General features: G+C 43.0%; 1 protein-coding gene and 2 long non-coding RNA genes across 6 annotated transcripts; 1 reads left to right on the top strand and 2 right to left on the bottom strand.

Annotated features, from left to right (window-relative positions):
* Nucleotides 1-17842: 17842 nt before the first annotated feature.
* LOC143974098 (uncharacterized) lies at nt 17843-159315 on the top strand. 4 transcript variants are annotated; one of them, XR_013272162.1, is made up of 6 exons: nt 17843-18140; nt 98667-98732; nt 100214-100321; nt 100610-100650; nt 149817-149870; nt 158752-159315. It is a non-coding gene; the product is annotated as an uncharacterized LOC143974098 (long non-coding RNA). The 4 variants fall into 4 exon arrangements; XR_013272164.1 differs by lacking the exon at nt 149817-149870 and having other exon boundaries at nt 17844-18140; XR_013272161.1 differs by lacking the exon at nt 100214-100321 and having other exon boundaries at nt 17849-18140.
* Nucleotides 50140-90545, bottom strand: LOC143976012 (uncharacterized). The gene is made up of 3 exons (XR_013272448.1): nt 90369-90545; nt 67179-67292; nt 50140-50263 (listed from the first exon to the last, which is right to left on the bottom strand). It is a non-coding gene; the product is annotated as an uncharacterized LOC143976012 (long non-coding RNA).
* A 2809-nt stretch (nt 159316-162124) lies between the features above and the next one.
* Nucleotides 162125-216769, bottom strand: LOC143974097 (cyclin-dependent kinase 4 inhibitor B-like). The gene is made up of 2 exons (XM_077475159.1): nt 216321-216769; nt 162125-164512 (listed from the first exon to the last, which is right to left on the bottom strand). Exons 1-2 carry the CDS (start codon nt 216444-216446, stop codon nt 164255-164257), a joined length of 384 nt encoding a protein of 127 aa, XP_077331285.1. The 5' UTR covers nt 216447-216769; the 3' UTR covers nt 162125-164254.
* Nucleotides 216770-252921: the final 36152 nt, after the last annotated feature.

The raw sequence follows: 252921 nt of genomic DNA, 5'->3' as shown, positions 1-252921 counted from the left end.
CCACAATATGAATAATGCAATCCTATGTGAAATACTGTAAGTGATGATCTTCCTATATTTAAACACCACATGCTCCTTCCAGTCTCCCAAAACTCACATCCATTTTGGAGAAAAGCTCCTGTATTGGTATAATCCTCCCAGGTCACAACTCACAGGATTCCACCTCCATCCACAGGGGTCTCCCTGGATGGAATAGTAAAGGACTTCTCAGAGTTGCACCCAAAAACAACAAATCACAGCATTCTTAAATAGTCAAATTTTTATTTAAATACGTAATTAAAATTACATAAAGTATATAAAAAAATGACGAATAGTTGTATGATATATGCATATAGAAATAGCAAGTTGATATCTTGACGTGTTTCATGAAGCAACATTTATTTGTAGAATATCCTACATTAATAGGATATCCACCAACCATACAACATAAGTGGGATTATAAAATCCTTCTCCAGCAAAAAACATGGAAAAGTAGTATGATGAGAGGAGTCTTGATGGAGCTGTAGAAAGGGCAAGAGGCCACCAAACAGGAACCACACATTGAGAGTCACTGGCCAAGGTGTGGGTAGCTAGAAGCTGCCATTAAATCCTAGAAACAGGCCACAGACATCAACAGTGTTAACAGCCATCACCGCAGCCCCCATAAATAGTAAAATTATACAAGCATCATACAAACTGGACTTTTTTATTTGTGGTGTAATGCTGTTTGGGAGCATGTGCAGATATTTAAAGATGCAATTATTGTGTACACTGCATGTATTACTGGATACTGTTCAGGACAACCAGGTCTACCAAACCACATGAAATGAAATGGACTTTGTAATTAAAGCGGTAGTAAACTAGCAGAATTCTTTTTTAAAAATGGGCCACCTGCAGGTTTCAGTCAGCTGTATACTAGCACATTATGGTAAACTTACCTGGATACAGAGCCTTTCAGTGCAGCTTTGTCATGGCTCCCCATCGCTTCCATCTTCACACGGTCTTCTAGGTTACGGACTCTAGCTGTATAAATGGCCGGGGCCGCAATGACACCGCTCCTGTGCAGGAGCTATGGCCTGGCACAGAGCTCTGAAGGGACGGCATGGATATGCCGTCCCTTCAGAGCCCATGTATCGTTGACGTCACTGGTTGCCTGCTGTGTGACTATCTCCTAAACAGTGCAAGTTTAGGAGATATTCACTGTTCCTACACGTAAGCCTTATTATATGCTTACCTGTAGGTATGCGTTAAAAAGTGGACTCCCAGAGGCATAGAGAAACCGGAAGAGACAGTCAGGTACGAGCTCGGCGCTCGTTTTTACATTGCACTTATTTATATACGAAATGTGAGTAATCAACTATTTTTACTTAACCACCTCCCGCCGCCCTATAGCCGAATGACGGCCTTAGAGCAGGTGGGTTCCTTCGCCTGGACGGCCTTGTGTTTACTTCCCCCGGCAGCGCGCATTGCGGAAGTTTTGTATTCGCCGTGTCTCCCGGAGACAGGCAAATACAGATCGCCGTGAACGGCCAATCAAAACGGCCGTTCACAGCGCGATCGCAGCTGCCAATGGGAGATGATCTCATATGTAAACATATGAGATCATCTCCCATTGCCGTGTCTCTCCCTCCTCACACAGAGACAGCGTGTGAGGAGGGAGAGCAATCTGTAAGTCAGCCCCAGTGCCATCTGTCAGCCCCAGTGCCATCTCTCAGCCCCAGTGCCATCTGTCAGCCCCAGTGCCAGTGCCATCTGTCAGCCCAGTGCCATCTGTCAGCCCAGTGCCATCTGCCAGTAGTGCCAGTGCCACCTGCCAGTGCCTGCCGTCAGCCCCAGTGCCGTCAGCCCCAGTGCCGCCAGCGCCAGTGCCGCCAGCGCCAGTGCCACCTGCCAGCACCAGTGCCACCTGCCAGTGCCATCCGTCAGCCCCAGTGCCATCCGTCAGCCCCAGTGCCATCAGCCCCAGTGCCGCCAGTGCCGTCAGCCCCAGTGCCACCTGCCAGCGCCAGTGCCACCTGCCAGCGCCAGTGCCACCTGCCAGCGCCAGTGCCATCCGTCAGCCCCAGTGCCGTCAGCCCCAGTGCCGTCAGTGCCGCCAGTGCCAGTGCCACCTGCCAGCGCCAGTGCCCACTGCCAGCGCCAGTGCCATCCGTCAGCCCCAGTGCCGCCAGTGCCAGTGCCGCCAGTGCCACCTGCCAGTGCCACCTGCCACCACCAGTGCCGCCAGTGCCACCTGCCAGTGCCACCTGCCAGTGCCACCTGCCACCACCAGTGCCGCCAGTGCCACCTGCCAGTGCCACCTGCCAGCACCATTGCCACCTGCCAGCGCCAGTGCCATCCGTCAGCCCCAGTGCCGTCAGCCCCAGTGCCGCCAGCCCCAGTGCCGCCAGTGCCACGTGCCAGTGCCACGTGCCAATGCCACCTGCCAGTGACACCTGCCAGTGACACCTGCCAGTGCTAGTGCCATCCGTCAGCCCCAGTGCCGTCAGCCACAGTGCCGCCAGTGCCAGTGCCACCTGCCAGCGCCAGTGCCAGCGCCAGTGCCATCTGCCAGCCGCAGTGCCATCTGCCAGCCCCATTTGCCAGAGCAATTAGCCAGAGCAAATAGCCAGCACCATCTGCCAGTGCCATCTGCCAGTGCCAGTCCCAGTGCCATCTGTCAGCGACATCTGCCAGCGACATCTGCCAGCCCCATCTGTCAGCCCCATCTGTCAGCCCCATCTGCCTCCAGTGCCATCTGCCTCCAGTGCCATCTGTTAGTTCCACGTGTCGTCAGTGCCACGTGTTGTCAGTGCCACGTGGGGTCACTTTGTGGGCATTTCCATTGTCCTGGTGCTCCAGGGCCTTCAAAACTGTAATAGGTGGTTGAGAAATAAGATGTGTAATTTATGCTCCTAGAACGCCTGATGGTGCTATTTCAATATTGGGCCTCTGTATGTGGCCAGGCTGTGTAAAAGTCTCACACATTTGGTATCGTTATACTCAGGAGGAGTAGTAGAACGTATTTTGGGGTGTTATTTTTGCTATGTACATGCTATGTGTTGGAAATATCTTATAAATGGACAACTTTGCGTAAAAAAAATGCGTTTTCATTTTTTTCCACATTTTCCCAAAACTTCTGGAAAAAAAATGAACCATTCAAACGACTCATTATGCCTCATAGATTATACGTTGGGGTGTTAGCTTTCCAAAATGGGGTCACTTTGTGGGCATTTCCATTGTCCTGGTGCTCCAGGGCCTTCAAAAATGTAATAGGTGGTTGAGAAATGAAATGTGTAATTTATGCTCCTAGAACGCCTGATGGTGCTATTTCAATATTGGGCCTCTGTATGTGGCCAGGCTGTGTAAAAGTCTCACACATTTGGTATCGTAATACTCAGAAGGAGTAGCAGAACGTATTTTGGGGTGTCATTTGTGGTATACACATGCCATGTGAGAGAAATAACCTATTACATTGAAAATTTTGTGAGAAAAAAAAAAAAAAAATCTTCATTTTGCAAAGAATTGTGGGAAAAAGATGACAACATCAAAAACCTCACCATGCATCTTAGTAAATACCTTGGAATGTCTACTTTAAAAAAAGGGGTCATTTGGGGGGTATTTGTACTTTCCTGACTTGTTCGGGTCACAAGAAATGAGATAGGCCACCAGTACATCAGGTGTGATCAATTTTGTGCGATTCGCACCACACCTTGTAGACTCTCTAACTTTCACAAAGACCAAATAATATCCACTAATTTGGGTTATTTTTACCAAAGATATGTAGCAGTATAAATTGTGGCCAAAATTTATGAAAAAAAAATTATAATTTGCAAAATTTTATCACAGAAACAAAGAAATATGCGCTTTTTTTCAAAATTTTCGGTCTTTTTTCATTTATAGCGCAAAAAATAAAAACCCAGAGGTGATCAAATACCACCAAAAGAAAGCTCTATTTGTGGGGAAAAAAAGGACACAAAATTAATTTGGGTACAATGTTGCATGACTGAGTAATTGTTATTCAAAGTGTGAGAGCACCAAAAGCTGAAAATTGGTCTGGTCAGGAAGGGTGTTTAAGTGCCCAGTAAGCAAGTGGTTAATAAACTGCTATTGTGTTGAAAAATACTGCACTATGGTAGGCTCTATATTCCCTTCTTTATACCTTGGCACACTGAACATATGAGATCAATACAGCGTGAGAGAGAACGGAAGGACCGCTCAAGGACCCCCCAGGCTTTCACTGCATACCCAATAAGGGACACGCAGCAACACCACAGCGTGAAAGAGTGTTAACCCCTTCCTCCTTTTCTACATGCTGTTTACCTTACAGCAGTAAGGTAATAACCTAGCACAGCCACGAGTGTCAATTGACACTGAAGAGTGTATTTCCACACAAAAGTCACATTGTCACCTGGAAAGCATTATAACTACACCCAGTGTCTTTGGAAACACTGCCACAATTGCACTACTTAGAATCGTGGACTGCTTTAAATTTCCATGTCCCGCTTTGGGATATTCATTTATTTATTTATTTATTTATTCTGCACATTGCATATGTTGCACAATTTTGCTAGATATTTACCTGTTTGCACTTGTTTGCGTTTTTTGCACATTTATTTTATGACACTAACTAGTATTTATACACTGTGTTTATTTACCCACAATTACTGTCTATGATATATAATTCACATATATGGTTCCTTTTTATATATACAAATTTTTTTATATGTTTTTATATACCCTGCAAAAAGTTTTTTTACTTTAGATAGTACTTGATCCAGATTTCTGGATACTTTACGTCGTTTAAACTTCAAAGTATTTGACAGTGAAATTTTCCTTTAGGAGCGCAACACCACTTACTTAATTTATCCCTTCTGACATATTTGGGCTTCAGTTTGGCCCTGACGGTGTATGCAGCACCTATAAAAATGCATATAGATTCCCTTCTTCCCTTTGAGCGCAGGAGCACCTACCCTTAAAAAAGGGGACTTTACTTTCACTTTAAAATAATCCTAGTTTATTTAAGTATGTCTGATTTTTTTTTTTTTTTTTTTTGTGGAGCACGTAGGGGCCTAAACAAGAATTTATACAGTGCTTGGTCTATTATTATTATTACCATCACAAAATCAACACTGAACAAACTGTGCTTTTATATTGGTGGTGTAATCTGTTGAGCTGGGAGCTTATACAGATCTTTAGATACAGTGAGTATATACAGTTATTATGGACATATAATAGGGTCAACCATTGCTACCAGATGGCACTGTTTTAAATTAAATGGACTTTGTACATAAAAAATAATCCACATTTATTTAAAGCATTATTAAACTCAAAAACAAACATTTATTATATCTCAGTTTACAAATTTTTAGAGGCTGTGACTGCATTATTTTTCTTTTTTAGGCTTTCTTTCCTTTATTTTCACCTGGCGATCTAGGTAGCAAGTCTGTTGTTTTTCAACAGGACAGGCTGTCCTGCAGATATAGCAGTAAGAGGGTTGAGACAAACCATTTAACATCAATAGGGGTGCTTACAATGGTCAGATTTTATTTATTTATTTAATTAGGTAAAACCCTTACCGACCCCCCTCCCCCTCGCACAGCTAATCATTGGGGAGATTCGTATGCTGCTGTTTCTACTCCTCCAGCACTTATGTCTAAGGACCAGAAATTATGTGATCACTTATAATAAAATGTCAATTAATAATGTTTTACATATATATATATATATATATATATATACAAACATCTTGCCGTTCATTTCTATTTTAAAATGAATGGGTTGTTTTAAAAGGCGAGTGCTTACATATACTTTAACTAAGCTGCTGTCCAAAGGTATTGCTATTTTTCCTTCATCCAGAGTGTGTGCACTCTAATACAGAAGGTATGTTTGTAGGCAGATGCAGTCTATTTTCCAGTTAAAGTGAAAGTTAAAGCGGAGGTCCACCCTAAAGTGAACCTTCCGCTCATTGGAACCCTCCCCCCCTCCTGCGCCACAATTGGCACCTTTCAGGGGGGAGGGGGTGCAGGTACCTGTACAGTACAGGTATCTGCATCCACTTCCGGCGTAGATTCTGCAGAAGGCACGCCCCTTTCCGCAGAATCTACGCCCCTTTCCGAAAGTCCCCCGCTGCCTGCTGGGAAACACACGGATCCCAGAGACAGCGGGGACTATCCTTAGTGTGCAGCACGACTCGCGCATGCACAGTAGGGAACCGGGAAATGAAGCCGAAAGGCTCCACTTCCTGATTCCCATACCCAAGATGGCGGCGGCAGCACCCGAGAGACGATCGAGAGATCGGCTTCGGGTGCCGACATCGCAGGCGTGCTGGGCGGGTAAGTGTCACTATTTTAAAAGTCAGCAGCTGCAGTATTTGTAGCTGCTGGCTTTTAAAAAAAAAAAAACGCGGACTCCCGACGGACTCCCGCTTTAAGAGGAAGATAGTTCCTCTATGGCAGGGGTAGGCAACTTTAGAGAGATGGAGATCTACTTGAACAACAATGATGAACTCAAAGATCACCGGGCACCGTGTCCTGTTGTTAGAGTGGGTTCACAGCAGAACATGATGCCAGAAAGGCATGTACTATTTGTGTTTCCTGCATAGTGTTCAAAACGCAATGCCTTTGTGATCTACTGCAGGCGATGATATAGTGCCTTGCAAAAGTATTCACCCCCCTTGGCATTTTCTGTGTTTTGTTGCCTCACAACCTGGAATTAAAATGGATTGTTTACTGATTTGTATAATTTAATTTACAGAACATGCCCACAACTTTGAAGATGTTTTTTTTTTTATTGTGAAGCAAACAACAAATAGGACAAAATAACAGAAAAAAGTCAAGGTGCATAACTATTCACCCCCCTAAAGTGAATTCTTTGTAGAGCCACCTTTTGCGGCTACCACAGCTCTAAGTCACTGGATAAGTCTCTATGAGCTTGCCACATCTTACCACTGGGATTTTGCCCATTCCTCCTGGAAAAATTGTTCCAGCTCCTTCAAGTTGGATGGTTTGTGCTTGTGAACAGCAATCTTTAAGTCTGACCACAGATTTTCTATTGGATTGTGGTCTGGGCTTTGACTACGCTATTCCAACACATTTACATGTTTCCCCTTAAACCACTGGCAGTGTGTTTGGGGTCATTAAACCTCCGTCCTAGCCTCAAATCACACACAGATTGGCACAGGTTTTGCTCAAGAATATCCCTGTATTTAGCACCATCCATCTTTCCCTCAACTCTGACCAGTTTCCCAGTCCCAACTGCTGAAAAGCATCCCCACAAAATGATGCTGCCATCACCATGTTTTACTGTGGGGATGGTGTTCTTTGGGTGATGTGATGTGTTGGGTTTGAGACCAGACATAGTGTTTTCTTTGATAGCCAAAAAGTTAAATTTAAGTCTCATCAGACCAGAGCACCTTCCTCCATAGATTTTGGGAGTCTCCCACATGCCTTTTCACAAACTCAAAATGTGCCATTTTGTTTTTTGCTGAAAGTAATGGCTTTCTTCTGGCCACTCTGCCAGCTCAACTCTATGTAGTGTACAGCTTATTGTCATCCTATGTACAAATACTCCAGTCTCCAGTCTCTGCTGTGGAACTCTTCAGCTCCTCCAGGGTTACCTTAGGTCTCTGTGCTGCCTCTCTGATTAATGCCCTCCTTGGTGTGTGGCCATCTCTTGGCAGGTTTGCTGTTGTTCCACGTTCTTTCCATTTGGTTATGATAGATTTGATAGCGCTGCTAGGGATCATCAAAGATTTGGATATTTTTTTATACCCTAACCCTGACTTATACTTCTCAGCAACATTGTCCCTTACTTGTTTGGAGAGTTCCTTGGTTTTCATGGCAGTGGTTGGTTAGTGGTGCCTCTTGCTTAGGTGTTGCAGCCTCTGGGGCCTTCAAAAAGGTGTGTATATGTAATGACAGATCATGTGACACTTAGATTGCACACAGAGGGACATCATTTCACTAATTATGTGACTTCTGAAGGTAATTGGTTGCACCAGAGCTTTTTATGGGCTTCATAACAAAGGGGGTGAATACATACACACATGCCAATTATCATTTTTTTTATTTTTGAAAAATAGTTTTATGTATATATTTTTCTAATTTTACTTCACTAACTTAGACTATTGTGTTCTGATCCATCACATATAATTCAGATGAAAAAAAACACTGAACTAACTGCTGTAATGTAACAAAATAGGTAAAAAGCCAAGGGGGTGAATACTTTTGCAAGGTACTATACATTGTTAACACCAAAATAGAGCCCAAATGCAATGGACACGAAAAAGTATTACAAGAGTATGTCGTGTTTAAGAGTGTTTTGCAGAGAATGCAAAGTTCAGGAGTGAGTTACACTCAGAATGCAGGTTTAACCGCTTGCCGACCAGCCGCCGTTATTATGCTGCGGCAGTTTGGCACGATCCCGCGAGCCGTCGTAGCTATACGTCGGCTTGCGGGATCGGGATAGCAGGCGCCGCCACACTGTGGGAGTGCCGTTGCTCATGGCTGACGATCGCGATGACTGCCGGCCATGAGCGATTGCGGGCACAAGGCAGAACAGGGAAGTGTGTGTGTAAACACACAAATCCCTGTTCTGTTCTGTGAGGAGTGACAGATTGTGAGTTCCTAATAGCTAGGAACCACAATCTGTAATTTCCTCTAGGTCAGTCCCCTCCCCCTACAGTTAGAAACACACACAGGGGAACACAGTTAACCCCTTGATCGCCCCCTAGTGTTAACCCATTTCCTGCCATTGACATTTTTACAGTAATCAATGCATTTTTATAGCACCGATCGCTCTATAAATGCCAATGGTCCCAAAAATGTGTCAAAAGTGTCCGATGTGTCCGCCATAATGTCGCAGTCCTGATAAAAATTACAGATCCCTGCCATTACTAGTAAAAATAAAAAATAAATGCTATAAATCTAACTTTTGCTCAAACCAATAAATATACACTTATTGCATTTTTTTTTTACCAAAAATATGTAGAAGAATATATATCGGCCTAAACTGAGAAAAAAAATAGCTTTTTTTTTTAAAAAAATGGGGATATTTATTAAAACAAAAAGTACAAAATATTGTCCCCTTTTTTTTTTTGTTTATAACGCAAAAAATTAAAACAGCAGAGGCTATCAAATACCACCAAAAGAAAGCTCTATTTGTGGGGGAAAAAAGGACATCAATTTTGTTTGGGCACAGTGTTGCACGACCGTGCAATTGTCAGTTAAAGCGCTGCAGTGCCGAATCGCAAAAAATGGCCCGATCATTCAGCAGCCAAATCTTCCGGGGCTAAAGTGGTTAAGGAGCGCGTTACACTCAGAATGCAGGAAATCAAGAGTGCATTACGCTCAGAATGCAGGGATTAGGACTGCATTACACTCAGAATGCAGGGATGAGGAGTGCGTTACGTTCAGAATGCAGGGATCAGGAGTGCGTAACGCTCAGAATACAGGGATTGGGGGGGGGGGGGTGATGTGAAGTGTGGTAGAGGACACTGCTGGGGGATGGCTCTGCCCATACGTAGCAGTGTCCACTGCCCCCTTCACATCACCCCTACACAAACACAGTGGTGTCCTCTTCCCTCCCATAGCATCCTATGGGAGGGAAGGGGGAGACCGAGATGCAGCACCGTCCTATACAGGGGGCAGGAGCAGGAGCTGGCAGAGTGACTTTTAATATTAACAAGTTGGTGATTGGTTTCTTAGGACCTAGCAACCAATCACCTGCAGGTTAAACTTGAAAGGTTAACTTGGCTCCTCCCCCACCCTCCGTCCTGGGCTGTGCTGCCTCTCGCTCTTCACTGTTCACGGCGCCAGAGGAGGCGGGAACTGAGGGAGAGAGAGAGAGAAGAACTGAAGGCTCGGTGGAGGAAGCTGGGGGTGGAAAGAGAAGGGCTGGCACTAGCAGTAGCGGGGTCGGCAATGCAGGCCTGTTCCCAGTCTACCTGTCACTTACCTGCGGTCGACAACCTACGATCGACGGTTTGCTGAGCCTGGCTCTATGGTTTCCAGGGTCACTGGGGAGGCTATCAGATTGGATACTGCCACTCCAGGTGACTCTGGCAGCCATCTTGGGTTAGACAGAGCCTATTTAAGGCCTAAGCTCCCAGGTTTGGTACTCCCAGGTTTGGTACACGTGTAGGGACAGGTCCCCTGGCTGATGGGGACAGTGAATAGCAGCAGGGAGAGGTTCCAGACAAATAGGGAAAGGATGCCATCCTTCTGAACACCTCCCTGTTTGTGCATTGACTTTCCAGGCCACATTCCACCTCTCAAGACAGATGCTGTCAGCATACCTAAGACCTGCTTTGCTACACACTGCTGTTGCATTCTGGGAGTGTTCCCAGTTTGGCGAATTCCCACCAAGCTTGTTGTGTATTGCTAGACTTTAACATTAATACAAGTTCTGGTCTCTGCAACTGGACTCTGAGGTGACACCATGCTGCACCTCCCCACATGCTACTGGCCATAAAACCAATTAAAATAGAGATGAAAAAGGCTAGAAAAAGAAAACAAATGCAGCCACCACATCTTAGGATTAGTAAGCTGCAATATGTTAAAGTGGTTGTAAAATCTAAACATTTTTTTTATCTTTGTGTATTCCTTGCATTTAGGTAAAAAATGTTTAGGTGTCAGCATCCCCCCTCACCCTCACCCTTTTACTTACCTGAGCCCTCATTCAATCCCACGCTGTGCACGTCTGCAGCTCTTCTCTCCCCTCACTGCTGGGTCTCACTGGCTTTACTGGGACACCAGGAGCCATTGACTTCCAGTGCTGTCAACCAAAGTCAGTGACGAGGGAGCAGGGGATGGGGCCGGGTCCCGCTGTCCTTGTCAATGGACGCAGCAGTGGGGCTCCAGTGAGCACACATGAGTGCCCCTATGGGAAGGCACTGGACAGGGGGGAGTGGGCCAAAAGGGCAGTGGGGGGTCTCGAAAAGAGGAGATTCACGACCACTTTGTGCAATTACATTGCACAGAGCAAGTAAGAGTTGACATGTTTAGGAAAAAATGTATTTCCTTTGCAATCACAATTTTTTTTGCCTTTGAGTTTAATACCAATTTAGGTATGTGTTATTCTTTGGGGCGGAGGGGGGTCCAACATAAGTTTAAGCAGGCCTTTTTTTTTTTATCCAGAAAAAAGTTTATTGAAGTAAACATAAATACATACCGAAGCTTCAAACACATTCAAGTACATATTCAAATATTAGATACAGTAAACTCTCTGAATCTGTGCACTGCACAATTCTTGAAATCACGTGTGTCATATACTTATCTATACATTTCTTGACTATCTGGTCATTACTCATTCCTTATTCTGATTTAAGGTACTAGTGTCAGAAGAGTTGATCTATTGGTCTAACATTTAGACACATCAAATGCCCATGCCCAACAGTCTGCCCATGACCAGATCCACCGGGGCGAGTCCCGATACATTCAGCTACGGTTCCCAAAGTTTCTCAAACTTCTGGGAGCAACCTCTATGTTGGTAAATTATTTTTTATTTCCGGAGCATTTCTCACACAGTATTAATCCACTCTGAGAGCAGGAGGGTCTTCTGATATCCAGTGAGTCATTAGCTTAAGTGCCAGGAATAGAGATCTAGTAACAGCCACCCTATTACACTCCTCCTATTCTAACTCCTCTAATACATTGAGTAAGCAGTCTTTTGGATTCGTAGGCATTGAGACCTAAAACACCCTATTTATGGTGTTCACCACCCCCTTCCAGTAGGGGTGGAATTTTCGGGCACCTCCACAGTAGGTGGATCAGTTCTCCATGGTCTCTCTTGCATCTGGTACACAGTGGAGTGGGCCGAAAATCCATAACATACATTCTGTGGGGGGTATAATATACTCTTAGTAATATATATAGCTGCGGCAATCTTTGTGATACAGTCAAAGAGCATGTGGGCACTGCCTGCAGGACCTCCTCCCACTGATCTCCATCAATCAAGCCCACATCTCTCTCCCACTTGGCCAGCATTCCCAAGGGGTGTTTACATAAAAAGCTCTGTAATAGCATACTATAGCATTGTGTTATAAACCCCTTAGTGTTGATAACTCTTGTGTTCAGATTAAACAATGGGGTTGGTGAAGGGGACCATTCCGAGGATCTGCTCTGAGCCATTACAGCATGCTTTAATTGCATATAGTAAAACCACATGGATTGTGGTAATCCAAATAGTCCCTGTAGGGTTTCAAATGTATGCCGTTTCCCATTGTGAAAGCATGGAACTCTTCCATAGTGTTCCATGCTGTAGTTTGGCTAATTTGAGGTAAGTGCCATTGGACCAGATTGGGCTATAGTCTGTGTATCCTGTCACTCCCTGTAGGTATTTAGTTTTGTTCCAGATTTTTTGGATAAGTTTATAGGTCAGGTATAGTTTATTTGGCTTGACAAAGTCTAATGCCTCCAGGGCTGTTGGTATCAAGTCTTTCTTTACTGTGTGCAGCATCACAAGTTCAGAAGAACCACAGACATTTCCCTCTCTTTCTGAGTTTGTGTGTATTGTACCTATCAATTGCTGTAACTGTGTAGCTATGTAGTAGAGGTAAAAGAGAAGACTGCGCTGGAAAAAAGAATAAAAAAAAAAAAGCTGCAACACAACATGGGATACACAAAAATGCAAATGTAGAAACAAAAATAGCTGCGCTCAATAACATACACCCTTAAACTTAGTAATAGAAAAATGACCAAATGACCTGTGAAAATATATATATTTTTTTAAAACAGAGAATTTTGTGAATATTCAGTGATAAAAATATAAAAAGAAAAAAGAAAGTCCAATATAGATCAAACAAAATTTTCAATAGGACAATCTCTATCAAATTGTTACAGATCTTGGCTTGTGGTTAATTACAAAAAAAATTGACTTTTCTTGCAAACCAAGAGCACCATACTAACACCCAGCCAAGGCCCTTTTCTCAATGGCGTTCCAGTCTCGATCCAATCGCCATGTATAGGGGGATCTCCCGGACCAAACAACAGCAGACTCAAATCTCAGATGCAAGCTTGTGTGCGGCTCAGTATGCGTGGCTTGGAAAGATCAATGGACAGCCATAGGTAAAACCCACTGGGTAATTTATTTATAAATTTAAAAGTACAAGTCGCCAAAGAGGCGTAAAAACAACATAAATAAAAGTATTTTGCGGCTGGCCGGCTACAGCACACACGCCCGTGCTTACAAACAACAGGACATAGCGCGCGGTGACGTCATTATGTCGCTCCGACACAGCAATTGAGACTGTCCTATTGAAAATTTTGTTTGATCTATATTGGACTTTCTTTTTTCCTTTTTTCTTTTTATATTTTTATCACTGAATATTCACAAAATTCTCATTTTTTTTGAAAATAATATTTTCACAGGTCATTTGGTCATTTTTCTATTACTATGTTTAAGGGTGTATGGTATAGAGCGCAGCTATTTTTGTTTCTACACTAGCTATGTAGTAGAGCCAGGGATTTGGTAGGGCGAGCCCTCCCTTATCCTAATGCCGTGTACACACAACCGGACTTTTCAACAGCAAATGTCAGACGGAACAAATCCACCAGACAATTCATTCGTGTGTGGGCTTCATCGGACCTTTGCTGTCTAAAAATCAGACTTTAGATTTAGAACATGTTTCAAATCTTTCTGACGGACTCGAGTCCAGTCGAAAAATCAGTTTGTCTGTATGCTAGTTCGACGGACGAAAACCAACGCTAGGGCAGCTATTGGCTACTGGATATGAACTTCCTTATTCTAGACCGGTCATACATCATCATGTTCGAATCTGTTGGACTTTGGTGTGATTGTGTGTGGCCAAGTCCGTTTGTTCGTAAAGTCCGTCGGAAGTCCGCCGAAAGTCCGTCGGGAAGACCGTCGGACCTAGTCTGCCGGAAAGTCCGGTCGTGTGTACACGGCATTAGGGCGTTGGAAGTGTTTGAGTTAAATTTTGTGAGTGAGCGTTTTTTCCATGTGAGCATTCGAAATAGGTAATTGACAATTCTAAACATCTTCAGAGTCACCACCAGTGGTGCATTGTGGCGTATATATAGTAGTTGAGGCATAAGGATCATTTTAATCAGGTTCACTCTACTTGCTACCGACAGAGTGAATTTCATGTTTTAATCCAATCCCCGAACCTTTTTACAGTAGCAACGGGGAAATATTTAATCTTCCATGTATATTTCCATGGGTATCCTGTCCGCTCCGAGGGCTTTACCGTTAGGGAACGCTGTCAGCGCCACCTGTAGCTCTTTTAAAGTAAGAGGAGTGTCTAGGGCCCTATTTTGGTCATTCGTAAGTTGTGAGAAGTCGATGCCTTGCAAGTATTCTGTAAGTTCTTCTGGGGTGTATTGCCCCATTGGAAGATACAGGTTCTCATATAATCTGGCCAGTTCCAACAGTATTAGGTCAGGGGAGCTCACTATCCTACCCTTGGGTGTTTTAATAACTCCGATAGTGGGGGAAAGCTGTTGGGATTTAGCTATCTTGGCCGTGCTTTCTCCTTCCTCATAGAATGCTAGCTTGGAGAAAAATAGTTTCTTCTCCGCCGTGGAGGTTAGCAGCCACTCATAAGCTGATTGAGACGACTGCCATGCCTCCCTGGCTGAGTCTGTCAGGGTGTGTACATATTTCTCCTCTAGATCCTGCACCTGCTTTTCAAGTTTCTCTCTGTGCCCAGATGAGTTTTTCTTTACCTTTCCAATTTCTGAAATAAGCAGCCCCCTCATATAGGCCTTAAAGGCGTCCCACTGTGTCACTGGGGATTCAGCAAATTCCCGGCTGTCCAGAAATTCCCTCATGCTCCGCTCCATCTCATTGTGAGTCAAAAATAGTTTCAGCTAAAAGGCACTGAACTTCCATGGAGCTCTTGGAAGCTTGGATAGTGGGGATATAATCAAGCTAATCACCAAATGTGAGTGATCTGACACACTACGGGGCTTATATATCACTTCCGACATGGATGGGAGCATGGCAAGGCTATCTATAGCAAGATCAATTCTGGACAGCGTCCCGTGAGTTTTGGAAAAGCAGGAGATTTGTTTATCTACAGGATTTCTGTGTCTCCATATATCAACCCATCCGACCTCATTGAGCAGTCTTAGCAATGGAGAGTTCCTCGATGTAGCAGAGACCCCTGAACTTGGGTGTCTGTCTATGCAATTAAAATTCCCCACCACCAATAGCTGCAAATCTGGTCAGCTTTCTAGGTAAGCTAGCAATAGCCGGAGCACCGCTAATGTGAACGGCGGAGGTACATATACACAAGCACATACACATGCAAGAAAACAAACCTTCCCTCAGCATCTATACAAACATCAAGTTCTTGGAAATCCACTGGACCATGTATCATTACACTCACACCCTTTAAGTAGGAGGAGTAGGAAAGGAATAGTAGGCCTTTCCAACCCAAGCATATTTAAGACAGCATTGAGTTTCAGTATAAATGCGTTTCTTGCATACATAAAATCATAGGGTGATATTTTTTCAAACAAGTGGATATCATCATACGCTTAAGTAGGGAGCTTAAGCCCCTCACATTCCAGGAAATTATTGGTCATTCAGCCATTGGGAAAAATAATGCATAACTTTAGAGAGAGGTATGGCTCCAGTACAGTTCCCAGAGAGTTCTGTGGCAAATCTGGGCCCATAGGGCTGGTTAGGTTTGGGAGCGCCCCTCTTTGGGGGCAAAATGGGGTTAATTTCAGCCAGCACAGTCTCCGGTTGGGGCATTTGAGCTTCAGACAAAGATCTTTAATTTTGGTTGTGTCAGTTGTTGCAGAATAGCAGTTCCAGAATGCAGTATCATACATGCGCTGCTTTTGGTATGAGTGAAGTTAATATGAAGAAACAAAAAAACAGATACAAGATGGCTCATGGTTCGCGTGGTAATATCTCCCAGCAGCATAAGGCAAGGAAATTCCCCACATGTATAAACTTCCTGACATAGGAATAAGATTCAGGGGGATTGAAAAAATATATGAATGTGAAAAAGGGGGAGAGGGCAGGTGAATGTAGGATAAAGGGGGATAACAGCTCCATCCAGGGGGCAATGGGTGAGCTTCAAACAAACTTTCTGCCCTTGTGTTGGTCTTCGAGTCCTCTCAGTAGTAGGTGAATGAGGCAGATCTGTCTCCTTCTTCATCTCTGTCATGGTGGCGTAAGGCCTGTTCGTTACAGTCCAACCACATAGCTGCATCCTGAGCCGATTCAAAGAAGTCTGTCTGTTGGCTGTAACTCTTAGTTTGGTGGGGTACAGCATGGCATATGGTAGTTGCAGACTCTCAGATGCCTCTTCATATCCAAGAAGTCGGGGTAGAATGACACTCCAACCCCATTTACCTAGACATTGGCCTTCTCTCATGCATTCCTCAGTACCACTTCTCTGTCTCTGTAGTGCAAAAGCTGGGCCAAAATGGATCTGGAGGAGCTCCTGGTTGCGGTGGGCGACCTGGTGTATGGTGCGCCCGCTTGACTGTAAAGAATGGGGAAAAGGCCTCCTTCCCAAATATCTCGGTCAGCCAGGTCTCTACAAAGGTGGTGGTATCGCCCGTTTTCTCTGGCAATCCTACTATATGGATATTGTTGCATCGCAGGTGATTTTACAGGTTGTGTGCTCTATTTTTAGTGTCTTTTGGCAAGTTGATAAGCGGCATGGGCCTCCTGAGCAAGTGGCGGGAGTTTGTCTTCAATGCCGCTCACTCTGCTTTCCACTGCAGTCGTGCGTTCTCTAATCTTTTGCCTTAACAGGGAAACATCCGATCTCAGTCCACCAAATTGCTCTTTAAGAGTCTTCACATAGGCTGTGCAAGCCTGTACAGTCCTAAGTATTTTAGCCAGAGTTGGTTGTTCAAGCTCCTCACTGTCAGTGTCTGTATGGCGGGAGGGGGGTTGCTCTGATGAAGTTTCAGACTCTCCCTGCCATCCAGTGTGCAGTGTACTCTGCTCTAATGTCTCATGGGCTGCTGCCTGGGATGGCTCTGCAGACCCCCCTGCACCCTGTTCCTGGTGTCTCCCCAGTTTCTGGGAATAGTATAACATGTCCCTTGGGTAGTCTTTACCCTGATGTTTCTGTGCCCTTCTGCTGGACCCCTCTTTGGTCTTTGCACTGCCCTTCGGTGTGCGCTGTGCAAGGGCCACGGCAGCGCCATCTTGGATTTCGGAGGTCATGTTTTCTTCATTTTTCTTTGCGTTCCCATGGGTGCAGAGGGCCTGTGGGTGGACCGGGGGGGCGAATGGATCGGTAGCCAGCTGGAAAGCCATGTGTCAGCGCCGGATCACTGCTGGCAGAGGATCGGTTGTCTGTGCTGGAGTGGAGCAGTGAGACACACGTCTTCTCATGTCCTGGCCATGCCCCCTTAGGTTTAAGCAGACCTTAGTGCCTATGCTTTCAAGTACTTCACAAAATCAGCATCATGCAAACTGGACCTGTTTCTTTGTGGTGTAATGCAGTTTGGCCGGGAGCTTCTAAGGATATGTATAGATACAGTGCATTTAGTATAGTCATTGTCAGGTACAACCAGTGCTATCAGTCTGAACTGTTTAAAATTTAAATGACCGTTGTCATTTAAATAATCCTAATTTAATTAAGTGTGTCTAAATGTATTTTTATTGGTGGTCTAAACCAGGATTTCAGCAGATCTCTGCATCCATACTTATTAGCAATAATAGTCCAGGCTCTACAGTGTCCTTATTGAATGGTCTGTTGTATCATTGAAATTAGGGCAGGTTAGAACATAGCCTCATGAAATCCTGTTAAATAAATTCACACGACTCCTCCTTTCAGATTGGCTGTTGCCCATATCATGTAAACTCTGGTTTTCCTATACTCACTAGCAGAAGAATTGCTGGAAAACCATCTATTTCTTTGTCATTCACTAGTATTTAGAGTTCACTTCCACTTTCCTTAGCATCGTTTTCAAGAAAAGAGACATCCCTGACTCATCAGGGGATTTTCGGAAAATTGCAGAGGCGTATTCTTTGCATATCAATTTCTAAGAAATACTAAGAAATACTGCCTCGCTCTTACAGAACTGAAAGTAGTCTCCTAATATGAAACCACAACATACAGAAGATCATACTGAACAGAAAGCTGGGGAGCACTGCTCCTCTGGGGGTACCTTGCTTCCAGACTGTGTCTCCCTCCGCTGGTTAGCCAATGCCAAAGCTGCGAGCCCTTGTCAAAGAAGAAGGTACTGGAACAACAGGTTATATTTCAGTTGCTGTCTATGTTGCTCGTGTGTATGCTATAGAATTGCTGTGCTGCTTTTAGAAACAGATAACTGATGATGACTTGAATATACAATGCTGTGAAAAAATATTTGTCCCCTTTCAGATTTTTTTATTTTGTTGCATATTTGTCACACTTAAATGACTCAGATCATCAAACACAGTTTATTATTACACAAAGATAACATGAGGAAAAACAAAATGCAGTTTTTAAATGATGGTTTCATTTATTGAGGCAAAAAAGCTGTCCAAACCTGCCTGGCTTTATGTGAAAAAGTAATTGCCCCCTAAACCTAATAACTGGTTGTACCACCCTTGGCGGCAACAACTGCAATCAAGCATTTGTGATAACTGGCAATGAGTCTTTCACATTGCTGTAGAGCAATTTTGGACCACTCTTCTTTGCAGAATTGTTTTAACCGCTTCAGCCCCGGCAGATTTTACCCCCTTCCTGACCAGAGCACTTTTTACAATTTGGCACTACGTCGCTTTAACTGACAATTGCACGGTCGTTCAACACTGTACCCAAACTAAAAATTTTCCTCACAAATAGAGCTTTCTTTTGATGGTATTTGATAACCTCTGCCACTTTTATTTTTTGCCACATAAACAAAAAAAGAGCGACAATTTAAAAAAAATATATATATTTTTTACTTTTTGCTATAATAAATATCCCCTCAATTATTTTTTTTTTTAAATGTCTACATCAATTTAGGCCAATATATATTCTTCTACATATTTTTGGTAAAAAAATCACAATAAGCAGATATTGATTGGTTTGCACAAAAGTTATAGCATTTGCAAACTATTGTAAAGATTTATGGCATTTTTATTATTATTATTTTTTTTTACTAGTAATGGCGGTGATCTGCAATTTTTTGTGGTAATGCAACATTGCGATGGACAGATCGGAGACTTTTGACACTTTTTGGGACCATTGGCATTTACAGTATACAGCGATCAGTGCTATAAAAATGCACTGATTACTGTGTAAATGTCACTGGCAGGGAAGTGGTTAACAATAAGGGGCGATCAAGGGGTTAACTGTGTGTTCCCTCACTGTGTTCTAACTCTATGGGGATAGGATTGACTAGGAGAGGAGCCATGTTGTTTTTCCTACTTAGCAGGAACAAACAATATGGCTCCTCTTCTCTGACAGCACAGGGATTTGTGTGTTTACACACACAAATCCTTGTGCTGGTGCTCATGTACACGACCACGTGTGGCCGGCGGCGATTGTGCCCGCCGACCACTGCGCACACATGCCCTCTAGTGGGCAAAAAAGGGTATTACGTATTTGCACAGGATTTCACCCAGGAAAGCCACGAAAGCCATTGTGCCGCAGTATATCTGCATGACACAGTTGGCAAGTCGTTAACTCGGCCACATTAGAGGGTTTTCCAGCATGAACGGCCTGTGTAAGTTCATGATAGGGCATCTCAATTGAATTTAAGTCCGGGCTTTGACTAGGCCACTTCAAAACCTAGTTTGCTTTGTTTGAACAATTTTGAAGGTGGACTTGCTGTTGTGTTTCGGATCAGTGTCTTGCGCATAACCCAAGTGCACTTGAACTTGAGGTCAGAAACTGATGTCCAGACATTCTCCTTTATGATTTTCTAATAGAGCTCAGAATTCATGGTTCCATCAATTATGGTAAGTCGTCCAGGTCCTGAAGCTGCAAAGCAGCCCCAGACCATCACGCTACCACCACCATGTCTGACTGTCGGTATGATGTTCTTGTTATGAAATGCTGTATTGGTTTTATGCCAGATGTAACGGGATGCACACCTTCCAAAAAGTTATTTTTTATCTCATCAGTCCACAGAATATTTGTCTAAAAGTCTTGGGGATAATCAAGATGTTTTTTGGTAAATGTGAGATGAGCCTTTGTGTTCTTTTTGGTCAGCAGTGGCTTTGGCCTTGGAATTCTCACATGGATGCCATTTTTAGCCAGTCTCTTTCTTATTGTTTAATCATGAACACTGATCTTACCTGAGGCAAGTGAGGCCTGTAGTTCTTTAGATGTTGTTCTGTGTTCTTTTATAACCTCCTGGATGAGTCGTCGTCATGTTCCAAGTTATCTCCATTTGTGGATAATGGCTTTTACTGTGGTTCACTGGAGTTCCAAAGGCTTTGAAACCCTTCCTAGACTGATACATGTAAATTACTTTGTTTCTAATCTGTTCTTGATTTTTTTAGATTGAGGCATGCAGTGTCGGGACAAGGTCATCCAGAGCCCAGGGCAAACATGCCAAACTGCACCCCCCGCCCCCAAGGTGTATGAGCATTATGCATCATCACAACCCCCCCCCCCCCCCCAAAAAAAAACTGAGCTCTAATCTTTTTCACCCCCCCAGCATAAATCCCCCTCCTCCCAATGCAAATCTTTTCCCCTGCTGAAATCCCCCCCTCCCAGCACAAATCTTACCCCCCCTCCCCCAGATCCCCCCAATTCAAAAATCACTCCTCTTAGCACAAATGATCTACCCCTAAGATTACCCCTCCCAATAACCCCACTGGAAATCCCCCCTTCCAGCACAAAGCGCCCCAATCATCCTTCCTAACACAAATCTTCTTCCCCCATTCCTTCTCCCCCTAAATTTTAGCATACCCCCAAATTTCTCCTCCTAGAACAATACTTACGCCCTGCTGCCCCCAAATCTCCCTTTCCAAAACAAATCCCCTCCCCCGATTTCCTTGTGGTGCCCCCCCACCTCACATGATACCACAGTGCCCAGGGCAGCCGTCCCTCCTGCCCACCCCTTTTCCCGGCCCTGGAGGCATGATGTGTGGCTTTTTGTGATCTGTTAGCGTGCTTAACTTTGTCAGACAGCTTCTATTTATGCGATTTCTTGATTCAAGAGGTCTGGCAGTAATAAGGCCTGGGTGTGGCAAGTGAATATTAACTCAGCTGTCCAAAAAATTGTGGTTAATCACAGTTCATTCATTAATCAGCATGGAAGGGGGCAATTACTTTTTCACATAGGGCCAGGCAGGTTTGAACAGCTTTTTTCCCTTAATAATTGAAATAATAATTCAAATTTGTTTGATGATCTGAATCATTTAAGTGTGGGAAATATGCAAAAAAAAAAACAGGAAGGGGACAAATACTTTTTCACAGCACTGTAAAATAGTAAGGTTTTAACTTTAACTGCAAAAAAATAATAATACAGCAGCCTTATAGGGGGCTCAGAACAGTAAGGGTTAATTTACATTTGCAGTTTGGGGGGTGGTAAAATCCCATAGTTAAAATGTGTTTTTATTACCCCCCAACCACACCCCCCTTTAGCCGCAGTGGCCAGGGGTGTATAACCACTTGCCGACCGCCTCACGCCGATGTACGTCGGCAGAATGGCACGGGCAGGCATAAGCACGTAGATGTACGTGATTTGCCTCCCGCGGGTCGGGGGCCCGATCGGGCCCCCGCCCGGTGCCTGCGGCGGTCGGTTTTCGTTCGGGAGCGATCCCGGACGAGGGGACGGCCATTCATTCATGGCCACCCCCTCGCGATCGCTCCCGACGAATGGAAATCCCCGGTGACATCACTTCCTCTCCTGTAATGTAAACACAGGAGAGGAAGTGATGTATTCTCTCCTCCGTGTCGGTATTTTTCGTTCCGACACGGAGGAGAGCGGATCAGTGAGTTGCACCAACACATCCCACACACAGTAGAACATGCCAGGCACACTCACACCCCCCCTTTACCCCCCGATCACCCCCCCAATTACCCCTGCCCCCCAGTCACAGTGACACCAATGTCATTTTTTTTTTTTTTTTTTTTTTTTTTGCATTGGTGTCATTTGTGACTGTAATAACTGTTAGGGCAGTTAGGGTTAGCCCCCTTTAGTTCTAATGTACCCCCCTAACCCCCCCAATAAAGGTTTAACCCCGTGATCACCCCCCGTCGCCAGTGTCACTAAGGCTGGGTTCACATTGCAGCGGTTTATGAGAACGAATGTGATTCGCACCGCACTGCAGTGCAAATCACATCCGATCTCTGTGCGATTCGAGTTCAGCCATTCGCCGCACCCGCCGCACCCGCCACACCCGCCGCACCCGCCGCAAATTCGCACGGGACCCTTTTTTTGGCCCGCAGCAGAATCGGATCGCATGGGTGTTCACACCATGCGATCCGAGTTTGCAGATCGCACTGCGATATGCGAACTGATCTGGGGGTGTCAGTAACATTTCACTGACACTCCCAGCAGTTCGCATAGGGCAGTGTGAACTGCCGCCGGGAGGCATGCGATGCGGGAACCCGCCGCGGATTCGCGGCGTTTCCGCATCGCTCCAGTGTGAACCCAGCCTAATAAGCGATCATTTTTCTGATCGCCGTATTAGTGTCACAGGTGACGCTAGTTAGGCAGGTAGGTATTTAGGTTCGCCGCAGCTTTTTATAGCGCTAGGGACCCCCATATACTACCGCATAAAGCCCCCTGATTGCCCCCTAGTTAACCCTTTCACCAGTGATCACCATATAACTGTTACAGGTGACGCTGGTTGGTTAGTTATTTTTTTATAGTTTCAGGGCACCCGCCATTTATTACCTAATAAAGGTTTAACCCCCTGATCACCCGGCAGGTGTCATTTGTGACTAATAACTGTTAGGGCAGTTAGGGTTAGCCCCCTTTAGTTCTAAGGTACCCCCCTAACCCCCCCAATAAAGGTTTAACCCCGTGATCACCCCCCGTCGCCAGTGTCACTAAGGCTGGGTTCACATTGCAGCGGTTTATGAGAACGGATGTGATTCGCACCGCACTGCAGTGCAAATCACATCCGATCTCTGTGCGATTCGAGTTCAGCTATACAGATAGTATGGCTGAATTCGTGTCGCACCCGCCGCACCCGCCGCAAACTCGCACGGGACCCTTTTTTTGGTCCGCAGCAGAATCGGATCGCATGGGTGTTCACACCATGCGATCCAAGTTTGCAGATCGCACTGCGATATGCGAACTGATCTGGGGGTGTCATTAACATTTCACTGACACTCCCAGCAGTTCGCATAGGGCAGTGTGAACTGCCGCCGGGAGGCATGCGATGCGGGAACCCGCCGCGCATTCGTGGCGTTCCCGCATCGCTCCAGTGTGAACCCAGCCTAATAAGCGATCGTTTTTCTGATCGCTGTATTAGTGTCACAGGTGACGCTAGTTAGGCAGGTAGGTATTTAGGTTCGCCGCAGCTTTTTATAGCGCCAGGGACCCCCATATACTACCGCATAAAGCCCCCTGATTGCCCCCTAGTTAACCCTTTCACCAGTGATCACCATATAACTGTTACAGGTGACGCTGGTTGGTTAGTTATTTTTTTATAGTTTCAGGGCACCCGCCATTTATTACCTAGTCTCACTAGTGTACCCCTAAATTTAGGGGTGTCTACTTTCTAAAATGGGGTCATTTGGGGGGGGGGTTTGTGCCATCTTGGCATTTTATGGCCTTCAAAACTGTAACGCCCTTAGAAAGCCTGAAGGCGGTGCTTGGTTTTTGGGGCCCCGTACGCGGCTAGGCTCCCAAAAAGTCCCACATATGTGGTATCCCCGTACTCAGGAGAAGCAGCAGAATTTATTTTGGGGTGTCATTTCACATATGCCCATGGCATGCGTGAGCAATATATCATTTAGTGACAACTTTGTGAAAAAAAAAAAAAGTTTGTAATTTTCCCGCAACTTGTGGCAAAATATAAAATATTCCATGGACTCAACATGCCTCTCAGCAAATAGCTTGGGGTGTCTACTTTCTAAAATGGGGTCATTTGTGGGGGTTTTGTGCCATCTTGGCATTTTATGGCCTTCAAAACTGTAATAGGTAGTGAGAAGTGAACTCAAAAAATTACGCCCTTAGAAAGCCTGAAGGCGGTGCTTGGTTTTCGGGGCCCCGTACGCGGCTAGGCTCCCAAAAAGTCCCACATATGTGGTATCCCCGTACTCAGGAGAAGCAGCAGAATTTATTTTGGGGTGTCATTTCACATATGCCCATGGCATGCATGAGCAATATATCATTTAGTGACAACTTTGTGAAAAAAAAAAAAAAAAAAAAAAGTTTGTAATTTTCCCGCAACTTGTGGCAAAATATAAAATATTCCATGGACTCAACATGCCTCTCAGCAAATAGCTTGGGGTGTCTACTTTCTAAAATGGGGTCATTTGTGGGGGTTTTGTGCCATCTTGGCATTTTATGGCCTTCAAAACTGTAATAGGTAGTGAGGCGTGAAATCAAAAATTTACGCCCTTAGAAAGCCTGAAGGCGGTGCTTGGTTTTCGGGGCCCTGTACGCGGCTAGGCTCCCAAAAAGTCCCACATATGTGGTATCCCCGTACTCAGGAGAAGCAGCAGAATTTATTTTGGGGTGTCATTTCACATACGCCCATAGCATGTGTGAGCAATATATCATTTAGTGACAACTTTGTGTAAAAAAAAAAAAAAAATTTTTTTTTTGTCATTATTCAATCGCTTGAGGCAAAAAAATAAAATATTCAATGGGCTCAACATGCCTCTTATCAATTTCCTTAGGGGGTCTACTTTCCAAAATGGGGTCATTTGGGGGGGTTTTGTACTGCCCTGTCATTTTAGCACCTCAAGAAATGAGATAGACAGTCGTAAACTAAAAGCTGCGTAAATTCCAGAAAACGTACCTTAGTTTGTAGATGTGACAACTTTTGCGCAAACCAATAAATATACAATTATTGACTTTTTTTTTACCAAAGACATGTGGCTGAATACATTTTGGCCTAAATGTATGACTAAAATTGAGTTTATTGGATTTTTCTAATAACAAAAAGTAGAAAATATCATTTTTTTTCAAAATTTGCGGTCTTTTTACGTTTATATCGCAAAAAATAAAAATCGCAGAGGCAATCAAATACCATCAAAAGAAAGCTCTATTTGTGGGAAGAAAAGGACGCAAATTTTGTTTGGGTACAACATTGCATGACCGCGCAATTACCAGTTAAAGCAGCGCAGTGCCAAAGTGTAAAAAGACCTCTGGTCATTTACCAGCAAAATGGTCCGGTCTGAAAGTGGTTAAATGTCGCAGCCGCAGTAGGAGTTATACGCCCTGTCATGGTTGATGGGTGTAGCACCTGCCAAGCATGACCCATTCAAGTGAATGAGACTGCTCTGCAAGTGCCCTGCATTTACTTGAATTATCAGGCGGTAACACCCACCAAAAGCAATAGGGGATTTATTTTGTGTTGCAGTATGTGTACATCTTTGGCTGCTGTCTCAGCAGCTAAAGGAGGTAAGGATTGGGGGTGGTAAACTCAACCACCTGGTTTTACCACCTCCCCCCCAACTTTACGTGTGAATTAACCCTAAGGGTGCCGCTGTGGAATTCAACTAAGCCCTCTTTCACAAGTGCAGCAGGCACTGCTACTCCTCTGAAAAGCAATCCAAGTGTGTTTGACAGGTGGTTAGGAAGTATTATGTTGCCTCCTCACCACCTGATTTAAACCTGTGATTGCCGTGCAATGCACACTATTGCGATACAATAGTACAGCAATTAAAGGATTAACTTAGGTGTGAGGAGGCGACACTGTGCTCAGTGTTCTCTGACTTCTCTCATGTTGTTCAGGTAGATCTCCACCTCTTTAAGGTTGTCTATCCCTACATTAGGGTGTGCATACCAAATCCTGTGCACACCAGCTGCACAGGATACACTAGACCTTAGTGCTGCCAGGCAGAAGTGCTAACCACTTAACTTTTAATGGTAGATTTGATGTTAAAAATGAAGGACAGTCTGTCTGGTAGGATAGGTCCCAGCATCTTATATCTTTTCAAAATGTTCCAGTGTTTTTTTATTATACTGTATGTTGTATCTTAGATATATGAGAATTAAAAATGACCTGCTGCAGTCTTTTCTATAGTCTTCTGTATTGACTCCTAGGTACATGTATGTATTAGGTATAGCCATTTCTTCACATATAAACACTGTGCGATAATATGTAGCTATTTGTATTGTTTTCCTGTGTGGGCTAGTGTGAGTGAGTCAGTTGTAATCTAAGTAAAATAATTGACACCTATCCAGACTTCCTGACACCAAAGATGGGGTTATGTATGTTGTAACTTAAACACGGTGGTTCAACAATTTTCACACACATCCTGTTCTTGTATTATCGTCTCCTCATTCCATGGTGATGGTACTGAGGTGTCTGTGCTACCAATGGGTATAATTGCTGGGGTATCTTCCTGACAGTCTTTGAAACTGAAGAAGTGGCTTTGAAAAAGTAGCTTAACAAAATGGGCACAATACAATAAACATTCCCCAGTAACCTAATAGTTGAAATTCTTACCACCGTACTTACAGTTTACAAATGTCAATGCTGCTGGCTCCTGTTCTCTCAGCGCTGCTTCCCTGAATTTCCAGGCTTTACTGGAAACAGTAGACAATAACGTTTTGACTTTGTCTCTAAGGTATTAGTGAATTAAGGGGGAGGAGCAGAATACTGCCCTGCCACCCTAAGCCATGTGACTGAGTTGCAGGGGAGTGCCTTGCTACCCAAGGTTATAGTGTTGTGTGTTTCTATTTATGCAACCAGTACAGAGAGACACAGCTATAGTTCCTGCATACAAGTGTCCTCTATAGGACACTACAAGTGGAAGGTGCCACCCTGAAACAGGAAACCTGGGGCAGCAGTCCTGGAACCAACTTCAATTGGAAACATAGGCAAGGATTAAAATTTAATATCACTTTAAGTGGCACACTGCATTTTAGGAAACACTGGCCCAGATTAGTCTTCAAGTGGTTCTAAAGCTGTATCTCCCCAACACCCCACCCCCTTCCTTATACTTACCTAAGCCCGATCCCGATCCAGTAATGTGCATGAGAGCAGTGGCTCTCACCTCGATCTCTCTTCTTACTGGGCAGACAGCGGGAGCCATTGCCCCCCCCCACTGCTGTCAATCAAATGCTGTGTTGAGGGGGCTGGCCAAGCCGCCTGGTCTGTGTCAATGAATGCAGATAGGGTGGCTCAGGAGTGAACCCACATGAGTGCCCCCATAGATAACAGGGGGCACTCGCCGAAGAGGAGGAGCCTGGAGCGCTGGTGGGGTACGCTAGAAGAAGAGGATCAGGGCTGCATTGCACAGAGCAGGTAAGTATGCCATATTTATTAATGAAAAAAAATGAAAGTTTAATGTTACTTGTATTATACATTTTAGTACATGGCTTCTTATGTTAGTGCTTTGTCAGGATCTATCAATCCGCGTGTTAAAAATTTCTCCTGGTAAACAATTTTGCTTCAGGAAAATACTTTGTATTTACTTAATACATTTTTTACATTTTATTTATCTTTTTTATATACTGCGAGCACTTATCAAACAGTACAATCATCTGTCTTGTCCTAAAGGAGCTTGTAATCTAATACTTCAAATTAACATTCCAAAATATGTGTGCATTATGGGAGGAAATAACAGCAAAGCTATACAAATATAGCAAAAACATACAAACAACACTGATAATATCCTCATTAAAATTTGATTTAAAGACACCACTACATAGTTATGGTGCTAGCCACTAGTCATATTCAGGTTCGCTGCTCCCAAAGGTTTGTAGCAAATCCTTTGGGTCTGAGGCTCACAATACCTGTGAATTTATGGGAGAATTTGCCAGCCCAAATTTTAGAGGACCCACAATGTACTGTCTGACCTCAACTGTGGTCAGCAGCAGTGATGGGACAAGGTCATCAAGAGCCCAGGGCGAACATGCAAAATTGCGCCCCCCCCCCCAAAGATCTATGATTATGTGTCAGCAAAAATCCCTTCCCCCCAACAAATCTTTTGCCCCCCATTCCCCCCAGCTCAAACCCTCTCTCTCCCCATATGCTCCCAGCACATATCCCCCCCCCCAAAAAAAACATTCCCCTCCAAGCACAAATCCTCTACCCTTCAAATCCCCCCCTCCTCCTAGCACAAATACTCCCCAATCATCAATCATCCCTACTAGCATTACTCTCCAGTTACTAACGCGTTTCATCATCACGTCTTCCTAAGAGGGCGTGGCCATGCAACACGGCTCATTCTATTTGAAAAAGAACCTCCGGAGTATCAACCCTGGATGGTCATGTTGAAACTGCTCAAAACAGACATCACCACAGCCAGTAATATACCAATACAGAGCCCTCACATATGCAATGAAAAGCACCGATCTGCATCAGAAGGCACAGATCAAATAATACTTTTTTACATATTAATCACATTGAAGTCAGATTTCTCCGTTCCTTTTTTCCAACATATCTCCTACCCATGGGCATAGATCTGCACATTAGTAGCATTATACTACTGCTCATACTAATGAGAGTACTCCAAATAAAAAGTGTTATTAAGAACACATTTTAGAAAACTGATAAACACAAAAGAAAAAAATTAAGACATTTTGTAAGGATTTAGGTGATTTTACATAACACAGACCCACAGTCTACAATGACTCAGGGAAAAGTAGAAGTAATTCCCTCTTTAATAAATAACTAAACAGGTAATACTGGGAAAAGGCCAAATGTACCAGCACCTCAAATGAACACACCTAAGAGAGATTTAAGACCTATATCCCCTGTTCAGACTAATAGGGGAAGAGATAATAATCATTACTTGAGAGGTAATATTCAAATGTTACATCATCAAAGAAATGATCAAAATAACACAGGTCATTGGGAACCCTATAAATACTTACAATAGGTAAGGCCCTTTGGAGAATCTTAGGAGTTAGTCCACCCCACATTCCCCACGACCTTCTTTTTTAGGGAGAGGTATGAGAGGTTATCTAATAGGATGTGAGAGCTGACCCTGGAGGGGACATCCACCACAATCCTCCTATCCACCAAGAGGACAGGAATGGTGAAATCCTCCCATTTGGGAGAAGCCCTTCAATCCATCAGGACCTCCAATGATAAGAGATGGAGAGGGTGTAGAGCTGGACCAAGGGTCCAGCAAAAAAAGGAGAAGGGAGATAGAATGAATGGGATATACAATTTAACTAATGTTGAATTAACAAAAAAATTGTTAAAAGGTGTTTTCATATATATATATGAACAAAACAAATTTCACTCCTGTGACCCAGAGTAGAAGCCCAGCCTAAAAAGCTCAGGCTGGACTTCTCTATGTGTATTATTTACAAAAGCATATTAGAAAACTAAATATGAATAAATACTTTCTAGGTAGTAAAATTATAGTAAATAGGAATTTTGGGAGTTGATAGCGGATTGAAGAACAAGTCTCTATTCAACCAACCACAACTTTGAATCATTATGTCGAAGTATTTAAACAACTTGTTCTAAAAGTTTTGGAAGAGGTAGTTCCCAAAAATAATGTCAGTCTTAGATATATTCAGGAAGGCATAGAGGCATTGGAGAACAAGGAAGATGTTGTGATAGTGATAATCCATCCTGCTGATAAGGGAGGGGTGGTAATTTTAGAGATTTTTTTTACCACTCCCAATTGTTGAATATGCTTTCAGACAATGAAACTTATGCCCAATTAGATACTACTAATAGGTATAGGAGGGTTCTTAATAATCTAATAAAATATGGTTAGTATACATGAGTTTTAACCAAGAAGGAAAAAAGACATTTGTTACCCAGCTTTAGTCGAATTCCCACGATATACACATTACCAAATATACACAAAGATCCTCTGAATCCTCCAGTCAGACCGATTGCCAATGGCATTGGCTCAGTCACATCAAGAGTAGATCAATATTTAGACCATTTTTTGCATAAATACAAAAGCTTACTTGAAAGACACTAGAAACTTTTTGCAAATGTTAAAAGAGGTAATATTGCCTGAACATACTGAGATCTTCTTGGTAACAACTGATGTCTCATAGTTTTATACGGTTATTCAACATGACGATGCATTGCTGGCCCTAAATTGGGCCTTTGGTTGGAGGAATGATCTACCTTTTGCAAAAAAAAGGTTTCTGAGGATGGCATTAGAATTTTGTCTATCACATAACTATTTTTGGTGTGATGGCAAATTCTATACACAGAAGAGAGGTGTTGTGATGGGCGCGAAATTTGCACCCAGCCTTGCTAATCTCTTCATGAGTGAATGGGACGACAAATATATTTATTTTTGGAAAAAGTAGAAGTGAGCTTTTATTCTACAAATGCTTTATAGATGATATGTTTTTCATTTGGTCTGGTACAGAAGCTTCTTTGATTGAGTTCTCCTATGAGTTGAACACCAAAAACAACAACATCAAATTAGAGTACCATTGCAGTGATGAACAAGTCAACTATGTAACCATTATGAAACAAAAGAATCAATTGTATACAAATGTTTTTTCAAATCCACTGATCGCAATAGTTAACTCCCCATGAGCAGTGGCCACCATCCATTGTGGTTGAGGAATATTCCAAGGGGCAGTTCATGCATATCAGGAGGAATTACTCCTCATACGTGGACTTTTGGGCTCAACCACAATTACATAGAGGTTCCTTGAAAAAAGGATATAACCCCTAGCAGCTAGATAAGGTGATTCATGAAGTAAGTTCAGTAACACAGGAATCATGTTTAGTAGAGAGAAAAAACCTAAGGATGATTATTATCTTTAAGAAATATATTCTGAATTAAGGTATTCTGAAAATGCATAGGATTCTTAACAAGGCCCTCACAGGTGACCTACCTTTTATTTATAGGAAAACCTCTTCTTTTGGTGATAGTGTGGTTAAAAAAGTTCTGGATCCACTGAGTAGACCTCAAATGTTCTGGGATAGAAAGGCTACTATGCATGTAGAAAATGTAGGGTTTGCCAGCAAGGCAATACACATATTAGAGGTCTAACTCGATTTAGATCGACTGCTAATGACAGAGAGTTAGAGATAAAGGAATTTATCTCCTGTATGTCCACTCATATATTGCATGCACTGGAGTGCCCATGTGGGCTAATGTATATTGGCAGGACCAAAAGAACTTTCGGTATACGCATTTCAGAGCATATACATAATATCTTCTTAGGCTTCAAGAATCATAGCATCTCCTTACATTTTAGACAACAAAGATAATAGAAACCCCGCAGGACTCATATTTTAAATGATTTTTAATTCATTTTATTTGTGTTCATTTTTATTGTAATAGTTCATCTACCTCTGATTCATTGTCAAAACTTATTTGAATTTTTGTTCGCTGATGGTCTGTTCAGTAACTATTTATTGCATTATTATTAATTATTATTAATTATTGCTATTTATTGCATATGATGTTTTACTCTGAATGATTAAGCTTGTGAAACATGCTAGTGATATTTTAATTTTAAATCTAATTCTAATTTTATGTTGCTAATCTCTGTATTCCACCATTCTCGTGTCTTGCACTTTTGATATGAATGAGGCAGACCACATGTAGTGAGCTCTAATGTAACGTTTTTATTTGGAGTACTCTCATTAATATGAGCAGTAATATAATGCTACTAATGTGCAAATCTATGCCCACAGGTAGGAGATGTATTGGGAAAGGAGAACGGAGAAATCTGACTCCAATGTGATTAATATGTAATCTTAAGGATAATTCGATCTGCGTCTTCTGACGAGATCTGTGCTTTTCATTGCGTGTGTGAGGGCTTAGTATTTGTATATCACTGGCTGTGGTGATGTCCGAGTTGAGCGGTTTCGATATGACCATCCAGGGTTAATACCCTGAAGGTTCTCTTATAAATAGAATGAGCTGTGCTGCGTGGCCACACCCTGTGACAAAGATGTGATGACAAAACACATTAATGGTGACCACATGGCCTTACTACACTGTCGGCGGCTTGTGACTCGTCCCGGGAATCACCGCGATCAGGTTATCCAGGAAGCAGTGAGAGTACACAGGCTGGCTGGACAGCACTACTCTATTATTCAATGAGATTTTGTCTTTATAAGCACCATTTTAATCACGGGGGGGGGGGAGTTTGAATAAAATTTCAAAACAGGATTACCCTATGTGGTTTGTCCCCACTCTTTTCATGTTACATGGATAATTACGATCTGAGGAAGACCCTTCATTAGGAGTGACACATGCCAACAAAAGAAATACAAGGCTTATTGAATTTGCAGTTGTGGTGAGTTCATTACCATAGGGGAGTGACGCTCACATGGTGTGGTGGTGATAGAATTTAAAGATCCTATCTGTCCTATAAACACTTTCTAGTGGATGCATGCTGCATTATCCATCTCTAAGAACTTTTACAAAGAGTGATATACACTGAACTGTTCAAGCATACAGTGCGCTTAGCACTAGGAGAGCTTTGCTAATGCTGAAACGATCATTAGTGTCTTTTTTTGCATAAGTTATATGGTTTTATTTGTTTTATAGCAGCAGCTTATTCTGCATAGTTAATTCAATTTAGTTTGTTCATCTACACATGAGCGCTGGGATCAGAAGAGCACATTTTTTGCCAAGTTTTGGGAAAATAAAGAAAGAAAAAAAACTGAATTTTTATATTTTTTTGAAACAGCTGTCAATTAATACAATTTTCATACACACAGCATGATTTACACCCAAAACACTCTCTGCTACTCCTGACGGCCATCTGCTGCATGTATAGCTGCTGTAGCATTGACAATGTCGAGTTACACCTGGTGGGCAGGTCACAAATCAGGCGGTTTACTTGCATTTCAGCCAACCAAGCACTCGCTGTGAATGACTGCCTGAAATGGCTACAGACTCTTCTGGCCAGCTTTAGCACATCTTGCAACCCTGGGTACGTATTTAGTAAACACTGCACCACCAAATTGAGGACATATGCCAGGCATGGTACATGTGTCAACTTTCCCTGTCTAAGGGCGGACAGAAGGTTTGAGCCATTATCACACACCACCATTCCTGGCTCCAGCTGGCATGGTGTGAACCACTTCTGGGCCTGTGCCTGCAGTGCGTCAAGAATCTCTGCTCCGGTGTGGTTCCTGTCCCCTAAACACACCAGCTGAAGCACTGCATGGCACTTTTTGACATGACTTTGGGAATAGCCCTTTGAATGCTTAGGGGGTTCCTGATGTTCATAGGACAATTCTACAGAGGAGAGCATGGAGGTGGTGGGGGAGGAGGAGGGGGTAATGCTCACAGGTCTGGTATCATCACCACCAGCTCTATGGAGATGTGGGGGGCACAACAAGCTGCAGCACCGAGCCCTGTCCTGCATCCTTTTGAGTTGCAAGCAGCGTTACACAGTGTGCTGTGAAAAAAATATATTGTCCGTGCCCATACTTGCTGGACTACATGTCAGCAGTAAGGTGGATTTTATAGATGACTGCCTTGCCCAACAAAGCCAGAACATTTCCTTCCATGTGATGGTAGAGAGATGGAATGGCCTGCTAGGATCGGAGACACCCTGTACTATACCATCATCCCTGTCAGTGGAGGCTGCTGAGAGCCATTACTCGGTATAGCAGGGGCAGACTGAAGTGGGTAAGGAGGAGGAGGAGGGACAGATTTGTGCCCCTTTTGTGTGGCTTTTAGGTGCTCTTGCCAACAGGCTGAGTGGTTGGACGTTAAATGCCTTGTTAAGCATATGGTACCCAAATGGTTGGTGTTTTGCCACATTTGATGTGCCTGAAACACAGTTTGCAGATAGCAACAGTGCGATCTGCTGCAGATGTGCTGAAAAAGGCACCCACAGTTGAGCTTTGGCGAGTGAGCTGGGAGATAACAGCTGCAGAATGTGATGGAATAGGATGGCTGCTCTCTACTCTTTCTTGATGTCGGGCTCCTTGGGGTTGTGCCACCTCACCTTCAGTTTCTTCCTCTGCTCTATCTGGCACCCAAGTTGCATCAGTGATCTCATCATCTCCATCTCCTCCATCTTCATCATTACCACTACTACCACTACAAACTCACTAAACCGAGGAAATTATGCCCTGCCTGAGGACTGACCACCATGTCCACCTTTGCCTGTGGACACATTTGTTGCTGGCCCCTTTACAGTGCCAAGGGAACATCTGCCTCTCCTTTTTGTCCTCCCAGACATTATTGGGAGGGAGGGGTCGGTGCTTATAAGCAAATGTAAAGAAGAAGTTTAAATCTGTACGTAGATGCACTTTAATCAATGTAAAGTGGTGTATGGTGCACTTTAATTTAAGTACTCACGCTACACAGACCTACTGCACGTATACACTATAATATACTGCAATATAATGCGCCAAACGTAGAGTGATGCACAGAACTATATGACGTTAAACTGGCAGTAACACACACAGAACTATATGGCGTTAAACTGGCAGTAACACACACAAAACTATATGCGTTAATCTGGCAGTAACACACAAAAAATTATATGGCGTTAAACTGGCAGTATGGCAGACAAAACTATATGGCGTTAAACTGGCAGTAACGCACACATAACTATATGGCGTTAAACTGGCAGTAACGCACACAAAAGTAAATGGCGTTAAACTGGCAGTAATGCACACAGAAGTAAATAGTGTTAAACTGGCAGTAACACACAAAACTATATGGCGTTAAACTGGCAGTAATGCAAATAGAACTATATGGCATTAAATTGGCAGTAATGCACACAAAACTATATGGTGTTAAACTGGCAGTAACGCACACAGAACTATATGGTGTTAAACTGGCAGTAACGCACACAAAACGATATGGCGTTAAATACATGAAAAAAAGGAAAACTGTGGGACTTTATAGATGTCGAAGAAAAAAATTTAGTATTTTGTAATTCTAAAAAATATACTTTATTGATGTCAATAAAAACATTATCATAAAAAATCCCTTGTTGCATATCAAATTCATTTCATATACATATACAGACACTACCACTCTACATGTTTCGCTTCGAGTGAGCTTCTTCAGGAATATCTAGAGTGCTGTATGAAATGATTACTGAGGAAAGTAAAACAACAACAAAGATGGGATTAATTACTACAGAATTATAATTAATTACGATTTAATCAAAAACAGGGGTGCATAAAGATACACTTATGTATATATTGAATATCGCCAAAAACAAATTTTACAAAGAAAATAATATTGTTGAAGCATGGAAGGACTTACCAAGTATGAAAACTTTGCAAAATGCGACGCCTGAGCTTTTAATTTCTAGTATTTCAAGCAGACAACTCCATATATTGCAGGGGGCGAAGTAGATATAAACGAACTGAATGCTGAAAAGGAAGCATATACAGTATGTTTATATATAGTATATGTATGGAAGGTATACCGGGGACATATCCCCTTTGCCCACATATAATTGTACATCTATATAACTCTATATTTAAACCCAGATTGTCCTAAAAAGGAGATAAAAGGTAGTGGTAAAAAATTACCTGGATTGATGCTGGTAGTATCAAAAGGAAAGGGAAAATATCATTCAGGCTGAGTGTTTAAGCCTGTGAGGAAAGAAAAATTGCCCATGTAAATCTGGGGTAGTAGAACCCAAGGCTGTTTGAATGTCACTCCACCAAAAGAAACCCAGTATTTGGTTCCCCTGGATGGAATTTGCATCGGAAATTACTTGCCTGAAAAACAAGCCAGATGAAAAGTGGTATTTTTTGAGAAGATAAGGGTTTGTGCATAATAGAAGAGTTTACCATAAAATAAATAGTTCAAAGAGAGCGAGTGAACAGCAATCAGACAGCATAGCATGTTCAGCTTACCTATCAGTAAAGGATGTAGCTGGTGTGGAGGGAGAGGAGAGATATACACTCTCTCTATTGTGTGGGCCCTCTGATAGATGATGGCGTTGAGAGCTGCGTTCATAACCCCCCGTTCTGGAAGCATCTGAAATCAATTCCAGAACGCGGACGTCAACAAGGATGCTAGTGCACAAGCGCAATACAAGATGCGGTAACGATGTATCAAGCATGCACGATCATCAGATCTGCCATCTTGGAAATTGCCAGCACATCACGAACGCTGCTGGGTATAGGGACCCAAAGCAGCACAGCAATTGTAACAACTTGCCCAGGAGGGAGACAGGGCTGGAGGCCTAGCTGCAAAGGAGCTCAACCTAAAAAGGGCAACATTAGACTTAAATGGGCTCCGATCAGAATTTCCTACTTGAAATAAGAAAAGACTGGTGCCCGGGGCGTCCTTTTGGTTACCAGCTTTCCAAATAATCGAAGCCGCTCTGCTGGGTTACCTTCAGAGAAATTGTTCGAAAAATAGAATTTTTTTATTTTTTAATAATGAATTAAATAGAAAAATATATACCGGTATTTAGGTCCATCTTAATGCTTCAGTACAGAACTGCATACATTAATTGTGATAAAAAGTATACGTAGTCACATATTAAGAAAACTTCTTTTTAATGCGGATAAACACGCAAAAAAGATATATAAAGGCAAGCAGTTATAGAAATAAGGAAAACATTATTTTTCAAGAATGTAGTTTTTCCCTAGAGGGTACACACAAGTGTTGACAGTGGCAGTGACCCACCTGGCTATTTATGTAAAAGTACAGTATATTAAAGATAAATCACCAGCTAAGCCCACAGAATCTGACACTTTAGGAGAATAAATTCCCCTGTTCCCCACCACTTGCTGTGGTTCCTCCTGCCAGCCATGTCACTACAGGACACAATTTATCTTTGACTAAGGAAGGGTGAGATCCTCTGGCAATTTTATTAGTGTCTTTGTCTTCATTTTAGGAATTTTCCCCTCATTTCTATCTGGAGACAGGATCTTAATAGGAAATCTCTTCAATAAAAACATGTCAGAGGTTCTAGCCCCTCATCACTTCTAAAATGTATAGCTCAGTTATATGTTCAAATGTTAAAACTTCTGTTAATTTATATTGCAATGTGTGCCCTTCCTGTCTCCTCCAGTCACCTCTAAATTCAAAATAGTAATATAAATTTGGTTAGATTTGGGCTTTAAAATGCATACAGTATACTTCATATACTAAATATTCAAATAATTATTGTATTTACAGGGTGTTAATATCAGGTTTCACTTGGATCACACTACTTATCTATCAAAACATGTTTCCCAGTGCTAAAGCTTCCATCCGATTTTCAAATGGCTGCATTTGTAGATTCCAAAAACCAATATAAGAGAATAATAGTGATTTTTTGAAGTGACATTAAAGGGGAGTTAAGGCTAAATAGAAGTCTTGTTAAAAAAGTTGCCTATACCCTTGTAGCACACCCGGCGTTGGAGCTGCAGATGAACAGGGATCCCTCATTCCTGCACAGCCAAGCACACAGACTCTTCACAATAGTCAGAAAACAGTCCTCAGCTATGTTTTTGCTGTTGCTTTATTAGAGGGTTAACAACTTGGATGGGGATAGGGGGGTTATGGGATGCCTACGTGACTGTAATGCCGTGTACACACGTAGCCGACTATCCGACGGTCTTAGTCTGGCGGACTTTCCGAACGGGCTACTTGCCCACACAAGGCACTTTTTCAGCGGACTAACACGGCGCACTAAGTCCGCCGTACTATCCGCCCTACTTTTGAAATGAACGGACTCGCCCACGCACGCGGAGGAAAGTCCGCTCATTTCGAGCGCGTCTCCAGGTAGGCGGGGCCCGCGAAGGAGACATCGCTGGCCCCAACACCTGGTATGGACTTAAAGGGGAACCTCAACGCCGAAAAAAATCGGCCAGGGTTGTCGGGAAGAGGCCCTTGTCCTCATCAACATTGGGACAAGGTGCTTTGGGGTGGGGGTGCCGCGCGCCCCCCCTTCCCCAAGGCGCCCCCCATGTTGAGGGCATGCGGCCTGGTATGGCTCAGGAGGGGGCGCTCGCTCGTCCCCCCCTTTCCTGGCCGGCCGGGTAGCGTGCTCGGGCAAGGGTCTGATGTGGACCTGGGGGGACCCCCACGCCGATTTTTTTCAGCATTGGGGTTCCCCTTTAAGTCCATACCAGGTGGCGGGGCCAGCGATGTCTCCTTCCCAGGCCCCGCCTACCTGGAGATCTGCTCGAAATGAGCGGACTTCTCCGGTCGGGAAAAGTCCGCTCATTTCAAAAGTACGACTGACTGGCACACACACGGCCGGATTGTCCGCCAAAATGCGAGTCCGGTGGGAAGATTGGAGTGCAAAACTACTTTCTAAGTCCGCCGTACTTACGGGTCAAAAAAGTATGCCGGAGGCTACACACGGGGGGATCGTCCGGCGGACTTCAGTTTGCCAGACTTTTCTACCCTATTGTTTGATCGTGTGTACGCGCCATTACGAGAAATTCAAGGACGAACTTTAATTGTACAACTTCTTCAACTTCTTCCTCCGCCACACACTTGCTCTACTTCATACAGCTTCTGCTGGTTCACTCCTGAGGGAACTTGACAGACGCCTTGTCAGTTCAGTTTTGACCAGGCAGGAACTCACAGTCCCTTAACAGCAGCACATATGGAGTGATACAGAATGTGATCTTTCCTTCTGCCTCCCCTTTTGGTTGCTGGTCCCAGCTCCACCCCTTCAGGCAATGTCAGCCCACCTGGTTGCTTCTCTACACCAGTCTGCCCGATTGACTCTTCACCAGCCCACCTGGCTGACTTTCTCTGGAGATCTCTCAGGAAAAAAATGTAGAAGACTTAAGCCCTCCGCTGTCTTCAAGGGAGACTAGCTACATGTGGCAGTCTCCCCTCTTTGTTAGTCCCCACAGTGTTTCTCTACTCGCTCTGTCCTCTCTTTTCTCCTGTGCCTCCAGAAAAAAATCCCAGCCCAAGGCAGGACACCCCCCCCCCCTCAGACTAGGGGGTACCCTTTAGATTATATTTTACCTACTCTACCAATATTAGTAGCACACACACTAGAGCAGGGGTGTCCAAACTTTTTTCAAAGAGGGCCAGATTTGATGAAGTCAACATGCCTGAGGGCCGACCATTTTGCCTGACATTCTTTGAACCATTAAAATTCGGGCTAAATGTTTTCGTCCGTGCACTAATACACTGCCCAACAAGAATTCTCTTGCCTTTGTGGCTGTGTGTGGTAAAGAGATGAGCTCAGGTGAGTTATTTGGATATACTGTATTTATTGGCGTATAACACGCGCCTTCACTTTAACCACTTCCCGACTGCCACACGACGATGTACGTCGACAGCATGGCACGGGCAGGCATATGGGCGTACATGTACGTCCCTGCCTTGCCGCGGGTCGGGGGCCCGATCGGGCCCCCGCCCGGTGCCTGCGGCGGTCGGTATCCGTGCAGGAGCGATCGGTGATGAGGAGGCGGCCATTCATTCATGGCCACCCCCTCGCGATCGCTCCTGACGAATGGGAGTGAAGCATTGCATCACTTTCTCTCCTGTAATGTAAACACAGGAGAGGAAGTGATGTAATCTCTCCTCCGTGTCGGTATTTTTCGTTCCGGCACCGAGGAGAGAGCATCGGTGAGTTGCACAAGCACTACACTACACAGTAGAACATGCCTGTAATAACTGTTAGGGCAGTTAGGGTTAGCCCCCTTTAGTTCTAATGTACCCCCCTAACCCCCCCAATAAAGGTTTAACCCCGTGATCACCCCCCGTCGCCAGTGTCACTAAGGCTGGGTTCACATTGCAGCGGTTTATGAGAACGGATGTGATTCACACCGCACTGCAGTGCAAATCACATCCGATCTCTGCGATTCGAGTTCAGCCATTCGCCGCACCCGCCGCAAATTTGCACGGGACCCTTTTTTTGGTCCGCAGCAGAATCGGATCGCATGGGTGTTCACACCATGCGATCCGAGTTTGCAGATCGCACTGCGATATGCGAACTGATCTGGGGGTGTCATTAACATTTCACTGACACTCCTAGCAGTTCGCATATGGCAGTGTGAACTGCCGCCGGGAGGCATGCGATGCGGGAACCCGCCGCGGATTCGTGGCGTTCCCGCATCACTCCAGTGTGAACCCAGCCTAATAAGCGATCATTTTTCTGATCGCTGTATTAGTGTCACAGGTGACGCTAGTTAGGCAGGTAGGTATTTAGGTTCGCTGCAGCTTTTTATAGCGCCAGGGACCCCCATATACTACCGCATAAAGCCCCCTGATTGCCCCCTAGTTAACCCTTTCACCAGTGATCACCATATAACTGTTACAGGTGACGCTGGTTGGTTAGTTATTTTTTTATAGTTTCAGGGCACCCGCCATTTATTACCTAATAAAGGTTTAACCCCCTGATCACACGGCGGGTGTCATTTGTGACTGTAATAACTGTTAGGGCAGTTAGGGTTAGCCCCCTTTAGTTCTAAGGTACCCCCCTAACCCCCCAATAAAGGTTTAACCCCGTGATCACCCCCCGTCGCCAGTGTCACTAAGGCTGGGTTCACATTGCAGCGGTTTATGAGAACGGATGTGATTCGCACCGCACTGCAGTGCAAATCACATCCGATCTCTGTGCGATTTGAGTTCAGCCATACAGATAGTATGGCTGAATTTGCGTTGCACCCACCGCACCCGCCGCAAACTCGCACGGGACCCTTTTTTTGGTCCGCAGCAGAATCGGATCACATGGGTGTTCACACCATGCGATCCGAGTTTGCAGATCGCACTGCGATATGCGAACTGATCTGGGGGTGTCATTAACATTTCACTGACACTCCCAGCAGTTCGCATAGGGCAGTGTGAACTGCCGCTGGGAGGCATGCGATGCGGGAACCCGCCGCGGATTCATGGCGTTCCCGCATCGCTCCAGTGTGAACCCAGCCTAATAAGCGATCGTTTTTCTGATCGCTGTATTAGTGTCACAGGTGACGCTAGTTAGGCAGGTAGGTATTTAGGTTCGCCGCAGCTTTTTATAGCGCCAGGGACCCCCATATACTACCGCATAAAGCCCCCTGATTGCCCTCTAGTTAACCCTTTCACCAGTGATCACCATATAACTGTTACAGGTGACGCTGGTTGGTTAGTTATTTTTTTATAGTTTCAGGGCACCCGCCATTTATTACCTAGTCTCACTAGTGTACCCGTAAATTTAGGGGTGTCTACTTTCCAAAATGGGGTCATTTGGGGGGGGTTTGTGCCATCTTGGCATTTTATGGCCTTCAAAACTGTAACGCCCTTAGAAAGCCTGAAGGCGGTGCTTGGTTCTCGGGGCCCCGTACGCGGCTAGGCTCCCAAAAAGTCCCACATATGTGGTATCCCCATACTCAGGAGAAGCAGCAGAATTTATTTTGGGGTGTCATTTCACATATGCCCATGGCATGCGTGAGCAATATATCATTTAGTGACAACTTTGTGTAAAAAAAAAAAAAAGTTTGTAATTTTCCCGCAACTTGTGGCAAAATATAAAATATTCCATGGACTCAACATGCCTCTCAGCAAATAGCTTGGGGTGTCTACTTTCTAAAATGGGGTCATTTGTGGGGGTTTTGTGCCATCTTGGCATTTTATGGCCTTCAAAACTGTAATAGGTAGTGAGAAGTGAAATAAAAAAATTACGCCCTTAGAAAGCCTGATGGCGGTGCTTGGTTTTCGGGGCCCCGTACGCAGCTAGGCTCCCAAAAAGTCCCACATATGTGGTATCCCCGTACTCAGGAGAAGCAGCAGAATTTATTTTGGGGTGTCATTTCACATATGCCCATAGCATGTGTGAGCAATATATCATTTAATGACAACTTTATGTAAAAAAAAAAAAAAAAAAATTTGTTGTCATTATTCAATCGCTTAAGGCAAAAAAATAAAATATTCAATGGGCTCAACATGCCACTTATCAATTTCCTTAGGGGGTCTACTTTCCAAAATGGGGTCATTTGGGGGGGTTTTGTACTGTCCTGCCATTTTAGCACCTCAAGAAATGAGATAGGCAGTCGTAAACTAAAAGCTGCGTAAATTCCAGAAAACGTACCTTAGTTTGTAGATGTGACAACTTTTGCGCAAACCAATAAATATACAGTTATTGACTTTTTTTTTACCAAAGACATGTGGCTGAATCCATTTTGGCCTAAATGTATGACTAAAATTGAGTTTATTGGATTTTTCTAATAACAAAAAGTAGAAAATACCATTTTTTTTCAAAATTTGCGGTCTTTTTACGTTTATATCACAAAAAATAAAAATCGCAGAGTCAGTCAAATACCTTTAAAAGAAAGCTCTATTTGTGAGAAGAAAAGGACGCAAATTTCGTTGGGGTACAACATTGCATGACCGCGCAATTACCAGTTAAAGCAGCGCAGTGCCAAAGTGTAAAAAGACCTCTGGTCATTTACCAGCAAAATGGTCCGGTCTGAAAGTGGTTAAGAGGGAAGTTTTGGGGAAAAAAAATTAATTTTAAATAAAGAACTGCGAAGCAAAATAATGGTCAGTGCCCATCAATGCAGCCTAATCAGTGCCCATTTGCAGCCTCACAAGTGCCCATCTGCAGACCCACCATTGCCATGAATGTAGCCTCACCATTGCCAGGAATGCAGAACCCACCATTGCCAGGAACGCACTCACCATTGCCAGGAACACACTCACCATTGCCAGGAAGGCAGTACCATAGCCAGGAATGCAGTCACCATAGCCATGAATGCCCCACCATTGCCAGGAATGCCCCCACCATAGCCAGGAATACACCACCATAGCCAGGAATGCACTACCATAGCCATGAATGTACTCACCATTGCCAGGAATGCACCTACCATTGCCATGAATGCTCCACCAGTGTCAGGAATGCACTTACCATTGCCAAGGATGCACTTACCATTGCCAGGAATGCCCCCACCATTGCCAGAAATTCCCCCACCATAGCCAAGAATGCTCCCACCATAGCCAGGAATGCACCACCACAAAAAGGAATGCACCACCATTGCCAGAAATGCCCCCACTATTGCCAGGAATGCCCCCACCATAGCCAGGAATGCCCCCACCATAGCCAGGAATGCACCACCATAGCCAGGAATGCCCCCACCATTGCCAGGAATGCACCACCATAGCTAGGAATGCACCACCATAGCCAGGAATGCAACACCATAGCCAGGAATGCAACACCATAGCCAGGAATGCACCACCACAGCCAGGAATGCACCACCATTGCCAGGAATGCCCCCACCATTGCCAGGAATGCTTCCACCATAGCTAGGAATGCACCACCATTGCCAGAAATGCCCCCACTATTGCCAGGAATGCCCCCACCATAGCCAAGAATGCACCACCATAGCCAGGAATGCCCCCACCATAGCCAGGAATGCACCACCATAGCCAGGAATCCACCAGCATTGCCAGGAATGCCCCACCATTGCCAGGAATGCACTTACCATTGCCAGGAACACAGCACCATTGCCAGGAATGCACTCACAAGCGCCAAAGGTTACCTACAGGAGAATCTCCTGCTTACATGGCGGCCTCTTTAATAGAAAGTCCCGACTCCTTTGATGGACAGAACAGTCGTCCAATGGCAGCGTTGGAGACGGGACTTCCTATTACAGAGGCCGCCCGTAAACAGGAAATTCTCCTGTATGTGTACGGCGCCTCCCTGTCGGGAGGCCCCGCCTCCTCCCTGTCCCTTCCAAGGCATATACATCTTTTGTGGCCCTGGCGCTGGGAGATTAGTCGGGGGCCACAAAAGATATATATATGTCCAAATAACCAGACGGGCCGTTCAAAACCAGACTTTGGACATGCCTGCACTAGAGGGTGCTACACCCTCCTCCTACACTGCATACTTTTTGTAAAAGAGATCAATGTTTATACCTTCCTCATCCACTTTGGTGCAGAAATGTGATCCAGAAGCAGTGGCTCTCCTGTGTCCCTGAGCACTCAACAAATGAATTCCTGGAGCCACAATGTTACCATCCGACTTCTGCCACTCCTACGTTGTTGGCTCTCCTTCGCTGACTCAGAGCAGCCTCTGCTTCTGGATCAAGTGACCACACAGAAGTGGATTAAATAAAAAAAATATTTACCCTGCTCTCTTTTATAAACAGTATGCAGCATAGGTCAGAGCAGGGGGAAGGAAATATTTTTAATAAGACCTCCCACTCATTCATGTGGGGGGAGGGCAGTATCTGGGGACCTTCTTATTAATATTCTTATTAAGCTTGCTCCATGATGGTGACTTGCATGTGGATTTTGTGAACACAAGTGGATTTTTGAACTAAAGTGGAGAGTTAATAACCAGGAGTTGAAAACAGGAGTTAAGACAGGAGTCTCTAACCTCTATCCTACCTCCATCCTCCCCTCCATTTTAAAGATCCCACTGCAAGGGGAAACCAGACAGCTCTCCAGAAACGTCAGGCTGACAGCAAGCCAGATTCACCAGAACCAGAGTGTGTAACGGGGACCACCGCAGCCAGGTAAGCTCCCACCTCCACTCCCCCCCCCCCCAGTGATTGTTCCAGGGGGTCAGGAAGGAATTTTTGCCCCACTGGTGCGTTTGGCTGCTACTGCCAGGGTTTTTTTTCGCCTTCCTCTGGAACAATCAGGAACAACCGTAGGTTAGCATACCCCTGCCTCCATTCCATTTTTCACGCTATCCTAGGATGACTACTCCAGATTACAGCCAGACTTTTTTTCTGAGCGGAGACCTTCACCTCAAGTAAAGGTAGCCGTAACAGCCAGCAACCGAATACAACAACTCCTTCCGCATCCATATAGGCATCCCCTGATCAACTTGCGCGCTAAGCCTCAAGCACGGCGGCAAGTCTGATACCTAGCCCCTCCTCAGGATCAATACCCTGATCAGGATCATCATCTTAGGCCCATAGTACCATCAACAGCTTACACAAACCATGTGCTACTTCAAATACTCAGCTGAAGTTCTGCACAAAGGAACATCAACACCACATTGCCAAAATACTTCAAAGAGAACAACTATTAAAAACCAGATGACAAGCAGCTCCCAACCACAGGAAGACATCTACTTGACCAATACAATTAGATTGCACCTTGATTAACGCCAGGTCTGCAGTCAAACATAGACTGGAAGTACACGACTTGATCATCGTGAACAATGTAGACTGCCTCTTCATTACCAAAAGCTGGTTAACCTCTGACTCCAACACCATCCTCACCGAATTGGTGCCGGAAAACTACAGGATCCTAACTGAACACCGGATAGGGAAAAAAGGAGGAGGCCTAGCAGTGATCTTTAAAGGTCACCTGGATCTCACTAAAGCATCATCTCAGAACCCAGTGCCTTTTATGGAAACCCTGACGCTACATCTTCAACCAACACCCCATGACACCACTCATATTCTACTGTGCTACAGACCACCGGGACCAAAGTCCAATCTTCTTTCACCTCTCATGGAATCCTTTGCAATGCACACCCTAAAATTAAAAAATTTCCTGGCACTCTGAGATTTCAACCTTTGGGCAAACGAGCCCAAACACCCCATTGTGACTGCCTGCATCAATCAACTAGAAGAACTGGGTCTCCAGCAACTGATAAAGACTCCCACGCATGGGTCAGGACACACCCTGGACCTCATTTTCAAACAGAACATTGACATCAACATACTCGACAACATAACATTGCCATGGACGGATCACCACGCCATCAAATTCAAAATAGCTATCAACATCACCAACGAAAAACGAAATCCTGTAACAACAACGCACTGGACCAGATCGGATAAAAAAAACTGTACTCTGAATCCTTCAAATCCACTCTGTCCAACAAGATAACTACAATAACCTTAAACCACTCTATGGAGGAAACACTCAACTCCCTGAACAGGGCATTGCTGCAATCAGCAGACTCGGTAGCACCAAAACGCAGGGCTCCCATCAGGAAGAAAAACTCTGGATGGTTTAATAGCTCCCTCGCCGTACTAAAGCAAGAACGCAGAAGAGCAGAAAGAACATGGAGAAGAAATACCACCGAGGAAAACCACTTTAACTACAAAGGTCTCACAGAGAATTATCGGAAAGCAATCTTCAAAGCCAAAAAGGACCACTTCTCATATACAATCTCAACGGCCGCAAACCAACCACGGGAACTGTTTAAACTGGTTAATCAATCAATGAATCCGGTGTGCCTAGAACCCCCAGAAAGTGAATCCCAGGATTACTGTGCCAAACTGTCGGATTTTTTCATTGATAAAGTCAAAACCATCAGGGAAACAATTTGTCAGAAGAAAACATCCGACCTCAGCCAGCAAATACATAAAGAGAATGTCTGCACCAACATACTGCAACCGCCGAAATTTTCACTATCCCCAATTACCTTAGACACCACAAAAAACATCATTAATAAACTGCGTGACAGTACCTCACTTATTGACATCATCCCCACAAAACTACTGAAAGAATGCTCCGACATCGTGGCTCCAACCATAACCCACCTCATAAACAGATCATTCCACAAAGGGATTGTTCCCAGCATCCTCAAACAAGGCATTGTCAAACCTCTACTCAAGAAACCAAACCTGTACCCTTAGGACCCAAACAACCGTAGGCCAATTACAAGCCTCAACACCATTTCTAAGATCATGGAGAAAGCTGTAGTACATCAGCTACAACTTCACCTGGATACTCACAAACTCCTGAACCCGCTGCAATCAGGCTTCCGCCCGGGTCATGGAACAGAAACAGCTCCCCTCAAGATTTGGGATGACACCCTCGAAGCAGCAGATGACGGAGAGCTGTGTCTCCTCGTACTGCTAGACCTAAGTGCAGCATTTTATTACAGTAGATCACAATACTCTACTCGTCCGCCTCACAGAAGTAGCCGGAGTCCAAGACATAGATCTCCAATGGTTCGCGTCCTTCCTAGGAAATCTGTCACAGACAGTGAAACTAGGAAAATTCCTCTCCGAAACTCGGGCAGTCACCTGCGGAGTCCCTCAAGGCTCTCCTTTGTCACCCGTCCTCTTTACATTCGCCCACTCCTTCAAATCATCAGATGCTCAGATCTCTGCTTCCACTCTTACACTGACGACACGCAACTTTATTTCCGGATCAATGGAAAAAAAGATCACCAACAACAACATGAAAACTGCCTCAAATCATCACTGGATGACCACTAACTCCCTCCAGCTGAACGAATCAAAGACAGAGCTTCTTATCTTACACCCAAATCATAATTCCATAACCAAAACCTCCTGGTCTCCACCAACCGTCTTTGGGCAGACTATTTCCCCAAAGACCAAAGCGAAGAGTCTCGGGGTTATTTAAGATGCACAAATGTCAATGGATGCACAAATAGGATCTGTAGTCAGTGGATCTCACCATTTGCTACGCATGCTTCGCAGACTCATCCCTTTTATCCCAAAGAATGACAAAGCAGTGGTAGTTGGAGCAATCATTAATTCACGACTGGACTACGCAAATTCGCTGTACATAGGATTACCACAATATCAACTTGCGCGATTACAACTGATCCAAAACACGGCGGCAAGGCTGATAACAGGAAAAAAAACCTGGGAATCCATCTCTTCTTCGCTGAGGAGCTTACATTGGCTAACCGTAAAAAATCGGATCACATTCAAGACCCTTTGCCTCACCCACAAATGCATGCATAGAGAAGCTCCGCAATACCTAATGGAGAAAATAAATCATTACACACCAAACCGCAGTCTTTGATCAGCTAACAAAAACCTCCTCCTCGTGCCCAAAGCCCGGTATAAATCCAAGGGGGATCGAAGATTCTCTGTTCAAGGGCCTCGGCTATGGAATGCTCTACCACTCAAAATCCGCCTGGAAGAAAATCACCTGGCTTTTAGGAAAAAACTCAAGACCTTCCTCTTTTAGCAGATGATTGAAGCTCGCCACAGCGCCTAGAGGGGATTCAGTTCGCATTGTGTGCTATACAAGTATTTAATTCATTCATTCAATATCATAGATTCTGAGAAGCCCCCTGCCCACAGACCTTCACAACCATTGGCCAGGCATGTTGAGGGCAAATGGTCTGGTACAGCTGTACCTTCCCCTATTCTAGTGCCCAGGCTGCATGCTTAGATGGGTCTGGTAAGGATGTTAAAGATTTCCTGACAGACCTCACATATTCTTTTTTATTTGGGTAAAGGTACCCCCTTAAAGAGGAGCTCCAGTTATTTTTGTGTTTTCTTAAAAGTCAGCAGGTACAAAAACTGTAGCTGCTGACTTTTAATAAACACAAACCCACCTATCCCAGGTTCCAGCAAAGTGCTCACCCAAGCCGTCCCTTCCTACTGGCTTCTCGGCCCGACGCTGGCATCTCAACTGTGGACACCTGGCTGTGATGGCTTGTGGCTTCACAGCCGGGTGCCCACTGCAATGTGCGATGCACATTGTGAATGGTCCTACAGTGTTCTGGAACCTGTGACGTGTCCCAGAAGACTGTGGGGAGGGAGAGGAGAACTTCTGGTGGAAGTGGAAGCGGGTACCCGATTTTTAACACCCCCCCTCCCCCGCAATAAAAGTACAATTTATTGAATTAGAGGGGGGAGGGAGCCTTAAAGCAGCTCTCCCCCTTTTGGGAGGAGCACTGCTTTAAAACTCATACCAGAATCAAAGGATTTGGAATATATTTGGGGCTGGGGGGGCGGGTACTCTATGCAAATTGTTTTTATTTTTCATTCATGCCTCCATTGCACTTTGGCTACAATGCAGTGTACCCAAGGTTTTTGTGTGGGTTAGCTGCTCTTTCCTATAGAGCTCATGTATATGTATATATTATATGGTTTTGGTGCACTTTCTGAAATCAAAAAGTCCTGCATGCTTTTATGAGCTTACATGTTGTGGTTGCAGGTTGAAATGTCATGGATGATTGAGTCTCTATTGCCCATGTGTTGCTTTAGCTAGCTGGTCCCTATCTGCCAAGGGGACAGGACAACTTCTTGTTCAGGGTCACACAGAATTCCTTGCTACCCCCTCTGTGTTGCAAATGTGGAAGTGCTGAGAAGAATGTCATTTACACGGGTGTACCAATCTGTACATCCATGCAAAGGGCAGTCTTCACCTCTGTGGGATGCACTGGTGTTCTGTGCAACCACATGCAGGCAGCCTGTTCAGATCAAAGACGGGCAATCGGCTACACGCACTTCCGAATGCATTGCAGAGTGTACATCCGTGCGGATCCAATACACAAATCAGAATACACACAGACCGCAGGCCGCACACAGAGATCTGGCGACTGGGAGCACACAACAAATACTGTGAGTATATTACTTGATTGTTCATAATAGTGTGCTTGTGTTTGGACACATCCTGTGGTAAAAGAGTTGCAGTATATGGCTATTGCCGCAAAATATCAAAGTGGAACAAAGGTTCTCACTACAGCTGCAGCCAGCTGACTTCAGTAGCCAAAAGGACAAGGTAATAGGGTCACTATTAAAAACAAAAGCATCAGGAACACATGGGCAGGTCTGGACCTAGGGCTTAATGGCTTTTAGGGTTGAGCCTTGAAACCCAGATTTTTTTTATCCTAGTCATTTGTTTATAGGTTTCCCAAAAACTAGACAACACATAAATAAAATACTATATTCCACCATTGCTGGGGATCCATTTGCAATCTTGGAACATCAGCTTTGGGCTCAGTTCCCACTGGAAACGGCCGCGGATCGCACAGGAATGCTGTTCATTCCTGTTCTCAGTTTTAAGAACGAATCAGGGCCAAATCTTTGCCTGAATTCAGCCCTGAAATGGAGCCAAAGGCGCAGCTCCGCAGCCACCCCAGAGATATGTGAACCAGCTCCATAGAGAGTAAGTCACATTCTCCTGCTAACCTTCTATGTCACAAGATCCCCACCTCACCCCCCATATACTTACCTAAGTCTGATCAAAAGTTGCAGACAGGGAGCTCTTGCTTAAGAGGGGGAGCTCTGGTGGCGTATCCCAGGAGAGGAGGATGGGGCTTCTCTGTGCAAAAACCATTGTACAGGGCACGTAAGTATGACATGTTTGTTATTTTTATTTTTTTTAATCAATTAAAGCTTTTTTTTAATTTTTTATTTTATTTTTTATTTTTTTATTTTTTATTTTGAAATGGGGGAAAATCCCAGACACAGAAGGAATGAAGATTTGAAGGTTTATATCCACAGTAACTCATGTTTGCATTGTCTCTTGCATTATATGTTGTTTTCTGTCAGACAGAATTCCGATTAACTGTAGATTAGCCACCACTTCATTAGAGGCCAAGTCCATAGGTAGATGGCCCCATATGTCTGATAGATGAATATGGGCTCCTCCATCGAGTAGTGCAATTAGGGTTTCCACGGAACCATTTCTTGCTGCTCGGTGAGCTGGGGTTCTTCCAGTGCTGGAATCTGAGGTGTTTGGGTTTGAGCCATAATCCAAAAGAAGTTGGGTTATCTCTGGAAAATCCAAGTTCACCACCTTAATTTTAGAAAAAAAAATATTTAGATTGTGTATTAGACATTCAGCTTGCTGCAACATTTTATTTTTATTGTTTTATGTGGAGTGCATGAAGTGATATAGCAGGACTCAATTTTCTGACTAAAGTTCCACGTAAAATAAAGAATTTGTAAAGATTTAGCTTTTTTTTTTTTTTTTTTTTTTTTATAATAAACATGTCATACTTACTTGCTCTGTGTAATAGTTTTGCACAGAGCAGCCCAGATCCTCCTCTTCTCGGGTCCCCCTTTGGAGCTCCTGACTCCTTTTCCCTGCTAAGTGCCCCTATAGCAAGTTGCTTGCTTTGGGGGCACTCGTACATGTTCACCTCACCCTCCTCACTGGCTGTGATTGACAGTAGTAGAAGAGAGCCCGGGAGCACTTCTGCTCTTGTGCACATCACTGAATCAGACTCAGGTGAGTATAAGGAGGGGGTGGGTGGCTGAGGGGGAAGCTGCACACTGAAGCTTTTTTATCTTCATGCATAGAGTACATGAAGGTAAAGAACCTTCAGCCTTTAGAACTACTTTAATCAATTAACAGTTTTATGGCAATAATAAGAATATACTGGGGGAATTCATAAAAAGTCATAGACACTCTTTAGAATTCCCTTGCACCTCTGCACTCAAATTGTCAGTGATTGTGCAGTTACTGAGCTTTCTCTCTGCCACTGTACACACCACGTCAGTTCTCCATCAGCATCCGTCCTCCTAGCAGGTGACGAGGCCTTGGAGACTTGTTCCTCATCAGGTCTGCCCACTGTGTGACTCATATTTTCCTAAATAAGGGTAATGACGTTGCCAATAACCCTGGCCTGTTGGTGACCTTCAGCTTTCAGCCAGGGAATCTCCCAGCTGACAGCTAAATGGGGCTGCTGGAAGGAGCCCTGTGCAAGAAGTTTTCACATTTCTCAAAGCTTCCCAGCATGGGCATCTTCCACTATGAGTGATGATACTTTCGTCCTCAAAAGGGCAGAGCCAACTTTGTTCAGACATTTTTCTCATTCAGCATCTACTTCCTAGACTGAAATTCTGGTACAGATATGATACAATCACCCAAATGCTGATGCATGTGCTTTTTCTTGGCAGTGTCTGATATTACAGATATGTTCCTGCTTTAACCAATCTCCTTGTGACTTTCTACAAAGTTCCAATGTTGCAATCTGATTAAAGGGGAAAAAGAGACTCAAGAAATGATACCTCCTGCCTGCAGAAGACTGATGGCATCGTCTCAGACTAGGGAAAGTCACTGATTGGATCTCAAGGACTGCTATTTAATAAAAATTTAAAAATCACAGTTTTTTTTCTAAAATTATTATTATTATTCAGGTTTTATATAGCGGCAACAGTTTGCACAGCGCTTTACAACATGAGGGCAGACATTACAGTTACATTACATTTGGTACAAGAGGAATCAGAGGGCCCTGCTCATTAGAGCTTACAATCTAAAAAGGAAAGGTCAATTGATACAAAAGGTAATAGCTGTGGGGAGATGAGCCGATGGAGGAAGTAAAACAGTGTTAGTTAGAAGCAGGATAGGCTTCTTTGAAGAGAAGGGTTTTCAGGGATCGTCTAAAGATGGATAGATTAGGGGACAGTCGGACAGATTGGGGTAGGGACTTCCAAAGGATGGGAGAAGCTCTAGAGAAATCCTGGAGGCGAGCATGAGAGGAGGTGACAAGGGAGCTAGAGAGCAGGAGGTCTTGGGATGAACGAAAAGAGCGGCTTGGTTGGTATTTTGGGACTAGGTGATGTAGCTGAGGGCAGTGTTATGGATGGCTTTGTAAATTATTGTTAGTACTTTGAATTTTATTTGTTGGGTGAGTGGAAGCCAGTGCAGGGATTGGAAGAGAGGGGTGGAGGACACTGAATGGCTGGTAAGGTGGATGAGTCTGGCAGCGGCATTCATTATGTACTGAAGGGGGGATAGTGTATGTAAAGGTAATCCAATAAGAAGGGAGTTGCAGTAGTCGAGGCGAGAGATGACCAGGGAGTGAATTAGAAGCTTGGTGGTGTCATTAGTTAAAAAGTGGTGTATTCTGGAAATGTTGCGGAGGCTAAGGCGGCATGATGATAACATGTTTTTGTTGCTATAAATTAAATATTATATATTTTTTAAATGTCCATTTTTAATGAAATCCACCATTACAATATATTACCAATATATGTTACATTTTAACCCTTTCATGACTAAAGCCTATTTTTGACATTTGGTGTTTACACATTAAAAATCTGTATTTTTTGCTCGAAAATTACTTGGAACCCCCAAAAATTATATATATATATATATATATATATATATATATATATATATATATATATATATTTTTAGCAGAGAATCTAGAGAATAAAATGGCGACTGTTGCAATACTTTATGTCACACAGTATTTTTAAAGCGGTGTTTTAAATGCAACTTTTTGGGAAAAGGGACACTTTCATGAATTAAAAAAAAATGAAACAGTAAAGTTAGTCCAATTTTTTTGTATAATTTGAAAGATGATGTTACGTCGAGTAAATAGATACCAAACATGTCACGCTTTATAATTGCATGCACTCGTGGAATGACGACAAACTACGGTACCTAAAAATCTCCGAGGCGACAATTTAAAAAATGTTTCCGGTTACCAGGTTAGAGTTACAGAGGAGGTCTAGTGCTAGAATTATTGCTCTTACTCTGATGATCGCGGCAATACCTCACATGTGTGATTTGAACACAGTTTACATATGCGGGCGTGACTTCCGTAAGCTTTTTTTTTGCTGCGCAAGCTCACGGCGATGGGGGCGCTTTAAAAAAAAAAAAATTCTTATTTATTTTAAAATTAATAAATTAATAGGTGGTGACAAGTACCCTTTATGGCGGGATCGGGGGGTCTAAAAGACCCCAAATCCCTCCTGTGCACTTCAAAGTATTCAGATCGCCATTTTTGGCGATTCTGAATACTGTATTTTTTTTTTAAACCGGCACCATTGGCAGCCAATAAACAAGAAGTGTGACGACACTTCCGTGTTTACAATTAGGTGGCTGGAATGAAGCTGCTTACGGCTTTATTCCAGTCTGTCCCTAGCCGCCAAAAGCGGAACGGGAGCCCCGGTAAGAGCGGCGGGAGGCGGCAGGAGGGGGGGCATCCCCTTCCACTCCTCCGGCATAACAGCTTTTAGCTGCATTGGTTGTTATGGCTGGAAAGCCGATCACTGGCTCTAAAAAACAGTACTGGGATGATGCCTGCAACTGCGGGCATCATCCCGGTATAACTCCCGGAATCCGAGTACGCACATCTGCATATGCTCGGCAGCAAGGGGTTAATGTGGTTCAAAAGTGGTGTGCACAATAGCAGCAATATTCCCTGCTCTCTCCCTCCTCACTGGGAAGATTGATGCCATTGGCTTCTGTTGCTGTCAATCAAATTCCGTGACAAGGGAGCGAGGTCAAGCTGCGCTGTGTGTGTCTATAGGTACAGGCAGCTGGGCTTGGGATCTAGCCCACGAGTGCATCCATAGAAAGTGGCTTTCTATGGGGGCACTGACTGAAGAGGAGGAACAAGGAGGGAGACCCCAGAAAAAGCGGATAGGGACTCCTCCGTGCAAAACTATTGATCACGTGATCACATGGTTAACAAAGCTGTTATGAATGAATTAATTCCTAATAGCTGTGTTTCCTATGCTGTGATTGGCCCACTAACATTACATGGTATCTGGGCCAGCAACCATCACAGCAACCTGTACCATGTGATTATCTGTACCCAATCACAGATCACTTGTATTCACAACTGATATGAATCATTAGTGCATTTTAGTGCATTCCAGTGTGTTTTTGATGCATTTTACCACATTCCAGTACAATTTAGTGCAGAAAAATGCAGCATGTTCTACTCTTTTTTCTGGAACTGGAACGCACTGGAAATTATCGCACTGGTGTGAATTATGCCATTGGAAACCATATAACCTACTTTCCATGTGTTTCTGATGCATTAAAAAAAATGCACTAGACAGCATGTGGTGTGAACAGTCCAATGTCCCTCGTCAGCATTGACATCATCTACCTGAGCTTGTGTAGCCCAGTATACATTCTAAAGAAGACAGTGAGCAGGCAATAAGGAGCCTGCCTGCTCACAGTCTTTACATTTGGGACTTTAGTTCCGCTATAAAGATTATGTGAAGTCATATAAAAAAAAGCACAATATCACTATCACATTCAAAAATCTCTCTCTCTCTATTTTTTTTTTTCCATAAAAAGTTTATATGAGGAGTAAAGAAGAGTGTGCATACAAATCACAACATATGTAAAATGAAAACATTGAACAGTTACGATACAGGTGTACAAATCTAGGATGCATCCTTCAATAACAACATGGACTATAATAACCAGGAACAGACCAGTTAATCAAGTTATGGCATATGCAAGGCAGAGGATTGCTTTTTCATTTCCCCCCCACAACATCAGTCATTCAACCAAGGAGAGACCGTAGCAAGAGGGTTTGTTCCAGGTCAGGGCATTGAATACAGTGTATCCTTATGTGTAGGTTGAGAGGTGTATTAGAGTTACATTCGTTTGTGTCAAAGGTCATGTAAGCAGCAATTAAGGGGGGGGGGGGTGAGAAGAACAGGAAAAGAGGGGTGAGACAGAAGAGGGAGGAATAGGGGGAAATAGGGGAGAGGAAGAGAGAGGAAAGGAGGAGAAGAAAAAAAGGGGGGGGGGCGAGGTCCAGGGATATAAGGGCTAAAGGAGGGAGAGGGTGGTTGGGTGTTACTATGGGGCTTTTGACACCTACAAGTGGACCCACTCCCCGGCACCCCCCGCTCCTCACCGAGTGATGACTTTATAACAGTTTTCTTGGATGGCAACATTAAAGGAGCATTTATGAGCGTATTCATAAATGGTATCCCAACTCTCTGTAGAGAGGGATTGTTGTAAATCCCTGTCCCAAGAGGCTTGTGAAGGAGCAGGAGTAGGAGTAATAGTATCTGAAAGGAGGGTGTATAAGTAGGAGATCAAATGCCTTTGCGGTGTGTTACGGTTGAATAGGGACTCAAAAGGTGTAAGTTGTCTTGTCCAATTGGTTAGATGTGCGTTGGTCGAGAGGAAATGTCAGATTTGTCTAAATGTCCAAAAAGAGAAGGAGACATTCTTGGAAATGGCTACTAGATTTTCCAAGGAGAGAGGGGATCCCCTTTAAAGAAATTGATGTACCAGCACATCATCAAAGTGCTATTCGTGGCTTAAGGAGGAAAAAGATTTGGAGGGAACGCTGGGTTACCTTGTAGTGTAGTCAAGGGTCCCGGGATTGAAGCGAACATTATAGATTTTGTTGTCCTTCTAAAGGCCTGTAGGGAGAGGTAAATAAGCAGGTGTGTTACAAGGATCTTTGGCCAATGTATAGGGGTAACCAGGGAAGCAAGTTTAAGGATCCAGGTGTGAGGGAGTTTTCTAGTGAAACTCATAGCTTCCTAAATTAATGTATGTTCCAATCAGCAATCCTCGTAAGGTGACAAGCTAGATAATACTTGTGTAGGTCCAGCAATGCTATACCCCCTTTGGTTTGTGAAGTGTAAGACGACAATATTTTTATACAGGGAGGAGAGTTTCTCCAAATGAAGGCAGAGCAGGCCTTCTGATAGAGCGAAAAGAATGATGGGGGAAGGTGGATCAGGATAATTTGTATTAGGTAGAGTAATCATGGTAGAACGATAAATAAGGTACTACTGCGCACAACCCCAAAATGAAACCTAAATCAAACTACACTAATACCAAAAAATAAATATTAAAGGAAGCTGCTAACATAAATAATGCTCTCCACACTACCTAGTCAAATATATAAAAAAAGGTATGTAGCGCTGCCCTTTAAAATACAAAGGGACCCTTTAAAAAAGTCACGTGTCTTTGACGCAACGCATCAGGGAGGAGCCAGGTGTCACGATCGTCATTTCCGGTCGCGGCCGAGACCGGAAGTTCTATTGTTTACAAGCGCAAGACTCAGTTTTTAATGTGAGTGGATATTTTATGATATTTCAATAAATGTTACATTTCTACACATGAGAGTCCCCTTTTTTTCCCCCATGTTCGTTGGTATTGGAATGTTAATGTGAGGCTGAATGAACTATCTAGAAGGAGCCAAATCAGCAATTTCCCCTACAAGTGTGTTTGACCCTGAGGGGTCTTCTATTGAGGTGAGAGGCTGGGGGAAACGGGGGGTGCACGGGTGGAGCACTGAAGGTGGATAGTCTCCCTCACTTTTTGTGAAGCACGTCTGCATCAGTGACAACACTGCATGACTAATAGACACACTGCCACGTTTGGATATCGAGCTACTGAATAGCACTGGAACATTTGTTTGAACACTTGTATTTGCATATGGACTTTTTATTTTTCTTTTTCTCTTTTTTAGTTATTTTTGTATTGTGATTCAGTCACATATTGTTTGCGATATTTGCACTTTTCATGTCATTTGGATATATCACTTTTGATATATGTGATTTTGCACCTTTTAGATATTGTACACTACTGTGTTTTGCACATGTATGGATGCACAGTATTTTTCTATATCTGCACATTTATGTACGTATTGATTACAGTTATCAATTTATGCCACTTATTAGGTGTTGTATTTTAAAGGGCAGCGCTACATACCTTTTTTTATATACATGGTAGAACGATCATTTTGACCAGTGGCGGCACATCCGAACCACGAGACATTCAGGCCCATCCAGTCTTTGAAGTGATTTTGAACCTTAGTTAGGGCTATGTGATAGTACTGTGTGTAGAGGTCTGTCAGCCGGCTTGTGATTTGGATACCAAGGTATGTAATTGCCACTCTCTTCCATCGAAAGGAGAAAGATTCCTGGCAATGAGTCATCTCCTGTGGAGGAAGAGTGAAGTTCATGGCATGGAATTTTGAATGATTAATTTTGAGGTTTGATAAGCTGCCAAAGAATTTGATGTCTTTTAAGCAGGTTGGGCAAGGTGATCCAAGGTGATTTCAAAGAAAGTAGGATGTTGTTCGCGAAAGACTCTACCTTAAATTCCCTATCTCCTATGATCAAACCCTGGATGTCAGGGTTGGATCTCAATCTATTGAGGAAGGGTTCTAGAGTCAAGATATAGATTAGAGGGGACAAGGGGCAGCCTTGGCGCATTCCATTGCTTATGGTGAAGGCGCCCGACAGGGGACCGTTGACTCTCACACTCGCAGAGGGATTGGAGTATAGAGCCATTATGTGTGCCATCATGCGAGGTTCGAGGCTGATGGCCACCCTTTCGAGCTCCTTCTCCAAATCAAAGGAGAGAAAAAAATCCCTGGGATCTGAAGGATGTGAGCCGGTGATGGAGATTCAACGTGTGGATGGTATTATCCCTGGCTTCCCTGCCAGGGACAAAGCCCACTTGGTCTAAAGAGATAAGGTCAGGTACAAAGGAGAGTAATCTGGTAGCGAGGACCTTTGCGTAAATGTTTATGTCCACATTTAATAAGGATATTGGTCTATAGCTTGAGACGTGAGCGGGGTCTTTACCCTCTTTTGGTATGATGGTTATATGTGCTTTCAGCATTCTGCCTGGCCTTACTTGAGGGTCGGAGAGGGCATTATAGGTGGATAGTAGCTTAGGGGATAGGATGCCTACAAATGATTTGTAATACTGGAGGGTGAAGCTGGGCTTTTGCCCGTTTTCATTTGTTTGATTGCTATCTCTAATTCTCCTATAGTAAAGGGATCTCCATGTCCTTGGCTTGTTGGGAGGTAATCGGTTTTGGGCTGTATTCAGCTAAAAAGTCTCCAATGCGCTGGGTACGGGTTTCTATTGGGGTCGGATCCGGGTGGCTGAACTGCAAACTATAGCATTTCGAAAAGAAGTGTTTGAATTCTTTCGCTATATCCTCATTCTTGGATAAGAGCTTTCCCTGAGCATTGCGTAAGTGGTGAATTGTAGAGGAACTTTTGGTTGATTGAACCGTATGGGCTAAAAGGCGCCCGCTCTTATTGCCATGCTCATAGAAGAATCTTTGGCCAAGAATATAGAGTCTCCTGGTGCGTCTCCAGAAGGAGAGATCGTGTAAGAATTAATTCCTGTAGAGTGGACTGTGCATGTGCTTGTTTGTGGGATATTTCTAAGGTTTTGATCTTACTGAACATCTTTTATAAAAATAAAAAAAAGTTTGTATTTGTTATTTTCATACTTTTAATAAGTAGTCCTATGACTACACATCCACGCTTCCTCTTCTGGAGACAGTAAAGAAAGCCTCTGTCAATCAAACAAGAGCAGGGGGAGTGGCAGCATCAGAGCTGGAACTTGATTCACATGTACAGTATCTCACGAAAGTGAGTACACCCCTCACATTTTTGTAAATATTTTATTATATCTTTTCATGCGACAACACTGAAGAAATTACACTTTGCTACAATGTAAAGTAGTGAGTGTACAGATTGTATAACAGTGTTAATTTGCTGTCCCTCAAAATAACTCAATACACAGCCATTAATGTCTAAACCTCTGACAACAAAAGCGAGTACACCACTAAGTGAAAATGTCCAAATTGGGCCCAAAGTGTCAATATTTTGTGTTGCCACCATTATTTTTCAGCACTGCCTTAACCCTCTTGGGCATGGAGTTCACCAGAGCTGCACAGGTTGACACTGGAGTCCTCTTCCACTCCTCCATGACGACATCACAGACCTGGTGGATGTTAGAGACCTTGTGCTCCTCCACCTTTCATTTGAGGATTCCCCACAGATGCTCAATAGGGTTTAGGTCTAGAATCATGCTTGGCCAGTCCATCAATTTTACCTTCAGCCTCTTTAGCAAGGCAGTGGTCACCTTGGGGGTGTGTTTGGGGTTGTTATCATGTTGGAATACTGCTCTGCAGCCCAGTCTCTGAAGGGAGGGGATCATGCTCTTCTTCAGTATTTCACGGTACATGTTGGCATTCATGGTTCCCTCAATGAACTGTAGCTCCCCAGGGACGGCAGCACTCATGCAGCCCCAGACCATGACACTCCCACCACCATGCTTGATTGTAGGCAAGACACACTTGTCTTTGTGCTCCTCACCTGGTTGATGCGACACATGCAGTTTATTTTGGTCTCATCAGACCACAGGAAATGGTTCCAGTAATCCATGTCCTTAGTCTGCTTGTCTTCAGTAAACAGTTTTTGGTCTTTCTTGTGCATGATCTTTAGAAGATCTGGGATAACAGCCATGCAGACCAATTTGATGCAGCGTGCGCGTATGGTCTGAGCACTGACAGGCTGACCCCCTACCCCTTCAACCTCTGCAGCAATTCTGGCAGCACTCATATGTCTATTTCCCAAAGACAACCTCTGGATATGATGCTGAGCATGTGCACTCAACTTCTTTGGTCGATCATGGCGAGACATGTTCTGAGTAGAACCTGTTTTGTTAAACCAATGTATGGTCTTGGCCACCGTGCTGCAGCTCCATTTCACAGTCTTGGCAATCTTCTTATAGCCTAGGCCATCTTTATGTAGAGCAATAATTTTATTTTTCAGATCCTCAGAGTGTTTTTTGCCATGAGGTGTGATGTTGAACTTCCAGTGACCAGTAGGAGTGAGAGTGATAACACCAAATTGAACACCTGCTCCCCATTCACACCTGAGACCTTGTAACACTAATGAGTCACATGACACCAGGAAGGGAAAATGGCTAATTGGGCCCAATTTGGACATTTTCACTAAGGGGTGTACTCACTTTTGTTGCCAGTGGTTTAGAAATTAATGGCTGTGTGTTGAGTTATTTTGAGGGGACAGCAAATTTACACTGTTATACAAGCTGTACACTCACTAATTTACATTGTAGCAAAGTGTAATTTCTTCAGTGTTGTCACATGAAAAGATATCACAAAATATTTACAAAAATGTGAGGAGTGTACTCACTTTTGTGAGATACTGTAATTCTACTGTACTATTCATTATTCACTTAAACTAAGGTCTGGTTCATACCTATGCATTTTAGTGCATTTTAAGTCTTGCAGGTCTTGAAACATGGTTTCCTATGGATGCAGTTCACATCTGTGCATTTTATGGACAGGGTTGGGGACTTTTTTCTGGTTTTTGGTTCCATTGATTTCAATGGATCAAAAGCTTGTATTGAAAAACGCAAAATGCACCTGCAATATGCAAACTGCAACCTACATAGGTGTGAATCAGGCCTATGCATTTCTAGTGCTTTTTGCAGTTTTCAGATTTGCACTACAGAACGTGTTCTATAAGAAACAAGAGGGCAATCTGTGACAAAGACCTGAAGCGCTGAACTGTATGCTGTCTACCGGGCTCTCGGGTTCGGCACATCATGGATCTGGTGGACAGATTACTGGGAGGGGCTGGGGAAGACCCAGCTGTTTTGGTGCATGTTGGCACCAATGACAAAGTCAGAGGAAGATGGCATGTCCTAAAGAACGATTTTATGGACTTAGGAGCTAAATTGAGGAAAAGGACCTCCAAGGTAGTATTCTCAGGAATACTACGGTTACCTCGAGCCAGACCAGAAAGGCAGAGGGAGATTAGGGAAGTAAACAAGTGGCTTAAGAGCTGGTGTAGTAAGGAGGGGTTTGGGTTCCTGGAGAACTGGGCAGACTTCTCAGTCTGAACTTATTCTCTCTGGAGAAGAGGTGCTTGAGAGGGAACATGATTTCAATTTACAAATACCATACTGGTGACCCCACAATAGGTATAAAACTTTTTCGTGGAAGGGAGTTTAATAAGACAGGTGGCCACTCACTAAAATTTGAAGAAAAAAGGTTTAACCTTAAACTGCATAGAGGGTTCTTTACTGTAAGAGTGGCAAGGATGTGGAATTCCCTTCCACAGGCGGTGGTTTCAGTGGGGGGGGGGGCATCGATAGTTTAACAAAAAATTATTAGTTAAGCACCCGAATGACCTCAACATGCAGAGATATACAATGTAATACTGACATAATCACACACATAGGCTGGACTTGATGGACTTGTGTCTTTTTTCAACCTCACCTACTATGTATCTATGTAACTATGTTAAAGTTGTTGTAAACCCTTTACAACCACTTTAAACTACAGACAAGCCTATAATTAGGCTTACCTGTAGCTGCACTGGATATCTCCTAAACCTGTATGGTTTCGGAGATATCCCTGTATTTGCATGTGCCAACGTCATGCGGCACATGCGCACTTAAGCCAACTGAAGCAAAAGCACGTACATGCCGTTGCTTCAGTTGTACTGTGCCGTTCCCGGCAGCAGGAGTGACGTTATCGCAGCTCTGGCCAATCACAGATATCCGGAAGTAACCTCCGGGATAGATGTTGCTGGTCTGAGGGGGAGACGAGGATGGCTGCGGGGGCTTCGTTCTCGGGTAAGTAATTCATAATGAGCTAGTATGCTATGCATAGTAGCTCATTATACCTTTATGTTGCAAGGTGTTTATTTATTTTTTTCAGGAGAGTTTAAAACCACTTTAAATGAACTGTAGTGCAAATCTGCAAAATACAAAAAGCACTAAAAATGCATAGGTGAGAATCAGGCCTTAAAGTGTATGTAGTGCCCTCCTCTAGTTAGACTGCTAGGCTAAAATTCGTTTTTGATTTCACTGTAGTCAATGAAGAAGTAATGTATTGTTTGTTTTTTCTGATCAGGGTTTCCAAGCTAAGTGTTTGATTTCTCTTCTAGGAGAAGCTTTCAGAATATAGAGCAGGTAGCGTCAAATGCCCAGTATGAATATTATTTATCATACCAATCCCTGAGGAGGCATTCAGAAGGTGGCCAGGGAGGTGATACATGTTTGAGAGGCATTTCCAGAGGGTTCTTTTCTCAACAGGGAGGGTTTCAGTACTCTTGGGACTGATGCCCCTGGGGGATATCTAGTGAGACAAGAAATTGAAGTGTGGACCTCAGCAAGTGCTGAGCTGAAAGCCTTGAGACGATTGCTAAAGGATTATTTGCTGAAGGGCACTGTCCTGAATTCCTGGTCTGGAGAAGGATCTTTTGTCTTCCTCATCGATGAAATACCTGTGGATGCTGGGTGACAGACAGCTCCTGGGACACTGTAGACCTTACTGTGGACTCTTAAGTGTGAATATGCTATAGTCCTAGATGTACTGGCCATCCCTGTTACCTTCTGGAAAGGCTGCTTAGAGAAGATTAGCGATAAGCTGTCCTGTTATTTCTGTTATTGCTTGGATACTGATCCCTGAACCCATCTCCTGTTCAAGTTATTCAGCAATAAATTCCAAAAAGATATACTTTAGACTGAGCATGTGTTGTTGATGTACACTAGGGGTAGGCAACCTTGGCCCTCCAGCTGTGGTGAAACTAAAAGTCCCATGAGACATTGTAAGACCCTGACAATCACAGGCATGACTCCTAGAGGCAGAGGCATTACGGGATTTCTAAATTTGTAGCCCTTTGTTAGAACAATTTTCAACTCTAGTTTACAGCTGATAATGAAGAACTGTAAGAACAGTACAGACAGGGTTAAATATGGCACCCTCTTAAATTATATAAAACAGGGAGAGTATGTAAGGATTTGTAGGCAAGTAAAAAGTAGTTATAAAGGTCACAACAATTACATTTTTTTTAAGCTAGGTGATGTTATTGGGAACATATAACAAATATAAAGTAGTTGTTTTCCCAATTTGGCTGCAAAAGTGGAAATACACTTTAAAGTGGAATTTTAATCGGGCACCAGGAGCTTTAAGCCATAATATGCTAGTATGCACAGCATACTAGCACATTATGGCAGACTTATCTGGCAAGCAATCCCCTTCAGCTCTGCGCAGTCAGCCCTCCTGTCAGTCATGGACATTGCCGTCTACTCCTTGTCTTCTATCTGGGTTCTGACTCTTTGGTGCCCTAGTTGGCAGGGTCAAGATGACATCACATAAGAAAAAAAAAAGGTTATGACAAAACCAACAAGATTCATACAGCTACCACATCATATGAGACCAAGCGGTATGCAATATATTAATATATCCAAATAATCTTTATTAATTACAAAAATTGCTCAAAATGAAACCCTCCATCTTTGCCAATAAAAGCAAGACAACATAATTTTTTAATCTGCACAAGTAAGGTCCGGTGCTTTGTATACTCAGCTTGTGACCCATTGAAGTTGTGACTCTGCCGCTCATCTCACATCTCTGCCTCGATACAGCTCCACTTACCGGCACTCGGATCTTTTATTGGCAGGATGTGTCATGATGAAACTAGTTAGGACCGGTTCACACTACAGAAACAGTCTGTAAGCGTTTCTGCATGCATGCTTTTGATGCATTTTCAATGCATTCCAGTGTGTTTTTCCCCTTTTGTTTGTTTCTTCTCCAAAGTTTCCTATTTGTTTTTTTGTAACTCATTCTGTATTTAAATACCTTCCGGTGCATTCTTAATGCATTTTGACACATTCCAGTGCAGTTCTTTGCAGAAAAATGTCAGCATTTTCTATTTTTGTTGACTGTACTGGAATGCCCTGTACTGGTATGAACTTTGTCATCCATAGAGATCTTGAAGCGGCCAACTTACCATGATGGCGATTCGCAGTATAACTGTGGCGGCTGGTCCTTAAGTGGTTAAAATTTGTTTGATGATCTGAATCATTTAAGTGTAACAAATATGAAAAAAAAATAATAATAATAAAAATCAGGAAGGGGGAAAAAACTTTTTCGAAGCTATATGCTTTAAGACGTCTGGACCTTACTTGTGTACATTAAAGTGGAGGGCCACCATAAAATAAAAAATGGCATTAAAATTCTTTTTTTTTTTTTTTTTATCTGTTGCTAGGCAGTCTTCTTAATCTGCCTCTTCCTATTCTGCGGCGCTTCCTCCTCTTCGACGAGTGGCCCTGTTGCCTTCTGTGACATGTGTGTGTCCCAGAAAACAACAGGGCCGTTCACAAAGTGCTGCGCGACTCGCGCAAGAGCAGTAGGAAACGGGCAGTGAAGCCCGTTTCGTTAAGATGGAGGCGCATCGGCCTCGGGCGGCTGACACCGCGGGCTCACTGGACAGGTAAGTGTCCTTATTAAAAGTCAGCAGCTACAGTGTTTGTAGCTGCTAACTTTTTTTAAAAATAGCGGCCGGAACCCCCCTTTATAGACAACTTTGTCTTTTTTTATTGGCAAGGATGGAGAGTGTAATTTTTGATAATTGGTTGTATTTTTAGTAATCATGTAAGCAATTTGTGCAATTAATAAAGATTAATTTGATTTATTAATATATTGTATGCCACTTGGTCTCTTATGATGTGGTAGCTGTTGTGGCAGAGCAAGACCCTGCCTATGTGAAAACATTGTGTGAGAAATTGACAAGGGATTATTGAGATTAATCTTTGAATAGCTCCAGAATATGAGTTTTGAGTGGAGAACGGTGGGTTTTTATCTTTCTTCCAGGTTTGTAATTCCAGGATCAGGTACTGGAGCTCCAATCCTATGTCCAGATTTTACCAGGAATCAGCAGGCTGAGTATGCAGGTGTTCACACCTGTTATAATCTAGGATTGTGTTCTCTGAACACCCAAATTTTCTGTGACCACTGAACGCACAGTTCATAAAATGTTAAGAAATGGGACTGGGAAGCCAGAAAGACCAGGTCATCAGCTGTCAGCGGGCTTCCGTGTTTATTTATTTTTGACAGTTTTTTTGGTGAAACCTCATACTTATTCACATGGGGGGTCTGAGGGGCCCCCCTTGTTAAAGGAGGCTTCCAGACTCCGTTAAGCCCCCTGCCTGCAGACCCCCACAACCATGCTCACATAAGGGTCTGGTATAGATTTGGGGGGGGGGGGCACACTGTTTTTTTTTTTTTTTGGAGCAAAGGTTCTCTTTAAAATCCATACTAGACCCGAAGGGCCTGGTATAGACTGGGGGGGGGGGGGGAAGCACACTGTTTTTTATTTTTTATATTGCCAGCCAGCAATTGCAACCAATATAATTGACTCATTTAATTTTCTTTAAAAATTCAATTTTTGCTGCAGCAGGTTCCATACATGCTACAGATGCGCCACTTTGCAGGAAGACTAAGGGGACCCCCAGGCACTATATTTCATTTTTATTGTTTCACTTTAAGCATCATTAAAATCACTGCTCCTTTAAAAACTATCTTTTAAAAAAAAAATGCATCATTGATACATGTCCCCCCCGGGTAGTAGCCAGGCCCCCATACCCTTTTTATGGCCAATAACTTGCATATAAGCCTTCAAAATGGGCACTTTTGACTTTTCACATTTGGGTCCCATAGACTTCAATGAGTTTTGATGTTCGGGTTCAAACTTTTGCTATGTTCAGGAGTTCTGGTGTGAACTGAACCGAAGGGTGTTGTGCCCATCTTTGGACCTGACAGTAGTTGGGGACCCCACCTAACAGACAGGAGGTCTGTGTATAGGAGTCAGGAGGACTCCAATCCCTCTACAGGAGTGAGAGAGGCTGCATGGGGCATCCAGAGTGTGCATGTCTGCATAAGGCAGATTATGTCAGTGACAGAGGAGCAAGGAGCCAATCAAGTGTAAGCTATCAGAAAGCTTGCGTTTAAGAAACTGTAAGGCCCCTTTCACACTTGTGCAACTTGTCCTGCAAGTTGGGACTGCAAAGTCACATGATAAGTCATACCTCATGATTTCCAATGAGTACCATTCATATCTGTGTGATTTCAAGTCTCTGTACTACTTTGGTTTGATTATGATGCAAGTTGAGGTCCATAGGCGTCAAGTTTACACAGGCATTCCCTAATATTGAGGCAAAATCGCAGCCACAAAATCAACGTAAAATCGTGGCAAAATCCTGCAACTTTCAAGTTGCGGCAGTTTGAAAGGGCCTGAGGGAGATATACTAAAACTGGAGAGTGCAAAATCTGGTGCAGCTTTACTTGCCTAGAAAACTATCAGCTTATTGTCAAAGCTTAACTGAACAAGCTGAAGTTAAAAGCTAATTGCTTGGCTACCATGCAAAGCTGCACCAGATTCTGAGTGCTCAAGCTTTAGTAAGGCTCCTTTCTCACTTGTGCGACTTGTCCTGCAACTTTAGACTGCAAAGTCGCATTACAAGCCGTACCCCATAATTTTCAATGCGTACCATTCAAATTGCACTGACTTCAAAGTAGTCCCTGTACTGCTTTGGTCCGACTCTGATACGCATTACACAGGCATTCCCTGGAATCAAAATTTTAATGCGATTTTGCTGCAATTTCAGGGAATGCCTGTATAAACTTGAGGTCGATGGACCTCAACTTGCATCAAAGTCAAACCAAAGTAGTGCAGGGACTACTTTTAAGTCGCACTGATCTGAATGGTTATTATTGGAAATCATAGGGTATGATTCCCAAGTTGCAGGGCAAGTTGCACAAGTGGGAAAGGCCTTAATCTACCCCATAGTATATGTCTCTTCTGCAATACAGATCCTGCCTGCTCACAATCCCCCTGTATGTGTTGATCTGAAGACCAGCTCTAAGGCCTAGGCTTGATGTCTTAAGGCAGCTGCGTGGCAAGAGAGTGACCCAAGGCAGGTGGCTGAAGTATTCTGTTGCGCAAATTACAGTAATATTGGAACCCCCTGCGTCTTTTGTGAAGTTTTCCATTCATTTTAATAAAAGTGGGCCACCAAACCCTTAAACTGAGTTGAAGTGCACTGACCCTAATGCCCCGTACACAGTTAGCCATTAGCCATACAATAACCTTTTTGTATGTATGGAATGTTTTGAGCCACAGGGCACACTTGATTATAGTGAGTTGCTCTACAATTATGTAGATTACATGTTTGTTTGTTTTATATTTTTTATTACCGTGACATCATCCCCATGCATTTTCATGGGAGTCACATCATCGCAGCACACAGGCATACCATAAATGCACGTTGAGCTATGCATGCAAGGCTCTGTATACATAAACACTGACAGGCAGGGAGCAGGATTTATGACCGAAGAGACCAATAAAAATCTTACCCGTAAGCGCTGTTATTTTTTTCTTTTCTTTTTTTTCTGTAATCCACTTCAATGGGAGAATTTGTAAAACTTGGGAATACAGGAGCCTAGATTTGTGCTTAAAGTGGCACTAAACTTAAAAAAAATAAAGAAAATTACATTCAAGTACATATTTGTAACTATTGCTTCCAGCCTCCTCCAAGTCTCCAAAATGCTTTTTTACTACTGTGATGTGATTGCAGTTAAGAGGGGGCTACATTTATTCTCCATGGTCCCACTGTATGTAGGAATGCAGCCACCTTCTCCTGCTCACTTCGCAGACAGACTGTGGGATGTGTATTGTACACATGACCGCAATTAACGTGCAGTGCTTCTTCCAAAGAAACAGAAGAAGGGGGCGGAAAAGGAGAAGTTTGGTGTTTATGAAAAACTGATTACAGGGCCGTTACGTAGGTAGGATCATGCATATGAATTATTTTTGGAGAACAATGATATTGTTTAATGGGACTTTGATGAAAGAAAGATGTGTCTGTATATATGCATACGTTCTTTCTTCACTAAACTAACTAATGGAGTTGACCTGATGCAAATTGCAATGCTGCTTTTCCTCTTACTGGAGATCACGTGTATTCCTCTATGAAACCTCTATGATCATGTAATAACCTGAATCCTTTCCTACACTCACAGCTTGTCATGTGTGTATGAAGCTCCTGTGCTCTCAGCTAAGAAAGAGGACAGGCTGCCAGATGTCCCAGACAAGTACAGCAACAAATCAGTCAGTAGACCTGCATGGCATCTAACAAGAGGCTTCTGGGGATTGATTTTACTTGTTCTGCCCGATTAACTGCTGCTGAGTATGCAGAAGAGGGCAGCAGAGAGCCCAGCAGCCAGTGTCTCTTAGGCCGCGTACACACGGGCGGACTGTTCGCCCAACCTTGTCCGCTGAACAGTGTTTGGGCGGACAGTCCGCTCGTGTGTGGGCTTTCAGCGGACAGTTTCAGCGGACAGTTGGACGGACAAAGTCTTTCGGAAATTCCGAAAAACTGTCCGCTGAAACTGTGTTTGAGCGAACAGTCCGCCCGTGTGTGGGCCTGTCCGCTGTACTTTCGAAATGAGCGGACTGTTCCCGCTCGGAAAGTCCGCCCATTTCGAGCGCGTGTACAGGTAGGCGGGGCCCGCGAAGGAGACGTCGCGGGCTCCGCCGCCTGGAATGGGCTTAAAGGGGAACCCCAACGCCGAAAAAAATCGGCGTGGGGGTTCCCCCAAAGTCCACACCAGACCCTTGTCCGAGCACGCTACCCGGCCGGCCAGGAAAGGGGGGCGAGCGAGCGCGCCCCCCCTCCTGAGCCGTACCAGGCCGCGTGCCCTCAACATGGGGGGGTGCCTTGGGGAAGGGGGGGCCGCGCGGCCCCCCCCACCCCAAAGCACCTTGTCCCCATGTTGATGAGGACAAGGGCCTCTTCCCGACAACCCTGGCCGTTGGTTGTCGGGGTCTGCGGGCGGGGGGCTTATCGGAATCCGGGAGCCCCCTTTAAGAAGGGGGCCCCCGGATACCGGCCCCCCACCCTATGTGAATGAGTATGGGGTACAATGTACCCCTACCCATTCACCTGTGAAATAAAGTACAAAAAAAAACACAACACAGGGGAAAAAATATTTTATTGCACAGCTCCGGGGGTCTTCCGTCTTCGGGGGTCTTCTCGCCGGACTCCTCCGCTATGTGTGTGTAGCTCTTTTACTAGCGGAGGAGTCCGGCTTTCTTCCTCCCCGCCGCCGGCCTCTTCTCCCGACTTCGGGGGTCTTGTCCCCCTCTTCGGTTCTTCTGCCGGGCCACCGCGCCTTCTTGTAGCTCTTTTACAGGCGGTGGCCCGGTCTTCTGTCGCCGCTGCCTTCCGTTCTTCTGTCGCCGCCTTCGGTTCTTCTGCCGGGCCACCGCGCCTTCTTGTAGCTCTTTTACAGGCGGTGGCCCGGTCTTCTGTCGCCGCTGTCGCTGTCGCCGCCTTCCGTTCTTGTTCTTCTTCTTGTTCTTCTTCTTCTTCTCCAGGCGATGTTGACACGTCGCTCCCTCCGGCCGGAATGCCAGGGACACGCTCCGCTGCCACTTATATAGTGACAATGGGGCGGTGTCACATGGTATATGTCACAGGGGTTGGTCACATGGTGACCCCGCCCCCTTACGATGTCATAGTCCCCATGTGTTATCAACCCATGTGACCAACCCATGTGACATATACCATGTGACCCCGCCCCATTGTCACTATATAAGTGACCGCACAGCGCGGCTCTGGCATTCCGGCCGGAGGGAGCGACGTGTCAACATCGCCTGGAGAAGAAGAAGAAGAACAAGAAGAAGAACAAGAACGGAAGGCGGCGACAGCGACAGCGGCGACAGAAGACCGGGCCACCGCCTGTAAAAGAGCTACAAGAAGGCGCGGTGGCCCGGCAGAAGAACCGAAGGCGGCGACAGAAGAACGGAAGGCAGCGGCGACAGAAGACCGGGCCACCGCCTGTAAAAGAGCTACAAGAAGGCGCGGTGGCCCGGCAGAAGAACCGAAGAGGGGGACAAGACCCCCGAAGTCGGGAGAAGAGGCCGGCGGCGGGGAGGAAGAAAGCCGGACTCCTCCGCTAGTAAAAGAGCTACACACACATAGCGGAGGAGTCCGGCGAGAAGACCCCCGAAGACGGAAGACCCCCGGAGCTGTGCAATAAAATATTTTTTCCCCTGTGTTGTGTTTTTTTTTTGTACTTTATTTCACAGGTGAATGGGTAGGGGTACATTGTACCCCATACTCATTCACATAGGGTGGGGGGGCCGGTATCCGGGGGCCCCCTTCTTAAAGGGGGCTCCCGGATTCCGATAAGCCCCCCGCCCGCAGACCCCGACAACCAACGGCCAGGGTTGTCGGGAAGAGGCCCTTGTCCTCATCAACATGGGGACAAGGTGCTTTGGGGTGGGGGGGGCCGCGCGGCCCCCCCTTCCCCAAGGCACCCCCCATGTTGAGGGCACGCGGCCTGGTACGGCTCAGGAGGGGGGGCGCGCTCGCTCGCCCCCCTTTCCTGGCCGGCCGGGTAGCGTGCTCGGACAAGGGTCTGGTGTGGACTTTGGGGGAACCCCCACGCCGATTTTTTTCGGCGTTGGGGTTCCCCTTTTAGCCAATTCCAGGCGGCGGAGCCCGCGACGTCTCCTTCGCGGGCCCCGCCTACCTGTACACGCGCTCGAAATGGGCGGATTTGCCTCCGCCTTACGTGGGCGAGTCCGTTCATTTCAAAAGTTGAGCGGACTGTTTGGCAAACAGTTCGTTGAAACAGTCCGCTCGTGTGTGGGCAAGTCCGCTCATGCAAATTTTGAGCGGACTGTTTGCCGAAACTGTTTGACGAACAAGGTTGGGCAAACAGTCCGCGCGTGTGTACGCGGCCTTAGGGAAACCTGAATGTAAAGCTTCGTACTAACAATGAGAATTTCAGATAAATGATTGTCCTTTTTTTTTCTTTACATGCTAATCTCATATCGAAAATGAAGAGGTAACGGAAATGTAACCACTTAAGGACCAAGCTTCTTTCTGAGATTTGTTGTTTACAAGTTAAAAACATTTTTTATTTGCTAGAAAATTACTTAGAACCCTCACACATTATACATTTTTTTCTAACACCCTAGAGAATAAAATGGTGGTCGTTTCAATACTTTCTGTCACACCGTATTTGCGCAGCGGTCTTACAAGCGCACTTTTTTTTGGAAAAAATAAAAAATTTTGAATTAAAAAATAAGACAACAGTAAAGCCCATTTTTTTATATTGTGAAAGATAATGTTACGCCGAGTAAATTGATACCCAACATGTGATGCTTCAAAATTGCACCTGCTCATGGAATGGTGACAAACTTTTAGCCTTAAAAATCTCCATAGGCGACGTTTAAAAAATTATACAGGTTGCAGAGGAGGTCTAGAGCTAGCATTATTGCTCTCACTCTACCAATCGCGGTGATACCTCACATGTGTGGTTTCAACACCGTTTTCATATGCGGGTGCTACTCACATATGCGTTTGCTTTTGTGCGCAAGCTCAGCGGGAAAAGGTGCATTTTAAAAATATATATTTTTTCTTATTTATTTTACCTTTTATTTTTTATTTTTACACAGTTTTTTTTTTTTTTTTTTTTTTTTTTTAATGTTGTCACTTTTATTCCTATTACAAGGATTCTAAAGACCTCAGATCTCATATTTACACTAAAATTCAATTTAAAAAAAATTGGTAATTTAACAAAAAAAATTAAAAAAATTGCCCTTTAAGAGCTGTGGGTGGAAGTGATGTTCTGACGTCAATTCCGCCCTGCATTGTTATGGAGATGGGTGGGCCATCTTCCCCTTACTTGTCTCCATGCAAAGCAAGGGTGAAGATTCGATCGCCTCCACCGCTGTCGACTGTTCCGGTAAGCGACGGAGGGTACCAGAGTGTGGCGGGAGGGGGGGCCCTCTCCCACCACCGATAAAACTGATATCACTGCGAATCTGCCACAGAGACCACTTTTATCTTAAACTGCACCGCTCACTGAAGAAGAGGATACCGGGGTTATGGCAGGTTGCTGCTGTCATAACAATGAAATTCCTCTTTAAACAGCCGATGTATAACGATGGTGGGCGGTCCGAAAGTGGTTACAATTCTTATCTGAATGCCCAGTTTGATAGCCATGATGGTTCCACATCCTGGTAAGTAGATACAGAAATAAGGTTTATAGAAGGCACTTTTGGAAAGGCACCACTATGACAAATATATAAAAAATACAAATATTGTTTTATTAAATACAATCTTAAGACAATAATAAAATACATGCAACAGTGAATACAATTTTTTCACAGAATAGGACTTTCTCCATAACAAGAAATGGCTCTAGATCCCAAAAGGAATCGTGGGTAACCCTAAGCGTTTCGACTTAAGGGTCTTCGTCTGGGGGTTCTCAAGAGCAACAGATTGGACAACTGTCTAAAAATATAAACAGTAATAAGTGTCATAAACACATAAATGCACATAACGTGTATATAGGAAAACATATCAAGTAAGGCACCACCCTATATATGGCACAGAACTCATGCATGCAAGAGCACCAGGAACCCTCAAAAGAATTGTTTTCTACCTGTGGAGGCTTTAGAGGGGTCCTGGTGCTCTTGCATACATCCATTCTGTGCCATATATAGTAAGGTGCCTTACTTGATATGTTTTCCTATATACATGTTATGTACATTTATGTGTTTATGACTTATTACTGTTTATATTTTTAGACAGAGTCCAATCTGTTGCTCTTGAGAACTTCAGAGAAAGACCCTTGAGTCGAAACGCATAGGGGTACCCACAATTCTTTTTGGGATCTAGAGCCATTTCTTGTTATGAAGAAAGTCCTATTCTGTGAAAAATTAGTATTCACTGTTGCATGTATTTTTTTATTGTATTTAACCGCTTCAATATCCGGCCATAGTCATATGATGGCCATAGATGGGATTTTGTTGTCGGAATGTACGACCGTGTGTACAAGGGCTTAGAATGGGGGTTGGAGCAGACTTAAGTATAGTTATTATAACGTCTAGTTTAAAGTGGTAGTAAACTCTGTTACACCACTTGTACCTATAGGTAATTCAATTCTAATATAATTTAAGCCTATAGTAAGGCTTACCTGTAGGTACTGTGAATATCTGCTAGACTTACACAGTTTAGGAGATATTCAGAGTGAATGCAGCCGGTGACCTTGTTGGACCTTATAATGCTGGACCTTCAGAGCCCGTGCCAGAAATGGCGGTGACTTCATTGTGCCCCTGACCACTCATATAGCCTGTGAACCCTGAAGGAAGACGGGGAAGATGTCAGCCCTCTCAGTGGTGACATTGTGGCTCTGGAGAATGTCGTTCTAAGGTAAAGCATGTGATGCATACTAGCACATTATGCCATTGCCTTGCAGGGAATTTTTTTTGTGCCAGCAGCTACGAGTTTATTATCGCTTTAAGGTAAGGTGTCTGATTTGGCCAATGAATATTAATTATACTTTTCTGCCTTTGAAAGATCTTGGGTTGTTTTTGAAGCTTCTTGTTTTTTTTTGTGTGACCATTCTCCATTTTAATCTTTATGTGTATGGGGAGGACAAGTTGTTACCTTTGTTAAGAATTTTTCTAATAAAGTTAAAACCTTTGTTTAGTTACATTTTTTTTTTTTTTTTAAAGAACCAGAGACAGTATTTACATTTAATGCAAAGCGTCACTGCACCAACTGCTCTTTTAGTTGAAATTTGCACTGCCTCCCATTCCATCGCAACTGTAATCTTCTGTAGTATCGTTCAGGAATGAATATGATCAGCTAGACCTGCCACGTGTACCCATCATGAGCTGACTATTCTCCACCCTTTTCTTGTACCTCCCAACTTTTTGAGATGGGAATGAGGGATACCTATCAGCAAAAGTATGCAGGCTTAGGACACACCCCTGACCACGCCCCTTAAAGGAGAATTATACAAAAATACAAGAAACCCACAAGTGCTTTTTTTTTTTACCACTACTATTCCTTTATATTGGCTTTTGGAATTTATAAATGCAGCAATTTAGAAATCAGATGAAAGGTTTAGCGCTGGAAAACACTTTTTGACAGATAAAAAGTGCAATTTATATACATCTATATAGATCAGACCAAAATGAGGGACGAATGAGGAGGAAAGAGGGACAGAGGGACATTACTCCAAATCAGGGACAGTTGGGAGCTATGCTTTCTTCCCACACTCCTCAATTCATAAAAGCTGTACTGTTGATTCCATAAATGAAAAGCACTCTATAAATGGAAGGATCTAACCTTTCATTCATCTGCTTGTTCTCCATTCATAGAGTGCTTTACTATAATGTAAGCTATAGTCTAACTTATATGAACAGTGGAGGGGGGTGGAAAGGGCAAGCAGAGTTGGCACTTCTGATGAGAGCCTGTAAGAGGTGCAGTGCTCATATTAACCCCGACAGCACTGGAGGATTATGACTGTGACGGTATGAGGGGCAGAAGACTCTGGATTTCAACTAAAAGAGCAGGCAGCAGGACAAGGGGGCTGATTTTTATTTATTTTTTATTGTTTTACTTTCCTAAACTTTGGCTTCAAAAGTAATCAGGTAATGATTTATAATTCTGTTTAAATTAAAGTAAAAATTACTCTTATTACTTAATTACTTATCTTAATTACTCTTAAAACTCTCATTCTGCACTTTAAGCCCACATTCATTATATAACGCCAATATTTTATATTAAAATTAAATGCAATCAGTTAAAAACATACAAGCTAAAAAAAACTAAAAACTGACCTTTCTCTGCTGAAAATATATATTCAGTTATCAAATATTCTCATAAATAAATATGGTTAATTTGCAATTTTCAGTATTCATGGCTTGTATTTTTTATTTTTATTTTCATTGCACAAAACCTTTATTTATAATTTCTCCACATATGTGTGCAACCAAAGCTGTCCAGCAAAGGTAACAGAGGTTAGGACAAGCTATAAACTCCTCCAGAATGTTATAGCTCAAGGATATTTTTCATTTATATCCTTTGTCTCAACCCCAGTCACTTTAGCCAAGTGATGGTGAACCTTGGCACCCCAGATGTTTTGGAACTACATTTCCCATGATGCCCATGCACTCTGCAGAGTAGGTGAGCATCATGGGAAATGTAGTTCCAAAACATCTGGGGTGACAAGGTTCGCCATCACTGCTTTAGCCAAACTGAACCTAAATGTGGGGAAAGTATACATCAATTAAAGACATTGAAATAAACAAAATGATATACTAAATACCACCATTCCATATATTATCTGCAATAAATTAACAGAATACAGTGTTTTCACAACAGTGGTCATTTAACTAAAATAAAATATAAACAATACACTGTAATATTAGTTAAAGGATAACCCAAGAACAAAAATGTTATATATTGCAGTTTCCAATCCTAAGATGTGGTGACTGCATTTGTTTTCTTTTTCTTTTCTTTTTTCAGGCTAGTAACATGTTCAGCAAATACAACAAATTACATGTTGAGCTTGCCAGATATGCATTGCTCTTGTCACATCCTGTGAGGTTTAGCAAAAATGTCTTCCTTCCTAGCTATCTTCTGTAAAGTAGAAATTGCCCTGCCTCTCCTTGTAATGGAGATGAAGAGATATGAGCATGTTTCTTGTCCATACCAGAAGAGAAGTCTGTGACTCCTTCCATAGATACTTGCCCTGCCCCTCCTTGTAATGGAGATGAAGAGATATGAGCATGTTTCTTGTCCATACCAGAAGAGAAGTCTGTGACTCCTTCCATAGATACAGTGGGTGAGTGACATAGCCACCAGGTGAAAAAAAGGCAAAAAGTAGCCTTAAAAAAATGCTAATGCAGCCACCACACCAAGGACTAGTAAGCCGCAGTATATATATATATATATATATATATATATATATATATATATATATATATATATATAATATTACATTTTTACATTTTTGGTTTTAGATACATGGCCAGTATTTATTTTGTGTAGAGTGGTGAAAAAATTCAACCCTGTTGGGCTTTAGTACCATCCCTTAAATTACTGTCATGTTGACAATAGTTTCAAAAGACAGGACAGACAGGGAGGTATAATTTGCAACAGGGGCATAGACAGCAAAAAAAAGATGATGATTCCCTGCTAATTTATTTTTCTGTCTTTATCCCTGTAGCAAGTTCTGCCCACTTTCTCTTTGTTGAAACTGTTGTCTCAAACACAGAATATACTGTACATGGAAATCTCTTACACAGAATCAAAGGCAATAAAAACAGGTTCTAATCCTTTCTCACTCTATCCATGGAAAAAAAATTGATTAGGCTGGTCATACGCTTAAAATGATTGTAAAGTTCCGTTTGTTTTTTGTTTTTTTAATGGCAAACATGTTATACTTACCTGCTCTGTGCAGTCGATTTGCACAGAGCAGCCCAGATCCTCTTTTTCTCAGGTCCCTCTTTGCTGCTTCTGGCCCCTCCCTCCTATAGAGTGCCCCCTCAGCCAGCAGCTCTCTATGGGGGCACCTGAGCTGAGTCAGAGCTCCGTGTATCCATTCAGACACGGAGCTCGACTCTGCCCTATGAGTAATGTCACCACACAGGCTCTACAGCCATTGTTGGCAATCTCTCCTTTCCACTGAAGCCAGCCGCTGTGTCCGGAGCTCCCTCAGAATAGGTAAGTATAGGCATCTTTCATTTACAGAGTAGTTAGAATAGGGCTTAGCATGAAGATGGAAGCAGGTTTAAGTATAGTTGAATGTATGAATGTAAGACATGCCATTATTCCTCCTTTTCTTTCTTGTTTCTACTTTAAAGTGGATGTAAACCCTTACATATACCCAGTTCTTTTGGTGGTATTTGATCACCTCTGTGGTTTTTATTTTTTGTGCTATATTTAAAAAAATAAAGCAATATTTTTTACTTTTTGCTATAACAAATATCCCCAAAAAATATATAAAAAAAATGTCTTTCTCAGTTTAGGCTAATATGTATTCTTCTATATATTTTTTGTAAAAAAAAAAAAAAAAAAATGCAATAAACGTATATTGATTGGTTTGCACAAAAGTTATAGCGTTGACAAAATAGGGGATAGATTTTTTTTATTAGTAATGGTGGTGAATTGCAATTTTTATGGTTACTGCAACATTATAGCAGACATATTGGACACTTTTGACACCATTTTGGGACCATTGTCATTTATACAGAGATCAGTGCTATAAAATCGCACTGATTACTGTGTAAATGACACTGGTAGGGAAGGGGTTAACCACTAGGGGGCGATCACGGGGTTAAGGGTGTCCTAGGGAGTGATTCTAACTGTGGGGGGGGGGCCACCACTGACATTATTACCGATTACAGGGAGCAGTAGATTCCTGTCATGTCACTAGGCAGAACAGGGAAATGCCTTGTATACAAAGGCATCTCCCCGTTCTTCCACTCCGTGACACGATCGTGGGCCCCCCCCCCCCACGGACATCGAGTCTGCGGGAACCACAGGCATGGTCATTAAGTATGCGGGGGGCACGTGCGCCCACAATGCCGCAATTTAAAGAGGGCGTACCTGTATGCCCATTTGCCCAACTATGCCATTTGTGCCCAATGTACATCGTCGTGTGCTGGTCGGCATGTGGATAAACATAGATTTCCTTGCAGGAGTTCTTCGACATAAAAAAAAAACATGAAATGATTAAAACATTAACCCACCTGGCTACACTTACACAGCACCGCTGCTAGGCATACAGGTCCCTGAGACCACTCGCTCAGCCTCATAACATGCAGCACCTCACTTCCCAGACCCCCTCCTGGCCTCCAAATAGGGTTCTCCAGTCCCCCAGACTTGCTCACTTTTCCAGAGACTTCTGGACACCCTCTAGCCCGTGGACTTACTACCTACCTCAGCTTTCTCAGCCCCACAGACCCTTCTTTGGTCTCCCAGACCCATATAGCTGTCCCGATTTTCACAGTTCAGTGACAAGGAGGTGTGGTCTTTATGGTGTACCACCATGAGGTGTAGTCTTCTTCAGGAACACACAGCTCTCCTTTAGGCTGGGTTCACACTGCTGCGGGGGGAGATCCAGATGTGATTCGCACCACACTGCAGTGCAAATCACATCCGATCTCCATAGCGATGCGAGTTCAGCCATACAGATAGTATGGCTGAATTTGCATCGCTCCCGCCGCAAACTCGCACGGGACCCTTTTTTTGGTCCGCAGCAGAATAGGATCGCATGGGTGTTCACACCATGCGATCCGATTCCTGTGCGAGTCTGCAGATCGCACTGCGATATGCGGACGGATCTGGGGGTGTCATTAACATTTCATTGACACTCCCAGCCGTTCGCATAGGGCAGTGTAAACTGCCGGCGGGAGTCATGCGATGCGGGAAAACGCTGCGGATTCGCGGCGTTCCCGCATCGCTGTGGTGTGAACCCGGCCTAAAGGCCTTTTCACACAAATAGCAGCAACTGCCCAGAGCTCTTATCAGGCCTGGCTTAGAATTGGGACTGTGCACCTGGACACACACAGGCTTCTAGGAAGAACTGAACACAGGATCGAAGGTTCTGTCCCACACAAGAGACTTTGGAACCTTCAAACTCCAGGCTCCAATCTGGGGCTACAAAACCCAGAGAAAGCCTAAAGCCCCATACACACTATCAGATTTTCTGCTGATTTTTTGTCTTCAGATTTACCAAAACCATGTAGTAGAAGGGCCTGCCTGATTGCATACAAATTTAAACTCCTAAGGTTTGACCTCATATTATATGGTTTTGGTAAATCTGAAGGAAAAAGTCAGCAGAAAATCTGATAGTGTGTATGGGGCTTTAAACATATCTTACTACATTCAGAAACAACTTCCTGGAGCTTAACATTCTAGTGTGAACCCTTTGTCAGTTTATCCTCAATTCTCCCAGTGGCAGGATTTCACACTGTCATAGTGTATAAAGTAATGCCGCGTACACACGATCGGAATTCTCGTCGGAAAAAGCTCTGATGGTTTTCCCGAAGGAATTCCGATGGAATTCGGCTCAAGCTGTCTTGCCTACAAACGGTCACGTCAAATTCTGACCGTTTATAACGCGGTGACGTACAACACGTACGACGTGACTAGAAAAAGGAAGTTCAATAGCCAGTAGCCAATAGCTTCTGTCTCGTAGATGAATCTGAGCATGCGTGATTTTTGGCATGTCGGAATTGCATACACACGATCGGAATTACCGATAGAAAGTTTTTCCGTCGGGAAAATTGAGAACATGCTATCAATTTTTGGCTGGCGGAAATTCAGACAGCTAAATTCCGATGGAGCATACATACGGTCCCTTTTTCCGAAAAAAAGCTCTCATCTGTCTTTTTGTGGCTGGAATTCTGGTCGTGTGTACGCGGCATAAGTGTGTCTTTGCTGTTTTGCATAAAGAGGTGAATGTCATATCGAGAGTGTAGACAGCGAGTATTCAACCCCCGGGCATTTAAGTGGTTTTAAAGGCTGATTTTATTTGTTTATTTATTTTTTTACACTATTAGAATTTTTAGCAACAATTTGTTCAATAATTGTCAGGATAATTTGTGCAAAAATTTGTATAAAAATTCTCAAAACATTCAAATGTCATTCAAAAGTAATTCAAGAATTTGTTTTCTTTTAATAGTCAATTTTGAAATGAATGGACTTTATGAAAACCACATACACTGTTAGAAATGTGTACATTTGCAGAAAAATCTCTTCCACTTCTTTGAATTTTCTCATCACTGTGGTCTAAAACAAATGCTGGTTCAACCCCACTAATGATTATAAATATAAATGTACACTAAAACCTTGGTTTAAGAGTAACTTGGTTTGAGAAAGTTTTGCAAGACGAGCAAAATTCTAAAATAAATTTTGACTTGATATACAATCAATGTCTTGATATACAAGTAGCGTCATGTCACAGTTGAGTATAGAAGAGAAAAGAGGAGCCTCTAAGTGTAGTAATATGATTACATTTAATAAAGATACAACATTTAGAAACTCACATGGTTGATGATTAAAAGAGGCACATCTAAGTATGCAGGCATCCGGGGTAAAGCTGTCCACATAGACCATCCTCCTCGCCGTCATAAATGTCGTTCCTTCTACATTGCGCTCCATGAGTGCTTCGAGCCACACTTTCAGATCGCTCTACTGCAGGGTAGTCTTCCCGGTCATGATTGCAGACGGACATCGGTGAGAGCCGACGGTGCGGAGGACGGTCTATGTGGACGGCTTTACCCTGGATGCCTGCATACTTAATCATCAACCATGTGAGTTGCTAAATGTTATACATTCATTAAATGTAACCATATTATTACACTTAGAGGTGCCTCTCTTCTCTTTTATACTCTGTAGCTCCTGATGGATTTTACTTCTAATCCCCTTGTGGAAGCTTCCATTTGTGGATGGACATTTTATGGTTACACAACCTATCACATTGCTATAATCTTTTTATATGGACTATAAACTGAATGACTTATGAATAAATGGTTGTGGAACAAATCATTTGAGTTTCCATTATTTCTTATGGGGAAATTTGCTTTGATATACAAGTGCTTTGGATTACAAGCATGTTTCCGGAACGAATTATGCTCACAATTAAAAAAAATTCTTGTACATTATTATCATTATACAAGATTTATATAGCACCAACAGTTTGCGTATCGTTTACAGCATTCTTACAATGTTCTAACACCGAAAAAATGGAGAACAAAATCCTGATAGCATATAACCAGCTTTAGGTTCAAATGAGGGTGTTTTTATTTTTTTCGTTTTCAGAAGCATATAAAAATGAATATAGTTAAAAACAATTTTTATTGATTTTAAATGTTTTTTTTTTTTTTTGTTTTTTTTCATGCATTTAAGTGCATTTAGTTTGTGCCACCAATCTAAAAATAGCATCAGTTCCTTTTTAGGTAAATGCAACAGAAAAGCATATTTAATTGGGTTGATTTTCTAAACGAGTCTAAGCCCTTGTACACACGGTCGGAGATTCCGACAGAATGTGTCCGATCGGACCGTTTTGTTGGATATTCCAACTGTGTGTGGTCTGCATCATGTGTAGAGAATTCCGATCGGACAAAGTGCCACGCATGCTCAGATCAAATTCCTACACCAAAGCTATTGGCTACTATTCTGAACGTAGTCCTGTCGTAACGAAATAACGTCATCACGTCGGATTTTCCAACAACTTTGTCCGACCCTGTGTATGCAACAGTTTCGGACAAAATCCGTCGGACAAAATCCGACGGACAATATCCAACGGATTTGGTTGTCGGTATCTCCACCGTGTGTAGAAGGGCTAAGAGCCCTTTCACACCGAGGGTGTTTTGCAGGCGCTAGAAATAGCTCCTGCAATCCACCCTCAAACTGATGCACCATTCATTCCAGTGTGAAAGCCCCAATGAGTGGTGCGCTGGCAGGACGTCAGGAAAAGTCCTGCCAGCAGCTTCTTTGGAGTGGTGTGTTTACCGCTCCTCCACCGCTGCTCCCCATTGAAATCAATGGGGCAGCGCTGTATTACCGCTGGCAAAACGCAGCTATTGCGGCGTATTGCGGGCAGTTTTAACCCTTTCTCAGCCACTAGTGGGGGGTAAAAGTGCCCCGCTAGTGCCCGAAAGGCTCTGCAAATCCGAAGGTAAAACGCCGCTAAAAATAGCGGCGTTTTACCGCCAACGCTATGGGTTCGGCAGTGTGAAAGGGGTCTTAAGGTTGTTTACATAGCAAAGATAATGCTCTTTGTTGTTGATTTACTACTGGAGAGTGCAAAATCTGGTGCAGCTGTGCATGGCAGCCGATCGGCTTCTAACTTCAGCTTGTTTAATTTTGACAAACAAAAAAAAACCTGAATTGGTTGGTTTCTATGCACAGTTGCACCACATTTCGCACTCTCCAGTTTTAGTGAATCAACCCCACTGGGCCTGGTTAAAAAAAAAAAAAATAAATAAGTTAAAGCAGTATTAACCTCAAAACTAAAAATGGTATTTATTGCAGCTTACCAATCCTTAGACCTGTTGACTGCCAGTAAGTGGTATTTGTTATTTCCTTTAACACACCAAAGGAGTTTAACTTCCTTTAACAGACCAAACATTGCACCCGTGGGTGGAGACACATTATTTAACACTACAGGGGTGACTACAATGGGCAGGGTTTTTATACTTGGTATAAAATCTTTTATCTCTAAAGAAAAAAAAAAAAAGCAACTCACTGTAACTGCTAAAAATGGCGATATTCGCATTCAAATAACATATGTTAATAGGGAAATATGTGTTGTGTAAATAATTGTCTTTTTGTTAAAAACTATTTATAAATAAAAAGTTTAAAGAAAAAAAAAAATGTCTGTCTGTTAGTTCTCCCTGATAGGGAGTCACTGGGATTGATTTACTAAAACTAGTGCACTCAGAATCTGGTGCCGCTGTGCATGGTAGCCAATCAGCTTCTAACTTCAGATTGTTCAATTAAGCTTTGACAATAAAACCTGGAAGCTGATTGGTTTTCGCTTTACTAAAGTTTGCACTCTCCAGTTTTAGCAAATCAACTACACTTGGCTGTGATGCAAACGTTTTAAAACAAAGGATAAAAAAATAATTCTATCTGGAGTCCACCTGCTAGTCCAACACTGCCCTCTCCCAGACTGAGCACTGCTGTTCAAGGATGGCTCTGTTGTTCCTCCAATAATAGTGGGGTGACCCTGGGACAGAAGTGTGTTAAGCTGGCTGCACACTTAAGGCATACCCCACTTTTAAGTACACAATGGGGTTTATTTATTAAAGCTGGAAACTGCAAAATCAGGCTCACTTCTGTATATAAACCAATGATCTTCCAGGTTTTATTACCAAAGCTTAATTGGACAAGCTGGGGTTAGAAGCTCATTGGTTTATATACAGAAGTGAGCCTGATTTTGCACTTTCCAGCTTTAGTAAATAAATCCCATTGTGTACTTAAATGTGGGGTATGCCTGTAGTAGATTTTCAAAAGAAATATTTCTATGAAGATTCTGAGGACATTCAATGAATGGACAAATGTCATTCATAAGTAGTTCAAAATTGAATTTGCTTTTAACATTAAATTTTGGAATGAATGTAATTTAGTGAACAAAAAACACATCACTGTTAGAAATTTGTTTGTGGAAAGGATATTTACCACCCTATGTTCTCATAACAGTGAGGTTGATTTACTAAGATTAGATAATGCAAAATCTGGTGCAGCTCTGCATAGAAACCAATCAGCGTGCATGTTTTTTTGTAAAAGCTTTATTGAAGAAGCTGAAGTGAGAAGCTGATTGGTTTTTTATGAAGAGCTGCACCAGATTATGCACTCTCCAATTTTAGTTAATCAACCCTAATGATTGAAAACAAACGATTTCTCCCCACTAAAAAATAGAAAATCAAACAAATGTTGTTATAATGAACATTTTCACCCCAAAATCTACTAGTATATATTATAGCCAGCTATACTGGCAGGATCTCCAGGTGAAAATAAAAGAATAAAGCCTAAGGCTCCATGCACACTGAAGCTCAAAAAGCTTTTTCTGGACACCAGATTGCTGGCAGAAAACGCTGGTTGAAAAACGTGCTTTTATCAGCGTTTTGTACTAGCATTTAACCTTTAGTAAATCAACTCCTATACAACTGAAAAAAGTGCAGCAGTGCCTATCATTATTTAGAATAGGGCTGATTTACTAAAGGAGTAGAGACCGTTCACTGTTCACTTGGCAAAGATAATATTAATAAAAAAAAAAGTGATAGTAATAGTGCAATGCTTGTGTGAATGCTGCCTTAAAAAAAAAAAATACATAAAAAAAATTAGGATATTTAATAGTTAACACACAAAAAAGTTTGATCTGGTGAAAACTAAAAGCCAGAAAAACTACCTACCATTTAGTTCACAGAGCTACAACATGGGCTCCAAACATGTTACAATCTGCCTGTACAATCAACTTTAGATTTTCCAGAATTATGTGTATTATGAAGTCTATTTCAGCAATCCAATCCAGGCCCTATCACTACATACTTGGTAAAGATCTAAAGCTCACCACACACATTACAATCACACTGTACAATATCTATTAGATTGTAAGCTCGCAGGAGCAGGGTCCTCCCAACCCTCTTTTATTGAATGGTAGTGTTGCTGTATTGTCTTGCTCAAATGGTTATTGATATAAATCCTGAATAATAATAATAATAATAATAAAAATAGTCCTTTAGAAAATCTGCTAACAATTAGGCCTGCCCAATTGGATCCAAAAGAACTGTGCAGATTAAGGTAGGTCCTTAAAAAAAAAATAGTTTGGGCAACTCTAAAGCTGATTGTAGAAAGGTTGTGGAGTCAGATTAGATAAAAAGGGGGAATCTGCGCTAACCCTTAATTATGTGCACATATATAATTAAAAATTTAAAACAAGTGCAACAATGAATAGGGGAGGGGAGGTGGCGCATCAAACAAAAAACAGAATATCCAGCTCATAGAAATGTGTAAGAAAAAGAAAAATGCGCAACCAAAAATATGTGAGTAAAAATGTGACAATATGCTATTCGGGCCAGTTCACACCGTAGAAACGCAGTCCGTATGCGTTCCCGGTGCTTTTCTGCATGCGCTTTTTTGGTGCGTTTTTTTGTGAGTTTTTGATACAGTCCAGTGCCCCCCCCCCTCTTTTTTCTTAACCTTAAATAAGGACAAGTGTGTTGCAGTGCGTTTTTGGTGCATTTAGGTGCGTCCCGGTGCATTTTTGATGCGTTTTACAGCATTCCAGTATAGTCCAGTGCAGAAAAAATGCAGCATGTCCTACTTTTTTTTCTGGAACTGGAACGCACTGGAACTCCAAGCACTGGTGTGAACTATGCCATTGAAAACCATATAATCTACTTTCCATGCGTTTTTAATGCAGAAAAAAATGCACTGGACTGAATGTGTTGTGAACTGGCCCTTAACAGTATGACTGTGATGAAACACTTAATAAAAGAAATGCAATAAAAAAACTCTTATATTTTGTAATCCAAAGACTACTACGATGATAGTGTCCAAAAAGATGGACAATTGTTACCAAAAATGTAGCAATATAACAATGTAACAACATAACTGTGTTTTTAAAACACTTAGTGGGAAAAATCGTTTCCTATATGATATCGTCCACAAGCTGCTGTAAAATGTTATATCCAGAACTTCATGAGGCCTCAGGAAAACATAGTGCCAGTTCACACCAGACGCAGTTCCCTTCAGTTCCGTGCGCTTTTTTTATGCACTAAAATGCATGCACAGTGTTTTCCATGTATTCCAATGGCTCTGGTTCACACCATGCAGTCAGTTTTGGGTGCAGAAACTGACCGGAAACTGACTGCATGGTGTGAGCTAGAGCCATTGGAATACATGAAAAACACTGTGCATGCATTTTAGTGCAGAAAAAAAGCGCACAAAACTGCACAGAACTGCATTTTGATGCTTTTTGGTGTGTTTTTGATGCAGTCCAGTGCTTTTTTCTCCCCTCTTTTTTCTTAAGGCCAGTTCACACCATAGAAACGCAGTCCGGATGTGTTCCAGGTGCTTTTCTGCATGCTCGTTTTTGATGCGTTCCAGTGCATTTTTGATGCGTTTTAGTGCATTTTTTATGCAGTCCAGTGCTTACCCCCTCTTTTTTTCTTAACCTTAAATAAGGACAATTGTGTTGCAGTGCATTTTTGGTGCATTTAGGTGCGTTCCAGTGCATTTTTGATGCGTTTTACAGCGTTCCAGTACAGCCCAGTGCAGAAAAAATGCAGCATGTTCTACTTTTTTTAATTTTTTTGTAATGCACTGGAACCTACCGCACTGATGTAAACTATGCCATTGAAAACCATATAGCCTACTTTCCATGCATTTTGATACAGAAAAAAATGCACTGGACTGCATGTGGTGTGAACTGGCCCTAAACTATTAAATTGATTATGGTCTGTTCCTCAAATAATCAAAGCAAACAGCGCCGCTTACCAGATCAGGTGGATCTCAAATTATAGAGATCATACTGGCATACACAGGGAGGATGGGATCGCCAGCAGATGGAAATAATCAGCAATGACATAAATCTTCCTCCTTCTCTCACTCCATGCTGTTGCAGTATAGATTTCCTGGTACTTCCAAAGGTAAAGTGCTCCCAGCATGATGTCACGATCTAAAGCTCCACCCGACGCGTTTCCCCGTAGAAGGCATCAACTGGGAAAGGAGCCTCCTTTCCCAGTTGATGCCTTCTACGGGGAAAACGCGTTGGGTGGAGCTTTAGATCATGACATCATCACGCATCAGCTGGCTGGCTTTAGTCTTGGCTGTGTTTGAAGTGTTTGCATGCCGCTTCTGTTGGATGTCAGTGCTGATGAGAAACTTTTGTGAATAAAGATGTTTTAAAAGTACTGAACCATGAAGCCTCTCTCTTCTATCTTATGATACATACCCTTGTTGGGAGCACTTTACCTTTGGAAGGTCCAGGAAATCTATACTGCAACAGCGTGGAGCCGGTGTCCTATCATATTGTGTCCCCCATCGGATAGTGTCCGCTGTGTACTGTGCATGCGAAGTACACAGCACACAGATTCCGAAAATAGCCGAAGATGAACGGCCCCTGCGCTGTGAGTCCACTATCATTGTAGTCTTTGGACTACAAAATATACGTTTTTTTTATTGCACTTCTTTTATTAAGTGTTTCATCACGGTCATACTGTTAATATCATACAGGCATACCCCACTTTTAAGTACACAATTAAGTTTATTTAATAAAGCTGGAAAGTGCAAAATCAGCATAGAAACCAATGAGCTTCCAGGTTTTATTACCAAAGCTTAATTGAACAAGCTGGGGTTAGAAGCTCATTGGTTTCTATGGAGAAGTGAGCCTGATTTTGCACTTTCCAGCTTTAGTAAATAAACCCCATTGTGTACTTAAACGTGGGTTGTGCCTGTACTTACCAATTCTTAGAAGTGGTGGCTGCTTTCATTTTCTTTTTAGTCTTTTTCCCTTTATTTTTCACCTGGAGATCCTGCCAGTAAAGATGGCTATAATATATACTGGTAGATTTTTGGGTGCAAATGTTCATTATAACAACATTTGTTCGATTTTCTATTTTTTAGTGGGGAGAAATCAGGTATGCCTGTATTGTCACATTTTTACTAACATATTTTTGGTTGCGCATTTTTCTTTTTCTTACACTGTACAATCCGATTGTAATGTGTATGGTGAACCTCAGTCCAAGGATAATTGAAAATTACATTTACATGGTTATTATACTGGGATTGATTTACTAAAACTGGAGTGTTCAGAATCTGGTGCAGCAGGAGCCAATCAGCTTCTAACTTCAGATTGTTCAATTAAGCTTTGACAATAAAACCTGGAAGCTGATTGGTTTCTATGCAGATCTGCACCAGATTTTACATTCTCCCGTTTTAGTAAATCAACCTCACAGATCCTTATCCTTGTGTAAAACTCTCTGATTTGAGTCTTGATGACCTCCACATTGGACTGCTGCACCAGATATTTGGGTGATCCAGGCAGAGGCTATCCAATCTGTGAAGGGATAAGTGTAGAGAGTTGTCAGCCAACATGTAAAGGATTATCAACCCTTCTCTGCCTGGTATACAAGTCGGTGATCAGTGTCATGGGTTGCATACACAGAACATTTGTATATATGATCATATTGTTGATATAGATTTACTGTCCAATCAAAAGTAGGATCAGAAGAACGAAATGATCAATGGATGTACCACAAACTAAAAAGTGGCCATACTTTGATAAATGATCGATTTATTTTCCAATCCAATATCTATCATATTGGAAATGATTGATTTATTTTCCAATACAATATTTATCATATTGGAAATGATTTATTTATTTTCCAATCCAATATTTATCATATTGGAAATGATTGATTTATTTTCCAATCCAATATCTATCATATTTGAAATTATATATATATTTTTTTCAATCCAATATCTATCATATTGTTGATAGATTTACTGTCCAATCAAAAATAGGATCAGAAGAGCAAAATGATCAATCGATGTATCACACACTTAAAAGTGGCCATACTTTGATAACTGATTGATTTATTTTCCAATCCAATATCTATCATATTGGAAATGATCGATTTATTTTCCAATCCAATATCTATCATATTGTGAATGATTGATTTAGTTTCCAATCCAATATCTATCATATTTGAAATTATTATTTTTTCCAATCCAATATCTATCATATTGTAAATGATTGATTTATTTTCCAATACAATATTTATCATATTGGAAATTATTTATTTATTTTCCAATCCAATATCTATCATATTGGAAATGATCGATTTATTTTCCAATACAATATCTATCATATTGTGAATGATTGATTTAGTTTCCAATCCAATATCTATCATATTTGAAATTATTTTTTTTTTCCAATCCAATATCTATCATATTGTAAATGATTGATTTATTTTCCAATCCAATATTTATCATATTGGAAATGATTGATTTATTTTCCAATCCAATATTTATCATATTGGAAATGATATATTCATTTTCCAATCCAATATTTATCATATTGGAAATGATTGATTTATTTTCCAATCCAATATCTATCATATTTGAAATTATATATATATATTTTCCAATCCAATATCTATCATATTTGAAATTTTTTTTTCCAATCCAATATCTATCATATTGTAAATGATTGATTTATTTTCCAATCCAATATTTATCATATTGAAAATGATTGATTTCTTTTCCAATACAATATCTATCATATTGTTGATAGATTTACTGTCCAATCAAAAATAGGATCAGAAGAGTGAAATGATCAATCGATGTATCACACACTTAAAAGTGGCCATACTTTGATAAATTATTGATTTCTTTTCCAATCTGTCCCAATAGACATACATTGTTGTTGATAACACAATCAATGAACATGCCACACACAGGGCAAGTAAAATTTGATGGATTGTTGAAAGATATGATCATACGTTTTTGATTACATCTCAACAATAATCTGCATTGATGAAAATACAAATGAAATAATGATCAGAGCATCTTGCTGCTGCCGATTGAGGCAACACTATCAATCATTTTGCCCCAGGGCCGATCAACTCGGTTTGATCGAATCCATTGAAAAACATGTCTTGATCAATAAGGAAGTTATGCTTGTTTGACAGTTCACCGGGTCGATTGTTTTGATCAAATCACACTCTGATCAGATCGTAGCGTGTATAGCCACCATAATAATCATATCAAGTTATCTACTTTCTCATGATCAGATTTTTTTTGCTGAGGCAGATCAGAGTAATTTCAATCACATCGATCTATATAGCTGGAAACTAAACGAAAATTGAATGATTGTGCCTGGTATGGAACTTTTTTTCAGATTTTTCTTTTAAGCCCCATACACTTGATCAGATTTTCTGCTGTTTTTTTTCCTTCAGATTTACCAAAACCATATAATATGAGGTCAAACCTTAGGAGTTTCAATGTGTATGCAATCAGGCAGGCCCTTCTACTACATGGTTTTGGTAAATCTGAAGGGGAAAACCAGCAGAAAATCTGATGTGTGTATGGGGCTAAAAGGTGTGTAGGGAGGAAAAAGTCAGATTTTGAGCAATCTGATTGATGAAAATACAGCCATGCTCATAATCAAATGATCTCAGTGCTGCTGATAAATGCAAAACAATTGCTAATTTTCTGGTTCCTGTTTGATCAACTGTTTTCTCAAATCCAATCAGAATTGAATCTATAGCTGGATACATATTATACATTTTTTTTGTTGTTCAATAACCTTTTGATTTACCTTCAATTTAAAAGAATTTACGTTTGACCTCAATTGTATTTGGTTTTTGGTAAATCTAAAAGAAGGTTGTACGAGACAAGTATATAAAAACTGTTTAGCTTTAATGGATTAGAAGGGAGGTTATTTGTAAACGGTAAAAATTCCAATAAAAATGGATTAAAAAAAAAAGAAAAAAGAAGGGAGGTTATGGCTATTTGATTGTTTGTAGATGTGATTGCTTCGATCAAATCACACACTGATTGGATGAAAAAAAATGAAGCATATATAGCCACAATACGATTTTTATAAATTTTGGGGGAATTGAAATACAATACAGTAAAGTGAGATAGTGGGGTTGATTTACTAAAACCGAAGAGTGCAAAATGGTGCAGCTGTGCATAGTAGCCAATCAGCTTCTAGCTTCAGCTTGTTCTATTAAGCATTTTTCTTTTTCTTACACTGTACAATCCGATTGTAATGTGTATGGTGAACCTCAGTCTGAGGACATTTGAATATTACATTTACATGGCTATTATACTGGGATTGATTTACTAAAACTGGAGCGTTCAGAATCGTGTGCAGCTGTGCATAGGAGCCAATCAGCTTCTAACTTCAGATTGTTCAATGAAGCTTTGACAATAAAACATGGAAGCTGATTGGTTTCTGTGCACAGCTGCACCCGATTTTGCACTAGTTTTAGTAAATCAACTCCAATAGTTTTGTAATTATTACCCGATTCTGTGCCACCATACCACCATAGCGCCATGGAGGGCCCTGCCCATGTGCTGCCATTCTCAATGTATTTTCTTTGAGTTCTGAATTACTTTATTTTTGCATCATGTAAACTTTATTTATAGTCACAACAAACACTACCCACGGTCATATTGAGTATCACTGACAAGGATGCCCACCTACCTGAATGGCCGTGTACCCGGAGGAGTTGGTGCCATTGGGGTTTACCCCCATGTCTAGGAGAGCCATGACGAGGTGCACATGTCCCTGCGATGCCGCACTTGTCAGCAGATCATACAATCTCTGCATGGTGGGAGAAGAGGATCGGCCTGTGCACAATGCACGATGCCAACAGTGGAGTCTAGAAGAGGGAGGGGGGGGGGGGGGGCGGGCCGGATACTGACAGTGACACTGTCAGGGAAGAGCCAATCCGGGGAGAGGAGGGAGGAGCATGCTTCCTATCCTCATACTGGAAATAAAAGCGCTTCTATTTTTAGACTATAATGCTATAAAAAAGTGAATTGTGTTAGGCGAAATGTTAGTAAAGTCTGAGCCACTGTGCACATAAGGTGACATCTTCTAGACTCTGTCTGTGACACCAAAACATTCTAAGTACGCGTTCTCTCTTTCTCTCTGTGAGCAGACAGGCTGTTTATTGCAGAAGAGAGATCTGATATCCTTTCTGCAATAGAATAAAAACCTGTCTGATCGCAGTCTTCTGTACACTGATCTGGGCATGAGCAGCCGGTGCCTGTGTGCCAGGATGACTAAACACCAGTGCATTCAGGAGTGGCAACATCTCAGGTTATGCAGGAGGGACACCATCCCAGGTCATTCAGGAGTGACACCATCTCAGGTCATTCAGGGGTGACACCATCCCAGGTCATTCAGGAGTGACACCATCCCAGGTCATTCAGGAGTGACACCATCCCAGGTCATTCAGGGGTGACACCATCTCAGGTCATTCAGGAGTGACACCATCCCAGGTCATTCAGGAGTGACACCATCCCAGGTCATTCAGGAGTGACACCATCCCAGGTCATTCAGGGGTGACACCATCCCAGGTCATTCAGGAGTGACACCATCTCAGGTCATTCAGGAGTGACACCATCCCAGGTCATTCAGGAGTGACACCATCTCAGGTCATTCAGGAGTGACACCATCCCAGGTCATTCAGGAGTGACACCATCTCAGGTCATTCAGGAGTGACACCATCCCAGGTCATTCAGGAGTGACACCATCTCAGGTCATTCAGGAGTGACACCATCCCAGGTCATTCAGGAGTGACACCATCTCAGGTCATTCAGGAGTGACACCATCCCAGGTCATTCAGGAGTGACACCATCTCAGGTCATTCAGGAGTGACACCATCTCAGGTCATTCAGGGGTGACACCATCTCAGGTCATTCAGGAGTGACACCATCTCAGGTCATTCAGGAGTGACACCATCCCAGGTCATTCAGGAGTGACACCATCTCAGGTCATTCAGGAGTGACACCATCTCAGGTCATTCAGGGGTGACACCATCTCAGGTCATTCAGGAGTGTCACCATCCCAGGCTGGATTTGTGGACAGGTAAGTGTCCTAATATTAAAAGACAGCAGTAACAATATTTGTAGCTACTGACTTTTATTTGTTTCTGAAAGAGTCTTGAGCTCTGCTTTAAGAGGGATTGTAGACATTGGGAGTAAGTAAAAGGTCCCAACAACAGTGGGAATAAATAATGCCCCATCAGTGGTGTCATTGGGTGGAATTGTGTCCCACTGTTGGTGTCATTGGGAAGATGTGTGCTCTATCTTTGATGTAATTGGGGGAAATTATGCCCTATTGTTGGTATTAGTGGATGAAAATAGTACCCCAAGGACCAGATAAGAGCAAGTAAGGGGCAATGAGATGTGTAGTGTAACAAGTAAGGCCCCTTTCACACATGCGGACAGTATGTCCGTATTTCATCCATCCGTTTGCGGATGAAATATGGACATACATGCATCCCTATGGGATAGCGGGTGTCTGCGGATAAACATCCGCAGACACCCGCTATTGTCCGCCTCCGCAACTGTCCGATTCTGCAGACGGAGGAAAATCCTATTTTTCTATCCATCTGCAGAGCGGATCGGATGAACACGGACAGATCCCCATAGAGGAGAGTGGAGAGCTGACAGGGCGGTCCCTGCACAGTGTGCAGAGACCGCCCTGTCCGCCGTCGGCTCAGCGGGGACAACGGAGCGATCCCCGCTGAGCGAGCGGATCATCACGGGGCGGATCATTACTGATCCATCCTGTGTGAAAGGGGCCTATCATGCACTGCTGTTGAAAAAATAAATAAAAATGAAAGTGAGGGGGAAAGGAGAGGCCCAGCTGCTCATGGAGGTAATAAGGTGGCCAAAAAACACACAGGAGTTGATTTACTAAAACTGGAGAGTGCAAGATCTGGTGTAGCTTTGCATAGAAACCAATCAGCTTCCAGGATTTTTGTTGTTGTTGTCATAGCTGTGACATTAACCACTAGGCGTCCGCTCTATAGCTGAAAGACGGCTGCAGAGCGGACGCCAATTGCTGGGAGGCCGTCCCTGGACGGCCTCCTGTTTACTTCTGCAATGCGCGCTCCCACGAGCGTGCATCAGGGAAGTTCTGTGCTGGCCATGTCCCCCGGACACAGCCAGTCACAGATCGCTGTAAAGGGACAATCACAGCGGCCGTTTACAGTGCGATCCGTGTTCCCAATGAGAGATGATCTCATATGTAAACATATGAGATCATCTGTCAGCGCCACACTCCCTACTCACACAGACAGCACGTGAGGAGGGAGAGATGAACGGCTGCAGCAGCCGTAAGTAATGTCCCCAGTGTGTCATCTGTCCCCTGTGTGCCAGTGCCATCTGTCCCCAGTGTGCCATCTGCCCCCAGTGTGCCAGTGACATCTGTCCCCAGTGTGCCATCTGTCCCCAGTGTGCCAGTGCCATCTGTTCCCAGTGTGCCATCTGTCCCCAGTGTGCAAGTGCCATCTGTCCCCAGTGTGCCACCTGTCATTGCCATCTGTCCCCAGTGTGCCAGTGCCATCTGTCCCCAGTGTGCCAGTGCCATCTGTCCCCAGTGTGCCGCCTGTCATTGGCATCTGTCCCCAGTGTGCCACCTGTCATTGCCATCTGTCCCCAGTGTGCCACCTGTCAGTGCCATCTGTCCCCACTGCCACCTGTCAGTGCCATCTGTCCCCAGCTCCATTTGCCCCAGTGCCACCTGTCAGTGCCATTTGCCCCGATGCCACCTGTCAGTGGCATCTGTCCACAGTGCCACGTATAAGTGCCATCTGTGATCAATGCCACGTATAATGCCATCTGTGATCAGTGCCACATCAGTGCCACGTGTCATCAGTGCCACGTGTCATCAGTGCCACGTGTCATCTGACAGTGCCATATCACTGTCACATGTCATCAGTGACACATATTAGTGCCATCTGTCATCAGTGCCACGTATTAGTGCCATCTGTCAGTATCACGTATTAGTGCCACGTGTCATCAGTGCCACATATTAGTGCCATCTGTCATCAGTGCCACGTATTAGTGCCATCTGTCATTGCCATGTATTAGTGCCACGTGTCATCAGTGCCACATATTAGTGCCATCTGTCATCAGTGCCACATATTAGTGCCACATGTCATCAGTGCCACATATTAGTGCCACGTGTCATCAGTGCCACGTATTAGTGCCATCTGTCAGTGCCACGTGTCATCAGTGCCACATATTAGTGCCATCTGTGTCACGTGTCATCCGTGCCACGTATTAGAGGTATCTGTCATCAGTGCCACCTGTCATCAGTGCCACATCAGTGCCACGTATCAGTGCCACGTCAGTGTCATTGTCCTGGTGCTCCAGGGCCTTCAAAAGTGTAATAGGTAGTCAACAAGTTAGATGTGTAATTTATGCTCCTAGAACACGTGATGGCGCTCCCTGCATGTTGAGCCTCTCTATGTGGCCAGGCTGTGGAAAAGTCCCACACATGTGGTATCATAATACTCAGGAGGAGTAGCAGAATTTCTTTTTGGGCATTATTTGTGGTATACACATGCCATGTGAGAGAAATAACCCATTACAATGACAATTTTGTGAAAAAAAAAAAAAAAATCTTCATTTTGCAAAGAATTGTGGGAAAAAAATGACGACACCAAAAAGCTCACTATTCCTCTTACTAAATACCTTGGAATGTCTACTTTCAAAAAAGGGGTCACTTGGGGGGGGGGGGGTATTTGTACTTTCCTGGCTTGTTCGGGGTAACAAGAAATGAGATCGGCCACCAGTACATCAGATGTGATCAATTTTTTATGATTTGCACCACAGCTTGTAGACTCTCTAACTTTCACAAAGACCAAATAATATCCACAAATTTGGGTTATTTTTACCAAAGATATGTAGCAGTATAAATTGTGGCCAAAATTTATGAAAAAAAAATTATTTGCAAAATTTTATCACAGAAACAAAGAAAAATGCGTTTTTTTTTTTCAAAATGTTTTCATTTATAGCGCAAAAAATAAAAAAACCCAGAGGTGATCAAATAACACCAAAAGAAAGCTCTATTTGTGGGAAAAAAGGACAAAAAATTTATTTGGGTATAGTGTTACATGACTGAGTAATTGTCATTCAAACTGTGAGAACACCGAAAGCCGAAAATTGGTCTGGTCACGAGGGGTGTTTAAGTGCCCAGTTGTCAAGTGGTTAAAGGTTCATTAAAAAAATAATAACAATGATGCTATACTTTCTTGCTCTGTTGTTTTGCACAGAGCAGCCTCAATCCTCCTCTTTTCAGGTCCCCCGCCAATGCACCTTGTTTCTTCTATTTAGCCAGTGCCCCCAATAGCAAGCCGCTTGCTCTGGGGGCACAGGTGTGTGCTTGCCCCTGAGCCTTGCCTTATGCATCCATAAGATGCACAGAGCTGCAGCTCCTTCTCTCTTCATTGGTTTACTGGCTGTGATTGACAATAGCAGGAGCCAATGGCTCCAGTTGCTAGCTCAGCCAATAAGTAATGAGAGACCTGGGAGAAGCTCAGCTCTTGTGCACATCGCTGGATCCAGAGGGAGCTCAGGTGAGTATTAAGGGGGGGGGGGGGGGGTGGAGGGGCCACTGCACACAGAAGGTTTTTTTTTTACCTTCATGCATAGAATTCATGAAAGGATATTATTATTATTATTATTATTATTATAATACATGATTTATATAGTGCCAACAGTTTATGCAGCACTTTACAATGTATAGGGGGGACAACACAATTACAGTACAATACAAAAGGTACAGGAGGGCCCTGCTCATAGAGCTTACATTCTAAAGGGAGGGGGTGGTACAAAAGGTTAAAGCTGCAGAGAATGATTTCATGGGGGTGGATATGGACACTTTACAGTTTGTTTTTTTAACTGATCAACTAATGCCGGAGAATGAAGCAGTGAATAGATTTCACTGCTTCATAAAAGGACACCTAAATGTCTCCTGTATTTATCACAAATGTTATACAAAAAATGAATAACATTTTAACCCTTGCACTTTGTTGATATATTTTCTTTGCCACCTTGAAAAGTCCCATGGAGCTTTTATAGTCATATCCTCACCCCCCTGTATTTTTTCTCATCTCATGAGCTTACAACCTGCTTTTCAAACCACTATTAACTTCCTGCCACATACCATCCGGGGGATGGGTAATTACTGACATTTTAGAGCAATTTATAAAGGCTGTACACCACAGTACATAGGGATGCCTCCTTGATAAACTCACCGATCACTAGATTTAGCACTCTGTTAACTAGTAACATTTGTGAATATCAGTACTTACAGGAGTAGCAGTGAGGTGTGTACAGTGATTTAAATACAGTGTATATCACATACAAAAGAAATTATATGTTTAGCTATATCTAAAAGTGTATCTGTTGCAGACATTTATGCTTGTAAAGTAAAGTAAAAAAAAAAAAAAAAAAAAAATATATATATATATATATATATATATATATATATATTAACAAATACATATAAAAAAAAAAAAAAAAAAAATATATATATATATATATATATATATATATATATATATATATATATATATATATATATATATATATATAATTTATTTTCCTTTTCTTTACAAGCATAAATGTCTGCAACAGATACACTTTTAGATATAGCTAAACATATAATTTCTTATATATGTTTAGCTTCTTATATACAAATATATATGTTTATGTGTTATATATATATATATATATATATATATATATATATATATATATGTGTGTGTGTGTGTGTGTATGTGTATATATATGTGTATGTATATATATATATATATATTTATATCATATATAAATATATATATATATAAATAAACACACATACTGTGTATATATATATATATATATATATATATATATATATATATATATATATATATACACACGCATGCGTTTTATGACACAATACTTCACAGAGCTTTCACATATTTTCTGTTCTGATCCTTTAGAATATTTTGCTGCCAGGGTATTGTATTTGCAGGACATGTAAAGGAAAGGTTAAAAATGGAATTTCATATATATAAAATAATAATAATAATATATGTAAAAATAGTTATCTATGCACATAGCTGGGTGTGTCCCACAAAACCCTAAAACAAAATACTAGGGGTTACAGCACAGTGATCATAACTGATTGCCCCATCCAAAAAGAATCCCTTTTAATAATTACTGACCTGCAGTTGGCTTGAACGTGTATTGCAGTATATGCAACTATGGGGGTTATTTACTGAGCCATAGACTTCTGTTATTACCTGCGGGTTGGTGAGCTTTCAGAAAGTGCACCACACCTGCAGGATATAATAAAAGTCTATGGCAATCCCAGTTGGGGTGGCTTGCATGTCTCCCTTGTTCCCTCTGGAACAAAATCAGATTTTGATACTCTGCCGACCCTGCTCAATCTTATTATTCTATAGCAAATAAAGAATTTATTGTCACTAATTTGCTCTGATCAATGGTTTATCACAACCCTTCAGGGCATTAATTAGCATTGTTATGTTATAAATATGTTGTTACATTAACATCGCTGTTACCTTCCTAAATTTTGTTTTTGATAAACCCTACTGAAGGGCTATGTTGGCTCCCGGTTTGGGATATTTATTTCTCCATTGTTTTGTTATTTTGATGAAAATTTTTCAATAAAAATATTGAACAAGAAAAAAAAGTCTGTTTCCTTGGTAGATCATATAGAGTTTTTTTTGTTTGTACAATTAAACTTTAACAAAAAACTGGAAGCTGTTTGGTTTCTATACAAATTTGCTCCAGATTTTGCACTCTCCAGTTTTAGTAAATCAACCCCAATGCTACCTGTTGTTTCTATAGACACATATGATTGGTGCAATTGCATCACCTGTACATAATACAACCATTGCCTTAAAAAAAAAAAAAAACTCATTCTAGATCAGTGTTGCCAACCTCCTACTCCTAAGGCATTTTTACTGTCAAAACATGGAAAATTTACTGACCAGCACATTTTTTACTGGCAACCTGAGAAATTACAGAACTCCTATTGAAAACTAAAACAGTGAATATTTAAACCAGTGATTCTCAACCAGGGTTCCTCCCAAGGTTGCTAGGGGTTCCTTCAGCATTGGGCAATTTCTGCCTCTCAGATAAGTTCCCACTGACACCATTGATCTTTTTAGCTATCTGTAAGGAGGTAATTCTTTCCAATGACCACAAGTGTTAATACCATTCTTCTCACTGACCATCACACTAATGTATCATGAGTTGTAGATTTCTAATTTTTAGCAGGGTTTCCCTCAAGACCGGAGAACTATTTCAAGGGTTCCTCTGTGTTGAAAAGGTTGAGAAAGGCTGGTTTAAACAGTATAAACATGACATGGAAACACTGACAATACCTATAACAATGTCATTTACTTGATTTACATCTAAAAAGTCAACACAGCATGAAATTACCTATTTACTAGCAGTTGTAAAAAAAATCACTGATTGTTACAAACTGTCAGTACATTTACAGGTGGTTGGCAACCCTGTTCTAGATCTTCTCTACTGATAATCTGCTAATGTATGAACTTTACCTATATACCTGCATACATCTTCAACCGGTAGAGTGCCAGCTGGGATTGTATGTTACATACTAATGCCTTTCATGAGCAAGACATTGTGCAGGGGTCTGGGACATTCTGTGGGGACCGTCTATGGATTGTTGGGTAGACTGGACCACACACAGAGGGGAAGTCAGGGAATCATGATGTTTGATATCTGTACACGGATCATGCCCAGTGTGCTTTCCATTCACCCCTATACTGACCCTACTCATTCCATAAGAGACAACCAAAATTCCCCAACGCTATCTGTACAAGGAGGTGGATTGTGGAGCTGAGCAGGAAAAAGTCATATTCACAAAATGTATCTAACATGTATTAATGTATATACATTGATTGATTTATTCTTTCTTTATTTGTGTTATTTTTAACAGATGTGCTCTGAACACCAAAACATGAAGATTGCTACCCCCCAGTCTCTGAGACAAAGGCATATACATGTAAGTATTAATCCGAATCATTACATGGTCCCATCTCCTCCCCCACCCATTGCAGGTTTCATGGATGTGCCAGCATTTCATCACCAGACAGTAAATACCCGTTTGCCAATAGTGAAACATTGCTGAACAGCCACAAAGAGGGTAATAAAAATGTGTGTTGTCATAGACAAGAATAGAACATACACACACATGTGCAATAAGAATGCCACTGCAATTCAAACAAGTCAGATGGAGGTATGTATATGTAGCTAGGATGTCATGAGGGAGGACGTGCCATGAAAAATACTTTGTACACGTTTAATCAATAATTCCTTGTAGTGTTAATGTTAAAATAAAATAAAATAAATACAAATAAATTAATGTTTTAAAAAAATAATTCCTTGTAGTATTAATGTTAAAATAAAATAAATACAAATAAATTAATGTTAAAAAAAGAATTCCTTGTAGTATTACTGTTAAAATAAAATAAAATAAATACAAATAAATTAATGTTTAAAAAAGAATTCCGTGTAGTATTAATGTTAAAATAAAATAAAATAAATAAAAATAAGGAGACAATACAGTTATAAACACATATAATAAGTAATAAAAACATATATTGAGGGAACTGTCCATAATATCCACATCTGTAATAAGATGAAGCAAATTGGCATCAATTGGGCGATGCTGCTAATAATTCCTTTCAACCAGATAATACAAAGGAGGCTATGCAGTCGTTGAAGTGCAGAATTCCTTGTAGTATTAATGTTAAAATAAAATAAAATAAATACAAATACATTAATGTTAAAAAAAAAATTCCTTGTAGTATTACTGTTAAAATAAAATAAAATAAAAATAATGTTAAAAAAAAGAATTCCTTGTAGAATTAATGTTAAAATAAAAATAAATAAATTAATGTTTAAAAAAAAAAAAAAATTCCTTATAGTGATATAAGTGAAATTCACACAAGTCAGACAAAGCGTAATATATTAGAACTGAAAATATCTTCATTTTTACAGAGCTTAGATTGTGCATTAGAGATACTCCAACAACTATGTAATGCAGGGGTCTGCCTGGTTGGCTACAAATTGACTGCATAAATAAAAGTAGGTCCCGATATGACATCGTTTTGGTTGATTGGACAAAGAATATGCTGTCAGATTGTATGGTTTATGGTGATCCTAAGTATATTGGACTGTCATAGATAAGTGAGGTGCCCTGTCAATTGTTTAGCACTTCAAGGACTGCACAACCTCCTTTGTATTGTCTGGTTGAAAGGAATTATTAGCAGCATCGCCCAATTGATGCCAATTTGCTTCATCTTATTACAAATGTGGATATTATGGAAAGTTCTCTGAATATGTATTTTTATTACTTATTAGGTTGTGTTTTTTTTTTAACCACGTATTCAATCAAATGCAACAATCTCCTTTTTCTGTTGATTTATTGTTCATTATTGCGTAACAGCTCCCCATATAATTTTTTTTTTAACTTTTTAACAGGTAGCTTTTCCTTATTTACTAGACTCGGTGATCATACAATTCGCCAAGTAAACAGTTCCAAAAGCAATCAAACTAGCTTTAGGCATCAAAGAGAACATCATTTTACAGGTATTATTTTTTAACAGTGGTATAGGTGCACAATCAAATGGCAGATGTTAATATAATTTTCCTCCAATCATTGTAGTGACAGGGTTCATTTGCTAATGATTATTGCATATTTTATTTATTTATTTATTTATTACGTTGCATGTGATACTAAAAGAGTAAATTCATCAAAGTAAAATATATAACAAATTGGTTAATACAACAATAAATACTGCCCAAAAATTAGTTAAAAGATAAGTCATAAGTCAGTTCATTATCTGTAGGTGGTTGATTTATTTATTTTTTTATTAGGAATGTACAACGTAACCAATGGGGTACTCTTGCATTGGCCGGTAAGTTAAAAGAATACAAAGTATCAGTGTGGAAATATTATGCCCGGGCTCAGGAATGTAAATACTTTGTATCATTTCATTAGAAAGAAATCGTTCTATGAAGGCGCATTTTAGTTTGCCAGGATTTTTGAGTGACTGCTCTCACTGAGCAATTCCTTCTGGTGCAGTAAATGCTATAAAAAAAATGCAAAAAGATTTATCAAATCTATTTACTATTTTACATAAATAATAATAACATTGAAACAAATATATCTCAGTTTTTTTTCACTACTTACTATTTATATATATATATATATATATATATATATATATATATATATATATATATATATATATATATATATATATATATATATATATAGTTTATGTTTTATATATTTATATATGTAGTAAATAAATAAACTGTTTCTTTCTTAAAAAAAAAAAAAAAAATTGCAAAAAGTTATGCTAAATAATGCATACTATACATATGTATTTTTTTTTTTTTTTTTTTTTTTTTTTAGCAAGTTGACTATTTTCTAGATAAACGCCACACAAGGTATTTAAAGGCAAAAATTTATGTGGTATTTAATAAATTGACCCAATAATTAAACCACCCAAAAAGTTGAGGGTGGGTCAATGCAAAAAGCAAGGTCGCATCATCTGTGTTCTGTACAGAACTCTTACCTTCCCATAAATCCTGTGTTCTCTTTCTGGAGAAACATGAGAATTATCAAATATTTGGACCTGTGACATGCTGTTTGTGTGATTGTCGGATAGTACCAAGATCAGGCGATCTGGTAGGGAAACCAGAAGAGCGATAGGACTGAAGGAGACATCTATGACAGTAGGCTCAGTTTATAGTATTTAAAAAAAGGTGACAGTTATTTTTATTTTAATTTAATAGGATTTGAAAATTACAAGCACAAGGCTAAAGTAAAGATCCTCTGGTGTTAACCTTTTATGAATTGATCCTATACAGGCATACCCCACTTTTAAGTACACAATGGCCTTTATTTACTAAAGCTGGAAAGTGCAAAATCAGGCTCACTTCTGCATAGAAACCAATGAGCTTCTAACCTCAGCTTATTCAATTAAGCTTTGGTAATAAAACCTGGAAGCTGATTGGTTTCTATGCAGAAGTAAGCCTGATTTTGCACTTTCCAGCTTTAGTAAATAACCCCCATTGTGTACTTAAAAGTGGGGTATGCCTGTATGTGTTTATTATTATTCTTTTTTTTTTTTTTTTTTAATCTTTATTTATTTTTCCAACAGTATAACAATTATTATCCAATGGTACAATCCGTCCATTTATGTACATTTCTTACAGCTTTCTTGGTTTGTTCCTATACCGTCTGACCCTTAAATCCCTTTCCAACTTCAACCCCCCACCCTCCCACCCCCCCCTCCCCCTCCTGGCCTGTTTCTCTTGGGGTTCATGATTATTTCGTTTCAATCAGTTACTTATTTTTCGTGCTATTGAGTTATTTCTTCCATATATCGCCATGATTTTTTAAATTTTTCCCAGGGTTCCCATTTCCCCAGTCCCTCCTCTTTGGCTGTTAAATCCTCTCCCTCTTCCTCATAACATTCCAACTGTTGTATTTGGTTTACTCCGGCGATCCAATCCTGTATTTTAGGACTCTCCTTCTCTCGCCATTTTTTTGGGATTAGGCTTTTTGCGGTATCGAGTAATATGGGGATTATCGTGGCGCTATATTGTTTTATTGATTCCTCTGTCCCATGAAACAAGATGATCCACGGATCTTCTCTTACTTCTTTTTTTGTTACTACTTTTGTTATATCAATAATCTTCCTCCAAAAATCTTTAATTATGGGACAGTCCCACCATATATGACCCATATTCCCAATTTTCTTACAACCCCGCCAGCACTCCGAGGATTGGTCAGTTCCGAACTTGCTCAGTCTGTCAGGGGTGACATACCATCTTGCCAGACACTTATAATTTGTCTCTATCAATTTATTCCCCCCCCCCCCCCCTGTACTAATTTAAATATTTTCTTTCTAATTTGAGTGTTACATTGTGACCCCAAGTCGTTTTCCCATTTTTTGATGAATGCCGGGTCCTCCAGTTCGTCTCCCTCTGAAAGTATTTTGTAAATTTTACCAATGTTATTTTTTGATTTTACTCTCTGACAGAGGCGTTCAAAGGGCCTTAATGCTTCTTCGTCTCGTAAGGGTTGAGGCAATCTTGCTACGAACTGACGTAGCTGGAGTAACCGCCAGGCATCGATCCTCATCAATTCAATATCCTCCCTTAGTGCTTGAAAAGTGTTTAATTTATCTTTTACAAGTATATCTTTTAATTGTGCATTTTTTTTTTTTAAATCCAATTCCCCCCTATTTCTTGTTTTCCCGGTGGAAAATATTCGTTTTCTTTTAAATAAATCAAAGGTGAATTATACCCCCATTTATTTTGTGTGTGTGTTCGATCCCAAATTTTAAATACGTGCCGTGTTATTTCATGTGTGTTAGGTCCTACTGTCCTATATTGTGGCGGATTCCATATTACTCTCCCTAATTGTGTTTGACATAGTGTATTTTCTAAGCTAACCCATCTCTTTTCATTTGATTCTTTCGCCCACTCTACCACCCGTGAAAGAACCACTGCCAGGGGAGGGCTGGGCTGGGGGGCAGGGATGCAATTGCCCCCTGGGCTGCTCTGATATGCTGTGGCAAAAGCTGCTGTGCCATCAGCTCAAGAGCACACATGCGCAGATCTTGAGCTGGCCGAGTCCAGTAATGTGATCCAGCGATGTCTTCATTTTAGGGCTGACAGTCTGTGTTACACAGCACAGCCCCGCCCAGCCCCTCCCTCCTCCACACCATTGGCTGGCAGAGGCAGGACCTGCTTCTTTCCCCGCCCACACTCTGGGGCAGCCCATGTGCTGTCTGTGAGGAGGATGTGTGGGCGGGAAAGTTCAATCTGAGCAGTCGGCTGGAATCCAGTGAGGCTCCTGGGAGGCTGAGACCATCCAAGTAAGTGAACTCCTCCCTCCCCCACTCTGCAGCCAAAGAGTTTTTTTTCTTTTTTCCTAGCAGCCTGAGCAATACCTTCTAGGTGGTATTATGTGGGCTCACACTGGAATGCTGCGGTTTGGCTGCAGTGCTGGTGTCCTGGCAGTCTTCCTGCATGTTGTCCTTGGTCCCATAGAGGCTGCACATTTTTACTGCATGTTCTGAAAGTGCACAAAACGTCCTGCATGCTGCATCTTTGGTGCAATTCCAGAAAATGCAGCAAAAATGTGCAACCTAAAAGAAGTCTGGGGGACTGTGAAAGCCGCCAGTACACTCGCACTGCAGCACACTAAAGGCTTGTATTCACTTGCAGCAGCCACTCCTCTAAAAAGTGATCCATGCTCAGGTCACTTTTCAGAGGCATTTGACAGGCAGTGAAGAGTTGATATTACATTTCATCCCTGCTTGTTTTAACCCTCTAAATGCCAATCCCTGCAGGTAATTATACGGTTCACTTTGAACTCCACCTCATTTCCATTACTCTCTGTAGGTATTAGATGTGCTCTCACCTTATTGTTTGCACATCTAATATCCAAGGGTACTTTCACACTGGGGCGGTGTGGGCAGTAGTGGTAAAGCATTGCTCGTTTTAGCAGCGCTAGCGGGGCACTTTTGAAACCCACTAGCAGCTCAAGAAAGAGTTAAAACCGCCTGTGTTGCTCATTTCAGTGGGCAGGGCACCTCTCCCAAACTGCCCCAATAATGCTGCTTGCAGGACTTTTCAGAACGTCCTACAAGCGCACCGCCTCATTGTGAGGGCACTCGGGGCTTTCACACCAGGGTGGCATGAGAGGCAGTTTACAGGTGCTATTTTTAGCACTAAAACGCCTGTAAAGCACCTTCAGTGTGAAAGGACCCTAAAAAGAGTTCTGGAAATAAGGTGGAGTTCAAAGTGAATTTCTACACCTAAGTGGAGCGCTCCTTTCAGAAGATTTGAGGATATTATTAAACAGAGACTGGTGGACTTAGGCCACCATAGACAGATTGAAATTCTGCTGTTCAGCAGAAATTTCAATCAATCTATGTGCAGACTGGCTGCACAGAATTCGATCTATCAACTGACAATACAACCAGCTTGTCTTTATTTCTTTTTTTTTGTGATCACTGCTGGCTGCTAAGCTGCCGGCAGCGATCACTGTATTCTGTATTCTGATGGCTTGAAAACTTTCACCTCAGAGCACACACCCACACATGGCTCTTATGGATGCTTAGTAAATCAAGTGCCAGGCTTCCCTAGCATTACACCTGTGTGACTGCGACCAAGTCTGGGCACAAGCTAGCACAGGCTCCTGGAAACATGGGAAGGGTGGCCAGTAAGAGGAGAGCTGGGATATGACATTACTTGCCTCATATTCCTGCCACTCCTAAACCTGCTCCACTGCAGCACCAGGCCCACAATGCCCTTAATCTGGCTGGTGCCCCAGGGTGTGCACCTGCATGTGCTTTTCTCACTACCCGCAATTGACACAGGAGGAGCCTGCACCCTGGTGAATATGGTGGTCATGCAAGGGAGAAAGCAGGACTTGCATGTTTAGCCTGCTGAACTCGCTGTGACTCTCGGCTACTTTACTGGCTTGGCTTGCCCAGTGGTGTGGTGCTCACTCACCAGAGAAGCTCCAGACTCCACAGGTAGCACTTAGTGTGGCGGCAGTGACAGAACAGTCTTTAGTCTTCACCTTCCTGCAGTCTTATTGGTCTTTGTACTGGGTCTGGGGAAGGGGCAAGCTCTTTTTCTCAGTCTCTCTGGGGCAATCATGCAGTCTCTCTCTGGGAGACTGCTCCAAAATGATTGCCCCCACAGGGAGTGACTGCTTCACACTGCCTGCACAGAGAGTGACCGCTTCACACTGCCTGCACAGAGAGTGACCGCTTCACACTGCCTGCACAGAGAGTGACCGCTTCACACTGCCTGCACAGAGAGAGTGACCGCTTTACACTGCCTGCACAGAGAGAGTGACCGCTTCACACTGCCTGCATAGAGAGAGTGACCGCTTCACACTGCCTGCATAGAGAGAGTGACCGCTTCACACTGCCTGCACAGAGAGTGACCGCTTCACACTGCCTGCACAGAAAGTGACCAATTCACACTGCCCACACAGAGAGTGACTGCTTCACACTGCCTGCACAGAGAGTGACTGATTCACACTGCCTGCACAGAGAGAGTAACTGCTTCACACTGCCCGCACAGAGAGTGACCGCTTCACACTGCCCACACAGAGAGTGACCGGTTCACACTGCCCGCACAGAGAGTGACTGCTTCACACAGCCTGCACAGAGAGAGGGACCGCTTCACACTGCCTGCACAGAGAGAGTGACCGCTTCACACTGCCTGCACAGAGAGTGACTGCTTCACACTGCCTGCACAGAGAGTGACTGCTTCACACTGCCCGCACAGAAAGTGACCGCTTCACACTGCCCACACAGAGAGTGACTGCTTCACACTGCCTGCACAGAGAGTGACCGCTTCACACTGCCTGCACAGAGAGTGACTGCTTCACACTGCCTGCACAGAGAGTGACTGCTTCACATTGCCTGCACAGAAAGTGACCGCTTCACACTGCCCACACAGAGAGTGACTGCTTCACACTGCCTGCACAGAGAGTGACCGCTTCACACTGCCTGCACAGAGAGAGTAACTGCTTCACACTGCCCACACAGAGAGTGGCCGCTTCACACTGCCCGCACAGAGAGTGACTGCTTCACACTGCCTGCACAGAAAGTGACCGCTTCACACTGCCCACACAGAGAGTGACTGCTTCACACTGCCTGCACAGAGAGTGACCGCTTCACACTGCCTGCACAGAGAGTGACTGCTTCACACTGCCTGCACAGAGAGTGACTGCTTCACACTGCCTGCACAGAAAGTGACCGCTTCACACTGCCCACACAGAGAGTGACTGCTTCACACTGCCTGCACAGAGAGTGACCGCTTCACACTGCCTGCACAGAGAGAGTAACTGCTTCACACTGCCCACACAGAGAGTGGCCGCTTCACACTGCCCGCACAGAGAGTGACTGCTTCACACTGCCTGCACAGAGAGTGACTGCTTCACACTGCCTGCACAGAGAGTGACTGCTTCACACTGCCTGCACAGAGAGTGACTGCTTCACACTGCCTGCACAGAGAGCGACTGCTTCACACTGCCTGCACAGAGAGAGTGACTGCTTCACACTGCCTGCACAGAGAGAGTGACTGCTTCACACTGCCTGCACAGAGAGAGTGACTGCTTCACACTGCCTACACAGAGAGTGACCGCTTTACACTGCCCGCATAGAGAGTGACTGCTTCACACTGCCTGCACACAGAAAGTGACTGCTTCATACTGCCTACACAGAGAGTGACCGCTTCACACTGCCCACACAGAGAGTGACCGCTTCACACTGCCCACACAGAATGAGACCACTTCACACTGCCTGTACAGAGAGAGTGACCGCTTCACACTGCCTGTACAGAGAGAGTGACCGCTTCACACTGCCTGTACAGAGAGAGTAACCGCTTCACACTGCCTGTACAGAGAGAGTGACCGCTTCACACTGCCTGTACAGAGAGAGTGACCGCTTCACACTGCCTGCACAGAGAGTGACTACTTCACACTGCCTGCACAGAGAGTGACCGATTCACACTGCCTGCACAGAGAGAGTAACTGCTTCACACTGCCCACACAGAGAGTGGCCGCTTCACACTGCCCGCACAGAGAGTGACTGCTTCACACTGCCTGCACAGAGAGTGACTGCTTCACACTGCCTGCACAGAGAGTGACTGCTTCACACTGCCTGCACAGAGAGCGACTGCTTCACGCTGACTGCACAGAGAGAGTGACTGCTTCACACTGCCTGCACAGAGAGAGTGACTGCTTCACACTGCCTGCACAGAGAGAGTGACTGCTTCACACTGCCTACACAGAGAGTGACCGCTTTACACTGCCCGCATAGAGAGTGACTGCTTCACACTGCCTGCACACAGAAAGTGACTGCTTCATACTGCCTACACAGAGAGTGACTGCTTCACACTGCCCACACAGAGAGTGACCGCTTCACACTGCCCACACAGAATGAGACCGCTTCACACTGCCTGTACAGAGAGAGTGACCGCTTCACACTGCCTGTACAGAGAGAGTGACCGCTTCACACTGCCTACACAGAGAGTGACCGGCAGTGTCAAGCAGTCTCGCTCTCTCTCTCTGGGGCAATGTGGAGCAGTCTCCCTGCCTCTCTGTACGGGAAATGTGGTGTAGATGGATGGTCAGCTGATTCTGGGGTTCAATGGGCCACTTGACTGGACTTGCCCCCCAGGCCTAAGGCTGCCAGCCCTCCCCTGACCACTGCGTTATAATATCTTTTCAAGTCCGGAACCGCAAGTCCCCCTTGATTTTTCTCCCTCCTTAATGTCGCAAATGCAATCCTCGGCTTTTTATGTTGCCATATAAATTTCGAAATTAATTTCCTTAGTATTTCAAAAAAGGCCGCAGGGAGTGGGATAGGCATCATTTGGAACTTATATATGATCTTCGGAACCAGAATCATTTTAACCACATTTATCCGTCCTAGCCACGAGAGGGGATTAAATTATATTTTTTTAATTTCTCTCTTTATTTCCTCTAATAGTGGGATATAGTTTTTCATATATATTTTCCTGATGGTATTTGAGAGAAAAATTCACAAGTATTTAATCTCTTTACGCCAGGGAAAATGGAATTCCGCTCGCAGTCTCTCTGCTTCCTGGTTACTGATGTTAATGTTTAAGATTTCAGACTTGCCAAGGTTAATCTTCAAGTTTGAGATTTTTCCAAACGTTTCCAGAATCCCTAGCAAGTTCGGAATCGTTATTCTTGGGTTTGTAATGAAGAAGAGCACATCATCCGCATATACTGCGAGTTTGTGCTCCTCTTCTCCCACCCTAATCCCTTTTATATCTGGATTATTACGAATCGAGGCCAGCAAGGGTTCAAGAGAGATCGCAAACAGCAGTGGTGATAATGGACACCCCTGCCTAGTACCGTTTCCCATTTGTAGCTGTGTAGATGTTTCTCCATTAACCTTAACCGCTGCCTGTGGGCTCTTATATAAAACTTTAATCCAGTGGATCATCCTCGGGCCCACCCCCATCACTTCCAGGGTTTCTAACATGAGTCCCCAGTCTACCCTGTCAAAGGCTTTCTCAGCATCCATTGACAGGAATAGACCTGGGGACCCATTGTCTTTTAAGACCTGGATAAGGAGCAGTGCCCTCACCCCGTTATCCCTACCCTCTCTCTCGGGTATAAATCCGACTTGGTCTGGATGTATCAGTTCTGTCATTTTTTCTTTTAACCTGGCCGCCAATACTTTGGCATATAGCTTTATATCTGTGTTCAACAAGGCTATCGGTCTATAATTCGAGCAGAGTGCCTAGACTATTTATATATTTACAGAAATTAGGTACTAATATTTCCTTATATTTTTTATAATAAGTGATCGTAAACCCGTCCGGGCCCGGGCTTTTACCTGAGGCCGTTTCTTTTAAAGCGTTGTAGATTTCCTCTTCTGAGATCGGTCTATCCATGCTCTGCCCGTCGCTGACTGATAATCGCGGTAATTTAGCCTTATATAAAAATTCTTTAATTTTCTCAGTTTTCCCTCTACCTTGTTCCCCTTTCTGGTCTACATTATACAGAACTTCATAATATTGTTTAAATACTTCCGCTATCTCCCTAGAGGTGTGAACCATTTTCCCGTTCTTATCTTGGATTTTATCAATGAAATTGCCCACCCTTTTATTTTTCATCTGTCTCACTAAATATTTTCCTATTTTGTTTTCCCCAAAATATTTCTCTCTAGCTCTCCCCTCTAGTGTCCTTCTTGCTTCCCGATCATATATGTCTATAATTCGAGCAGAGCGTATGGTCTTTGCCCTCCTTCGGAATCAACGTTATAGCGGCTCGCAGGGCATCTCTACCCGCTCCATATTCTGTGCCTAGACTATTTATATATTTACAGAAATGAGGTACTAATATTTCCTTATATTTTTTATAATAAGTGATCGTAAACCCGTCCGGGCCCGGGCTTTTACCTGAGGCCGTTTCTTTTAAAGCGTTGTAGATTTCCTCTTCTGAGATCGGTCTATCCATGCTCTGCCCGTCACTGACTGATAATCGCGGTAATTTAGCCTTATATAAAAATTCTTTAATTTTCTCAGTTTTCCCTCTACCTTGTTCCCCTTTCTGGTCTACATTATACAGAACTTCATAATATTGTTTAAATACTTCCGCTATGTCCCTAGAGGTGTGAACCATTTTTCCGTTCTTATCTTGGATTTTATCAATGAAAATTGCTCACCCTTTTATTTTTCACCTGTCTCACTAAATATTTTCCTATTTTGTTTTCCCCAAAATATTTCTCTCTAGCTCTCCCCTCTAGTGTCCTTCTTGCTTCCCGATCATATATGTCTTTCAATTCCTCCCTCTTAGTGATCAATTGATGAAAGAGGTCCTGTCGTTGGCCCCTTTGTTTCTTATGTTCCTGTTCCAACCTGTAGACCTATCTCGCCAATTTCTCCTTTTCCCCTGCTTTTTCCCTTTTTTTTCCTGCCCCAATGGAGACGAGGATACCTCTAACATATGCTTTATGACCCTCCCATAGGGAGACGCCAGTCACCTCTCTTGTATCGTTTGTCGAAAAATAAAATTCTATTTCATTCTGTATTATTTCCGCAGTTTTTTTATCCTGTAAAAGGTCCTCATTTAACCGCCAGGTGAATGGGTGCCTCTGTATTCCTGGTATCCTCATCTTCATTATCACCGGAGAGTGATCTGACAGGGATACTTTTCCTATCTTTGTTTCCAGAATGGTCTCCAACAGTCTATGTTCAACCAACATATAGTCCAGTCTAGAGTACGTCCCGTGCACTGGGGAGAAGAAGGTGTAGTCTTTTATTTTTTCGTGTTGTATCTTCCATACATCTATCAATTGACTTTGTCTTAGTCTGAGTTTAATCGTTTTCAGACCCCCCCCTCCTCCCCCTTGCACAGGACGTACTATCGTATACCGGGTCCATACAAAAATTAAGGTCCCCTGCCAATATTACTTCTCCTACTTTAAAATCCACAAGTCTCCTCAAGACTTGCTTCAAATATCCTATTGGATTTTTATTTGGACTATACACATTTGCTAAAGTAAACATTTTTTCCCCCAGGTACCCCTTCAGGAACAGGTATCTACCCTCCGGATTGGTCAGCCTGTCAATTACCTTAAATTTTATCCCTTTCTCGAACCCAATTGCCACTCCCTTAGCCCTCCTTATTGGCGAATCTCCGTAAAACCAATTCGGGTAGTTATCGGAGTACAGTTTAACATTCGTGTCTTGTGTTAAGTGGGTCTCTTGAAGAAACACTACTTCAGCTTTATATTGCTGTAATTCTTTTAAGAGCTTAAATCTCTTATCAAGAGAATTCAAACCCTTTATGTTATATGACACAAACCTTATCTCTGTCATCCGAGGCTACTTGAAAGAAACATTAATCTACACCTTCTATAACTTATTTGCACCCCCCTCTTCTCTTTTTTTTATTTTCAACTGCCAGAAATAAATTTTCCCCTTTTTTCTTCCCGGATCCCCCCTCCCCTCCCCCCTCACCCTCTCCCCCCCTCCGGCCCATTCCTGGCCTTTGCTTTGCATTGTGAGATTTACCCCTTCTGCAAGCCCTTTCTCCCAGGGTTTGACCCCGACTGCGGCATCCCCCTGCTGGGCCCCCCTCTCCCCTTCCCCCCCAGAGAGCAGGAATGCCCTCTGCTGGCAAGGAGCATTAGAGCCCAGCTCCCCCCTAATCTCTTCAGCAATCCATCCCCTCCTTCACCCCCCTCCCCCCGCTCCCCCCCCTCAATCAAGAAAACACCATATCATAGAGTAAACTTCTTACCCCCCCCCCCCCCCCCCACCAATAAAATTACATTTCCCATGGATCTAAAGGAATCGTGGGGGTTGGAACTCCTATTTCTATTTTGTTGCAAAAGTCCTCCAGTTCGTCTAAAAACTTAAGCCTAACAGTTCTTCCCTCCCTCTGAACCACGAGTGCTGCCGGGTATCCCCAGCTATATCTTATGTTTGCTCTTCTCAATTGTTCCAGTAGAGGTTTTAATCTTCTTCTCCGTGCCAAAGTCCCTGAAGATAAATCCATGAAAACCTGTAGCGTTTCCCCTTCGAATTGAACTGATGGTAGTCCTCTAAGTTTACTCCAGATCTTAGCTTTATCTTCGTAGAGATGGAATTTTATAATCACGTCTCTCGGTACCTCTTCATTTAACCCTGGGGGTTTCCGAACTCTGTGCACCCGATCTATTTTTAACTCTGCACCTTCTGCTCTTCCCAAAATTGGGTTGAATATCTTTCCCATTTTCACACTCAGGTTTTCTCCCTGTTGTTCTGGTAAGGATCTAATCCTCAGGTTTTGGCGTCAGTTTTGATTTTCCTGTTCCTCCATCTTGTATATTATCTCCCTGTGTGCCTCCTGCATTTTCAAAGCTTGCATTTTTAAATCTGATATTTCTTTGGACTGTCTTCCTGTTTGTTCCTCCACTTCTTCCACTCGCCTCAGTAAATGTCCCAAATCCGTCCTTACTGTTAAGATCTCCGCTTTAATAGTGTTTTCTAATTTCGCAAACATATCTAACATTTCACTTTTTGTAGGTATTTGCGAGAAAACCCTTAACTCCCTCCTTCTGCTCTCCAGATCCGAATCAGTCTCCTCTCCGGAGGTGTCTCCCCATGCCCCTTCTGATTTTCCCGTGTCTTTCTTCCTCTCTCTTACTCCTTTTTGATTTCTCTCTAGGCCAGGGCTTTTTTGAGTTGTTTCCTTTAGATATTTCTGAATTGTACTTGTATTTAAACTCTCCCTCTGGGCTTTCGGGTCATTCATTTTGGGGTTTCTTCCCCTCATGTTGTCTTTTATTTTTCTCTTCCCCAGGATTCCCCCTTTTGCTTTTGGAAATAAAGGGGGCGGGGCGAAAGTGGAGTAACTACTCCTGCCAGATATCTTCCCGATGAGGCGTATGATAGTGACTTTAGGGATCCACTCCTACAGTTCACTCCACCAGCATATATTCATACGTATAAGTTTTCCACTGTTTTCTTGGAGTTTATCTCCTGCAGTCAACACTCGGTACACGGCACGCCACTCATTTATTTCCTAGGCTGTTACACTTATATCCACTTACATGCTGCTACCATACGGTTTGCTATTGATATATTGTCTGTAAATGAATAAATCACTTACATTGCACCATCCTCTATACAGCGTTTTTTGTAATTATAGTGAATATGCAAGTATTAAGTACTGTCCCTTTTAATCATTACTTATTTGTGGAATTTTAATGTCCTTTGATCAGCCAAACTGGTTGTCCGTGCTGAACGCTGGCAAGGAGGGGAGCGTCTGCAAACAAAATGAAAATAAAGACACCAACACTTTAAACTGTTTCTACCTGGGTCCAACTCCAGGTTCCTAACTGTACACCTGCTGATAGTATATTATTTGCGAGTAATTATATCACTCCACGTTGCACAATTGTCCATACAGCTTACTGTTCGATCCTCCCAGTATTTTTTTACCATAAACAGATCAAGGGAGGGGGGAAGGGGGGAGTTTTTTTTTTTCTTCAGCTCTTTCCTCCACTGCTATTCCTGCTTCTCCCCGTTTTAAGCCACAGGTCTAAACGACAATGTTTTCCCCCTTTTTTCTACTTATGTTAATTAAGATGTCTTCTCTTTTGAACATCACTTTCACTGAGGTAATATTGAGGTTCTGAGATAATATTATCCCCTTAGTTTACCACGCTGTCTATCCAGGCAAAACACTGGGGGAAATGGAGACAACCAGAAGATAAGGGGGACAGCAAAAATAATAAGGAACAAGGAGGGTGGTCTGGAATAGTCAGCACTCGTTATATTTATTATGTTTTTACTCAGCTTCTTCCTGGAACCTCCAGCTTCCGAACTGTGCACAATATTCCTCTCCTATCTCTCAGTTAGATTGAATCTCTTATTCCAACAGTCCATCATTCTATTACTTTTTGATCAAAATAACAGAGATACAGCACAACAATGATCTGACCTTATTTCCAGCTCTTCCTGTTCCATTTGGGATCCGACCTTTTCAGGGAGATCATCCCTTGAGAGAGCAGAAGGGGGAGAGAGCAGAAGGGGAGCCGGGGGGGATCCAGGAGGGGTTCCTCCGTCTCCAGTGAACCTCCTCTCTTCTACCCGCCGCCAGGTGGAGTTCTCCTAGTCACGCTGGCACCTCTGTTTAAGCTTGCCTTGCATGTAACTTTCGTGCACCCCAGCGGCTGGACAGGCAAGCGAGCAGGCAGGCGGACCGGCGGGGGGGGGGGTACCATCAACAGGGGAGGACTGCTTTCGTTCTCCCGGAGCCGAGCGCTCTCTCACCGCGCTCAACACCCGCTGGTATAGCGGATCTCCTCCGTCCGCTCATGAGGGCGCCGCAGTCAAGCCCCTCCCCTCACCTCTCCTCGCTCACGTACGCCGCATCACGCTGTGACGCTGTGGGTCCGTTTATTATTATTCTAATGTACTGTTATTTTTTCTGGGAACATACTATCTAACCACAACCAGTATAATGAAAAGTCCCATGAATGGAGGCAACCAAGCATCTATCCTTTTTATACAAGGAATGCTGCATTTGAAAAAGATTAATCACATAGCATTGTACACGCTGCCAGGTCCCATATATTGCTGAAGTCACCCTTAGTTTTCATTTTATTCTCATCTCTAACCAATATGTATACAGTCATACCCCACTTTTAAGTACACAATGGGGTTTACTTACTAAAGCTGGAAAGTGCACAATCACGCTCAATTCTGCATAGAAACCAATCAGCTTCCAGGTTTTATTACCAAAGCATAATTGGACAATCTGGGGATAGAAGCTCTTTGATTTCTATGCAGAAGTGAGCCTGATTTTACACTTTCCAGCTTTAGTAAATAAACCCCATTGTGTACTTAAAAGTGGGGTATGCCTGTAGTAATGAGAAATGAGGAAAGGTATGGAAAAAAATGAACACAATTCTAATCACAGTCTTCATTGCAGCAGTTATATATTAGGAAACATGTTTGGAACAAGAATCAAGGATAGATGACTTTAACCAAGCAATTTACAGTTACACAACTATATTCTGAAATACATCACTGTGCATTGATTGGTTGGTTATCATTTCTAAAAAGACATTATTACCATTGCTTAGTTGACACCCAAAGGCCTTTTGTTCTCTTCTAAAATATATAAATGTTACTAATATTATAATATTATACATAAATATAAATACATATAGAAAAACAGTATATATAATACATATACAGTACTGTATAGTATGCTTCATTATTAATACATGAAATAGTAACAATAATAATAATAAATAACATAATATATAGAAATAAAAAGCTGCGCCAACCCTCTAATTAATACCCAAAAATGAAATAACAAAAAATGTGAATACTTAATAAGTGAATAATTAATACAATTATAATAATAATAAAAAATGTGAATGCTTAATAAGTGAATAATTAATACAGTTAACGAAACACCTCAAGTGTATAAAAATAACGAAAGTGCCTAAAAAATGACACAAACAAAAGTCCAATCAAAGAAAAGTTCGTAGGTGAATCCAGATACTGGACGTTAGTGTTCTTAAATAGCAGCACCACAGTGGTTCAACACTTTCCAAAAGCGCATGAAGTGCCCGTCACCATATAGTGAATGCGCTTACCAGAAAATATATAAAATGAAGCGTTTATATATGGTTGGTAGATCACATCCAAGTTAACCTTCCTTCAGTGGGTCAGCACTCCATCTCATACCGGTACTTCATAGATAGTAATCTGTTCCGTGGTCTCAAATAAGGAACTCAGAGGTCCACAGAAAAGAAAGGAACTGACATAGCGTAATAACGTAGGAACAGTTTAATTAAAGTAAAAGTAATGCACTTACAAGTAAGTAGATAAAACACAGCATATAGGAACAATGTAAAAAGCCGGCCGGCAAACGGCTCTTTTGTGCATTGTGAGGCGGTGTGCGGTCCATGCACTGTTAGTTTTATACCTGCGCTACACCAACACACATATGCACCATTTTAATGTTGTTTTGATTCTGAACATTTTACACATCCGAGTGATATAGTTTTTACCTAAGATGTTTAACAAACCAAATGATAAGCGGGTCTGTTATATTTTCAATACTGGACAGACTGCGCTTGTCTTAGGGCTATTTGCCATCATCTTTAATGGCGCATGTCGACTAAGTCTTGCATCTCAGAACGAGGCTTGGTACTCACCATTAGCTTTATTAGGCGGAGCGTCACTGCGCTGCCCGTTCCCCATTGACAACGTCAGGTATGACGAAACGCATCTGGGAAGGCACGCAGTGACGCCACCACGTTGTAGGAGAGGAGGACGGGCTCCTGTTTGCCGGCCGGCTTTTTACATTGTTCCTATATGCTGTGTTTTATCTACTTACTTGTAAGTGCATTACTTTTACTTTAATTAAACTGTTCCTACGTTATTACGCTATGTCAGTTCCTTTCTTTTCTGTGGACCTCTGAGTTCCTTATTTGAGACCACGGAACAGATTACTATCTATGAAGTACCGGTATGAGATGGAGTGCTGACCCACTGAAGGAAGGTTAACTTGGATGTGATCTACCGACCATATATAAACGCTTCATTTTATATATTTTCTGGTAAGCGCATTCACTATATGGTGACGGGCACTTCATGCGCTTTTGGAAAGTGTTGAACCACTGTGGTGCTGCTATTTAAGAACACTAACGTCCAGTATCTGGATTCACCTACGAACTTTTCTTTGATTGGACTTTTGTTTGTGTCATTTTTTAGGCACTTTCGTTATTTTTATACACTTGAGGTGTTTCGTTAACTGTATTAATTATTCACTTATTAAGCATTCACATTTTTTATTATTATTATAATTGTATTAATTATTCACTTATTAAGTATTCACATTTTTTGTTATTTCATTTTTGGGTATTAATTAGAGGGTTGGCGCAGCTTTTTATTTCTGTATTGCTGCTGAGTGCTATATCGCATTTATTGCTGCTGCCTATACTGCTAGTTTGTTTGTTTTTCACTATTTTTCCCAGCGCGGTTTATATTTTCCTATTTGTGCTGTTCTGATATTTTTACTGCTGCCGGGTTCTAATTATCCTTCACTGGGTATTGTTACACATTCTCTATGGATATTTTTGATTTCAGAGCCACTAAAGTGGTTAACATTGATGGTGTGTTTGAACTCTATAGAGATGATGAGGATGATTTGGGAGGAAGTTTCATGAGATAAAAAAATCTCATGATTTCCGAAAATCACACTAAATGGGATATTGCTTATCTTGAAACTTACATCAGATATGCAATGGTCCCGAGAAGCCTGAGGTGGGAGGTAGCACCTCAGAAAGGGGACACAAATTTAGAGGAGTGGTTTAAATATTTTAATGAGGCAGGTGTCTCTTTTTTGAGATTTTTGGTCGGTAGGAAAACCTCTAAGTTATCCAAACTGGATGATGAAATAAAAGAAATCCAGACCAAGCTATCTTCGGTCAGAGGAAGCATAGAGTATCAAGAAAAATCGCAGAACCTTTTAAAAATTCTTGAAAAAGAGGATAGAGATCAAAGGGCCAAAAAAAGAAAAAATATAACAGAGATTTAGCTGATTATAACAACAATACTGTCTTCGAGTGGCAAAAAAAACTGTTGGAAGCAGTCCCTACACAAGAAGGTATGGAAGTAGGTTCTACACAGGCAGCAGGCCCCATGGTTGAGGCAGTCTCACAACCGGGGCCTCCTGTACAACCTCCCAACCAGAAGCGTTCCCAACCTACTAATAAGGTTCAGACCAACACAACAAATCATACATACCCTTCCCCTCGGAGAGGACGGGGTAGCAACAGGGGTTCAATTCCCCCTCGGGGCCAATTTAGACCTTTTGGCACCCCGAGACCATATAATGGCCATGGAAATGGGAATGCTAACTACACACTCCCTTACAATAATAATTATCCACCTCGAGGAAGGGGTTGGGTACAATATCCAAATCTAAGAGGAAGAGGTCCCCCAAACAACCATCATGATGGGTGGAACTCACATGGAAGTAGTAATTGGGACTACAATCCCTTCCCATATGACAATATGGGAGGATATTCTGAGTGGGATTATGGCATTCCCACTGGAAATTCTTTTTTCCCACTAAGTGATCTTAATGCCCCTATTGGTGATGGCCATCCACAAACCTCCTTTGCCCCAGTTCAAGAACCTTTAAGAACTAGATTCCATCGGGTTCCTACTACTGAACAACCTGCTGAAGGCCTTCTGAGCTTAAATGCACCCACTAGTGTGGGTCTGGGTTTTCCCAAACCCACACAAGGCATCAAAAGATTAGGAGAAAGAGGAGAGGAACCAGAGGGGGGAGGAGAGTCCAAACAACTAAAAAGGCCCAGAATGTAATTGGTAAGGGTGTTTTTAATTTGAGCTCAAAAGCTTTGTCAGAGTCAGAACAACTGATTCTCGACAAAGGTTTGAAATTTGTACCCCCAGCCAAATTAAATAAATTCCAAACATATATGGATGTACACAAATTCATGAGAAAAATCAATATTAAAAGATATATGATGGGATCATCCAACACGCATAATTTGAATACACTAAATAACCAAGTCCCGCAGGTTGTGCATTCGGGCCTGGCAAACGCCTCACTTTTTAACCCTCCCGGCACCCTTCCTGCCGCACTACGTGTATTCAGGGATGTTGTCTTAAGGGATTTAGACGCAATGGAAGTGAAAAAATGTAGAATGAAAAAGGATTTACAGGAGGGTTTAGATTCCCTTTGTAGGAATAAAGAGCTGGTTATTAGGCCAGCTGACAAGGGTGGCACAATTGTAGTATTGGACCGGGTCGATTATGAGACCGAGATTAGCAGAATTTTGAGCGATACCAATACTTACACCAAATTACCCTCTGATCCAAAACTTACCTATGTAAGGGAATTGGAAAAGTTGGTAAAGGTAGGACAGGAAGCGGGTCTTTTGAATCATAAGGAAAGCCTTTTTTTGATTCCTAGGGCTCCTCGTACACCGATCCTGTACTATTTGCCAAAAATACATAAGAATCCTGTCTGCCCCCCGGGAAGACCTATCATTAGTGGTATTGATTCCATCACCTCCCGGGTGGGCAGATATATAGATTCATATTTACAGCCTTTGGTCCAGAAGACCCCTTCCTATGTTAAAGACTCAAGACATGTCATTAACCTTCTAGAAAATTTGTCTGCAGGGCCTGATACATGGATGGTCACGGCAGATGTGACCTCCCTGTATACAAGTATCCCCCACAACCTAGGATTTGAGGCGGTCCATTCATATCTTGATAGAGATCCTAGGCTTTCCACCCAGCAGGTGTCTTTCCTGATGTCTCTTCTGCGGTTTGCGGCTTCCCATAACTATTTTTGGTTTGGGAGCCAGTACTACAGACAGACTATGGGAGTCGCTATGGGGGCTAAGTATGCCCCCAGCTTGGCCAATCTCTTTATGGCCAAGTGGGAGGAGGATGTCATCTATGCCCACAATATACCTCAGATTGTTTTGTGGGCTAGGTATATAGATGACATCCTCCTCCTTTGGGATGGCCAGGAGGGAGATTTGAGGAACTTTATGGAGTCCTTGAATAACAACGAAAGGGGCATACATCTCAGTTATGTGATAAGCCAGGTGAGAATTAATTTTTTAGACCTGAATATTGTTGTGGCAAAGGACCGTTTTGTCACCTCAACGTTCTTTAAAGACACTGATCGGAACTCTTTCATTCCGATCGATAGTTGCCATCATATTCCCTGGCTTAGATCAGTCCCTAAGAGCCAATACATTAGACTGAGGCGCAACTGCTCTAGAGTTGAAGAATTTTTGGTACAGGCTGAAGTTCTCACTTCTAGATTTTTAGAAAAAGGATACCAACAAGAGTTCTTGATTAAGACCCTTAATGAAGTGACTAACATCGACCGTGGTGATTTGTTGGTTGAAAGGGGCCCACGTGCAAATGACATTCAGGGAAAAGTCCCCTTCATAACCACTTACTCTCTCCAACAGAAGAGTATAAAAAAATTGATAAATAAACATTGGCACATTGTCAGCAGTGATGCCACTTTGAAAAATGTGGTAAGTGAGAGGCCTCAAGTAGTGTTTAGAGGGGCATCGTCAGTCCGTAACAGTCTAGCACCAAATGTTATAGACCCTCCGGTCAGGGGTAGGGGCTTTTTTGATCAGCTTACTGGATTTTATAAATGCGGAAAGTGTAGGGTCTGTTCCTTGAATTCCTGCCTTCAGAGACGGACCACTACCTTTCACAGTACGGCTACTGGATTAGACCATAGTATTAAACCGTGTATTACATGTGTTACCACGGGAGTGGTTTATATGTTGCAGTGCCCTTGCGGGCTGCAATATGTGGGATGCACGAAGCGCCCCCTACAGGTGAGACTCAATGAACATATAACTAATATTATCATTGGTTTTCCCAACCACTCTGTGTCTAAGCACTACTTGAGATTTCATAATAAAGACCCCTCCAAGACCCTTTTCCTGGGGATCGACAAATACAAACCTCACTGGCGGGGTAGCTCTTTAGTGAGAGAAATTTCTAAACTTGAGATGTCTTGGGTCCACCGTCTTAAAACTTATACCCCTTTTGGGCTCAATATTGACACCGATGTCAATGCTTTCATTGACAATTCCTAGTCATTTATTTTTTTCCATTTACCTTTTCATGTATCTGGGTTTGACTTTTCATTTATATATATACTTTTATTTATATACATATTTTCTGTATTTTCTGTATTTTGAAGGCCATACTAGTTTCATATATGTATTATTACCGTCTTTTGGCCCTGCCGGTTTTGAGATGCTAGACTGGTTTATATACTTCAGACATGTGTGATATTTTCACTACAAATGTATATATATGTATTTCATTACTATTTCTTTATTTTTATTTTTATTCTTATTCTTATGTTATTTTAATTTTTCATATTTTTATTTTTAGCATCCTTTCCCTTTATTAATAATTTTTTAATTGAATTTTAGGTATGGATTGTGTAGAATGGAAAGATATTTTCTATGCGATTATTGGGTTTGATCTATGCGCGTGGATTCAATTTATGCCACTCTCTGGTTGGATCTATGCGCATGGAACACTCCCTACTCCCCATATATATTTATTTATTTTTCCTCTCACCAAGAGAAATATTATATCCATGGGCTAGTGTAAAGTAATTTCCTCTAAATAATCCTTTTTCATCCATTTACACATTTTTGATGACTATTAACATACATAAGATAGACATATGACACTGAATTTGCATATGTTTTCTGCGTCAATCCCTTTAGAGGATTGGTTGTAGCCTAATTCACAATTGGGTCGCTTTGCTCTTTTGTGCATTGTGAGGCGGTGTGCGGTCCATGCACTGTTAGTTTTATACCTGCGCTACACCAACACACATATGCACCATTTTAATGTTGTTTTGATTTTGAAAATTTTACACATCCGAGTGATATAGTTTTTACCTAAGATGTTTAACAAACCAAATGATAAGCGGGTCTGTTATATTTTCAATACTGGACAGACTGCGCTTGTCTTAGGGCTATTTGCCATCATCTTTAATGGCGCATGTCGACTAAGTCTTGCATCTCAGAACGAGGCTTGGTACTCACCATTAGCTTTATTAGGCGGAGCGTCACTGCGCTGCCCGTTCCCCATTGACAACGTCAGGTATGAGAAACGCGTCTGGGAAGGCACGCAGTGACGCCACCACGTTGTAGGAGAGGAGGACGGGCTCCTGTTTGCCGGCTGGCTTTTTACATTGTTCCTATATGCTGTGTTTTATCTACTTACTTGTAAGTGCATTACTTTTACTTTAATTAAACTGTTCCTACGTTATTATGCTATGTCAGTTCCTTTCTTTTCTGTGGACCTCTGAGTTCCTTATTTGAGACCACGGAACAGATTACTATCTATGAAGTACCGGTATGAGATGGAGTGCTGACCCACTGAAGGAAGGTTAACTTGGATGTGATCTACCGACCATATATAAACGCTTCATTTTATATATTTTCTGGTAAGCGCATTCACTATATGGTGACGGGCACTTCATGCCCTTTTGGAAAGTGTTGAACCACTGTGGTGCTGCTATTTAAGAACACTAACGTCCAGTATCTGGATTCACCTACGAACTTTTCTTTGATTGGACTTTTGTTTGTGTCATTTTTTAGGCACTTTCGTTATTTTTATACACTTGAGGTGTTTCGTTAACTGTATTAATTATTCACTTATTAAGCATTCACATTTTTTATTATTATTATAATTGTATTAATTATTCACTTATTAAGTATTCACATTTTTTGTTATTTCATTTTTGGGTATTAATTAGAGGGTTGGCGCAGCTTTTTATTTCTGTATTGCTGCTGAGTGCTATATCGCATTTATTGCTGCTGCCTATACTGCTAGTTTGTTTGTTTTTCACTATTTTTCCCAGCGTGGTTTATATTTTCCTATAACATAATATATCTAAGCTATAAATAATACTACTACTACTAATAATAATAATAATAATAATAAATAATAATAAGACCATGCATTAATAATTGTGTTTTTAATAATATGAATGCATTTCTGTGACACTTCTACTGCAGTGTTTATGGCTATACAAATACACTCCAGTAAAAGTGCCACAGCAATAAATAAAAATACAATTATTTATGAATGGTCCCTCTCCAAGACGGTGTAAGGGTGGTGCACTGCATGTGTATGTGTATATATATCAGGGCTGTGGAAATTAATAATTAATTCCTTGATTATTCATTCATTTTTTTGATCGATCAAAATTCTTTTGATCGGTACTCACCTCTCTGCCGGCTTCCAGGTCTTCAGGGAGTTCCGTCGGAGATCCGGTGATGTAACGGACATTGACGTCACTGGACTCCTCCCCCCTTCCCCAAGTGCCTCTGTCTGCTAATGAATGGAAGGGGGGAGGAGTCTGGTGACGTTGAAGTTCTGATTGAACGTAACGCATACGGGGAGGAGCTACGCATGACATCACCCGCTGCTGCCCTATGGAACTAACATGATTTACATGCTGTGTTTTTATCATCTTTATGTGAGTAGTTTGTGTTTGAACACAAAAATGAAATCTTATACTTAAGTGGTGAGCACTTTTCTTTTTACCCATGACCTGGCGTCCTTGCTGAGATCTAAGCAAACGTGAGAGAGTTTATGGTCAGTGTTAACCCTTTTGATACCCGCTTGCATGACCACCTGTTTGCACAGGGGTCCATGCCATAAGGTGAGAGTGATTAGTTAGACCGTGGAGGTGGAGGGATTGTCACGCTACTGTGGAAAAAAAAAATACTTACATCAGTGCTAAAGTTTGAATTTAAAACGTATTTGTGTGAACCGTGAAGTTAAGTCATGGATTGTGGAAACTAACTAGTGTTGGGTGATTTTATATAGTGTATACCACATTTACCACTGACTAATGCAGAGTTGCAATGCAAGGAGATCAGCTAAAAGTAGTTGGATCTGTATGCGCATTGTAATTAATCGAACGCGAAAATTGTAATCAGTAACAGCCCTAATATATATATATATATATATATATATATATATATATATATATATATATTTTTTTTTACATATAGCGCCTGCTTCACATTACACATGGGACAGTGAGAGAAAAGCAGAAGACATAATTACTCTGCTCCCTCCTCACATTGAGGCCATTTCCTTCTTCTCTCCCTGTTATGGCCATGGTTAAAAGCAAAGAGGTAGATAATTCATACAAACAACCAGTCAGGTGCTTTCATTGCATAAAGTCAAAACAAGTCCTTTGTATCTTTGTATTGACTTTACTGGCAGTTTCTCATTATGCTGTGACATGGAGCAGGGAACATCATCTCCACTCCTCATTGCAGCTACATACACCTCTGCCCAGTAGAAATAAGCCATGATAGTCACTACTGCGGCTCATTTCACTTTAGAAAAGACATATAAGGGCCAGTGCAACTGGATAGATATTGATTGGATTATGTAGATTTGTCCTCATATTACATAGTTTTGTTAAATGTAAACTGATGGTACAATCAGGTTGTAATGTTTGTGGCCACTATAAGGCTGGGTGTATCTAGTGGTGGGGAAAGCTTAGGAATTTATTTCATGCAAGCTTTAAGGATCTTAAGAATGATTGTTGAGTACATTTTGTCTGTGCACATTGTAAGTCACAGCTGTTTTTATGGGAAAAAACACCTATGAAATATACACTACATTGTGCAATTATGAGTAACTTTGGGGAAACTGTACCTTTCTCTACGAATCACATCATTATGTCACAATTCTTAGTTCTGAAGAATACAACAAATATATCTACATATACTGTACTATTGACACTGGGCAGAAAGGGGTTAAGATCTAGGCCGATCAAGGGGTTAAATATGTGCCACTTGTTTATGTGTGTACTGTGTGCTGCTGTTGCTGGGGATCTAGTTGCTTTAATTCTCTGCTTAACAACTAGATCTGCGCTCACTGAACACAGCTCTGTTCTGTTTACACTCACAGAGCTGTGTTCTGTGAGACTCAGAGTCGATCACCAGCTATGAAATGCAGAATTACGTATACAGTATATACGTGATTCTGCACAGCCGGCTTGCACTGCGCAGTCAGAAAATGGTTAAGCCTATGATCTGCTAGAACCCGAAGATCCTTCTCCACCATTGATTCCCCCAGTTGTAGTCCTCCTCAGGGGCAGTGCTACCTCTAGGCAAACTAGGCAGCCGCCTAGGGTGCACTGCTGATTAGGGCGCCTGGCCACCGGTGTTCCTACTCTGTTCTCTCTGCAGCAAGCGACTAAGTCTCAGAATCAGCAGGCAGCTAGCGCTATGTTTGTCATAGTGTCAGAGGTGCAGCGGCGAGGGAGGACTGGGTCTGTGTCCTGACTCCCGCATGAATGGAAGCAAGCACACATTCATTGATGGGAGCCGGTGAGGCTGCATTTAATGGGCGTTTCATTAAAAAGGTGGGGTATACATAGGCAGGGAAAAGGGGTCGGAGCCAAGGGGGGCAGCAAAATGAGGTATCACCTAGGGTGTCAAAAATCCTTGCACCAGCCCTGGTTCTCCTAGTATGTTTGATGCATGCATATTTTTAGCAAAATTTCCAAGGATTAGGACTGCTCTCCAAGACTTATGTCACGTACACACAATCAGAATTTCGGCCAGCAAAAGACCAATGAGAGCTTTTCATCTGAAAATTCGACCGTGTGTATGCTCCATCTGTCTTTTGCTGGCAGAATTCCAGCCAGCAAAAGATTGAGAGCATGCTATCCTATCCAAAAATGCGATCATCTGTGGCAATTCTGACGTGAAAAATTCCTACGCATGCTCGGAAACAATTCAACGCATGCACGGATGCATCGAACTTCATCTTCTCGGCTCGTCATAGTGTTGTTACTGTGTTCTTGATGGTCGTAATTTCAGCAAACTTTTGCGTGACCGTGTGTATGCAAGGCAAACTTGAGAGGAATCCCATCAGAAAAGCCGTCATATCTTTTTCCGATGAGAAATCAGATCATGTGTACGCGGCATTAGACTTAGACTAGAGAACAGAAATGGGAATTCTTCAAAACGGCTTTATGTGAACTCACTGCAAAATATATTCCCATGGGCAATAATATATATATATATATATATATATATATATATATATATATATATATATATATATATATTTTTTTTTTTTTTGTTATATATCTTTTTATTACATTTCTTAATTACAAACAAAACATAAAAAGACACAACAAACCATCATACACATTGAACCAAAAATCTAATAGTACAATTTCCAAAATCTAATATAAGAATTATTAATCCAAAAGGCAAGGAAAATGGAAGAAGAGAAATAGCTTTTCTTGTGTAAAATAATTCTATATTAGCAAACACTCCTCAGACACTGTTGGGAAAATAGTCTCTACCGAACCCAATAGACAGACAGACATTGAGACCGATAAAGGCGCGGAAGTGATAGAGTTCAGTAAATCCACCACTTCCACCCAGAACATTACTATACATGGGCAAGTCCAAAAGAAATGTGTAAAATCCCCCTGAATTGCTCCACATCACCAACACTCTGAAGAGTACAGAGAATTTATCTTTTTAAGTCTGTGTGGTGTCATATACGCTCTGTGTACCAGTTTGTATTGGATCATGCAATCTCTCAAAGATATCAAGGATCCCCACACACCGCTCCAATCCTCTACATCTAAATCTGGTATATCTTCGACACACTTAGTTCTAAGAACCTCTAATAGCAGGGTAGAAATGAATATAAGATGAGAGTACAATCTTGAGATAGACTTATCCAGGCACTCAGACCTAAGCACCGATTCTAAAGATTGTCTAATCGTTAACCTATCCTGTGGAAATTGAACAAGAAAAGTACGAAGAAGCTGGAAGTATCTAAATAGATGGGAACTTGGAACATTAAAAGTCGAGGTACGTGTAGAAAAAGTAGATCGTTTCTGATCAGTAATCACTTGGGAAGGTAATTTAATATTATATTTAGTCCATGCAATAATCTCTGGTGCTTTAAAAACATGAGGAAGAGTAGGATTAAGCCATAAAGGGGCACTTAGAGAAAACGCACCCTTGGGATAATGCTCACATCTAAGGCCGGCCTCCCAGGCACAAATAGTAGTGAGCATTGAAGGAGTCAACTGGTATGGTGTCTTACGGCCCCTAAATAAAAGGGCCTTAAAGGGGTTGTAAAGGTTCATGTTTTTGACCTTAATGCATCCTATGCATTAAGGATAAAAAAAAAATCTTACGATCACTGGCCCCCCAGCTCCCCCATTTTACTTACCTGAGCCCTGGAAAGTCTTGCGAACGCGCTCTTCCTTTGCTCGGTCTTCTCGGCTCTTCATTGGATAGATTGATAGCAGCACAGCCATTGGCTCATGCTGATGTCAATCAACTCCAATGACGCAGGGGCCAGGGGGCGGGGGTGGGGCCGAGTCCTGTAGTCAGAAGCTATGGACGCCGACTATAGGAAGATATCCCCCTTGGGAGAGCACTTCCCAGAGGGGGTTATCAGAAGTGGAGAGGAGCCGAGACAGCCGCTGAGGGTCCCCAGAAGATGAGGATCGGGGCCACTCCGTGTAAAACAAACTTCACAGGGGGGGTAAGTATGACATGTTTGTTGTTTAAAAAAAAAATATTCAAACGTTTAGTGTCACTTTAAGAGCATCTATAGAGCCTACTGCTGCCACTTCCAGCCGGGTTGAGGAATTATATATATATTTGGATTCAGTCACCATGTGGCCGTAACCAACTGAGTGGCTAAAATATATTTATATAAGTCTTGAAAAGCTAGTCCTCCCCGGTCGCAAGGACGCATTAGAGTGGTTAATTTATACCTGGGGTTCTTTGATCCCCATAAAAAAGATGAGAAAAGTTGGTTTAATCTTGTAAAATAGGACATAGGTAGCCACTGGGAGAAATGTCTAAATAAGTGCATACATTTTGGTATGATTTTCATTTTTAAAATAATAATATGTCAAATTCAGGGAGATACATTCAGAAGCTTGACGGGAAATAACAACTCCTAGTTGTTTTCCACCCACTGCAATGGAATATCATTAGAAGCCATAGTACGGGCCTCCATATCTATTGGAAACAACAAAGACTTGCTCCAATTTACCTTCAACCCTGTGACCATTGAAAAAGAATCCACTATTTTCACAGCCCCTTAGAGAGGGGGTATAGCATCATTTAAAAATAATAAAAGGTCATCTGCCTACAAGGCTACCCTCTCCTCCAAGCAATCCGCAATCCCTTAATATTAGGGGAGGTGCGTAAAACCTTCACCACAGGCTTCTTAGCAATAGCAAAGACGGTTGGTGAGAGAGGGCAACCCTGCTGAGTTCCCCTAAACAATGAAAAATCAGTTGACAATCCACCCCCCATCTTCACTACAGCTGTTGGATTTCTATATAAGACCTGCAACCATTTTATAAACACAATTGGAAAGCCCATTCTGCGGAGTACTTCCCACGAAAAGGGCCACTCCAAAGTATCAAAAGCCTTCTTTATGTCTGGGGAGGCAATAACCCTAGAGCCTATATTAAGATGTGAGGCATGAATGTTGGTATATAATCTCCACAAATTCACATCAGTAGTCCTACCAGACATGAACCCCGTCTGATCTGAATCAATTAAACTGAAGATAATTTTTTAGGGACTTTAAGGGAAGACATCATCTGGTAAGGTTAATTCTTCCATCCCTTAGGACTTTGAGCGAAATTATGGCCCGGTAGGGTCATTCCTTTCCATCCCTGTCATAGTCAAGAAGGGGAGAGAACAAGGGGGTGGGACTTTGATTGAGGCACGTGGTTAGCAAAAGAGTAGATTGTTGGACATACTTGGATTTTATTGATTGCCATAGAGTACAAACAAATATATCAAGTAGATACACGTTGCAATGATAATATGGTAATACAATACATATGGTCATAAAATAGATATCACATGATATAGAAAGCAATAATTTTACAGAGTTCACCAAAAGCAAAATTTGGGTAAGACCCTAATACATAATAATGCCTGCAAGGCCTATGACCTCATTGATCCTGAGAAGGGATATTAAAAATGAACTTGAAAACGAATGTAATATTTGATGAAGACATGGCGTAAGGCAGCTCTACGCGTTTCGTGGCTGGCGGGCCACTCGTCAGGAGCCAGCACATGATGTATCTATGAATAGAAATATTGGCTTAGATAATATAATATGTACAGACATGGACAATGGTGGGGTCAAAACCCCCAAACCAAATACATGTTGACTCACTGTGGTTTGTGTGTTGGTTGTGTATAGGGATGAGCCGAACACCCCCCTGTTCGGTTCGCACCAGAACCTGCGAACAGACCTAAACTTCGTGTGAACTTTAGAACCCTATTAAAGTCTATGGGACTCGAACGTTCACAATCTAAAGTGCTCATTTTAAAGGGTAATATGCAGGTTACTGTCCTAAAAAGTGTTTGGGGACCCGGGTCCTGCCCCAGGGGACATGGATCAATGCAAAAAGAAGTTTTAAAAACGGCCGTTTTTTCAGGAGCAGTGATTTTCAATAATGATTAAAGTGAAACAATTAAAGTGTAATATTCCTTTAAATTTCGTAGCTGGGGGGTATCTATAGTATGCCTGTGAAGGGGCGCATGTTTCTGGTGCTTAGAACTGTCCCTGCACAAAGTGTCATTTGTGCAGGAAAAAAAGTCTTTTAAAATCACTTGCAGCTAAATTGTCGGCTCCCCGTAATACAGAGAACACTCAATGAGTGTTCTCTGTATTAGCCGACAATTCATTCATTCATTGATTAACAAAAAAAAAAAAAAAGAAAAAAAAAAAAGCGTGGGGGTTCCCCTAAATTCAATTACCAGGCCCTTCAGGTCTGACATGGATATTAAGGGGAACCCCGTGTCAAATTAAAAGAAAATGACATGGGGGTCCCCCTAAATATCCATACCAGACCCTTCAGGTCTGATATGGATATTAAGGGGAACCCCGCATCAAATTAAAAAAAAAATTGACATGGGGGTCCCCCTAAAAATCCATATCAGACTCTTTATCCGAGCACGCAACCTGGCAGGCTGCAGGAAAAGAGGGGGGGACGAGAGAGCGGCCCCCCCTCCCTCCTGAACTGTACCAGGCCACATACCCTCAACATTGGGAGGATGCTTTGGGGGTCTGTGACCCCTCAAAGCACCTTGTCCCCATGTTGATGAGGACAAGGGCCTCATCCTCACAACCCTGGCCGTTGGTTGTGAGGGTCTGCGGGCGGGGGGCTTATCAGAATCTGGAAGCCCCCTTTAACAAGGGGACCCCCAGATCCCGCCCCCCCCCTGTTTGAAATGGTAAGGGGGTACAAAAGTACCCCTACCATTTCACAAAGAAAGTGTCAAAATGGTTAAATAAGACAAACACACTTTTGAAAAATTCCTTTATTAAAAATGAAAAAAATAAAAAAAAGATTCCAGCGGTGCTAATCCACTCTTGCTATCCAGCGACGAATCTCCGGGGTCCAGCGATGGATGATCATATCCAGCGACGGGGGATCTCTCAGTCCAGCGCTGTCCATACATCCTTCTTCTGTCTCCACTCCGGAGACACTGCAGAGAGCCCAGCGCTGACGTTTCTTATATTAGGAGGGCGGGGCCACCCGTCACCTGACCCCGCCCCTCTGATGCTGGAGAGGGAAGCCAGGGGTTCCCCAGTGACGTGTGGGTGACCCCGCCCCCTCTGATGTAACGCAGGTTTCCGTTACATCAGAGGGGGTGGGGTCACCCACACGTCACTGGGGAACCCCTGGCTCCCTTCACCAGCGTCAGAGGGGGCGGGGTCAGGTGACGGATGGTCCCGCCCTCCTAATATAAGAAACGTTAGCGCTGGGCTCTCTGCAGTGTCTCCGGAGTGGAGACAGAAGACGGATGTATGGACAGCGCAGGTTTCCGTTACATCAGAGGGGACGGGGTCCCCCACACGTCACTGGGGAACCCCTGGCTCCCTTCACCAGCGTCAGAGGGGGCGGGGTCAGTTGACGGATGGCCCCGCCCTCCTAATATAAGAAACGTCAGCGTGGGCTCTCTGCAGTGTCTCCGGAGTGGAGACAGAAGACGGATGTATGGACAGCGCTAGACTGAGAGATCCCCCGTCGCTGGATATGATCATCCATCACTGGACCCCGGAGATCCGTCGCTGGATAGCAAGAGTGGATTAGCACCGCTGGAATCTTTTTTTAATTTTTTTCATTTTTAATAAAGGAATTTTTCAAAAGTGTGTTTGTCTTATTTAACCATTTTGACACTTTCTTCGTGAAATGGTAGGGGTACTTTTGTACCCCCTTACCATTTCAAACAGGGGGGGGCCGGGATCTGGGGGTCCCCTTGTTAAAGGGGGCTTCCAGATTCTGATAAGCCCCCCGCCCGCAGACCCTCACAACCAATGGCCAGGGTTGTGAGGATGAGGCCCTTGTCCTCATCAACATGGGGACAAGGTGCTTTGAGGGGTCACAGACCCCCAAAGCATCCTCCCAATGTTGAGGGTATGTGGCCTGGTATGGTTCAGGAGGGAGGGGGGGCCGCTCTCTCGTCCCCCCCCTCTTTTCCTGCGGCCTGCCAGGTTGCGTGCTCGGATAAAGGGTCTGATATGGATTTTTAGGGGGACCCCACGTCAATTTTTTTTTTAATTTGATGCGGGGTTCCCCTTAATATCCATATCAGACCTGAAGGGTCTGGTATGGATATTTAGGGGGACCCCACGTCAATTTTTTTTTTAAATTTGACACGGGGTTCCCCTTAATATCCATGTCAGACCTGAAGGGCCTGGTAATTGAATTTAGGGGAACCCCCACGCTTTTTTTTTTTTTTTTTTTTAAATCAATGAATGAATGAATTGTCGGCTAATACAGAGAACACTCATTGAGTGTTCTCTGTATTACGGAGACCCGACAATTTAGCCGCAAGTGATTTTAAAAGACTTTTTTTCCTGCACAAATGACACTTTGTGCAGGGACAGTTCTAAGCACCAGAAACATGCGCCCCTTCACAGGCATACTATAGATACCACCCAGCTACAAAATTTAAAGGAATATTACACTTTTATTGTTTCACTTTAATCATTATTAAAATCACTGCTCCTGAAAAAACAGCCGTTTTTAAAACTTTTTTTTGCATTGATCCATGTCCCCTGGGGCAGGACCCAGGTCCCCAAACACTTTTTAGAACAGTAACCTGCATATTACCCTTTAAAATGAGCACTTTAGATTTCTCCCATAGACTTGTATAGGGTGTTCCGGCTTTTCGAATTTGCTACGAACAGCCCAAATTGTTCACTGTTCGCTGAACAGGCGAACAGGCAATGTTCGAGTCGAACATGAGTTCGACTCGAACTCGAAGCTCATCCCTAGTTGTGTAGTTCCGGGCACCACAAACCATCCAAAAGGACTCCCAACAGGGAGCCGCATCGGGCATCTCATCTGAGGCGCCCCACAGGCATCCACCAAGGCAGGCATGGGACCACAAGGCGAACCTAAATGTGCAGTGAGAATGAGGGGTGAACCAAAATATTGACTGCAGGGGAAGAGAGAACGTGGGGAAGTGAGTGAAAAGAACCTTACTGTAGGAATGAAGTGAATAGTGAGGGCTGACAGCCAGATGTGTTGTGAACAAAAAAGGTAATGTGGAAAGAAACAGTGTGTCACCAGTGAAAACGGGGAAGTGAACACTTGTCTGCACGTTAGCTTGGGATTTTCTCCCTACTCTTGCCATCAGTTCTTTCTCACTCCAGGTAACCAGCAATCCTCACTTTTGCTCCTCTGATCTTCACTTTCAGTTCCCCGTTTTCATTGGTGACACACTGTTTCTTTCCACATTACCTTTTTTCCACAACACATTATGTCAGCCTTCTGGCTGTCAGCCCTCACTATTCACTCCATTCCTACAGTAAGGTTCTTTTCGCTCACTTCCATATGCTCTCTCTTCCCCTGCAGTCAATATTTTGGTTCACCCCCTCATTCTCACTGCACATTTAGGTTCACCTTGTGGTCCCATGCCTGCCTTGGTGGATGCCTGTAGGGCGCCCACCGTGGCTCCCGGTTGAGAGTCCTTTCGGATGGTTTGTGTTGCCCGGCACTACACCATCAGCACATGGACCACAGTAAGTCAACATGTATTTGGTTTGGGGGTTTTGACCCCACCATTATCCATGTCTGTACATATTATATTATCTAAGCCAATATTTCTATTCATCGATACATCATGTGCTGGCTCCTGACGAGTGGCCCGCCAGCCATGAAGTGTGTAGAGCTGCCTTACCCCATGTCTTCATCAAATATTACATTCATTTTCAAGTTAATTTTTAATATCCCTTCTCAGGATCAATGAGGTCATAGGCCTTGCAGGCATTATTATGTATTACGGTCTTACCCAAATTTTGCTTTTGGTGAACTATTAAAATTTGACTCTGAAGGATCCGCAGCATATTGCCATATTTTTTCATCTAATATACGTTTTAAGGCATCACTCCTTATTTGCTGAGCCTTATTAACTGCTTTAATAGCGGATATATACTGTCCCCTTGTATAAGCCTTAACCTCCCTGGCGGTATGATTATTTCTGATTTTAGGTGCTGAAAAGTGGTGCAATTATTTTGCATGGAAATTTGGCGTTTTATATTGTAGGCCTGCAATTCTTAGGAATAGCTCACTTAAATCTGTCCAAACCAGAGTCCAGTAGACATCCCAGGTATGATAAAGTTTATAATATAATAAATAACTATAAATAATTATAACAAATAATAATAAAAATGATTCAATAATGTTATCAAATCCAAAAACACAGAAATTTGCTCATTTGCAGAATTGTCGCTGTCATTAGATTTAGTGTTTGATGACGAATTTCCCCACAAATCACTATCGTTTAATTCTGCAAGTCATTCTAATTTATTATCGCTGTTTTCTAGTTGGTCTCAAATCACTTTTGACATAAAGGGACACTTTTTGGTTGCTATGGAAAACCTCTAAATTCCAAGCAGAAAAACTGTATTTAGTGCATGCAGGGCACTGGACAGACCACTAGGGACAAAGGGGATGTGTATTTTTTTATACAGTACTGTAACCTTACAGATTACAGTATACTGTATGTGTTTTGTGTTTTTACTTTTTTAAATTTTTGCGCCAATCTCCACTCCCGGGCGCCGTAACGTTGCGGGGAATGGAGCTCGGCGGCACTCGGGCACTGTGTGAATCGAGCAGAGGATGGCTCGGTCACACAGCGGGGGGGGGGGGGGACATCGCTGGATCCAGGGGACAAGGTCGCAGGAAAAGAGGGGGGGCGAGAGAGCACCCCCCTCCTGAACTGTACCAGGCCACATGCCCTCAACATTGGGAGGATGCTTTGGGGGTCTGTGACCCCTCAAAGCACCATGTACCCATGTTGATGGGGACAAGGGACTTATCCCCACAACCCTGGCCGGTGGTTGTGGGGGTCTGCAGGTGGGAGGCTTATAAGAATCTGGAAGCCCCCTTTAACAAGGGGACCCCCAGATCCTGGCCCCCCCTGTTTGAAATGGTAAGGGGGTGCAAAAGTACCCCTACCATTTCACAAAGAAAGTGTAAAAAATAGTTAAATAAGACAAACTTAACGTATGGGTGACCCCGCCCCCCTCTGATGTAACGCAGGTTTCCGTTACATCAGAGGGGGCGGGGTCACCCATACGTCATTGGGGAAGCCTGGCTTCCCTCACTAGCATCAGAGAGGGGCGGGGTCAGGTGACGGGTGGCCCTGCCCTCCTCATATAAGAAACATCAGCCGCCGGGATCCCCGCAGTGTCTCCTCCGTGGAGACAGAAGATGGATGGATGGATTCGCTGTGCTGGGCTAAGAAATCACCCGTCGCTGGATCAGATCAGCCATCCCTGGACCCTGGAGAGATGATCATCTGTCGCTGGATAACAAGAGTGGATTACCACCACTGGAATCTTTTTTTATTTTTTTTATTTTTTAAAAAGGAATTTTTCAAAAGTGTGTTTGTCTTATTTAACAATTTTTTACACTTTCTTTGTGAAATGGTAGGGGTACTTTTGTACCCCCTTACCATTGCAAACAGGGGGGGCTGGGATCTGGGGGTTCCCTTGTTAAAGGGGGCTTCCGGATTCTGATAAGCCCCCCGCCAGCAGACCCCCACAACCACCGGCCAGGGTTGTGGGGGTAAGGCCCTTGTCCCCATCAACATGGGGACATGGTGCTTTGAGGGGTCATAGACCCCCAAAGCATCCTCCCAATGTTGAGGACATGTGGCCTGGTACGGTTCAGGAGAGGGGCGCTCTCTCATTCCCCCCTCTTTTCCTGCGGCCTGCCAGGTTGCGTGCTCGGATGAAGGGTCTGGTATGGATTTTTAGGGGGACTCCCACGTCAATTGTTTTTTTAAATTTGACGCGGGGTTCCCCTTAATATCCATACCAGACCCGAAGGGCCTGGTAATTGAATTTGGGGGAACCCCACGCCTTTTTTTTTTATCAATGACTTTCAATGAGTGTTCTCTGTATTAAGGGAGCCGACAATTCATTATAGCCGCGAGTGATTTTTTTTCTGCAGAAATTACACTTTGTGCAGGGACAGTTCTAAGCACAGGAAACATGCACCCAGGTACGAAATTTAAAGGAATATTACACTTCTATTGTTTCACTTTAATAATTATTGAAATCACTGCTCCCGAAAAAACGGCAGTTTTTAAAACTTTTTTTGTATTGATCCATGTCCTGTGGGGCAGGACCCAGGTCCCCAAACACTTTTTAGGACAGTAACTTGCATATTAGCCTTTAAAATTAGCACTTTAGATTTTGAATGTTTGAGTCCCATAGACTTTAATAGGGTTCTAAAGTTCACACGAAGTTTAGGTCTGTTCGCAGGTTCTGGTGCGAACCGAACAGGGGGGTGTTCGGCTCATCCTTACAGAGGAGTTCCAGTGCTAGAATTATTGCTCTGGCTCTAATGTTTGTGGCGATACCTCACATGTGTAGTGCGAACACTGTTTACATATAGATGCATGACTTACTGTATGTATGGGGGTGGTTTACATTTTTTCCTTTTCTTATTTATTTTAATTTTACGCTTTCCCTTACATTTTTTTTCTTTCTCACTTTTATTCCTATTATAAGGAATGTAAACATCCCTTGGAATAAAATTAAGGGATGACAAGTCTTATTTATGGAGAGATCTGGGGTCAATAAGACCCCAAATCTCTCCTCTACCTTTAAAAGCAAAAGATAGAAAAAAAATGTTCTTTTGTTTAAAAAAATAAATAAAATTGTTTACTTTCACCTAGACTGTCATGACGTCGCTCCAGTCTTCAGAGATCATAGAGGCGAGCGGAGACGGTCTGATCTCTTGATTTCCTCCACTTTGCTTTACTCTGTAATGGTAGCATTTCTGAACATTAAAGTGGTTCTAAAGGCAGAAGGTTTTTTTTATCTTAATGCATTCTATACATTAAGATAAAAAATTCTGTGTGCAGAAGCCCCCTTCAGCCCCTCATACTTACCTGTGATTGGACACAGCTGATCACAAGGTAAAGAGCAGCTGATCGTATCTTTACCTCAATCTGTGATCAGCAGTGTTCTCTGGACACTGAGATCACAGAGCGTGCCACCTATGCCCCACAGCTGGCTTGTGGTGGGTACTATCGCGGTGCATCATCATATGACGGCGTTCCAAAATTATCTGGCCATGCTGTAGCTGTCATTTGGCTATATCTCTGTCGGAAAGTGATTAAAGCATATCTGTGCTCAGAAAATAAAATCATATATTCATTTCCGCATTTTATTTCAGTGCTTATATTGGATTGTCAAATATCATACTTGCCAACTGTCTCAGATTTGCCAGAGCAGTAATGCTTTTTAGTAAGCTGTCCCACCTTATCTTTGTAAATCAGAGCCACGGGTACAGCTTACTGCCATTTCTGGCATTGCTACCCTCACATGTCTGGGGTGTTTCTGTCATTGCTGCCCACAGATCTGTACATCAATGGGGATCCTCTCCCTGTACCTCCCCCAGCAGTTTTAGGAGCTCTCATGCAGGACTGCAGGAACTGGCTACTGCTGTTTGAGTGGGTGGGATGAGGCTGCCCCCAGCCTTGGAGATTGCACCTGTCTGGAAGAGGGTGGTAGTGAGCTGAGTAGAAGGGTCAAGTTTGTGCGGAGGTAAGCTCAGCTGGCGGTACATATCATGGGTTCGTTTTTTGGAGATACCTCTAATGCTGAGCTACTTCTGCTGAGTTACCCTAGCATAGCATAGAAGTGCTGTTAGCTGACAAATGAGAAGATGGTTTCTCCGTTTTTCATGTAGTACTGTGGGAAACGGGGCTCATCAAGGATGTTCTAAAGCACTCCTCAACCCGTTGGCTAAGCCAAATGAAATGTGTGGGAAATTTCTTTCAAAATGGGATGCATTACAAGCAGGGGTCAAGTCCTGGGGAAAAAAGTGTGGAAACTCCCACCCAAGATCCACTCCCCCACCAAAAAAAAAAAAAAAAATGATACGCTCATATGCACAAACGCGTCAAAAGTGGTATTTTTCATCTAATTTTCATATTGTGTGTATGAAGCTTAACTGTTAGTACATACAGAAAAAACAATCCTCAATAAACTTGTGCTTCCATGCAAATGTGAACATCATGTTCTGATTTTTATTGGGTAATGTTATTTTGTATATAGAGTGTTTATGTGGTGAGTTTACACTTTTCGTTGAACAGAGTTTGTATAACACAGGGTTAAATGGAAGGGTCATAAATGAACTGCACATTATCTGGACAAAATGCTTGGGGAGATAGTGATGTGTTCCTGCTTAGGAGATGTATGTTAGCTTGGGGGGCTGCAAACTCTACAGGGCTCCAACACACACTCGCTGCTATTCCAACCCTTCACATATTTCCACATAAACTTCCCTCCTGGCATTAAACATTGCCAGGTATTGTGCTCAGCTTACCACCCCAAACTGATGTTCCTCCCTCAGTTCACCTCTCTTCCTGCATGTCCTGTGAGCAGAATAGTTGTGATCCTCCTCTGGGTTCTCTCATCATATGGCACTGAAAATAGAGGAGGGGGGAATTCAGCGGGACACACAGAGCAAGTATGCAGGAGACTGTGGGGGGGGGGGGGGGTGAGGAGACTAGAAAATCAGGAGGGGCCGGCGGGGAGGAGCGCATCATGAGAGATCTGACTAAATAAAATCTCTTAGCAGCAGGGACCTGATCTACCCATCAGCTAGCTGTGATTGACAGGTAGATCGAAGAGGAAGCTGTCATGGGGCCCCCTACTGGCAATGCCTGAATGGTCAGTCCACCCCTGGTGTGCGGCACTTACTATTGCGAGCTGTGTCAGTGGGTGCTGGTGTAGCACCTGCCACACAGCTCGCATATTTCAAAGTCTTGCAGGACGTGGCTGCTAAACGGGAACTGAGTTCCTATTGTGGAAAAAGTACAGGAACTCCATTCCCATGCGTTCCCGCAGAATTTGAGCCGTGATTACAAGGGTACTTTATAACATATTTCAAAGATGGAGACGACAACAGTGGACGAGGTAGGGAAATGAAAAAATGCAAAAGAGGAAGTCGTTTGGTTTCAAAGTTTGAAAACAAGATTACAATGATCTACCTGTGTTTTATCCACGTGGTTTTAAATGGTGTAGACAGCTTTAAGCACCTCAATACTGGGCACCTTTGCCCCCTTCCTGCCCAGGCCAATTTTCAGCTTTCAGCACTGTCACACTTTGAATGACAATTGCATGGTTATTCAACACTTTACTCAAATTTGATTTTTGTGAGAAAAAAAGCACTTTCTTTTAGTTATATTTAATCACTACTGGGTTTTTTTGTTTTGTTTTGCTAAATAAACAAAAAAAAGATGGAAAATTATGATTTTTTTAAAAATTTGTTTCTGTAAAAATTTTTTGCAAATAAGTAATTTATCTTCTTCACTGATGTGTGCTGATGAGGTTGCACTGTTGTGCGCTGATGAGGTGGCACTGATGAGGGCTGATGAGGTTGAACTGAAGGGCACTGATGAGGCTGCACTAATAAGCACTGATGAGGCTGCACTGCTGAGGCAACACTGATGGCTACTGATGAGGTGGCACTGATAACATGCACTGATGGGCACTTTTGAGGAGGCATTGATAAGCTGCACTGATAATTAGGGCACTGATGATCAGTGCCCTGATCTATATAAGTAAATTCTGTACTCACTGTGCCCTGTCAGACTGGCTCTCCTTTCCTCACACGCTGTCTCTATGTGAGGAAAGGAGAGCCAATAACCAGCAAGACTGTTAAAATGTGACCAGGTGTTATGGGACACAGCTGGTCACATGATCAAGGGTCGCTGGGATTGGCCCTTTACCCCGATCTGTGATCTGCTGTCCAAGGGACACAGTGATCACAGACAGTTCCCTAAGCATGCTCTCAGAAGGACGTCTAGGGATGCCCTCCCAGAACTGGAGAGCCATGCTGTAGCCGTATATCTGCTATAGCATGGTTGGCAAGTGGTTAACATACTGCTGCAATCAAAGAAACCACAAATTCACATTTTACATTAAGAAATTATAATGTTATACAATCATTTTCTTTTTAAACTTGTATGACTGGACATTTTGTCAAACAAGATTAAGTTGCTAGATAATGACTTCCCTATATATAAGCTTTTTCCTTGGTTTTTCTGCTCTATGAGCACATGAGGATGACCTGAGCAACATCAGGCGCACTGGGCAGGCCGCAGATTGCGGCGATATGCCGCGAGTGTGGGCTCCCATGCGCATGCACGGGAGTGACATCATCGCGGCTCCGGCAAATCACAGCCGGAGCAGCGAGACCCGGAAGTCGCTCCGGGATACATGGCAGCGGTAAAGAGGAAGACAGAGGACCGCTTCTGGGGCTTCGTTCTCAGGTAAGTTATTCATAATGAACTAGTATGCTATGCATACTAGCTCATTATGCCTTTGCCTTACAGGGTGTGTGTGTTTTTTTTTCTGCCTTTACTTTCTCTTTAAATATATGCATCAGAAATCCCCTCTGGGAAACAATTTTTTTAAAGTTGCCAGATATCTTAATCCAAGAAATAGATCCACTGTTGGATTTTGTGAAAAAACTGATATGTTGGAGACATTTCCTGGGATTGTCCCTTATGAAGAAATGGATCAATTGCAGTCTGAATATGAATTGCACTTAATAGCTCAAAACTCAGAAATTGGATTAGGTGAAGACCAGACTGCTGACAGAATTGATCATATCTGGCAGAATATTTCTACACTGACTTGGACTTCCTCGTAATCTAAAAATATCCCATTCTCTGCAGGCTTTCAAAATACGTCCTACTCATTGCACGTTGCAATGCCTTTTGTGAAATCCCATTCAATATGATGTGAAAAGTCCAAAATGAATCACAATATCAGCTTGGAAAATAAACAAAGGAGACTTGTTCTCCCACCAGCACTTACTCGGCTTTGAAACACATTGCTAGGAATTTTGTCTTTTCGAAAATGAATTTGTTTTCCAAAGGCCGCGTACACACGCGGGGACTGTTCGCTCAACTTTGTCCGCTGAACAGTGTTTCGGTGGACAGTCCGCTCGTGTGTGGGCTTTCAGCGGACAGTTTCAGCGGACAGTCTGCTGAACAAAGTTTTTCAGCGAACAGTCCCCTCGTGTGTAGGCTTGTTCGTCAAACTAAGTTCAGCGCATGCTCAGAAAGGATTTACACGCCGAAGTTTGCATTGCAGTGTATAGGACGTCGTTTTCTAGTCCCGTCGTACGTGCCGTTCACGTCATCGTTCGTCGTGTGTGGGCAAGTCCGTCCATGCTAATTTTGAGCGGACTGTCCGCTGAAACTGTTTGACGGACAAAGTTGAGCGAACAGTCCCCGCGTGTGTACGCGGCCAAAGTGTCTTGTTATGAATGGAAGCCCCATAATGACCTTGTGAAGAAGGCAAAACACAACATTAACTTCTTCAGATCCGTGCTATAGCTGAATGATGGCCACAGCGCAGATCTACTTTGCCAGGAGGTTGGCAATAGACGTCCTACCCTTTGCACGCTCCCCGCACGCCCACTTCAGGGCGTGCACAGCGCACGCTGTGATCACTGAGTCAATGAGACTTGGGTGATCACAGATCGGAGTAAAGGGCCATTCCCGGACCCTTACCATGTGACCAGCTGTCAGCCAATGACAGCTGATCACGTGATGTAAATAGAAGATCGGTAATCATTTTTTTCTCCTCGGGCTGATCACCAGCTTCAGTGCAAGGGACATCAGTCCCGAAGAGGAAGAGGCAAAGCCGCCTCATCTGTACCCACCAGTACTGCCTACAAGTGCCCACACAGTGCCATGAATCAGTGCCCACCAGTGCATAAGTGGCAGCAATCAGTGCCACCTATCAATGCCCACCAGTGCCCCCTATCAATGCCCACCAGTGGTGGCACCCAGCAGTGCTGCCTATCAGTGTCACCTATCAGTGCCCATCACTGCCACCCATCAGTGCCCATCACTGCCAGCTATCAGTGCCCTTCAGTGCCACCTATCAATGCCCTTTAGTGCCACCCATCAATGCCACCTATCAGTGCCCACCAGTGCCGCCTATTAGCGCCCATCAGTGCCACCTATTAGCGCCCACCAGTGCCGCCTATTAGACATGTGCATTTGTTTTTGTCCGAATGCATTTTCGTCCGAATTTCAGGTATTTTCGTTTTCGTTTTGACAAACGATATCGAAAGCACAGAATCCGAAAAAATGAAAGATCCGACATAAATAAATGCTTTATTTTCGTTTTCCTTGTTACAGTTCGATATAGAATAGGAGATTCGCCGTGACTCTGACAATAACAATCTGTGTCTATAGAACCTGTGGTTGAATGTGCCTCACCTTACCTCTATTAGTCCAAGATTATATAGAGAAAATATTCGACAGAGAAAAAAGATTTGACAGAGAGAAAAGATTCTGCAAGTTACTGTTCTTAAAAGTGTTTGGGGACCTGGGTCCTGCCCTAGGGGACATGTATCAATGCAAAAAAAAGTTTTAAAAACTGCCGTTTTTTCGGAAGCAGTGATTTTAATAATGATTAAAGTGAAACAATAAAAGTGTAATATTCCTTTAAATTTCGTAGCTGGGGGGTGTGTATAGTATGCCTGTGAAGGGGCGCATGTTTCTGGTGCTTAGAACTGTCCCTGCACAAAGTGTCATTATGCAGGTAAAAAAGTCCTTTAAAATCACTCGCAGCTATTATGAATTGTCAGCTCCGTAATACAGAGAACACTCATTGAAAGTCATTGATAAAATAAATAAATAAATAAATAAATAAAAAAGTGTGGGGGTCCCCCAAATTCAATTACCAGGTCCTTCAGGTCTGGTATGGATATTAAGGGGAACCCTGCGTCAAAAAAAAATAGATGTGGGGTTCCCCCTAAATATCCATACCAGACCCTTCAGGTCTGGTATGGATATTAAGGGGAACCCCATGTCAAATAAAAAAAAAAAATTGACGTGGGGGTCCCCCTAAAAATCCATACCAGACCTTTTATTCGAGCACGCAACCTGGCAGGCCGCAGGAAAAGAGGGGGGGGGGCGAGAGAGCGGCCCCCTCTCCCTCTTGAACCGTACCAGGCCACATGCCCTCAACATTGGGAGGATGCTTTGGGGGTCTGTGACCCCTCAAAGCACCTTGTCCCCATGTTAATGTGGAGAAGGGCCTCATCCCCACAACCCTGGCCGGTGGTTGTGGGGGTCTGCGGGTGGGGGGCTTATCAGAATCTGGAAGCCCCTTTAACAAAGGGACCCCCAGATCCCGGCCCCCCCTATTTGAAATGGTAAGGGGGTACTTTTGTACCCCTACCATTTCACAAAGAAAGTGTAAAAACTAGTTAAATAAGACAAACACACTTTTGAAAAAAAATTTTTTTAAATTTGATGCAGATTTCCCCTTAATATCCATACCAGACCTGAAGGGTCTGGTATGGATATTTAGGGGGAACCCCACGTCAATTTTTTTTTCATTTGATGCAGGGTTCCCCTTAATATCCATACCAGACCTGAAGGGCCTGGTAATTGAATTTGGGGGACCCCCACGGTTTATTTATTTATTTATTTTATCTGTGTTCTCTGTATTACGGAGCCGACAATTCATAATAGCTGCGAGTGATTTTAAAGGACTTTTTTTCCTGCATAAATGACACTTTGTGCAGGGACAGTTCTAAGCACCAGAAACATGCGCCCCTTCACAGGCATACTATACACACCCCCCAGCTATGAAATTTAAAGGAATATTACACTTTTATTGTTTCACTTTAATCATTATTAAAATCACTGCTCCCGAAAAAACTGCAGTTTTTAAAACTTTTTTTTGCATTGATCCATGTCCCCTGGGGCAGGACCCGGGTCCCCAAACACTTTTTAGGACAGTAACTTGCATATTACCCTATAAAATTAGCACTTTCGATTTTGAATGTTGGAGTCCCATAGACTTTAATAGGGTTCTAAAGTTCACACGAAGTATGCTATATACTAGCTATGTCGAATCTTCTTTATACATTCGACAGACACCATAAGCCTTCAAAGACAGATTCGACCGTAATTCATGTGGATTTTCAGACGAATGCAATTTTTGAATGAAAAACTAAATAAATAAAAACGAATTTCGGGAGTACCGTATATACTCGAGTATAAGCCGAGATTTTCAGCCTCTTTTTTGAGGCTGAAAGTGCCCCCCTCGGCTTATACTCGAGTCATCGCTGTCTGCCCGCTCGATCAGCGTGTCGAGCAGACAGACAGCGGCCATTCTGATTCAAAAGCCGCGCCTCCGGCTCCGCCTTCGCCTGTGATAGGCGGAACACTGAATTTCCCAGCAGCCTGTGTTCCGCCTATCACGGGCATCCGCTCATCCTCGTACTACGGACGAGGATGATACGACGTCCGTGATAGGCGGAACACAGGCTGCTGGGAAATTCAGTGTTCCGCCTATCACAGGCGAAGGAGGAGGCGCGGCTTTTGAATTTTACAATGGCCGCCGACGAAGAGGGCACGGGACGGAGGCAAGGCAACGCACGGCACGGGACAGGACGGGACGGGACGGGACGGGACGAAGGCAAGGCACGACACGGGACGGAGGCTCGGGACAAAGGCTCGGGACAAAGGTAGGCTGGACACACACACACACACACACACACACACACACACACACACACACACACACACACACACACACACACACGGATGGAGACACACACACACGGATGGATGGATGGATGGAGACACACACACACACAGGGATGGATGGATGGATGGATACACACACACACAGGGATGGATGGATGGATGGAGACACACACACACAGGGATGGATGGATGGATGGATGGAGACACACACACACAGGGATGGATGGATGGATGGATGGAGACACACACACACAGGGATGGATGGATGGATGGACACACACACACACAGGGATGGATGGACGGACACACAGGGATGGACGGACACACAGGGATGGACGGACACACAGGGATGGACGGACACACACACAGGGATGGACAGGCATGTCTCACCCTCGGCTTATACACGAGTCAATAAGTTTGCCAGTTTTTTTGGGGGTAAATTGGGGGCCTCGGCTTATATTCGGGTCGGCCTATACTCGAGTATATACGGTAACTAAATTAATTAATTTTTCGGACGAAAATGAAATTCTGAAACAAAATATTGTACTACCGCCTATTAGTGTCCATCAGTGCAGCCTATCAATGCCCATCAGTGCAGCTTCATCAGCGTACATCAATGAAGGAGAAAAATTACCTGTTTGCAAAATGTAATAACAAAATATAAAACAGTTTTGTATTTTTTTTTTTTTTATTCGGTCTTTTTACATTTTTTTAACAAAAAATGAAAAACCCAGAGGTGATCAAATACCACCAATAGAAAGTTCTATTTGTGGGAAAAAATGATAAATTTGGGTACAGTGTTGTATGACCGCGCAATTGTCGTTCAAAGAGTGACAGCGCTAAAAGCTGAAAATTGGTCTGGGCAGGAGAGGGGTTTATGTGCCCAGTAAGCAAGTGGTTAAAGCAGTGGAGAGAGAAAGTTGTTCTGGAGACCAGGAAACAACTCTGGGATTTTTGCTTTTGACTTGGCAGTGTATCATTATACTTTTTACTGCCTTCATTTATTGACATCTGGTGCACAGGGAGTGATTATTTGTCTGTTCTAACCGCTGATTCCAATAATTTGGCAAAAATGATTGTTTTTCAAGTCTGCTGATCATAATTGGACCTACACATGTTTTATTTTGATACTTTTTGATATTATAAAATATACTTCAGATTAAAGAATGTATCAAGTAAAAATGCTATCACTCAAAGTAAAAATGAGTTTATGTGCCAAAAAAAATCAGATTTTGTATGTGATCAAGGCAATAACAACACCCCACATGTACCTAGCTTTACCTTCACTGAAAAAAAAAGGCAAGAAGAAATTGCTTGTTTAAAGTGGAGTTCCACACAAAAGTGGAACTTCCATTTATCCGTCTCCTCCCCCCCTCCGGTGCCACATTTGGCACCTTTCAGTAGATTTTTTTGAAGCAGTTGTAGGTTTACATATTTTCTATAATACTGCTTTTGAGCTTATATTTTCCAATTTTACATGTCCTAAAAACATCCTACCTACTGGATATTTTTGGGTGATTTCTCCCTCCATACTATTTTTACAACAGGAGTCTTTCTGCATGGCTCCAGCAACCTCTGCCTCCACCAGCTCCCATTTATTCTGCTAAACTTGGGTTAAACGAGCACAGAAGCAGCGGGTGGACTGCTGTGTTCGATGTGAAAACAGGACAGTTACCTTGGCTAAATTATTGGATTAAGTATGGCTAGATTTACTTGAGGGTGTATTTTAAAATGTAATAGGGATATTTGTCCTGTGAAACTGCATAAGTATTTATTTCTGATGATCATTAGCTCCATCTAGTGGTCATGATGTTGTATTTTCCTGATTTACTGTATTCTGTATGTATAAAAAACATTAAACTTGGTTAGAAAATAGCCTAATAACACTTGTTTTTTTTCCCCATTCACACAGAACAAATGCCCATGCAGTTTCACAGTACAAATAGTTCTGCCAATTTTTTGGAGGTATGCAGCAATTCATAGAGATATTAATCGCAGTGCGACAAAAAAATGGTGATGGATGTTTACATATTTTCACTTTTCGCAGGGTCTGCCAGTGCTTACTTGTGTCTGTTAGTTAACTAAAGATTTCCAGCTTTGCTCTATGCAATTCAGAATTGCAACAATGTGATACTTCCTACAGTGCCTTGAAAAAGTATTCATACCCTCTGAAATTTTCCACAAAAACGTAAATGTATTTTATTGGGATTTTATGTGATAGACAAAACACATGAACCCCCATTGGTGGGTGGGATTTTAAAAGTGACCAAGAACAATAATTTATATCAAAAATAGAAAAATGTATTACAATAAATATATATTCAAAGACTGGTAACATCAAAGACAAGAAAGTACATCGATATGGGTTGCAAAAATGCATACAGACAACAAATGCTTATGGATGAACCCAACATTTCTGGCTTGATGCCCTTCTTCAGGAGATATTAGCGTCCAGAGCCCGGTATCTATTTTTCGAAAAATAAATATGTACATATTATTAGATAAATATTCAATACACACAGTATATCTATTTTCTTTATATTTCAAAAAAGGTCAACTGAAATGATAGTGTATAGCACATATAATAAATAGCACTGATAACATACCAGGTGATATAATTTCCCCATAGTGGGAATGGAGAGGGTCCCAAAGAATAAAACAATGAAGTCAAAGAAAGCTGTCTGTGTGTAACCCCAGACCGCTCCACAGAGATCCCCCAGCGAGGGTCCGGAAAGACCCAAAAAAAAGATGACCTTTATTGAAATATAGACATACTATGTGTATTGAATATTTATCTAATGATATGTACATATGTATTTTTCTAAATAGACTCTGGATGCTCATAAAACCCTGACGAAGGGCATCAAGCCAGAAACGTTGGGTTCATCCATAAGCCTATTTTTGTCTGTATGCTTTTTTGCAACCCATATTGATGTACATTCCTGTTTTTGACGTTACCAGTCTTTGTTTGAATATATATTTATTGTAATAAATTTTTCTATTTTTGATATAAATTATTTATTGTTCTTGGTCTGGTCACATTTAAAGTTCCACCCACCAATGGGGGTTCATGTGTTTTTTCTACAATTATGGGATTGGGTGACCTCCAACAAATGACTCTACGGGTCTTGGAATTCTTTTTATTTATGTGATAGACCAACACAAAGTGGCTCACAATTGTGAGGTGGAAGGAAAATTATAAATGTTTTTCACCTAATTAGTAAATAGAGTCTGTCTGGGTGTAATTTTTGCTTAATATAAATACAGCTGTTCTGTGAAGCCCTCAGAGGTTTAGAGAACCTTAGTGAACAAACAACATCATAAAAGCCAAGGTACACACCAGACAGGTCAGGGATAACATTTTACTTTTTGATCTAAAAGCAAAACATTATACAGTATGTGGTGGGAAACTAACACTGCACATCACTCTGAACACACCATCCCCACCGTGAAACTTGATGGCGGCAGCATTATGTTGTGGGGATGCTTTTCTTCAGCAGGGACAGGAAAGCTGGTCAGAGTTGATGGGAAGATGGATGGAGCCAAATACAGGGCAATCTTAGAAGAAAACCTGTTGAAGTCTGCAAAAGATTCGAGACTGGGGTGGAGGTTCACCTTCCAGCAGGACAAGGACCATAAACATACAGCCAGAGTTCTCATGTGTTAGAGTGGCCCAGTCAAAGTCCAAATCTAAATCCAATTGGGAATTTGTGGCAAGACTTGAAAATTGCTGTTCACAGACACTCTGCATCCAATCTGACAGAGCTTGAGCTATTTTGCAGAAGAAGAATGGGCAAAAATGTCCCTCTCTAGATGTGCAAAGCTGGTAGAGACATCCCCAAAAAGACTTGCAGATATAATTGCAGAGGGAGGTGGTTCTACAAAGTATTGACTCAGGGGAGCTGAATACAAATGCACCCCACACTTTTCATATATTTATTTGTAAAAAAATTGAAAACCATTTATGAATTTTATTCCACTTCACAATTATGTACCACTTTGTGTACATTTGTAACATGACAAAATGTGGAAAATTTCAAGGTGTCTAAATACTTTTTCAAGTCACTGTAACTAGTTTTATTACACAGGATTTTTACCACCTACCAAAACCTTTAACCCATCTGCAGCAACAGCAGGAGTTGTAGTACTCAGCAAAATGGTTAGTGTCAAATGATGTTTCCAGAATGTTTGATGCAAAATGTGTTTGTACTGTAATTGGTTTTTATCACTATATTCTCTGCAAGCGTTGTTGAGTTCCTGAACTTTCTGTAAGGTGAATTTACACTGGAACCCGGCATCCCCTCCGTTTCACTGTACCTGAGGCCCTTATATTGTGAATGGATGTTTTATTCTAAAGCTGACAGGTGCTACATGCAGGCAGCCTATTCAAGTCTATTAGGATGCAGTGGATGCATGGACATGGCCACTCATCCTAATGTGGCAAGCACGTGGGAACAGGTGAGTATGCATGCTATCATGCAGTTCTGGTGCCATGAGGCAGCATTGCCTCCTTACTGCCTGCCAAACTCCCTCTGTAGAGTGATCCACCAATGATCTTTTTAGAGTGTCATCAATGATAGGTGCATATCTGAGTAAGCTCTTAGAGCCCTTTCAGCTCCCCTTCCTCCCCAGTGATCAGGGCCGGGACAAGGGGTGGGCAGGAGGAGCGGCTGCCCTGGGCACTGTGGTATCATGTGAGATGGGGGGCACCACAAGGAGGCTGGGGGAGGGGGATTTGTGTTACGAGCGGGAGTCTGGGGGGGGCGTCAGCGGGTAAGAATTGTTCTAGGAGGGCAAATTTGGGAGGTGTGCTAGGAGTGGTGATTTGAGAGGATTTGTGTTGGGAAGAAGAGGGATGGGAGAAGAGGATTTGTGCTAGAAGGGGGGATTTTGGGGGTTTATGCTATAAATGTAATGTCTCAGAGTGGCAATATTTTTTTATTTTTTGTGGGGAGGGGGCAATTTGGCAGGTTTGCCCTGGGCTTTGGGTGGCCTTGTCCCACCACTTCCAGTGATCCCTTTAGTTCCACACACCTGTCAGAGCCCACATCCACTCCTTAAGGCTTGATTCACATCTATGCATGTTGCTTTTGAGCATTTTTTTGCAGTGCTTCTTGCTGTGCTTTCCACGTGTTTTTTTAACCACATTCCCCACTGACAGCTGAATGTAAAAAAAAAGAATTGAGGGCAAAAACATTTGTGAAAAAAATGGCGTGGAGTCCCCCCACCAGATCCATACAGGCCCTTGGGGTCTGGTGTAGATTTGGAGGAGACACCCCCATGCCATCATTTAAAAAAAAAATGGTGTGGGTTCCCCCCAAAATCCATACCAGACCCTTATCCGAGCATGCAGGTCAAGGTCAGGAAAGGGAGGGGACAAGCGAGCGCCCCCCCTCCCTCCAAACAATACCAGGCTGCATGCCTCATCAATATGGGGACAAGGTGCTTTAGGGTGGGCAGAGCCCACTTGTCCTGAAGTACCCCTCCATGTTGAGGGCATGCGACCTGGTATGGTTCAGGAGGGGCCCTCCCTTGTCCCCTGCCTTTACTGACCTGCTGGTCTGCATGCTTGAATAAGGGCTTGGTATGGATTTTGGAGGGGACCCCACGCCATTAAAATAAAAATTGGCTTGGGGGTGTCCCCTCCAAATCCATACCAGACCCGTGGGTTTTTTAGCCTGCAAATCTTTTTTTTTACATTCAGGTGTAAGTGGGGAACCCCACTCACAGCTAATGACTCATCGGTTGTTAAGAATGTGGCAGTTGGCTTTCCAACCCGCTCCTTAACAACTAGCTATATACAGTGAATGTAAAACCAAACAAAAAACTAATTGCAAATCATGGCAAAATCACTGTAAAAATTGCAGTCAAAACAAAGTATTTGTGTTTTGAATGCGAGTCTTTTTAAGTCTATTACATGCAAAATGCTGCATGCTGCGGGAAAAAAAGTCCCTGACCCTTTCCAAAAATTCAGAGGCATAAAATTGCATTGATGTGAACGTGTTCCATAGATACCCATGTTAAAAATAATGTCCTGCGTTTCTGCAAAAAGCATGAAAAAACGCATTATTGTGAATGAAGCCTAATCCCACTGACATAGATGCAAATCAGTCCTTCTCATACTGGTACCAGTGACACAGGGGCATGTTTTTCCCACTAACACTGATGCAGCACCATTTTTCCTCAACTCCACCGATGCAAGGACATTTTTTGCTTCCAGGGTCACCACTAACGCAGGGACATTTTTTTTCTTCCAGAGATACTACTGATGCAGGGACATTTTTTCCTTTCAGAGATACTACTGATGCAGGGACATTTTTTCCTTTCAGGTAACACCACCAACACATGGAAATTCTTTCCTTTCATTGACACCACCAACACAGGTACATTTTTTCTATTGCCACTGTTAACCCCATATTTGTCCACCAATTGTAAGCTTTTCAGTTTGCTGTTGTATAAACTATTAGTGATATTTTCAGATCGTGCCACAAACTTTAAAAAAAATGACATACATTTTTCTGCATGTGCCACTTTTAACCACTTGCTTACTGGGCACTTATACCCCCTTCCTGCCCGGGCCAATTTTTAGCTTTCAGCTCTCTCACACTTTGAATGACAATTGCGCAGTCATGCAACACTGTACCTTTATGACATTTTTATCATTTTTTTTTTACATAAATAGATATTTCTTTTGTTGGTATTTAATCACCACTGGGCTTTTTATTTTTTGCTAAACAAACAAAAAAACAAAACAAAAACACATTTTTATTATAGCATTTTGCAAACAGATAATTTTTCACCTTCACTGATGGGCATTGATAGGCTGCACTGATGGGGACTGATAGGCTGCACTGATGGGACTGATAGGCTGCACTGATGGGCACTGATGAGGTGGCACTGATAGGATAGGACAGGAAGCGTGAGAGTGGGAGAACGTATATGGTCGCCCTCCCGGAAATTTAAGCCAGCGCTGTAGTCATCTTTTGGCTATAGTGCGGGCGGCAAGTGGTTAACCTAATATTCTACTTTAGTTGGGGGGTTCAAAGTTTGCCATTTTCACCTTGGGCACTTTATGACGTTTTCCCAGCACTGCTCCCCACCATATATCAGTACCCTACTCCATAGTCTGTGGTTCCTACTCTTTCTCCACTGCCCGGGTAACTATGGCATCCTCCTAAGCACGCTATCCTGCCACTGCACTTATCCCTCTCAGATTCTCAATGCTCTTCCAACAGATTGGAATCCTACCTTCAGTACTCCGGTGTCCAAACCTAAAAAAGAAACAAATATTTTTTCCCAACACACACAATTCTGTCACTGTCCACTCTTGTCTCAACCACTGTTGGCCAGATCCCAGAGCCTGCCACAGGTCCAGCCATCTGCCAATCTGCTCCTGTGTCAGCTTCGGCTCTGTCTGCTGCCCAGACTGATTTTGTTGATGTTTCTCCTTCTGCCCAGCCTGATTTGACTGATTCTCCGCCTGCTGCCCCTCCTGACTCTGCTAATTCTCTGCCTGCTTCCCAGCCTGAATCTGATATTAAGGTTAAGCTCCTGCCAGCTGATGTCTGGTACTTCTGAGTCTCCATTTTTGTCATGTGCCTTACATTGGTTGCCCATCTGGCACGAGATTCTTCTGGTAGTTGCCTTGTTCAAGTCCCTTTTGCAGTGTATTGCTCCTGTTGCAGCAAAGCCTTGTGGTCTGGACACTCGCTCAGTAAATGGGACTTTAACTTGCCATAACAGCCTTAAACATAACAGGGTGCCATTTGTATCTTTCCATGACACAGATGCAATTGTTGAAACTCTTGGTGCATTAGGGGACCAGTAACCAGTGCCCTGGAAAGATCTAGATGCAGTCCATGTAGAGAACACTAACGTAATAAGACAGGACACCCTAGTGTTAGGGTTCCTGACCCTGCAGTGAGAAAATATTTTCAGACTTTTTCTAGACCAAAGCCCCTCATCATGTTCTTAACCTGGGGAAGGCAGGACTCTGCAATTATCGTATGAACTTGTATGGCCAAGGCTTGTTGTAGCATCTAGAGCTTGCTAGTTTATTGGTTTGGGAATACTGTACTGTTAGGAACTGGGTTAACTACTGTCAACACTGTGGTTCGGGATCTGAAGGGTGTTGTTCCAGTGTCCAGCAGCAGATGTCTCACAGTATCCAGAAGTAGGGATGAGCTTCGTGTTCAAGTCGAACATACGTTCGACTCGAACATCGGCTGTTCGCCCGTTCAGCGAATTCCATATGTTATGGGCCATTCGTGCCAAATTCGTGTGGCACTCACGGCCCACAATGCACTGCGATGGCGCAGTGCATTGCTGGCTCATGATTGGTCAAGCATGCACTGTGACCCCGCATGCTTGGACAATCACAGCGCCGGCAGCGAGGAGAGCCATGATTGGCCACAGGCAGGATGCCTGTGGCCAATCATAGCTCAGGCTGTGTAGTACACGCCCCACACTATATAAGGCCGCCAGCGCGGCGGCCTTGTGTAGTGTGTTGGCGTCTGAAGCAGTTAGTGGGTGTTCTGTGTACCTTCAACACAGTATACACCGATCGTTATCGGCCGATTTTTCGATCTTGCTCTTCTGTAGTGGTTGTTGTCTGCGTGCCCTGACCGCAGTATACACCGCTATATTCACCTCACCTATATAGCTAGCGATATATCTATCTTTTATAATAGAGCTTGCAGTCAGTGTTAGGAGCTTGTGCGTGCTGTCTGCGTGCTCTGTACCCAGTACACACCGCTATATCCACCTACATAGCTCTTTTCTATTTGAGCCATCTGCCATCTGCAGGAGTTATTGGAAGTTGTGTGTGTCTCCAGCACAGCACAGTATACATCTGTATTTACCCTTTATTGCTGGTGTTCTATAATAAAGGCATCTGCAGGAGTTAGTGGGTGTTGTGTGCCTCCAGCACAATATACACCTGTATCTACCCTTTATTGTTGTTCTCTAATAGAGCCATCTGCAGGGCTTAGTGGGTGTTGTGTGCCTCCAGTACAGTATACCCCTTTATCTACCCTTTATTGCTGGTGTTCTATAATAAAGGCATCTGCAGGAGTTAGTGGGTGTTGTGTGCCTCCAGCACAATATACACTACCCAATTGCTGTTTTACCCAGCTCCCTTCATGTCTGGAAGGCCAGCAAGGAGAGGCAGACAGGCGCGAGCCGATAAAAGAGGGCAAGCAGGCTCTGTGTCTAGAGATAACAGTGCTGGTCGTGGACACGGTGCATTGTCATCATCAGCACGTGGCCATGGGACACGCTTGTCCTTCTTTTCGGCAGCTGGACATGTTGAGCCGCAACATGCCCATGACTTGGTAGAGTGGATGACCAAGCCCTCTTCATCCTCCTCATCCTCTCTCACCCAGGCTCAGGGTACTGGCAAAGCAGCTGCCAATGCATCGTCTTCCCTCCTCTCAATGTCATCATCAGTGACTCCTTCCCTAGACCCACCACGTCCTCCTGAGGAGTCTCCTGAACTCTTTGAGCACAGTGTTGGGTACATGCTCCAGGAGGATGCCCAGTGTTTTGTAGGCTTTGATGATGATACTCAGCTAGAGGAAGGCAGTAGCGTGAGTACAGAGAGAGGGGATGCTCAAGAAGGACAGCAATCTGGCAGTCATGTTCCACAAGCTGCAGCATACTGCCAGGTTTGCTACAGCGATGAAGAGGGAGGGGATGATGAGGGCACTGACTCCACGTGGGTGCCTGGTAGGAGAGAGGAGGAGTAGGAGGAGGAGGAGGCACATGTCCAACGAGGCAGGATGCCCTCCGGGGGCCAGCTTAGGGGCAGCACACCGACTGAATCACACCACAGAGCTCCGCCTGTGCAGGGCGCTGCCTCTGCGCGTTATTCTAAAAGTTGTTTGGTGTGGGCCTTTTTTGAGACGAGTGCATCAGATCGCACCGCTGCTATTTGCAACATATGTCTCAAGCGTATCTCGCGTGGAAAAAACATCAGCCGCTTGGGCACCACATGCTTGACCAGACATATGTTGACCTGCCATGCAGCTCGTTGGCAAGCGTACCTCAAAGACCCACACCAAAGAACAAAGCAGACCTCTCCTTGCTCCTCATCAGCTGGCATCTCCAACTCCACTAGACCTTCAGTCCTCTCTGAAACCTGCTCTGAGAGGAATGAAGGTGTAGAATTAGGTGTGTCACAGCCAAGTGCTTCCGGGCACTCTGCTAGCAGTACACCCACGTCCGATTATAGCAGGCAAATGTCCCTGCCCCAGCTGCTGGACCAGCGAAAGAAGTTCACTCCCAGCCATCCACATGCCCAGCAGTTGAATGCTAGCTTGGCTAAATTGCTAGCACTTCAACTGCTGCCTTTTCAGTTGGTAGACTCGGCTCCCTTCCGTGAGTTTGTACAATGTGCGGTTCCTCAGTGGTAGGTCCCCAAACGCCACTTTTTCTCACGGAAGGCGATTCAGGCTCTCTACCGGCATGTGGAAGGCAATGTCCCAAGAAACCCATGGACTTGCACGTGGCTGGGAGGAGGTAGCTGCAGATCATGTTGTCCTTAGTGACCCAGAGGACTCCGGACCGAATGCCTCAGCTAACCTACGCTGCATGGCCTCCCTGATCCTGCAAAGCCTGCGGAAGGATCCTCGTATTCTTCGGATCAAGGAGAGGGACCATTACTGGCTGGCCACTCTCCTTGATCCACGGTACAAGGGTAAGGTTGCCGACCTTATCTTGCCATCGCAGAGGGAGCAGAGCATGAGACATCTCCAGAAGGCCTTGCAGAAAGGTCTGTGCAACGCGTTCCCAGAGACTGGGAGGTTACAAACTCCTGGTCCTGGACAACGTGTTGCTGAGGCATCGGTCAGAAGGAGCGGTGGAGAAGGTGGCCGTCTGACTGATGCTTTCAGACAATTTTTTAGTCCGCAGCCCCAAGGTATGATCGGTTCCAGCAACCATTGCCAGCGTCTGATTTACATGGTGCAGGAATAACTAGGGGCAAGGTCAGACTTGGACACCTTTCCCACCGAAAATCCTCTGGCTTACTGGGTCTTGAGGATGGATCACTGGCCAGAGCTTGCACAGTATGCAATTGAGCTACTGGCCTGTCCTGCATCCAGCATTCTTTCGGAACGCACCTTCAGTGCTGCTGGTGGCTTTGTTACCGATCACAGGGTGCGCCTGTCCACCGAATCAGTTAATCGACTGACCTTCATCAAGATGAATCAGTCTTGGATAACCCACAGCTACCAAGCACCTGAAGCTGATGTAACCAAATAATTTTTTTTGAAATATCACATCCCTTCAAGACTGCCTATGCTGATGCTGAGTGACTGTCCTGTTATGTTGACTGTCTATCCTCTTCCTCCTCCGCTGGAAGAACATTTCTGGTTCTGGGTGATGCCATCAGCCCAATTTTTCTGCCCCTGTTTAGGGCTAATTCCTGCAATAAAACTAGAGTATATGGGAGAGGTTGCAGTGTCGTGGCACCAGCACCAGTGGCTAAGGCCCAATTTTTCTGCCCCTGTTTAACAGGGGCGTTTAATTAAAATTTTTGATGCAATGCTTTGCAACAGGGCTAATTCCTGCAATAAAACTAGAGTATATGGGAGAGGTTGCAGTGTCGTGGCACCAGCACCAGTGCCTAAGGCCCAATTTTTCTGACCCTGTTTAACAGGGACATGTAATTACAATTCTTGATATAATATTTCACAGGAGGGCCTGTTCCTGTGCCCACCCAGAGTAACTGTGAGGACTTATAGTGTTGTGGCACCAGCACCACAACCACCAATTTTTCTACCACTGTTCAACAATGGCATGTAATTACAATTCTTGATATAATCGTTCACAGCAGGGCGCTCCAGCGCCCACCAAGAGTTACTTTGAGGGCTTACAATGTTGTGGCAAAACCAACACCTTGTACCGCCATTTCTGCAGAGCATATAGGGCAGGCCCCTACTTTCAAACATCCAACTTACAAACATCTCCTACTTGCAAACGGAAGGAGACAACAGCAAGTGAGATGAAAAAAGATGGACGACAAAACAAATTATACAGGGGTGATAACCCTTCCCTATGTTTTCCAAAAAGCTTAAAAATATTTTTTTTGACTGGAGCTACATTTTAAAAATGTACCAGTTGAAAATTACAAACAGATTCAACTTAACACAACAAACCTACACAGTCCCTGTCTTGTTTGCACCGCCTGTATACTGCTGTTCTGAGTATATAGGGCCTGGGGTCCACACGCATTTCCTTTTTTTAATATGGGTACGGGGTTCCCCTTAATATGCGTACAAGACCCAAAGGGGCTGGTAATGGGCAGGGAGGGCTACCCATGCCATTTTTCTCAATGATTTTCAACCATATTGCAGGAACCAGATATAACATTAAAACCGCAAGCAGTTTTAAATGACGTTATTTCCGTTAAATGTAATTTTGTGCAGGGACTGTTCTAAACACGGGAAACACGTGGCACTTCACAGGCATACTACAGACACCCCCCAGGCACGATATTTAAAGGAATATATCACTTTTTTTTTCACTTTAATCGTCATTAAAATCAGTGCTCCCGCCAAAACGGCCATTTTTAAAAACATTTTAGGCATTGACCCATGTCCCCTGGGGCAGGAGCCAGGTCCCCAAACCCTTTTTAGGACAGCATCTTGCATATTAGCCGTTAAAATTAGCACTTTTAATTTCGAACGTTCGAGTCCCATAGACTTCAATGGGGTTCTAACGTTCGTACGAATTTGGGGTCCGTTCGAAAGTTCTGGTGCGAACCGAACCGGGGGGTGTTCGGCTCATCCCTATCCAGAAGACACCAATTTGTTTCCACTTGATGCTGGCAGCTGGTGGGTATATAGGCCCACCTGTAGGTTAGCTTCAGTGTTTTGTCCTGTGTGAGTTTAAACTACCTGCTCCTGCTGCTTTGTATCAGCTGATCCTCCTTCTGCACCTGTGGTTTTTACCTGTTATCCTCAACCAGTTTGCCTTGTATCTGTTACCCCGACGCAGCTTCCTTGTTCCTACCTCTTGTACTAGTCACCCCGATCCCACTGCCAAGTCCTGCTCCCCTTGTACCTGATCCCCATTCAAGCACTTTCCTGACCCGTCTTGCTTGCTGACCCAGCCTTACCTGATCTCTACTTACATAGTGTTTTTCATTAGATTTCAATTGTCACATATGTTCACTATTGCCTGTACTGTATACAGTATATTTGTGGTGTTGTTTGGTTTTGTCACCTGCTGTGCTCCAAACAAATCTTATTAAAATGTACTTAGCAGCTGCATAGATCTGGTCACATCTGCTTTTGCAGGATACCAGCACTTAGTACCCTAACCTTGGCTGTTGGTGTGTGTGTGTGTGTGTGTGTGTGTGTGTGTGTGTGTGTGTGTGTGTGTGTGTGTGTGTGTGTGTGTGTGTGTGTATATGTGTAGGTGTGTATTGTGTAGCCCGGGAACATCAGCCAGCTGAGTTGGTAAAGGCAAACAGTCTTTATTGGTATTTCAGAAGAAGTAAACACAAAGTGCTTTCTTCAGTCAAAAATAAAGTAATAACAGCTTGTAGTACGGGTATAAAAGGGTTCACCCCACGGGTCACTGCCAAGCTCTTGGTCCCACACTGGGGTTAGGGTTACTACCCGTACCAGTGTGCCAGACGGATGAAGAGTGCCATCACTGGACAACATCCTAAGGAAAGATGGTAAAGTGAACATGAAAATAAATATCACAAAAGTCACAAGACCACTGACATGCTGTGAAAAAAGATCCAAAATGGGTGTAAAAAACAAGACTCACCCAAACAAAAAACACTGTCTTTGCAGTTTCTGGTGGGGCCCTGCCCGGTCTCATGGGTATTCAGCCAGACCTGAGCAGCAAGGGTTGCCAACTAAAGAATCTGTGTCCTCAATTCTTTTCACAAGGTGAGATGTCAGGGGTCTGTTTAGACCCCTGATATTTCACCCAAGCCCCCCAAACAGCCTTGTAAAATAAATAAAACATTGTGAAAGATAATTTTAAAAATATAAATAAAAAACAAATTATAAAAGATTTTAAAAAATTTAGCCAAAGGTCCTAATTTGATAAGTGTGCAGGTGTGGGTGAGTGGCCCAGAATACACACTGTGTTTGAGGTCGTACACCTGCACCTACACGCCTGTCAAATTAGGACCTGTGGCTGTGTTCTTACAGCTACTGCATCCCTATAGCGTAACATAGGCTGTCTGCACACAGCAATAGCCACAAAAAACACTGATTTACACTGTACAGGCCACAGCACCCATTTACACACAAAAATGTACTTATTAACTAGACAGATGTGCATGTGTGTTTAGTTTCAGATAGATTTGTTATGTTACTAATTTTGTTTCCTTATGGAATTCAATTACTTAGGTTTCAGAATTTGTTTATTTTTATTTTGATTTGGTTAAATTTTGTTTTCTTTAACTTCATTTCATTTATTAATTATTGAACGAATTCCAACTTTTCAGAACGATTAGAATTTGGATTGGTCGAAAAATGATCGACCAATTAAAATTCTTTATAAAGAATAGATGGTTGTTAAGCAGTGTCACGGGAAGCCAGCCGCCTGTGTCCTTAACAAGCATGACTCATTAGCTCCGCGCACACCGCCCAGGGGGCTGATTTGTGCAGGGTGATACGAGCTCTCTATCAGCTGGTGCACTTCAATTAGCACCAGCTGTTCAGAGTTCTGGGTGCCTATATTTTCAGTACCGTCCTGACTGGCGTCTGCAGACTTCACTTGCAGGACGCCAGTTGGACAGGCTGTCTCTCTTTTCTAGCAATCCTGTACCTCAAAGTAAGTAACCAAAGTGCTGCTTTGCTTCTACTTAATTCTCTCGTATTTACATTATGGCAGTTTATGTCTCTTTCCTTCCATCTATACTACTAACGGGACGTCTGTATTACCAACAATGGAATACCTCTATACCTGCAATACTGAGACTAAATACTTTAATTCCCCTTATTTCACTGTATAGTGAGCAGGTTATTTTAATATATATATATTACACAGATGTATCCTTTTGGTACACTTTTGGTGCCCGATTTTTAATACTTTTAATACTGCATTATAAACCGTTACCTTTTCCTATAAACTATACAGCTATTTCTTATACTCCTTATTATTTCATTCATATTCCTTAATTGCTGCACCGTTTTCTACCCAGAACTTTAATGTCAGCCCCAGTGTTTCCCTGCTCGCACTGCTCACTTCCTGGAGGACAATTTTTATTTATGTCTTTTTTTTTTTTTTCCTTAGGAGTAGTTCTGGGTAAAGGACTATTAGAGCTTCAGTCCACATGAACTTCTCCTCCTCTTTTGGACTGCAGAATTTCCTTTAGACCACATCCGCATGATATCTATAATACTTGCTGGAACACAGACAAACTGTGGGTTGTGCCTCGAACACTGGCGGAGTCATTCATACCTGCATGGTCCTGTATAACTATCTGTTTTTATCAAACGGTACCTGTGGGTTATTATCATACCTATTAGCAGTATTGTAAGTATCTATGAACCACTCCTTATAATTACTTGTTGTTTTCCTGTCCCATTCCCTGCCTAGTTATTACCTGATTGTGACACCTTGTTCCCATTTATTTATTTGATTCTACAAAAATGTTGTATTTACACCCCTGAAGAAAGATATGCTTTGTCAAGCTCCGAAACGCGTAGGGTGGTGCTTTCCAAATGAACGATACGAAATAACCAAGTGTAGTACTAATACTGGTTGTATATATACCCGTTGGTGTACTTTTTAGATGTATACTGTATACTGAATTGCTTTTTGTCTGTTTTATGTAATAAAATAATTTGTATATCATTTTAGTTTGTACGTGCCTTAAAAATCCACCCCCAGGGGACTTCTTTTCTATTATTTTCTAGGATGTGGCACAACAAATTCACGTGGCCCTGTCATACCCTCCCTTTTGTTATGGATTTTGGGGGGCCCATGACATTTTTTTTTTTTTTTTATATTTTGGTGTGGACCCGAGCGCCTGGTATGGACTCAGGGTACCCCACACCATTTTTTCTTTACATTTTTCTATTGCCGGCCAATGTCGGCATTGTTTTCTCTACATTCATCTGTCAGTGGGGAAGCCAGCTGACAGATAATGAGTCATAGTTGTTAAGGATGTGGGAGGCCAGCTTCCCAGCCCAGTGCTTAACCACTTCAATACAGGGCACTTTCGCCCCCTTCCTTCCCAGCCCAATTTTCAGCTTTCATCGCTCTAGCGCTTTCAGTGACAATTGCGCGGTCATGCTACACTGTACCCAAATGAAATTTTTATCATTTTGTTCGCACAAATAGAGCTTTATTTTGGTGGTATTTATTCACGACTCCATTTTTTATTTTTTGCGATATAAGCGCAAAAAAGCGGAAATTTGGAAAAAAAACTATATTTTCTTTTTTCTATTTTAAAAGAAATCCAATAAAATCTGATTTTGTCATAAATTTATTCTGCTACATGTTTTTGGTAAAAAAAATTCCGTTAAGTGTATAATAATTGGTTTGTGTGATCACGGACATATGTACGCAAATGATCATGTACATATGTGTGCAGGTGATCACGTATATATGTGTGCAGATAATCATTGGAACATGTGATTTTAGTGGGACATATGTGGGGGACATGTTTTTATTATTAGGGACATGTGTTTTTATTATTTGGGGACATATGTGGGGACTGTGTTTATACTGTGTGGTGTGTTGTGTATTACACTAGACTGATGATCAGTGAGTAAAAAGCTGTAAAAACAGCTCATACTCACTGATCATCAGCCGGCTGCAGCGATCTGCTCTCCTCTCCTCAGCGATGACTTCTGTGTGAGGAGAGGAGGAGCCGATTGCCTAGCAACCGGCTGTTTGTTTACATCACATGACGGCCGTGATTGGACACGGCCGTCATGTGATCAGGAGGGCCAATCAGAGAGCCCTCCTGCCGATCTGAGATGCGCCGTGTCCGGGTGACACGGGCGCATCGGGATCGCACCGCTGCGCGGGCACGCGCGCGCGCGATCCCGCTCCTTCTGATGGACGTTCCTGAACGTCCTATCAGAAGTAGACGGCTCCCACCCGGCCGTATATGTGCATTGGCCGGGTGGGAAGTGGTTAACAACCAGCTATACTTCTGTCCAGTAATAATGGTTTTAGTGTATTTTTAGCAAAATTATGATTTTAAGATTTTCGGGTGCAGGAGGCTTTCAGGTAGGCTGTACAGGGCCCTGTGATTTCTAACAGCAGCTCTGGTGCTTTACCACAACATACTGCATTGCAAAAATGCAGCTTTGTGTCGGGCAGATGCTCAGGCTCAGGAGAAATGTGCCATGGCAAATTAATACAAAACCAACCTTGGGCAAAACTTTTTTTTTTCATTTTGGATAGATGGTTGTAACCCCTGTAAGGTTTGTTTTTTCCCTTTTTCTTTCACTTTCAATGATAATGGTAAACAGGACAAATAGAAAGGGTGAATCTCCTTAATGGGGACCAAACAGCAATAAAAACTAACAGGGGTCTAATCCCTCTCCACTATATAAAAAACGAAAAAAAAAAAAAAAAAAAGCTTTGCCTTTTAGTTATACTTTTAAGATGGTAATAAATAAAAAATGTGGATACATTGCTTCCTGATTCTAAAAGTTTATTTTTACATAGCATATATATATATATATTTTACACAGTTATCATTAATATGTGTGATCACAAATATATTAGATAGTAATCATCACCAGAGTGCAAACAATTCAAAATAAATATACAGTAGAATGATTTAGGGTCCTCTCAGACTGCTCCATATGTGTTTTTTGGTGCATTTTTATGTGTTTTTGGTGCGTTTTCTGGTTGCCTGACTCCAATATGCACCTGTGAAACATGGACATGTGACTCAAAAAGCACACCGAAAATGAAAGCTAGCTATTTTTATTTACTGACAGTATTGAGCATTTTCTTGTTTTATATGCAATTTTATATGCGATTTATGCACGTTTTTGGCAGCATTTAGCATTTTCTTGTTTTATATGCGCTTTTTTAGTAACACTGTTCACATTATATGTTCACTAATCTGCACTTTTTTGTAAGTTGCACCCAACAACTTTCTTCATATATTTTAGTGCTGCACTTTTCTACACATTTATTTTATACCTTATAGTGCTCAGCTACTGCATGCTGTTTTTTTTACCAAGCGCGGATATTACAACCTTTTTTAATGTTAGGTATCTATTTACTCTGTGTAACATCATCTTTCACATTTAACAAAAAAAATTGGGGTAGATGTTGTGTTTTGTTCTAATTCATTAAAGTGTATTCGTTTAAAAAAAATTGAGTTTGAAAAATCACTGCGCAAATACTGTGTGACATAAAAAATTGCAACACCCATCATTTTATTCTTTAGGGCATCTGCTAATATATATATATATATATATATATATATATATATATATATATATATATATATATATAAAATGTTTGGGGGTTCTAAGTAATTATCTAGCAAAACAAATAATCGATTGTTACATGTATTAGTGAAGTGTTAGAATTGGCCCAGATGCAATGTCGTTAAACACCAAAAGTGCATCAAAAACTGATCAGTATGAAAAGACCCTTATTTATCTAAAAGAAACGCTGTACTCTAGGCTTATATACAATTGCCATTTATTGGAGGTACATTTTCTTAAAAAAACAATTAAATATATTTTAATACAGCTGAGATAGTTACCTGGAATTGCCTTTGTACCAGCTGCCTGTAATCACATGTACAGCAGTACACAGGGTGGTTGGGTGTATTCCTTGATACAGCACTGGACATTAAGGTGCATTAAAGACATTCAATGAATGTCTCCTGATCTGGTCACTTTGACTGTACCTTGAACCTAATGGTTAACCACCCAGAAAGTAGAATTACTGTTTTAGTGACAACGTGGTTGGGCATGTTAGAAAACGATGCCCAATTGCTAGTGTTCCCATTGAGGTAAGGCAGTGCCAAAGCCATTCATTGAGTTCTAGGACCAGCTTTGCACAAGCTATATACTTATGGGGGAGACATAGACAAGTCCTCATCTGTGTGCTGCTGCTCTTCTGCTGTCCAATATTCTGGCTTGGGCAGGAAGGTTATACCACATTCCTAACCTAAAGTGGTGTCATCCTCCTGGTTATGATAGGGGCATGCTTATTAGGGTCAGGTTTGTCAGGTCCAACTGTTTACAGCTTTAATCCCATTCTTGATTATGTTTTCCTTCCTTGCACCCCTTCTTCACCCAATTTGCCTACTGGAGATCTGAGTGTATTCTGTGTGTAAGCTCTATGTTAGGCCTTGTTCACACAGGGTGTACTAAAGTGCATGCCTAAGGAGGGCCATGTTTACCCGCACAGGATTTCTGTGCATCTCCGTGCAGACAGCCCCATTGCTCTCAATTGGGACACAGCTAGGGTTGCCACCTTTTCTTCAAGTCAAACCTGAACACTTTAGCGGAACACAGCAATTTTTTTATTTTTTTTATATATATTTTGCTATTAAATAACATTTCTAATCATAAGAAGTTAATAACAAGTTAATAACAAGAGTTCTCTTTACATCAGAGTCCACAGAGTTCCCCTTTACATCAGAGTCCACAGAGTTCCCCTTTACATCAGAGTCCACAGAGTTCCCCTTTATCATCTGAATTTGTAGAGATCCCTTTCACTCCCAGTCCCAGGGGATTCTAACATAAGGGATGTTCTGGGAACCCGGATTTAAGGGGGAACACTGAGAACTCTGATGTACGGAGAGGACTCTGATGTAAGGAGGAATGTTGTAGCCTCTGATGTAAAGGGGAACTAAGGGGTGCTTTGAGAATCCTGAATTACCTTAGCGTACTCACTCAGAGGCAGGAGAGAGAAGGAGGGAGAGTTCAGTCACAGACAGGGATGGATGGTGAGCTCACTCACCCCTTGGCAGCCAGCACCTCTCATCCAGATGCACCTGGAAGCCATAATCTAGTCTAAATAATGTGTCCAGGTTTCAGGCAGTCTGAAACGTGGACGCATGATTCCAAACTCAAACTGTCTGTGTGAATCCTGGACAGGTGGCACCCCTAGACACAGTAACTTCAAGGACACAGATATTTCCCCCAACCTGACATCTGTGCAGGTGCGGGTGCATCTCCCTGAATGCATTGGGGTATTTGCACTATACGCCAGATAGGGAGCAGCTTCTGTGTCCATGCAGGTGCTGCATCCCAATTGACATTGATATGACTGCCTGCATGGGCATGCACAAAACACCTGTTTGAACAAGACCTTAGTGTCAAAGCAAGTGTTAATTACCTTCTCTGCTCCCCAGCAGAACAGTGCTCAGGCTTGTTGGATAGCCCTGAATGAGCATAATTCATATGTAATAGATGATACATTTGTTTAGCTTGGTGATACCTTTCTAAACCTACATAATTTACAATAGAAGAAAATTTATAGAAAATAGCAAAGGCAGTAAACTGTAAAGAGTAACGTTCTTCATTTCCAACACTGTTGCTCACCCATTCCTGAGAGCATGTCATCATAGAGAGGCTGTGATGACAGTGGCGCTTAACTTCAAGAAATGTGATCGACAGCCCAGCGGAACAGGATTTTGACATCAGCAGACAGAATGCCACCATCAAATGAATAAAATGACACATCTATTAAACAAAATTTTATCCAGACAATTTTTTTGCAGGTAATAATACACTGATTAATTTTAAAGTGACACGTTCTTCTAAGCTTGTCCAGTACAGTAAATCTGTAATCTGGATTCTCAGTGAGGTAGGATTCCGAGCTGAATCAGTTGGGCCCGAACAGAAGCTGAAGCCAGATCGATGGGACGTTGGCCAAAATTGTCCTCTGGGTTGTATAGACTTGCTCCTCCCTTTAATAGTTCGAGAAGTGTGTCCACAAATCCTTCACGAATGGCATCATGAGCTGGGCACGTGCCAGTTGAGGGGTCAGGGATTAAAGGGTCAGCTCTATGCTCAATAAGTAGCCGTGCAATTTTCGGGCATCCCATCTTCATCACCTTTATTTGTGATTCAACAATAGGTGGTGGAGGAATGGTGGAGAAAGAGGGAGAGGAAAGAAATAGAGAGATTAATTCAGTCATTTCTACTCCAAGCAAATAAACATTATTATTTATATACTTATTTGTCATCTTTTCAAAGTACAAACATCTTTACTGAAAATCAAAGTCCTCTGCAATAACCAATATAGATTCTAAAGCCCCATAAACACTATCAGTTTTCCTGCGGATTTTTGTCTTCAGATTTAACAAAACCATGTAGGGGCCTGCCTGATTGTATGCACATTGGAACTCCTAAGGTTTGACCTCATATTATATGGTTTTGGTAAATCTGAAGGAAAAAATCAGCCGAAAATCTGATAGTGTGTATGGGGCTTAAGGGGCAAAGACTGCCTTAGGAATTTAAAGTAGTTCTTTAGTTGGTGCTTTCTTTCAAAGTTGCTATTAAAGATCCAATCTGGTTGCATTTAGGTTCAAAATTTTAAAAAATTAAGACGCAACAGTTCCGGTACCATATTTTTTGGGGGCAAAGGCAGAAGAAATTGACCATATAAAGATGACTAATCAAACTCGAAAAAAAAGAAAGTATCACACCCGCTAAAAAATTTTAAAATAAAAGAATGCACTATTTTCACCTAACCTCTTTAGGCCTCATTCGAACCCCTTAAATGCTGCCCTCAAACACAACAGAACTGGTTATCCTAACTCATAATCTGACCTAATGCCTGAACCAAACCCTTAAAGTGGTATTAAAGATTAATAAAAGAAAAAAAAACAACATACATGTTATACTTACCTGCTCTGTGTAATGGTTTTGCACAGAGCAGCCCTGATCCTCCTCTTCTCAGGTTTCCTGCTGGTGCTCCTGGCTCCTCCCCTTGACCAGTGCCCCCAGTAGGAAGCTGTTTACTATGGCAACTATGGTGGCACTGGTTCATGCTCGCTCCCAAAACCAGCTCTATGCATCCATAAGACTCAGAGCCATGGCTCAGCCCCGTCTCCCGCTCTCTTCTCATTGGCTCACTGGCTCCCACTGTTGTCTCAGCCAATGAGGGGAGCAAGTCTCCTCATTGGCTCACTGGCTGTGATTGACAGCAGTGAGAGCCAGTGGCTCCCACTGTTTTCTTAGCCAATGAGGAGAGGGAGTCCCGGGACAGCGCTGGATCGAGATGGGGCTCAGGTATTGGGGAGGGGAGCAGCACAAAGAAGCTTTTTTACCTTCATGCATAGAATGCATGAACGTAAAAAAAAACTTCAACCTTTACAACCACTTTAAAGTAAGAATGCATTACTTTAGGGGGTGTGGTAGTAGGATCCACCTATCATATCTGGTGGACATGCCCTAAGGTCAGGAGATTTTGGATCAGAGTGTACAATTTCATCTACACCCTTACTAATATAAACCTGACAAAATCAGCGAGGCATGCACTTCTAGGCGGCAGGATAGTGGAGGCCTCTTATGCAGGCCATACACGGTCGAATTTCGAACGAATTTTCTTTTCAAAATCAGAAAATTCGTTTTTTTTGTGATCCGATGATGCCACCATTGATTTTCGAAATTCGGCCGACCAAGCCTTCAATTTCACCTCATGTTGCTACAGAAAAGAATTTTCTTGGCTGGGAATCTTCTTTTCTCTCCGTACATTTTCTTTTATCTCCGTACATTTTCTTTTATCTCCGTACATTTTCTTACGTTTCTCGCACGATTCTCCCATCATTGATCAGAAAATCGTTCGTTTTTCTAAAAATTTCCAACATGTCCGATTCCTCAAACTTTATTTCCGCACGAAAATCGGCTGTTGCTGCAGCCCACTAATGGTGCGAAATTCATACGAAAATTCTTAGATACGATTTTCGAAAGAAAATTCTTTCGAAATTCGAACCGTGTATGGCCGGCATAAGACCCAAAGACGACTCCTTACGTTTATATTTATTTCTTCAAAAATAACCATAGCAAGGAATTGGAGATCCACTGTCCTGCCAATCGCACAGCTTAATCATAAAATGTCATGGCTTATGATAAATGAAAGGTTAACAGCTCTAGCACAGGATAAGATGAAATTGTTTCATAAAATATGGGACCCATGGATTGAATATCTGACGAATAACCCCAGGACACTTGCAACCTAAATATAGAGAAAATCCTAGAGAAATGGGCCTCAGGGCGTGGGACCACAGCCCATAACTCTTCCCCCACCACCCTTCTTTAACTTTCCTCCTTTCTCTCCTTGTTTTACTCAGCTCTCAATTGCGAAATGATCTGTAGCACAATATTGTTATCATTCACTCCCGACAGAGCTTGGCCCACACGGGCTATGTTAGGTGATACCTGCCTGGTGGGAGGACCCAGATTCCCCTGAAAAGTAGTTGGGGGACTGGGTCGTCTCAGTGGGTGGGGATTATGTGGGAGATTTGGATAGAAAATGAGTTACGGACCATAGATGCGGTCATTACATATGAAGTTAAAAATTTATAGCAGACTATAATACATATGCCATATATAACTTAACAAGCAAAATGTAGTCAACACTGGAAGGAAATGATGGTCTAGGTATGACACGAGAGGAGTAACTCCCAAGTAAATCAGAAGACTATATGTATAGCTCTTTGTACAAGTTGTATTTTATATAATGAACAGTCAAGACCTTTGTTCAATACGTTGTAAACCTTTAATAAAAACTATTGAAACTAAAGTAAGAATGCAAAAAATATACAGTGCATTTCTGCAAAAGATACACATTTCCTGAATGTAGACAGGGCCGTTTTTAAGGCAGGGCAAAAGGGGCAGCTGCCCTGGGCCCTGTCATTGTTGTGGGGCTCAAAGCAGCTGCCTCATACTTGCCAACTATCCTGGTTTAAATTCCCTCGTCCCTTGAGGTTTTGTGCTGTGTCCCAATATCTCAGTGTGAAGTGCTGCTACTAATGCTGCCCAGATATACCTTTTTGTTGTGTACAGATGACTCACCTGCAGACCCTGTGTTTACATGTAAATTACCAGCATCCATACGTAAATAGCGGCGGCCAGTGGCATTGATATGCATATCTTGCCCCCCCTGAGGTCATATCCACAGTAATCTCTAGCAGCCAATTAACAACTAGAAATCATGTGCTGTAACCTCTAGCAACTAATCAGTGAGCCGTAATGTGTGCTGTAATCTCTAGCAACCAGTCAGTGAGCGGTAATGATATACTGTAACCTCTGGCAACCAATCGCAATAGCTGCCTCATCTGATCCAGTAAACTGATTTTGAGTCTAGATGCTATTTATTGTATGTCTCAGGTGGAGAGCGAAACTGCATGGGGGGGCCCAAGAAAAGTTTTGCCCAGGGTCCAATCAATGTTAAAGACGGCTCTGAATGTAGAACAAGCCAAGTGCCGCTCTAGGTGAACTATCAAAGCCTCCTTCATGCAAGTGTAACTCAAGGATGCTGCAGATCTCGCCTGTAAGACCATGAAAAAACAAAATGTCTGTAATTTGCTGCACTTTTCGATTATCTTTATTATAGTATCACATCACAGGCATAACAGGAACAATAAAAGGTAGCGCATTTAATGCTAACTACTGCGCTTACTCAAACCTTTTTTTCATCACACTATGTTGTATAGGCACATGACAAAAGTGAAAATAAATCAATTAATTGATTGGAAGTTGCCTCCCACTGATTCCAGTGGGAATCCAACCCTACTCATATCCTCAGATCTTATGTGTAATGCCACACATGCTACAATCATTAAAATCCCTATATCAAAAAAATCACATATAACCCACAGCTCATCCCACCAGCTTGCACATCACCACCACAAACCAACAATAATAGCGCGTAAAGCACCGTAACACAATCTGTGGGGAGATGACCTGCGGGAAAGCAGAACAACACTCCCAACAGGCTGCGTAAGCCAATGAAGGCTCTTCATATACTGTCGGTGATAAACTGAAACAATGTAACAAATCTTTAAAAACACATCAAAACAAAAGAAAAAGCGCAGTATTAGAATCTCGGACTCCCAGTGTATATTCCCTAAGAAGTTGCTGTCATAGGTAAGTCGGGATGGTCTGTATGTGCATGTAGCATACTAAACAAATCCATACCATGTTGAATTGTGTTACACTATGAAGGCACACATGACACAGATATACCATAATTCTATTCATATTATACATATCATTACATCATGTAAAAATGCCTCTGCGTCAGCCTGCATACACATCCTAGGAGTAGGCAACCTGGAACGCTCCAACTGTTGTGGAACTACATTTCCCATGAGGCATTGCAAGGCTGGCAGGTACAATTACTCCCAAGAGGCATGATGGGACTTGTAGTTCTGCAACAGCTGGAGGGCCTCTGGTTGCCTACCCCTGCTATAATACAATGATATAGGTGCAGAGACATCCCAACAAAAAAACTGAGGCAAAATAGACCTCATAATTTATTCATAAAAATGTATAAGATGCCACTTAAAAATGTAAACCCTCTGGAATTCTGGTACGTAGGGGAAATATCCATTATACCTCATGCTTACATGATAATCTGAGTAAGTCACCTCCTCTTTTAGGAGTGACAGCCTTCTCTACAGATTGGGTGCGAATCGCCATTGTATTTCCCACATGAAATTCATTAACCACTTGCTGACCAGGCCTTTTCTGGAACTTTTTCTTTACAAGTTTAAATTACTATTTTTTGCTACAAAATTACTTAGAGCCCCCAAACATAATATATATATATATATATATATATATATATATATATATATATATATATATATATAGATATACACATACATATATATATGTATATATACATATACATAGAGTGCCTTGCAAAAGTATTCACCCCCTTGGCATTTTTTGTGTTTTGTTGTCACGACCTGGAATTAACATGGATTGTTTGAGGAATTCCATCATTTAATTTACAGAACAAGCCCACAACTTTGAAGATGTTTTTTTTTTTGTGAAGCAAACACAAAATAGGACAATATGAAGTATAGAGTGCAAATGCGCTACCAAAAAGTGTTAATAACCAAGAAAAAGTGCTTAGTGTGAAGTGCTTAGTGTAAAGTGCTTAGTGTAAAGTGCTTAGTGTGAAGTGCTTAGTGTGAAGTGCTTAGTGTAAAGTGCTTAGTGTGAAGTGCTTAGTGTGAAGTGCTTAGTGTAAAGTGCTTAGTGTAAAGTGCTTAGGTGTCCGTTTATGAAGCAGTGATCAGTGGGGATCCAGAGGATCGCCGCTGATCACAGCCCATAAACAGTTTATAAACCAGAGATAATCAGGGGAGAAGTGTTTGAACTTGTTCTCCCGCCGATTATCTCCGCACACTGAGAATCCTCATTGAATGACACAGTAATGGCCACTTTATGAAGCTGGGATCTCAGCGCTTCACTGGCGATCTGTGTCAGAATTCACACTCCCCGATTCACCAGCTCAGAGGTGGAGAACCGGGGAGTGAAGAGAGAATCTGGGGGGATCTGAGGAGGAAAAAGGAATATAATTAACTTCCTTAAGCCTCGTTCAAACCCCTCAACACTGTAACCATGTCCCCCTGTCATATTTATGTGTATACATATATATACATATATATAATGTGTATATGTATATATATATAATGTGTGTGTATATACATGTATGTATAATGTCTGTGTGTGTATACATGTATATATTATGTAGGGGGACTCTTTATTTCACTAACAATAATCACACCGTGTGTCAGTGTATTGAGCTGTGATAATTTATCACTGCTTAATAAATTGACATCTCTGTGTATCGGTGAATTTCTAGTACTGTAATCTCGTAAAGTCTCACGAGATTCCAGTATTAGGGGCCGTTCTCCAGTGTTAGAAGCGTTTGTAGATCGCTTCACTCCTCCAAGGGTGAAGCGATCTACTCCGCTTCATAAAGTGGCACACAGAGGAGAAAGATTTCCTCTGTGAATGCCGGAGAATGAAGCAGTGAATAGATTTCACTGCTTCATAAAAGGACACCTTAGTGTAAAGTGCTTAGTGTAAAGTGCTTAGTGTAAAGTGCTTAGTGTGAATGCTTAGTGTAAAGTGCTTAGTGTAAAGTGCTTAGTGTGAAGTGCTTAGTGTAAAGTGCTTAGTGTAAAGTGCTTAGTGTGAAGTGCTTAGTGTAAAGTGCTTAGTGTAAAGTGCTTAGTGTAAAGTGCTTAGTGTGAATGCTTAGTGTAAAGTGCTTAGTGTAAAGTGCTTAGTGTGAAGTGCTTAGTGTAAAGTGCTTAGTGTAAAGTGCTTAGTGTGAATGCTTAGTGTAAAGTGCTTAGTGTAAAGTGCTTAGTGTGAAGTGCTTAGTGTAAAGTGCTTAGTGTAAAGTGCTTAGTGTGAAGTGCTTAGTGTGAAGTGCTTAGTGTAAAGTGCTTAGTGTAAAGTGCTTAGTGTGAAGTGCTTAGTGTAAAGTGCTTAGTGTAAAGTGCTTAGTGTGAAGTGCTTAGTGTAAAGTGCTTAGTGTAAAGTGCTTAGTGTAAAGTACTTAGTGTGAATGCTTAGTGTAACGTGCTTAGTGTGAAGTGCTTAGTGTGAAGTGCTTAGTGTGAAGTGCTTAGTGAAACAATAAAAAGCAGCTACATTTCTGTAGTGTTGCCAATGGTGAAGCAACGCTAATTAGTTGAAGATAAACGGGAATAAAGTATTAATTACTTGAAGATGCCCGGAAATAAAGTGCTAATGAACAAAGATACCAACAATATTTCCCAAAGTGTATCTTATCAAAAAGATTTCCTATAGATGTAATCATTCAAGATAATAATCAGTAAAAAATAATAATTCAGTGTGAATAATAAAGTGCATCACATCATAATAGCATTCAATATAAATCAATTCTGTGAAAAAAGGTCAATAGTAAAATGTATCCAAAAGGATATAATGATTCAAAGATAGTCTCTTGTTCGAAATTTAAATCAATAAATTCCTGTGCAGGCAAGTGGAGATGAGGGGCAGGGGGACAGGTAAGGGAGTCCAGTTTACAGATATAAATTGATGATAGAGAAAAGGTCCTTTCAGAATCCTCCCTCAGTGGTACTAGCTTCTCACCTTATGGATAGACCCCAAAGGGTCTAGTAGTGCATCAATGAACGACAAGACGGTTCCTTTACCCACCTTGGTGTAACAAAGACAGGGAATCACTGCAGCTTTTCCTGCAATCTCCACGGTCTTTTTCCTGAAAGAAAATATCTCCAGGTCCATGGGATCAAGAGCTCCCTTACCTGTCCCTCTGCCCCCCATTTCTGCTTGCCTGCACAGGAATTTATTGATTTAAATTTCCAACAAGAGACTGACTATCTTTGAATCATTAGATCCTTTTGGATGCATTTTACTATTGGACTTTTTTCACTGAATTGATTTATGGTGAATGCTATTATGATGTCATGCACTTTATTATTCAAACTGAATAATAATAAAATCGCAGCTAAACGCAGTGTGTGAATGGGGCCATAGGAAAACATTGTGTGCTTTTAGCTGCGGTAGAAACTATAAAATCCGCAGCTAAAAGCACAATTCTATCCGCCCGTGTGAAAAAAAAATAATTGAACTAAAGGCTGCAATGTAACAAAATAGGTAAAAAGCAAAGGGGGGTGAATACATTGCAAGGCACTGTGTATGTATATATATATATATATATATATATATATATATATATATATATAATTTTTTTTTTAGCAGAGACCCTAGAGGATAAAATGGTGAGCAATAATATTTTATGTCACACTGTATTTGCGCAGTGGTCTTTCAAACGCAATTTGTTTGGGAAAAAATACACGTTAACCACTTAAGGACCGCCGTATTGCCAATGTACGTCATTGCAATGGCATGTACAGGCACAAGCACGTACATGTACGTGCTTGCCTTCCAGCGGGTGGGGGGTTCGATCAGACCCCCTCCCGCTGGATACGGCGGTCCGTTTCGCTTCAGGAGCGATCCGGGATGAGGGGATGGCCGTTGGTTTCTGGCCATCCCCTCTCGATCGCTCCTGGCGAATGTGAAGCTTCCTCCCACTGTGTATTGTATACACAGGCAGGGAGGAAGTGATGTCATTCTCCTCGGGGCGGTCTTTTTGACCGGACTACAAGGAGAAGACAGAAAGTAAGTGTGCACCAACACTACACTGACATGTAGGCACACACAGGCAAACAAACCCCCCCCCCCGATCCCCCCCGCCCCCCCCAGTCACAGTGTCACTGATTGCAGTGATCATTTATTTACTGATCACTGCATTCAGTGTCAGTTGTAAAAGTAAAAACTGTCAGGGCAGTTAGTGTTAGGTCCAGGGTAGCCCCCTATCACCCCCCAATAAAGGTTTAACCCCCTGATTGCCCCTAGAGTTAACCCTTTCACCCCCTTTTGCCAGTGTCACTAAGCGATCATTTTTATGATCGCTGCATTAGTGTCGCTAGGTAGCTAGTTATTTTTTTTAGGTTAACCGCCAGGTTTTTATAGCGCTAGATACCCCGATATACTACCCAATAATGGTTTAACCCCCTGATTGCCCCTAGTTAACCCTTTCACCCCCTTTTGCCAGTGTCACTAAGCGATCATTTTTCTGATCGCTGCATTAGTGTCGCTAGTGTCGCTAGGTAGCTAGTTATTTTTGTAGGTTCACCGCCATGTTTTTATAGCGCTAGGTACCCCGATATACTACCCAATAATGGTTTTAACCCCCTGATTGCCCCTAGTTAACCCTTTCACCCCCTTTTGCCAGTGTCACTAAGCGATCATCTTTCTGATCGCTGCATTAGTGTCACTAGTGTCGCTAGGTAGCTAATTATTTTTTTAGGTTCACCGCCAGGTTTTTATAGCGCTAGGTACCCCCATATACTACCCAATGATGGTTTTAACCCCCTGATTGCCCCTAGTTAACCCTTTCACCAGCGATCACAGTATAAGTGTCACTGGTGACGCTGGTTAGCCAGTTAGTTATTTAGGTTCCCCGTCAGGTTTTTATATAGCGCCAGGGACCCCCATATACTACCTAATAAAAATGTGAACCCCCTGATTGCCCCTAGTTAACCCTTTCACCAGTGATCACCGTATAAGTGTTACGGGTGACTCTGGTTAGTTTGCTTTTTATAGCATCAGGGCACCCACCATTTATTACCCAATAAAGGTTTAACCCCCTGATCACCCGGCGGGTGATATCAATTAGGTTTTAGGGTCAGGGTCTGCGTCGCCCCAGGCAGCGCTAGGTTAGTGCCAGTACCGCTAACACCCACACGCAAAGCATAAACCTCCCGTAGTGGTATCGAATCTGAACAGATCAATATCTGATCTGATCAGATCTATACTAGCATCCCCAGCAGTTTAGGGTTCCAGAAAAACGCATTGTTAGCGGGATCAGCCCAGATACCTGCTGGCACCTGCATTTTGCCCCTCTGTCCAGCCCACCCAAGTGCAGTATCGATCGATCACTGTCACTTACAAAACACTAAACACATAACAGCAGTGATTGCAGAGTCAGGCCTGATCCCTGCGATCGCTAACAGTTTTTTTGGTAGCATTTTATATTTAAATCCGGAAGGCAGTGCTTGGTTTTCGGGGTCCCGTACGTGGCTAGGCTCCCAAAAAGTCCCCCACATGTGGTATCCCCGTACTCGGGAGAAGCAGCAGAATTAATTTTGGGGTGTAATTTGACTTATGCCCATAGCATGTGTGAGCAATATATCATTTAGTGACAACTTTGTGCAAAAAAAAAAAAAATTGTAAAATTCCTGCAACTTGTGGCAAAATATAAAATATTTCATGGACTCAACATGCCCCTCAGTAAATAGCTTGGGGTGTCTACTTTCCAAAATGGGGTCATTTGGGGGGTTTTGTGTTATTTTGGCATTTTATGGCCTTCGAAACTGTGATAGGTAGTGAGGAGTGAAATCAAAAATTTGCACCCTTAGAAATCCTGAAGGCAGTGATTGGTTTTCGGGGTGCCGTACGCGGCTAGACTCCCAAAAAGTCCCACATATGTGGTATCCTCATACTCAGGAGAAGCAGCAGAATATATTTTGGGGTGCAATTCCACATATAACTATGGCATGTGTGAGCAATATATCATTTAGTGACAACTTTTTGTAAACTTTTTTTTTTTTTTTTTGTCATTATTCAATCACTTGGGACAAAAAAAAAAAAATATTCAATGGGCTCAACATGCCTCTCCACAACTTCCTTGGGGTGTCTACTTTCCAAAATGGGTTCATTTGGGGGGGGTTTGTTCTGCCCTGCCATTTTAGCACCTCAAGAAATGAGATAGGCAGTCGTAAATTAAAAGCTGTGTAAATTCCAGAAAATTTACTCTAGTTTTGCGCAAACCAATAAATATACGCTTATTGACATTTTTTTTAATAAAGACATGTGGCTGAATAAATTTTGCCCTAAATGTATGACTAAAATTTTGTTTATTCGATTTTTCTTATAACAAAAAGTAGAAAATATCATTTTTTCTCAAAATTTTCGGTCTTTTTCCATTTATATCGCAAAAAATAAAAATCGCAGAGGCAATCAAATACCATCAAAAGAAAGCTCTATTTGTGGGAAGAAAAGGACGCAAATTTCGTTTGGGTACAACATTGCATGACCGTGCAATTACCAATTAAAGCAGTGCAGTGCGAAATTGTAAAAAGACCTCTGGTCCTTAGGCTGTTAATTGGTCCGGGGCTGAAGTGGTTAATCAATAAAAATTAAAAAAACACAATATTTATCCCAATTTTTGTATAATGTGAAAGATGATGTTACACCGAGTAAATAGATATGTAACATGTCATGCTTTAAAATTGCGCACGCTCATGGAATGACACCAAACTTCAGTACTTAAAAATCTCCATAGGCGACATATTAAATTTAGTTACAGAGGAGGTCTTGCACTAGAACTATTGATCTCACTCTAACGATCATGGCAATACCTCACAGGTGTGGTTTGAACACGGTTTACGTATGCAGGAGTGACTTATGTATGCATTCGCCTCTGCGCATGAGCACAGAGGAATAGGGCATTTTAAAATAAAAAAAGTTCTTATTTATTTCACTATTTATTTTTACACTGTGCCTTTTATTAAATTTTTTAATCATTTTTATTTCTCTTACAAGGAATATAAACATCCCTTGTAATAGAAATAAGCATGACTGGTCCTCTTTATTTTTTATAAAAAATTTTCCCCAAGAACCGAAAGTGACAGACGTCGCTCCGGTCCTCCGGGGGCATAGAGCCGAGTGGGGGCCATCTTGCCCTCACTCAACTTCCTGCCCAGCAATCAACTGCATCAGATCTCTTCCAGCTCTGGTAAGCTTGGAAGCAGCGGGGGCACTTCTCCCACCTCTAAAGTGATCGCGTTGCGAATGTGCCTGCTGGACTACTTTTATCAGATGCCTAATCGGCCATTGTAAAAAAACGATACCGGGGGTTATGGCAGTGATGTGTCAACACTGGTATCTTGTTTCTTAATGCTATCATACACATGATCCCTAAAGCCGCGTACACACATAGCCGTCTGTCCGACGTACTTAGTTTGGCGGACTTCCCGCCAGACTGTCCGTCGGACTTTCCGAACGAGCTACTTGCCCACACACGGCACTTTTTCAGCGGACTAATACAGCGTACTAAGTCCGCCGTACTATCCGCCCTACTTTTGAAATGAACGGACTCGCCCACACACGCGGAGGAAAGTCCGCTCATTTCGAGCGCGTCTCCAGGTAGGCGGGGCCCGCGAAGGAGACGCCGTTGGCCCCGCTGCCTGGGATGGACTTAAAGGGGAACCCCAACGCCGAAAAAAATCGGCGTGGGGGTCCCCCCAAGTCCACAACAGACCCTTGTCCGAGCACGCTACCCGGCCGGCCAGGAAAGGAGGGGCGAGCGAGCGCCCCCCCCCTCCTGAGCCGTACCAGGCCGCGTGCCCTCAACATGGGGGGTGCCTTGGGGAAGGGGGGCCGTGGGGCCCCCCACCCCAAAGCACCTTGTCACCATGTTGATGAGGACAAGGGCCTCTTCCCGACAACCCTGGCCGTTGGTTGTTGGGGTCTGCGGGCGGGGGGCTTATCGGAATCCGGGAGCCCCCTTTAATAAGGGGGCCCCCGGATACCGGCCCCCCACCCTATGTGAATGAGTATGGGGTACAATGTACCCCTACCCATTCACCTGTCAAATAAAGTACAAAAAAAACGCAACACACAAGATAAAATAATTTATTGCACAGATCCTGGGGTCTTCCGTCTTCGGGGGTCTTCTCGCCGGACTCCTCCACTATCTTCTTGTAGCTCTTTTACTAGCGGAGGAGCCCGGCATTCTTCTTTGTCGCCGCGGCCTCTTCTTCCGACTTCGGGGGTCTTGTCTCCCTCTTCGGTTCTTCTGCCGGGCCACCACGCCTTCTTATAGCTCTTTTACAGGCGGTGGCCCGGTCTTCTGTCGCCGCCGCCGCCGCCTTCCGTTCTTCTTCTTCTTCTCCTTCTTCTCCTGGAGATGTTGACTCGACGTTCTCTCCGGCCGCAATGCCAGGGACGCGCTGCGCTGCGACTTATATAGGGACAAGGGGCGGTGTCACATGGGTTGGTGTCACATGGGTTGATGTCACATGGCGACAGTCCCAGCATCCTCCGGGACTGTGACATCGTAAGGGGGCGGGGTCACCATGTGACACCAACCCATGTGACACCAACCCATGTGACACCGCCCCTTGTCCCTATATAAGTCGCAGCGCAGCGCGTCCCTGGCATTGCGGCCGGAGAGAACGTCGAGTCAACATCTCCAGGAGAAGAAGGAGAAGAAGAAGAAGAACGGAAGGCGGCGGCGGCGGCGACAGAAGACCGGGACACCGCCTGTAAAAGAGCTATAAGAAGGCGCGGTGGCCCGGCAGAAGAACCGAAGAGGGGGACAAGACCCCCGAAGTCGGAAGAAGAGGCTGCGGCAGCGAAGAAGAATGCCGGGCTCCTCCGCTAGTAAAAGAGCTACAAGAAGATAGCGGAGGAGTCCGGCGAGAAGACCCCCGAAGACGGAAGACCCCCGGAGCTGTGCAATAAATTATTTTATCTTGTGTGTTGTGTTTTTTTTTGTACTTTACTTGACAGGTGAATGGGTAGGGGTACATTGTACCCCATACTCATTCACATTGGGTGGGGGGCCGGAATCCGGGGGCCCCCTTATTAAAGGGGGCTCCCGGATTCCGATAAGCCCCCCGCCCGCAGACCCCGACAACCAACGGCCAGGGTTGTCGGGAAGAGGCCCTTGTCCTCATCAACATGGGGACAAGGTGCTTTGGGGTGGGGGGGCCTTGCAGCCCCCCCTTCCCCAAGGCACCCCCCATGTTGAGGGCACGCGGCCTGGTACGGCTCAGGAGGGGGGGCGCTCGCTCGCCCCTCCTTTCCTGGCCGGCCGGGTAGCGTGCTCGGACAAGGGTCTGTTGTGGACTTGGGGGGACCCCCACGCCGATTTTTTTCGGCGTTGGGGTTCCCCTTTAAGTCCATACCAGGCGGCGGGGTCAGCCGCGTCTCCTTCGCGGGCCCCGCCTACCTGGATACGTGCTCGAAATGAGCGGACTTTCCTCCGCGTGTGGGGGCGAGTCCGTTAATTTAAAAAAATAGGGCGGATAGTACGGCGGACTTAGTACGCCGTATTAGTCCGCTGAAAAAGTGTCGTGTGTGGGCAAGTAGCTCGTTCGGAAAGTCCGACGGACAGTCTGGCGGGAAGTCCGCCAGACTAAGTACGTCGGACAGACGGCTACGTGTGTACGCGGCTTTAGGCACAACAGCAATATTTACCCCCCCCCTTTTTTTCATTTTTTTAAAAATATATTTTTTAAAGGTATAGCGCCAAATCTACTTTTTCCTTTCTTCCTATTTATTTTCACCCATTGGATGGTAATATTAGATAGAGGCAGCTCATACTACCGGTATATCTGCTCTATCCATAGCGCAATCTCGTTTTCCTTTTCAATACCCAAATGAGATAAAGAAGAAGTGCAATAAAGCTTAAAAATTTATTTATTTAAAATTTATTTATTTAAAAGATAACGCACTCACATTTCAGTCGGGTGGAGCTGCTCTGTGATGTCATCATGCAGGCTGGCCAGTCCCGTGGCGGTGCTGTGCATACTCATACCATTTGCTTGTTTCTATTGAGATGTGAGTGCATTATCTTTTTAAATAAATGACTTTAGTTTTGTATGAATCATGTGTATTACTTATACTAGCGTTGGATCATTTAATGGTATTTTATTTTTCATACAATAAAAACTATTAATTTAGTTTTTTTTCTACCGTATATCCATAGTCCATTTTTTTGTTTTTAATAGAATGGGGAATGATTGAAACCCCTGTCAGTTTGTTTTTTGTTTTTTTATTTTTTCTGTTTGTATCCGGCTGCAGGGCAGAGAATGCCGCGGCTGCTTAAGATTGGCACAGTTTCCTGGCGGGATCGCGTGGGTGGGTTCAGGCTATTATCCAAACTTGCCTGAGCTCATCCCTAGTCACCAGGACAAACAGGGAGAGGAATCTCCCCAGCAGGAACACAGACAGCAATAATTACCTAACATACTGTATGTTGTTTAACCAGTTGCCTGCCTTCCGCGTGTTACAAACGTCCATAAAACCCCCTCCTCTATCCACAGGGCGTCTGCTGTTCCTCCTGGAGACCGCCTGCAGTTCTCTCCCCTGCTTGTCCCTGTGCACAGTCTTCCTCATTGATTGATTACTGTGACAGCCAAATACAATGATCATTCAGTGTAAACATTAACATAGTAACACTCTAGCTGTCTTATCTTGGTTCCGGTATCTGTGAGTGAGAGAGCTGCAGCTAACAGAAGAGTTTTTTTTTTTTGTGTGCACAGGGAATTAACTCTTAATTAACCTGAACAGGCCCTCATTTTATTATTTAAACCATTCATTTCAGTTTGCTCACTGTGTATAAGCACTATTTAACAGTTTCATCTACTGTTCCATGTTTCTATTTTAAATTGTTTGTTGGAAAAAAAAAATATTGTACAACACTTATATACATTGCTATGTCTAAAGCAGAGTTCTGCCCACAAAAAAAAAAATTAAGAATCAGCAGCTACAAATACTGTAGCTGTTGACTTAATATAAGGACACTTACTTGTCCAGGGAGCCCGCTAAGTCGTCGCCTCAGCCAAATTTTCGGACCGACTGCCAGGTGCTGCCGCAGCTATTCCTGGTAAAGGAACCCGGCAGTGAAGGGTTTTGGCTTCACTCCTGGTTCCCTACTGCGCATGCGCGAGTTTCGCTGCACATCCTGATTGGTCCCTGCTTTTTTCTGAGACCTGTGCGTCTCCCAGAGGACCGCAGGGGGGGGGGGGGGGGGTAAGGAGGATTTGCCTGACATTGTGTAGATGCAAACCACTTGCCGGCCAGCCACCACACTTATATTGTGGCAGGTCGGCTCTCCGGCAAGAACTGGCGTACCTGTACGTCGGTCCGTGCATGTGAGATTGTGGGCGCCCACGGGGCTGGGGTCCCGCGATCGCTGTAAACAGAGGAAGAACTGGGATCTGCATTTGTAAACAAGGCAGGTCCCTGTTCTGACAGGGGCCCTGTCAGAAATCTGTTGTTCCCAGTGATTGGGAACCGCAATCGCTGTCATGTCCCAGGCAGCCCATCCCCCATCTCCATCTATACCTGACTCCCCACACTTAGCCCTTGTACACACGGTCGGACATTCCGACAACAACATCCGTGGTATTTTTTCCGACTGATTTTGTCCGAAACTGGTGTTGCATACACACGGTCGGACAAAGTTGACAGAAAATCAGATCGTTCATAACGTGCTGTTGTTTTAGATACGATGGGACTACGTTCAGGCTAGTAGCCAATAGCTTTGGTCTAGGAATTTGATCTGAGCATGCGTGGCACTTTGTCCGATCGGAATTCTCTACAAACTTTGTCCGATCGGATCATGTTGTCAGAAAATTTTATATCCAGCTCTCAAACTTTGTTGATCAGACATTCCGACGGAAAAAGTCAGATGAAGCCCACACACTGTCGGATTATCTGACAACACGGTCCGATCGGACATTTTCTGTCAGAATGTACGACCGTGTGTACAAGGGCTTAGAGTTTGTGCACAACATCTGCACACAATAAGGGGGACTCTTCTCAAAGATTAAGAATTGTATTTTCTGTAACTTCTTCTGTAATTGTGCCACAAATGTTTTTGGGCTTGTGGCATTAGGATTTAAAGTGATCAGTCTGACATAAAAAAGGGTCATCCTCTTCCCTTTTGTACCTGGGGTCATAGGTTCTTTCAGGGACTACTGGCTACAATTATTTGTCTTATTGTAAATTTCTTGGCATTGCATACCCTTTGCATATTTCTCAAGAGTAAGAGTTTGACATTGAAAATTACTTGCCCAAGCCGTTCTTTTTTTTTTCTGCTTAAGTAAAGTAAAGTCAACTTACCGTAAGTAATTTTTCTGCAGTTGGTACCTTTGTAACTGCATTGTTCTTTTAAAACATGTCAGAACCCATTGTGTCAGTGGTGTTGGGAGGCTTGCAAGGTCAGGGCAACCTTTGGAGTCAGTCATCTTCCAGTGGCCCTTGCGGTGGCACTACATGCCTTATGTGTGGTCAGCCTTAGAGAGATTTCCTCGTTCAGTCATCACATGCTGGCCAAAGAACTTTACAACATGTCACTGAGTGACATTTCAATACATTTCATTAAAAAAAAAGTAAAATACATCGGCACTGCCTTCACTGCAACACACCAACGCAATACACACCAATGTAACACAGTGGATGGTGTGATTGTACCCTAAATTAGCAAACATGTAGCATATTTATGATCAACGTTGGACTGCCTTTTTAAAGTGTGAATAACAATTCACCCAGGGTGCATGCACAGGTTAGGGTTTGGTACAAATTTTTCACAGGAGCACTGACCTTTCTTTCTCTTCTTTCTCTTTGCGTGGGGTTCTACCTTTAACTCAAACAGCCCTTTAGTATATGTTCCCCAGGGAAATTCCCAGTCCCCCTGTGCCATTTGTTTGATAATCCCTTGCCTATTAATCTAGAAAATGGCCATTAGTGATTTATAACATTGAGCTCCCTTTGATTTCGGAAATCGGATTTTGCACCTGAACTTTACGCAAGTTCTCCGAAAACCCCTCGAACCGAACCCAGGTATGTTTGGCTCATCCCTATTCCTAATCTATCCCACAGATTGAAAAATATGATGCTGAATCAAGAGTCCTCCCTAATAATTTATTACACATTGCAATCAATAAATAAACGCAAACAACCAGGGAAATCAGAGACATGAGGTTACTAGATGCTGATTTTATCATCCAATCATGTGCAAGCTAAAATTCTGTTTTTCCTTGCATGTGCCCCTCAGATTTACAGCGACTGCCCCTCTAAGTGCACTTGCATTGCACTAGTAGTGCAAAGTGGACTTTCCTTTAGTAAATCAATCCCTATAATTTTTGGAGAATGCGCTTTTGTCTGCTCACTATTATAATTATAGTTACATAGTTAGGTTAAAAGAAGACACAAATCCATCTAATTTAACTAATAAATGATGCTTTTTTTTCACGATTATTACTGTAAATACTTCATTAATATATATTTTTCGCCACACATTTGGTGTATGTTCACATCTGTAACATTTGGGACACATGATAACAAAACATGAGCCAAGATTAAAAGAAGTTAACAGGGACAGCTGGTTAAAAACAAGGGATAGGGAATCATTCTTTGTAATGCACCTTTTACATTTTTTGTTTCCAATTATTTATTTTTTTTACTGTCTTCAGAGGTGGTGTGATGAGGGGTTTATTTTCTAAGAAGGATTTTAATCAAACCATGTACTGGAACATCTGCATGATAATGCTGAGCTGAGAAGGGGATTTCCTAAAATAAATTATGAACAAGTCATGTGTTGTTGCAACACTTCAAAGCAACCCTTCACAGACAAACCTAACACATATGAACTACTCAGTATATGAACCATTTTCCATTCCAGTCTCTCCCCAGAGACCTGGTTATTCCCCTTATTTTCCTTTCCACACAATTGTAGGAGCCGAAACCAGGCTATAAATTACAGAATTACAGACTACACTCCAAAGGCATTCTTCTCCCCTCCATCATAGTCTTGTATCACTGCTCTGTAAATTCCACCATGCCTGGAAATTACTTTATCTATATGCAGGTGGTCCAGGATTTTTCTGTTTATAATGGCAACAAAATCATGTATTTGTGATTATTATTATTATTTAAGGTACTTATATAGTGCTCTCAATTTACGCAGCGCTTTACATATACATTGTACATTCACATCGGTCCCTACCCTCAAGGAGCTTACTATCTAAGGTCCCTAACTCACATTCATATACTAGGGCCAATTTAGACAGAAGCCAATTAACCTACCAGCATGTCTTTGGAGTGTAAGGGGAAACCGAAGTACCCGGAGGAAACCCACAGAGGTACAGGGAGAACATGCAAACTCCAGGCAGGTAGTGTTGTGGTTGGGATTCGAACCAGCGACCCTTCTTACTGCTAGGCGAGAGTGTTACCCACTACAAAATAAAGGCTGGTCTGATGCTGCCAGCACACTGCTCTAAGCATCACTACCTAGAAACACTGAAAATATCACATTTCTCTTTATCCCCTGGTTTTTCCATACTTTAATCTCTCTCATTAGTTGAAGTGCCCCATGAAGGAACTTAAACAAGTTCTAGAGTCCGAGACAAAGGAGAGAGGTGGGATCTTATATGAGGCACACGAAGCATGATTGGTAAAAATAGTCAAAGGTAATGACATGTGTATTTCATAAAAAAAGATAGATGACATAGCACTTTGCAGTTGTTACACATATGGAAATGTCTCGTGTATATATATATATATATATATATATATATATATATATATATACATACACACACACACACACACATCAATAACATTTAGCATAACGCAGTACATAATGTGTACATACACACAACTATAATCATAATACTATAAGTAGATGGTATTGGGAGCTGATAAGCACTCCATGTCATATAGTTATTGTTATAGCAAAAAAACCTAATGACAACATTTAAAATAAAAAACATAGATTGAAAACATCACTGCATCCATAAGAGCTTGACGCATTTCATGGATTGCTCCACTTCCTCAGGAGCAGTTGCATGATACGTATCTGCAAAAAGGTGCATAAGTACCAATTTAATATACTGGTTGCCCCAACCCACAGGAAGGGGGAGTGGGTGAAAGGGGATTGTAGCAGGGAAGAAATATCCATCCTTGAATACTAACAGATTGGCTCGGGGTTCAAGCATGCGGTACTAAACGATGGGGGCTGCTGGGAGTGTCTTTCCTGGGAGCTGTGGTATTGCAGACCCGCAGAAACCAAGACACACACAAAAGCACTATCCCAGGGAGGTATGGGTCTCCATGTAAAAATCTGGGGCAGTGCATAGTGGTATCTTCAAAGATTTCTATAAAGCCCCATACACACGATCAGACTTTGTACAAACTTTCCCTTGGATTTTTGTACAAAGGGCGTTGGCTGTAAGTTTGTATTGCATACACACGATCGGCCTTTTTAGGCAACAAACACGAACGTAGTGACCTTTCAACGTACTTATGACACTTCAAAAGAGGACGTTTAATTACTCCTTTGGTTAACTTCTGCATTGTTGTCTGATCTTTTGCATTGGTTCTGAGCATGCATGCTTGTACTTTGTACAAAGTCCGATGGTTTTGTGTACACACGATCGGACTTTGCTCCATCGACTTATGTTGTCAAAAAGTTTGTCCGTTCGCACAGCCAACAAAAGTCAGATGAAAACCGAAAAAGTTTGTCCGATGGAGCGTACACAAGGTTGGATGTTGCCTCAAAACAGATAATTTGCATGTTTGTTGTCAAAAAGTCAGACCGCCTGTAGGGTCTTTAGAGTAATGGATTGTATATAAAATATTGAATGTAACTACTACCATAGATGAATGCAACCGATAACCAATGTGACTCAAAAGAAATGAGTTCTAGAGTCCACTATTTAATTTATCAATTATAATTCAATTTTTTTATTTGAATGTTCTAAATCTAAAATGAGTATAATACTGTAAAAATCTCAATGGTAATAATAATAATAATAATAATAATAATAATAATAATAATAATCTAAAGAGTAGGTAATTACAATTCCAACCTAAAAAAAGTCTGTTAAAAAGCTTGTGAATCATATCACATTGAATCATACTGAAATGTATTATTGCATTGAAGCATATGGCTAATATTAACCACTTCAGCCCCGGACCATTTGGCTGGCAAAAGACCAGAGCACTTTTTATGATTCGGCACTGCGTCACTTTAACTGACAATTGCGCGGTCGCGTGACGCGGCTTCCAAACAAAATTGATGTCCTTTTTTTCCCACAAATAGAGCTTTCTTTTGGTAGTATTTGATCAACTCTGCAGTTTTTATTTTTATAAACAAAAACATAGAGACAATTTTGAAAAAAACGCATTATTTTTTACTTTTTGCTATAATAAATATCCCCAAAAAATATATAAAAAAATTTTTTTCCTCAGTTTAGGCCGATACGTATTCTTCTACATATTTTTGGTAAAAAAGAAAATCACAATAAGCGTTTATTGATTGGTTTGTTATACAGTTATAGCGTATACAAAATAGGGGCTAGTTTTATGGCATTTTTATTAATATTTTTTTTTTATTACTAGTAATGGCGGTCAGAGATTTTTATCATGACTGTGACATTATGGCGGGCACATCGGACACTTTTGGCGCTATTTTGGGACCATTCACATTTATACAGTGATCAGTGCGATTAAAAATGCATTGATTACTGTGTAAATGTGACTGGCAGTGAATGGGTTAACCACTAAGGGGTGCTGTAGGGGTTAAGTGTGTCCTAGGGAGTGGTTCTAACTTAAGCTCCATACTACGGAAATACAAGCCTATATCTGCAGCACTACATCTAAGAGCTGGAAATGGCCCTCTAGTGGCAGAAGTATATATTACATGCTTTATCTGCAATTCCTTGGTTATTGTATACAACGAAGCAAAGGAGAAGTTTCTGGGGTTATTTTCATTTGCCTGATTATTTCATCTTGAGGTGAGAGTTCTGAGAGCCTGGATTTGTAAATTTTTGGAACATTTGGTCCTGTTTTTTCTCTCGTTTTTTTCACTTTATATTTTCACTCATCGGTGTGTGAATTTTTATTTATTTTTATTGACTGTTTTTAAATTTTTTCATATTTTTATATTTATATTTATTATCTACTTTTTCAGTGGCACGATTTGCGCAGGACTCTTTATTTTATTTATGTGTGACACGACACTGATCACCACTCCCGATTACAGGGAGCGGTGATCATGTCCTGTCACTAGGCAGAATGGGGAAATGCTTGTTTACATCAGCATTTCCCCGTTCTTCCGCTCCGTGACATCGAGTCAGCGGGGCCGCAATCAAACTCACAGAGCGCGCAAGCCGCTTCTTAAAGGGCAGTATACAGGTTTGTTTATATGCCTGTATGTGCCCTTCTGCTGATGTATATCGGTGTGAGCCGGTCAGCAAGCGGCTAAAATCTTCCTTCATCTTTCAAACCCCCACCTATTCTGTAATCTATTGGTGCAGCGTGGGTTAATGCAACTAATGGGCTGTCACAGGCTCTCATCAAAAGAGACTGATTATGCCTACCTTTTCTGCCCAGCTGCTTTGTTCATAGACGCCGATTAACACCTAAAATCAGTTTTGATCTTTCCCCCATTTGCACAGATTGTATGTACATGCACTTTCACTGGGCAAATTTGTTATCCAGTAAATATACCCGAAATGATGCTTCTATTACCTGTACCTAACATATAGCAGACACCGTGGTTCCCACCCAGCTATTTGGCCAAATCCTGATTCCTGAGTTCCTCATGTGAGGCAAACAATGCATGAGACAAAATTCAAGCCCTGGGTGGACCTTTAGGCACCATTCATCTCAGCAAACTTTGAGGCTGGGTTCACACTATCTTTCCATGCGGCTCACAGCAGGGGTCGGTTCATCCCCGTTCACAGGTTCAGGTCCAATTTCAGCCCAAACTTTTGGCTGGATTCGGATCTAAAATGGACCAAAAGATGCACTGGACCTCTGTGCAAATTCGCACCGGAGCCGCAGCGGAGATGTGTGAACCGGCTCCACAGAGTGCCAGTCAAAATAGTGTGGACCCAGCCTCAATAAAAAAAAAAGAAAGCCAAGTGAAAAATTTTCAGCTGAACAGCAATTTCATCCAATCATATACAGTCACTGTTTGGGTATTTCAGAGACATGTAGCACCAGCAGCTGGCATTGCAAATTCCTTCTTTCACACTGTTAGCATAGATGGGAGTATCGCCAGTAGGGATGAGCTCAGGCGTGTTCACATGGTCCACGTGCTAAACCTGCCAGGAAGTTGGTGCAGCCCAGTCAGTGAGACATTTCCCCCCGATGTGCGGCTGCAGAGATTGGGAAATGTCTCGCTGCCTGTAATTAGCGCAGCGCTGCACCGACTTCCTGGCAGGCTCTGCACGTGTTCCATGTAAACACGCCGGAGCCCATCCCTAATTGCAAGATTAGTCTTGTTCTCTTGTTTACTCCGTGGGGCTCGATGAGAGAAATCAAGAAATGTGTTGCAAGCATTAAAAATACACCACTTTACTAAATATAAAAAGGACATAGACATAGAAAAACTCTTGGTTGCGTGTAGAAACAGAGCCAAAATACTTGCAATAAGCACACCGCATGTTGGGTCTTGTGTGCTTAACCTCATTATGATCTCTTTGCATATTTATGACATATTTCAGAGGTATTTGTATTTATATCTATATGCGTGGGTTGTACATGTGTTACTGCGTAGCGCCCTGGGTTTTAGTCAGGGAGCTCCTTGCTAATGCCGTGTACACACGATCGGAATTCTCGTCGGAAAAATCTCTGATGGTTTTCCCGTCGGAATTCCGACAGAATTTCACTCAACCTGTCTTGCCTACACACAGTCACACCAAATTCTGACAGTCAATAACACCGCGACATACAACACGTTTGACGGCACTATAAAAGGGAAGTTTAATGCTTTCAAGCATGCGTCAAATTGTTTCCGAGCAAGCGTCGGAATTTTGCGTATCAGAATCGCATACACGATGCACAGTGCATGATACACGGTGCCCTGAATAAAAAAAAAACAGGAGGTCCAATGGGCATGGCTGGACTGGCATAACTGGTGCAATGGCTGACTGGGCTGCATCACCAGGTGTAACGACTGATTGAATCGCAATGACCAGATGAAGCAACTGTCTGAATCACATCAGCAGGGGTAGCAACTGTCTGAATCACATCACAAGGTGTAGCGACTGTCTGAATCACATCACAAGGTGTAGCGACTGTCTGAATCACATCACAAGGTGTAGAGACTGTCTGAATTACATCATAAGGTGTAGAGACTGTCTGAATCACATCACAAGGTGTAGCGACTGTCTGAATTACATCACAAGGTGTAGTGACTGTGGAACTTGCGGACAAGTTAGCCTGGCTGTGTGTCCAAGAGACTTTAGCGACAAAAGTAGAGGTAATCCAAGGGGCTTGACTTCTGGGTACTTAGAGGAAGTTCACGTCACTTGCCAGGTCACTTGCCACGTCACCTGCCACAAGTTGTGGATTGTCCACTTGCCACATCACCTGCCACAAGTGGTGGATTGTCCACTTGCCATGTCACCTGCCAGGTCACCTACCACATCACCTGCCACAAGTTCTGGATTGTCCACTTGCCACGTCACTTGCCACGTCACTTGCCACGTCACCTGCCAGGTTACTTGCCACATCACCTGCAACAAGTGGTGGATTGTCCACTTGCCACGTCACCTGCCAGGTCACCTACCACGTCACCTGCCACAAGTTCTGGATTGTTCACTTGCCACATCACTTGCCACGTCACCTGCCAGGTTACTTGCCATGTCACCTGCCACAAGTTGTGGATTGTCCACTTGCCACGTCACCTGCCACGTCACTTGCCTCAAGTTTTGGATTGTCCACTTGCCACGTCACCTGCCACATCACTTGCCACATCACTTGCCACGTCACCTGCCACAAGTTGTGAATTGGCCACTTGCCACGTCACTTGCCACGTTACCTGCCACAAGTTGTGGATTGTCCACTTGCCACGTCACCTGCCTGGTCACCTGCCACAAGTTGTGGATTGTCCACTTGCCACGTCACTTGCCACGTCACCTGCCAGGTCACTTGCCATGTCACCTGCCACAAGTTGTAGATTGTCCACTTGCCACATCACCTGCCATTTTACTTGCCACAAGTTTTGGATTGTCCACTTGCCACGTCACCTGCCACATCACTTGCCACGTCACCTGCCACAAGTTGTGGATTGGCCAGTTGCCACGTCACTTGCACGTCACCTGCCACAAGTTGTGGATTTTCCACTTGCCACGTCACCTGCCACGTCACCTGCCACATCACCTGCCACGTCACTTGCCATGTCACCTGCCACAAGTTGTGGATTGGCCACTTGCCACGTCACTTGCCACATCACCTGCCACAAGTTGTGGATTGTCCACTTGCCACGTCACTTGCTACGTCACCTGCCAGGTCACTTGCCATGTCACCTGCCACGTCACCTGCCACAAGTTGTGGATTGTCCACTTGCCATGTCACCTGCCACGTCACCTGCCACAAGTTGTGGATTGTCCACTTGCCACATCAGCTGCCATGTCACTTGCCACGTCACCTGCCACAAGTTGTGGATTGTCCACTTGCCATGTCACCTGCCAGGTCACCTCCCAGGTCACCTGCCATGTCACCTGCCACGTCACTTGCCACAAGTTGTGGATTGGCCACTTGCCACGTCACTTGCCACGTCACTTGCCACGTCACTTGACACATCACCTGCCACGTCACTTGCCACAAGTTGTGGATTGTCCACTTGCCACCTCACTTGCCATGTCACCTGCCACATCACTTGCCACGTCACTTGCCACATCACCTGCCACAAGTTGTGGATTGTCCACTTGCCACGTTACTTGCCATGTCACCTGCCACAAGTTGTGGATTGTCCACTTGCCACGTCACTTGCCATGTCACCTGCCACATCACTTGCTACGTCACCTGCCACATCACTTGCCATGTCACCTGCCACAAGTTGTGGATTGGCCACTTGCCACATCACTTGCCATGTCACCTGCCACAAGTTGTGGATTGTCCACTTGCCACGTCACTTGCACGTCACCTGCCAGGTCACTTGCCACGTCACCTGCCACAAGTTGTGGATTGTCCACTTACCATGTCACCTGACACGTCACTTGCCACGTCACATTCCACAAGTTGTGGATTGTCCACTTGCCACGTCACCTGCCACAAGTTGTGGATTGTTCACTTGCCATGTCACTTGCCACGTCACCTGCCAGGTCACCTGCCACGTCACCTGCCACAAGTTGTGGATTGTCCACTTGCCAGGTCACCTGCCACCTCACTTGCCACGTCACCTGCCACAAGTTGTGGATTGTCCACTTGCCACATTACTTGCCACATCACCTGCCAAATCACTTGCCACGTCACCTGCCACAAGTTGTGGATTGTCCACTTGCCACGTCACTTGCCACATCACCTGCCACAAGTTGTGGATTGTCCACTTGCCACATCACCTGCCACATCACTTGCCACATCACCTGCCACAAGTTGTGGATTGGCCACTTGCCACATCACCTGCCACAAGTTGTGGATTGTCCACTTGCCACGTCACTTGCCATGTCACCTGCCACGTCACCTGCCAGGTCACTTGCCACATCACCTGCCACAAGTTGTGGATTGTCCACTTGCCATGTCACCTGCCACGTCACCTGCCACAAGTTGTGGATTGTCCACTTGCCACATCATCTGCCAGGTCACTTGCCACGTCCCCTGCCATGTCACCTGCCACAAGTTGTGGATTGTTCACTTGCCACGTCACTTGCCACATCACCTGCCACGTCACCTGCCACAAGTTGTGGATTGTCCACTTTCCACGTCACCTGCCAGGTCACCTACCACAAGTTCTGGATTGTCCACTTGCCACGTCACTTGCCACGTCACCTGCCAGGTTACTTTCCACGTCACCTGCCACAAGTTCTGGATTGTCCACTTGCCACGTCACCTGCCACGTCACTTGCCTCAAGTTGTGGATTGTCCACTTGCCACGTCACCTGCCACATCACTTGCCACGTCACTTGCCACGTCACCTGCCACAAGTTGTGAATTGGCCACTTGCCACGTCACCTGCCACAAGTTGTGGATTGTCCACTTGCCACGTCACCTGCCAGGTCACCTGCCACATCACCTGCCACAAGTTGAGGATTGTCCACTTGCCACGTCACTTGCCACGTCACCTGCCAGGTCACTTGCCATGTCACCTGCCACAAGTTGTAGATTGTCCACTTGCCACATCACCTGCCATTTTACTTGACACAAGTTTTGGATTGTCCACTTGCCACGTCACCTGCCACATCACTTGCCGCGTCACCTGCCACAAGTTGTGGATTGGCCACTTGCCACGTCACTTGCCACATCACCTGCCACAAGTTGTGGATTTTCCACTTGCCACGTCACTTGCCACGTCACCTGCCACATCACTTGCCACGTCACCTGCCACGTCACTTGCCACAAGTTGTGGATTGGCCACTTACCACGTCACTTGCCACATCACCTGCCACAAGTTGTGGATTGTCCACTTGCCACGTCACTTGCTACGTCACCTGCCACGTCACCTGCCAGGTCACTTGCCATGTCACCTGCCACGTCACCTGCCACAAGTTGTGGATTGTCCACTTGCCATGTCACCTGCCACGTCACCTGCCACAAGTTGTGGATTGTCCACTTGCCACATCAGCTGCCATGTCACTTGCCATGTCACCTGCCACAAGTTGTGGATTGTCCACTTGCCATGTCACCTGCCAGGTCACCTGCCATGTCACTTGCCACAAGTTGTGGATTGTCCACTTGCCACGTCACCTGCTACGTCACTTGACACATCACCTGCCACGTCACTTGCCACAAGTTGTGGATTGTCCACTTGCCACGTCACTTGCCATGTCACCTGCCCCATCACTTGCCACGTCACTTGCCACATCACCTGCCACAAGTTGTGGATTGTCCACTTGCCACGTTACTTGCCATGTCACCTGCCACAAGTTGTGGATTGTCCACTTGCCACGTCACTTGCCATGTCACCTGCCACATCACTTGCTACGTCACCTGTCACATCACTTGCCATGTCACCTGCCACAAGTTGTGGATTGGCCACTTGCCACGTCACTTGCCATGTCACCTGCCACAAGTTGTGGATTGTCCACTTGCCACATCACTTGCACGTCACCTGCCAGGTCACTTGCCACGTCACCTGCCACAAGTTGTGGATTGTCCACTTGCCATGTTACCTGCCATATCACCTGCCACGTCACCTGCCACAAGTTGTGGATTGTCCACTTGCCATGTCACCTGACACATCACTTGCCACGTCACATTCCACAAGTTGTGGATTGTCCACTTGCCACGTCACCTGCCACAAGTTGTGGATTGTTCACTTGCCATGTCACTTGCCACGTCACCTGCCAGGTCACCTGCCACGTCACCTGCCACAAGTTGTGGATTGTCCACTTGCCACGTCACCTGCCACGTCACTTGCCACGTCACCTGCCATGTCACTTGCCACAAGTTGTGGATTGTCCACTTGCCACATCACTTGCCACATCACCTGCCAAATCACTTGCCACGTCACCTGCCACAAGTTGTGGATTGTCCACTTTCCACGTCACTTGCCACATCACCTGCCACAAGTTGTGGATTGTCCACTTGCCACGTCACCTGCCAAATCACTTGCCACGTCACCTGCCACAAGTTGTGGATTGTCCACTTGCCACGTCACTTGCCACATCACCTGCCACATCACTTGCCACGTCACCTGCCACAAGTTGTGTATTGGCCACTTGCCACATCACCTGCCACAAGTTGTGGATTTTCCACTTGCCACGTCACTTGCCATGTCACCTGCCACGTCACCTGCAGGTCACTTGCCACGTCACCTGCCACAAGTTGTGGATTGTCCACTTGCCATGTCACCTGCCACGTCACCTGCCACAAGTTGTGGATTGTCCACTTGCCACATCATCTGCCAGGTCACTTGCCACGTCACCTGCCACATCACCTGCCACAAGTTGTGGATTGTCCACTTGCCACATCACCTGCCACATCACTTGCCACGTCACCTGCCACGTCACCTGCCACAAGTTGTGGATTGTCCACTTGCCACGTCACTTGCCACATCACCTGCCACGTCACCTGCCACAAGTTGTGGATTGTCCACTTACCACATCACTTGCCACTTCACCTGCCACGTCACTTGCCACAAGTTGTGTATTGTCCACTTGCCACGTCACTTGCCACCTGCCATGTCACTTGCCACAAGTTGTGGATTGTCTACTCGCAATTGCAATTGTTTAAAAAATATTTGAATGGTTTTTAATCATTTGCCATAATTTTTGAGATTTTTAATGTCAAAAAAATAGGTCACCTTAAAAAACGGTTATAAAGGAAAACGCGTTTGGCGTCTGAAACTAGGAAAACATTTGTGTCTGAACCCATTTTTTTTGGTTCTGGAAAAACGAGGTTAAACGCAACTGCATAAAAACTGCAAAAAACGAGACTATGTGCATGGACACATAGGATAACATTGAATGAGTTCAGGGGCAGTTGAAAAAAAAGTGTCCAACTGCCTCTGAGCATGTGTTTAACAGCGTCTCGTGTGCATGAGGCCTTAAAAACGTGTTCACCTGGCTCAGGTAAGTAGTCTCACCTTGGGCCTGTGTTTTCCTGTCTTTGCTCAGCCTCCACCATGCCTAACACTTAAGGGTGAGGTGCTGGCTCTGTTCAAACATGCTTGACTTGACTTGTGACATGCAGAGGCAGCAATTTTGTGCCTCTAGGCTTGTGTTGATGGGTGGCTCCACAGAGAACATCAAGGAGCTTTAAATTCTGTTCCCGTGAGTCATATCTTATGGTGACAGATTCTGGTCACATGCAACATGAGTTATTCTGCTTTACTGGTGGGTACTGGAAGTGTTAAAAATAAATGTGCATAGCTCCCACAATGCCCTTTTCAGTACCAATATCGTTCTGTTTTCTGTAACTGCCCCTTCTGTTCCTCTCACTGCTGTATCTGTCCCTGTAATTGCACTTCTTTAAGACTCTTATCATACTTTTTTTCATAACTGTCCCTTTTATTTATTTTAACAATTGCCATGCTTCGGCAGGGGGTAGGAAAGACAAGGTATTGGCAAAAATATTTTGGAGAGAGGACAAGGCACTGACATCAATGCCCTGTTCGTGGTAACAATGCACTAAAGGCCATAGACAAATCAAAATTTGGCCAGTTCAGCAGGATCTACGGGCAGGCTGGTTGTACTGAAGTTGATTTGAGCAACTTCAGTACAATCAGACTGTCATTCTAAATTTAATTTGATTACTGCCGCCAGCAGTGACCATTATATTCTGATGGCTGGGAAAATTCCCGCTGTCAGAATACAATAGTGCAGCGGGTAGGGATTCTCCCATCAACACTGACTGAGTTGATGGAGGAATCCAGCAATTTTCTTACCTTCAACCCATGGTATGTATGGCCTGCCTTAAAATTAATGCTTTGAGTTCAAGGTGGAACAATACGCTGAATCTTGACTAAACCTCTTTGGAAAAGAAAGGGGATATCCAATAATCCAATGACCACTAATTCTTTTGGGGGGGGGGGGGGGAATTACTAATCACTAAGGTGTATTGTTTGGGTACAAGCAAAGTGGCATATGTGCGTAGTGCATGCAACAAGAAGACACTGACTCTTTAACAGAGAACTATTGTCAATGTTTTTTTGCACTTACTTTTGCACTCCTGAGGCCCAGAAACAGCCCACAGTCCATTGTCGGGTGATGCCACAGAGCCGCTCCGGGCTTTGGAAGGATCCTGACAATAATGTTGGGATCCACCTATATGCCTGATTGGCAGCTGGTTCAGTCCCCCAGCGTGCCACTAGAGCCTGAGCCAAATGCGCCCCCTAAAAGACCCCAGATCTCTCCTCCACCCTTGAAAGTATCAGATCAAAAAAAGAAAAAAAACACATTGATCTGATGCTTCACCCCCCCCCCCCCCCCCCCAAAAAAAAAGGCAGTGTATACATTTGCTGTAAACTGTAAATGACATCATGGCCTCCTAGATCATTGAGGTTATCAGAGATGATCTGGTGTCTCTGCACCTCTGTGGCCAGCCATGCAAACTTCCAGATCAGATCTATCCAGTGAGTGCAAATCCATGTGGGGAACTATACGCACAAGTGGAATCAAGCACCAAGTTTTAATTTAAAAGAGCACCAGAACTTGCACATCGGGAATATGTGTGTGGGACTTTATGGTTATAAATTTTGCTTATATTTGTTCCTCTAGATGTATAGCACATTTTATGATATGAATTTTTTTTTTATCACACGGAATAGTATTAGTGACAAGCGCGGTTGATTAAGTATTTATACTGTATATTGAGTGATTCTCTATAAAACATTTTTTTACATCACAGTACTAGTCTTTCCTGATCCAGTCAGGACAGAGTTAATTCTAAATATATGTGATATATTAGCACTACAGTATTAAAGTGTACCTGTTCCAATAGAATAAAGTAGTCTTAGGCCCCTTTCGCACGGGTCGACCGTTCATATTTGCATATCAGTTTTATAGGCGGACCTGAACAAACTTTCCATGCAGGTCTATGGAGCGACAGATGTCAGCGGTGACATGTCTGCTGACATCCGATCCGCTAAATTCAGACGGATGGAAACCCTATTCGCCTTCCGTCTGGCGGATCAGATGAAAACGGACAGGCAGTCCGGTTTTATCCAATCCCCCATAGAGGAGAACAGAGCTCTGACAGGTTCGTCCCTGCACAGTGTGCAGAGATGTACCTGTCATCCGCTAGCTCAGCGGGTGTCAACGAAGCAATCCCTACTGAGCAAAGCGGAGTCTGTACACAGACACGCCCGCATGAAAGGGGCCTTAGTCTGTAGCATTCAATATTGAGTTGACCTGCCCTTTGTAGCTATAACAGCCTCAACTCTTCTGGGAAATCTGTCCACAAGATTTGGGAATGTTTCTATTGGAATGTTTGACCATTCTTCCAGAAGCGCATTTGTGAGGTCAGATGCTGGTGTTGGACGAGAAGGCCTGGCTCGCAGTTTCTGCTCTAATTCATCCCAAAAGTGTTCTATCGGGTTGAGAACAAGACTTTGTGCAGGCCAGTCAAGTTCCTCAACCCCAAACTTGCTTATCCATGTCTTGACCTTGCTTTGTGCACTGGTCCAACACATTTGGTGGAGGGATTGTAATGTGGGGTCGTTTTCAGGAGTTGGGCTTTGCCTCTTAGTTCCAGTGAAGGGAACTCTTAGCCTCTGTACACATGGTCGGAGATTTTGCCAACCAAATCCGTCTGATTTTGTCCGTCGGATTTAGTCCGACGGATTGTGTCCGAAACTGTTGCATACACGCGGTTGGGCCAAGTGGCGAAAAATCCGATCTTTCAGAACGTGATGACGTAATTTCGTTACGATGGGACTACATTCAGGCTAGTAGCCAATAGCTTTGATGTAGGAATTTGATCTGAGCATGCGTGGAACTTGGTCCGAACAAAATGCTATACACATGATCGGATTAGGTATGACCGGCCCAGTTGGTCGGGAAATATTTCCAACATGTTGGAAAATTGGGTCGGACGAAGATTCGGACGGAATCAGTCCGATGCATACCACACACAGTTGGATTATCTGACGACACGGTCCGATAAGACGCATTCCGACAGATTCTCCGACCGTGTATACAGGGGCTTAAAGTGGTTGTAAAGTCAGAAGTTTTTATCTTAATGCATTAGCCTTGTCTTTCTTCTATAAGATAATAATTGCTGTTTATTAATAATTGGATGTGGCGAGTTACTGTGGTGGAGTGGAGAGTTTAAAGAAAAAGCTTGGTATGCCAATCATGCAAATGAGAAGGATTTGAATGTGGTGAGTGATTGTCCTGCGGGAGTTGGTGACACTGAGTGGTGTGTTGTGGTAAATTCACAAATATTGAGAAAAAAAATCTTCTTCTGATACTGTGGAAGTTGGCCAATTATTTATTAATTCATTAAATTTAGAATTTAAGAGACTTTAATTTTTGATTATTGTTTTATATATATTTATTTGAATACTTTTTTATTTTATTTATATTTGAGATGTGTTTACTAGGCAAGATGCAGCAGCTAGCTTCTCTTACCCCATGAAACAGGCTGGAAACTCAACTTTGATTTCTAAAGTAACAAATTAAGATCTGCATTCAAATCATTCTTATGGCTACAGGACCTGATTCTGATTTCTGCTGGAATATGATTCTCTAGTGTTCACCCAACCAGGGCCTCAGTTAGACATCATAAGGGCCCCATAGAGCCTATCTGTTGGCGTGCACCATGGCGTGTCTTCATGGGTGGTTTGCAAGAACAGGAAAAGACAGCTGGCTCCATAATGATGTGCCAAAGTGCATGCCTTATAGATTATCCAGAGGCCTCTTGGGATGTGCAATACCACAAAGTTGCAGGTGACGTGAACATTATCATCACCTAGGGGAGAATTGTGGAAGTGCTGTGAGGGTTTCTCAAAAAAAGGTATATAGATATATATATATATATATATATATATTTGGGAGGCGCTAGGACCAAAAACATAAATTCAGGAGAAGAACCTCCTACCAACTGTGACGCATGGTTGTGCAAACTTTATGGTTTGTGGTTTCTTTGCTGCTTCGGGGCCTGAGCAGATTGCAGTCATTAGTTAACTATGAATTCTACATCATATTAATTGTACTCCCATGACTCCTTGAATGAGACCTCCTGTTTCCTGACTTCTGGCTGGGGCTCTTGTGACCCCTTCTGTCTCCAATATAGGAGCCCTGACCTATCCTCAGACTTGAGTATATGACGACCCTGCACACCTGTGTACTCCCACAGGCTGCCGGAATCCTGTAAAATCTGGACTGGGATTGAAGGTTCGGTCCCACCCAAGACACTTTGGAATCCTCAAGCTCCAGGCCCCAATCCAGGTTTACAGAATCCAGAGAAAGAATAATTATTATTATTATTATACAGGTTTTATATAGTGCCAACAGTTACTTTACAACATGGGCAGACATTACAGTTACATTAAAATTTGGTACAAGAGGAATCAGAGGGCCCTGCTCATTAGAGCTTACAATCTAAAGTCTGGAACCTCACATTAAGCCTTAATGTAAATTCTGTGTCATTTTCTTTTACTGTATTTAGGGCTGGTAATAAATATATTAACAAAATAAAAGCACCAAAAATAACATCAATCCTTATATCAATACATGATAATATAAATACATCACTGTTGATAATAACTTCACCATGAAAAATCCTTCAGTGCACATAGATCAATAATGCAATAAATGTTCACATATGTATAAACTAATAAATACATAATTGTATTTAATCATTACATATTATTCAAATATGAAATCTAAACTGCAGCATTAAAAATGAAAAATAAAAGACACCAAGAGTACTTACAATGTGGCCACTGTCAAACAGACAGCAGCATGTAGTGTTACACTAGTATGTTCAATCTCCACCCTATACATATAATAAAGTTATATATGCTGCACTATGAGGCCCTCCTCCCTGTTTCCTCTATGTCTTTGAAGAGTAGAATCTGAATTGGTCAACGGAGGCTGAGCAGCAAAGAAGTGATGAAGATGGAGGCGGTGATGCACTGACAGGATCCATCCATCCTGGTATCAGTTACACACGCGATCAGGTGTGGGTCTGGTAAGCATATTACCTACCTTTGGTGCTGGGATCACTGGATCTGTGGATTCACTTCACGCCTGGCATTTATTTATTCAACTTATAAAAGACAGGGATACATTTTATTGTTTGTGGACACTGTGTTCATTATCCATTTATCATTTAACTTTTGCACTTGATTTATGAACTTTTCTTAAACAATCACACACATAGGACTTATTTATTTATTATACACAGCCATTAATGTCTAAACCACTCTCAAAAAAAGTGAGTACACCCCTAAGTGAAAATTGGGCCCAAAGTGTCAATATTTTGTGTGGCCACCTTTATTTTACAGCACTGCCTTAACCCTCTTGGGCATGAAGATCACCAGAGCTCCACAGGTTGCCACTGGAGTCCTCTTCCACTCCTCCATGATGACATCATAGAGCTGGCGGATGTTTGAGACCTTGCTCTCCTCCACCTTCTGTTTGAGTATGCCCCACAGATGCTTAATAGGGTTTAGGTCTGAAGACATGCTTGGTCAGTCCATCACTTTTACCATCAGCTTCTTTAGCAAGGCAGAGGTCATCTTGGAGGTGTGTTTGGGGTCCTTATGTTGGAACACTGCCCTGCGGCACAGTCTCCGAAGTGAGGGGATGATGCTCTGCTTCAGCATGTCATAGTACGTGTTGGCATTCATGATTCTCTCAATGAACTGTAGCTCCCCAGTATATGCAGCCCCAGACCATGACACTCTCACCTGTAGCCAAGACACACGTGTCTTTGTACTCATCACTTATCTTGGTCTCATCAGACCACAGGACATGGTTCCAGTAATCCAGTAATCCATGTCCTTAGTCTGCTTGTCTTCAGCAAACTGTTTGCAGGCTTTCTTGTGTATCGTTGTTAGAAGAGGCTTCCTTCTAGGATGACAGCCATGCAGACCAATTTGATGCAGTGTGTGGTGTATGGTCTGAGCACTGACAGGCTGACTCCCTACCCCTTCAACCTCTGCAGCAATTCTGGCAGCACTCATACATCTATTTTGCAAAGACAACCTCTGCATATGATGCTGAGCACGTGCACTCAACTTCTTTGGTCGACCATGGTGAGGCCTGTTCTGAGTGGAACCTGTCCTGTTAAACTGCTGTGTGGTCTTGGCCACTGTGCTGCAGCTCAATTTCAGGGTCTTGGTAATCTTCTTATAGCCTATGTCATCTTTATGTAGAGCAGCAATTCTTTTTTTCAGATCCTCAGAGAGTTCTTTGCCATGATGTGCCATGTTGAACTTCCAGTGACCAGTATGAGAGATTGAGAGCGATTAAACCAAATGTAACGCCAAATTTAAAACACCTGCTCCCCATTCACACCTGTGATCTTGTAACACTAATGAGTCACATGACACTGGGAGGGGAAATAGCTAATTGGGCCCTATTTGGACATTTTCACTTAGGGTTGTACTCACTTTTGTTGCCAGCGGTTTAGACATTAATGGATGTGTGTTGAGTTATTTAGAGGGGACAGCAAATTTACACTGTTATACAAGCTGTTCACTACTACACTACTTTACATTGTAGCAAAGTGTAATATCTTCAGTGTTGTCACATGAAAAGATATAAGATATATAATAAAATATGTACAAAAATGTGAGGAGTGTACTCACTTTTGTGAGATACTGTATGTGAAAATTGATTTCATTATTGATTTATGTGCACTGAAGGATTTCTCATAGTGAATTTATTATCAGCACTAATGGATTTATATTATCATGTATTGACATCAGGATTGATTTGATTCTTTTTGGTGCTGCAATGTATTTACATATTTATTGGGCTTGCCATATCTTGATTATTTTGCTAGCTGCCTTACCTCCCCACTGAGTGCAGACTTTTTGTGTATGGTTTAAGTTGGTAATAAATATGAAAACCATGTCCATGCATTTACTGACAGTTATATTTAAGTGGCCATCTGCAGTGAGGTGTATACAGTAGATTTATAGGTGATGTAACACAGGGCTCGACAAATCCTAGGTGCCAGAAACTGTGTCCCGCCACTCAGGCCCCCACAAGCTGACCCATTTCCGGCACCAGACATAAGCGACTCCCACTACCCAACACCTCAGACTCGCAGCCCCAGGAGCCAGGCAGCTTGTCCAGTTCCAACATATGTCACACATAACCACAACACACACATCAAAAACCCTAGCCCCAACAATCTCAAGTGTCAAATCCCCACTCTCCGAGAGCCCCAAAGGGACATGCATCCCCCAAAACCACCCAGTGAGAAAGCCACCCCACCCAGCAGCACCGCAACTTAATGAGACAGCCGCCCGACCCCTAAACAAGTCAAATAAAAGCCACAAACTACTTACAACAGTAACTTGTAGCCTCTATCTTATTTGGACATTTCACACTTTGAACAGAAAACTGACCCTGCAAAAAAAAAAAAGAAAACACCCAGAGTGCCACATCAGAACTCACCCACTATCTGCACAAGCCAAAGGCCCATGATGGTCGACTCCAGTCCCCTCCACATGCAAATCCAAGACCCATCACTCCTTTTTCGCCAAAAAGAAAGCTCTGCCAGTCAAAAAAAGCTGGCGCCTAACTTTTTTAGCTGGCTTCTAGATACAAAGCAAATTTATCAAGCCCTGGTGTAATATTGTGTAGAGAATACATAAGATACTACAGTCAGTTGCACATTTCACACCTATGCAGTTTTGTTTAGTATGCTTTCGTGTATTTTTGTCCTATTTAAAGCAGCCTCAAAAAAGTTATTTTTTTTAAAGTCACCAGCTACAAATACTGTAGCTGCTGACCTTTAATAAGGACACTTACCTGTCCAGGGAGACCACAATGTTGGCCTCCCCCCCCCCCCCACAGGAAGATTTTGTGCTAAGGGAAACCAGTGGAGCCTTCAGGCTTTGCAGCCGGTTTCCTACTGCGCATACGTGAGTCACGCAGTGATTTCTGAATGGCCACCTTGGGACACACACAGGTTCCAGGAGGCGGGGGGGGGGGAGAGAATAGGGATCGTTGCAGAAGAGGAAATTACGTATTTCACCGCGGCCAGGCTGGGACAGTATTACACTTTTGATATATATATATATATATACAAAAATGAGGGGTGGAGGGGTGGTCTTTAATTTTATACCTTCTTGTAAAGTTGGGTGGAACTGCATTTTCACTGCTAATGTCTGATTAATTTTAAAATGAAAAGTGAGCTATGCAGTGTCTCATTCTGCTCTGCAGTACTGATTACATCAGGGGTATCAAACTCAATTTCAACGCAGGCCGCACCAGCATTATGGTTGCCCTCAAAGGGTTGGTTGTATCTGTAAAACTAGATGTACAGAGCCCCCACCCCCCTTAGAGTACATTACATATCAAGAGCCAGTCCACCATCAGAAGAGTCTTCCATTATTCCTTACATCACTGTATACCCCCCTTAACTTATGTTGCTGCCAGGAAGAAGCTGGGGACAGAGCTGGGAAGCATGTAAGTGCAGGGTCTGGAGGAGGACCAGATGAGGGCTGGAGTCAGCTCCTGAAGTCTGCTGAATGCTGAGACCAGGGGAGGCAGAGACAAGGGGGTGTGTCGGCTGAACAGAGAAGCACAGGATCTGGTGGAGGAGTTCTGTCCACTCTGCTGCTGACTGCTGAGACCAGGTGGGAGCAGAGACAAGGGGGTTGCTGCAGCAGGGTAGGTGCGACTGCCACATGAAATGGCCTGGCACTGGCAGGCTGGATTTAGCTGTGTGTTTGATATGTGGATTACATGCTAATATTTAGAGTGACCATTGATTAGGAATTGTTACCACTATTCCTTTCAATCAAGTGACTGCTGATGCAATCAAAAGATAGCAACTTAAAGTGATGCTAAAGATATCCTGATTCTTCAAAAAGGAGTCCATTTACATTTACTACTACTGGCCCTGTATTCTCCTTCACTTGTATTTGTTTGGAATGAGCAGTGCTTGTTAGTTGCAGTCATCTGAGCCGCCCTATGCACTCTACAAATCCCATGGTCCATAGTTCATAGTCATTCTTGGGAGCGAGCAAGAAAGGGTGGCTACTTTCCTACATACAGTCGGACCATGGAGAATGAACATAGCCAGCTATGGGGGGGTTCTGGCCTTTCAAACTTAAAGGCATCGTTTACACTTTAATGTTGGGGGAGGTACGGTAAAAACATGTGACAGCAGAGTGGGGCCATGAGGCTTTGCAATGCAGTGCAGCAAAAATTATCCCCATTCAACTGAATAGAACGCAATGCACACAGTTGTGGTGTGGTAGTGTACTCATTAGTACAGCAAGCGCCTCCTAAGCTCCCCAATTTTTCTTTCCTTCAGCCCACTGGGTTGAACTAAAACAAACTTACCGTGTGAACCAGGCTTTAGCTCTCATTCAGCCCATGTTCTAAATGGCCTTGGAATGGCAAATATACAATGAATACCTACAGCGAGGATCCCAGATGTTCCAATTCTTGTCAACTGCTCAGCCTGTTCACCTGAGCGATGGGCTGAAAACAGCCACTGTTGTTAACATGTATCTGCACATCCAGTGGTCCCATATTTAACCACTTCCCACCCGGCCAATGCATATATACGGCCGGGTGGCAGCCGTCTGCTCCTGATAGGACGTTCAGGAACGTCCTTCAGAAGTAGCGGGATCGCGCGTGCGCGTGCCTGCGCAGCGGCGCGATCCCGATGTGCTCGTGTCACCCGGACACGGCACATCTCGGATCGGCAGGAGGGCTCTGTGATTGGCCCTCCTGATCACATGACGGCCGTGTCCAATCACGGCCGTCATGTGATGTAAACAAACAGCCGGTTGCTAGGCAATCGGCTCTCCTCTCCTCACACGGAAGTCATCGCTGAGGAGAGGAGAGCAGAACGCTGCAGCCGGCTGATGATCAGTGAGTATGGGCTGCTTTTTACAGCTTTTTACTCACTGATCATCAGTGTAGTGTCAACACACAACACACCACACAGTACAAACACAGTCCCCACATATGTCCCCAAAACACACATGTCCCCAAAACATACATGTCCCCAAATAATAAAAACACATGTCCCTAATAATAAAAACATGTCCCCCACATATGTCCCACTAAAATCACATGTCCCAATGATTATCTGCACACATATATACGTGATCACCTGTACACATATGTACATGATCATTTGCGTACATATGTCCGTGATCACACAAACCAATTATTATACACTTAACGGAATTTTTTTTACCAAAAACATGTAGCAGAATACATTTTGGCTTAAATTTATGACAAAATTAGATTTTATTGGATTTCTTTTCAAATAGAAAAAAGAAAATATTGTTTTTTTTCCAAATTTCTGCTTTTTTTGCGCTTATATCGCAAAAAAAAAAAAAACGGAGTCGTGAATAAATAACACCAAAATAAAGCTCTATTTGTGCGAACAAAATGATAACAATTTCATTTGGGTACAGTGTAGCATGACCGCGCAATTGTCACTGAAAGCGCTAGAGCGATGAAAGCTGAATATTGGGCTGGGAAGGAAGGGGGTGAAAGTGCCCTGTATTGTAGTGGTTAAGCTCCAGAGGACAAAGCAAAACACATTGGGTTGTGGCCTGGCGGGAACTCGGGTTGAGGTCTCTCCCATCACCAGTACATTACCATAGAACTCCATGGATGTGTGGCACCAGGGATTTTTTTCTCGCTTCCCTTCAGTGACTACAGGAGCTAGGATGAGCTCCATCAGTCCCTGGCACTACTGCAGCACATTCAGTATTATCTACATTACTCCCCACAGTGAATGAGCCTGAGTGACACACTAACAAACCATGGGTCACAGTGGTTACCTGCTGTTAGGGACAAATTTCTTATCCTGGATTCAGAAAGATTTTATCCAAGGGCAAAAATGTATCCCTACCTGCAGGTAACCACTGGATGTGCAGATACAGGTAGATACATGTTTACAGCAGCAGACAGCCTTGGCACTTTTCAGCCCATCACTCAGGTGTACAGGCTGAGCAGAGTTTGGAACATCTGATCCTGGGTGCAGGTACTTGCAGAGCCAGGAACTGACAGTCACTACTCTTTGCTCACTGAAGGCAGAGAACTGAGTGATGAGCGGTCTTTGATCGCTCTGTTGTTGGTCTTAGAAGCAGATTGGGAGAGATGCAACACTGGATCAATGCTCCATCCACCTAGGTAAGTATAATTAAAAAACAAATCTCTTTTAAAGGAAAAAAAATCCCCCTCTCCCTCCTAAGAACCCTCCATCCCCAAGCAAAGATTCCCAGTGTAAAATATCTCACACATTCAAATACCCCCCCCCCCTCCAAAAATTAAACCCCCCTGTCTCTAAACGGATCCCCCAAAGCAAAAATATCTCCCTCAGTCAACACCCTCTCCCCCAACAAAGATTCTTAATTATGAAGAAAATCTCCTTTCATCCAATCAAACTCCCTCCCAGAAGCAAATCCCTGCCATTAACGACCTTCTGTAAACTTCTCTACAAGAAACTCTCCCCTTCTCCAAAAGCAAATCCACCCCCCTTTCCTTAACCCCTCACCAAAAGAAACTCCCCCAGGCTGTAATTCTCACTTCCTCTTTCCCAAAACAGAAAATTGACACCTCCCCACTTACCAGACCTCAGATTCTGCACGACACAGAAGTAGGAAAACTTCTGCATCCCCAATCTCCCTTCGGCTATGTCATATGATACCTTGAGGAGGAGTCTAGGAGTTCCCTCAGCTGTGCACTGTCAATTGATGGCATCTGAGACCTCACAGTAATTTCATGCTTTTCAGGGGGTCTCCTTATTAAACCGAGGGGATGGGGCACAATAGAAGGGGGGCTGGCTCCTGCACTCCGGAAATCTGATTGCTTCTACTGTGCTTATGCTGAGGCTAAACAGCAGGGACACTGTCTGGGCATTTTGCCAGGATGCTGGGGGGGTGGGGTTTGAACACCCCTGACACCCCCCCCCCTTATCTACACCCCTGCTCATAGCTACACTCTAAAGGGAAGATAGTTCACAGCAACAAAAAAGGAATCTGTAAATTTGGAGGAGGCTGAGAGCAATAGAAGGGACTTTTTGAGTTAGGATTACATAATTCAATATAATATTTTTCTTAAACCAGAGTTACTTAAAGCAGTTAGGAAAGAGGAAGGGTCTAAGATTCTAAGCTGCTCGGTGTTGGAAGGAAAGGGATACTATAAAGAGATAATCACATGGCTGTAACACAGTTATAAAAATGTTACCATGCATTAGGCAAGGTACAAATGTTGCTGTGTAAATGATCAGAAAGTAGGTCAATTTTTAATGTGTAAAAATTGTCCTGTTCATTTTCTCTATAGTATATGAGTATATGTATGGAGTTTCGGTTACGGATCTGAATGCAGTGCATAACCCTGTGTGAATGTCTCTGTTGAAAATGCAGTTGTGTTAAAATCTTTGACAAAAAAAAAAGGTTGTAAATGTGTTTTGTTTTTTTAACGGCCCTGTGAATAAGGTTTAGAGGCATGTGAGCTGTTCACTTCCTTCTGAATCACGAGGAATTAACCATATAATGAATAACTGCCCCGTCAGATAGCGAAAAAAAAAAAATCTTGTCAAGTTGCTGGGTTCCAGCATTACTCCAGTATAATTTTATTTCACATTTAAGGCTCCATGCACACTGGAGCTCATAAACTGCAGTTTATTGGAGTTTGGGGTGTTTTTTTTAAAAGCCCATAAACTCCACTCTGTTAGCCTATGTGTCCATGCACACATGGACGTTTTTTAGTTTAATGAGCAGTAGAGTTTATGTGCTTTTTTCTGAACGCCAGAAATTCGCGTTCAAAGTGCCATTTTTCACTAACAAAAAATGACAAACGCCGATAAACGCTCATAAACACGCGTTAATTAGCATTCGGCATTCTATTTTTTCAATACACTGTGGGAGTTTGGAATGCACAGTGGGATTTTTGAAGTGTCCTCTGTGTATTTTTATTAAAAAACGCTCATAAACGCTAATGCTAAAAAACACTCATAAACGCTAGTACAAAACGCTGTTAAAAGCACGTTTTTCAACCAGTGTTTTCTGACAGCAATCTGGCATCCAGAAAAAGCTTTTTTGAGCTTCAGTGTGCATGGAGCCTCAATGTCCTGCTTGCTGTATCTTTAGGCTCCATGCACACTTTCCTTATACAAATGGCAGTTCCCTCAGCAGAAAAAAAAAGCGCTCATATACTGTAGTGTTTTTGTACAATGTTTAGGCAATTTTAGGCGTGCTTAGCATTTTTCTGTCAGAAAACTCCAATCAAAAAGGCAGACCAGATTATTTTTTTCCTGCCTCTAAAAACTGAGCTTAAAATATACCTCTATTGTCCTAATATGGACACATAGAATAACATTGAGCTGCTTCTACAGGCAAAGCACATATAGAAGCAGTCATTTTTTTAAGCCAGTGTGCATGGACCCTTAGTGCATTTTATGAAAAAATGCACCTTCCATTATAGTCAATGGTAGAGCACCAAAAACACAACATGTGTTTTTATTAGTGCATTTTTTTAAGTCACATGTTTATTTTTCTCAGGTGACTGAGGGAGAAAAATGCATGTAAAACTTGCATGAGGATTGGGCGGCTCTGTGCAATAAGGTAAGTAAGACGTTTTTTTTCTTCAATTTTCTTTACAACCACTTTAGGTCAATGATGTCATGACTATGGTGTCCTTTTATGAAGCAGTGAAATCTATTCACTGCTTCATTCTCCGGCATTCACAGAGGAGATCGGTGTCCTTTTATGAAGCAGTGAAATCTATTCACTGCTTCATTCTCCGGCATTCACATAGGAGATCTTTCTCCTCTGTGTGCCACTATATGAAGCGGAGTAGATCGTTTCACCCTTGGAGGTGTGAAGCGATCTACAAACGCTTCTAACACTGGAGAACGGCCCCTAATACTGTAATCTCGTGAGACTTTACGAGATTACAGTACTAGAAATTCACTCATACACACAGATGTCATTATATTAAGCAGTGATAAATTATCACAGCTCAATACACTGACACGCGGTGTGATTAATGTTAGTGAAATAAAGCGTCCCCCTACATAATATATACATGTATACACACACAGACATTATATATACATGTATATACACACACATTATATATATATACATATACACATTATATATATATATGTATATATATGTATACACATACATATGACAGGGGGACATGGTTACAGTGTTGGGGGGTCTGAACGAGGCATAAGGAAGTTAATTATCTTCCTCTTTCCTCCTCAGATCCCCCTGATTCCCTCTTCACTACCCCGGTTCTCCACCTCTGAGTTGGTGAATCGGGGCGTGTGAATTCTGACACAGATCACAAGTGAAGCGCTGAGATCACAGCTTTATAAAGTGACCGTTACTGTGTCAGTCTATGAGGATTCTCCATGTGCGGAGATAATCGGCGGGAGAACAAGTTCAAACACATCTCCCCCGATTATCTCTGGTTTATATACTGTTTATGGGCTGTGATCAGCGGCGATCCTCTGGATCTCCACTGATCATTGCTTCATAAACGGACACCTATATGAAGCGGAGTAGATCGTTTCACCCTTGGAGGTGTGAAGCGATCTACAAACGCTTCTAACACTGGAGAACGGCCCCTAATACTGGAATCTCGTGAGACTTTACGAGATTACAGTACTAGAAATTCACTCATACACACAGATGTCAATATATTAAGCAGTGATAAATTATCACAGCTCAATACACTGACACGCGGTGTGATTAATGTTAGTGAAATAAAGCGTCCCCCTACATAATATATACATGTATACACACACAGACATTATATATACATGTATATACACACACATTATATATATATACATATGCACATTATATATATATATGTATATATATGTATACACATACATATGACAAGGGGACATGGTTACAGTGTTGGGGGGTCTGAACGAGGCATAAGGAAGTTAATTATCTTCCTCTTTCCTCCTCAGATCCCCCCGATTCCCTCTTCACTACCCCGGTTCTCCACCTCTGAGTTGGTGAATCGGGGCGTGTGAATTCTGACACAGATCACAAGTGAAGCGCTGAGATCACAGCTTCATATAGTGACCGTTACTGTGTCAGTCTATGTGGATTCTCCATGTGCGGAGATAATCGGCGGGAGAACAAGTTCAAACACATCTCCCCCGATTATCTCTGGTTTATATACTGTTTATGGGCTGTGATCAGCGGCGATCCTCTGGATCTCCACTGATCATTGCTTCATAAACGGACACCTATACCTGTATATTTCAACTGTGGGTTGTGATATCCCCACCCACAGCTCATTGGACTAGGAATGACAGCTGACTTGTTTGGACCCAAAGCTAGCCCTGAAGAAAATGCAAGCTCATCCTTTCTAATGATTTTCGAGGAAGGGTAACAGTATAGTACATAAACACAACCAGACCCTTTTTTTCTCAAATTTTATGGGAACCATTTCAGTTTTTTTTTTTTGCTCTCTAAATGTATTGCTAAAATTAAATAAGACTCCATTTTATTTTATTAATTGCCCCCCCCAGGAGGTGTACATGCACATGATATCAGCACATTGGGGGTTATTTACGAAAGGCAAATACACTTTGCACTTTGGAAGTGCAGTCACTGTAAATCTGAGGGGAAGATCTGAAATGAGGGGAAGCTCTGTTGATTTTATCATCCACTCATGTGCAGGCTAAAATTCTGTTTTTTATTTTCTTTGCATGTCCCCCTCAGATAAGTGACTGCACTTCCAAGTGCACTTGCAGTTTACACTTGCCTTTAGTAAATAACCCCCATTGTGTGTGACTTACCTATCAAACAATGCCATCCAGTGCTGCGCTGTCATTTATTTATTTATTCTAGATAAACACCCACAAAGCAAACAAGATTGACTCTTCCAGGAAATCAACTACTGTACAATGTTTCTGATTTCAGATATTAAGAAATGAAACTTCTTATGGCAAATGTATCATTCAGTTTTCTTTCTGGTTTATAAGACTACATTCAGTTGGAACTTGCAAATAGTTGAACACCCAGGAGTCATAAAAGGAAACTAAACTCGAAATTAAAAGTGAAAGTCAAGCCTAAAACAAACATCTCTTGCAGGTACAATCTAAAACTAAACTATCTAACCCTGCAAGGCAAAGATATGCATACTTGGGGTTTTCCATCTTGTAGGATTGCCATAATACACACTGTGTAATGAAAATATAATGGTAGCCTGATTGGAAACTCAGTATTCCTCCAAGAAACACTTTATAGTACATCAAAATTCATTAGAAATATGAGGGATTGTGAAATACATTGATTTACAGTATTCCATGTATTGTAAAAGGTTATACAGAGAACGTTAATGCGTTTGAATTTCTTATTCAACTGAATCTATGTGTACTGGTAGATTTTATACACATCTGTAAGTATATTGGCTCCTACATAAATAAGGCAGTTTAGTGGAACTGCTACACTAGAGTACTGTACAAAAAAACAAAAAACAAACATTGTATATCAGTCTGATATATATATATATATATATATATATATATACACACACACAAAATATTATATTACAGTATTATAATATTATCTGTACTATACAGAAGGAAATATTGTATTTTGTACTGCTGATTATTATTATTTGTATCATATATACAATATATATATATATATATATATATATATATATATATATATATATATATATATATATATATATATATATACATCGAATACTGTAAATCGATGTATTTCACAATTCCTCATATTTCTAATGAATTTTGATGTACTATAAAGTGTTTCTTGGAGGAATACTGAGTTTCCAATCAGGCTACCATTATATTTTCATTACACAGTGTGTATTATGGCAATCCTACAAGATGGAAAACCCCAGGTATGCATAGCTTTGCCTTGCAGGGTAGTCTTAGATTGTACCTGCAGGAGATGTTTGTTTTAGGCTTGACTTTCACTTTTAATTTAGTTTCCTTTTATGACTCCTGGGTGTTCAACTAGGTTTTCAAGCTTTTGCTAAGTGGATGTAGTCCTATAAACGAAAAAGAAAACTGAATGATACATTTGCCATAAGAAGTTTCATTTCTTTATTTCTTAATCTCTCTCTCTCTCTCTCTCTCTCTCTCTCTCTCTCTATATTTCTATTATATTAAAGTGTTGCTAATTTTATTGTATTATTATCGGTTACGATTGAAAACTAACACAATTCCATCCTGCATCATGTCCCTCTTATTCCACAGACTATAGGGAAAGTACACCATAAAGCAGCACTGTATGTTCTATACCAACCCGGTCCAAAAGGGAACAATGAGAGTATTGTCTAACTGCTTGGATTTTTTTTTTTTCAGCTGTATATAAATTGAGTCAAGGCTATAAAATATTAGAATAATATGAAATCGCTACCTTTTCTTGTCCTTTTTTTTTTTTTTTTTTTTATTCAGTATTGTCTGATCAAGAAAGAACATAATGAAAACAGACATTTGCATTAGCAAAGACATGTTTCCAAAAATATTGCACGAATATACGGTACAAATACCCAGGAGACAAGTAACAAAAAATAAAAAATCGTTCCCAATATAAAGGAAAAGGGTGGGGGTAATAACTTGGAATTTGGAAAAACAAAGTGCGGATAATACATACATTATTAGACATTTATTCATGTACATGGAAATTGAGTTGTATAGATATCTGGGGTTTTTGTCTTCCTCTGGATCAACTGTGGGTATAGTAAGAGATAGTAGAGATCGTAAGATTTTTTACCCATTTTATCTGGTTGAACTGGATGGACTTGTATCTTTTTTCATTTATGTAACCATATATAGTTATGGTATATAACTTGTATATATATATATATATATATATATAGTTATACCGCCACTGTCATATATATATATATATATATATATATATATACTTCCAAGTGTACTTTACTTCCAAGTGCACTTGCAGTGCAATTTCAATGCACTTTGCACTAGTAGCGCACAGTGGATTTGCCTTTAGTAAATAACCACCATAACCCCCACTGTTTTTATATATAATATTTATATATATATATATATATATATATATATATATATATATATATATATATATATATGGGTTTATGGTGGTTATTTACTAAAGGCAAATCCACTGTGCGCTACTAGTGCAAAGTGCATTGAAATTGCACGGCAAGTGCACTTGGAAGTAAAGTCGCTGTAGATCTGAGGGGGACATGCAAGGAAAGTAAAAAAACTGCATTGCTCATGATTGGATAATAAAATCAGCAGAGCTTCCCCTAATTTCAGATCTTCCCCTTAGATCTACAGTGACCGCACTTTCAGTGCAATTTCAAGTGCACTTTGCACTTGCAATGCAAAGTGGATTTGCCTTTTGTAAATAACCCCCAATGTCCTCTGATCGGATCACTGTACACAAATACTTATATTAGTCTGTCCTTTCTTGGCAGATTGCAGTTGGAAGATCTGAACAACAATCTGAGATCTGTGAAATGATCCCAATCGGTCAAATTTCGAATCAATTCATATTCAGAATGACAGTTGAATGTGGTTGTATTTTAATTGCTGAAAGTATGTAGAGGGAAAAAGTCTCCTTTTTTTAAACATTTCTTTTTGTTTATTTAATTAGAGCAAACAACACATACACGTTCCTGTTTTTGATCCTTTCGAAATAAACATTTGATAAACCATAGCATTGCTCAACTGTACAGAAGAAAATATACGTTGTAATTCTTAGTTGAAAATCACACGATCTTATTGATTGACTTCTATCACACAGAAAATCGACCATCCGATTCCGCACTGCCCATACAAAGCACGATCCATTGCAATCTGAGGCTATTGCTGTTAGTACTATTGCTATTAGTATTATTAGGCTATTAGTACGAACAGGTCAAATACTGACATTCTCAGGCCATGCCGATAATTTAAGCTGCTTTCCATCACAAATGTCTAAATAGATCAATGTCCCTTGGAAGTCACAATATCATGAATAGCTGAAATGTGGAAGCATTGGTTGTCTTTATCAGTTATTATTATTATTATCATCAATATTATACAGGATTTAAATAGCACAAACAGTTTGCGCAGTGCTTTACAACATGAGGGCAGACAGTACAGTTACAATAGGAATCAATACAAGAGGGATCAGAGGGCCCTGCTCCTTAGAGCTTACAATCTAGGAGAGAGGGATCGGTTGTTCTTGTGATTAACAGCTGCCTACAAATCGATCTACTATCAGGAATAAGGTGATTTGTTTATGCTCTTTTATATGGAGGGGTGACTAACGTCCTTTACAGTACTTCATTCATCACATATGGGGACATATATAAAATGTGCATTCGGTCGGAAAGTTAATCCACTTATTTATATCAGATGTGATTAAAGTTTAATTTCAACGGACAAAAACAATGTATGGAGATCCTGTATAATATTACGATGACAATACACCATGCAATCTGATTATACGAATTTACCAAAACATCATATGAGGATAAACCTAAACATGTTATGAATTAGTATCAAACCAGGTAGAATCTTGTGCTATATAGTCGACAGTAGATCTAAAGAAAATTGTACAATCTGTTTGTGTGGTGTATGGTCAGCATTACACTGTGAATGTTGATTTATGGTAATCAAATCAGGCAGGCTCTTATTATTACAGGGGGGTTGATGTATTAACTGGAGAGTGCACAATCTGGTGCAACTCTGCACAAGAAACCAATCAGCATTCAGCTTGCTTTGTCAAAGCTAACTGAACAAGCTGAAGTTGGAAGCTGATTGGCTACGATTGACAGCTGCACCAGATTTTGCACTCTCCAGATTTAGTAATCAAAACTCCTGTAATAATAAGAGCATGCCCTCATATTGCATGGTTGAGGTTTAGGGATTGTACATTCAGGTTGTATAGTTGATGTCCAGGGAGAGTTATGTGTTACAATGAGTGCGGATCTGTGTCTGGAAATGTCTATATAGCGGTGCACAAGGTACAGAGGATGTAATAGTACAGGGACGTGTAAAGGCAGGGAAGGAGAACATGTCCTCCGGCTTTTCTCTATACAAATTCTCTGCATGGGTGGAACTTCACAGATAAACTGTCTCTAGTTTCTTATAAATCACAAGAGTTATTTTCATAGATCTAAGATTGGCCATATACAATCTGATACATAATCTGATTTTATAATCCTCGTATAATCTCCTATAAATTTACCAAAACGATGTACTAAGAGAATAAACCAAAACAATCCATTCATTGTGTATCCCATAGTGAAAGTCCTTACATTACATAGTTGTTGGCAGAGCTCAAGAAGATTTTTACATTAGATTGTTTGGAATATGGACTGTTTTATAGGTCCTAATTTACATCTTCACCCAATCAGAATCAGGGGGCATTTTTTTTTACATCGTTAAACCTGGGTATACATGTTATACAGGCTAGGATGAAATGTACTCTCCAGGTTTCCTCCTCCGCTCCTTTTTGATAATCACATCACAGATGCACTTATTCTCTCTCTTTTTTCTTTCCTTTCCTATTACTCTCTTCTCTTTTTACTTATCATAAAAACATTATTTTGCATGCCATTTGATCAATAGTCATCTATTATTAACTACATCACTTGGAGTAATGCACCTAGTCAGTTATTATATTTATTTAATTAATTGGGAGGGGCAGGGAGGGGGCGGAGGGCAGAACCGAAATTTCAGGGGGGATCAGGGGGACACGTACAGTTCACAGCTAGATCCCAGTTGGGGTGGCTTGCATGTCTCCCTTGATTCCTCTGGAACAAAATCAGATTTTGATACTCTGCCGACCCCTGCTCAATCTTAATATTCTATAGCAAATAAAGAATTTATTTTCACTAATTTGCTCTGATCAATGGTTTATCACAACCCTTCAGGGCATTAATTAGCATTGTTATGTTATAAATATGTTGTTACATTAACATCGCTGTTATCTTCTTAAATTTTGTTTTTGATAAACCCTACTGAAGGGCTATGTTGGCTCCCGGTTTGGGATATTTATTACTCCATTGTTTTGTTATATTGATGAAAAATGTTCAATAAAAATATTGAACAAGAAATGTACTCTCCATTGTCAGCAGGGGAAGGAATTAATATTGGAGCTGATTCATAAACCAGAATATGTGTACTTAAATTAACGTTCTATACTGCTCTAAGAAATACACCTTGCTGAGTATATGTATTTATTATTTAATAATATTATATGATAATAAATAATGAATACATTCTGTGTATATGTATTTATTATTATATGATTCTAAATAACGAATACATTCTGTGTATATGCATTTATTATTTAATATTATTATATGATTCTAAATAATGAATACATTCTGTGTATATGTATTTATTATTTAATAATATTATCTGATTATAAATAATGAATACATTCTGTGTATATGTATTTATTTTTTTAATAATATTACATGATTCTAAATAACGAATACATTCTGTGTATATGTATTTATTTTTTAATAATATTACATGATTATAAACAATGAATACATTCTGTGTATATGTATTTATTATTTAATAATATTATCTGATTATAAATAATGAATGCATTCTGTGTACAGGCATACCCCACTTTTAAGTACACTTCTGCATAGAAACCAATGAGCTTCCAGGTTTTATTACCAAAGCTTAATTGAACAATCTGGGGTTAGAAGCTCATTGGTTTCTATGCAGAAGTGAGCCTGATTTTGCACTTTCCAGCTTTAGTAAATAAACCCCATTGTGTACTTAAAAGTGGGGTATGCCTGTATATCTATTTATTATTTAATAATATTACAGATAATATTATAAATAAGGAATACATTTTGTGTATACGTATTTAATTATTTAATAATATTTTATGAGTTTAAATAATCAATACATTCTCTGTGTGCATGGGTTTATTATTTTATAATATTACATGATTATATATCATGAATAAATAAATACTGTGTATATGTATTCATTATTTTATATTACTACATTAATATAAATAATGAATAAATAAGTACTGTGTGTATATATTTTTCTTATTTAATAACACTACATTATTATATGTAATAAATAAATCCTGCAAATATGTATCGTATTATTATGTATAATGAATAAATAAATACTGTGACTATGAACTTATTATTAATTAATACTACATTATTATAAATAAATACCTTGTACATGAATGTATATTCTACTACTATTAATAGTAATAATAATTTTATAGTATGTATCATGTTATTTTAAATAATGAATACATACAGCATCTATTTATCTATCTATTGATCGATCTATCTATCTATCTATCGATAGATAGATATACAGTATCTATATATAGATAATATATATATATATATATATAGATATATATATATATATATATATAGATATATATATAGATATATCGAGATATAGATATAGCTCTATCTATCTATCTATCTATCTATCTATCTATCTATCTATCTATCTATCTATCTATCATGCCTATATATGTATCGTGTTATTATAAATAATGAATACAATAATTATGTGTATATGTATTTATTATTTAATAATATTATTATAATTACTGTGCATATGTAAAAATATATATTTATATAATACATTCTGCGTATATGTATATATTATTTAATAATATTATAAAATCAGCATAAAATAGTCGTTAAAATAATAAATCCTGTGTATATGTATTATGTGATACGTTATGCGCTGAGCGCCCCCTCTGGTAGTAATATGTCCCAGCAGCTCTCCCCATAAAGCCCGTACGGGTCCCCTGGCCGGATGATACACGGACACTCCTGTCTCCATCCCTGTACCTGACTGATAGGTGAATGCTCTCCTTTGCTATATCAGCCCGTTGGTAAACAGCGCCCCCTGCTGGCAATGACTCTAATGTCCATCACTCTACATTTAGCGCAGCGCAGGACCTAGCTGCAGCATTGTCGGCACACTTACCTGGATAGGCGTTCTCCCCAAGGAGTTTGTAGCGTTTGGATCTACCCCTTCATTCAGTAACTCAGAGACCTGTTGGACGTTTCCTGTGGCTGCTGCAGTTGCCAGCAAATCTTCTCTAGAAGCCATTGCCCAGTCATACACCGGCAGTGATGAGAGTGGTCCTCTGATGACCCTTCCCAGTGGAGGTGTTTAGTGGAGCGCCCCCTGCTGCTCACTTCCTGCTTCTCTCCATTGTGGGGTGAGGGTCTTCACTCTTCATCTACCATTCATTGTCTGCAGCTTCAGTAGAAATGCTCCTATTCAGGTCTTTATACAAATAGTGCACAGATATTCCCTACCCTGCTACTTTGTCTCAGGTCTCACACCTTCCGAGGTGGGGCTACTCTTCTCGGTGCGTATTCTCTAAAGCCCTTCTAGTCTTGTTGTGACATGTCTCCAAACTAAACATAGAAAACAGCTGACCTCATATATATATATATCTAAAGGAAAATATTCCACACGCCCTCTGCTGGCGTCACTGGGCATGGCGATCAGCTGTTCGCTTGACTTTGAACTTTCAGTTTTGGTCTCTATGATTGAGTAACACATTTGTATCAAATGTCATTGCTCTTTTTATTTTTATTTTTATTTTTTTACCCCAGAGGAACCCTTAAAATAGTTTTCATCTCTTAGGAAACCCCTTCTAAAACCTATTCTACCTACAGCTCAGCTAGATAAGGGTATTGTAGAAAGTTTTATATAAAAAGTTAAAGAATGTGACATAAGTGGAGTATTCCACACTCGTATCATATTTATAACACATACCTTTTATTGCTTTTTATTTTTTAGAAAATGAATAATAATAGCAATAAAAAGGAAACATAGATGGTGAGTGCCCTCTATCAATATTGGTTAGTGTAGATATAACCATAGAACCCCATACACTGACTTCAACACCGATCACTGCAAGCTATGAAGCAGTGTCATGAAATACAATTCAGCGAGGTCCTTTCAGTAAGCTTTTCTTCCAGCAGAGCTCTAAATCTCATGTTTGTGCTATGATTCAGATAGGATCTATGTACCTCACAAGAGTAACATACATCATGTGCCCCCATCAGAGTAACCTCTTACATCAGGTGCCCCCATCAGAGTAACCTCTTACATCAGGTTCCACCAGAGTACCCCCTTACATCAGACGCCCCCTATCAGAGTATCCTTTATATCAGGTGCCCCCTATCAGAGTGCCCCATTACATCAGGTTTCCCCTGTCAAAGTGCCCCCTTACATCAGGTGCTCCCTATCAGAATCCCCCCTTGCATCAGTTGCCCCCTCTCACAGTACCCTTTACATCAGGTGCTCCCTATCAGAGTCCACCCCCCTTTACATCAGATGACCCCTATCAGTGTACCCTTTACATCAGGTGCCCCGTATCAAAGTGTCCCATTACATCAGGCGTCCCCTGTCAAAGTGACCCCTATCAGAGTGTCCCCTTACATTGGGTGCCCCATATCACAGTCCCCCTTACATCAGGTGCCCCATATCAGAGTCTCCCTTACCTTAGATGACCCCTATGAGAGGACCCTTTACATCAGGTGCCCTATATCTTAGCACTCCTTACATCGGGTGCCTCCTTACATCAGATGCCCCCTGTCAGTGTACCCCCTTACATCAGATGCCCCCTATCAGAGTACCCCCTAAAATCAGGTGTTCCCTATCAGATTGTCCCTCTTCATCAGTAGCCCACATCAGAGTAACCCCTTACATCAGGTGCCCCCTATCAGAGTGTCCTGTTATATAAGTTTTCACCTATCAGAGTCCCCCTTACATCAGTTGACCCCTTTTAGAGCGCCCCCCTTACATCAAGTGCCCCCTATCAGAGTACCTCTTACATCAAGTGCCCATTATCAGAGTGCCACCTTACATCAGGTGCCCCTTATCAGAGTGTCTCCTTACATCAGGTGTCCCCTATCAGAGTCTTCTCTTATTTTAGGTGACCCCTATCAGAGTACCCCTTACATCAGGTGCTCCCTATCAGAGTGCCCCATTAGATCAGGTGTCCCCTGTCAAAGTGCCACTTTACATCAGGTTCTCCTTATCAGAGTCCCCCCTTACATCAGGTGAACCCTATCAGTGTACCCTTTACAACAGGTGCCCCATATCAAAGTGCCCCATTACATCAGGTGTCCCCTCTCAGAGTGCCTCCTATCAGTGTGTCCCCTTACATTGGGTGCCCTGTATCAGAGTCCCCCTTACATCAGGTGCCCCATATCAGAGTCCCCCTTACATTAAATGACCCCTATGAGAGGAACCTTTACATCAGATGCCCCATATCTTAGTGCCCCTTACATCAGGTACCTCCTTACATCAGATGTCCCCTGTCAGTGTACCCCCTTACATCATGTCTCCCCTTACATCAGGTGCCCCTATCAGAGTGCCTCATTACATCAGGTGTCCCCTGTCAGAGTGCCCCCCTACATCGGGTGCCCCCTTACATCAGATTCCTCCATCAGAGTACCCTTTTTCACAAGGTACCCCCAATCAGAAATCTGACCTACATCAGGTGCCCCCATCAGGGAACCACCTTTCATCAGGTGCCCCCATCAGCATATTCCCTTACATCAGGTGCCCTCGCCAGAGTACCTCCATACTTTAGCATATGTCCTGTCTGCTCTGCAGGTAGTATTCTCCACTTAAGCCAGGCAGGCAGAAGGGAAGGAGCCAGGAATTAAAGCAGGCTGCAGGGGGCAGGTCATGCACTTGACATCATTGTTGTTATGATGCTGGTCATCCTAGCAACCAATGACTGTTGTAGGGGGGATCTATGCTGGGGACTGGTGTGCTAGTGGTCCTGACAGGACTGTCACCCAGTCCAGGTCCCATCATGGTCCACCATTTAGTGAAGTCTGCTTTAACCACTACAATACAGGGCATATCCTCTTCCTTCCCAGCCCAACTTTCAGCTTTCATCGCTCTCGCAATTTCAATGACAATTGTGCGGTCATGCTACACTGTACCCAAATGAAATTTTTATCATTTTGTTCACACAAATAGAGCTTTATTTTGGTGGTATTTATTCACGACTCCGTTTTTTTTTTTTTGCGATATTGCGGATATTGCGGAAATATGCGGAAATTTGGAAAAAAAACAATATTTTCTTTTTTCTATTTTAAAAGAAATCCAATAAAATCAAATTTTGTCATAAATTTAAGCCAACATGTATTCTTCTACATGTTTTTGGTAAAAAAAATTCCGTTAAGTGTATAATAATTGGTTTGTGTGATCACGGACATATGTACGCAAATGATCATGTACAGATGTGTGCAGGTGATCACGTACATATGTGTGCAGATAATCATCGGGACATGTGATTTTAGTGGGACATATGTTTTTTTATTTGGGGACATGTCTTTTTTATTATTTGGGGACATGTGTGTTTTGGGAACATGTGTGGGGAGATGTGTGTTTTGGGGACATGTGTGGGGACATGTGTGGGGACATGTGTGTGTTTACACTGGACTAGTGATCAGTGAGTAAAAAGCTGTAAAAACAGCTCATACTCACTGATCACCAGCCGGCTGCAGCGATCTGCTCTCCTCTCCTCAGCGATGACTTCCATGTGAGGAGAGGAGAGCCGATTGCCTAGCAACCGGCTGTTTGTTTTGATCACATGATGGCTGTGATTGGACACGGCCATCATGTGATCAGGAGGGCCAATCACAGAGCCCTCCTGCCGATCCGAGATGCGCCGTGTCCGGGTGACAAGAGTGCATTGGGATCGCGCCGCTGCACGGGCACATTAGGTGAATGAGGGAGAGAAACAGAGGGAGAAAAGAAACATTGGAATACTAGTCAGTACCAGTGTAAAAAGGTGTGTTTGCTTTATAGAAATAAATCAGCTCGAATGTTGGGTTTCCTATGTGTGTGAATGCTGCTGTTTTATGTAAAACTTTTTACTTCATTTTTAGAATAGAGTGCCTAGAGATTGAATAGTAATTGAAAGGGTTCTTTGACTGAAAAAAATGAGAAAAAAAGGTGTATTTAAATGTGCTAGTACATCTAACACTCCCCTCCTCCAGACTGACAATGCTGCCGTCCAAAGGTGTCTCTGTTGCTCCTTCATTCAGAGTGGAGGCACTCGAATACAGGAGATGTGTTACTGGTCAGATCACCAGGTGAAAACAGGAAAGCTAAAAAAAAAAAGAAAACACATTCTAAGGCCTGGTAAGCTGCAATTTATTACACATTTGGTTTTGGTTCTGTCAGTGCCCTGTAAATATGACCCCTTTTCAGTAAAGTGGAAAACAAGAAAGTTTAATTATGCTTTTTCCTGACATCCAGTATCCTTTGGTGAGAATGCCCCAATGTAAGGAAAGGGTGAAAAGAGGTTTTGCCACAATAAGTGTATGATAGTAACAGAAACAGGATGTGGTTTCAGAAAAGATTGAAAAAATGAATTAATCATGGGACTGTGATAGCTGGGCTTTTCCAACCAAACCTTTTCGTTTCACCTGTCATTCATATTTGTGAGATGGTACAGGGCACATATGTGCAGATCATTATTATAGGATTCTTGGCTGTATTAACAGGTATTTTTCTGTACTCTTATTGCAAATAGACAAAATACAGGGAAAATGTGTTGCAGAGATCTACTGCATGTGTTTTTCTTATCTTACACTTATAGTGCATGTGTATTTTTTATTTTACACGTATTTATATTTATACTGTATATATATATATATATATGTATGTATGTATGTATGTATGTATATATATATATATATATATATATATATATATATATATATATATATATACATATATATATATATACACACATGTAGCACTAACCCCCGAAAGAGCTGCTGGTTGTTTTTGGGCTTACCGTTACCTCCTGTTTTCCTCGTTTGTACGTCTAGGGGTTCCCGTGGTAGATGGCCCAGTAACTTAGAGACTGACAACAGATCCATTGAATGGATTTTATTTGCAAAAACGTAGACAATGAACACTCTCTTGAATTGGGATCAGAGGGTCGGAAAGGGAAGTTCAGGTACTCTTAGTGTCAAAGTCGAATTTGTTGACTGCATCCAGAGAATAGCCATTCGCAACTGGATGATCACTCAGGTTGAACAGTCCTTCTCTCACAAGGCCTAGCAGCCAACAAGGTGTTTACTCAGGAACAAGTCTCTGCCACAGACGTTGTTGTAGAACATACAAGATAATGTCTCTGCCACAGACGTTGTTGTAGAACATGTAGAAAAACTAAGCTTGAAACACTTGTAGGATACCTGGTTCTTTCAGCCAGCTTGGCGATATCCACAAGTCCGGATTCTCTTGGTTACTTCAGCCCTTCCAGGCTCTTACTAAGAAGCCAACCCGTACGTGGTCTTCCTCTGAAGAGTCCTCCCCTGGAATGCTTGAAGTCACTGGGTCTCTTCCGAACTGGAGACGGCACCCAACCACCTCAGAATCCTTCTCTTAGTTTCATTGCCTCAGGCTAGCCAGCCCCGAGACATTAAACTTGGGTGGATCCGCACCCCAGGCCATAGCCTTCCTGGGGGCTGGTTAGGAGGACTAGGACCATGAAGTCAGTACATCATTCTGGACCGGAACCCCAAACCACGTGATGTCCGCATCTTAAGTACCCTCTCCCAGAAAGCACAGCGAGAGCGTCACTCCCACTGGGCAGGCTCCGAGAGAGAGTAACTTAAGCACCTAACCAGACCACAGTTCCATGCCTGCCAAAAGAGACAGTGCCCCCTGTGGCCAGGCTGAACATCTCACAGTCCAGTCAGACTGATGCTGAAGTCTAATTTAGATAATGGCACCCAAACCAAACTACAGTTTAGGCAATTTTAACTTTTGAAAAAAACGCATAGCGCATGCTCTTCAGGAGCTGCCGCTACATATATAGTGGGAAACATAATTATTTTATCCCCTGCAGATTTGGTAAGTTTGCCCACTTACAAAGAAATGAAGGGTCTATAATTGTTATCATAGGTATATTTTAAATTATAGAGACAGAATATTAACCAAAAAAAAACACCAAAGGAAAAACACATGGTACAAATGTTATAAATTGAGTTGCAGTTCAGTGAGTAAATACATTTTTGATCCTCTACCAACCATCAATAATTCTGGCTCCCACAGACTTGATACAGTATGTGCTCATGTGGTACACAGATAAGTCCTGTTAATTTAAGAAGATGCTCCCAACAACAACTCCTTATATGTAAAAAAACACACCTGTCCACAGAATCTCTTTCTTCTATTCAAACTTTACCATCATGGGCAAGACCAAAGAGCTATCAAAGGATGTCAGGGACAAGATTGTAGACCTGCACTGGAATGGGCTACAAGACCATCAGCAAAAAACTTGGTGAAAAGGAGACAACTGTTGGAGTGATTATTCGCAAATGGAACAAATACAAAATAACCATCAATTGCTCTCAGTCAGAAGCTTTATTCAAGATCTTGGCTTATGGGGTAAGGATGATCATGAGAAATATGAGGGATCAGTCCAGAACTACATGGGAGAAGCTTGTGAATGAACTCAAGGCAGTTGGGACCACTGTCACCAAACAAACCATTGGTAACACAATACGCCACCATGGATTCAAATTCTACAGCACCCGCAAGGTCCACCTTTCTCAAGAAGACACATGTAGGCCTGTCTGAAGTCTGCCAATGAACATCTAAATGATTTAGAGAAGGAATGTGAGAAAGAGCTGGGTAAGATAAGACTACAGAACTTTTTTCAGGGGGGGGCATAATTTTAGGTCACCCATGCTCCGCCCCTTTTCGACAATGTCATGAACGGGAGAGGCTTAATCATTATCTCATAAAGCGCAGGCATGTGCCCATCAATTGCAGCCTCATCGTGCCCATCAAATTTGGCCTGTACAGTACGGGGGGTGTACAGTATGTGTATATATATAGGGATGGATGGTATTAGTATATACAGGAAGGAGGGTGGGTGTATATAGCTGTATTCAGGACAGATGATGCATATCTGCAGTCAGTGATTATGGAGGAAGGTCTCTATATATAGGAAGGAAGGTGGGTATATACAGCTACCTGTATATAGAGACCTTCCTCCATCATCACTGACTGCAGATATACATCACCTGTCCTGTATACAGCTATATATACAGGACAGATGATGTATATCTGCAGTCAGTGATGATGGCAAAATACAGGAATGAAGATGGATGTAAATAGCTGTATACAGGACAGGACAGATGATATGATCTTTTCTATATCGGGCACCCCCTTCACTGATACCTGTATGCACTCAGCTGCCTCCTGATCTGTATGTATGTCAGGCCCACACACACACATCTGTAAGCAGACACACACACAGCTAGGCCCCCCACTGTACACAAACAGCCTCCTCCCTTCACTCCTCCCTCCATGTACTCACAGCCCCCACTTGTAAGATGGTCTTCCTTCTCCCAAGTCCTGTTTCCACATGTCACTGTGAAAATACAACAGACAGCAAAGCAAACACGGGGGGGGCGCACATACAGGAAGCAGTCAGAGGTGGCAGTAAAGAGTTCTGTAAGTTCAGTGACATTGATCTGCAGCAGCTATGGAGCCAACTCGCACAAACCCAGAGAGCCAGCACAGCTACAGACGCGGCCACTGCAGGCCCTTGCCGATTCCAGGGGGGTCCCTTGCTCCCCCTGGCCACTAGCTGCGGACGCCCATGGAGGGAGTGGAAATTTCAAGTTGCCAAGTGACAGCCAAGAAACCCTAAGGTAAGGTGACCAGATTTTTAAAATTAAATCCGGGGACATTTTTTTTTTATTGATAAACTATTTTATAAGCATATTTTCCTCAAATGATATGTGTATGTGTTTATGGAATGATTGTATGAAATTAATTTCCCACATTTCATCCATAAATAAAGATAAAAAAACATACTGTATAGAGATATGACTACCAAATGCTATGAAGATAAGACAGAAAAAACAGTGAAGTGCAGAGTTCAGGAGTGCACTACATAAAGAATGCGGGGCTCAGCTCTGCCCATCTATGCAGCCTCACCAGTGCTAATCTATGCAGCCTCACCAGTGCCCAGCATAGCAAGCCTTGCCAGTGCCCAGCAATGCAGCCTCACCAGTGCCCAGCAATTCAGCCTCACCAGTGGCCAGCAATGCAGAATGGGGTAATGCTAAATTGTGATTGTATAGAGTGGCGTGTACGGTGGTGGGTAGTATATACAGGAGAAAGGAATGCAGGGTTCAGCTGTGCCCATCTATGCAGCCTCACCAGTGCCAATCTATGCAGCCTCACCAGTGCCAATCTATGCAGCCTCACCTGTGCCCAGCAATGCAGCCTCACCTGTGCCCAGCAATGCAGAATTTGGTAATATTAAATTGTGACTGTATAGAGCGGAGTTTACAGCGGTGAGTAGTATGTACAGGAGAGGGGTGTGGTGTGTATGGTAAACTATTTTATAAGCATATTTTCCTCAAATGATATGTGTATGTGTTTATGGAATGATTGTATGAAATTAATGTTATTTCCCACATTTCATCCATAAATAAAGATAAAACAAAAATACTGTTTAGAATTTTTTGAGATATGACTACCAAATGCTATGAAGATAAGACAGAAAAAACAGTGCAGTGCAGAGTTCAGGAGTGCACTACACAAAGAATTCAGGGCTCAGCTCTGCCCATCTATGCAGCCTCACCAGTGCTAATCTATGCAGCCTCACCAGTGCCCAGCATAGCAAGCCTTGCCAGTGCCCAGCAATGCAGCCTCACCAGTGCCCAGCAATGCAGCCTCACCAGTGCCCAGCAATGCAGCCTCACCAGTGGCCAGCAATGCAGAATGGGGTAATGTTAAATTGTGATTGTATAGAGCGGAGTGTACGGTGGTGGGTAGTATATACAGGAGAAAGGAATGCAGGGTTCAGCTGTGTCCATCTAAGCAGTCTCACCAGTGCCAATCTAAACAGCCTCACCAGTGCCAATCTATGCAGCCTCACCTGTGCCCAGCAATGCAGCCTCACCTGTGCCCAGCAATGCAGAATTTGGTAATATTAAATTGTGACTGTATAGAGCAGAGTTTACAGCGGTGAGTAGTATGTACAGGAGAGGGGTGTGGTGTGTATGGCAGTGAGTAGTATGTACAGAAAAGGGGTGTGGCGTGTATGATGGTTGGTAGTATATGCAGGAGAGGGGTGCATGTTGGTGGGTAGTATTTGCAGGAGAGGAGTGTCCCAATCCTGGCACTCTAAGGCATGATTGGGACATCCTATGTATGTATGTATGGGCATGTGTGTTTATGCATGTGTATATGTTTGTGAGAATATGTGTGCATGTGTATGAGTGTGTATGTATATGTGAGTGCCACAGTGCGAGTGATAGACAGCAGTCATGTGACCCTATGCAGATTGTAATGTGTGCAGACAGACAGATCCTCCCCATCATTGGACTCACCGGATCCCTGGATTCCTCATGCAGGTGGATCCTCCCCCATTTCTGGACTCCTCATACATACTTCACCACCGACACCCTGAGCAGAATATCCACTGCTAGGGTGAAAACACAAGACATATGGGGGGTGGGGCTGCCCTGCCAGTCAACTGCGGCTCATTGGTCTCTGGACTAACTGGGGGGCAGGATGACAGTGTATCACAGGAGGTGGGAAAGGGGACAGGAAGGGGGATAATGTTACAAGAGGGGGGCAGTGAAACTGGAGGTTGGCGTGTTACAAAAAGGGAGCAGTGGGACAGGAGGGGGGCAATGTCACAGGAGGGGGGCAGCTGGACAAGAGGGTTGCAGCGGGACAGGAGGGGGGCAGCGAGACGGGAAGGGAGCAGCAAGACAGGAGGGGGGCAGTGGGACAGGAGGGGGGAAGCAGGACACGAGGGGAGCAGCCGGAAAGGAGGGGCGCAGCAGGACAGGAGGGGAGAAGCGGGACAAGAGGGGGCATCGGGACAGGAGGGTAGCAGCGGCACAGGAGGGGGCAGCAGGACAGGAGGGAAGCAGTGAGACAGGAGGGGAGCAGCGAGACAGGAGCGGGGCACTGAAATGGAGGAGTTGGGGAATACATTGTGCCATGAGACCGAGGAAGGATGACAGTCTGCCTGTTCAGTGAGGAGGAGAATGCTGAAATTCTCAGTGCACCCTTCTCAATAATGATTGCGCCCGCTCCCTTCTGCCCATGCCATGCCCTGGCCACTTTAAAGAATATGCCCTGTGCCCAGTCTGTTTACCTCGGTTGCCCGGTTTCCCCCTCCTCCTCCTCCCTGCTGTCTCCTGACTGACACTGCTCTGCTGCATGGATCCAGAAACTGTATATTCTCTTCACAGAGAGAGGGGTGGGGAGGGGCCTCTGACCCGGGCATGTCACGGCATCACTCTACAGTGTACAAATGAATTGCTCTGCTTGTACACTGTTGCCGATAGCTGCCCGGGTCAGAGGCTCCTCCCCTCTCTTCTGTATACAGTCAGGAAGAGAACTACTAGCAGCCAGCGGCTAGCCCCAGGGAGATCCCGGGGGCCCGCGGGCACACACCCCCTCCAATCCAGGAACAGACAGGCTCAGAGGACCGTGTCCTGAATCCGGGGACTGTCCCTGGAAAATGGGGACATCTGGTCACCCTACCCTAAGGATTTAGAGAAGGTCTGTAAAGAAGAGTGGACCAAAATCCCTCCTGAGATGTGTGCAAACCTGGCAACCAACTACAAGAAATGTCTTACCCCTGTGCTCGCCAAAAAGGGTTTCTCCACATACTCCAAGTACTAAGTCATGTTTTGCATTGGGATTAAATACTTACAGTGTCTTGAAAAGTATTCACACCTCTTGAAATTTTTCACATTTTGTCACGTTACAACCAAAAACGTAAATGTATTTTATTGGGATTTTATGTAATTGCCACATAATTATGAAGTGGAAGGAAAATGATAAATGGTTTTCCATAGTTTTTACAAATAAATATCTGAAAAGTGTGTTGTGCATTTGTATTAAGCCCCACTTACTCTGATACCCGTAACTATAATCTAGTGGAACCAATTGCCTTCAGAAGTCACATAATCAGCAAATACAGTCTACCTGTGTGTAATTTAATCTCAGTATAAATGCTGCTGTTCTGTGAATCCCTCAGAGGTTTGTTAAAGAATCTTAGTGAACAAACAGCATCATGAAGGCCAAGGAACACACCAGACAGGTCAGGAATAAAGTTGAAGAAGTTTAAAGCAGGGTTAGGTTATAAAAAAATATACGCTGCTTTGAACATCTCACAGGGCACTGTTCAATCCATCATCCGAAAATGGAGAGTATGGCACAATTGCAAACCTACCAAGACATGGCCGTCCACCTAAACTGACAGGCTGGGCAAGGAGAGCATCAATCAGAGAAGCAGCCATGAATCCCATGGTAACTCTGGAGGAGCTACAGAGATCCACAGCTCAAGTGGGAGAATATATATATATATGCATATGTCTGTGTGTGTGTATATGTGTACCAAAAGACGCACACACACACACACACACACACACACACACACACACACACACACACACACACACACACACACACACACACACACACACACACACACACACACACATATTTTTTAATGTGTAGTGATTTCACTTAAAAGTGTATAGCGGCTCCAACTTTGCACTTGATTAATTTAGGGTGGCGCTGATTGTTTCACACATTTGTATAAGTGGGAGAATCTGTCCACATGACAACTATTAGTTGTGCACTCCATAAATTTGGCATTTATGGAAGAGTGGCAAGAAGAAAGGCATTGTTGAAAGAAAGCCATAAGAAGTCCTATTTGCAGCTTGCTAGAAGCCATATGGGGGACACAGCAAATATGTGGAAGAAGGTGCTGTGGATGAAAGGTTTAGCACTGGGAAACACTTTTTGAATACTAAATAGTGCATTTTATATACACCTATATAGATCAGACCAGAATGAGGGACAAATGAGGAGGAATGAGGGACAGAAGGACTTTGTTCCAAATCAGGGCCAGTCCCTCGAAATCAGGGACAGTTGGGAGCTATGCCAGTAAGTCTGTTATTTTTTTTAACTTCCTGTAACAGACTACAGTATATATTCAGCAAAAGTGGCAGTTAGAAGGTTGAGACGGGGATGCTTGCAATAGTCAGCTTTTATTCAATTATGTAAAACCTTTATCTCAAAGGGGAAAAAAATGTTGTCTTGCCTGCCCTTGTAAAACAACATAAACTTATCATTTCAGTTACAGAGTACACTATTTTATATCATTGACCTTTGCAGCTACAGGGAACTGTGTGACACAATACAATAGAATTCACATAACTAAAACTATTCTTGTTAGTAATATAATAGTTCTGTTTAGCACATCATTTGCTGTCTCTGAAAAGGAGGGGATAGGTATAGCGCTGCTCTAAATGAAAGGTGACCTACAACCTCTAAATACTTGAGGGGTGTGTGCAGGGGCGGATACAGAGTCTAGTTTTGGGAGGGGCACTGCCAGAAAATATTTTTTTTTGCGGGCAATTTATCTGGCAAATGGCTGGCGTTGTCGCTTCAATCATCACGGCGCCATGGTTGATATGGTGTCAGGATGATTGAAGTGCATTATTTATATTATTACATTGTTATATAAAATTAAATGGTTCAACTCACCATAATCCAGAATCAGTGGGAGCCCTGAGGGTGTTACTTGCCACCGTCGCCTGCCACCAGATGTGGCTTGTCACTTGCGACGTCGCCTGCCACCCCTTGCGGATTGTCACTTGCCACGTCACCTGCCCCACCTTGCGTATTGTCACTTGCCACGTCACCTGCCACACCTTGCGGATTGTCACTTGCCACGTCACCTGCCACACCTTGCGGATTGTCACTTGCCACGTCACCTGCCACACCTCGCGGATTGTCACTTGCCACGTCCCCTGCCAAACGTCCCCTGCCAAACCTTGCGGATTGTCACTTGTCACGTCACCTGCCACACTGCAGATTCTCACTTGCCAGGTCACCTTTCACACTGGGGAGGCAGTAAATGCCTGAAAACTGCCTCAGTGGTGCAAATCGGCACACATTTCCACTTGAATGGTGCTTACACCCTTCTATATAGCAGCTCAGAGACAGAGTTCAGTCACAGCCCCCATTTTTCCCCCACCAAGCCCTGACAGCACGCCCACTCTCCTCTTTCATTCAGACATGCACTCCTTCCAGCGTGCGGGCGCGCAAACTCCCTCCCAAGCCCTTCACGCCACCGCCCCTCCCCTCACACACTGCTCAGAGGGTGGAGGGGACCCGGAAATTACTCACTGCTTTGCGCTGCGTGGTGTTATAGGTCCAGCTGACTGACTCCAAGACGTCACTTGTTCCTATACGCCAGGCGGCCCAGGCGCTAGCAATGAGTGCAGGGTTGCCATGCCAGCGCCCCAGCTCCACCCACCTCCAGGCTCCTCCTGGTCCCAGCGCTGCATAATTAATCTCTAGAGTCTCTCTTTCTGTGCCGCTGATCGGATGATGAGAGAGAGACTCGGCAGCGCTTCAGCCTGCAAATGACTGTGACAATCATGTCTGTGTGATATTTTCTGGGGGGGGGGGCAATTGCCCTGTTGCCCGCCCTGGATCTGCCCCTGGGTGTGTGTCACGGGGTGCATTTAGTGCAAAAAGTGACTAAAAGTGCAGAAACAGGGGCGTGGCCTGACCTTGCATGGAGTAGGACGCGTGTCTCCGGAGCTCCGCCGAGGAATCCTGTCTCCCACGCTGATCCTGTGACACCACAGCGCCGATACTCACCTAAACACGTCTGGCAGGCGTCCCTCCACTCCGGTACACATGTCTCCCTCGAAATCCAGACAATCGGCGGCGGCGCGGTTGTCACAATACCGCCGACATGTGAGTGAGGAGGGGGAGGAAAATGGCGGCGCGGTGGAGCCGGGAGGGCCGCGTGTGGCGGGAGACACGGACAGGCTTCTTGAAGCCATTACATTGTGCCGCACGTCCCTTACATCCCAAATTGAGGAAGTGCAAACGGGCATATCTTTATTGAGGCAGGACTTTCAGAAACTGCGTGACCGGGTAAGGGACACTGAGACCCGTATCAGTAATGTAGAAGACGCTCTCCCACCACTGCAAAATGATGCAGACCACATGCAAAAGCAAATAGATCTCCTGATTGCTAAACAGGACGAAATGGAGAATCGCATACGTAGGTGCAATATCCGATTGATTGGTCTTCCGGAGCGGGCTGAAGGTAAGGACCCTACAACTTTTCTGGAACAATTGCTGATAAGTACCTATGGCCGAGAGTCTTTTTCCCCCATGTTGACGGTTGAACGCGCGCACCGTATGCCTGCCAGGCCTCCACCTCAGGGTGCACCTCCACGCACCTTTATTGCAAAACTCCTGAATTATAAGGACAGAGATGCTGCACTCCGCATGGCTCAGGAAAAGGGTAATATCCCTGTGGGCAATACTAAAGTTGCAATCTTCCCTGATTTCTCCGCGGACGTCCAGAAACGCCGACAGAGTTTCATGGAGGCCAAAAGATTACTACGTGCACAGCAAGTGAAATACTCTATGCTATTCCCAGCACGCCTCAGGGTAGAGGCTGGAGACCGGGCGCTCTTCTTTGAACAACCCAGGGAGGTCATAGCATGGCTGGAACGCAGAGTGCCTCAAGATGGAGCTGCCTGAGACCCTTTGGGACGTGTGAGCTAACACCTTTTGTTGTTTCTCCCCTGGTGTCCTGGAACGGAGGCAGGTTGCCTGATCTCTATTTGCTGCTCTATTATCGCTAGGGTGCTTGCATCTGAGGCGTATGTTACCTTTATGCCCGTTTCTACTTTGAGATCTGCTGAACTTTCCGATTCTGGGACATTTACGCCAGCTGATGGTGTCAACGTTAATGGATCAACTTTTTCCCCTTTTTTCTTATGCCCCGTACACACGAGCGGACTTTTCAACATCCAAAGTCCGAAGGACCGAGTCCGTCAGACTATCCGATCGTGTGTGGGCTGCAACGGACTTTTGATTCGCCAAAGTCTGACGGACTTTAGAAATGAAGCATGCTTCAAATTTTCCCGAAGGAACTCCGCCGGACCCGGTCCCCTTCGAAAACTCTGCTCGTGTGTATGCTACTCCGACGGACTAAAACCGACGCTAGGGCAGCTATTGGCTACTGGCTATGAACTTCCTTATTCGAGTCGGGTCGTACGTCATCACGTTCGAATCCGTCGGAGTTTAGTGTGATCGTGTGTGGCCAAGTCCGTTCGGCCGAAAAGTCTGTCAGAACTCCGTCGGAACTCCGGCGGAACTCCTTTGGAAGTCTGTCGGACATAAGTCCTCTCGTGTGTACGGGGCATTAGTGTCCCTGTTGAGGGACCTTTTCTGCAATACATACCTGTGTGTTTTGTTTTAATAATTTTGGTTTTTTCTTTTTTTTTTTCTTTCTTCTTTTTTCTCCCGGAGCAAGGGGAGACATGTTGGGCCTACGGTCTAATTGCAAGGTGCAGCGGAACACTGCTCCATTGTCTGCTGGGACTTCTTTTTGTTATGAGGGAGTTGATCACCGGGACTGGACAGCAACTGACACTTTTGCTTATTTACCCGGGTCACCACTGTGTGCTGTTATACAGGGGGCTCTGCCTTGCCTTGCCCTCTGGTACCGGTGGCCACGACCCTCTTTCAGACTTATTGTTCTAAACCTTTTTATTGATTTAATGAAACTGGTTTTCCCAGCCAGACATGTTTGGTTTTTCAGGGAATATGCAGGGTAGGGTGGGGGGAGGGGGATGGTTTGGTTAGGGTTTCTATGCAGAAGATTACTATAAATATATCAAAGTATGTATCTGAACTAAGTGTTGCTTTTACTGAATGTTTTTCACCACTACTGCCTATGCAACCTCTGTTCGGGCTTGATCAAGCACGACTGTATTGGGGTGCGTTTATAGGAGGACTGTTAGGGGGTAGGCCGACTGCACTTATCGCTTTCTATGAATCTTTATGGCATCTATACGGTTTCTTACCTGGAACGTGAGGGGCCTGCGTGATAAAATTAAGCGCGCGGCAGCCTTCACGTTCCTCAAAAAGCAAAGGGCGGAAGTGATGGTGCTAGTTGAGACGCATGTGGAGGGTGGACTGCAGATGGCCCTTAAACGCCCTTGGATTGGGTGGGCATTTCATTCCACCTACACGTCTCATTCGAGGGGGGTTTTGGTACTAGTAGCTAAGTCTGTCCAGTTTGAACTTTGTGAACTTCTTACTGACCCACAGGGCAGGTTTGTTTTTCTACATGCTAAATTGTATGGGGAACCCTACCTTATTATGGCCTTTTATATCCCCCCTCCATTTACCATGACGCTAGTTGTAGAGGGACTGTCTTTTATGTCCAGACATCCGGCGGTTCCTGTTATTTGGCTGGGGGATTTCAACACTACGCTTAACCCTTCCCTGGATAGGCTTAAGCCCCCCGAGTTGATGATGGGGCAAGCTGGGACCACTAGGTTGTCCAGGCTTATAACCACTGTTCATCTTGTGGACACTTGGAGACACAAATTCCCTCAAAAGAAGGAATATTCATGCTTCTCACCCACACATGGTTCTCTCTCCCGTATTGATTTTATACTAATATCTAAGCAACTCACTCCCAGACTCAGAGAAGTATTGTTCTGCCCCAGGCTTCTTTCGGACCACAGCCCCTACTCTATAGTGCTTGACTTACCCCTGGGTAGGCCTCCACGGACGTGGCGGCTAAATCCGTTCTGGCTGACATTATTACCCGAAGATGACACTATTGAGGCGGAGTGGATAAAAATTTTTGAGGATAATGACCACACGGCCTCAGTTCCAGTAGTGTGGGATACATTTAAATTACACGCTCAATCGGTGCTGACTGCCCACATTAATAGGCTCAAAGCTGACTCGGCTACTGTCATTATTGAGGCTGAGGCAGATTTGAGCTCCAGGGAACGCACCTACATAGATGACCCGTCTACGGCAAATGCTGACGCACTTAGACTACAGACAAGGCCCGACGGAAACTTTTTTTTACCAAACAAAAATATTTTGAATCTGGGGAGAGAGCTGGTAAGTTGCTAGCATATTTGGTGCACAGGGAAGACAGGCCCCCGGTCGTTATTTCTTTGCGAGGTCAGGGTGATACACTGATCACGGACCCTTCCGAGGTGACAGCTAGATTTCGAGACTTTTTTGCGGACTTATACACCACTACAGTCTCAGACGACACCGCTCCGATGGACAGCTTTTTGGCGCAGGTTTCCCTCCCCCAAGTTACGGAGGAACAGGTGCAGGCTCTGGAGGCTCCCCTGACCACTGATGAAATAGTGGGTGCTATTGCGGAATTTGCAAAATCCAAGTCACCGGGGTCAGATGGTCTTCCCATTGAATTTTATTCCCGATACCAAGATGTGCTGGCGCCTAGGCTTCTCGCCCTCTACGGGAATCTTTTTGATACACTGACATTGCCTCCGTCCATGAGAGAGGCAACGATAGTTTTGATTCCCAAACCTGGAAAAGACCCGGGTTTCCCGGAATCATACCGCCCAATCTCCCTATTGCAGGTAGATATTAAGATTTTAGCTAAAATACTCGCTACTAGGTTGAACGGAGTGATCCTTAGCCTGATTCAGGCTGACCAGGCGGGCTTTATGCCAGGGCGGAATACGTCGTTCAATCTACGCAGGCTATTTATGAATCTACAGGCAACACATGAGGCGGTGGGTGAGCGTGTGGTAGTGACACTTGACACGGCTAAGGCATTTGACTCAGTGGAATGGGAGTACTTGTGGAAGTGTCTAGCGGGATACGGCTTTGGCCCGAACTTTATCCGGTGGGTGAGGCTGCTGTATCATCGCCCAACGGCTAAGGTGGTGGCGAATGGGTGGTCTTCCCGGGCGTTTGGCCTTAGTAGGGGTACCAGACAGGGGTGCCCACTGTCCCCGCTACTATATGCCTTGGCTGCTGAACCTTTAGCGGTATCGATTCGTGCGGACCCCGCGATTAGGGGACTGACGATGGGTCGACTAACCGAAAAAATCAGTCAATACGCTGATGACACTTTGCTATACCTGGCGGACTCGGGCCCCTCCCTCGCAAAGGCCCTACACATGATAGAGTGGTTTGGTAGTTTTTCCGGTCTCCGTATAAACTGGGAAAAGTCCCAAATTTTACCTATTGACATTTTTCCACAGTCAGAATCTCAGGCCAGTCTGCCTCTCCAGCGGGTTGGCACTATTAAATATCTAGGGGTATATGTCTCTAGGAATCCAGCAGACTATATTGCGCTGAATGTAGAACCATTATTCTCCCTGGTGCGTACCAAGATTCAGGCCTGGTCTTGCCTTCCCCTTGGGGTTTGGGGGCGCGTTAATCTGATTAAAATGGTCCTATTACCTAAACTACTGTATGTGTTGTGGCATACCCCGGTATATTTGCCACTGAAATATTTTAAATCCCTTGAAAGTCTCCTTAGGCCCTTTGTATGGGGGAATAATAGACACAAGCTTGCTTGGCAGACTTTGAAAAGCCCAACTGATATGGGGGGCATGGCTCTTCCAGATCTAAACCATTATTATGTTGCCTCACAACTGTCTCAGCTTTTTCATGTGGACAAGACTGATAAACAACGTTTTCTTACCCTTCTCTGCCCTACTTGGGCACAAATTGCAGATGACCCGATAGCTGCTATCTCGACGGGGGCGGGGAGCCCGGTTGGGGAGCCAGGTAAACACTCCATGCTTTTTCATTACAGAAGGATTTGGGATCTGGCATCCACTAAACTGAATGTTACATCACCAAATGACTATACCCCACTTTGGCATAACAAACAAATGCCGGAACTTCAAAAGATCCAGGGCGTCAAGTTATGGGTATCGAGGGGAATATACTACCTGCATCACCTGCTTCACCATGGTACTATTAAAACGTTTCAGGCGCTGCAGGAGGAATTTGGTATTCCAAACACTATGCTATATCAATACCTACAGGTTCAACATGCACTTGGAGCACAGTTTCCACAGGCATTGCCTCGGCCTGCTCCCAATCCCATTGTTGCCATAGTGAAGGATACTGATCCCAAAAAGCTTATCTCATGTTTTTATGGTATGCTTATGGCCCCCGTCTCGGCGAGACTAGCGTATGCTCTGAAGTCCCGCTGGGAGGGCGATGTGGGTGAACTGACGGATGAGGAGTGGGAGGAGGCTCTGGAGACATGCAAGTTGGTGTCCCCTAGGCTCCAAGACAGGCTTTCTCAGATTTATATAGTACATAGAGCATACCTCACCCCCCCTCAGGACCGCCAAATATAATACGAATCAATCTGTGCTGTGCCCGATGTGTACTCTAGAGACTGGGACGTTCTTCCATCTTATATGGTCTTGCCCCAAACTGCAGGAGCTTTGGAAACAAGTAGTGTCATTTCTACATGATGTTATGGGCTCGCCCTTGGCTCTCGACCCCAAACCATGTCTACTAGGGATATTTCCTGACGTATTAGATAAAATTACTGCCACTTTCCTGCAGGAAACTTTGTTTTCTGTTCGAAAAGTGATAGCTAGACAGTGGATGAGGCCCCTTCCACCCCGGGTTGAGGACTGGAAACGGGAAGTTAATTCTACGCTCCCATACAAAAACTTCTTATATAAAAATAGAGGTTGCCCAGCAAAATATCATAGAATATGGGATAAATGGCTGCAGGAGGCTGCCACATGTGATGAGGGAATTTGATGTAATACTACAGTAAATAATATGTCAATGTTTGGACTTTCCTTGGCAGTGATATATACTGGCTACTGTATTGGAGAAATGTTTTTTATCTATTGTTATGGTTATGATGCAACACCTTTTGACTGTTCGGTGTATGCCACTGTGATTGTAATCTCTGCAATAATGTTCAATAAACATTACCTGTTTAACGTAAAAAAAAAAGTGCAGAAACAAAATATCTGTATATTCATACAATAATATGCATACGAATATAGAAATATTTATTTTCTGCACTTTTAGTCACTTTTTGCACTAAATGCATCTGTGACACACACCCCTCAAGTATTTAGAGGTTGTAGGTCACCTCTTAATAAGAGAAGCACCATACCTATCCCCTTCTTTTCACATTTATTCTAGATTTACCTTAGGGGGAATTTATTGATAGAGGCTGCAACTCCTCTTTTTTCAGTTCCACCATAAGCACGGGAGTCTAATATTTTTTTCACAATTTGCTGTCTCTGCTTTACATATATTTTTAAACCACTATAAGTATTATAACTAGAACAGAACAGGTGTAGACGCCATGTCAGGAATGTGTGATGATGAGTTAAAAAATGGTTTGGGCGACTTATTCGTTTGCCATTCATTTATTTTATAATCTTAAAGTATATGTCTGCGTACATTAAAAACATATTTCAATACATCCTGCGATGAATGCACATTTCCCAATATCTGTCTCTTAAAAAGCACTGCAAGTACAGAAAAATATTTGTTGATTTTGCTAAACATCTATCGTGCTCATACCTTCCCGTGAGCTGAAAACGCAGTGCACTGCACTGAAATCCCAAGCAGTGTAATGAGTACTGTCCAGTTTGACTCTGTCGGATCACAGAACCCACCCCCCTTTGTTATGGAGATTAGGAGAGGGGAGGCCTTCTATACTCAAGCAGGGCAGACAATGCTGCTTGGGATTTCAATGCAGCAAAGGTAACACTGGCAGCTAAAACAGAAAATTAGGAGCTTACTGGATTTTGGCTCCATAAGACACCCCCCCCCCCCAGAAAATGGGGGAAAGTGCCTGTGCGTCTTATGGAGCGAATATTGAGCAGGATTTGCGCCACCCCCGCTCGCTCCATGCCTCACTCACTCCAGCTAACCAGAAGCCGGCCTCGCCCAAGGCAATGCTGTGTCACTCCCAATCATGGCGTAGCTAGCCGAAGTGACACAAGAGTCCATGACGTTTCTGGGTACACCTTCCTCCTGAGCTGTTGTGAGCCAATGGGGGCATTGTGAGGCAGGGCCAACTGCCAGAATGAGTGGGATGGGCAGTGAGATGGAGAAGCGGCGTGTGTGTTTATAATGCTGAAATATACGGTATGTATATGATGGGAGTATTTATGTGGACATCATGCTAGGTGCTTAGATAGATGGGACGCGACATGGCTAACTACACTGCTTCTCACCTTCTTTTCATACTATTTAAATATCTTTGCTTGTATTATGACAGTGGTGCGTGCTGTCGTCCTGTGCTATATATCCATAGGAACATGGGAGACACATGGGAGATCTACACTGTATGGCCTTATAAGATCCAATTACTCACTCATTAGATTATACTCACATAAACACTGGTGTATCTTTATTTATTATAGAAATATATACCACTGGCTAACATACTGTCCACTGGCTAATGTACATTTTATTTGCCAGGCTTCTGTATGGGTCAGAATTTTTTTTTCTTGTTTTCCTCCTCTAAAACCAAGGTGTGTCTTATGGAGCGAAAAATACGGTATCTTCTTTACGTTTATGTATCATTTTGTTCTATTTAAAGTAATGTATAGAAGGTAGGGCCCGAAAGTGACTCAAGCCCAGGGGTCCCCACCACCCTAAGTCCTGCGCTGGTGGGGGGGATTAAAAGAAATGGTCCTCCCCAAACAGGATTTTGTGCTAAACCTGTACATAAATAAGAGAACCAGAATCTTCGCTAAATGAAAGAGTGGATTTGATATTAAAGTTGGCAGTGCCTCTACCCAGGGCAGGGCCTCTCGGAACAGAGGGGATTACCGACCTAGCAAATGAATCAATATTCTAAGTAAAGCAATTGGGAGCAGAAGAACTATTGTAACCAGCATATAACATTAACCATAAGTATATAGATAGTCATGGGGAGATCCTCTTAGCCCTTGTACACACGGTCGGAGATTCCAACAACCAAATCCGGCGCATTCTGCCCGTCAGATTTTGTCCAACGGATCTTGTCCGAAACTGTTGCATACACACGGTCGGACGAAGTTGTCGGAAAATCCAATCGTTCAGAACGTGATGACGTTATTTCGTTACGACGGGACTACGTTCAGGCTAGTAGCCAATAGCTTTGGTGTAGGAATTTGATCTGAGCATGCGTGGCACTTTGTCCGATCGGAATTTTCTACACATGATCGGAGTATGTCCGATCAGACCAGTTTGTCGGAAAATATTTCCAGCAAGTTGGAAAATTTGGTCCGACGGATATTCCGACGGAAACAATCCGATGCATACCACACACAGTCGGATTATCCGACAAAACGGTCCGATAGGACACATTCCGACGGATTCTCCAACCGTGTGTACAAGGGCTAACTGTTGTCCAACCAACCTTGAACAGAGTTTCTCACCGGCAGCAACTGTGATGTGGCACACATACTATGGTACTGGAACTCAGTTTCAGCCTATCTAATCTGTGCCTTAGTCCCTCCCTAATAGTTTCTAATCTGACATACAAATGAACGTCTAAACCTATGATCCTGACATGGCCACCAGGCGCCTAATCTGCCTCTAGCCTATCCTGGAAGGTGACCACAACACATACAGTAGCACAGACTTGGTTATCTGGCAATATGCACGTGAAACAATAACAAGGACATGGCAGAGATACAGTGAGTTGCCATCTCTCTCCATCAAACTGAGAAAGGCAGAGGGCTTTGCACTGTCTAGATGCAGGTGAGGCTGTAAGGGTATATCTGAATGCTACAGCATCTTTTTTTGTAAAATCTTATTCCCTTCGGGATATGCAGCCAGAGATTCTGTCACTGCTCCACTTGGTCCTTTGTTCATACTCTTACCAAATCTTATAAGGTTGATATTTTTGCTTTCTCAGATGCCAGTATTGGGTGCATGTTTTTTTAGGCAGGAGGGTGGAGTTGCTGTTGCATTAGGTTGTTTTTCTGTTTAGCAGAACTTAAGTTGATTATAGCCTTATTACTACACTTGCAACAAGAGCAATTGAATACTGTTGGTGATACTTTGTTCTTTTTCACTAACATCCAGATTTTCAGCACAAGCTTTTGGGATGTGTCCCTTCCTTCAAGGTCCAAGCCACTTTGAACTTGAAGAAGGAGATACACCCTGAAAGCTAGTGCAAATTAAAAAAGTATCATGGACAGTAGTATTAGTAGTATTAACCTTTACCTTATCACCTAATTTACACCAGAATATTGGCCACCTGCCAACCCTCTAATTTAAACAACCAGCAGGTATTTATGAGCGGAATTCAACTAGAGTATTGGTTGTGATCTTTGTGGATTTTTGAGAGAAGAATAATTTCACATCAAAAGCACCTAGAGAGATCAGGGATTGCTTATTTTAAAAATATTTTGTTGGTATTTAAAGTGGAACTCTAGGCTCCAAAATGAAAATGGGCAGAGACAGGATTTTTAATGCAGAAGAGACATTTTGATACATCACTATACCATACCTCCCAACATTTTGAGATGGGAATGTAGGACATCTACTACCAAACGTATGTAGGCATAGGACACCCCCTTGACACACCCCCTTAAAGGAGAATTAACTAAAAAAAAGGTTAATTAAATCCACAAGGGCTTTTTTTTACCACTATTATTCCTTTATATTGGCTTTTTAAAATGTACAAATACAGCAATTTAGAATTTGGATGAAAGTTTTTTAGTACTGGGAAACACTTTTTGAAAGATAAAAAGTGAATTTTATATACAACTATATAGATCAGACCAAAATGAGGGACAAATGAGGAAGAATGAGGGACAGAGCTCCAAATCAGGGACAGTCCCTCAGAATCAGTTGGGAGCTATGCTATACATCACTGTTTTGCAACATCACAGCCATAGAGAACCAACTTATACAGTCCCTTAAAAATTTAAGTAGAACTCTAGGCAAAACTTTATTTTTTCATTTTGGATAGAACAGGGGAGGGCTATAACCCCTGTCAGGTTTTTTTTGCCATCTGTGACAGATCTCAATTATGGAGATTTCCGTTCACTTCCTGTCCCATAGCCAAACATGAAGTGAGGGCAAATCCCTGGATATTAAGGGAACTCCTTGGGGACCCCCAGGTCACCAGAACTATTGTGACCTATAGAAGATTTCTACCCTTTTACTTTTCTGGAATAAACCCAAAATGTAGGATTTTCTTTTACCTTCACTTTCGTTGATAACGGTAAATAAGACAAATAGAGAGGGTGAATCTCAGGGGCACAGTCCAGACAGCTATAAAAACTGACAAGCATTCTAATCTCTCTCCACTCTATCAAAAAACTAAACTACCTTTAGTTATACTGTACTTTAATTAATGATTTCCTTGGCTGTTCAAGTGTTCCCTACCTTCTCCCAGTATCTGTTCAAAATAGTGCACTATAACGGTGATAGTTCATATGAAGATATATTTTCTAGCAATAAATTATGTTTAAGAGAGAGAAGCTTTACTTTGAGTCTAAAGAGTACAGGTGATAAATGTTTAAGGTTTGCACCCTGTTGAATTCTCAATAACAGAATGATTCATCGTTCGTGGCTCTGCCAGATGATTTTAATTAGTATGCATTTTGAAGCCAAGATAAAGTTTATTGCTAGATAAAATGATGTCAACAGCTTTCAGTTCAGACTTCTCCAAGTAAGGCCCCTTTCACACTGACGTCCCGTTCAGGCCCGCCTGTCAGTTTTTCAGGCGGACCTGAACGGGTGCTCCATAGAGCTCTATGGAGTGTCGGATGTCAGCGGTGACATGTCCGCTGACATCCGACCCGCTCCAATCCGAAAAAGTGTAAGGCCCCTTTCACACTGATGTCCCGTTCAGGCTCGCCTGTCAGTTTTTAAGGCGGACCTGAACGGGTGCTCCATAGAGCTCTATGGAGCGTTGGATGTCAGCGGTGACATGTCCGCTGACATCCGACTCGCTCTGATCCGAAAAAGTGTAACGGAGGAAAAAGCAATTTTTCCATCCATCTGCAGATCGGATCGGGTGACGACGGGCACTGCGGTCCGTCGTCATCCGATCTCCCATAGGGGAGAGCGGCGCTGTGACAGGTCTGTCCCTGCGCAGTGTGCAGAGATGGACCTGTCATCTCCCTCTCCTGTCACTCCGTCGATCCCCGCTGAGCAAACGGATATCCACGGGGCGGATCAGAACTGATCCGCCCCGCGTGAAAGGACCCTAACGGAGAAAAAAGCTATTTTTCCATCCGTCTGCGGATCGGATCGGGTGACGACGGGCACTGAGCAAACGGATATCCACGGGGCGGATCAGAACTGATCCGCCCCGTGTGAAAGGACCCTAAAACCAAATTCATCAGCTGCTGTAGCTCAAAGGTAATTCAAAAGTGCTTTTATGATAGAATTTACTGACAGTGTGTGCCACTTTTCAAGAAGAAGAATTTTATTAGTTGTACAAATATATTAGGATAGCTCCTATAGTGCCACTTAAGTCACAAAAATAATATTACTGTCCTGATATTTTTTCTTCTGAGCTGGGGAGGGTTATTAGTTGGGATGAGCAAAGTCATTTTGGTGAAATTGTAATTTTACTGAAGCGGAAAGTCAGAATTTGGCTCAATAAGCCTATTAGTAGGCTTGTGCAATTTGTTTCGTAACGAATCGAAATTCAGCCGAATTTTGCATCTTTCGGACATTTGGATGCATCCGAATGTCCGAATAAAAAAGTAACGAATAACAACGAATACGAAAGAAATATAACAAATGAATTTGAATGCATTCGACACGATTCAGTAATTCTTTAAAGGTCTAATGAAACAAAAGGTCAGCTCAAAGTAAATCTTATAGTCCAATCAGCTAATTAATTTTGTGTCGGAGGATGGATTACTGGCAAAATGCATTCCTGAGAACTGAGTTAGAAGGGTGTTGTATTGTATTTGAGCCGAGGAGAAGAGACGTTGTCATTGTGTGTGTTAAAAGATTCAATAAACAAACGACTTTCCAAACTACGAATCATTATCACGAATGTCTATACATACATAAATAGCGAATTGCAACGAATACGAACAAATGAATTAGACACTCTACGAATAATAACGAATTATCCGAAAACATATTAACGTAACATAACGAATATAACAGAACGAAATTATGTATTTTACGAATGATAACGAACCGAAACTAAACGAAAGTCTACCCATTAGGTGGAATTTGCTTGACAAAAAAATAGACCCATTTTACTTTAACTAGGCATTTTTATTAGTTTTCATTATTTATTAATTGGTTTTTGTATGTGTTTTCCAGCCTCTTGTATATTTATTTGTTAATTGAGTTTTACTTAGTTCCCCCTTATCTATTTTTTTTTTTTTTGCCGAAGAAAAAATGCACAAGCAAGAGCTGTCTTTTGAAGTAAAATTTTATGCCTTGCAAGGCGGGACATTCTTTCAGTGCATGGCACTGGCATTCTGTATAATAATTTATATTATACTATAATTCATTTATATAATATCATGTATAATGATGTTATAATTTATATCACCCTTAAAATGTACTTGTACTGAAAGAAATAGGGAGGCGGCCATTTCTAAGTTCTTCTTAAGTTTTTAATACCAAGCAGTTATGCTGATCCAATATACTCAAAACTTTCCAAGTCACTGATCTGGAACCAGTGTGTGACTCATGTTTTCAGAAGGGGCTCAGCAATGGCAGCCTCCTTATTCCTCTCATTGGTTTAATGTAATGATAGTTGTCATTTAAAATCTAACTTTTGACATGGTTGTACCCACCACCAACCTGTAGATCCTATTATTAAGAGGCAGGGCGGCCTGTCCATTAAGGGCGCATGGGCGCTGCCTCCCCTTTCCATCACCGCTGCCACCCCCTATTCATGCATCCAGCCTCTTTCAGGACGCCGGGCACATGAATTACAGACAGCGGCAGGCTGAGGCTCTAATAGGCTTCAAAATAGGTTGGGCATTGAGCTCGGAGCCCACCCAGGTGTGTTAGAAAAGCAAATGAATATTCGCTTTTCTAACACTGAATCGCCTCTCTGCCAATCAGGAAGCGCGGGTCTGATACCTGTTGGCTGAAAGGACAGGTGATCTTATTGGATGCCTAGGAGAATGAGGAGGGAGATGCACGGCAGAAGCCTCCGTGATCCACAGGAGGAGGAAGACAGAAAGCTGCCTCTCTCCGGACACGCTGCCCGCTTCCTAGAGGAGGTAAGTGAGGGGCTGTCCGTACCATCCTCCTATCCTCCTGGGGGGGTTGCCATCGACCAACCTGGGGAGGGGGGTGGTTGGGGTGGCTGTTGGGGTGGGGTTTGCCGCCCCCCCAAAAGAAAAAAACAAATCACCATCTGCCACTGTTTAGAGGTAAAATATCAACAAATTATTGTTATCCAGAACATGTTTGTTCATATTTGTTGACATTTGCTATATTTTTTATCCCTTTTTTTAAAAATAGATATTTCTCTATCAATTGTTATTCTGACAGTTTCTGGTCTATATTATTTTGTCATGAGGATTATTTACTAAAGCTGGTGCAAAATCAGGCTTACATCTGCATAGAAATCAATTAAAGCGGAGGTCCACCCTAAAGTGGACCTTCCGCTCATCGGAATCCCCCCCCCTCCGACGCCACAATTGGCACCTTTCAGGGGGGAGGGGGGTGCAGTTACCTAGATAATCCAGGTAACTGCACCCACTTCCGGGATAGCTGTCTGCGGAAAGGGGCGTAGATTACGCCCCTTTCCGCAAGTGCCCGCCCCTTTCCGCAAGTGCCCCGCTGCCTGCTGGGAAACACACAGATCCCAGAGGCAGCGGGGACCGTCCTTATTGCACAGCGCGACTCGCGCATGCGCAGTAGGGAACCGGGAAATGAAGCCGAAAGGCTCCATTTCCTGATTCCCATACCCAAGATGGCGGCGGCAGCACCCGAGATACAATCTAGAGATCGGCTTCGGGTGCCGACATCGCGGGCGCGCTGGACAGGTAAGTGTCACTATTTTAAAAGTCAGCAGCTGCAGTATTTGTAGCTGCTGGCTTTAAAAAAAAAAAAAACGTGGAGTCCCGGCGGACTCCCGCTTTAAGCTATGGCAAAAAAAAACCTGGAAGCTGGTTTCTATGCAGAAGTGAGCCTGATTTTGCACTCTCCAGCTTGTGGTGTGGTTGTTACATATACCCTGTTACTTGGCTTTCAATGGGCAATATGACAATGGTGGTTAGTGACAGGGATCAGATCTCAAGAGCACATTCAGATACTGTATAAAATGTTTGCCCTCTCCTGTAAAAAAACATCTAACAACAATAGTGCCTTAAAAGGCTGTAAGTGATCAATATGAAAATAAATTAAAACTAAAAATAATAAAACGCAACAAGAATTGAAATTAAAGTATTTAATATAATATCAAATAATATAATAAAATACAAAGAGTAACACTGTAAAATATAAAGATAGTTCAAAATAGGTACAAAGATCACTACTACGTCACACTTTTTATTACAGCCCTTAAGTTTCATTCCTGGCAGAGTTTCACTTTTAAGCCTTAACCTCTCCATCAGCTGTTGTAAACAGATAATACCTTTAGTCAGCTGTTGCCTGAAAGATAAAAGCATTATATTACGCAGCATAGTTTCGCTAACAAAGTTGAAGAACTGGGTATGTCACATATTTATTGCACTGACCTGTGAAGGTAACACTTTTTAAATGCCAGAAATAATTAGCTGTTGTGCCTTAGTTACCATACTGGTACTATGTGTTTTTCTGTACTTCTAGAGAAGTGATATTATGTCTAATAACATAGTTAATGTGTCTGTAAACTAAAGTGGTGTAAATAGCAGTTTTTTTCTGGTAAATGTAGTTGTGGAAGCATTTTTTTTCCCATATTGGTAAATGTTTAATAACTGTTGATCTTAAAAGTTTCTGTTCTCTCTGAGGTCTTCTTAGGTGACCACCAATATCCAAAGCTGCAGAAGCATGGTCATCCTGCTGTGTGAACTACACTATTTAGCTTCTAGGAGCAGAAAAAAATTGCTAACAGTTTCTAGGACAGGGGTCTCAAACTGGCGGCCCTCCAGCTGTCCCATCAGGCCTCTGCCTGTGGGAGTCATGCTTGTAACTGTCAGCCTTGCAATGTCTTATGGAGGGCCCCCAGTTTGAGACCCCTGTTCTAGGAGCTTAAAAAACGCTAGTCCAGGGCGTGGCTTGGCCGCTGACCGGAATGGCCGCATAGACACAGAGCTCCGCTCTCATCCACCAAGCTATAATCAGCATCCAGCTCCATCAGCCTAACTGATCCATCTCACGGAGACCCAGGGACCACCACACATCACCGGGGACATGACCCACGGCAGATCCGCTGCCCACGGAGCGAGAAAACTCACAGAGTTCTATATGAAGCCCGGCAGCGTACAGGCCCAAGATGGCGCCGACGGGGACAGAGTCCCTGCGCCTCAGGAGACACACGCAGCCTCGCACGGCCCCGGCGTCCACAGAGGACCCCCTCTCTGACATGGAGGAGTCTGGGGAACAGCAGCACCCGCCCTGCATATCGCCGGCTGACAGAGGTAAGAGATCAGCCATGTCTCCAGCACACTCTCCCTCTAAGCCTACCCCAGTGAAGCGGCAACATGGCGCTGACACCTGTAGTTCCACAGCAGTGGCAGGTGCTTCCAACACCTCTCTGGCAACATACAACACCTCTGATAGCCCTGCTTCTGAACATACCCTAAAGGCCATGTTACTCTCACTACAAGCAGACATGCAGAGGGAATTTAGATCCTCAATGAACCATTTACTGGACAGAGTAGATGACATGGAAGATCGCATAGATCACATTGAGCAACATCTCTCTGCAGCTACCAGCTCCCATAACACTATGGTTGACATTCAGGATGAACACTCTGCAGCTATCCACCAGCTGCTCCTTAAAGTCGCAGACCTCGAAGATCACTCGAGGCGGAATAATATTAAAATCAGAGGGGTGCCAGAAGCTGTATCATCTCCAGAAATAATTCCATACCTGCATCAACTGTTTCGCAAAATTATATCTACCTTAGCACCGCAGGATATCCTCATTGATAGAGCTCATATGATCCACAAGCCGCAGCACCTGCCCGACTCAATACCCAGAGATATCCTGGCTAGGATACACTTCTTTAACTCTAAGGAGCAGATCATGAGGGCCGCGAGATCCATACGCAACGTTCCTGAACCTTTCACTAAAATTCAGCTGTATAATGATATCTCGGCCGCCACCTCACAGGCGCACAAAGCATTTTCACAAATGACTGCGATTCTCATAGAGCACAAAATCGCATACAAGTGGGGATTCCCCACTAAGCTTCTTGTAAGCTTCCAGCAACAGCAAGTCGCCTTCCTAACTCCTAAGGATGGGTGCAAACAGCTGCATAACTGGGGCATCTCACCCAACATACCTCCGATGCCACCTTTGAATACTAGGTCCTCCAGGTTCCCTACTAAATGGGCTACAAAAATGAAATCATAACTCTCCGAGGACAACGGGGTAACCTTTTTGGTTGCTCTCTTTATTAGCTGGTTTTCAGTTAACATGCGAGTGTGGATGAACGTCTCATTTACATTGAACCCTCCACGCCAGACTGCCACTGTGTGCAAAGCACACGGCATTCTCCATATTTTTACATCCAAGTTATTGTTCAACTTTATTTTTTCTTCACCTATTGTTCCTAAAGGAACTGTTCCATAGAGTGACTTATGCCTCTATATCACCCGGTTAGCGATATAGAAGCCTCAGTATAGTTTCTCTACCCTCTTGGTTTTTCTGTTATTTCTTGTGACAACTGCTAGTTACTGTTAAAGTTAGCGATTTCGTTTATGCATACTGTGTAACTAACCATTACTTGCCTACACATAAGGTTCGGTCAACCTCAGTACCATCTTGACAACTGCACTCAGTACATCATGTCCCTTACAATCACATCCCTTAACGTTAAAGGACTAAATAGTCCTTTCAAGTGATCCCTCTTATGGAGGGAAGCAACTGCCTCCCGATCTGACATTTTATGCATCCAGGAGACCCATTTGTCCTCCCAGAACCCTCTACAATGTACCAATAAATGGTACCCACATATCTTCCACTCCCGCACAAACAAAAAAGTCAGAGGAGTATTGATAGCAATGCGTTCCACTGTAGCACTCACAGTTTCCAACGTAGAACAAGACCCTGAAGGAAGATTCCTAATACTAGCTGCACACTTTAATAACAAGCCCTTGGTAATTGTTAACATATACGCTCCTAACTCGCATTAAAAGCCCTTTCTTAAATCCATTCTTGCCAAAATACAACACTATCCGAAAGACCAAATCATTTTATGCGGGGACTTCAACGCGGTGCTAGATCACACGCTTGATTCCTCAACCTCCTGGAGGAGACGGTCTACCACCCTCTCCTCCATTATACACTTAGAAGACTTCTATGACCCTTGGAGGTGTCAACATGGTACTGAGAGAGATTATATGTTTTACTCTAATGCCCAGAGAACATATTCCAGGATTGACCTGTTCCTGACCTCCAAAGTGTTGCTCCAAGCAGTTTCCTCCACCAGTATTGGAGTAATTTCATGGTCAGACCATGCTCCTATCTCAATGGTCCTCAATCTATCCCCATCTACTACCCCAATTACATTGTGGCGTTTAAACGCCAACCTAATCAGCACTAAAGACATTAGGGACCAGGTCAAATCTGCCATAGATGAGTACTTTACATTAAACCAACATTCTGTCTCCAACGACACTACATATTGGAATGCTCATAAGGTGGTCATACGAGGGGTCCTACTAAAATTAGGGGGCCAGGAGAAGAAAAAGCATTCTGCGACCCTTAACACCCTCCTAGACAAAATAAAGTCCCTAGAGAAAAGTAACATGCATTCACGCTCTGCATCCACCCACGCAGAACTCGGTAAACTAAGGTCAGAACTGAGCATTTACCTTCAGAACAAACATGAGTTCTACTTACAAAAACTCAAGCTCACCTGGTACTCACAGGGAAATAAAACGGGGAAAACCCTAGCCCAACAATACAAACATAAGACGGCCCAATCCACAATCTCATATTTAGAAGAGCCTAAGGGCAACAGACTGACTAATCCCAAGGACATAGCCAATTGCTTTGGTACATTTTATCAACAATTATACAACTTAAAAGACTCCCTGACTGAGACACAGCCCACTGATACGAATATCCAGACTTTTCTTTCTGGCGTGACCCTCCCCTCCTTATCCCCTTCACAATCAGCTGACTTAGCCTTACCTTTTTTGCCCCAGGAAATTAAGAATGCCATTAAAGGTCTACCATTACACAAGGCCCCTGGGCCCAGACGGCTTTGGAAACGAATATTATAAAACATTCGCTGAAACACTAATCCCACATCTATGTACTGTAACTCCTTTAATAGAATGCTCGCCACCAGAGAGATCCCCACAGAATCCTTAGAGGCCACCATCTCCACCATCCACAAACCTGGGAAAGTGCCACATGACCCAGCAAGCTACCACCCTATTTAGCTTCTTAACTCCGATCTGAAAATGTTTGCCAAACTTCTTGCCACCCGACTGTCACAACACATGACTCACCTTATACACCCAGACCAAGGGGGGTTCATCCCCCGATGTCAGGCCTCAGATGGTACCCGTAGGTTTGTGGATCTTATCCACTGGGCGGAACACAGTCGAACGCCTTCTCTGCTGATTTCTTTAGATGCAGAGAAGGCGTTCGACAGAGTACATTGGGGATACCTAGCAGCGGTTCTGAAAAAATTTGGTGTAGAGGGCAACTTCTTGAACGCGATCCTGGGCCTATACTCCTCACCTACTGTGAGGATTCGTACCTCGGGCATTCTTTCCAAACCTTTTACAATCACAGACGATTCGCACACATCCTCATATTGAAGGTATCAAAGTGAAAGATGCATGCCCCAAGATAGGCTTATACGCAGACGATGTAATCATAGCTCTCACTGATCCAGTAAAGTCTCTGCCTACCCTGACTAAGGTTTTAAATAATTTTTGTGAGGTATCCATGTACAAATTGAACCACACAAAATCTTCCATGCTTGGCATTGCGATACCGCCAGCGCTTAAATTAGAAATCTCCAAAATCTCACCCTTCTCCTGGGCTCCCAGTTCCTTCGCAACAATCTTGCCTCTCTGTATGTAAAGTTGAACAACCTGACCTCGAATATGACCTCCATAAAAGCCTCATGGGTTGGTAGGGTAGCTCTAACTAAAATGTTTCTCCTTCCACATGTTCTCTACTTTTTTCGGACCCTCCCACTCCCAATTCTCACGGCAGACCTATCTAAAATCCAACGCATCCTAGACTCATTTATATGGGCAGGTCGTAAGCCCCGTTTGAAATCCTCCGTCCTATGTACGCCCACTGTCTCTGGTGGGATGGGGGCACCAGACGTTAAAAAATACTATAAGGCCGTCATACTGGATCAAGGAAAGCAACTATGGTCGCAGAATCCAGACGCAAGGTGACACCAAATAGAATCTGTGGCATTTCCCAATAGTCCACATTTGACTCTTGCAGTGATCTGGATGTCTCTTCCTATCACATGGTCAATCTTCCCCACAGTGCGTGCCTGTTTAACACAATGGTCTGCAATAGGTCATGTCCAATGAGGTATCCATGGAGACTCATTGAAAAGCTTACCTTTTTTGGTGCTACAACTACTATCCCCAGACCTCTCTATTCAACACTGGTTTGACGCTGGAATCCAAACCATTGGAGACCTTTACCCTTGGCCGGACCTAAAGAGCTACCAACAGCTGACCTCGGAATTCAGACTCTCACATAAAGACTTTTACATGTACCTCAGAATTAGACATATTCTCTCAAAAATCTTGACCTCTACAGAAACCACCTCCAAAGATCTTCTCAAACACTACAACCGCCCCTCTAGTACTACCAAAGGCATATCCTTCATTTATACCCTTCTCTCCAGACCTAATACATTCTCTAAACCAATGAATGTGATCTACTGGGAATCGAAGTTACAACACTCTTTCTCCTCAGAAGATTGGCATCGAGTTCTATGTACCCCACTAGTCATTTCTAAAAATCTCACACATTGGGAAACGCTCATGAAAATTTTCCATAAGTGGTACTATATACCTGACAAGTTAGCAACCATCTTTACCACCCATTCCCCAAAGTGTTGGAGGAATTGCGACTCAACAGGGGATATGTTCCACATTTGGTGGAGCTGTCCTATTATCGCTACCTTTTGGAACCAAGTCTCTTCTCTTTTACAGTCCTTGACCAACTCCCCCCAGCAGCTGACCTCACGAATTGCTCTCTTTGGTCTGGACTCCCAACACTGGCCTACCACCAGTTTACCTCTGGTACATCATATACTAATGTCAGCACGCCTACTCATAGCCCGTGCGTGGAAAAACCCCCTCCCCCAACCCTTTCTGAGCTCATAATTACCCTTAATGAACACTGTCACATGGAATTTCTCTTTTCTAAAGTAAACATGACAGAACCCAGATTCAACAAACACTGGTCTTCTTGGTTAACACATCCAAGTTGTATAAAGCTTTAGGCACCTTATCCAGACCAGACGGAGCCGGTAGTGAAAGTCACCTGTTTATTGTTTTCTTTCTTGCCTGTTATATATAAGTTAGCTATATTTCACTTGAAGCTCCTGGATAATTAACTCAGTAACCTCTCTCACATTATGGGACTACGTTTTATCCACTGTCAGATTTGTCTCTCCATTGTTCTATGGTGTCGCACCCCCCCAGGACACAGCCCATAGGGGTGTCTGCGGAGCATGGGATACTACCGGAATTCCCGGACCTTACCATGCAGAGACCGCAGGATCCAGCAGAAGGGCACTATGCCCGTAGTCTCTTGTATTAGCAGCCTGTGTCTCCCATTGATTACTCAGTGTGTTAACAAGCTACTTGTTTTAGCATTCAATGCCTCACAGCATGTAGTGTACAATATGTTTATGTCATATGTGATATACCTCAATAAAATTATTTTTGGAAAAAAAAAAAAAAACGCTAGTCTGCATGGAGCCTAAATGCCAGTGACAAACTTTTTCATATATGTTTTTTTTTTCATAGTGTTAGTTTTTTTTCATAGTGCAGAAAAGAAAAATATTGACGCCATACGTGTGTCTAAGCCCTTGTACACACGGTCGGACATTCCGACAACCAAATCCGTCGGATTTTGTCCGAAACTGTTGCATACACATGGTCGGACAAAGTTGTCGGAAAATCTGATCGTTCAGAACGTGATAACGTTATTTCGTTACGACGGGACTACGTTCAGGCTAGTAGCCAATAGCTTTGATGTAGGAATTAGATCTGAGCATGCGTGGCACTTTGTCCGATCGGAATTCTCTGCACATGATTGGAGTATGTCCGATCGGAGCATTTTGTCGGAAGATTTTACAAACAAGTTGGAAAACTTGGTCCATCAGATACTCCGACGGAAACAGTCCGGTGGAGACCACACACAGTCGGAATATCCGACAAAACGGTCCGATCGGACACATTCCGTCGGAATCTCTGACCATGTGTACAAGGGCTTACATATGTTCCAAGTCATTGCAAGGTACATTTCCAAAAAAATGTTGAACTTTTTTCATTTTAAGCTGAATTCCAGTAGACATCTAAATACGACGTTGAAATACATATACAGTATCATAGCTATTTTATTTGCCAAATGATTTGTAATTATGCTCACTCAGTCCTAAAATGTACACAGTTTTCACAGATACACTACAAGGTTGGTGACCTTAAAAGTGTATTATGGCTGCTGAGCCCTGAAACCATGGTCAGTTTACGTGCCTCTGTCAGCCGAAGCTCTCCTTGCTCTCCTGTCCTCCTCTCCCCCTTCCCTCCATGAAAGGGCTGCAAGGATTTTTGACACCCTAGGTGAAACCTTATTTTGCTGCCCTCCCTTGGCTCTAGCAAAGCACAATAGCTAACACGTTTCACACTACCAAGAGTGCTTACTCATAGCTGATGTGTCGGTGGTGCTGCTGATCCCTGCCCTGAGTTCTCTAACTGGTTCGGGAAGTGTTCTTTTCCTCCTCCTCCACAGGCTTTCTCTCTGCACAGGACCGGGCCGCTTACTCCATCCATCCCGCCCCTCCTCTGCAGCCTGGTCACTACTCTACTCACCAGCCACCGGGATTCCTTCCCCAGCTCCGCATCTCGATTCTCGCAGGCAAACTAAAGCTTCCATGCTGCTCCCTCTATTCTATGGGGAGCAGAATGGAAGTTTTAGTTTGCCTGCTGGAGGAACAGACAGGTATTTAAAAAATCCAAATCCCCAGCAAGTGGCTGAGGATCTGGATTTTGCCGCCCCCTACCCTGGTGCCCTAGGCAGCGGCCTGACCTGCCTATTGCTAGCACCGGCCCTGCCCCCCCCCCCCCCCACCCCCACTGCTGAGATAAATGTAATACTTTATATTTATATAATCATGCTTGTTTCCTAAGAATATGTGCTCCTGCGTCTGTGTTTTATAAAAAAATTATGATTATATCTTATCTCAGAGCGCCAATGTTGATTTTGTAGTAATCTGTACATTTTCAAGCTGTCATACACAGATCAATATTACATAACTGTTTACAACAGATTCTTTGAAAATGGGGGACATAGCGTATTTAAGTTCCCTTTTATATTATAGAAGTTGGAAAAATC

Source organism: Lithobates pipiens, unplaced genomic scaffold, assembly GCF_037356315.1.
Source record: "Lithobates pipiens isolate NorthernLeopardFrog02 unplaced genomic scaffold, aLitPip1_a1.2 Scaffold_13, whole genome shotgun sequence".
In the NCBI taxonomy this organism is placed as follows: Eukaryota; Metazoa; Chordata; class Amphibia; order Anura; family Ranidae; genus Lithobates; species Lithobates pipiens.
Note: the sequence above shows the minus strand (reverse complement) of the source record. Positions and strands in the feature narration are given on the sequence as shown.

Bases quoted from the DNA above. Each gene is read 5' to 3' on its own strand.
- LOC143974097 (XM_077475159.1), bottom strand. From the start codon at position 216,446: ATGGCTTCTAGAGAAGATTTGCTGGCAACTGCAGCAGCCACAGGAAAC. The intron at 164,513-216,320 runs GTAAGTGTGCCG...TCACAAATAAAG, and splicing joins TGGGGAGAACGCCTATCCAG to GTGATGAAGATGGGATGCCC.